The sequence below is a fragment of the Phyllostomus discolor genome, chromosome 11, assembly GCF_004126475.2.
Source record: "Phyllostomus discolor isolate MPI-MPIP mPhyDis1 chromosome 11, mPhyDis1.pri.v3, whole genome shotgun sequence".
NCBI classification, from domain to species: Eukaryota; Metazoa; Chordata; class Mammalia; order Chiroptera; family Phyllostomidae; genus Phyllostomus; species Phyllostomus discolor.
Window position 1 is genome coordinate 94,762,081 of NC_040913.2, and position 229,226 is coordinate 94,991,306.

Below are 229,226 nucleotides of genomic sequence, written 5' to 3' on the forward strand. Positions count from 1 at the left end.
CCCCACGGTGCGCAGCACCCAGCCCAGCCCAGGTGGGCGACGGGGTGACGGGTGAGTGGATCCAAACAGAAGCCGAGGGCCAGGGCCAGGGCCAGGATGCTCGAGAAGCCGCCCTTCCGTGCCCAGAACTCTTTATTTACTTTATAGTTACAAAGGAAACAAAGTATCGCTATCGTTACTGCTGAAGGGAGAGAAGTCAGACAGGGCATCTTCAACACCAAGAACACAAAGAAACCCAAAGGACAGCTCAGGAACGTTACCTGTTCCCTGGCCAGCCAAGCAGACGTGTCAAAGAGGCTACACACATCCCTCAGTCTCAATCTGCAAGTCACAGAAGTCAGAACCGCGTAAATACAAAATAGCCAAATGTCACAAGACTAACTTCAACACTAAGCGCCCTTAAAGCACCTATGCTCAAGAGTTCTTTCCTGCACGTATTGACTAATACAAATCGTAGCTCACTCGTAAAGGCTACAAAGGTCAGCAAATAAATAACATCAAGTGCATAAACGAGGCAACATTTCAGCAGTGTTTATTATTAGCATTTGCTTGTTTTATAGAAACGGGCTAAGCTACTTTTACATATTATTTCAGACCTATCGTACAGCCCACCTCAGAGATACCAGAGCGTGAATCGGTCAGAAAAGATCTTCCCTCTCAGGGACTTGCATGTCAGAAAAATCATTCTAGTCCCTGTTCTGAGTGTTCTTTGACTATTTTGTTCTACGGACTTCTGCCCAGTTATCATGGTGGTCCTGACTGACAGGTAGAGAGGTGAGTGACATTTGCTGTAGTGTGCCACGCAAGAACACTCTGATAATTGTTTCGTTTTCTGGTCAAGCAGCAGAAATAAGAAGGAAATACACGTAGCACCATGTGTGGACCCAGCAAGGGATTTGGACTCCGTTCGGATATCCTGTTTTGGTTTCTGAGACGTATAAAACCTGTGTGACTCATACAGGCCCCTGAGCTTCCACCCAACCATCTAGAAAATGTGACTAGTGATCGGGGTACCCAACCTGCGGGCCCCATGCAGCCCAGGATGACGAGGCACGTGGCCAGACACAAAATCATAAATGTACCGACATTACTAAGTTTTATTACTTAGATATGTACATTTTCTATATTAGTAATCACAAACTTGGGTCCTACTCAACAAGTTTAAAAGATTATCGAAAGGGCCACTGTGTAATTAGGGTTATTACATGACCATTTTGGGGGGGGGGCTTATCTGCAGTGATGGATCTCGTGAAAACTACACACAGACCTTTTTCTTGCTCATCAGTTTCCATTAGTGTTTGTGTCTTTAACATGAGGCCCAGACAGCTCTGCGTCTTCCAGCGTGGCCCAGCGACGCCGGGAGGTTGGACACCCCCGCTAGGTCCTGGGTGACTTTGAAAGGGAGAACTGTGCAAACAGCCTCACGGTGTCCGGGAAGGGCGTGGGCTCAGTGAGCCAAATAATAACTTGGGTCCATCTCTTTTTTTTTTCGTTTCAGAAGAAAGAAAATAGATTGAGCCCATGTTTCTCATAGATTGTTCATAAGTTTGTTTTCAAACACTTACGGTCAGGAATCTGCTCTTGTGTAATCGTTTTTTACCAAGAAATCGTGTTGTTTTGGGGCCCGTGGGGACAAGACGGAAACCCCGTCACACGGAGAAGCACAGAGTGCAGCCCCCACATTTCCCGGCGGCCGTGCGGCCCGTCAGCTCGGGGCCCCCAGGAAGGACAGCAGAGCCCCGAGGCCACACCCTGGGCGGGAGACGCAGACCCACCCGGGTCATTCAAGTCTCTCAGGGAAAGGGGTCGCCACTTTCTGTCCGCCTGGCTGCGGGGAAGTGCGAATTTCTTTTTTTTTCTTTTTTTTTAACTATTTTTTTAAAGTTTTTATTTATTTATTTTTAGAGAGAGAAGGGAGGGAGGGAGAGAGAGAAAGAGAGAGACAGAGAGAGAGAGACATCCATGTGCAGTTGCTGGGGTCCATGGCCTGCAACCCAGGCATGTACCCTGGCTGGGAATCGAACCTGCGACACTTTGGTTCACAGCCCGTGCTCCATCCACTGAGCTACGCCAGCCAGGGCCCGACAGTGCGAATTTCCACAATCTTCCCTCCCCGTCCCGTGAGACACTTGGGAAAGTTAGGTTCAACCTCCCAACATCCAGGGCCTTCCTGGTTTTCTTTTTACTACAACCGCAGCTTTGCCCTGGGCACGCCTCCTCCCGCATTTCAGGGCTGCGAGTCAGCCCTCACACCCCGAGGGCCAGTCCCTTGCCACACATCTCAGCACCTCCGGGTGACTGCTCGTCCCCCGGCCCCTGGCCGGCGGCCGCACCGCAGACCTGTCACCAGAGTTGAGGCAACACCAGCAGAGAGGGGGGGCTCACAGATGCGCTGACTCAATAGGCGGCATTGTCCGCAGGCAAACACAACGGCAGGCTTGGGAACTTGACCTCTGGGTCTATCTGCCGGCCGCCTAGCCAGGCCACGCTTAGCCCAAGCTCTCCCGTGTGGACAGGGTCTAGGACTGCCCCAGCACAGGCGCCGGGCGTGAGGGGGGGCCTTGCCGAGGGCACCGTCCTGCCCGGCACCGCGCCCAGAGCGGCAGGGGAAGTGCCTGCAGACAGTTGTGGCCGCGGCCGAGTGGCCGTGCACATGGGCGATGGCGGGCTGGTCAGCAGTGTGCCCCTGACCCCGTGCCCCTGACCCCGTGCCCCTCGTCACGGTCCCAAGTGAAGCGAGGGGATGGCAGCCGCTGCTCCGAGGAGTCCCGGGGACAGGCAGGGGACCGGCCTGCTGTCGAGAAAGCTGGGTGCGTGCTCTGATGCCCTGGCTGCACTCACAGGGCTCCGAGACCAGGGGGCCACCCCTGCGGCCCCCACGCCCGTGTCTGCGGGCCCCTCCCCAGGCGCTCCCAGAAAGCGCCAGCCCCTTCTGACACCAAATGCAGGGCTGTGCAGAGGGGCGCCTGGGGGTGAACGTGACCTAACACGCCCTCCTCGTCCAGGCCCCATTCGGCTCTCCTCCCGCACCCGGGCCCTGCCCGCTGCTGCGCTGTGCGCCTGCCGCCCACACTCGCCCCACTCCCCAGGGGACAGGCCTGGGGACAGAGGGGGCTGCAGACAGACTGGGCACAGCCACCCTGCGGAGCACACCCGCCGCCTGAGGACAGAGCTCCAGATGCACCCCAAGGTGACCGCCCGGCTGACACTCACGGTTCACCGGGTGGCGGGGTCCTTTCCACCCAGCCGATGTGCGTGCCTCTTCACGAAGGCCTACGATAAAACGAAAACAGCTCCATTAGCGCGCACGCCCTTCCGAGTCCTGCAGGACCAGCTGCCGGAGGATGGGTGGGTGGTCCCGAGTGGGGGAGGGGTGTGTGGGCTGCGTGCCTGTGGTGGCCATGGCCGTGCAGACCCAGGACGTCAGGGCTGTGCCCTTCAGTCCTCGCAGGTGCCCCGGGGACAGTCGCACCGCGGCAAAGCCGTTCCCACTAAATCGCTGAGGACCACCCAGCAGCCGGCCTGTGGCGCGCGCCTGCCCGAGCCCACCAGAGCCGCCCGGTCTCACGCACGACGCCAGGCCGGATTCCTTCGGTTTCCACAGCTCCGTGCGTGGGGGCCCTGGCCTGTGTGCCCACAGGTGAGGCGGAGCCGGGCCTTCAGACCCAAGAGCCTCCCACAGGTGCGACCGTGTGGGGACCCTGGTCAGCAGTGCAGGCGGGCACAGACGCTGGGCGTCGGGACGCTGCCATGACCCATGACCTGCGGCCCAGCAACTGAGCGCCCACATGGACACCAGGTGTCCCCCGAGCCCCCCAGCTCTCCCCAGACAGGCACCTGTGTCCTGGCGGGGATGGGACTGCGCTCCTGCTGTGCTCAGGGAAGACACCCAGGGGGCGGCCCTGCAGCTCTGTGGTTCAGGAGCTGACTCACCGTGCCCTGCCTTCAGGCACATTTGCCAGACTTCCAGGTGGAGGGAACAGGGGGGAGGTATCTCCCGGAAGAGGGGTGTGAAAGATGCAGAAGCGGCGAGGCAGGTGAAACACACCACCACCCCCTGGGCCAGCCCCCCACTCTTTCCCAGCACCCGGTGGTCCAGGCCCTGCCAGGGCTCCCGCCAGACTCCCAGGCCCCGCCCCTGCACCCCACGGTGGGGCGGGTGGCCACGGTGCCTGCACCTTACTCCCCAGACACCAGGGAGTCCGTCTGGACAGGAACCACCCGTGGAGGCGCCCACCAGCCCGGGGCCGTCGAACTAGAAGAGGGTCACCGGGACGCAGTGGATGGGGACAGTGGACAGGGGACAGGCACTCAGGCCAAGTCCCCGGGCACAGAAGCTGCCTTCTCGGCCCCTTCCTCTGCGTGCCCCAAACCCTCCTGCTTCCTCCGCCTGCCCACGCCCCTGGGGTGGACGAGGGAGAGCAGGCGGAAGGGACGAGTTCAGGGACAGTGGAGGGGAAGCCCAAGCGATAGGAGGGGCGGGGAAGGCGGGGGGCCTGGGCCCGCAGGGAGCCGGAGCCCGTGGGGTGGGGCTGGTGGCCGCAGGCGCAGGGGGAGGAGGCATTGTCCCAGCCCCACACAGGGGCCCTTTGTTCCCGTGCACTCCCGACAATGGGCCTGTTTTCTTGCTTTGCTCCTTCTCCAGTGGGTGGAGGCGGGGGGGGGGGGGGGGGGGGGGGCTCTCAGAAAGGAAGGCGGCCCCCCCAGTGAGGGACCAGCACAGGGCAGGCAGGAGCAGGGTGCATGAAAGGCCTGAGCAGAAATGAGGGGCGTGTGGGCTCCCCTGGGGCCCCGCAGGCCGAGTGGGGAGGGTGGAGGGTGACCAGAGGGGCTTGTGTGTCCCCCCACCTCCCTCCCCCGCCAGCCCCCACCGCCTCTCCTTCCCAGAGCCCGGCCTCTGGAAGCACAGAGTCTGGGGGGAGTGCTGTCCATGGGATGGAGGGCCAGGGCTCCCGTGGGTGTTCCAGAAGGTTCTTTCCTGCTCCCGCCACAATCAGCTCCACCTCCCCGCTCCTCGGAGCACGACAGACAGGAGGGTGCCATGGTGCCAGGGACACGGACCTGTGGGTGGGTGCGTCTGGGGTCCCCGTCGGAGAGCCGGACGGCTGGGACCTGGGCTACAAAGAGGCCAGCACCCCTAAGGGCCAGCAGCGGACCTCGGCTGTGTCGTCCTCTGAGGACACTCGGGGAGGGCCCTGGGGGTGGGGGAGGGAAAGGATGGACAGATGGACGTGGGCACAGAGGGAGGGTGCTGCGCAGGAGGGGACGCAGGCCGAGGCCACGGTGGCTGCGCTGAGCTCACCGTGAGCTGCCAAGCCACCAATGGGAGCGTGTTTCCTTTGACCCACTTCTGCCCCCTCAGTGGCTGCTGCAACCTTGACCCAGACCGCTGGCTGACCGTGAACTTCCCTCTCCTCCCAGCATGAGGCTGCCTCCCTCCAGTGTTATCTGTCAATGCCCAGCCCCGGGGTGGCCCCGCCGCCCACCCGGCCCACACACACCCACCCAGGGCACCAGAACACCTGTCCCAGGCTCCTGTCTTGGGGACTCAGGAGTTCCAGCTCCCGGCGCCCCCGTGAGGCCGGGCGCAGGACTTCCCGTCTGTGGTCTGTCCTTGGTCCCACACACCTGCGAGGCCAGCGCGGCACTGCAGGGCCCTGGAGCCCCGAGGGGACACGCGGGCCGGCTCCCAGCGTGCAGCCTGCCCCCGGGCCTTCACCGGAACGGACCCCAGGGTGGGTGTCCACACACCCGGTGGAGGGGCTGCGTTCCCGTCCCCGCCTCCTGGTAGCCCCATGCCTTTCCAGCCCTCTCTGTTACACGTGGGACCTCATGCGCAGCTGGGCCCTGACGCCCGGCTCCGGAACCCCGGGACCTCCTGGGGGACAGGCACGTGTCTGTCCTGATGAGGGGACTCTGGGAGGCTGCAGGGCAGGGCGTGGCCACCAGAAGGGGCTGGGGAGGGAGGCAACCACCGGTCGTGAGGAAGCTCCAAGAAACCCAGTAGCAGCACCCAGGAGGGTGGGCGCCTCCCCTGGGAGGCGACAAAGCCCACCTCCATCCGGGGGGCAGAAGCGGCTGGCGGGCCACTCTGGGCCCCGCCCTGGGCACCTCCTCACCTGAGGCGGCGACTCACCTGTGCCCTTCAGCAGGGCCTCTCGTACACCAGTAAACACAGGCGTTTCCCTGAGCTCTGGGTCGCAGCAGTGCATCAGCCGAACCCGGGCAGGGGCTGGGGGCCTGTGACCTGCGGCTGGGGGCGTGGGGGAGGGGGATGCGCAGGTGACCCGTGGGGCCGACTCTCCCCGACTGCACACAGCGTTTCTGATAAAGAGGGGCCGTCGGCTCCCGCATTTTCATTGTGTTTTTTGTCAAAGCAGGAAGTAAATACTTTCGAACTGGTAAATATATAAGTAAGAGGAATAAAGTTTAGTGCTCTGCATGGTAAAAAAATGTTTTAATTAAATTTAAATAAACACAAACACCACACACTTCCACCTTCCCCGAAAGGGTCACTTCATCGTAGTCAAGGGGATGGGAACGATTAGACCGAAGTCTTCATCATGCGGCACGTGTGTTTGGGCACGTTTAGGCAGACAGCAGCGAGTTCGACGTCCAGCCTCGAACCCGGAGCTGAAAGTGCGAAAGTGCTGACGCCAACCCGGTTCTCCACGCGCAGTCCAACGCGAGGCGGCGAAGCCCCGTCCGACCAGACGTCGTCCCGCGCCTCGGAGTCCCCGGCGCTGCGGTCGCTGCCGGCCTCCCTGCAGAGCTGCCGGGGCTCAGGAGCTGGTCCTCCGGGGCCAGGAGAGGCCAGCTCCGCAGGGTCAAAGCGGGGTGTCCGCCCCGGGCCTTGCACGCACTCCCCGCTGAGGCCTGCGGAGCGCCGCCCGCGCTGCTCCGGGCCTGGAATTCCGTTTGTACCGCGGAACCTCCCGGGTCGGCCCCTCGGGCGCTGGCCTGGTCGGTCCCCAGTGACAGGGTCTCGCGGGGCCCCCTGACTCCCAGGGCGGCCGGGGCGGCCACCGACGCGCAGCCTCGGGCCTAGTGCCGGGGTTGCGGCTGCTCCCAGCTCGGCATCCCGGCCGCGCCGGGGACACACGGGCTGCTCACGGCGGTCCTTCCCTCCCCCCGCCCCCGGGCCGGAGTCGGCTGAAACAGTGCCGGGACGGCTGTGCGGGGGCCGCGCGGGGCACTGAGCGGCGTCTCCGCGCCGAGCTCTCGCGGGACGGGGCCGAGCCACGTTCCCGGATCCCTAAGGACGCCAGGGGGTTGCCAGGGCGGGGCCGGCGGCTGCGCGGCCTCCACGGACCGGACCGGTCTCTCGGCACCTCCCCCGCCAGCCGAGCCCTCGGCGGGCTCCGCCTCCGCTCCGCAGGCCCTCGGCTCCGCCCGTCCACCCTCGGGTCTTTCCGTCCGCACCGCTCGGCCCTGCCCGCCACCACCCGGCTCTCCCCGCCAGTGCTCGGCCGCTGAGCGCGCCTCGGCCCTTCCGGGCGCAGTCGGAGCTCCCCGGGTCCTCTCGCCCTCGGGTCAGCGCTGGGCAGGCGGACGCGCTCCAGCGGCCGGCCTCACGCGTGGTTTCCGTAGCGCCGGGCCGCACGCAGGGGCTGTCACGCACAGCAGGGCGTCTAAAATTAACGGCACTTCATCACATACTTGAAAGTTGGTCAGAGAGTAAATGTTAAAAGTCCTCATCACAAGAAAAAGTGTGTGTCTACGCGTGGTGACCGACGTCAACCAACCCCGTGGGTGATGGACGCGCAAGTCGTGTCCATGTCGAGTCGTCACGCGGCTCCCCTGCAACGAACGCGGTGGGGGGGGGGGCGTCACTACCGACCTGTATCAGGACGGACCGAGCAGGGGGCGGGGGGAAGTTCGGGGGGCCGGGAGGCGTGTCTGTCCCGTGCCCCAGGAGAGCCGGGCAGGTTCCGCTGCCGCCGGGGGCTGAACCCCAAGCGTCGCTTCCCGGGCGCTCCAGCCCTTCCCGACCGCCCGCTGGTGGTTTACGAGGCTCGGCGCGGTCCCGCCTCCGGCGGGTGCTGCAGCCCGCCTGCGGCGCGCGGGCCTGGGGGTTAGGCCGCTGGGACATCAGCCCGCAAGTGCCCTGTGCAGCCGACCACCTGCACCTGGCTGGCCAGCGCCCCTCGCGGCCCATCCAGGGCGGTCACCCGGCTCTCACCCCGCTCTGCAGCCGCCCATCCGCCCAGGGCTGCTCCTTTCTCCAAACCCTGCAGGTCTGGGGGCTCACTCAGGGGCGCTTCAGTGCCCCAGGGTGGGGGGTGGGGGGTGCCGGGTGCAGCGGCTCGGCAGGTCCGTCCCCCTCGCCGGGGACTCTGCGGCCCCGGCGAGCGACCTCTCAGCCGGCGTCCCGCCCGCCACGCCCAGGGCCGCAGCCTCGGGGCCTAGGGGCCTAGCGCCATCGCAGTGACTACGGAGCGCGGCCCACTTGCTGGAAGGCGACTCCGTCTGGCAGCTACAACAGCCGGCTTAGAACCGCGCACGCGTTCCTGTCGGAGACGCGCCTCGGGCCCAGGCGTCCCCAACCCCGTGCAGAGGCCCCCGAGGGCCGGCGCGCAGAACGGCCGGGGCAAAACAGAAGCTCCGCACGGCCTGGTCTGCGGTTTTTCAGCCTGTGACTGCCGTGGTTTTAAACTCGCCCCTTTTTGACAAGCCAACAGTCATTAGTTGGCAGAAAGGCTGGCCGCTAGGCGCGCCAGGGCGCTCCAGGGGGGCGCAAACAGCCTGACCCGGGGCATGCACGGTGGCTGCTACCCGCCAGGTCCGTTCACGGAATGACCCCGCACACCGCGGCGTCACGGTACTCGGAAACAGCAGTAAGCATAAGGCACTCCGGAAACACTTGTCTGAGGAAATCACACTGCACTGTGGTTCCCTTTGCTGTGGTGTCTTATTGTGACGTGCAGTGTGCCGGCGGGAGGAGCCGTGCACCCCGACTCCCACGGCCGTGCGGCCAGAGCCAAGGTCAGGACACGCGAGGGCCCTGCGCTGACCCCAAACCCCTTCTCCCCCGCCGGGACCACTGGGACCGACTCCGGCTTTATCTGCAAGCCAACCCAGACTTACCTCATATTCCGAGGACATCCCGGAGCTCGACGGGACTGACCCACTGTTTTTATGGGAAATTCTTTGCAGCCCCGGTCCGAAACACTTTTCATTTCTGAGATGCCTGTTCCCAGTTCTTGTCTGGATTTCAGACGCCCAGAGGTTCCCTCATGAGCCTGTTCTCCCAACTCCCAAGAGATCAGGTTTTTAAAAATGATTTTATTTATTTATTTTTAGAGAGAGGGGAAGGGAGGGAGGGAGAAAGAGGGAGAGACACATCAGTGTGTGGTTGCCTCTCACACGCCCCCCACTGGGGACCTGGCCCACAACCCAGGCGTGTGCCCTGACTGGGAATTGAACCAGCGACCCTCTGGTTTGCAGACTGGCGCTCAGTCCGCTGAGCCACACCAGCCGGGGCAGAGGTCACATTTTGTTGGAAGACCGGGGATGTATGTAACGTCAAACGCTGGAGCCGAGAAGTCGTCTTTGTCAACAACAGGAAGTGAGGCAGGAGCAGGAGCAGGAGGCTCTGGGAGCTGTGGTTAAACGCGGAGACTGCACACCGGTTCACTCCCACTCCTTCCTGAAACCGCCTGAAACGCCACGTTCCAACGGCGCAGAGAGGACACACCTGCAGAACCAAGACACGAGGAGCAGGCGGCCGCAGCCCAGCCTGGGCAATGGGGCCTGCGCACTGGGCAGGTGCAGAGGCAGCCAGAGGAGGGTGATGGACAGACTCAGGGGGTGGGGCCAGGAGGGGCCCTGGGCAGGCCCCTCCACAGGCAGGACAGCAGGCCACGCCCCCACCCCGAAGGACAGCGAGGACCCTCGGTCGGACAACATGAGGCAGTGAATGGAGACTGACCCAGCGGAGGGAGCCGAGTCCACCCCCGGGGACCCTGGGGCCACAGAACTCACAGAAACCGTCCTTCAGGCCCAGCAGGGGGCAAGTGTCAGGAGGAAGGGCAGGGCGCTGGGGTGCGATCCAGGGGCGTGGCCCCAGGAGGCAGCAGGCCCCGGCTTTCCTGCGGAGCCCACGGGTCTCGGGACTGCTGGAGGTCACGGCCGGCCGGTGCCTTGGGAAGCGAGGGAGCAGGCCCCGCACCGAGGCAGCGGGAACCATGATGTGGGGGAGGAGCCGTGGTGTTCCAGGGACGCGCGCGCCGGAGGGGCTCAGACCGGCGCGGGGCTCCGCCCACCGCACGCCGCCCAGGGCGTTCGCCTCGCGGCCTAGCACCAGCACACGACACGCCTGGTGACCGGAGGTTTCTGTCCGCCCGGAGCCAGCCTCCGCGGGACGGAGCAGACGTTACCTGGCTGCAGTGGCCGGGCGTCCCAGTCGGGAAACCTCCGCGGGGCACAAGGTGGCCTCCCGGAGCAGTGCTGGATGCGCGGGGCCACCTCCCCTGCCCGGACGCCGGTTCTCTGCGGTGGCTGTGGACTGGTGGTGCCCGGTCAGGCAGACTCACCCATGCCGCACGGTGTCATGCCAGTTCTGTGGGCGGCATGGGGCTGGGCTGGGGGACCTGGGTGTGGGCCCTGCTCGGGCCTCAGGGGCTGGCTGTTTGGTGGGAGGACCCATTTCCAGCTGGGACAGCAGCCGTGAGCGGTCAGAGCTGTGGCGGATGGTCCAGGGCCCACTCACCACGCTCCAGAAGCCCCTCAGGGCCAGCAGGCTCCTCCTGAGTCTTGGGGTGACCTGACGTGACACCCCCTGGGATGGGCACCGGATGCTCCACCATGAAAAGCCACGGGGGCTGTTACAGAACAAACAAGGGGGCCTGGGACGATACACTATGACTGAAAGAAGCCCCCGGGTCCGTCATGTCCGCCGCCAGAGGAAAGACGTCTCTCAATGCCAGAGATTCGTGAAAAGGAAAGGAAACGTTTTTTTAATGCTATACAAACTTAAAGTAGTGACCTAATGTCTTCACCGAAAATCCCAAAGTCCCTTAAAACACCCACAAACAGACACAGTCCTTCCTTCCTTCCCCCTTTGCCCAGCCCAGAGTACCGCATCTCAGGAAAGGAAATAGAAGTCCATGGCTCAGGCAGTCCCTGGTTCTTCCCAGTTAGTACTCCATCTTGACTGGGAGACCTCCTGGGTTCCCGGCACCTTCTGCTGAGTCGCCGGGATCTCTGCTAAAACCAGGTGGTGGTCCCCCCTTCTAAAGCTGCGGGGGTCCCCACTCTGGCAAAGGCACGTGGTCCTCTCTCCCAGGGCCATGGGGGTCCCCACTCAGCCCAAACCGCGTGCTTCTCCCCCTGCGCAGTGGCTGGGGGAGAAGCCACTCTGCCAAAGCCCAGTGGCGGTTCTCTGCTAAAGCCGCATGGTGAGTCTCTCTCTCAGAGGTGTGGGAGTCTCCTCTCTGTTAAAGACACGTGGCTCTCTCCCTCAATGGCTGCAGTGTCTGGGTTTAAATCCCCCCGTCAATCTTCCTCTGCAGCCCCATTTCCGACTCCTCCCACACCTGGCTTCACATGCCAGAACTCATACCCTTCCAGCTTTACTGGACTGCCATCAGGAGTCTGGGCAGGTGTGACCCCATGTCATGGAGCCAATCTTCTCCAAGCTCCCAAGCAGGTGCTGTAACTTGGGGGACCTGCCCCCCAGTTACACCCTGGTGGGGTAGTTACTTCCATCCCCCTGGCTCAGAGCCTGGCCACAGCTATTTAACATATCTATGCGACCAGCCAAAGGCCATAGATACGTTAAATGACCTCACCAGAGGGTAGCTGCAAAGCTGTTGCTATGCGAAACAGCTCTCAATGGCCCTGCTCCATGTGTCCCTTCCCCCAACCCACACCTGGGGAATGGGGGTGAAGACATCTTAAAATCTCCTGGACACCTTAAGTTCTGGACCCCATTTCAAATGCCCATTTGGGGTCCCCCCTCTTGGCTGCACCCTGTAACAGGGCCAGACTCGCTGGGCATCCCATCGGCCCTGGCATGGGACACAGGCAACAGTTACAGGAAGTAGTTTGAGTTCCCCAGCTGTTTGGTTTTCCTTCCAGTCTGAGCGGGGGAGGGGCGGGAGGCCAGGCACCACCGGATACCAGTCCTGCTTGCACGAGTCTGGCCACAGCCGCCGTCTCCTGGGGGTGCTGGCGCCCACGCAGGGCAGACACAGGGGCGCCTGGTGACAGCCAGGCCTCTCCTGCCTCCGGGAGGGACGCAGGCCTGCCGTGAGGAAGCAGCCGGTGGCAGAGACGGAGCCGGTCACCAGGCCTGGCCACTGGCCCACCCGGGGAGTGAGGCTGCCGCCTCCATCCACAGCAGGCGGCCCCCTGCAGATGGAAGGGGCTGCATCTGGGCAGTGCGGTCACCTGCCGTGGGCTGGCCTGCCTGAGGTCGGACCTACCTGTGACTCTCCAGCTGCCTGGTCAGTGGGTCTTGCATGGATGACATGAGCCCAGTCCTGTCTGCTGTTCCTGCCGTCTGTCTGTCTGTGCTCACGGAGGGCTGGAGGCTGTAGGGCCCCCAGAAGGCGCAGGCCCGGCCGGCAAGGGGAGGGCGGAGGTCCAGGGCGGCTGCCGGGGCCACGTGCCCCCCAGGGCCGTCTGTGGCTCAGGGAGCCGAGTGCCGTCTTTGTCCCCGAGTCCCTGCCGCAGGCCGCAGGCTTGTTCTTGCTGGAGGTGGTGCACTCCGCCCCTTGCCAGTGCTGTCTCAGAGCTGCTGGTGTCACGCTGAGGCACACGTGCCCACGGTGCGGAGAAAGCGGGGTGACTCTCACACCGTGACACAGCCGGAGTGGCATGTGAGGGGGAGACCAGCCCGCCTCCAGCTGACCACGCAGAAGGACACAACTCAGGCAGGACCGCTCTCCCCAGGGGCTGCCCTCAGGACCCGCTTCAGGGGCCGGAAGACCCGGCACGGAGGCCACGGCCCGGCCAGGCCGCCTCTCCCGGACGCCGGCCCACGGAGCCCACGGAGCCCACGCCGGGCCAGCCGAGCCAACTCCCGTCCTTCAAAGGGGGCTGCCGCCTGTGCAGGCAGCAGGTCTCTGGGGGCGAGACTGGCCCCCTGGGAGTCAGCTGCGGGGTCCGGGGAGCAGGACTGGGAGTTGGGGACACGCCACCCTTTGGTCCGAAGGGTCCGTCTCTCCCAGCGGAACTCAGACCGGGCTCCTCGAAACGCCCGGCCAACTGGGCCCCGGCTCTCGGGTCCGGGCTGCCCGTCCGCTGTTCAGACCAAGCGAAGCTCTTGCTGCACCAGCGCAGCCGGAGTGCCCCCCCCACCAGCCACCCGCCGTCCAGTCAAGCCCCTGAAGCCCAGGTGAGGTCTGCTGCTCCGTCCACCCTTGGCAAGGGCCCTGGAGGCCAGTTTAGCAGGAGCCCTGCTATGGTCTGTCTGTGCCGGGCCAAAGTCATCCTAACTCCTAACCCCAGGGTGCCGGGCCAGCACCCCCTCCGAGTGCTGCCTTGCGGCCCGCCTGCGGCTGGAGGCTCTTCCAACCCACCACAGCCCAAGCAGGAGGCTGAAGGCCAGACGGGAACCTCCTGGGACAGAGCAAGGTGGAGCCGTGGCCTCCGGCCCGCGGCACACCCAAGCAGGGGCCGAGTCAGAGGACCTCGCAGTCCCAGCAGTCCCACTGCGGAAGGTGAGACAGAGCAGGACGTCCCCGCGCCAGGGGACTGGCCCAGCCTGGCTCCGCCCCCTCGGCGCGGGTGCCCGGAGAGCACAGGTCAGCATAGGTCAGCGGGCGGCTCAGCAAGGGCACCAGCCGGGACCTCGAGCCCAACTCTGCCACAGGGTCTGCGCTGCCCGGACGTGCCGGCGTCTGCCGTCCTCTGTGGCCCCTCCATGCGCCCAGTGGGCCTGGTCACCTGGGCCAGGCGGGAGTGTGCAGTGCGGTGCGCAGGCACCCCCCCCCCCGACAGCAGTGCCGTCAGGACGGGCCCAGCCGCAGGAAGGCGGGGTCAGCTCGCCTGCTGCGGGTCTGCCGTCCTCCTGCCCGACCCTCCCGCCTGTTCCTCGCTGGGACGTGTGTGGGGTGGATGGAGGTCAAACTGCGCACTCAGACCGTGCCCTGAGCTGTGCATGCGCACACCAGCCACCACGCCCCCGCACCCAGACCCAGAACACTACAGCAGCAGCGAGGAGGGGCCCGGGAGGCAGGAGCGGACATCGTCTGGGGTGCTGTGAACATCAGCCACTTTATTTTCCTTCGTTTCCTGCCTGTCCCCCGACAGACGCCCTATCCCCCCCCCCGGACCCCGGGTCAGGAAGCACAGGCCACAGGGCGGTGGCTCCGGTCACTGGTCTCCACAGGGGCGGGCTTCGCTGGGAGAGACCAGGTGCTTCTCGGTGCGGTGCACAGGGGTCACGTGATCAGTGCAGCCCAGCGACGGGGTGACGAGGAGGCGGTGACCTCGGGCCCCTGCTGGCCACAGGCCCAGGCCCGCTGATTTCACCACCAACAGGCGTCGCCAAAAACGCTTCAAAGGCGCTTTTGATAAAAATAAACTCTCGATTTTAACTGCACACTCGTGGCAAGAACAGTGCTTGCACACCTGTCAGTCAGGGTGCTGGGTGGGCGTGCAAAGCCCACCAGGCAGCCGAGGAAAGTGGGGGGGGCAGTGGCGCTTAAGGTGCAGGAGCTCAGGGCCGCAGCCCGGCTGGGGGACGCCGCTCGCCCCCCAGCCCCCTGAGTCCTGGGAGCCACAGAGAAAACCAGCCGCGGAGCTGGGGCCTGCGTGGGCCCTGCTGGCAGCTCCGCGGACGGAAATGCTCCGAAATGCAGACTCTCGAGATCAGCGAGTGTCCTCCTCACCGTGTTAGCTGAGCGATGTGATCTGAACAAAAATTCCTGTTCTGTGGCCTTGATGAAAGTCTGACGAGATGTCCCGTCTCCTCCCCTCGCTCCCACAGCAGACGGTGACTTCCGGGCCGGCTGCCCCCCAGGAGCTCCTCCCGCCAGGCCAGGAGCCGCTGGACCCGCCCACCTGGCAAGGGACAGGTCACAGCAGTTTCCACCTCAGGGCAATTCTTTCCAACCGTGAGGCTGTTGGACAGGAAGCAGCAGTTGAAGGTGTGGCTGGGAAGGATCCAGCTGGCTTGACCACTCCCGCGGGTGGCATTTCTGGGTGCAGCCGCCCGGTCCAGGCCCGCCTCGCAGACCCAGCAGGGCAGGCTGGGTCCCAGGCTGCAGCAGCAGGCAAGGGCTGCAGGACAGCTCGCCTCGCAGCCGGGCCCTTCCGGACGAGCAGCAGGCCGCCGTGGGTGAGCGCCAGGGCAGACAGCGGCATCAGCACGGCGGGAGGCTGCTCCGACGGCACAGCAGGCCCCGGAGCCCTTCGGTGGCTCCTGGGAGACCCACACCAGCGAGACAGCGAGTCGGTCTGCAGCCCCTCGGGCCCACTGCCGGGCACTCGGCCCCCACGGCCCCCTCGCCAGGACGCCGCCCCGCGGGGCGAAGGGGGGCCCGAGCGGCTACTGCCCCTTCTTCTGGGGCCTGTGGCCGTTGGTTCTGGGGAGCGCGCTGCTGCCCCCGGGCCGCGGCGCCGCGAAGTTCCAGTCCACGGGGTGCAGGAGCTGCTGCGTCTTCTTGTGGGTCCAGTACGGGTTGAGCACGAGCGTCAGCAGGCCCATCCCGCACAGGAAGAGCGCCAGGTGCGGCGGGTGCAGGCTGCGGCGCAGGCCGTCCCAGTGCCGCAGGCACACCCACCACATGTGGTAGGACAGCACCATGCGGCAGTGGAACATGTGGATCATCAGCCACTGGTTCGCCCTCCAGAGCAGCGAGTCCGACCAGCCGGCCTGCGGGGACACGACACGGCGCCGCGTCAGCGCGGCGGCTCGGGCACCGGCAGCCCCGCCCCGCTCCCCCCCCCCCCCCCCCCCCGGCCTGCCGCTCAGCACCGGCTCCGTCCCTGGGCACTGAGCGTGCCCCCCGGGGGGGCGGCCGGGCTGGTGGCCCCTGCTCCCAGATGGCAGCCTGGGGGGGGGGGGGGGGAGGATGAGGCTCCACAGGCAGACGCGCAGTGGGGAGGCACCTCCCGCTGCTGTGCTTTCGGTGCTGGGACCCCGGGGGCCCTAACACAGGCCACAACGAGCCTGCCTTGCGGTCACTCTCTCTACGTTTACGTGAAGTTGGTACACGTCCCCCCCTGACCACCGGGCGCTTTCCCCGGACGCCAGTGCTGAGTTTGGCTGGCACAGGCCACAGTAAAACGTGACAGGCCCACCCCGGCTGGTGTGGCTCAGTGGGCTGAGCACCAGCCTGCGAACCAAAGGGCCGCAGGTTTGATTCCCAGTCAGGACACAGGCCTGGGCTGCAGGCCAGGTCCCCAGTAGGGGGCGCATGAGAGGCAACCACACACTGAAAAAGAAACACGACAGGCCTGTCCTGGGCTCCAGCCCCAGGTGGGCTGGCACCACAGGCCTCCTGGGGGCCCTGCACCACTGAGGTGTGACTCAAACCCCCACACAGCACAGCACCCACTTGAAGGGGACAGGCGTGGACGGAGGGCAAGCTGAGACTCTGACAGTGGGAGCAGTGAGAACACACCCAGCTGCCGCTGTCACTCGTTCCGTCCCACACCTGGCACGTCCCCCCGCCCCGCAAAGGTGCCAGTCTGAGGGACACAGCAGGCTACTCTGCCAACGGGCCCCACCAGGCCCCAGAGCGGCGAGGAGGGCGCTGGGTTCCGGCCTGCATGCTGGCATTGGCCGGCGGGGCCCACACCCACGGGGCGCCGCACCACGGTGTCTCCACACCACGGTGTCCCCGCTGTGCCGGGGCTCCGCGGCCCAGTGCAGGCGCCCCCGCCCACAGCAGTGTTCTGCAGGCAGCCAGAGCGGCGAGCAGGCTCCCGGGGGCTGTGGGGCCCGGCCCAGAGGTGCCACCGGCCCTCGGGGACGTGGGAGCCGGCAGCCGATGCTGATGGCCCGGTGGCCCGGCGGCGGGGGACGACGGGACTTCCTCGGGACTCTTTCCGGATGGAGCGCGGCTCTCCACAGCTGTCTCTGTGCCGCGTGCGTGAGGGCTGGTGGAGAGGGGTCACATCCACAAGGAGGATGCTCCTTGACACGCGTGGGGACACGCCCCGACATACCTGCCGTGAGCGGAGAATGCAGGCGGCATGCACCTACCGAGCGGCACAGCCTCTCCTCGCTCGCCTTAAACGTGCCGGGGACACGGCGTCCCACCCAGGGTGAGCCGTGCAGTCGGGGCGTCTGCGCTGCTGATGGGGGCTGCCCGAGGCACGCAGAGGGTCAGGCCACAGCGCTCGCCAGGGAACCGCCGCCGGTCCGGACCTGAGGTCCGGCCTCTGCCGGGCGCCTGCCACTGTCCTGCCCATGTGAAGGCCGCACCACGGGTGTCCACGTCGAGAAACGATCCCCACGGCGCGTCCAGGGAGCGCCCGTCACCACACACGGCCACCACGCTTCTGCTGGGCTTGAAGGTCAGGGTCTGCACCCACTTCTGCTCCCCTGAAACGGGCCCCGGAGCTCAGGGCGGGCTCAGAGAGAGCCCGACCTCACTTCCTGCCCTCGCCTACGTGTTTCCCGCGGTCCCCAAGTCTCTGTGAGCTAATTCCAGCCACCGCCACGGGACCTGCACTTCCGTCCTCCAGGTGTGGCACAGGAGCGCCGAGACGTGGGCGGGCTGGGTCTCTGGCCGGACGCAGTGCCTGCGTCACGCAGGAGCCGGTCCCCCACCCCACCAAACGGGGTTGTGGGCCTGAGACGCCGACAGGACCCAGACTGGGACCCAGGGCCCAAACGCGTCCCCTGGGCACCGTGAGCCGGAGTGGCCCCCCGGCCGTGCTTCGGCTCACAGGAAGGACGGCCGGTCCTCTGCGCCGCGCCCCCTCCGACGGGGGCCAGAGGGCGCTTCCCAAAGCCCTCCCGCATTCGAGTGACGGGCGAAACAGGTCGGCGTTTCCGCCGTCACACCATGGGGAGGGAAGGTCGGTCTTGGGGTACGGTCTTGGGGTACGCGCTTCACGCGGCTCCAGGTCTGACCGTTTCGGTCAGGAGGCGAGGGCATGGGGCAAACTCGTGTTGACCACGTGCGACGCTCCCGTCGGATTTACTACTGAGTCCGACGTTTTTCTTGCTCTGCTCTCAGCTGAGGGTGCTTCTCACTATTGACTGTGCTGTTCCTGACCCCAGGACGTCCTCTCTCATCGTGGCTTCCAGAGGGAGAGGGAGAGGGAGAAACAGGGAGCTGGGAGAAGCGTCGCCTGGCTGTCTCCCGGGAGCGCCGGACAGGGGCTGGACCTGCAGCCCGGGCTGTGCCCTGACCTGGGCTCAAACCTCGACCTTTCGGCGCACAGGGTGGCAGCTGAGCCCCGGCCGGGGAAAGTCGTTGTTTTGCAGCAGGTTTTTACGTCTGAGTGCAGACACTGTTGGAGAGCAAGTCCCTTGAAAAGGCCATTGTTCTCACCACAAAGAACACCCAGATGGAATTCAGCTGACCGGGAACGTCCCCTGGCGCGGACACCAGTGAGCTGGACGCAGGCCGTCCACGCGGCACGGCCTGCTCGAGCCGGGGCTGTGCGGTGGGCACTGGGCTTCTGCCGGGCGCTGCCCCGCACGTGGAGTGTCCCGCCAGCAGCTCTGGGGCGGAAGGCAAGTCTCCGTCCCCTGACACGTGGTGTGAACCCTCACTTCACTGCGACTGTCCCCCCGCGTCAGTGACGGCCTAACTTTCTGTGTGGACGGTGTTTCAATTCTAGAAGTAACTGCAGTTCATAGTGAGCACGGCTCACAGGTTATAAAAGCCGCTGGGGCCAGGATCTTGAAGGGCGACCAGGACCCCACGGACGGGGGAGGAGCAGAGAGGGTGCAGGGTGCACGCCCCGGAGCACTGCCCGGCGGCAGGAAGGAGACACCGCGACTCGACCAACCTGGGCGAACCTTCAGGACACGGGGCTGGGGCAGAGCGCGGCCACGGAGGGCAGTGCAGCGTGCCGGTGCTCACCAGGCGCCTGCAGCGGCCACGGTCCCAGCCAGGCCCAGCAGTTCCCCGGGTCCGGGTGGGGGCAGGGGGGCTGGTGGTGGTGAGCCGCCAGCCGGGAGGCACAGAGCCCCATGCAGAGGCCTGAGGGGCCTGGGGTCTGGACGTGGCTGCCGTCCACCGTGCGGCCCTGCACGCTGCAGAGTGGCCACCAGGGCGGGCCGCAGGTTTAACACGCAACCCGGAACACGGCACCTGTCACGGACGTGTGTGTAGGCAGAGGTGCCGCCTCGGTTTGTTAGAAAGGCATGTCAAAGAAAGGGAAAATCGAGCCTCTAGGGCCCACACACACTGTCTGTGGGGTCGTGGGGTCTCGGGGTCGCTGGGTGTCCTCCAGTTCCGAGGCCGGAACCCTGAACAGCTCGTGTGCAACGAGTCGGGTGGGGCCCCCACCTCGGGGCTGTCCCTGGTGCCGGGGCCGCCCCTCAGCCTGCGGACGGCACCTCCTTTCAGTCATCTGTCTAATCTGCACCCAAGCGTGCGGTTACTGGTTTCAGAGACAGAGGTGGGGGAGAGAAAAACGTCCCCGGGTCGCCTCCCATACACGATGCCCTGACTGGGCATCGGACGCGCCCCGACGGGGGAGGGGAGAGCGGTCCTCTGGGGCACAGGACGAGGCTCCCACGGACGGAGCCGCCGCCCAGGGCCATCTGTGGCCGCCTGTGGGCCTGCGGCCCCGGCACTACCTGGGCAGGGCGCCCCGAGTCCGCTGTCGGCACGGCAGGAGCCGCCCGGGGCACGGCGCACACTCACCTTCAGGAGCATCCAGGACACGCAGGTGAAGGGGGTGCTCATCTCCAGAAGCAGGGTGGCCATGGCCAGGTAGTGGCCGGCCTGGAGGTTGACCAGCAGCCCCAGGAAGCCCAGGAAGGCGAAGAGGTGGTGCAGGGCCAGGAAGGGGTCGAAGGTGCGGAAGCGGGCGTTGGAGAGGTGCAGGGCCGCGTTCTCGAAGAAGAAGAAGCCGGTGGCCGTGGCGATGTGGAACCAGGACCAGCCCTGCTGGGCCCACGCTTTGTCGGCGTGCAGCACGGGGTCCCCCAGCAGCGCCCACAGGCCCGCCGCCGTGCTCTGCACCCCGAAGACGGCCCGGGTGGCCGCCAGGTTCCAGAAGACCTTCTCCTTGGCCACCAGGGAGCGGTAGGTGGCGCTCAGGGAGGAGGACAGCTGGTGGCACACGACGAAGGCGCCCAGGTAGAAGGCGAAGCCGGCCACCGCCAGCGCCGAGCGGACCTCCCACGAGGCGTAGTCCAGGTCGAAGACGCTCTCGGACGCCCCTCGGTCACTCGCGGGGCCCGTCATCCCCCAGCCTCTGTCGCAGCCGGCCCGGGGCCGGGCGCCCCCGCCGCGTCTCGTCCCAGGGAACGGCGCCCGCGCAGCGCTCTCAGGTCCTCACGCATCCGCCTCCGACCTGCAGGGGGAGCGGGAGGACGGCTCGCTGTCAGGTGCTGCCCGGGTGCAGGGACAGCGCACGCCCAGCGCCCGCCCAGCCCCAGTGAAGGACAGTGGCGGCTGTTCGCCGTCCCCACGCACGGCCACAGATGCGAGCACACACGGCAGCGAGACCCTCCCTGGCCACGTACGAGACAGAGAAGCACAAGCGTGTGGCGTGGCCAAGAGCGGGGCAGGCACGCGGTTCCGACCCCGGGCACCCGAGCCTGTGGGACCACCACGTCGGAACTCGAGCCCTTGCAGCCAGAACCCAGGGCGAGAGCCCTGCGGGCCGGCACCCCAGTCTGCGTGGCCGAGCTGCTGAGGAACGGGACCAGGGCTCCCTCAGGCCACAACGCGGGTGGCCAGGGTGCGGGTGGCAAGCCTGGGGGGGCACGGGTCCTGCACCCGCCAGCCCCACCCTCGTCCCCACACAGCTCCCCCCATCCCGGCCGCATCCTTGCCGGGGACCCCTGCCCCTCCCCGGACCCGGTAACTCGATGGCCGTCTCTGCCGCTCCCTCTAACCACGACACCGGCCCCTAAGCTATGCACACAGACGAGGGCCCGGCCCAGGGCCCCGCCGACAGTGTACGGACCCGTCTCAGTCTCTCCCGCGCCCGGTGGCCGCCCGCCGGCCAGGGAATCCCGGAGACGCGTTTGCCCATTCATGAAGTCGGCTCAGCTGAGTGCGTCCGGAGCCTTCCTCGGTGACAACGCAAACCCCGGAGCTCGCTCCCTCACTGCCCTCGCAGTGTCTCTGCCGGCCCGCCCCGTGCACTGGGGGAAGTCCGAGGAGACCGCTGTCGGAGGTCTGAGAGACATGGACACGGGGATGTGGGCATCATGTGTTCCTTCCGGAACACCAGGGCGCTGCCGGCTCCAGGTGAGGCCGTCCCAGCAGCCCCGCCTGCCTTCCCGGGGAACCCCAGGAACAGCCCTGGCCCGTCTCCCCTCACTCCGCCCCACTCCCCTGCGCTCCCCCACGTGGCCCGCTGGGGCCATGGGCTGTGGCCCCCAGAGTGCGATACGTGGCGTCCGCCTGCGGCTGCCCGAGGTCCCCCTCACAGGCGAACACACGGCCCCCTGGTTGTGCCCCCAGCCCCGCCCAGGCCCGGGGTGCGGAGGGACGTCTGGGAAGGCGCCGCCCAAGCCGGGAGGGGAGACAGCCTCCCAGGGCCGTGCGCAAAGGACGCCTCGCCCCCGAGAGCCGGACAGCGAGCGACCCCGGAGGGCTGCCCCGCACAGGACCGCGCACTGAGCTGAGACGCCGCTCCTCCGGCCCCTCCTCCTGTGCTCCTCCACAAGCCGGTCACGAGAGCGGCTAGTTCCCGTTTTGCCACGGTTGCATCAACAGCTCTTGGCCGAGCCAGCGAGCGTCCGTCCGTGGAGCCTCTGCCTTCCCCGGGAGAGCCCTGCTCCGCACGGGGCTCGGGGGGTGGAGCCCCGGCCGCACTCCAGGAGGCTGCAGGCTCCACCCTGGTCAGGACGCAGGCCGGGCGACGGGCGCGTCCCCGCAGGCACCCCATCCATGTTTCTCTCCCACTCTTCTCCTTCCCCTCTCTCCAGAATCAATAACATCCTCAAATGAGGCTCAAACAATACGCTTTAAAAAGTTAAAATAAAGTAAGGGGACCGTCCTGGGACTCTGAAAGCAGACTGAAGAAGCCTTGATGCCAGCCCTGCCGGGGCAGCACCGGGCACCGGGCCGTGTCAGGACGGCCGGGTTGCAGTGGGAGGGGCTGCCGGGCACAGGGCCGAGAACCAAGGGCGGTCCAGCCCCGTGAATTCCAGGTCTTGGTTCTGCCACTCAGGAGCTAAGAAGCCAGGTGTCTTAGTGTGCTGGCTGCCCTCCCACCACCACCGACCGGTCTGCCCACGGGAACGAAAACCCAGCACACACAGCGGGGCCCGGCGCCCTGGTGCTGACGGGACACGCCGGCTGTGTGCCCGGTGCGCTCGCCCAGGCCGCTGTCCCCGCCCACACGGGGTGTTCTGCTTCTCCTTCGCCTGGAGAGCTGAGGCTTGGTTATCTGCCCCAGATCGCAAAGCCGCTTCCAGGGGGCCCGCGTGGCGGCGTGGCGAGGAGCTCTGCCCCAGTGCGTCCGCCTCCCTGCAGAGCTGCTGCTGTCTCCCCGCCGCCCCCACACCTGCGGAAAGTGCCCACGCGGAGCCACCTCCAGGGCCTCTGCCCTCACTGCCCCAGAGCGGGGTGGCGGCCGGGCTCAGGTCCTTCTGAGTGCCCAGGCGCTCAGGTGGGCACGAAACTGCTGCACTGGCATGACCTCCGGGCGCCCCTGGATCTTAAACCTTGTGACCCCTTGGGGGTGGTTTGGCCCCTCCCTCCCTCCCCCAGGCCAGCCTGGCTGCCCCACAGTGCCCGGGTCTTCCCCAGAGCTTCACCTGTCAGCCCGATGGCACCGCCAGCCACACACCTGGTTAGCCTGGAGGGGCCGTGAGAGCAAGCCTCCCTGGGCCTCCTCTCTCTGCCCAGCAGCACAAGGCCATGGGGCGCCGGGGGGGGGGGGGGCAGAGGGCTGGGAGGGGCGGCCGAGTGGACCGCCTGGGGGAGGGGGCGGAAGAGCTGACCCACAAGATGAGGCGACGGGGAACACTGACCGACCGCCCGCCCAGGCTCCCGAGGACTCGGGGAGGGGGTGGAACATGGACCCTGTCTCTGGGCCTGCTTGCTTCTGAACCAGGATTGAGTGTCCGACGGCCAGACGCCCCAGACAGGGTGGGAGGGACAGGGCACAGCGGTGAGGCACAGCAGGGAGGCCCAGCGGTGAGGCCCGGGAAGGCGCGGCGGCTGACGGTGCCAGCACTCCCGGTGGTTCACAGAGCGGGCTCCCAAGCCTCGGAAACCCGGGAAAAACTCGTCCTTCCAAAGGCATGTGGCTGAGAAAAAGCCAAGGGGGCCTTCCCGGTCCTCCGGCCTCCAGGCCACCTTGCCGAAGACAGCGGCCTATCTCCACCACTGCAGGCCCGGGCGGGCCAGATGCTGAAGCAGATACGGGCCAGCCACCGCCGCCACGGGGAAGGGCCCACCGCCGGGGCAGGCCGAGGGGGCTGAGCAGGCAGACGGAGACACTCTCTCCAAAACCCAGCACTTGTCACCCCTGTGAGCCCGTAACCGCTCCCCCGCTCTGGTCCTTGCCCAAACCCCCTCCCTGCCTGGGTTCCGCAGAGCTGCTGCTGTCACTGCGGGTCCCTCGGGTCTGGCGGGCGCCCTGACCAGGGAGGCACACGCGGCAGGAGCCCCAGGGCCGGGGGCCAGGGCCGCAGGGGCAGCCCCTGTGGAGCCCGGCCTGGAGAGACCCTGCGCTGCGGGGCCCACGTCTCTGGCCCGCACCCCTGGAGGCCACGGCCATCCTGGAGAGGCAGAGCCCCAGTTCCTCCTCCCGCGCTGGGCGGTCACCCAACCACATCCCTCTCAGGCAGGCGGGTCACAGGGACATGGGTCACCGCCTCGAGGGCCTTGCCTCAAGGCCCGGCGTTAACGGCCTCTTCCTGTCAGGCTCCTCACCCTAAAGGGGGATGCGCAGCTGCCACTGTCCCCTCCCTGGGAACCCACAGGCCCAGCAGCAGGGGCGCATCCCGCCCCTTCCCTGGGCGGGCTTCAAGCCCAGGGCCCGGCCCCTTCTTCACCTCAGCGGGGGGACGGGAAGGCGGGCAGAGGTCCCGACCCGGCTCTCCGCGGGCCTTCATCTCCTTTGGGAAGTCCGCTCCAGGCCGCACACCCTCCTCGGTGAGGCCTGGTGGTTTAGGCTGCCGGCTGCCCTGCACACGGTGCTGCCACAACCAGGGAGAGCATTAGCTCCAGAGCAGCATTGTGACCCGGGCCTCCACCTCCCGGGGGGGCTCAGACCCTCAGACCCCGGACCCTTCTGCCTCGCCCTGACACACACCTGTGAGCTCACCGGGGCTTCAACTGCTGTGGATGCCAATGTCGTAGGTAACATAGCTGACCCCAAACTGGGGAATGAAGTGAAACCCAGGAAGAAGGGTCGTGTGCTCTAAGTGCCCCTAGAGGACTGCTCAACACCCCCAGGATCACCTGGCTTGCTGGGGAAAATCACCCACCCACACAAGTGACCAGGGATGGGGCCCAGCCATCTCGGTCTGTGTCTGCGAGGTCAGGGGCTCACAAAGTGCGACTGTTTGCCTTCCGCCCAGGAGGAGAGGCCCGCAGGCCCCCCGCAGCCTCATCTCAGCATCCCCCTGGCCCCCTCTGTCCACCTGCTCTGTCCTCCTGCTGGGTGCTTCCCCAACGACCTACCCACCTACCCGTACCCAACAGGAGCTCGCGGCTGGCCTAGGAGCTCTGTTTCTGGCATTCTGGGAGTCAGCTCAGGCAGTGGGTGACAATATATCTTCCCAAACCAAAGAAATACATGCGCAGCGAACAACATTCAGGAAACAAAAGCAAGCCTAGAAACAGAAACGTAGAAATCTGTGGTCCCGCCCAGCTCTACCAACTTTTACTATTACCTTGGCGCCTGCGGGTCTCCTAAATGGAAACTGTAACTTTTTGCAGGCGAAGAGGTCCGCGAACACTTGCCGAACACTTGCCGCCTTGACGGCATCCCCTGTGAGGCTGCCCCGTGCAGCCTCTGCTCCAGTGACCCCTGCGGCATGACCCGGGAGGCGGCGCCGGCCCTTTCCACCCAATGCCCAGGTGCGTCCCCGGCGTCCCCGCATACCGACACCCGCTGTTGCAGCTGCAGCGGAGCAGGAGACCTCCCCCAGGGAGCACGGTTTCTCCGCGGAGGCACCCGGCCGGCCCGGCTGGCCCCGCCGGCGGAGCAGGGACTGCCCACAGTCCCTCCGTCCGCAGCTGCGGCCTTTCCCGGCCCCACCCACGCCGGGATCCCGGATCCCTCGCCCCAGCCCTGGCTCCGATCGTCCAGCGCAGAACTACGGACCCGAACCTGCAGGAACCCGGGCCCACCGAACCCCCCGCGACCCCAGTCCCCCGGCGCGGAACCCCTCGACCCCGCTTCGGCCCCCAGACCCGGATCCCCCGAGCGCCCGGGCCCCACGCGCGTGCAGTGCCGACAGCGCCGCCCCGCCGCGCGGCTCGGGCGGGCGGGGGTCCGCGGGGTCGTAGGGCGGGAGGCGGCGCCCGGCCGGCCCCGGGCGCGAGCCACTCGCAGCCCTGCCCACCCCGCGCGCCCCCGGCCGGCCCATCGCAAACTTGCCTTTCGCCCCTACCTGCGCGCGCCTCGCACCACAGACAGCGAACGCGCGACCACGGCCCCCGACAGGCAGCTGTCACCCGCCCCCGGCCCCGCCTCTGCCCGCCCGTCGCCGCCCGCGGCCATCGCGACCCGGCCGCAAACGCGGACGCGCATGCGCACCACCGGTGGGCGGGGCCTGCGCGCGGCGGCCGGGCGCGTCCATCCGCGCCACGCGGGGGAGCTGCGACTCCGCGGGCGGAACCACCGGCTTTGGGCGGGGGGAGCGGGCGGAGCCACGGGCTTTGGGCGGGGGGAGACCGCGGCTCCGCGGGCGGAGCCACGGGCGCGGGTGATCCGGGGCCCCCGGGGAGCGCACTCCGCCCCTCAAGCCTCTGCTCCTCGTCCTGGTCCCCAGCAGGGCCGGAGCCGACCCCGCGGGGACCCCCAGTGGCATCTCGCTGAGCCCCCTGGAGCCCGCTGAGGCCCGGGGAAGACCGCGGCTCCGCTGCACGCAGGGCTGCCCTGGCCCCAAGGGGACCTCAGCGACTCGGCCTGCAGCTCGGGTAAACCCTGGACGCTGGCGGCGGGCGCAAACCCTGGAGGCGCCTGAATATTCAAGCAGGAGTTTCACTTCCCGGGTGACCCGGTGGGCTCGGGCAGATGACCCAAGAGCTTTGAACCCCAGTTTCTCTTCCGCGGCCGCAGTAAAGCCTGCCGTCCCCCGAGGCTGAGTACACGAAACTCCCTGAAAAAGCACTGAGCGGGGCACCGAGGAGGTGCCTCCCCTCTCCAGCTGGACCCCGGGGAACGCGGTGACACGGGCTGGTGCCTGCCTGAGGCTCGGGCGGGCGGGTCCCTGCCTCCTCCCGCGCGCAGATGTGCTGCAGCAGCAGGCGCCCCGCAGCTGGCGCCCCGATATGCTGCAGCCACCAGGGGGCAGTGTGTCCCCGATATGCCGCAGTCACCGTCAGGCCGCGCGGGAACCCCACCTGACTTCTGAGTGGGGGGTGGGGAGGGCCCAGGTGCACTGAGTTGGAGGACACGGTGCGCACTCCGCGCACGGCCCAGAGAATTCCATGGTGTGATGTGGCCAGCAGTTCGCATTCAGTGCACATTACTTAGTAAAAAATAATAATTGCGACATAAGGTCGTGAACCAGCTTTATAAACTGAGCAAGGTTTGCAAGGTCAGCTGTCCTGCCCACCACTCCGTGAGGAAAGCTCTGGAGTGGGAGTAGGTGGTGCCCCCCTGCCATCAACCCTCTGGTCAAGCCGGCCCCCAGAGCTGGGGATGATGGCCCGGCGGCCTGGCCCCGGGCTTTGATTTGCCCGGCTTTGGAGAGCCAGGAGCCTGAGCCCCTGGCACAAAAAGCCTGGTTTTGGACCTTGCTCTGCCTCCCAGCCAGGACCTCCCTGGAGACCCCCACCCCCTGCAGCCACACCTGGAGGGGTGTTCGGACCCCTGGGCCTTCCCGTTGGGGTGCAGATGAGCAGCTGGCCTGGGGCTGGGGACTGCTCCTGAGTCACGGGGCTTCAGGAGCCTCACCCCGAGGCTCCTCTCTCCTCCAGGCAGTCAGCACCCCGGGTTGTGGAGTTTCAGGTCTTTGTTTTGGTTATTTGTCCGCTTCTAACTAGAATGTGAGCTGCAAGAGGGTGGGACTTGGCCTCGACCAGTCCTCCACGCCCAGCACTCGGAAAAGCACCTGGCACACAGCTGGTGACACAGCTGGGAGACGCCGGGTGAGGAGCATTTGGACCAAAGTGACCTCCTTCCACCCTGCCTGCACCCACCCCCGGGCCACCCTGAGGCCTCCAACGGCTCCGTGAATTGAGTCAAACATCTGACACACCTGAGACACTGGCTCGCCTTTGCTGGGACATGGTGGCAGACAGCCACCGCCTCTCCCATGACTCAGGGGACAGGATGAGAGGTTCCCGTGCTGAACGCCTGTGGAAAGTAAAGGACCCTAAAATGACTCTGTCCGGCCAGCACGCTGGGAGGGGCTTCCACTCCCGTGGCAGACCAGCTGTTTCTCCAGTGAAGGTCGAGCCCTGCCCTGAGTATTGCGTGAACTTGAGGCGGAATGGTACGAAGATCGGAGAATTCCCTGGCAAGTGCAATGGGGAAGCTGAGACAGCTGGACAGACCGGCCGAGGAATTTATGGCCACATGCAGGTCACCAGGGTGAAAGCCCCAGGCGCTTGGCAACAGGCGAAACAGGGGCCAGAACCCGTCCCCGGGGGTGGCCTCTCCTCCCTTGGCAGATCACTGGCCATGCGGTGTTGGCCCCCTGACCTTTCGCATGGCTGGTCATGCAGTTCGGATCCTCCCCTGACCTTTACTCCCTAGAGGTGAAGTCCAGGGCTCAGCTGTGTTTCAGCGCCAGGCCCCGAAGAGCAGCAGAGCCAGGCAGCTGTCCCCAGGACTGGCCGCAATGACCAGCGACCCTCTGCCCCGACGCTGACCAGTCAGTGGAGCCCAGGACCCTGAAGGGACGCGGCTGGAGAGCAGATGATGCACAGCCCGTTGAGATGCCGCCCCCTGGGACCTCCCCGGGGGCCTCAGCCAGCGCTCCCCTGCAGGGGGCTCGCCGGGGCCTCTCCCCGCTCCCTCTTCCCCCACAAGCCCACGTCTCCTAAACCCGGAGGGCCCTACGAGACTCGCCACCGAGACGGCCGTCCCCAGAGCCCTCTTTTCTCAGCCTCTCCCGGGAGCTGGTGGCGGCCCAGCGTGGGAGCCAAAGCAGCCCCCACCCAGGCTCTCTCCTGCTGGTTCTTCTTTCCGAGCCCTTCCTCGTCTCACCACCCCCACTCTAATGAGTGGACCCTCACGGTCACGGTCACCTGGACCCGTGGTGTGACACCCTTCCCGCACGAAGTCGAGAGCCCACAGACTCCTGGCCAGGCCTCCTTCCCGGCACCGAACACACCAGAATGCCACCGCCGTGTGCAGGCCCGGTGCCGGCAGCAGCCCCGGGGCCCCTCACCTTGCCCTCTGTGCTGGGGGCAGGTGTGGGGGAGGGGGGTGCGGTGTCCTGCCTCACACACGAGGAACTGAGCTGGGCCAAGCAGCTAAGTGCTGATTCGCTCAGAGAGCCAGTGACTTCCACGGCCCAGATTCAGAGTCAGGGCTGCGTCTCTGCCCTCTGCCACCGTGTGAGGACAGTAATAAACAGCACCCCGTAAAAGGGCGTCGGGGGTGATGAACACCCACGTGGCCCGAGAAGCCTGACTCCTGCTCACCTGCCCAGCCAGGTGCCAGGTGTCCCCTGGCCTCTCACCTGCCCCCTCCTCCAGAGGGGGCAAGCACCTTCCTGTTGCTCAGGCACCTCCGGGCGCTGGGGCACTGGGCCCACCTTCTGTAGGTAAGAAACCAGCTCCCTGCCCCACGGAAGGAGAAGCTGAGCTGCAACCAGACCCGCGAGGGCTTCCGAGACAACTGAGGCAGCCCGTGCAGAGGAGGTGGGGCGGAGCCGTGGTGCCCTTGCATTTTCGGTGATCACATCAGTAACGCACGTTCACTGTTCGCTGAACTGAGAAAAAGACCGATATTTAAGAGACATTGGTAGAAGGGGGTGAAAATCCTCCTCTGCTGGGTTCTTTCTAAAAACAAGTCAGGCTCGGGGTGGGGGGGACACTGGGCAGAGAGCAGGCCTCCCTGGGAGGGGCGTCCCTCAGGCTGCGTGTCCAGAAGCAGCCTCAGCAGGGGCCAAGTTCATGCTCAGCCCACAGAGCACCAGAAACAGGAAGCTCCCTGCAGCTCGGCCCTGACCCAACTCCAGCCGGCTCCTCTCAGCCCCAGACCGACCTGGGGCCTGCCCTTGCGGGGTGAGTCCCCACACCGGAGGTCTGACCTAACCCGAATCCTGCCGAGTTTGTCTGGCAGGCTGGCCCTGGGCCCTGATGCCTCCTCCCGGTCATTATCCCCCCACCCCCTCCCACGCACTCGCTCCTGCGCTGTGAGTCCCCGCGGTCCTGGCTGTGCCTGCCGCACACCCACTGCTCAGTCCCCGGCCGCGCCTCCAGCCCCCGATAAAGTCCGCCTTAGGGTTCTCCAACAAGTGTCAGGTATAATGTTCCCTGTAACAACGGCAGCAAAACGAGGGCTTTTTAGAAAGAAAACAATTTGTCAGAAGAATGCATCTTCTAAGCATAATTCTTGCTTGTATGAGTATTCACTGTTCCGTTTCTCTTTTTGAAAAGTCCGCTTTGAACCATGAAACACGGAGCCTCCTGGTGGGACCCAAGGCCCTCGGAAGGGCGTGGGAAGCTCTGAAGTCTCGGCACTCTTTCTCCCGTGGACACACGGGGCCTGGCTACCGGCTGTGGTCGATGCAGGGCCTACGACTCTCTCTGAGCCCCGGCGTAAACAGATGCCGTGGGCCACCAAAGTCTCTCGGGCATCACCCTCTCTGACCCCCGTGGCTCGGTGGCCAAGGGCGTGTCGACCCAGAGGGCGGCCCTCTGGGCTCAAACCGCCCGCCCGGGGACCTGATGGCCGCAACGCTCTGGGAATGCAAGGAATCCTTAGGTCACAGTGGCTCAACATCTGCACGGCAATCAGGTTTTGAAAGATGCCTCGATTAGATTAGGTTAGGTTAGGTCAGCTCAGGGCTACCAGACCCCCGCACGGCCTACACCAGCCGCTCCTGCTGGGGGTGGGGGGTGGCATTTGGCCAAGGCTGGTTTCCGCAGCTGGCGGGGGGTGGGGGTGGGGTTGCAGGGTGGGAGACGCCGCCCCAGGTCTCAGACGCCCGGTCCGCCGCCCACAACAGAGAGAAGGGAGTCCTGCGAGGGCGGGGAAGCCTCCGCAGTCACAGCCTACAGCTCACGCCCAGACAGGCCTGTCTGGTTCCGCCCCCACCCCCGGAATGCCGCAAAGGGCACTCCAGTGACCTGAAGCGCAGCTCCAGCGACCCCGGACTCCTTTCCACGGCGGCGGCAGCAGTGGCAGCGGCCCTTGCTGGGTCCCTCACCTCGGTGGCCCCTATTCCGGGAGCCACTCCACAGGCTCCCGGCCTGCCCCTCCCCCAGCGCGAAGCAGACCGGGCTCCCAAACCAAACACAGGGGCGCCACGAGACCTGGGAGGAAAGTGTCTCGAAGGGCCAAGGGGGCAGGTCCAAAAGCAACAGGAGAAGTGCCGGTTTGGGGAAACTGCCCGTGACCACTTACCTCCGGAGAATGTTCTTCCCAGTTTTCCTCTTGGGCAGCCGCAGGGGCCTCGACGGGGAGACCAGGATGTGGAACCCGGATCAGACGACGAGGAACCTCGACGACGGCGAGGAAGCCCCCGGCCCGGCCCCCGGGCCTCCCCCCGAAGGGGCTCCTCAGAGACAGACCCCAGTCCTGGGCCGGCCACCGGCCAGGGCGGGCAGGACACGGGCCACCAGGCTTCCCCGTCGGCTCCCGAGGGACGAGTCCGGGCGCCGGGGCTGGGCTGTTCCCAATAATCACTTGGCCGGCAGACCAGGTCTGAGTCACTCACTATGAGGAGGGCGTGACCCCGTCCCACGGGGCGCCCACGGGCTCTGATGTCCGCATCACACCTGCTGTGAGGCCCTGGAACGGGGCCCTGCTGACGCGCGGGGGCGAGCCTGTCACCGTGCACACACTGAGACCTCAGGTGGGAGGACCCTGCAGGGTCCCCACGGGGGAAAGGCCGGCACCCTGTGGGACGCACCCTCTCAGGGCCGGTCGGTTAAGAGCCTGGCTGCGGGCCCCTCTGCACTCGGGCACTGCGGCTCTGTGCTCACCTCACCGGCACACGCTGAGCGTGCCCCGTCACGATCAGCGTGACGGGAGGATCCGTCAGCTTCCGACCTCCGGGCAGCGAGGGGCCGGGTTCTTGCTGCCGCACACCTTGCTGACAGCAGACAAAACAGTTGACGGTTGCGTTTACAAACAGCAGGAAAGGAGGCCGGGGTGAACCTTGGGGTGGTTGCTACACACTGTAGAAAACATTCCCGTGTATGCAAAGCTTCCGTTGTGCGTAGCGTGGTGTCTTTAAGATTTTATTTATCTATTTTTAGAGAGGGGAAGGGAAGGAGAGAGAGAAACATCCGTGTGTGGCTGCCTCTCACACGCTCCCCACTGGGGACCTGGCCCCCAGCCCAGGCCTGTGCCCTGGCTGGGAATCGAAACTGTGACCCTTTGGCTCGCCGGCCAGCGCTCAGTCCACTGAGCCCCACCAGCCGGGGCTGCATGGTGCGTCTCCTAAGTGCATCAGAGGACGGTGACGTCATCAGACCCGGGCCCCGGGGCGCCACGAAGAAGCAGCAGGGCAGCCGCCTCCTGAGAGGCACGGCCTCCTGCCCACAGTCCCCTGCTGTGTGGCAGGGAGACGCGGGACAGCCTGGCGCCCTCACCTGGTGGTCCTGCGCCCCCATCGCTTGCCAGACCTTGGTCCACCCCCAGGGGGCAGAGGAGCTCCAGAGAGTGGGGCTGGGTGGGTGACCGTGTCCTGCTCCCGGCCCTCGCGGCCGGCCTCGCCAGGGGACGGCCCGCTGGCGTCTGGGCAGCTTCTGCTCTGGCCGTCTGGGAGGGGAGAGGCCCAGAGGAGGCCCCCCCCGGCCACGGAGGCAGGAGGGGACCCGACTCGCCCACCGAGTCTCTCCACGGGGTGTGCCCTGGCGACGGGAGGGCTCTGGGCGGTGGCCGTGGCCCCCACACCACGGCGTTTGTCCCAGCAGAAGCCGCCGACCCAGAGCCCAGGTGGGCCCAGCCGCAGGAGTGCACTGTGCAGTTCACTGCTGGGGCGGGGGCTCCCCAGGCTTCGGGCAGAAAGCACCTTGTGGGAAGTCACAGCGAAAGGGGATGTGGGTCCTCGCACAACCCCCCTGGCCTCGGACCTGGTCGGGTCCGCGCGGTCCTTTCCCACACGGCCGCCTCCCCCTCCTCCTTCTCAGCAGTTTCTCCCCACCGGGGGGAGCAGCAGCTCAGCTGGGCGGAAGCGAGAAGGGGAAGAGAAAACCCCCACTCGGAGGGCGAGTGTTTCCAGGAACGCGGCCTCAGAGCCTGGGGTCTGCCTCCGCTCGGGCTCCGGCGGAGGGCGCCCGTCCCCAGGGCCGGCGCCGGTCGGGCCGCCACTGCCACGCCGAGGGTTCTGGGCCCCGGGCCGGCCCTCCGGGGGACAGGCTCGCCGGCTTCCTCTCCGTCCGGCGGGAAGCCCGAGGTTGGCGGTGGTGCCTCGTCACCATCTTCCGTGACAGACAGACCGGGCCCCCTCGCAGGGTGCAGAAGTGAGAAGGCTCCAGTGAGACCAGGGCGGGACGCACGGCGCTGACACCACCGCCTGCGCTCTTGGAGGTGCGAGGAGGGCGGACCTGAAAAGCCACCCAGGCGAGAAGGACACAGCAGCCTGCTGTGGTGACGGCAAAGGTCAGCCGGACCGCGGAGGGGTCGCTGGGCAGCGCACGCAGGCCCTCGTGTCCTGCACCTGAAACCAAGGCGTTTCTTTGTCTTCCACCAACTGTGTCTCGTGAGAAGAGGCCCAGGAGAGGGGGCGCCTTGCCACCCTCCTCATCTCCCCCATCGGGCTGGGGTCAGCGGCCGACTCGGCCCCCACAGTCTCAGGGCTGGGGCTCCGAGTCAGGGCTGAACCTGGGCCCCTTGCCTCCGGCTGGGGCTCAGTGGGAGACCCTTCCCACCCTGGAGCAGGGGAGCGGGCGGGCTCCAGGCCCTCAGTCACCGAGCCCTCCCTCCGAGGTGGGCCAGGGGCTTCTCAGGGCCAGCTCGATGCCACAGGGACCTGCCACTTGTTCCTGAGGTCCCTCTGCACTCCCCATGGGCGCCGGGCCCTTGGGAGAGGCAGGGACGAGGACACATGACCACGTGGCTGCGCCTGGACGCTGAGGGGGCTCCCACGCCGGCCAGTGCCCACGGGACCCTGACGAGGGGTCCCCGAGCCCTGCTCCCCTCCTGCACGCGCTCCAGGGTCTCCCTCTATACATGCCGGGGGCCTCTGCTCACGGCTGACCTTCACGCTCGTGTGCGACCTTCACCCGTGGGCCTCTGCTCATGCTGCTGCCTCTCCCGAGGCCCCTGCTGGTCACTGAGACCCAGCTGCAGGGCCGCCTTTGTCCTGTGTCACCCTGGGTGTCCCGGTCCCACCCAGCACGGCTCCCTCGGGGTCTGCCCTGCCCTTCCAGGTCACTGCCCCCACCCTGACCATAGCTCGCGTCACTCTCATGAAAACGACTCAGCCGCCTTCGCCACCCCCCACCCCCGTAGTGATTGCCTGCGACCGCCCAGCAGGGCTGGGCCTGCATCTCTCCCAGTCCCCTCCCCCGGTTCCCTGGTGGTGGGGGCAAAGGGCAGAAAATGTGGGAGCAGAAGCCAGACAGCTGTCGAATTCGACAGACTCCGTTGTTAGAACACTAATGAGAGACCCGAGGCCCCCCCTCCTCTGAGGGACAGCCCCCCACCAGCCCCGCCCCCACCCCCGCCCCGCGCCCAAGGCTGCTGAGGTTCAGGCCCAGGGAGAAGCAGAGAAACCGAGACACCGAGGGCAGGGGAGCGGGCCCACAGCAGGTGCCGGCAGGAGGCCGAAACCTGCGTGTCCCAGAGCCCGCACCGCACACAAACTATTGTGGAAACCCCCACGGCCCGCACACAGCTGGGCCTGACCTCGTCCCCGGGCCGCTGCGTGCCCCTCGCTGTCCCGGGACAGCAGTGAGGGGAGGCTCGCGGAGAGGGTCAGAGGGTGCGTCCAGGGCAGGCCGGTGGTCACTTGGCACACAAGAAGCCGCTGGTTCGAGGCATGTTCATGTTTTTTTTATTTTAAACTAAGGTTTAAAAAGAACAGATTTGTCACTTCCTAGGCTGGGTGTCCTGTTATTAATGCGGCATAGACGTTGCTTTCTGAGTCACTTCCTGCTGGTCCAGAGGAGGGTCTCTCATGACGCAATCTAACTGTTTCACGTCTAGCAGAGCAACTGTAACCTTGGGACGGCTCCTGTGGTTTTCCCAGCCCCTGCTCAATCAACCTTCCCTGATCAGACACCCAGTCTTTGGTGCTGGCAGGCTGCCCCCTGGTGGGCAGTCTGGGTGCTGTGACGCCCTTCCGGCCCTTCCCCTGGGGGCTGGGGGGTGGGATCTGATTTCACTTGCCTGAAGCCAATCATCTCCCCAGGCAACTAGGAGCTGTGTTTCCCTTAGAAACAAGCGGTTTCTGAAGTCCCTCGGCCCCTTGTTCACGCCAAAATTGGCAGGGTGCCCGGTGCTTCCTCGTCTGGGGGCTCCCTGTCCGCCTGCGTGCTGCTGCAGGTGGCAGCGGGTGGCCGTCCCGAGGGGCCGGGGATGCGGGCACTGCTGAGCCCCCCGCTCTCAGCCCTGCGGGGCTGCACCCCGGGGTCGGGCTGCGTCAGCCCCCCCGACCCTGGCTGGCCTGGACTGTCGTGCTGAACAGCCTCCTCTGAGTGCAGAGTTTCTGAGCACCGGACGCCCTGCACACAGCCCGACAAAACCTCGGGCTGGGTTCCCCGCGTGAGGGCAGGCCCCCCTCCAAGGCCGGGCCTGGGGAAGGTGGGGAGCTCTGGGGGGGATCCAGGCTCGCTGGCATTCGGCCCCCATGTTCGTGAGAAGGTCGCCTGCCCACGGCCGCGGCCCCAGGCAGGGAGCCCTGCGTGTCCCGTGGGAGCGGCCAGCTCCCCCCGCCCCCGGCGGGCCCTCGAGGGTCCAGCCTCCCCCCACTCACCCGGGGGCCCAGGTCGCTGTGGCCCACGGACTGGGTGCAGCCGTGACCTCTGCCGGGGCAGCGCGGGCTCGGGAAGGACGGAGCAGGGCGTGGGGCGTGGGGGGTCTAGGACAAACCTCGGATGGTCTGAGCAGTAGGGGCACCGGCGTCTCCACAGCTTTGGGGCAGAAACTCACCTGTTGCTGGAAAGACGTCCTCGGTGCCCGGCAGTGGGTCCCTCCCCCCGGCCCCGTCCCTGCGGGTGCAGCTGGAGCGCAGAGCTCGGCCCTCTGTCCTCCCGGCCTCCCGGCCGTGCTGCTGTCAGAGCCCTGGAGGGTCTCCCCGGGACCCACCGAGGCCCTGGCTCAGGGTTCCTCACCGTGCTGGGTGCCAGGGCCGCCCCCCCCCCCCCCCCCGCTCGCAGTCTCACACGGGCGCCTGGAGTCAGGGGTTTCCTGCCCATGACGGCCCCATCTCTGACCAGTGTCCACTCAACACAGTGGCCTAGCTTTAGACCACGCAGGAGGAAAAAATAACGGACAGACAAAAAGGACGTGACCTGTCCCCCCGTGTCCCTCCCCGAGGGTCCCAGCACGGTGTCCGGGACGCAGACGCTGTGTCAGCGAACGGCCAGGAGACGCACCGGGCCCACCCATCCCCTCCTGGCCGCCAGTGTGTCTGTGAGGACACGGGCAGGTGTCTCAGCGTCCCCAGCCTTCTCCGGAGCCAGAGACAGAAACGGGAATGCAACGTATTTCTCGTGCTCCCAAAGCTCACGATCTGGCCCCAAACCAGTGGGCAGATAAATACCTTGCGTCCCGTGTGAGGTGTGGCGGCAGGTACAAGGTCGGGCATCTGCGGGAGCAGAAAGGAGGCCGTGCCCCATGCACTGGGGAAGGACAGGGGTCCCTCTGGGGCGACGGTGGCTGGGGGATGTCCATAGCGGCCAGGCCACGTGACGCCTCCGTCAGAGTGTGCGTTCCGGCCGCCGAGTGAGCTGACCGGTGTGTGAGCGCGGGCACCTCGGGCCACCACCCCGGGCTGGGGGACGTCGGCAGCGCGGTCGGTGGCAGCAGCAGCGGGAAGACGTGCAGCTGGAGGTGGCAGCGGGCCCCGGTGATGAGGGCGAGTCTTGGGAGCAGCCAGGTGGGGCCTGACCGTGGAGGTGGCACGCCGGCGGCTGCAGCAGGGGCAGCGGGGGGTGGGGGTCGATGCCGGGTAGGACCGAGGAGACCTCGAGAGAGAAGGCTGTGGCAGCCAGGTCCCCGAGGGCTTCTCGGCACAGGGGTGCCCGTTACGCGGGCCAAGGGGAGGCCGCCGGGCTGGGGCCACACGCAGGGGGGCGTGCATGGTCCGAATCCCTGATCTGCAAAGGTTTGTCGGTGGGAAACAGACACTCCACACTCCGACCTGAGGGCGACCAGAGGGGGCCTCGGGGTCGTCGGGAAGTGGGTTCCCATCGGCTCCGCCTCCACTCGAGCAGGAGGGCCCACCCGGTCGGCTGAACCCGCAGCAAACGAATGTGCTCAGGGCCTCCCTGGAGCCGGGTGCTGCCTTGCGGACGGAGGGGCGCCGGGCGCCAGGCTGGGCCCCGAGCTCTGCCCCTGAGAGCCCGTGTGACGTGCTCCGCACCTCCACGGAGAAGCAGGTGACGGCTCTCTGCGTGTCCCCGGTGACGCTCGCCCACACGCACCGACGGGAGCAGGAGCCGGAGCTCCCGACGTCCAGACTCGGAAAAGGGGCTCATTGACCGGTCGAGCCGCGGGAGCACGCTGCCCGGCCCGAGTCGCTGCTTCTGCCTCTGAGCGTGGCTTCTTGTCGGGGTGTGGCCGCCGTGTCCCGTGCGCAGCCTGTGTGTGTGTGTGTGGGGGGGGTGTTGTGGTTTCCAGACGGAGGGAGAGGCCAGGACGGAGTTCCCACGTCACGGGTTGGTTGTCCGAGACAAACACCATCTGTCTGTCCGCGGACTTGGGCTGACCCCCGGGTGGAAGTATGCAGTTTTCAGGGAAGGGCCAAGTAATTTAAAACTCTCACGGAAGGATTATAGGCTCAAAAAAAGAGAGAGAGAAAATTTGCAAAGCCCTCTTCCTGCCAGCATTAAGTGTGTACAGGAGGACGAGGGGTCAGCGGAAGATTAAAGATTACAGCTCGGGCTGTGCGTTCCCGGTCGCCCGGCCGCAGCCTCGGCCTCCCCTGACCCAGCACCGCACAGGTCGCGGCCGGTGCAGGTGAGGTGGAGGGAGGGGCCCGCCCGCCCAGCAGCCCTGCACGGTGTCGTCGGTGAACTCGGCGGGAATTCCTGGCTCACTGGGGGAAGTTAGAAAACAGACCTTGACTCCAGACTTCTCCTCCGCCTCCCGCTTCCTCCACGCCCCTCACGCCCTCGCAGGCCAGGGCACGGGGAGAAAAGCGCAGGGAGCTGGCCCTGCTGGCCCCCGGCCCTGGTGTCCCTGCGTCCTGGCGGCCACGGGCAGGGCCGTGACGTCAAGTGTGCTTCCTGAAGCCCTCCGTTCACGCCTCCTGGGGGCTGGAGGGGGAACTGGAAAGGGGACCGCCGGTGGCGACAGCTGCAGGGCAGGCAGGAAGGAGGCCATGGAGGACAGGAGAAAGTGGGCGTTCCGGTGGAGGCGGCCAGGCTGGTGGCGACGGTGAGAGCAGGTGCGCTCACAGGGAGGGGACGCGGGCCCAGCCGAGGCGGTGAGCAGTGGCCGGGCCCACCCCCAGGACCGGCCACCTGACAGGTGTCTCTTCTCGCTGCAGCCCGGGAGAGCCTGGGACAGCCGAGAACTAAGTGCCCGAGTGTTTGTTAGACTCATTTTCAGTCTCTGCCGTGTTCGCGTGCGTAGGGCATTGTAGCCTTGATAAGCGTCCATTTCTTCTCAGTAGGTAGAGAAATCGGGGATTTTCAACAATGAAATGTACAGGGCGCCACGGTTTTCCGGATAAAACTCTTCGGTCTGTAGAGTTGTTCTGAGTTTAAAATGACACGAGAATTCACTCCAGTAGAAAGTAAACATTAGCTTTCTTGAGAAATCTCACCGAGGGATGACGCACAGGGATGGGCGAGAGCCGCACGGAAATCCGGCGTGACCAGGGCAGAGTCCATGTCCTCGGCCGGGGGGCAGACCCCCCGGGGACAAGGGGCTCGAGCAAGGCTGCCCGAAGACGGCTCTGAGGTACCACGGAGCAGGGGCCCGGTGACAGAACACAGCACGTTCAGTGCGGGCACCCGTCCCGGCTTCGTGCGGATGGGGAGGGTCTGGCACTTGGTTCTCCCTCTTTGTTGGTGCGATTTCATATGTGTGTAAATTCATGTGAGTGTTTAAATGGGTTTTGAAACATTAACGAAACAGCTAGTTGCCTGGTCCTCACCGTCCTTGAAGTCTGGAGGAGGCACCCCTGTGGGTCCTCGGGCCACACCGGGGTGTTTGGGTGGGTGACCCGGAGGGGTCTGAACGGGTCCCCGCAGGAAGGCCGGGCGGAGGACGGTGGCTCAGCCTCAGGAACCCCAAGGTCAAGGGCACATACCCCAGGACCCATGGCTTGGGAGGGGCAGCCTTTCCAGACGCAGCCAACCAGCTGCCGGGCCGACCCCTTTGAAAGTGAAACGACCCTAATACTGAGCCCACTGGGGCGGGGTCGTGGCGGCGAGTTGGGGTGAGAACGGCTGGTGGCACTGTCAGGCACACTGCGACGGCCTCGCTGCTCCCGTCCGGGGCGGCGTCCCACCAACAGGGACAGCGGTCACCGCAGGGGGGCCGGGGCACCGGGGTCTGCCTGCACAGGACCCTGGTGCGGCCTTTGCCTCCACCGTTCGCCCCTCCAGCCCGGAGGTGGGAGCCGGGCTCCTGGACACTGGGTGTGGAATAAGCACCCGTGATGGGGAGTCACGGGAAACCCAAGAGAGTAGGGCGGCGATCCCCTGGGCCTCTGGGTGAGTGCGTGCACAATCTTTTAAAAAGCAGCGGTCAGGGAGGGCTAGGGTCAGGGCTGTGCCCGCCGGGGTGGGGGAGGTGGCCGGCGTTCCCTCTGCGGAGCGGTCGTCTGCCGGGTGTCGGGACTGAGACTCGAAATACGTCCCTTCCGAGAGGGGCAGGCACGCCGGGGGTGGGACAGCGGTGGGCACCGTGCGTGGCGTGCGCCCGAGTCTGGCCCCCACGGAACCTCGCGCTCTGCAGCGGGACGTGCCGTGGCCGAGAGCCGGGGAGAGGCCGGATCTCGTGGCCCGCAGCGCGTCTTGTCAGCCGCCCGCGTCCTGGCCCGGCTTTCCGCCTCAGACCGCCAGCGTTCAAGGCACACCCCTCGTTTCCACTCCGAGGCTGCTGGGCTCACGGGACAGCGGAAGCATCGCCTAATCCCTGTGGGCACCTGCCTCTCGCTCACGGAAGCAGCTAGAAACACGTGAGATCTCAGCCAGAAGGCACCGAGGGGTGGCCCGAGGGTGCCCCCCCCCCCACGCCTTCAAGCCCCTGGTCTGCCAGGGGCTGGGGCTGAGACCCCACTCTGCAGAGGGGCCCCGAGCCTGCTGGCCCTAACTCCAAGGGGTCGTGGCCTGACTTGACCTTGCACCCCACACCCGTGGGAGGACGGCACTTGAGAAGGGACCGGGGCACCTCGAGGAGCCACCTGCTCCCCAGGTGCACAGAGGACTTGGGAGCCGGGCGTTACTGATCTGCACGCTCTGTGGCCAGAACCGGACACAGGGGCGCCATGCCACGGGGTTCCGTGGCTGACCAATGGGCGACCAGACGCCCCGTGGTCTGACGGCCGGCTGGGCTGGGGGGGTTCTGGGCACCTCGTGGCACCCCCAGATCATTCTGCAGCCACCGTGCTGCCCGCGGTGGGAAAGGTCGCCATGCAAGCCCCAGCCTGCCGTCTGGTCTCCATGGCCGCCAAGTGTGGCGACTGCCGACACCCCCCTGCCGTGGAGGTGCAGGGGCACAGGCAGACGTGACCCCCGGTGCCGAGACTGAGGCCTCCAGGGACAGAGCACCAGGCGCTGAGCGCTCGTCCCCGGCCCCAGCCCCCGGGGCTGAGCTGCTCGCTGGCTGGCAACCGACCACTCGCCTGAGGCCTTCTGCCTCTTGGTCACGGTTTGGAACCGTTTTCCACCAAAGCTTTCAATCTGGTGTGAACAAAGGTGCCAATAAAAACAAAGAGCCCTCGGCAACTTCCGAGGGGGGTGTGTGTGACGGGCCCGACCCGACCAGCGGGCTGAACTTTGGTGAAGAGGGAGCTAAGAGGGAGCCTGGGGGAGGGAGGAGGCAGGGATGGGCATGCGCTCGGGGGACACGCGGAACGGACCGTTCAGGCCTGCTCCTGGGGCCTGACGCCGCACCCCTCGGCTAGGAGGCCCTGGCGATGTGCTCCCATCCATGGGGGCAGGTCATGCTGCCCCTCTGTGAGCTGCCGCCAGGGCCTGGGGACCCACGGGTGCCGGAGACCCCAGATGCAGCACTCAGAGGCTCCGAGAACCTGCCAGAGCTCCGGACGAGGCTGCTGGCGGCGTCTCCCTGAGATGCCTTTGGTCCTCCACGTCCCCGGCCCCAAGTTGGTCTGACAGACCGAGTCACAGCCAGTAGGAACAGGCATCCTCCTCCCTCGGCCCCCTCCCTACTCGCCCCCCCACGGGTGTGCCCAAACCAGCGTGCTAGGGTGGCTCCGCGGTCGCTCTGACCGGAGTCCCAGCAGAAGTCCACCCCGGGGGGCGGGGCGGCAGGGCCCTCAGGGCCAGGACACACAGGCCACCGAGGCAGACACCTAATGACCAAGGCGAGGGGGACAGTGGCAGCTCCGCACGGCCGGGAAAGGCAGGAACCAGGGCTGCAGTCAGTCGCGCTGTCTGTGGCACGTGACCTTGGCCGGGGCCCCGGAGCCTGCCCCGAGGTTCCCTCTGCGTTTCGGGTCCCTGCACTCAGGGCCATTTTTTCTAAAAGCGGGAAGTTCAAGGAGATCTGTTTACTTTTTCCTAAGAATAGATGGTTCTGTTTAATGCTGCAAGTCTTGAGCATCGATCTCGAGGTGAAAACATTAGTCACACTTTCTTTTAAACACAAGTGTGGTTTTCTTTTTTTTTTTTTTTTTGGTATTATGTGAGACTTAGATTTCTGATTGCCATTCTGGGACCGGCACACGAGCCTGCTGAGGAAAACAAGGCGGGAACATGTCAGCGGGAGAAACTCCCTCCGGTTCAACCCGGGACAACCAACGCCCGGGCGGGAGACGCATCACACCGTAACCAGCGCCGGCCGCCTTGCCCGGGTTGGCCGGCCTTCGGGGTCCTGTTCCTGCGCTCGTGTCCTGGTGTCGGGGTTAAGGAGGGCCCCCTGGCTGCCGCGAGGGAAAGGGTGTCTGAGCAACACGAGCGTCTGGGCCTTCACCGGCTGTTCTGTCCCATCAGGGACCGCGGGCACCGGAGCCCGGAGGACGCCGCGCCCTCCCCAGACGCGTGCACCGAACACGGCGCGTCACGAGTTCTCAGACTCCGGCGCGACCCCTTACTACGCGGGTCCGGCTCCCGAGGTGCTGGAGGGACCGCCCTCCAGCCCGGAATCCTGCGCCTGCGAGAAATGAATGCGCTGCGCTGGCTACCACGAGTATTCTAAACGGTTTTATTTGTCTTTACATATAAATATGTAAACATGGCTTATCTCTGCATCGGGGGTGGAAGGTCGCGGCGCAGGAACGGGGTCCGTTGCGCGGGGTCCTGTGGCACGCGCGCAGGTCACGTTCTATCGGGTCCGGCGTCCGCTCCGCCGGCCGCGACCTCCCCTGGGACTCGGTGGGCCAAGCGCGTCCCTCCACCTTCCCCACTTCCAGCCCGTGGCTGCTGTCACATGGAGCTGAGGGGGTGGGTGAGGCCAAGACTGGGGGGGGGGATTTTAGGATAAAAATGACTATGCAAAACATTAAAAAAAGTGAATCCCAATCCAGCGAATACTTTCATTCAAGTCAGGATGAGAGAGTCTGGGATCCAAAATACATAATTATTATCTAGTTTTATAATTTTTTGTTGCGTTTTTGTACAGGTGGAGGGACGGGGAGAAGACGTGGGGGACCCGCGTGGGAGCCGGCGGGCTTCTCACTCCTCTGCCCGAATCCACGGCGCCGGGCTCTCCGTGGGGGCTCCCAGAGGGCCGGTCATCGCACAGAGTCCGTCTGTGAAGTCTGAAACGCCAGGACTTGCAAGCGCACGTGTCGGGGACACACTACAGTGAGGACGGGAAGAAGCGGCGGATGGGACACTCCCAGGGTTTAGGTGTTTATTTAGGTAGAAAAAAATGCTTTGAACACTCTGGGGAGATAGGGTTCATTATAGAAGAATATTTCGGGGAAACTTTTTTTTTTGCATTTTTCAAGGATATACATTCGTACTGATTTTTGCTTCCAAATATATTTTAAGGCTGTTTGGTAAAATATATACTGGATATGAGGTTCCGTGTACAGGGTGTTCTTCTTACAGGGAGTTCGTAACTACTCGGCTTTAAAAAAGTAAAACTTTGAAGCTAGACATGCTTTAGCGTCCACGGTGCCCCGGGCGAGCCCCATGCGCGGTGGGATGGAGCGGGGAGAGGACCCGCGGGCTTGCCGAGGGCCGGCCGCCTGCCTCGCCGCGCTCCGCCGGGCCGGGCGGCCGGTGCAGAGAGAGCTGGGCGCGGCTTAAAGTGCAAGTCTCGGGTGGGGGGCGGGGGGACAAAGTGCTACAGCAGGGGCCGGGGCGCGGCTCTGCGGCCGAGCCCTGCCCGGAGCAGCGGGCGGAAGACCAGGGCCGCTTTCGCCTCGAGCGACGGGGAGGGCTCGGAGTTCGGGGCCGGACCGACACGCTGACAGCTCTGCCTCAGAACCGTGATTCGACTGCGCACACGAAGCCTTTGGTTTCGTCCTCCCCGCCGTGCCCAGGTGCCAACCGGAGCCGCGGAAACCCAGGTGGCCGAGCCCGCGGCGGGGCAGGGCGGCCTCCTCCCGGGCGCTGTCCGATCAGCAGGAACCGACGCTGGGCGTGGCGGCGGCGCTGCGGGGCGCGCGCCCGGACGGCGGCTCCTCCCCGCTCAGACCCGGGCAGACGCCCCACTCACACTCAAGTTTCTTAAACCTTCCTCGACACCGCGGCTGTCCTCTGAGACAGGCAAACTTTCTGTTGTTTTGTGTTTTTAAGGATACCCTGAAAAGTCAACTGATAGAGCTGTTTGAGAATATATACACACATCTATAAAAAAAAAAAACACGCGTAGCCCACGAATGGTGGAACCGAAGGACGGACTGTGGGCGGGTCTGGAGTCACGAAGAAAGGGGCCCACGGGGACCCCTCCCCAGAGTCGGGGCGGCGGTGGCGGTCCGCACGCAGGCCCCTGAGGTGCCGGCTTTCCCCGTGACCCCGCCTGGCTCGTCGCCCCTCGCTGGCTCGTGGGGAGGGAAGCCTCACTTACGATTTGATGGTGGGGGCCGTTCCCCAGGGGCCAGGCCTGGGCCCCTGAGTGACGGAGAAGCAGGTGGTGGGGAGCTCGGTGGCTGGACAGACGACTTCTCCTTACCGTGAACGTGGCCCACAGAACCTAGCGATGGGTCAGCTGGTTGGGGGAGGCAGCCCCAGGCCGGGGTGGAGGGTGGGGGTCCATCGCCCCTGCCCTTCAAGCTGCAGTGTCTGCCGCGCGTGTGCGTGTGTGTGTGTGTGGGGGGGGGGCTAACGCTCTAGGGAGTGGGGGATGCACCCGTTTGTACTCGTTTGCTATTCTCGCCTCTAATTATCTCACAGTTTATAAAAAATAGAAATAACAAAAGGTGAGCCGGCTCCCACCCCCAGAGGCGAGCCCCGCGCTCCGGGGAGGGGAGTGGCCAGCGCGCCCCCACGGCCGGCTGTGAGTCAGACATCCGGTGAGTAAAAAAGACGTCCTTCTGGCGGCGGGCGCGGCGGGCCCCGGAGACCAGCAGCACCCAGGACGGATGGCGAGGGCGGGCAGACGGCACGGGATGGGGGCGGGGCCACCTGCACAGGCGTGGGTGCGGAGGGCCGGGGGGAGGGCGGGGCGGCGCGGCGGCCCTAGAGCCGGGTCTGCGCCTCCGGGATGTAGATCTCGATGCTGTCCGCGTGCTCGCCGGCCGAGCTCTGGCGGAAGGACGCGGCGCGCTTGGCGGCCAGCAGGCGTCGGCGGGCCTCCTGCCGCTGCCTGTCGGGCAGGTCCAGGGACTTCTCTCGCGTGACCGGAAGTCTCCCTTTGGGGGGCTTCTTTGGTATTGGCGGGGGGGCCTTCCGTTCCTCCTGAAAAGCATCACAAGTGGCACACGGTTTGGGGGGCGCCCACAAGGTCGCCCGGGCCAGGGGCTGGGTACTCAAACCGGCCGGGCCCCGGAACCCAGGGTGGCCCTGCTCCCGAACCCAGGGCGGCCTGTGCTCCGCCTCGCGCAGGTGGGCGGGGGATGCCCTCGTCACTTCCCTGCAACGCCCCCGGAGGCGGAGGGGGAGTTGGGCACAGCGCCTGCCGGTGAAGAAGCAGGTTCTGCGCTTCCGCAGTTCCGTCTCCTCCGTCTCACACCCACCGGGACGTGGCCCTCCGAGGCCCGCTCACCTGGGCGCACACCCACCCTCCCCAGGTCTCCAGAGTTTCGGACGGTGCCGGGCACCCTGCCGCGGGTCACCACCTTTGGACCGGACTCCGGTGCTAAGGGGTTCACGAAAACCCTCCTTCCTGGGGGTCCCGGGAAACCACCGAGCTTCTCACTCGCACTCACTGCTGACGCCCCCCTCACTTCGGAGTGACCAGGGGTCACCTGGGGGCTCTGATGTGCGTGCCTGGCTTATGGTGGACCCACACCGTGTGCTGCCCCCTGGGGAGGACCGGCTAGAGGCCCCTGTGCACCCAGCCTGGCTCTGCCCAGGCCGGCAGCGCCCCCTTCTGGGCGCAGGAGCCGGGGACAGCGGCAGGCTCCTGCCGACCGCCGGGGTGCGCGTCCTCAGCGGAGAGTTACGCTCCGCCGCCCTGGAGTTTGCCGGGCTGGTCGTCTCCATCCCTCTATCCTGACAACGTCTGTCGGGAAACCCCGGTGAGGGCTGCTCTCGACTTCTCTAAAGGGCGTTAGGAAACCACTGCATGTATTGCTAACACATCTCTCTCGGGTTCCCTGCTAACGATGACGCCCTAAGGGGAGAAGTAAAGGCACAGGCTTCACGTTTCACGGGAAATTCCAGCCCTTTTAGGGGCTAGCGCTGAGGGATGGAGGGAGGGTTCCGGAACCAAACCGCTGGGTGCAGTTCGGAGGGGCTCGTCTTCCAGGCAGACACCCAGCTAGGACGTCTGTCTGTCTGAGCAGGAGAGGGGAGGCGGCCCTGGGACTCCGCGGGAACCTTGGGAGGACCCAGAGAGCCCGCGGACAGTGACTCCGAGGACGGATCCCGCCGCGGAACGAAGCTACACGTGACGTGGGTCGCGTCTTCCCCAAATCCTCCGCGTCCCAGAGACGCGGCAGGAAGGAGTATTGCCCGTGACTTGAACTGCGCCCCAGGTTACATGTGCCCACGTGTACAAACACACGTTCGCATGTGTGCACACGTGTACAAACACACGCCGCGCTGCCTGGGAGGGGGGGCCTGCAGAGCCCGCGAGGGGGGCGGCCCGCGGGGCGCAGCTACCTTCCTGTCCGGAGACTCTGCCATCTTCCAGTCGTTGAGCTTCAGCTGGTGCAGCTCGTCGAACTTCATGCTGACGTCCTCCACCGAGAGCTGCAGCATGTCCCAGTAGCCGGCCAGGTCCTGGGAGGTGGGTCTGGGCATGGCGCTGGGGTCCTGCGGACCGACACACAGCGGGGTGGGGGATAAGAACCTGGCTATGGTGGGGACCGGGGCTGGGGGCGGGGCTGGGAGACCAGCGAAGGTGGGGGTGGGGCGGGGCGCCTTTCCAGGATTGGGCCAGGAAGGAGCTGAATTCCAATTCAGGTAAATACTCCCAAGGGCCCGCAGGATCCGTAGCAGTTTTAACAAGTATTTGCTGACGGTTTTAAACAGGAAAAGGCCACACGCTGTGTGATTCTAACTCTGTGACATCCTGGAGAAGGCGAGACTGCGGGGACAGGGACAGATCGGGGGTTCTCATGGGGGTGGGGGAGGGGTGCACCGGGGAGCCCAGAGGGTCTGGGGCAGCGAGTCTGCCCTGTGAGATGCTGTGATGGTGGACACGTGTCATCCTGCACTTGTGCAAACCCACAGAATGCACAGCACCCAGAGTGACCCCGATGTCACTTGCGGACTCTGGGGGACACTGACGTGTCGGCGTGGGTTCATCCTGTCCGGTAGGGGTGCTGATGGTGCGGTGCCTGTGGGGGGAGGGCGGGGGTGTGAGAAACCTCTGCACGCCCCCTCAACTTGGCTGTGAACCTACGACTGCTCTAAAAAGTACAGCCTGTTAAACAGAGACACACCCCAAGCTTGTGCATTGTTTCGTTCTGAAAATGCTCTCGTAGGACCTGGGCACGGTGGCAAACAGGAGAGCTTCCCCACGCTCGACACTTCCTAGAAGCCACGGGCCTGTGGTTTGGTCCGATGGGTGCAGTACGGGCCCTCTCCCGCGGTCTGTGGCGTGGCCATGACGGTGGGCCAGCTCTGCCCCTCGGCTCCACGGTGATGGCAGCGATGCCCGTGTGGAGAGAGGACCGGTGGCTCATGACGAAGGCACAGATGATCTCTCGGGCTGCTGCCGGGCCCTCAGAGGGGCTGGGCGATGCTGCAGAGCTGCCGGCCGGCAGCCCGTGGGCTGTGCGTGGCCCGAGGACATGTCTCGTCCTCCACCCACAGCCGGACGGGTGCCGTTCAGCTGGCTCAGTGCCACGGCCCCAGGCCTCCTCCAGGGCCCCACGGCCTCGGGCCACTTCGCTGTGGCTCCTGACCTATCCGAAGGTGCGTGGGTTCGCAGCCTGGGCTGAGGGGCTTGGACTCATGGCTCTGTGGTGCGGCGAGGGCCCCTCTTACTGCACAGGAACGTCTCGTGGGCAAGTGTTTATCTGAATTGGCTCACAGTGTGCGAGTTTCAGCTCACTCACAGGTCGCTCACTCTGAGCACAACGGGCACTTCAGCTGGCTTTGGTTTCAGCTTCCCACAGCCTGTGCGTGGTCAGCGGGGGCGGCGGGGACAGGCCCAGGGCAGACGACCCGGCAAGCCCAGACAGGGCCCCTCCCAGCCTGGGGCCGGCGGGTTCTGGGTCTGGGGGTTTCTCTTCCTGCTGCACGGACGATGTCCCCCACTGTCTGTTCCCCCAGGTGGGGGGGGGGAGCTCTGTGGGGTGCGTCACCCCATCACTGGGCTCCACCCACATGACCTGGTGACCCCCTAAGGCCCCCCCCCCCGACTCCATGTCCGGATTTCAGCACGGGACTCTGGGGACACAGACACTCAGTCTGTAGCAGCCTAGCTTCCCATCCACGCGGAAAGGGTCGCCGTTGGGCCCCAACCCCTTCTTCCAGGGCGGCCAGGCGCAGGGGACTAGCGGTTCTGTGCCTGAGGCTGTTCCCCAGATCAGCCACCAGAGGGCGCCCGCGGCCCGTCGCAGCCGGAGCGGCAGGCTGTCTTCTCCCTCCAGTGAGTCTGCTCGGTGATCCTCGCCGGTCCCCACGGCCCTTGGAAGGTCACGGACGAGGGCAGGCTGCTTCCCAGTCTGAGCCTCGGGCACCTGGCCGTGTGCTCCTCTGGAAGACGCCCAGTGTGCAAGGGCGGTCCGCTTTTTATCAGTTTGGGTGTGACCTCGCCGTGGGCTGCTGCTGGCAAGTCCCAGACACGGACAGCTGGGCCCCAGAGTGTCTGCATCCAGGTGCACGTCCCCTGCGGGCAGACGTCTGTCACTCCACCAGGCTGACGAGACCGTTGTCCCCAGGGCCTCCTGGAGCAGAGGCGGCACTGTGTTTCGCAGCCAGGCATAGCCCGGACCTGGGAGGTGGCCCGTTGGCCCTACCAGGCGTCCAGGTTCCCTGCGCATCAGGGCCTCTGGCCACGGCCCTGCCCCAGCACAGCCGGGCGGCACGAGAGTCCTCATCCGGCCCCCGGGGCCCGGGCAGAGAGGACCCTGGTCTCTCCGAGAGCCGGAAGCGTGCTGAGGGCTGGGAGGACTGCCCGGCCCCCACGGGTCAGCTGCCCACCTGGAGTCAGGCCCAGCAGGTGTGCTCGCAGTTCTGGTTCCTGCCACACACCCCTGCACCTCGGCCACAGAGGCACACACGTGGCCCCCACACTCCGGGGCAGACGCCTCCCAGGGTCGTCCTGAGATGAGCTCCCCACAGGCCTTCCCGTGAAGAGCAAGCACTCCATTCAGGGTGCCCGAACTCTCAGGCTGGTGGGGGGGGGGGCGGTTTCTAGGGTCATTTATCTGACTTAACACTAGTTACCCACCTACAGCTCCCAGACACCAGCAAGGCGGGGGCAGAGGCCGTGGCAGTGTGGTTGGAAGAGGTGGTGGCCACCCGAAGTTTGAGCGCCTCTCCTGCCAGATGGCCTGAGCCCCCCGCCCCCCGCGCCAAGCTCCCCAACAATCGATTCTGAGTGGTTTGGGGGGTCTAATTCTCGACAGACACCCAGGGAAGGGAAGCCGCCACGGCAGATGTTCCGAACCCAGAGGGTTTCTGCAGGTCAGTGGGAGGTGAGAGCTGACGTGGGCACGAGGCACCGAAGGCTCCAGGAGGGGATCGTTAAGTCTGACATCAGCCGCTCTGGCAGAGACAACAGGGGCAGTTCGTAGCAATGCCCCCTGCTGCGGGGGGCAGCTTCAGAACCGAGCCCTTGTGGGCGGGGTATCGGGGCACAGGTCGACCCCTTCAGAGATGACAACTATGGGGACTCGGCTGGGGGATGCAAGAGCGTGACCTTCCTCCAGGGAAGGTCCTCTTCCTTGTTCCTCTCTGGGAATCCCGAGCTCCACTCCCCCCTCTGACACACTGATTGTGACTTCACGCTGGAGCTGGGTGCCGGTCATGGGGCAGGTGTCCTGGCGGACTTGCACAGGGCGAACTGGGAAATGTCGGAGAGCATCCTTCTACGCGGTCCAGATGGAAAGGGGCAGATCGCCGACTCGGAGGTGCGGGGCCTCCCCTGGCGTGTACGGTCACTCGGTAAATGCCGTCTCCTTGCAAACGAAAGACCCAGAGCCAACCGCGGTCGAATCACGGAGCAGGCTGCGCCCGAGGCCTGGCAGGGAGCTATTTGCATTTTAATGGAAATGTTCGGCTGGTGTGGATTGTACAATGGCCTAGACAGCAATGTCAGTGCTGTCCAGCTATTTCCCCAAACACCAGTCAGCACATGCTTTTCTTTAGTCGGGTGAGGAGATGCACAGACACACAGACTCGTGCCGGTAAGTGAGCACAGGCAGACGTAAACCTGTGTGTGTGTGTGGAAATGTACGGTTTTCCCCTCCTGCTGATTGCCAGGGGGATCAGAAGCAGGTTCAAGGCCAACTGTATTAACTGATCCAGTTCAATGGTACGCTGTTGGGGACCACTCTGCGGTTTTGGGGACTGCAGCCCCACGGGAGCAAGCCCTGAAAGGGGCTGGTAAGTCTCCCTGGAAAACCAAGTAGAAACACGGGTGGCAGGCACCACCAGTCACCAACACGGAGGGTTCCCGTGGGAGTCAGGCCTGATAAATACATCGTATCTTTTGAGGCTTGCTCCGCCCTGGTGATATAAACCAGGTGTTTAAATTCAAGGCCTAAGGAGTAAACTCCTTACCTCACACGTCTTACAGACCCTCTGGCCTCAGCATGACTAACAGACCCTGACCTGTGACAAACCTCTGTGCTCCTTCCACTGTTCTCTGTAGATAATACCTGTTTTTGTAAGACTGTAGCCTTTTGACACTGACGAGCTATGCACGTATGCACCCACACACACCACTCCCAGGAAAAGCCGTTTGGGAGAAGGGCTCTCGGGGGCTCTCCACTGGAGGGAATCGCCACCCCTTCCCCGCGGGGACGGCAAGACCGTGTCCGGGACGACGTAGTTCCCATCCACGGCGGAGGGGAGGGCTCTGGGGGCCAGAGTTCCTCCCACCGTGCACGCATTTCGCTGCTGTCAACCAGAAAGCCCCCGTTACTCCTAAAACCTCCTTAAATGTGTTCCTTGTGCATTTGCATTCAAGCCACCTCATATCGTTGTCCTCACGTGTGACGTTCGCCACGACAGCAGTTTATTCTAGTTGGCTCCGCGCAGCCAGTCCCGGTGCGACGGCACCAGCTCCAGCGGAGGCACTCAGGTGCCAATCACCTGCAGGCCCCGCCCCTCCAGGCCCCGCCCCCTCCCCCACCACCCTGTCCTTCGGCCTCTGGGGCTCTGAACCATCCAAGCTGGGGCTGGGCGTATCCTGTCCTCCTGCGACTATCTGCAAACAGGCACCTTTTTTTTAAAAGTTTTTTTTTTAATTTATTTTTAGAGAGGGGGAGGGAGGGAGAAAGAGATGGAGGGAAACATCAATGTGTGGTTGCCTCTCGTGTGCCCCCTGCTGGGGACCTGGCCTGCAGCCCAGGCACGCGCCCTGACTAGGAGTCGAACCGGCGACCCTGTGGTCGTGGGCAGGCGCCAAACCCACCGAGCCACAGCAGCGGGGGCCTGGCGTGTCAGGAGGGGGCGCTGAGCCTGGCGCAGGCCGGGCGGCGGCGCTCACTTACCATGTTCTGTTGGCACAGCCAGTAGAACTGCTGGAACTTCTGTGACATCAGGAGCTGCGCGCTGCCCACGGCGCTCCGGATTTTGCCGAGAACTGTTCGGGAGAAACAAACGAGCGGGTGGAGAGGCCGTCAAGGAAAAGCAAAAGCAAAAGCTGGAGCACCACGCGGGGTGAGGGGGGGCGGGGCACGAAGACGGACGCCCCGAATTTACTGCCCACGAAACAAGTGCCTTTCAGTCCCCGGTTCAGAGGGACGTGGGAGACGAGCCCGCGCCCCCGACCCCCCCGCGGTGTGGGGAACCCTCCCCTGGGAAGCCGATCTCTGCGGCAGCGGGTTCTCCTGTGCGCACAGACGGCTTCGGTGTGGGTGGTGGGAGGGGCTGGAAGGCCGCGGTGCGCGCGGAGGGGGCCCAGCGCCTCTCTCACTCCGTGTCCCCACCACCCGCGAGTCTGCCCCCTCCGTGCGGAGGCGGAGGCCCAGGAGACCCTCTTCGTATCAGTTATTTCAGCCGATGCGATTGGATGACGTTCGGCCGCCCTGGGCAGGGACGGCCCAGAGAGGCAGCGTGAGGTTTCGCAGGCGCAGGCGGGGATGCGGACACGAGGCAGGTTGCACGGGAGGCCCTGCCGCGGGGACCGCCCTGGCTCTCGTGTTTCCCCACGTCGCCCCCTACCCCCGCCGCGCCACCCGCCACCGCAGCGCGCCCACTCCGCCGGGGCTCACACGGCGCTCACCAGACGCGGGGCGCGCGCCGTGGCTCAGCGAACCCACAGGTGGCGTCGGAGTCGTGTGATTCCAGCTAATCGGGGGGACTTTTCGTAAAAGTGAACAACAGCGGGGCGAACCCAACAGCTCACAGGAGAGTAGACGTGACCGCTTTGGGTTTAGCTGGCAAGTCAAGTGCTTGGTGCATGAGAGGCAGGCGACAGCCCCCGCCGGCACCTCCAAGCGCCCCGCCGCCCCCATGCGCCCCTGCTGCTCACACATCGGGCCCCTGGCCGGCTGGGAGCGTCCTCGGCAGCTCAGAAAGGGCAGCTCTGGTCGACCCCAACCCTCAGGACCCTCCAAAGCACGCCGCGACCTGGGAGGCAGGTTTCCCGCTGCTGTGCCCTAGCCCCGCCTCCGCGGAAGGTCTCGTTTGTCCCGGCTGCGTTCGAAATCACTCCGCAGCGTCTGTGGGCACGTGTCTCCCGGGGAGCCACGGGCAGATCACGCCACCTGCCCGACTCCGCCTTCCCCTGTGCTGTCTCCGAAGGCAGGCGCCTGCCGACCACACCAGAGCCCCTGAGGCTCGGCGGGTCCCTCGGGTGGTCGCGGGAAATGGCCGCGTGGCACGGGGAAGGGCGGGGGGTGCCCATCACCAGAGCAGAGAGCGCATCACCACCCGCGTGCTGTTCACGAACTTAGGGATTCACCAGCTATGGACTCGGGGCTCCGTCCAGAGAGGACGGCGGTTCGAGCTCAGACACCTGACCCGGAGCCCGAGTGGGCAGGCGTCTGGCTAGGGGAGGCAGACAGTGACTCAGGGGGCCCCGAGGCTGGGCCGTTCCACCAGCTCCCAGGGACGCCCACTGGCCTGCGGGGCCACCGACCATCCACGTCCGAGAGCCCCTCCGACGGGGTGGAAAGTGCGGTCTGGAGAATAAAACTCACGTCCACTCCCTTCCCTCCGTGTCCCCGAACACGAGAGACCTGAACAGGGCGTCTGCAGACCACTTGTGTGTGGGGCTCGTCCATCCGAACGTGCGTTAGTTAGAGGCCGTCCCTTGTCCCGGCCAGTGCTGGGGGGCGAGAGCCAGAGGGGCACAGGGGCCTTGACTCACACTGGGGGCAGGCCCTGGGGGCCAGATGTGAGCCGGCTGCCGGGAGGCGCCCAGACCAGCGGGCGGGCGGGCGGGCAGATGTGAGAGCACCCACCGTGCACCGCAGCGGGTGCTGCCCGCTCCCTGGCAAGCGAGGGTCTGGCCGACCACGTCAGCTGCTCTCAGCAGCAGCTTTCTCCTGCGTGAGGGGGACTTCAGGCGGTTCGTCTGCCACCTGGAGCGCCACTCTCCAGGGCTGTGACATGAGAACCTCACACGTGTAGAGAATTCGAAGGTGCGTGTGTGCGGTGCCTCGACGCCTGGCACTCAGACTCTGCCTCGTGAGCAAATCCGCCTTTGGGGTCTCTCTCAGGTCTGCCCCAGCCCAGCCCCTGTCCCCATGGGCACAGCCGGGACGTCACTGCCACCCCTGAGAATAATAAGCTCATCCCCCGACACCTTGTAAACCTGGATCGCTTCCCAGATGCCGAGAGTTTAAAAATGGAACTCTCAGCCCCGGCTGGGCAGCTCAGCTGGTTGGGGCATCGTCCTGTGCACCAGAAGGTTGCGGGTTTGATTCCTGGATGGGGTGTGCACGGGAGGCAACTGATTTATGTTTCTCCCTCCCTCTCTTTCTCCCCGCCTCTCAGAAACCAATACACGTATCCTCAGGTGAGCATTAAGAAAATGTAACTTTCAATAAAAGTGAGTGAACTGTGTGATGCTTTGGTAGGCTTTCCGGCGCAGAAAAGGAGCTCACAGGGGGTCCCCGTGCACCTTGCTCCCTGGCCCTCGTGTCCTCTCCAGGGCACTCCCAGGGGGCTCGTCCCCCCTGAGCCATCCGCCGCCTCCCTGCTGGGCAGCCGACAGGAAAGTGTGGTGCAGATCCCCAGCGGCGGCGGGACGGGGTGCAGGAAGGGGCTGCTCAGGCAGGGGCCGGGTGCGCAGACCGGAAGGCTGGTCAGGGGAAGTGCTGCTCCGTCCTCAGTTCCCGGCTTAGCCCCCAGCTGGACGGGCGTCTGCAGCACGGGTCTCCCCGCTGCCGAGTGCGGGATCAGCCTTGGTGTGAAACACAGGGTCTCCCTCTGGGAGCCCCTGCAACCTGTGTGGCGGGCGTGGACACTCGGAGGGACTGGGTTCAACCGAGGAGCTGCTGCGGGGACACAGAGCAGCAGCCAACAGCCACCCTTCTCCCTGCCCAGCGCAGGCTCCCGCCCGCAGTACCCGAGCACTGGGTCTGGTGTCGCCGAGAGTTTCCATCCCTCCGACTCGCGCTCTTCCTGAAGTGGGGGGGGGAGGGGTTCAGCGGCAGCTTCGACACAGCACACTTCGGAGCATCATCTCCAGCCCGACAGGGCAGACGGGCAGCGTCTGGGTGCAGACTTGCTGGGTGCAGCCCCTCGCACAGGGCACAGCCTGTGGTCGCTGGGAGAGAGCGCCCCCAAAGAGGGCGAGGGCGGCTGGGGGGGGGGGTGGACGGCTGTGCCGCTTGGCGAGGGGGCCTGGCTCTCTGGCACCTGCCACGCGAAGGGCTCCTGTCGCTGCCGTGAACTGGAAGTGCAGGTGCAGCTCACCCTTTTCCACTGGGCGCCCGGGCTCTGTCACCGTGGAGCCACGTGTGCCTCCGGGAGCTGCAGGTGAGGACCAAGGCTCCTCGGACGGGTGCACCGCGGCCCAGGGCAGCCCCCCGCCCGGCCCAGCGCAGGGACTCAGGTGGACTTGCTCGCCCCCTTGGCTCATCTCCGCCCCCCACAACCCCCAGTTCTCCCGAGTGTGCTGTGGCGTTGCAGGAGGACGCTCACACCGTTCCTTCCTCTCAGGTGCTGCAGCGGACTTTTGTAGAGTTTGCAGACGGTTTGACACGGGCATCTGAACCCCGATGACCGGGTCTCCCTTCACTTCTCCCACGCTCCAGCCCCACCCCCCCGCAGCCTCGGGTGGTGAGACGCCCGTCCTCGCCGGAAGTCCGGGGCAGCAGCATCTGTCCAGCAGGCTGAGCTCGGCCCCGGGTGGGTGGCCACTGTGGTGCACATGGCATCGGGCCTGCTCACAGCCGTCGCCAGAGCTCCTGACTCTTCTCTGTCAGCTGCTCCGTTGCTCAGGGACGTGGGGCAAACCGCAGACACAGGCCTGTGTCCCGCTGGCCGTCTCCCCCCCCCCCCCCCGGCACTGAGGACGGGCCGTGTGTGTCACTCGGAGCTGTGTGTCACTCGGAGCCACGTGTCCTCGCTCTTGCTCTCCCCTGGGCTGACCGCACTGCCGGCGAGCGGGCCCTGCCCCCACCCCAGCTCACGGCTGGGAGGGAGGGAGGAGACCCGACTGTGTGAACAGGGCTCGTGACCCTGGGGCCCCGCGCTCACTCCCCCAGAGGAGGCTGCCACGAAAGCCCCCGGCTCCCCCCGTCTGTGGCGCAGGACTCTGACCGGTGATCTTCAGATCGTCACTATGTGGGGCAGAGGTGTTTGGGGGCGGAGGACGCCCCAGACCTTCGGAAAGACCCCGCCACGGAGCTCCTCGCACGAGGGTACCTCCGTGGTTGCTGCCGCTGTGGAGCGATTTCTCCTCGTTCGGAAAACACCCTGCTTTGGGGGGGGGGGTTCACCTCATTCCACTTGCCTGTTTGGTTTAACATAATTAACACATAAATGCCGGAGCGGCGGCGCAGGGAGGGCTGCACCTTTGCAGCGACCCCGGATCCCACGGTGCCACTGCGTCACCCCAGCCGGCGTTCACTCGGACCCCAGATGGTTTCGCTGCCACAGAGGCCGGAATGAACCTAGACCCGTTCGAGCAGTTCAGTGAACTGTGATCATGAAATTACAGTTTGGGAAAAACATTATCCCCTGGGATGCAAATTTCAACGTTCAGAGCTGAGAGCTTTGGTTTAACAAGGCACTTAATTTAATCTGTCCTCTCCAAAAGCGCCTTCACCCATAACCCTGTATCTGCTCTTAAAATTGGGAGGAGGATCAGAGGTTATCTTACATTGTAAAGCTGCAGGGCAATGTCCAAGCACGATGGCCGCGGCGCTGGCTTCATGCACAGAGCCCACGGGAGGAGCGTGTCATGAGTGTGATGCCACATTTGCTCACGAGAGGTGGAGACAGTGGGCAACTGAAGACATGGAGAAGCTCCCCACGGGTGTCGAGGGGCAGTCTTGCCCGTCCTTTGCGTCCGACGCAGGCTCACGCAGCTGTTAGACCGCAGTGGGGACGACGCCCGGGGATGACCGCACCCTCTCGGCAGGTGTCCAAACACCCCAGCACTCGGGCTGCACCCACTGTCACTCGCCCTGCCCCGCCCCCTCCCGACTCCCCGTGGCCGGCAGGGACCTCGGGCTGTACCCGGTCCCGGCACTGCTGGTGGGCGATAACCCTGACGAAGGGATGGCTTTGTTCAGGCAGCCGAGGACCTCGAGTGACAGCAGAGGGCAGAGCTCCAGGGGCACGCAGGCCGCTCTGTCCTTTGGGAAACGTGCGGCCCCAGGGTTGGGCCAGCAGCCGGTGCCCAGCCTCCCGCCCACAGGCCGGGGCGGGTCCACATCTCCGTGACATCCGTCCTCTCAGAGAGCAGGGGACCCAGGCTCAGGCCCCATCTGTCCCTCGGGGCCCCCTCGGGGGTGCAGCGCTGAGCCGCCTCCGCCACGGGGCTTCATCAGAATCTCGTGCCGCCAGCCTCTCTCGCACGTCCGCGATGTTCCGACACTTTCTGCAGCCGTCCTGCTACACTCAGCCGCTCCCGCTCCCTGCGGACGGCTCTGCCCTGGGACGTGATGCGAAGGCAAGTGTGGCCTTGAGTCCAACACTCGAGGAGTGACTCACCCACCTCCTCCATGTCCAGGGAGCCTGGAGCTTTCGGGGTGAGACGACGGCAGGCCCCAGGGTGGGGCCTGCCAATGCACCTGCCACCGCAGGTCATGCACCTCCGCCTCCTCCCAGGCAGCTCACGGGGGAGCCGTGGGCTGCGTTCTCGGACGCGTGCCTGCAGAGGGCTGGTCTAGTCCAGTTTCCTGGGAAAGCAGGCCACTGTTTTTCCTGTTTTATCTCTGTGACGAAGACCGTCCATCCCGTTACAGTCAGATGATTCCGCCAGGTTGAGGGGCACGCTGACAGGTGAGACAACGCGGCAGGGAGACGAGTGGTTCTGAAGCATCAGGACGTGAGCCCCGCACAGACGGTGCACGTGGACCAGTGGGGCAGGACTCTGGCGGCCTGGCCCTCGGACTCCTGTGGTGCAGCCACCTGGGGGGCGGTGCCTCCCCGGGGTCGTGTCAAGGGTCACTCAGGCCTACAGGCGGGGGCAGCTGACCGGGAGCGGAGCCTGGGAGAGCCGCCCGGGCTCTCTGCCTGGGCCAACTCCTCAGAGCCCACAACTAAACACCGACACAGCAGCGATGGTTCCCGGGGAGTCAGAGCCTGCCCTGTGCTCTCCGGGCGTCATCTGCCATCGCCTCGTGGGGGCGCTCCCCTTTCTGGGGTTCCCACACGCTCCACGGCGGCGGCCACTGAGAGGCTGAGGCCAGGGCTAGGTCCCCAAGGACGCCAGCTCCGCTTCTGAGCTGCGGCCATGCCCAGAGACGGAGCGTGGAGGAAGGAACTCGCAGGAAAGGACAAGGACACACGGACGGCGCGATGGGCTGGGGAAGACTTTCGGGAACGCCTTCCAGAACATGCGTTTCGTTAAGGACCAGTCTGCAAACGGACCGCAGGTGCGTGCAGACCTCACCCGCGGTTCACAGAGGGGCCGCTTGGGGCGCTGCGGGGACACGGGAGGCGGAGCAGCGGCGCCGTCCCCTCGGGCCCTGAGGTCGGGTCCACGCCCCGGCGGGGGTCACACAGAAGCCCCCTCACCCCGAGGCTGGACGGCCAAGGGCACGGCATCACCGCTTGGTCCGCAAACTGCGGGCTCGTCTCCTCACCTCCCACTTTTGTCCCGCGTGAAGCCAAACGCGAGACAGCCGCGATGCCGGAAAAGGGAGGGAAGGCTCCCAACCCAGCTGCTGCCGGAACCGAGAGCGGGCGCGTCGCCTCTGAGACCACGGACCCGGCCGGGAACCCTGCCGGCGCCGCTGACCAGCCCCCCCCCCCCTCCGTGGACCCGACGGGACCACGCACGGGCCCAGCGCGTGCGGCCGCCCGCGGCTCTCCGCCCGTCTACCTGCAGCGCGGCCGAGACGGAGCGGCCAGTACCTGCCCCGCCTGCACCGGTGCCCGGAACCCCGCGCGCGCGGGTGCCGGCTGTACGCCGCGGAGGTGTCCGCGGCTGTGCGCGCCCCGCCCCGCTCTTACTTTCCTCCGCGAGGTCGTTGTCCTCCGCCTCCCGCTCCATCTCCTTGCACCAGCCCTCCATCCTCTGCGTCTCCGTGTGCAGCAGCTTCAGGAACCAGGAGCCGTCCCTGCGGCAGGGCGACACCCGCCCGCCGTCCCCCGCGTCCACGGCCGGCTCCAGCCAGGGCTCGGGCGCCGGCAGGGTCGTCGTGTCCGCCGGCGCCCGGTAGTCCTCCCGGTAGCTGAAGAGGCCCTGCGTGCGCACCGTCCGCACGGCGCCGTACTGCGTCGGGGTGCTGGGCTCCGAGTGCCGCTGGAAGGACGAGCCGAACTGCAGGCCCTTGTCCTCCGTGGGGACGTGTCCCGGGAAGCCCTCCAGCTCCAGGTCCGCTTGCACGCCCGCCGTCACGCTGTTGGAGCGCTTGAACCGCCCGCGCCTGTGCAAGAGGGGAGGAGACAGGGAGGCCTTGTGAGACGGGGCACCCCCAACCCGCGCCCCACCGGCCGCGTGCCGGCGCCCCAAGTCCGCCCACTCGAGGGCGAGGTCAGTGCGCTTCCCGGTCACTAGCGTCTGGTGTTCCCTCTGCGGGAGAGCGATGGGCTTTGCGAATGCGTAACCTCGTACGTCTGCCCCGGTCTCAGTGTCGCGCCCAGGCCCGGGGACACGCGTTTCCCCGGCGGCGGTGCCGCCCTCTGGGCACGAGGCTGCACTGCACCCAGAGGGGCCGCTCTCGCGTGACGGCGCCTGCAGCCTGCTGAGCCTCGGCCACTTCACATCCCGTTTCAGGGCGCGACGGTCTTCGCCTCTCCCACCCGAACCACTAAGCGTCTTCCCGCCCAGTCCGCTCTGCACAACCAGGAGTGTGGACTCGGGACTCGGACTTCACCGGGGCGTCACCGGTGCAGGGCCCGTTAGCCAGAGGGGTGGCCAGCACGGAGCGCAGCCGCTGGGGTGGGGGAGGGCTCTGTGCGTCTGTACTTCCAGCGGCGCCTCGGCTCCCGGCCGCCAACCCCGGGGGAGGGAAACTCGCCCTGGGGGCAAGGGGCCTGGGCACACCCGGCCGGCAGGGGCAGGAAGCTCAGGCTGGTGGGCCCCCGGGGGTGGGGCAGAGGACCTCGGCTCCAGGAGCTCTGCTGGGCACCCGCGCCATCAGCTCGTGGTCTGGACTCCCTGCGGCCCAAGCCCTCCCAGGCTGGACCCCGAAACCCTGTCCCACAGGCCACGCGGCCCAGGGCCTGGCTGGGAGATGGGGCGGGAGGTCCAGCGGCGTCCAGGGGCAAGGGGGACTAAAACGGGTCTTCCTAAAATGTACCAGATGCACTATTCCAGACGTGAAACGGAGCACCGCCCCTGCGCTTGTCATGAAAGTAACACCAGGGGGACGGCGCCCTGTGTCCTGCGGCTGGAGAGTGTGCTCTCGCGGGAGGGAGGGAGCGCAGCACGGCCCGGTCGCCTGCCTCCCTCAGTGGGCCGCTGTGGTTCCCTTTTCCTTTGCCCTCGCTCCAGGAGAAAGCAGCCGTCTGCTGCCCCTCCGCCTGCTCCTCCTCGGGTGAGGGACGGGACCCCGGCTGCCAGCCTGTCTGTCCCTGAGGCTGGATTGCATCACCAAGTGTCCCTCCCCTGCCTCTGGCCGGGACGGGACCGGGGCGGGTGTTAACTTGCCCCTGAATGTGGACTGGAGGGGTGCACACACAGGGTCCGGCAAAAGTGAGGCCCCCCTGAGGGGGGTTGGCAGGGCCACAGTACGGGAGCAATAATGTACAGCTTTGCTCTGAACACCTCACCTAAAACGTCACAGAGTGTGCTTGAGTGTGAGACCGTCGTCACACAATCACACACTCACGAGCTCCTGGTGAAGGGCTTTGTAACAAGGGAGGGGTGTTGTTTGTGCTGGGCCCTGCACACGGATGCTGCAGACAGCATGGGTCGCTGGGGGTCGGCCTGCGCTGCAGCTGGTGGCCGGGCTGCGTGGGGGGCAGGGGTCCGGGGCAGGCGGGGGGAGTTACCGCTTCTCGTCTTCCACCTGCACGCCGACGGAGTGGTACTCCCGCAGGCCCCGGCTCTCCGTGTCGGAGTCGGTCGCGGTTTCCACCTGGTTCGACACAGAACATCCCAGTTAGGGCCGACACACGGGACCTGGGCACGGACTGTCTGTGCGTGTGCGTGTCCACTTGCTGCGATTAGCTGCGGGTTTGCTTAACTGCCGCAGAGACGTGCCGGCCCGGGACGTCACGCAGAGGGACGCGCACACTCCCCGGGTGACTGGGCTGCTCTGCTGTGTCCCAGCACGTCTCGCACAGCGGCTCGGACTCGGGGTTTGAACCTATGTTTGCAGGTGACCCAGCGACACTGCCCCGTGCGGCTCGCACAGGAAGGCTGCGTGGGGCTGCATCGCTCGCTGCAGGGCTTTCGGGCTCTCGTCGCGCCCAGCGGACAAAGTGCTGCAGCGGGAACCAGAGGGCGCTGGCGACAAGGAAGCGATTTAACAGGATTACACGGATGCCCGCTCCCACACACACAGACACGCGGAGGGGACGTCAGGTGGGGGCAGGGGGCGCAGAGGCAGGCTTCCGTCTGTCCTGCACACGGCCGTGCCCCATCGCCGGAGGGCCCTGCCTGGCAGGGGGACGCAGACCGGGGGGGGACTGCGCACCGGCACAGAACCCTCCCTCAGCTGTGTTCGAGAGAGCGTCTCCCCACTGGGACGCCGTCTTCCTTGAGCCGTGGCAGAAATCCACCACGGCCCGAGGCCACGCCCCGGCCCCCTGGGGGGGGCGCACTCCCTCGTGGCCCATGGGAGTGGGGACCCCGAGGACTGGTGTTCGTTTCGTGCCAGCCACACGCCAGGCGCTGTGTGAACAGCGTGGCACACACGCAGTCCACATGAGGCCCTGCCGTGTGGTTCCTGGTCACACTGACCAGTGGAGGGGTCAGAACAGGCGAGGAGAACTGGCTCGGGGAGTGCAGCGTGGTGGGAGCAGGGCCCGGACTCCCGCCCCGACCTCTCTGGCCCGAGACCAGAGCTGTGGGGGAGGGCCGGGTGCACCCCACGTCTGTTGGCGTAGCCCCAAAAGCGGCAGGGAAGCCACACCTGGTCTGCAGCGTGCCCGTGGCTGGGACAGGAAGGACGCCCCGGGGGGAAGCCCTCACCCGCTGCCAGTCCCTGTTCCTCTTTTCAGTTTTGGGCGGACCGTGGCTTTAAAGAGCTTTATTTCTTCCCCACACGGGGGGGGGGGGGGGGGCGGTTGCTGTTCACATCACTGTACACAGGGGACTGCGGTCAAGTCCCAGGGGCCCAGGGTGGTGCCCAGCCAGCGTGAGTGGAGCTGCCGCTGCGGCTGCACCGCGTGCCGCTCCGGCTCAAGGAAAGGGCCGGACTGAGTCCCCGGCTGCCGTGGAGGGGTGACCGGGCCACCGCTGGCCTCCTGCCACCATGCTGCCGCGGCAGGGACACGCCTGCATGCGTGTGCAGCTCCCTGAGCACGTCCCCGCCTTGGGCTGCCGCTCTGCGCTTTGGGCGGGTGTCCGACGTCCGTCACACCGGACGGACTCAGGACAGGGGCGGGGTCGGCCAGAGCGCTGACCCTTGCAGAGGTGCTGGCGGTGGGGAGGGCACTGATGTTGACTGCGGGGGCGCAGGACACCGGCCTCGCTGATGGAGCAGTTGGGGTCCTAGTCTCCAGAGACGGCCGTGGATTCGGACCCACGGGAGAGGCTTCCGCCGCAGGGCTATCGGGACTCTACATTTGTTTCTACGAGCCCCACCGCGTTCCGGACGCAGGGAAGAGAGAAGGGCCGGCAAACCCACTGCCTCTGCAGGCGCTGCCCCCGGGCCGCTCGAGGGACACTGCCTGGCCCGGCACGCTGGCCGCAGCTCGGGCGCTCCGAGCCCAGTGCACCTCACGCTCCGCCGTCACGAGCGCGTGTGCAGCCAGGCAGGTGGGACGCAGAGGCGCCGAACGTCCCTCAGGGACCTGCTCTGTGTCCCAGCCCGGCTGCCGTGAGGGGCTCACGGCTCCGCCCACTGGGGGGCGCTCTGACACTGGGGGCAGGCGTGGCTCCGGCCGGATTCTTGGGTAAACCGACATTCTGGAAGGAGCGATGACACAGCTTTCCTAGGCTGCCACCACGCACCCCTGTACCCTACGGGAGCGCAGATGGGGCCACTCCGTTGTGATGATGGGGACCGAGGCACACGGCCCTGAAGGACTCCTGGACATTGTTGGACCCAAGGCTACACACGCGTGCACACACACACACACACACACACATGTAGCAGCTCTGCAAAAACAAACCACACACAGCAACGAGGTCCAACACAAAGAAAGCAGTTAGCGTCACGACGGGCGTGAGGAAGGGCAGGCAGGCAGGGGGCTGGGAGGATGACCGGCTCTGGCTGCCACTCGTTAGAAAGGGCCCAGCAGCCAAGACCCTCGGGCCTGGAGCGGGAGGAGGGCCCCGTGGCACATGGACACCCCGGGCGTCAGGCCCTGCGCGCTGAAGGGGCTGCGAGCAGCGGTGTGAGCTGCAGCCCACGGTGGGAGGGGTGCTGAGTGCCCCAGCCCGGCTCGGCTGTGCCCTGGGGGCTGCGCCTGCGGGGAGGGGCGGGGAGCCTGCCTGCCTGCGTGTGTGGAATGCTGGCCGAACTTCTCCACCAGCCGCAAGACTGAGCGACGTCCCGGGGACAGGCACGCGGGACCCCGCACCGCCCTGCCTCCACTTCTGGCCCTCGGGCCGCGGGGTTCCACCTGCCCGGCTCCCATCCTGGCCTGGACGCCGCGTGCGTGGAGGCGAGCCACTTACCCCTGACCTCAGTTTCCCCGTGACAACGCCCGGCGCGTGGGGTTACGGTGAGGAGTGGGCGTGGTGGGGGCTGGGCGCAGCGGCGTGCCACCGCCTGCTGTCTGCTCACCGCTGTCATCGGGACCGGACTTGGGGCTGATGGTGCTGACGCCCCGCCCCCACCTTCTCTGCCCCACGGCAGCCTTTTCGGCGGCTGCGCTGCCTTTCACTCTGGCCCCGCCCTCTGCTCTCTAAGTGGCCCCCACGCCCCCTGCTCCTTGGCCTGGGCCCTCTCCTCGTCCCGACGTGACAGCGTTCACGCTCGCCTGTGTAGTGCGCTGGAGTCTGCCCACCGCTGCCTTACACACTCACACGGGACTACACTCTCTTCCTACCGCTGCAAAGGACAGTACCGTCCACCACACACGTCACGCCCGTCGGCACACTCCTCCCTGCCTTCACCAACCCCTCAGCATCCACTCGGCGTCCACTCAGCGTCCACTCGGCGTCCACTCGCACACCCAACGTTGACAGAGCACCAGGCACTGTGCTGGGGCTGGTGGCCCAGGGACACGCGCCTGGGGGCACAGCGTCCAGACCGGCCTCTGGGGAGAGCGGACGTGTGAACTGTGTGTGAGCGGGGAAGCAGGGGCGGGGGCGCCAGCCGGGTGACCTGACCCGGCTGACGTCATGGGTTTCTGAGACGTGTGCCCGAGACTTCCAGATAAAACAGGAACTTCGTGTTCGGAAGCTGACACTACCCTTCTCAGTGGGCGGTGGGCGGTGGACAGTGGGAGACAGCGGGCAGGGTGGCCGGTGGGAAGAGCCAGGGTGCAGGAGCGCCCAGGGATGGGACGCCACCTGGTGAATTTGGGGACCTCCTGAGTCTTCCCTGGAGACGTGACTTAGAGTGGGAGGGCCCCTGGCACTCCCGCTGGCCACGCCGTGGCCGCAGGACGTGATTGCAGACTGGGTGAGCCTGTCTGTCCTCGTGAATGGGTCCGAGGACACATGGGGGGGCAGGGCTCCCTGCACGAACGAGGCTCCCAGCACAGTGCCTGGCATCTAGCGTCCGGACAGAGAGGGGACAGGAGCGGCTGTGTGGGGTCCAGACAAGGGGTGGAGAGATACAAGCCACGGGAGTGGGGCCGTGAGCGTTGGTACTTACATCTGACCTTGGGTAGGGCGGGCGCTCTGGGAACTCAGAGTCCTAAACAAAACAACGAACCACAGTGTGGGGCCCGGCTCGCGGCACCGGGCAGCTCGCTCCCCGTCCCCGATGCCAGCGTGTCCCTGGGTCCCTGGGGCCACAGCTCCGCGCCCTCCTCCTCCCCAGCGGCAGCAAGGCCCCAGCCGTAAAATTCTCTGCTGCACACAGGCTGATCGGGGAGTGAAGGGGACCCCGTCTGTCTGCAAAGGGCTCGATGCCATCGCGGCTCCCCACGGCTCAGGTGTGGTAGGGGACAGTCCCCAAGAGAGAGCGGGGCGGTTTCGTCGGGGTGAGCGTCCTATGCACCCCAAAGGACGCACAGGGGGAGCTGCCAGGTCTGGTGTCCCTGGCAGGCGTTAGGCGTCCTGGGTCTGCAAGAGGCATCCTGGGTGGCCTGCGTGTGAGTGGCTGTCGCACTGGCCTGGGTGGGAACGGAGGCACCGTGTCCTCTCTGTGTGTCCCCAGAGCCCCTCTTCCCCCACCCCACGCAGCTGTGGGGCCGAAAAAACTGAGAGGCTCTGAAAAATCACTTCAACAAAAACTTCCTCCTTGTGCATCAGAAAAACCTAATTCCTTGCGCTCTAAGCAGTCTGTGGTTCCTAGACAAGGCCCTGGGTGGGGGAAGGGAGCCAGGGGAGGGGGTCTGCAGGCAGCAAGGCAGGTGAGGGACAGGGCGGAGTCACCCTGCACTGGCAGGACGCCCAGGGGGCGGGGACCGGGATGGGGACACGCCCTCCTGCAGCTCCGCCAGGAACCGGCGGTGTCTGCCTGGACGCTACGCGCGCTCCCGCGGCAGAGGGAGGCTACCTGGATCCCGATGGAGGTGTGCCGGCTCCGGAGGAAGTCCTCCGCCTTGTCGCTGGCCCGCCCCAGGCCGTCGGCGAGGCGCTGGGCGGCAGCCGTCTCCAGGGCCAGGTTCATGGCCTTGTTGCTGTCCAGACTGTCCGTGGAGTTGTAGAGGCCCCGGCCGTCCTGGGGCCACGGGGACACCCTCTGGGCGCGGCCGTCCTGGTAGGCGTCCTGCGTGGACTCCGTGCTGCTCTGCGCCGTCACCGAGATCAGGGGCTTGGAGGTGGTCCGAGGGGGCACGGGCGGCGGCGTTTTCTTGTAGTTCGTGTACGAGACCGCTGCAAGAGACACGCAAGTGCCACATCAGTACAAACACGCTCCCCCGCTCCCCCGCGTGGAGGTCGGTGGGCAGCGCCTGCGGCCCGGCGTCCGGCCTGAGAACAGGACGGCAAGACGGGGCGGTGCTGTGTGCTCGGAGGCAGTCCTCGTGGCGGTTTCTCAGCAGCGAAACGTTGTGAATGCGCCGAGAAACCCAGCAGCGGCCACGGCGTTAAAGTGGCTTCTGAGTCAGCACAAGGTGACCACGTCGTCATTTTCACCCAGGTCACAGCCTCACGGGGAAGCGGTCGTTTTATGACATCGCTGAAAAGCAGGACATACTATTCTGTACCAGTGCAGAATCTGTTGGTGAAGAACACCAGAGGCGCCCAAACCCGTCCACCACGGTCACTGCAGTGGGACAACGTGACCGGCTGTTTTCTCTTCCACTCCTCGGTGTCGCCCAAAAACGCTTAATGAGTAGGTGTTCTTACGGTGGAGAACATGTGCGACATCAGAGCCTCCTTGCTCCCCAGTGGGTATGAATGTAGAGTCCACCGAGGAGGGGCACGGGGTCCCCAACCTATCCCGCCCACGTGTCTGGGCCTTCTTGCCCATAGGTACACAGGCTTTCCTAGCCCCGCCCCCCGCAGCCACGCGCCCCTAGCCCCGCCCCCAGCAGCCACGCTCTCCTAGCCCTGCCCCCCGCAGCCACCTCTCCTAACCCCGCCCCCCGCAGCCACGCGCCCCTAGCCCCGCCCCCAGCAGCCCCGCCCCCCGCAGCCACGCGCCCCTAGCCCCGCCCCCAGCAGCCACGCTCTCCTAGCCCTGCCCCCCGCAGCCACCTCTCCTAGCCCTGCCCCCCGCAGCCACCTCTCCTAACCCCGCCCCCCGCAGCCACGTTCCCCCAGCCCCGCCCCCCGGTAGCCACGCTCTCCCAGCCCCGCCCCCCGCAGCCACGCTCCCCTAGCCCCGCCCCGCACAGCCACGCTCCCCCAGCCCCGCCCCCGGCAGCCACCTCTCCTAGCCCCGCCCCCTGGCAGCCACGCTCCCCCAGCCCCGCCCCCCGGTAGCCACGCTCCCCCAGCCCCGCCCCCCGGCAGCACGCTCTCCCAGCCCCGCCCCCCGCAGCCACCTCTCCTAGCCCCGCCCCCTGGCAGCCACGCTCCCCCAGCCCCGCCCCGCACATGTATCTACACGCCAGCGGAGCAGCGAGTCCGCCAGAGGAACAGATACATTCGGAGATGAGATCGCATCACAATCCCTTAGCAGCTCCCGGGATTCGCTGGAACCGCCTGCCGGGCTCAGGCTGTTTCCTGCTGTCGCCGCGAGGAGGCACCGCCCCCAGAGCTCTGTGTCACTCCCCCGAGCGGCTGGAGATTCCCTGCTCCCGGGGAGGGAGAGCGCGCCCACCTGCTCCTGGGGGACCCCGGGGCCCCGGTCCCCGCGCAGAGCGGACGCGCGCGCGCGCGCGCACCAGCCCGTCCTGAGTCGGTCTCCGTCCCACCACCGCCCGGACGCAGCCGTCACGCCGCCTTCTGCCCGCGGGGACTTGACCTGCTCCGGGGCCTGCGGTCCTTCTCTAACCCGCGAGAGTGCACGTCTCTAGTGGAAATTCAAACAAGCTTCAGCGAACAAACAGAGTGAGTCTGTCCCGTCAGGACGCCCTGAGCTGAAGGCAGGAAAACGGCCCAGGAAGACGGACGCAGGGGCCCCGACGGGTCGGGTAGGAACCGGGAGGAAGCCGGGCAGGGGCGCAGGGGACCCGGAGAGCGGCTGGACACGTCTGCTGCCTGAAAACACTTTCTCCCCGGATGCGATTCGGGGATTTGGCCTCGACAGGGAAACGGCTGGGTGCGACCTGCATTCGCGGCGTTATTCCGGAGGATCGGAGAGGCAGGGGTGGCTCTCGGCCGAAGAGGGTGGCGTGTCCCCGCCATCCCGCTCAGCAGGCCGGCCGGCCACCGGGACAGGAGGGGGCGAGAAAGCAGCCGCGGAGTTGGGGCGGTGGAGACAGGGCGCAGCCTGGAGCAGACCCGTGAGGTCTCCTCCGGCGCTGGGTGTGAAGGGCAATGATTCTTGAACGAATGCGAGGAGTATCCCTTTTCCTACAGGGTCTTCTTGGAGACCGCTCACGTGGACCAGTGCCCTCCGAGCGCCCGCTACGGTGTTATTTTTATACGGTCCACCCGCCACCGCCCCAGAAGCTGTTGCCTGTCCTGTCACCGTGATGAGCACCGTGTTTCTCTGCGCGTGGGCGGTGGGGGGGCGCCTCTCCCAGCCCTAGTTTTCTCAAAGACCTTTGGGACGTTTAGCAGAGAGCCCTGGGGACCGTCTCGCACCACAGCACCCATGTCGCCAACCTCCTGGGGCTGGAATAGGTGCCCGGGAGGGACCTTTTCACGTCCCTGAGAATACCCATCACTTGTCCCTGTGATTCCGCCTGTAAGGGCCCAGGGACGAGCGAACACGTGGATTTAACACAAACAGATGGCCGATGCCCCACAACACGATGCGCTTCGAACAAGTTACAGAAACGGATCTAGAGATGCACAGCACTTCCGGGCGCCAGGCCCGCCCTTGCACGTGGCGTGTGACCCGAGAGGGGGCTTGTCTCGGGAGGTGCAAGGTGGGCGTGTTGCATGGTTTGCCTGCTCCCGTGATGCTCACTCAGGGCCTGACATGTGTGGCACACGGTCCCACACGTGCTGTGAGCGGGCCCGCAGTGGCACCGAGACACGTGGGTCTTATTTTCCTGGTGAAGTGAACGTCTCCGATTTCCTAATTTGAAAATTAAGTCTCCGGTGTCCCTCCTGAGCAAACAGCAATTGCAGCACCTGGAACATCTTGGAGGACGCCACATGGAGGCAGGGCCCTTTAGAAGCTGAAGCGCATCAATGCCCCCCTCACTCGCGTGGTGACCAACGTCCCCCTGATGCCCCTGGCGCCCCCTGCACGGCTTACCCGGGGAGGGTTAGAAGCCAGGAAAGGAGTGGAAAAGGGATTTAAAATGATCTTTGATCACGTTAATTTGCTGCCATGGATTAAGATACACAATTTTTAAGAATCATTTTACCCATTCAAGAAAAACGTTCAATCATCCAGTTGAACAGTCTGGGCAAAAATAATTGCCTTCCTTCTGTGTCTGTGAGCACACAGCTCGAAAATAAACTCATCCGAACTAAGCTTATCAGTTACAGGCTGTGGCACATCATTTTCTACACGCATGACGGGCACACGAGATGCAAACGGAAAATCTAAATTTAATTTAGTGATGGGATTCTGCTGGCGTGTGTACGTCCTCCAAAAGCAGACGAATCAATAGAGAGATTGCTAAACATCACATTAAATGATTACTTAGTATCTTCGGGCAGCTGAGGTCCTGACTACTCTATTTTTATTTTTATTATTTTTATTTCTGAGTCCAGGTGTGAACACTGCCTGCCACTGGTTTCTTCTCCGTGACACGATGACGACCCCTGTGACTCCCCGGCAGCGCCCCACTTCCCGGGAGGGAGGAGAAAACCCATCTGTGTTTGCAAACACAGTTGCTGAGCGAGCTGGGGGTGGGCTTTCGTCTCTGACCAGACAACCGGAGGGAGCCGCCGACGGGCGGGAGCCGCTCAGAAAGTGCCTCCTCCCTCAGGCAAACCGGCAGCAGCTCAAACTTTTGCGGTGGCCTGGTCCCTTCCACTGTCTAACACGGACGGGGCCGCGTGCACAGCACGTGTCAGGGAGGCTTTTGAACAAACCGTGTGGAACTGGACACCAAGGTGCTGCAAGCATGTTCGAGCAGTTGAGTTAGTTCTTCCCTGCGAGAGCAGCGGGGCCTGGGCAAGGTGGGCCTCCCATGCACCCAGGAATTCCAGTGTGTCTGGCACCTTCCCTGTGGATCCGGGGCCTTCCCCGTGCACCTGGGACATTCTCCGTGTATCTGGGATCAAGTTGAAATCACTGGGGCCCTTCCGGAGGGAACAGCTCAGAGCCCCGAGTCAGAAGTGCTGACGGGCAGGCAGGCGGGAAGAGGCTGCAGCTGCAGCTGTGTGTGTGGGGGGGCACTGCCCAAGCTCACCCATCTGTCCCCTTCACCAGCACAAGGCCCCGAGCGAGACTGCACCGTCCAGCAGCACAGCCACCAGCCACATTTCAGCGACCCAAACTTCCCCAATAGCCACGTAGCTAAACTGCAATTAAAACCCAGTTTCTCTGCTTGGCAGTTGCCGCAGCTGACGTGACCGTAGGGACGGGCAGCTCGTCAACGTTCCAGACCTTGTGCGACCCCTGTGTCTGTCCTCTCCCCCGCCCTTCTGACCCTGTCATGATGGGAAAGCCCCTGAGCTGGCCAGCAGACTTGCCTCTGGGTCTGCCGGGGGCTGGGTTAGCAAATCTCCTGAGGCAGATTTTGGAGAAACACACTTTCCTCATTGTGACCAGCTAATGTGGCTGAGGTGCATACACCACTGCCCCACCCACACTCGTGGGGGACTCGAAGTGATCTCAACTGTGAATGATACGTTGTTACTCTAAACACAGGCCTGATTGCCCGCCTACACCTGCGAGGCTGGACAGTGTTTCTGAATTCAGGCCTCAGAAGTCATTTGCAGCCAGAAAGGAAATTTAAAAATTAGCCTTCCACCACATAAAGCACAAATATGTAATCAAGACAAAATATACCTCGAACGGCAGGCATCGAGTTCTATTTGAATGTAACAGCGACACTTAAACCCACTGCACTCTCGTAATTAGGACTTCAAAGATAACGGCATAAAAGGAATTACAGCAATCAAGCACGAGAACGTCCACCCGAGAGCCTGGGCAAGGGGGGACCCCAACTTTGAAGGCAAGAGGTGCAGCGTGAGCGGTGAAAGCTATTTCGACACTTTAATTAATGTCAGTCTCAGAACACAAGCGAGAATGAAACAGGACACGGAAATCGTATCCCCCGGGTGAGCACACGGTGATTTCCCTGAAGTCACAAGAAATTACGCGGGCCACCCAAGCCGTGGGGCCGCGTTGATGGATGAGCAGCGAAGACATCCGTTTCAAGTGTGTTAATTAGCAGGGAATCGCAGCGCGGCCAGCACTTAACATCTTGCAGACAGAGCGAGGCGACGGCAGCTGCTCCGCTGCTGGGGACGGCGCCCGTCTTCATTTCACACGTTGAGGAAACCGCGTCACACACTCGGAGCCCAGACGCTCCGCAGGAAACTGCGGGCGAAGCAACTCTCCGCGATGTGAAGAGTCCCGAGGGTCCCTGGGTGGGGGCGGCGTTCCAAGGCCCGGGCGGTAAGGAGGGGTGATGCCCCTGAGGACCACAATAATGAGGTGACAGCGCTCGGGGACGGGGACGGGACGCCAGGCAGTGTGGCTCCCCCCCAAGCCTGCTGCTCCCAGGACACGGTTTCGTCCCCAGTCTCAGCACGTGGGGAGGTTTAAACTTAGACCAAAGACATCTTTGACAAGAAGACTTTTTTCCAGTGGGAATGTGGACGAGTGACAGTGACACCCTGGGTGGCAACTGGGCGACCGTGACTACTCTGCTCTTGGAGAAGCTGGCAGCCGCACAGGCGATGGCACTTGTCACGTGAATGCACAAGCGGTGTGTGTGTGCGGTTTCCTCTGAGCCGCCCGACGGTGCACGAAGTCTGTTCCAGTCGAGTGGGAATCACAGTTTCTCGGCCACAGTTCGGGGAGGGGCGGTCACTCTCCGGTGGTGTCCTGTCAGGTGATGGAATCATCCGGTTGCACACCTTTGCAGGGCAGACAGCGGGTGTGTGGCTGTCCGCGGAGTTAATACTCAGAGAGGTGCTACCGTCTCTTTGTCCAAGGAAGAGGAAAATGACCTCCCGTGAAAAGGTTAGTAAAATAACCCGTCAAAGGCTACTGGCAAAGGGTGAGAACCCCACATAACTTCTGACTCACTCCCTCTCGCCGATGCCCAGTGAGCCCACCGACATCTTGTCTGTGTCCCCCATACAGTCTGACGGGAAAGGGGGACGGCCCCCAACCTGTGATATGGATGGCACGGTCACGCTCTCAGGTGACCCTGACAGGAAGGAAAACGCAACCCTCAGCCCCCCGAAACAAGGGCCGGGCACACAGACCTGCCTCCACTCCAGTGCGTGAGCCCCAGCTTGGCACGCTCGGGGCCGACGTCGGCTGAGTCCGGACGCCCAGAGCCTGCAGGACCCACGCGCCCTTTCAGCCCTGGGCAGCACCTCTCCTGGTGCGGCCACGTGGGCAGGAAGGCGGGCAGGGACAGGCTCACCTGGACATGGGGAGACCACTGTGGCTGCACCCTGAGGGGGTGCGGGGCCTCAGGAGCCCGGCAACCTTCTGCAGAAGGGGTCTGATCGCTGCTTCCCCACAAAACTCGGATGCAGCATGAGGAACGGAGGGTCTGCAAACACGCAGCCACTGGAATCCCCTGCTGTGTCCTTGTCATCGATCCGCGTCCCCTCCAGATCCCCTTGGGGAATGCCGCCAGCAGCCCTCAGCACCTCCAGGCCGCCTCGACCCGAATCAAAGGGAGGCTGGCCAATCTCCGTGACTCACCCCACAGCACGGCCTTGGGCTGAGACCCGGGGGAGACGGCTTGAGTCCAAAGCGGCAATTACTGTCCTCTTCAGAAACGGCTCACGCACCAGGGTGCCAGCCGACACCCACTCGGTGTTAAAAATACCCTGAGCCTGCGGGCTGGAGAGCGCCTGCTGCCAACTCCCAGAAACCGTAGAAGCCACCCCGGGGGGCCGGTTCTGGAGTTCCCGAGGCTCTGGGGGCTCTCTGTCCCCCGCAGCTCACGGGGTGGGGGTCGGCCGCTGCTGACGCAACGGGAAACGCTCTGTCCTCTCCTCCTCTCCACGCTGAGAAACCATCCCAGAAGGATAGCCATCTGCCCGCCGCCAGGCGCTTGGAGGGAGACCTGTTTGCACTCATTCATTCATTTGTGGGTTGATTGTTTTCACTGAAACTCAGCAAGTCCTTACTGAACACCAACTACCTGCCAGGCCCTGCTCTCTGGGGGCGCGGGGGCAGGGGTGGGACAGGAGGAGGGGCAGGGCCCCATCAGCACTAAGTGCCCCCAGGCTGGAAGAGGACAGACACACCCGGCTCCAGGCAGACAGACCCCAAGTGCGGCTCCGCTCAAGTGCTCCGAGACCACCGCGCAGCCCGCTCCTCTGCTGGAGCCTCGGGTCAAGGGTGACAGGCCGTTGGCCCTGTCAGGGAAACCACTTTAACCACCCCCCACTCGCGTCAGGATCCCGCCCGCTGATGCGTGGAGGGCCGGGGAGAGAGCCAGTTCTGGGAGGAAGGAGGCGGCACGGTCAGGCAAACCGGGCTGGTGGCTCCGGGCTGTGCTCTCCCGGGGGCGGCCCCTGCGGGAAGGCTTCTGATGCGGCCGGCGTGCAGAGGCTGCCTCGTCTGCCGAGAGGGGCCGCAGCACCTCCCCGAGGGGGGCCCTTCCTCTCTTCCTGACCTCTCAGACTCGCTTTTGTGGAGCACGTGCCCGGACGGCCCACGTGGGGCGCGGTCGGAGGCGGCCCCTCCCGGCCCAGGTCTGTCCAGCCAGCGGTGGGTGAGGACTGAGCCGTGCTTGCGGCCCAGGCTCCTGGGCAGTGGTGGGCGTGGCCAGGGGCCACTTTCGGGAGGAATGGACGTCCCGCCTGCCGAGGGCTGGGGCCCCGCGGCCAGGCTGCAGCCGTCTCTCCGAGGACCAGGCGGAGGCCGGGCGGGCGGACGGCGGGCGTGGGAGGTGGCGTCCACGGTGCCTCGCCTCTTTGGAAACATTCGCGCACTCACCCGCCCGCGGAGCCCGCCTGCCCTCACGCCCTTCCGTAACCATCCGCCGCTCGGGTTGCAGGAGGTGAGCGGCCGATGGGACGGTCTGCGTATTGTAAGTCAGGCAGCCGTTTCCTGGCGCAGCTGACCCCAGCCGCGCCAAGCGCAATGGTGACGCCGTAGCCTCTCCTGCTCGGGTCCCTGAGGAGGTCCCCGTCCCGGCCCTCCCCTCGCACTCCCGCTCCGGGTGAGAAACGGCTGCAGGACTGGCTGCGAGGGCCGGGAGCCCAGGGCGGTGTGTCAGGAATCGGACACTTTCCTGCCCACTTTCTGGCCCACACGAGGCGTCCATCTGGACCAGGTCAGCTGCCCAGCCGCAGAGACACTGGAAACCCCGGGGCTGGGGTGCGTGGGCGGGCACGTCCGGCCAAGGGAACAGGTGCTCTTGGAGGAGAAGGCAGGCTGCCCACTTGGGGAAGCTCTCTGAGTGTACCTGTCCCTGCTGGAGCAGCCCCAGCTGCACGGGGCGGGGTGGGGGGGCTCCTCACACGGACGCAGCTCCCTCGGTCCGAGAGCCCCCCCCAGGCGTGTCCTTCGTCCCACGTTTCAGCCTTGGAAATCACTCCCGGATGCTGGCGACTCCTCCCCCTTCTTCACAGCGCGGTCTGCTGTCTGCTGCCCGGGCCCCACGCCGCCCCCCATCGGCTCTCAGGGTCCCCCATCGGCTCTCAGGGCGTCCCTCCTCTCGCTGGGGCAGCTTCCTGTGTGGTTCCTCTTGGGGTCCCGATGGCCGACACCGAGGGTCCGGGGGAGTGGACACAGCAGTGGCTGATTCTTTGGTTGTAGCTGAAGGAAATGACAGGCAACCAAAGTGACACGGGCTACGTTTCACGTTCTCCACACTGAGGCTGCGTGTGTGACTTGGTCTAAAATGCAAGTCCACGTGCGCCGGAGAACCGCTGAGTCAGAGGTCGTCTGAAAAACTGTCCCCGAAACCCCAGACTCGGGGCTGGAGGTCTTTGGACCCCGCGGCCCCCCCCCCCTCAGGACAGGGGGCTTCTCAGGGGTCCTCAGTGTCTCCTGAGGAGTCCCGGGTGGGCCTGGCAAGCGCAGGGACGGCGTGAACGGCCAGGACGTTCCCCAGATGTTGTGGGCAGACGGAGGCACGAGGTTTTCACTTTCTGGCTCCTCGAATCACAACGCAGACGCAGACCAGGCCGGGGACCCTGGTGGGGAGCCGGATGCCGGACGGAAACCCTGCCCCTCGCCTCGGGGCCCTGGCCCCGCCGCACAGGTGCTTGGGGGCTTCTCAGGAGACGCCTGAATCGGGTCTCCTGTCCTCGGCATGAACTTGACTTTGTTGCAAGGACTCGCTCCGAGCGTGCTAGGAGAGTGATGGGCCCCCAGGCCTCTGTCTGTCTGAGGCTGCGTCAGCGCTGGCCGGCGCCCTCCATCCCTCTGTCCCTCCGTCCCTGCGCCCCTGCATCCGCAGGGCACTCACTGAACTCCGGTTACAGCTGACTCCGCGGTGCCCCACCCCATCTCCTCGCCCAAATCCCTGGTGCCTGTGACTCTGCCGCCTTCCGTGGCAGAAGGCCACTTGCAGACGTGAGCGAAGGTCAGGACCTGCATGTGGGAAAGTCGCTGGGAGCCACGTGAGGTCCCCAGGGTGTCGCCAGGGTCCTGAGCAAAGAGGGCGGGGCAGGGTGGGGCTCAGAGTCAGCACCCGGGATTCGGGTTACCCTGGAAACTGGGAATGATGACGAGCCCTGGACAGGCAAGTCGCTGGGACAGGAAGCCACAAGGTGGAGGCAGCTTCTCTGCGGTGCCCGCCTCGGGCCCTGAGGGGGGGTTTCCTCGGTTTTAATGACTTCTGCTAAGAACGTTGCTGACCCAGAGAAAAATCATTACAATCTAATTTTCCAGTGGTTTCCTCTGAGGTGTAAATGACGCTCCCTCCCTCGAAGAACCGGGTGGTGCTCGCATTCAGACAAGTGACTCCGATGGATAAATCATTCCCTGGACGAGGAGGAGCCCACGTGTGAAATGAGAGTGAGATGTTTTCAAAGCCGCTTCATTTAAAGACAGGACACTGATCAATACGCAGCGTTTTTCATGATGGAAGGGACAGTGGGGTGCCGGCCAGGCAGCTGCGCAGTGACTCCAGGCCCGGCCGAGTCCCTGCAGGCTCGCGGCGGACTCGGCGAGAAGAGGCCGGGGCTGCCGAGTCCCCGCGGGCTTCAGGGGCTGGGCGGCAGCGTCGGCCCGTGGGCGTCCGAAATACGCGCTTGAAGCACATTTCTTAACACCCTGCCCACGCGTGTGTTTTTATATCTGACGACTCCTGGATGAATATTAAAATTACGAATTTGCATTTTGCACCAGGCGCGGCGACCTAGCAACACTGACTTGGGTCTCAAGCGTGCAGACACAAGGAAAGAAATCCCATTTTTCAAAACAACCGCTGGGGATGTTTTTTTGACAACTGTTTTGGAATTATGTCCAAGAGATGGTTTTAGAACTGTCAAGGAACTCAACCCGTCAGATCGGCCTTCCTCTCCTGGGAGCACGGATGGATGGACGGACAGACGTCTGAGCACCCGACCTCCTGAGCCCTTGGACGCAGCACGACCGAGCTCCCGCCCACCCCCGGCGGCGGGAGGCTCTGCGTCCAATCGGAAGCTCGGCCCCACTGACTGACAGGCGGCGGCACTGTGCAGGTGCGGCGGTCTCCTCCGTCCGTCCTGCTGTGTGTCTGCTCCTCCAGAGGGGGCGCTGTCCCTTCCTCGGTGTTTCTCACACACCTGCGACCCAGACGTGGCTGCGGCCTGCCCCCCGACCCCACGGAGCAGGAGCAGGAGGAGGGGGTGCTGTGAACACTCACTCCACGGGGGCGGGGCAGGGCTGGTGCCTCGCCTGCTGTTGCCTTGAGGCTCCCCCCCCTCCCCGCGGCTCCCATTCCTCCTCTCCCCCCACTCTGGGGCCGCCCCCGGCCGTCCGGAGGGAGTCTGGACTCCAGGACCAGCCCGAGGCCCGCTGGAAACCTCGGAGAGAGGCGTCTTCTGCCATGTGCGGGGCGCACACGTTTGGGGACGACGGAAGTGCCCCTGGCAAACGGGGCGTTCGTGGGTCAGAGAGTCAGTCTCCGACCTGCACTGATTCTGCGGTGCCTCCACGAGGTCTGTTTCAGTCCGACTCCGCCGTGACGGCAGCTCCAAAACGGCCCGGCCGTGTCCCGAGAGGTAACTGTCACTCGGGCGCAGGTCTGGGGGCCACGGCAGCGCCGAACCGTCCCTTGCTCCTCGCAGACACCCAACCACCTCGGCGAGCACGTCAGTAACGATCCCGTGACGTGTGTTTGTAACCCAGTGGCTGAAAAGCCCGCCACTCCCCCGGGTTTCTGATCCGCTCACCCTGCACCTCTCCTTCCTGCGAAGGGCAGAGGAGGGGTCCAGGCCTCCGCCAAGGCGGGGGAGGCAGGAGGAACGGGGCAGCTCAGAGGCCAGCAGAGGCCAGTGCCCCGGATGGTGCCGGGACAGTGTTCGCAGCCCTGCCGACGACACTGGGAGGGAGGGCCCTCCGCCCCTCCCCTCCCCTCCCTTCGCGGTGCTGCAGAGCAGGGCTCCCCGCAAACAAGGCCGGGCAGCTCCACGCAGGGATCAGGAAGCCTCTGCCGGAGCCAAGAACAGAGAACAGGCACCCAGGACCCGGGCCTCTCTGGAAACCAGCTGTTAGTCCTGCCTGCGGAGTCAGCTCAGCTCCTCCTTCCGCGGGACGCCCCAGAGACCAACCGGAACGGGCCAGGCCCTGGATGGAGGCGCGGGGCGGTCCGGCTGCTCCCGCTCTGCGCTGCCCCTCGGGCACTTCCTCTTGAAGCGCCGGCCAGTGCGGGCTTCCCCAGCAACGGCGGTCCTGCCGCGGGTGATTCCAGGGGGCCTCCCCCGGGCCTTGCTAACCCTTCGGTGGGTGCACAACACTCAGGGTCCTGCCGCGGGGCCACACCCCCCCGGGACTGCGCTGCGTCCCTCTCCCCACTGGGGGTCCCCATGCCCGGAACCGCAGGCCGCACCCTGCCCCGTGCTGCTCAGGACGGCCCTCAGTTCCTCTGACCCGGCCCGCGGCGCCCCAGCCTCACACCCAGGCCGCCTCCCTCCCCGTGCGGCCGGCTCCTAGCGGCTCCGCCACGTGGTACCGCCCACTCTGCGCTCCGCTGTACGCGCGTCCCCTGGCCAGGTAGGTCCGCGAGCCGCACACAGGAGAGCAGAGCAGAGCAGAGAGGTGCCGGGCAGCGCCGTTCAGCGGAGGCGGTAAATCTCCAGGGGGTGGATGCGGCTTCCACAAACACGGAAGGAAACGGTGACACTGAATCCGCCGCCCAAAGACGCGCGGAGGATTTATGCCGCCACCGCCTGCCGGCAGCGGCAGTGAATCACATTTATGGGTCCGCCGCCCGAGCGCGCGGACTCAGCCGCATGCTGCCCGGGAGGCGCCGCGGCGTCCCTGCCCGTCGGCCGCTTCGCCGCAGCCTATCCCACTCCGACAGTTGAAAAGCAATCCCCTTCCCAACACCACTGCCTGCATCCTTCCCCGCACAAAACCTGACAAGTCAGACGACTGTTCCAAAAGCCTGGCCATTATGGGTTTCGCTGTAAGAGAAAGAAAGGTCGCCTGTGAAAGAATGTTTCTAAATGCCACTGCCGGCGTGAGGACACGAGAACGAGACAGCGCGACAAGTGCGATTGGGAAAAGTCACCAAACACCTGGGGCGCGGTTCACCTGCGGGGAAGGCGCGCGGCTCCCTCTGGGGGAGGGTCGGGGCGCACGCACCTGCGCGGTTCCACCAGCAGCCGGCGGGGGGCGCTCTCACCTGCCGCGGGCCTGACGGTGGAGGTGGCGGGGCAGGGCGTCAGCGCAGGGAGGCACTCGTCGTCCTGGGAGTAGCCGGCCTGGATGGCCCGGAGGTAGCTGTGGCTCCGCGTGCGGAAGCAGCCGGGCAGGTCCAGGGCGTCCATGGCCTGAGACTCGACCTCCCCGAAGACGGACTCGCACACCGACTCGAACTGCCCGTTGACCTCGGCCTCGCTCATCTGCAACAGAGGAGAGGTCGGCCCGGCTCTCCCGCCACCCACCGCACGACCCAGCGCGCCAGCCGGACGCACCTCCGGTTCACACGGCCTTGCGCGCTCCGCGGCCAGCAGCGCGGGCACCCGCTGAGCCCGGGACGCAGCTCTCGGGGGATTCCTGACAGGCCAGCAACGGCCGGTTCCAAGACCTCCCTGGCGTTCCAGGGGCCCTGGCCCCCACGACTGCGTTTGGAAGTCTGGCCCTGCCGTGCCTGGGGCAAAGGGCCTGTTCAAAGTGTGAGGGACTTCAGCTGCGGCTCCCCGTCACCGTGGAAACCAACTCCACTTGTCCATAAGCTCGTCCTGGTCCCCAGGACAGCTGGGCGCGTGTCTGTCTGCACCCAACCAGCGGCCTCACCTAATTCTTTTTTATCTTTCTCGTCTTCAGCCTGGCACTTCAGCATACTCACCGTATTTGGTAGTTTTCCAGGTAAAGTAATTGTGTTCAAGTCTGTGGTTTAATTTCCGGGTATGGAGTCACGCGGGAACCTAAAAGTTCCCGAGGTGTTTTAAGCAAGGGCCCCGGCTGGGACTGCGGAGGGACCCCGCAGGCAGAGGGCCTGGCCTGTGCGGTCGGGTGTGGGCTGCTGGGGGTGGAAGCCCCGGGCGGGGGCACACCTCTCCCGGGAGCTCTAGCTAGCAGTGCTCGTGTGTCCCCCGAGTGCAGAGTCGGGGGTTTGGCGTGGAAACCCAGTGCAGCAAACTGTGGGACTGCACAAGGTGGACGCGTGTGCGGTGGGAGAAAGGACAAGGGTGTAAGGATGAAGGGTGGACACTGGGCCGTGACTCGCAGCCACTCACAGGCCTGAGGCCGAGGGGCCGGGGGCCCCGACCCCATCTGCTCGGGACAGGCGGTGGCTCCAAGCCCCGTCGCGGGGCCCAGTCCCAGCGCAGCCAGGAGGGAAGGCACTGGGGGTGGTGGCTGACAGGCCCCGCCCGGGGCCCGGCCTCAGCCTCTGGGAAAGTGTTCCATGTAAGCCCGAAAGACCCACGAGCTCAAGCGCTGCTTTTTAAAGACAGTTAAAGTCGCTAAGCACTGTGTTTAATTAAAAACGTGGAAATCCACTTTTCGGCATCCTGTGGCACACGGAGCTGACAACGCCCAGGCCCTGATTCTTCTTAGCAGGCTCCTCCCCTCAGTCCGCCCTCCACCCCCCCAGGGCCTGCCTAGCACTCGGTCTTTCTCAGGGGCCCCGGTGACACCCTGGGAGCGACACCGGGCACCACGGCGTGTTTGTGACTCCTCACAAGGAAGGCAGTGCGAGCCGATCAGTCGGCGGGGGAGCCGGAGACGGGCAGCAGGTCAGAGGACGTCGACGGGAGGGCCACAGTCAGGGACGCCGGGACCACGGAATGTCGCAGGCTCCCAGGTGTGTCGTCAGTGAGAGGCCTCTGCACGTCTGCCCCTCCTCCCCTCCCAGGACCTGAAGCCTCCGGTTGTGCCCCCGCCCCCCACCCAGGACAACTCCTGGAGTGACAGGGGGCTCTACCCACTCAACCCAGGGGACCAGGGAGCAGAGGCGCCCGCACCTGGCTCACGCAGCTGGCCTGGCTCAGCGTGCTGACCGCTCTCATGTAGCTCTGGTTCCGCGAGCGGAACTTCGGGGAGCTGTAGTTGGCGGCGGGGTCCAGGCTGTGGCTGGCAGGCCCGTCGCTGGCCGCCTGCAGGTAGCTCTGGCTGCAGAGACAGAAGGGAGGAGGGAGACGCCCCATGAGCGGCACCGGAGGGGCGGGGGCTCAGTGACCCACGTGCGAGCCGACGCCGAGAGGCCGCGGGGAGATTTCCAGCCCCGGTCTGCTGCCGACAGACTCTTTGCCTCCTGGAACCGGTCCCCGAGTTCACGTTCACAATTCACGTTCACAAACGCGAGTTTCATCGCAAGGAGCAGGGGAGGCCGTGTGCGGAACTCCTCCGGGGCCTGACGTTTCGTGGGCCAGCCGGGCACCAGGATCACCTCCTCGCTTCTAGGAAAGTGCTAGAAAGGACCGGCCCCCGAGCCGAAGCCAGAAACCTGTGGACGTCTCGTAAAAACCGGGCGAGCTTCTGGCAACTCTGCCTGCTCGGAGAACAACAGGACAAGTCCGAGGCCTCTGGTCCCAACCTAGGCGGGAGTCGTCCGGTTGGGCAATGCGGGTGGACGAGGGGCAGCCGGGGAGTTAGAGCCACGTTACCCTCAGCAAGCATCACTGCTCCCTCCCCACCCACTTCAGACCGGTTTGCTCTGGCTCCCCTTGCTGGGATCCAGCCAGGAAAGCACAGGGTATTTCCCAGAAACTCAGATTTACGGAAGGAAGCGGGGGCCTGCTGGGCTGCAGCAGAGGCTACCTGCCAGGAGACGACTTGGAACCGCAGACACATCCAACCCCCAACCCTGTCCCCTCAGAAATGCAGTGGGGACCTCACACAGCCGGAGGAAGGAGAGACAGGAGACACTCTTCTTACACTAAGTGTGGGGTTCCTTGCACACTCGGGGGCGTCTCTCCCTTTTCACCGAGGGGACCTGACGTGAATGGTGGGCTGGGCGTCACTGCGTTCCACGGAGGTGGAATATTCTACCCGGTGTGGGGTGCACGTGTGTGGGCACGTGTGGGCGCGTGTGGGCCGTGTTCCTCCGCCCACACGGGGATTACACTATTGTCCCCGCAGGCATTGCATGTAAACTGGAACCCACTGCCTGGCCTGACACGGCGCCTCAGACCACAAGCGTCCTCCCAGCCGTGAGTTTGGAGACGCGGGCCTGCCTGTCCCCGTCACGTGCCCCCGCCGGGTGCGTCACGTCCCTTTGAGGCCTGTCCCTGAGGCCACAACAGAGGCTCCCGGGGCCACACCGCCACTGCATCAGCCTCTAGGTGCTCCCTCCGAGTGCCTCTGAGACGCCCGCAGCCACCGCGTCCTCAGGGGACCTGCTGGCGGTGGCCGCGTGGCCCCAGAGTGTGTGCAGGGTGGAGTGGGGGCCTGAACTGGCGGGGACTGGGGCCGGAGCCCTGTGGGGCCAGAGCCGTGGAACTAGCGACCAGACTGCAGAAAGCCAGGGCCCGGGCTCGGGCGCAGCCGAGACGCACACACGGGTGTCTCCCTCAGAGCCCGCCTTCGCATTTGTCCCCGGAGGGCCCCAGGCGCCCGCCCTCCGCCCTCCCCAGGACAGAGGGACCACGGGAGTCAGCCGGGGCCGTGTTGGCAGGGAGCGGGGCCACCTGAGTGAGCAGGGCCCGGAGGCCTTGACCTGCTGGTGGGAACGGTCCCGCCCTGCGGAGGCGTCTGAGGTAAACCAGGGCGGGCGAGGAGGCGCTAAGAGGCGCTGAGCGAATGCGGCAGACGCCCCCGGTGGCGTGGGAGATGGGGGCGGTGGGGCTGTGACAGAGGACACTGCTGGTGCCCGGGTGGCCGGCACGGGTCCCGTCTCACTGACGCGAGAGACGCTGAGGAGCCGGGAGACAGGATCGGCTTCACCACATCTTGTCAATGGACCGTCTTACTTTTGGAGCCCTTAAACGTGGTCACGTCGTGGGCACCCTTCACGGCCCTTCACCCATCAGGGTGGCCATCACCAGGGTGGTCGGCTGTTACCCCCGACACACGCGAGGCTCCCGGGACGTGAGTTCTACTCCTTTGTTCAGTGTGTCGGCGGCACGGGTGACACGCCGCACCGGACAATGCCGGGCGAGGACGGAGAAGGTGTCTCCCGGCCTCAGGGCGAACAGGCCCCGGGGCGGAGGCCGCGCTGGAGGGCCAGGGCGGTGTGGTGCAGGGCTGGGGGGGGGGGGTGGACACGGCTGCGCGGCCCCGGAGGCCCCTGCGGGCCTGCGGTGACCGGCTTTCACCGGGCGAGGGATAAACCACCGCTCTCCGAGCGCGGCCGGCCCACGGGCCCAGGAGGTGCAGGACACCTGGAGGTCAGGACTCCGCGTCGGAGGAGCGGGTGAGGCTGCAGCTCCCGGAGAAACGAGCTGGGCCCCCGTGACGGCGTCTACAGTGCCAGCGAGGGAAACCACGTCGACACCCCTAACGCTCCCAGCAACAGCAGGGTGCGCTAGGAGGCCGTGACCACAACGTAACTTGCCAGTGGCACGACTTGCTTTGTGACAGAAACTTCGGCACTAGTCTCAGGGAGGGCTCTGCAAGTTAGCAGAGGGTTCGGTGGGTGGGAGTCAGCGCCTGCCCCCCGCCTGCAGGCTGCCTGGCTGCAGCGATAACTTACGGAGTAGACGGAAAAACGGGCCCGACCGCTGGACGGCTGTGCAGGCCCAGAGGGAGTGGTGTGGCGTGTGGGGCGTGTGGGGAGGTGTGGGGAGGTGATGAGGGTGTGGGAGTGGGGAGAGGCCAGGGGCAGAGCTGCCACAGAGCTGAGGTCAGGGCTGTGGAGGCCGCGGTCTGGCTCCTCCCCTCAGGGCCACTGTGCCCGCGTGCTGTGCCCCTGGTCAGGAACCAAGCGGGACGTGCCTGGCCTGATTGCCACGCCGGCGGTGAAGAGCTGCGTCTGTACCCAGACTCTGTGGCCGCGGCCTTGGCCTTGTCGTCAGTCTGCGGGTTTGGGGGCCTCCTCCCGCTCTCCGCAGATTTCAGTAAATCTGAACCCCGTCTTCTGAACGCGGTCTGCGTCGGCGCCGGGGGGTGGGAGCCTGGGCGTCCCTGAGACGCGGCGCGGGCCAGTCTCTCACTCGGAGGAAGGAGGTGAGTGCACCCCTGCAGGTGAGGAGCGCAGGGCGGGCAGAGGGTGGGTGGGCGAGCCTGGGCGTCGGCAGGCGCGGCAGGAGGACAAGGATCTCAGCACCCACCCCTGGCTCACCACTGACCACCGCTTGCTTTCTCTCTGTCGTCGCTTATAGACCCGCCACAGCCCCGCGGTCGCTGCTCCCAGCGGCCTCCTGGCTCACACGCCCCTCCACGGGGGCGTGCTTCCACAGGGCGGGGCCTCCGCTCTGCACCCTGCCCTCCCTGCCCGGCCCCCTGCCCGGCCCCCTGCCCGGCCCCCTGCCTGGCAGACAGTGGAGAGTGATGGGGTGTCGGCCTCCCCGCCCCCGCTGCACAGTTGCTGTGGGACTTAATGGAACTCAGTGAAGACGTGGTTCAGCCCTGGCTGCCGTAGCTCAGTGGACTGAGTGCGGGCTTCGAAGCAAAGCATCGCAGGTTCAATTCCCAGTCAGGGCACACGCCTGGGTTGCGGGCCAGGTCCCCACTAGGGGGTGCAAATGAGAGGCAACCACACATCGATGTTTCTTTCTCTCCCTCTCTCCCTCCCTTCCCCTCTCTAAAAATAAATAAATAAAATATATATATAAAAAAAAAAGACGTGGTTTGCACCTGTAACCTTCACAACTTTGATTCTGGCTGTGACTCCACGTTTTCAGTCTCCCTCCCGGGAGCTAACGTGACGACGACTGTGGAAGTCACCCCGACGTTTTGCTCGTCCCTCTGTGCCCCGGGCCCCGGAGGGGGCATCCCCAGAACAAGGCCCGGCCGGGAGCACCACTGCCTCCCGCAGGGGCGACAAGCCAAGCTCTGGGGCCGCGGCGGCACAGCCTGGGCAGGCCAGCTCGCCCTGCCGCTGGCCTCCACGCAGGACAGCTGACTGCCCACCTGGGACCCTGCGAGCAGGGCTCCCCATGTGCCCCCGAACCCAGCTGCCGGCCCCTGCCCCCCCCCTCCCCCGCAGCGTGATGCCGAGAATGAGGACGGCCGATCCACCGAACGGTTTTCTCTACTTTGGAGCCTCATCCATAACACGGTGGCGGGTGCTACTACATCCACAGAGTGGTCTGTCTCCCGCCCTCGCCCAGCGAGAGAAGGGGCTGCCTCCAAACGGACGCACTTGCGAGGTGACAGCAAAAACGCCCCGTGATGAGGAGTCTCGCACACTCATGCACACTCACCCACTCACAGACGTGCTCCTGACAAACACGCTGGAATGACCTGGGGGGACACTGGGGGACTGCCCTGGCCGGGATGACCACTCCCCAGCGACCCCTGGACGTAGCGGCCACCCCCGTCCAGCCCCCCCATGGCCGTGTGGTCGGTCAGTCAGTCAGTCAGTCACCCAGGCCGGCTCTTTCTGGAGGCCTGCGCTCACTGAGGGCCACGCAGTCCGGTGTTGTCAGCTCACCGTCCCCACCGTCTTCAGTGGGGGCCCGCGGCCGGCTGCACGGGGTTGGGGGGGCGGGGGTCTGAGGCGGGAGGTACATTCGGACTGGCGGGGGGGTGGGGGGGGGCCTTACGTGTGCAGCCCCGCCAGCGAGGTGAGCAGGGGCTCCGGCCGCAGGGCCACCGTCGGGGACGTCTTGGGGCTGGAGTCCGACTCCCCGCTCTCCTCGTCGCCCATGGCTTTGATGTAGCTGCCGCTGCGCATCCTCCGGCAGGGGATCTCGTCCTTGCCGCCCGCCGGGTACCCGGCCCACTCGTCCTGCGGCACCTGGGCGAAGAGAGACACCGCGTCACCTGTCGGTCCCCGGGGAGCAGGTCCTCCGGGGCCCTCGGAGACGCAGGCGTCCCGGCCGATGACCCTCGTGTGAACGCAGATGCCCGGGTCGGCGCTGCCGTGGGGTGCGGGGTGTTCTGCCGCGGAAACCCCAAACGGCCGTCAGCGCAGGGGGAAGCGAGGACCTGTCAGGGCAGTGAAGTGAGGGGACCCCCGTCACTGTAGCCCCGGGGAGAACCACGACGCCCCTCCAGCAGCGTGGGACTGCGGCCGGGAGAGGACTGGGGGGCGAAAGGGTCACCCCGCGCGGAGGACGAGGAAGAGGGGGAGCAAGCCCGAGGAGAAGGAGGTGCCCCCGTGTGGTGAGGGTGCCCAATGGGGGGGGAGGTTTGAAAACTGACACTTGTCCTCGAGCCAGGTCCCTGCACTACAGAGGGGGCAGCTCGGCGTGGGGGGCGTCCTGGGGAGGGGGCGGGGCGGGGGGGGCAGATGGCAGCGGACCCTGCCGCAGAGGGACCCCGCTGGGCGCTTGCAGGACTTCTGTGAACCCAACACATGTTTCCCCGAGAGACGGCGCACACACTGCTGACCAGCAGCCCCAGAGGGAAGCCAGCCTGGGTCCCCCCCGTGTCTGACTCCAGGGGCCGGCGCCGCGTCGTCCACAGAAGCGGCTTCAGTGCAGGAGTGTCACCCAGAGCCGGGCACGGGCCACGAGGGCGATTCCTCAGCGTATGCGGGGACTGTCACTGGGACAAGGGGTGGCCCCCAGGGGCCTTGGTGACGCCGTGCGGCCGGTTGGCCGGCAATGAGTGGGCGAACCCCAGCAGCGCCCGACGGAGTGACGGGGACAGCTGCCACCGCTTCTGAGCTGCTGTCTTCCTGGGGTCGACGGAGTGCACCGCTGGTGTCTCCTGCGTCTGGCTCCAAGGACACCTCGGGTCCTCGCATGAAATGTCTCACTTTCAGGCAGTGGTGTGGGGGGAGGGCCGGGTTTTGTAACAATATTCTCTCTGGGGGGTTCAAACCCGGGAGGAAAACGCCGTCAGATGCTGTGGTCCCCGGGTAGGGTCTTCCTCACGCATCCCACACGCTGTTTCCCGTGCACCGCCGGTGGGCTGCCCCCGTCCCCGGGGACCCCTCCAGAGCCAGGCGCCGGCTTCTGAGTCGCCTCATTTTACAGTGAGTGACGGTGTGCTGGTGGCGGCAGCATGGTAGGGCAGGTGCAACGCAGCAACCCAGGACGTGCCCTGACCTGGACTCAAACCAGAGACTCTTTCCTGTGTCAGCGACACCCAACCCTCGCTCGCTCGTTCATCTGGGTGCTCGCCAGCCTCCAGCCCAGCAGACGGACGATCCCCCGGGTCACACGGGTCACACGGGGACAAGGGTGCCTCTGGGCCCGAATCTCGCTGGGGACGCAGATCGGGGACAGCGGAGCAGACCGGAGCACAGGTGGCAAGCCCGAGGCCCTCCCCCTCATACCCAGCCCAGCGGCAGCGCGAACTCCGGGCCCCTGGTAAAGGAGGGTTACACCCACACCGTCCTAAAATTGCGCTCCACCCTCTGAGGGCAGCCGCGAGGCTGCTGTGCCCCCGGTGACCGTGAGTTTGACAGTCCTGGACGAGAGCCGGCAGTGGAGGTCAAGCGGAGCGGTCGGAGAAGGTCCTGGGGAGGGAAGGTCAGGACCGCACAGGAGGTCGGGAGTCCCGGGCCCTCAGGCCCCTCGTCTCCCGGCTGCAGTCCGGCTCTCCTGCCTGCACCGGGGAAGGGCCTGGCCAGGGCCCGTGTCTCCTGAGCGCCCCCTGGAGGCCTCTCGTGGGGACAGAGTGGGAAACTGGCCTCTTGGTGAGAGAGGGGTGTTTTCTGAACCCCCTGACACGGAGCTGCCGTGTTGGGTGGGGAGCCTGGCAGGGCCGAGGTGCGTGTCTGCATGCGGGGGACGCTGAGCTCCCGGGGGGCCGCTGCCCCGCCTCCCCGAGTCCAGCCCGGAGCCCCGGTCAGCGAGTGGCTGTCACCCCAGCCGTGACCAGCGCTCCACTGTGGCCCCCCCAGAGCTTCCGCGGGTGACGTTCTCACCGTTCTGACCACCTGCCGCCCTCCCCCCATTTCCTCCGAAGTTCCCAAACGTCCGAGTGGAAGCACTTCCCACGCAAACGGCAGCGTGGACGGAACCCACCAGGGGACAAAGCCGTGGAAGTCTCCCGGGCCCGTGGAGCACAGGATGCCGAGGAGGGCAGGAGCGAGAAAGCATGGGGAACAGGGGGTGCTGGGGGGACGGGGAGAAGTGGGGGGATGGGGTGCCGGCCCGGGCCAGGCACGGCAGGGTGGGTCTCCACAGGGATCCCACGCCCCACGCCACTGGAGGCTCTGGCTGGAGGGTGCAGTCCACCGGCCACCGCGCACCGGGGTCAAACCCGTGTGGCACTTTCTGCCGTGACCGTGTGCAGAGCGAGGGCCCTGGCATCGGAGGATGTGCCACGCAGGGTCGCAGCTCAGCCAGCCCCTCGGCCACCCCCGGGGCCCTGTCGCTGTCCCGGACCCTCCCGAGGAAGAGCGGGGGAGGGGCGGCACGGTCTCGCAGCCTGGCGGGGACGGGCGTCGGCGATGCAAGTGACACTGAGTGACCTCACAGTGGACACGGAGAAACCCTGGGTGCGGGGGCCCCAGGGCAGGTGACGCCACGGGGCGCCAGCGCAAGCGGCACCAGATGCAGGGGGGTGTCAGCAGAGGGCCGGCTCCTGAGCCCCCCAGGGCCCCGAGAGGCAGGAGGATGCGAAGCGGAGGGACCGGCAGACAGGGACCGGCAGGTCTCCCAGAGCAGCACCCGCCGGGCCCCCTGGGCTCCCGCAGCCATCAGGGCTGACGTCGTGTCCAGGGTCTGGCGATGGGACTGCGGCTACAGCCGTAGAGGGCGGGCCGTTCCCTCCCGGGGCGGCTCCCCACGGGGCGCAGGATACTCACCGGACCTCAGGGGCCTGCTCGGGCAGGCGTGCATGTCCGAGGAGACAGGCTCTGAAGCTGCATGACCAGCATGTGGGGCTCCTCACCTGGCCACCTCACCTTTTCACAGGTGAGCCTTTTCCAGGATGAAAACGCTGGGGAGGTGCCCAACACGCAGGGCGGACAGAGAGGCTTTGGCCAGGGGAGGCGGGGGGGTGGGACACGCCAGGCTGCGGTGTCACCTCCAATGTCCGGGGGACACGGCATCGGACACTCGCAGGGACGGGCAGGGGACCCGGGTGTCGCTCCTCTGACAGTGGCCAGGAAGAGCCTCGGGCCACGGGCCACGGCCTCCCTCCCGACACGTGAGGTGGCCCTTACGTTTGTGTGTTTTCAGGGTTTGTCAGCGGCACGCAACACTGACCTGTCCCCCCGCTACAAAAACAACGTTCTACCTAAGCACACACCTGACTCCCAGTGACCCCACCTGTGGGGGCGAGCTGGTCAGCGCCGCCTCATAATGCAGAACCACCGGCTGTGGGACGAGGGCCAGCGTGGCAGCTGCAGCTGCTGGGACGGTCTGCGGTCCCCGGCTCCTGAGGCCACTGCTCTGCCCCGACGCCGGACCCCGGGGACTCGGCCAGTGCCTGCCTGTTGCTGATCCTCCTGAGAGGGTCCCTGTTGCCCGCCGCCACCGCCGCCTGCAGCCGCTGCGGTCGGGTGCGGGCGTGAGTGTGAGTGACGGGGTGCAGGTGACCTGCTCATCAAAGAGGAATGCCAGACTCCCCGGCTGTGCTCGTGGCAGACGGAACTACCGGCAGAGGCACCCATGGGGGCCTCCCCGGGCCGACGCCGCCCCGCACGCTCCGTGGCAAAGGAGGCAGTGCGAGGGGAAGTCGTGAGGAACACGGAGTTCCGCAGTCTGGCACCCCTTGCCACCGCGGCCTCTCACCTGTTCTCACCTCTGGTGAGTGCGTTCACTGTGGTGCACCCAGAGGAGTGGGGGAGGCGGGGCTTGCCCAAAATCGCACCTTCGGTGTTATCGTTGAGGGGGCGAGTGAACGCACCCAAGCGGCAGGCCCGCTCCCCCCGCCCCGGCCAAACCGGCCACCTCTGGCGCAGAAAACACGGCTGTGGGCCCCCTTCCCACTGCTGCCGGGGAACTCGGCAGCCCGAGAGGCGTGAAGGGAAGGGCCCCCCCCATGTGTGCTCCAGGGGCGCCTCTCCCGGAGCAGCCAGCCGCGGCCCTCGGCCCCTTACCTGGAGGTAATGGCACGGCCTCAAGGGCGCCTTGATCTCCTGGTGCACCAGGGGCTTGTCCAGGTTCAGGGAGCTCTTGCGGTAGGCCTCCTTGGCCTGGCTCACGGTCAGCGTGGACCAGGAGCTGCGCTTCATGTACTTGGCGTCGGGCGTCAGGGCCAGGCCCTCGCAGGCGGAGCACTTGACGTCGTTGTTGCTCCGGGACGTCTTCAGGGAGAGGTCCCCGAAGGGGCCCGGCAGTGGCTCCGGGTAGCAGTGGGGCGCGTGGTCCGCCAGGTGCCGGTGCACCACGCTGGAGGCCCGGCAGGTGCTGTCGCTGTCCAGGTTGTCGTCGGAGCTCCACCAGCTGCTCAGGCCCGACCGGTGCTTGCCCTCGGGCTTGCGGTCCTTGCTCTTGCTCCGCTTGCTGTGCTTGGGGTGGTGGCCGTGGTGGTCCTCGCCCCGGCCGTCGCCCTTGGCCCCGTTGGCGTTGCCCTTGGAGGAGCCCTCCAGGGAGTGGGACTTGGTGAAGAGCTTCTGCACCGAGTGCACCAGGTGCCGGATGCGCCCCGGGCTCTCGCCGCGCGGCTCGTTGGCCGAGGACGTCCTCTGGTACTGCAGCGTGTGGAAGCCGTCCCTGTGCAGCGGCAGCTGCTTCTCGAACTGGTCCAGGAGGTTGGCGGGGATCCGGTTGGCCTTGGCGCCGGCGTGGGGCCCGGCGCAGTCGTCCCTGGCGTCGTAGTGGGAGCTGTAGTGCATCCTGGGGAAGGTGCTGCTGGACACGTGGTCGGCCAGCACCAGGGGCAGCATCACGCACTCGGAGTGCACGGAGCTGCGCGGCGAGCAGCGGCGGTGGTCCAGCGGGCAGCCGTCCCCGGGGCTCAGCAGGTAGGGCTGCCGCGCGTCCGGCCCCAGCAGCAGGTCCTCGGGGGGCGCGAGCCCGCAGGTGTGGCCCGAGCACAGCGGGGGCGCGTTCCGGCTCCCCGACAGCCCTTTCATGGTCCTGGGGGCCGGGGAGTACCTGTCCTCATTGAAGTGCTGGGTGGGCGACCACGAGTACTGCTGGTCTGTGGAGAGAGCACAGGGGTTGCCGGTGAGCCTCGAGCGCCGGGGAAAGGGCCCCCCCTGGCCGGGAGCTGTTCCCTGCCAGCGGTCCCTCGGTCTGGGCATCTGTGGGCAGTGCTTTTCTTGTGCCACGACCCATGCTGTCAAGGGCAAGGGTCTCAGGGAGAGTGAGCCGCCATGACCCATGACTGTACAGGGACGAGCCTCTGGTGTCCCTGCATGTGTCAGGCCCCTCGACAGCGAGACTTCGTGGTGCCACACAAACAACTTGGGGGGGAGGGGATGAGTTGTACTCAATGAGGTTGGAGTGTTATGTGCATATATACATGGTGGTAGCGTGAATACAGGGGAGATCCTAGACTCTGCCACACAGCACGTGCATATAATGCACATCGATGGTCTGAGTGTATGTACGGGGTCTGTCTGGAGAAAGCCAGGCGTTGGTAACACAGTGAGAACAGGGGCGTGACCTGGCAGCCAAGGAGAGTGGACCGGAGTGCAGGGGTGTGGACAACCACCGCTCCACTGTACCAGTCAGCGGGGGCAGGGGGCGCTGTGGAGGGAGCGTGTGCGGCCGATTCCCACTGCCCTCCTTCCCAGCAGCCAGACTGTAACCAGAGCTGTTCGGTATCGGAGGAGAAGACGCTGTGGATGACATTATTGTTTAATGTAATTAAAAGCAACTTTTCCAAGGAACTGCAGCATTCCACTGACACAGGGTGAAACCACGTGCTGTCATCTGGACTTCACAGCCGCGTGGCCTGGTCGTCCATCAGCTTCTGCTTCATTTCTCCATTCACAAGCGATTTACCCGGGTCCCAGTCTTCCTCCCTGCACGGGAGCCCGTCCCTGCCCTCCGCTACGGCTGCCGGATGTTTGGCCCAGGGGCTCTGTCATGACTGGGGCCAGGAAACGCGCTGACTTTGCACTGCAATGAGTGCAGTCTGTTCATGCGACTTGCTGGTAACACAGGCCCTTTGCTGCCGCAAAGGACCGACTCCTGCTGGGAGCGCAGGGCCCGGCGGCCGCTCCTGAAACAGGGTGGTCACAGCGCACGCAGCGCCGGTGTGCCGGGGGCGCGCGCAGCGGGGAGGGTGGGCGCTAAGGGTTTCCCCAGGACGGGCTGGGGCAAACCAGGACGACGCAGGGGCTGGCAGCGTCTCCTTGTGAGACGGATGATAGACATCCGCGTGAAGGCATCTTGATTCCTAATTCCCAGCTTTCCACGACGCCATTTTTGTTATTAAGCAACAGAAAACAGCGGTTACCGTCGTTCTTCATCCACCGCCACCCCGGATTTAAGCTTCCAGGGAAAGGCACGTTTCCCGTCGGGTTTCCCGCGGGGTTTCCCACGGCTGGGGCCAACCCAGTCCCGGGGGTGTGTTTTGAGCGCGGGAGTGAAAACATACAACCAGCTGGCGCGCGTGGCCTGCTGCGCCCCTCGCAGCCCTGGGGGGAGGCAGGGGTCCCCTCTGCCGGCTCGGAGGACCGACGCTAGAGGGCGCAGGATGGTGAGGGTGCTGGGGTCCTGCACTCGCGGATGCAAGGGCGCGCACGTGCCCGTGTACGCACCCATGCGCGCACGCGCACGCACAGCATCATCGCTGCACCAGAGCCCAGGCACCCAGCTCCAGATGGCTGCAGCCCGTCCCGGGCTGCTGATGAATGTGGGGGGCCTCTGGCGCCCTTTCCAGCGAATGCCGCTGGGGGTTCCACCCCAGCACTAGCCTGTGCCCACCGGGCTAGGCGAACCCCGGACCCCGTGGAGCCGTGCCCCCACCCACTTCCGGGTGTGCGGTGCCGACCCCCTGGGGGTCCGGCCCCGCTGAGGACTCCAGTCTCGCCTCCTTCTGCCTGAAGCCCACGTAACCCCCGTTACCAACCTGCCCGAGTTTCATCTGATTTATCTGGGCCCCCCGGGGGTGGGGGTGGGGTTGACAGACCCTCCACTTGTGCTGTTTGGCCTTGTCACCCTCCTTAGAACATTCTCTGCAGAAGCCTGCCTTTGCGTCGGCTGATCCACACGGACCAGCGGTCCAGCCACAGCAGCCGGGCAAGGAGAGGAATAAAAGGCTCCCGGGAAGAGAGGCAGGTGTGCCCGTCTCAGCTTGGAGACGTGCGTTCCTCTGCGGAGAAAAGTCCTCCGAACCCACGAGGAAGCTACTCAGGCCGGTCTCAATTTCAGCAGAGCTTCAGGCTGCAGAGGGGCACTCAGGAATCAGTTGTACTTTCACAGGCCGACAGGGAACCATCCAGAAGTGAACTAGGAAGCCGCCACAGTCGCAGTAACCTTGGAGGGACTGGCACGCCCGGGCCGCATCAGCGAAGCAGGCGAGAGAGAGAGAGCTGCGCTGGACGCCCGGAAAGCAGGGACACAGGAAATTAAAGACCCAAGTGAACGGGAAGATGTCTCGTGTTCCTGGGCTGGAAGGCTTGGATCCTTTTAAGATTTCTATGCTCCCCAAAATAGCCTGGGAAGTCAACACACCCCCATCAAAATCCAGCTGGCTTTTTGCAGAAGTGGACAAGCCAGTCCTCAAGTGCATCTGGAAAAGAAACGGGCCCCAAAGAGCCAAGGTCACGTGCATAAGGAGGACAGAGCTGGGAGGCTCATGTCCCGACTCCGAAACTTGCTGCAAACTACCGTCATCCGAAGAGGCTGGTGCTGGCACGGGGGGCGCCCCGAGACCAAGGGTGCAGAGCCGAGAGTCCAGGAACGGAAGTGTATGCGTACGGCCCATGCGGCTCTGCGAAGGGCAGCGAGACCCTGAAATGGGGAGCGATGCTCTGTTCCACAGGCAGCACCAAGGCAGCCGACGTCCATGTGCCAAAGAGTCCAGCTGCGCCCCTGCCTGACACTACCTGCGCACAGGCACTCAAGGTGGGCTACAGAGCTGCAGACGGACGTGAAAGAAGAAAACCCTTCGGAGAAAACAAGCATCTTCCCCCGTGGATGTGGTGGATCAGGTGATGTTTCCTTAGATGATGTCATCAACAGCACAGGAAAGGAAAAAGGAAAAATGGACTCCCTGAAGCTAAGAACTTGTGTGCTTTGCAGCCTTTCCTCGGGAAAGTGGAAAGATGACCCATAGGACGACGGGGAACAGCTCATGTAAACCATGTATCTGATGAAGACATCGCGTCTGGACGCATAAAACAACGGATACAGCTCAATTACAAAGAGGCAAACACGTCCAATAAAAGTGGGCAGAGGAGCTGAGCAGACATTTCTCCAAAGAGACTTTTCAAAAAGCCAATGAGCCCACGAGAAGCTGCTCAGGCAGCAGCCCCCAGGGTGTGAGGCAGCGTATCCCCCCCCCCCCCCCCCCGCCCGGATGGCGGAGGGAAGAGACAGATGGCGGCCCGTGCTGGCGAGGACGCGGAGGAGGCGGGACCCCCCGCGCTGCTGGGGGTGTACGACGGGGCGCTCGCTAGGAAACCCACTGTGCTGGCAGCTCCTCAGAGATGCAACAGAGTGAGCGCACGGCCCAGGAATCCCGCTCCTGGCGTGCACCCCGGAGAGAGGGGAGCACACGCCACGCAGCAGCCTGTACGTGAGCAGCGTTCACGGCGGCACCCTTGGGGCCAGCGCCGGGCAGCGCACAGCCCAGACACCCATCAGCTGGTGAGGGGACTGGCCGCAGGGGTCACCCCCACTCAGTGGACTCTCACTGGGCAGTAGAAGCCCGCTAAGTGTGGAAACGTGCCTCGGCATGGATGAACCTTCGGGTCACCAGCTGCGTGAGACAACCTGCTATACATACGTGTACACACATGTGAAGGGTGTGGAACAGGCAAGGCCACAGACGCAGAGCAGACCGCTGTCTGCAGGGGTCTGCGGCGGGCAGGGGTGACTGCCGAGGGGGTGGGGGGTGAAAACGTTCGAGACTGGGGGCAGGGATGGCCGCACACATCCGTCCGTGTGCCGGGACTGCGGACCGTCCGGCCTGTGAACCAGAGCCCCAGGAAGCGCTGACAAATGGACGGAGACGCCCCCGGGACGAGCACAGAGGACACAGGCTGTGAATCGCCCGTCTCCGCGCACTGCAGGGCTCAGCGAGAGAGAGGCTGCGCGGCCCAGTTCAGTCCTCCGTCTCCAGCACCCGCAGGCGGCCCGGAGGCCCAGGCAGGCCCCAGCGCCCCTTCAGGGCCCTCACGACGTCACCGGTGTCTCCGCTCCTATTTACCTTTCCCAGATCGAGACTCAGACTTACATGCCATCAGCTGGTTTTATGTGTTTCTGTCCCTTGGTGTCTTCCATTCTCATTAAAGAAAACAAAGTATAATTTAGTAAACGCGTGAACTTCCACCAGCCAATCTGACGACATGCGTGCAGTTCTGCAGCGAAGGGCTGAGAGCTGGTTGGTCGTCTGCCTGGACGACTGCTGAGCACAGTGTTCAGGCCGCTCCCGGGCACGGGGGCGGGACCCCCCCCCCCCCTCCTGGCACCTGGGTCAGGGCCTCCCACCGAGACCCGGTCACCCAGGACCTGGCCCCGAGTGGCTCACTGGTGTCCTGTGATTCCCCTTTCGCCTTCGTGTCCCCAGTAGTCCACAGTCTTCGGACCTGGGCGCACGCATTTCAAGGACGACTCCTGGCATCCCCCAGACGCAGTGGGCCGGCCGTCCCTCTGTAAATGCCAGTAGCTCCCACGGGTCATGTCCTGAGAGCCATCCTCGGCCGGCTCCTGTGGCACCGAGTCCCCCACCAGCTCTCCGATCTCTGAGGGTCACGTCGGCACTCAGCAGGCGTCCTCGAAGCAGACCCCGAGTGCCCCTGCCTGGCGAGCGAGCCACTCCACGTGGGTCTGGCTCAGCACAGAGGCCGGGAGCCCTGGGCGCTGGTCGGGGTGGGAGGCGCTGCTTGGGGACCCCACAAGGTCATCCGGCCGCGCGCCCCCCCCCCCCCCCCCGCCGACCAGACTCCAGACTCCAGGGCCGGAGTTGCTCAGAGCGGTCGGCGAACGGCTCCTGTAGCCGAGGTTCCCGAGCCCTTTGAAGAGCAGCCTCTGTCGGGGCCCCTCGCCGCTTCTGAGCGGTGAGCGCGGAGTTGAGTTCAGCTCACAGGGCCCTGCTGTGCTTTTAGTCGCTTCTGTCTGCTCTTTCCCCGCGGTGGCTGGTTAAGTTCTGTCACGAGGCCGTGGCCTCGGAGTCCCCGTGGGGTCACGGCCCTGGCAGAGGCACTGCTGTGCGTCCACAGCGGGTTCTGACGTCCCCGAAGCCCTCGGGGGCGGCGAGGGCCCGTCCCTGCGGCCGACTCCGGGCTCTGGCCCCTGCGGCCGTCGCACTGCGTGTCCACCCCGTTGGCCGCCCAGGAGGCCACAGAGCCATCGGGCTGCTCCTTCAGCTGCAGGCCGCGGCCTGGAGGGGCCCGTCCCTCGGGGTCACGGACTCACAGCCACGCACGGGCGGCGGTGACAGCCCCTGGCGGGTGTCCAGACAGTGGCTCACAGGCCCTCCTCTCCCCACTGACAGTGAGTTCGAATGTTCACTCAGGACGCAGGCAGCTCTGGCTGCAGCCGGGCATGAGGCCAGCGAGGGCAGGAGCGTGGTGGCAACAGGCAGGTGGGAGCAGGCAGGTGTGGGCTGGGGCTCTCCCAGAGGGGCTCTGGGCAGAGCAAGTTACGGGACCCTGAGGTGGGGGCCTTGGGTCAGGAGCAGCAGTTCCTGCTGCCCAGCTGGAGCTGTGGCCACTGAGGCGGCACAACCAGCAAAGGGGGCCTGCCTTGGGGAGCACGGCACAGACAGTGCTAGGGCCTTCGGTGGCGGAATGAATCCCGTCCTCTTCCTCGGGGACCCGGCCCCCGGGCATTCAAGGGAAGACGGTCCTGCCGCAGTGAAGCGGGGACCAGCTCGACGGCCACGCAGGATGCCCGGGCCCGGGAGGGGTGGCAGCTGCAGCCTCGGGGCCCTGGCTGTTCCTCACCACTCAACGCGGCAGGGGCTCAGGCCCGTCAGCTGCAGGAGCAGCAGCAGCAGGGCCTGTCAGGATCCTGTCCCCAAGGCCCTCCTGCACCTCACCTTTGGGACGGCACAGCGACCCCCGTTCCAGACCCCCGGGCCCCAGGCTCCCCTGGAGTGGAGACCAGACGGCTAATTCCACACACACAGACACACACTCACACACACATCAGTAAATACGGTTATTTGATTTCAGGGAGGAAGGAAGGGAGAGGAAGAGGGAAACATGGGTGTGAGAGAGAAACACCCATCGGCCGCCTCCTGCACGTACCTGACCAGGAATCGAACCCACCGCCTTCTGCCGCACGGGATGATGTTCCAACTACCCGAGCCCCTCGGCCGGGGCGGCGGGAACCAGGCTCATTACCCACCCCCCACCACTTCCTTTAATGAACGAGGCATCCGAGGCTCGTGGGAATCCAGCAAACTGGCCGGTGCCCAGGCAGGCAGGGCCCCTGCACGCCCGGCCTTGTCCCCGTCGTCCAGGCCCCGCGGGAGCCACCTGCCCCATCTGGCCTCCGTGCCTGCGGCGTCCCGAGTCTGCGGGTCACACAACACGGCGTGCACGCTACACGGGAACCTAACACACGCACACACGTGAGGACACACACACACACACAGCACTCATTCTCACGTGGCATGTACTTTGATATTTTCTATTCTGTAACGTCCATACATTCCTGTCCCATCTTTTTTTTATTAAAAAAAAATTCTGGTACTGACTCACTAACGTGAATTCACAGCCCATTGAGTTGCAGCCTGCAGTTTCGAAATCTATGTCATATAAATATAAACTATCAGTCTGTTCTTTTGTGTCAGAGCGGCAAAAAGTCACGTGACGTCTCGTCACTGGCGTGCACCCCTGACTCGAACGCAATAATGCGTGTCACCTGCTGTGGAAAAATAGAAATGGTTTACATGTGGAAAAAGTTAATACAATGAAATGCATGACGTCTCTTCCTGGATGAGAAGGTGGGTTAAGCGAACTGCACTATTATTAAACATGCCCCCGCCTTCCGCCCCCTGCGCCCCCACTGTGCCTGTTTCCGCCCGAGACCCCTCCGGCGTGACGACCGTCACTCACGCGTCTTAGGTGTCGTCAGCCTCCCTCACTGTCATAGTTACAGTGTCATTTCAAGGGGACGGCTTTGAAGGAGAGAGCGAGGCTTCACAGGCGGCTCTTCCCGTCTGCGTGTGCGTGCACGTGTGTGTGTGTCTATAAATACACCTGGAAACACCTCCATCCCCTCCCACGAGCCCCTCGCCCGCCTCCGTGGGGACACAGCCAGAGCCGCCTCCGGGAGCCGGGAGGGGGCCTCGCCGAACCTGACCTTGGCCTCGGCTTTGTTTCCAGCCTCCGGACGGCGAGGAATGGACTGTGTAAACACCGCCCAGGCCAGGGCGCTCCGCCCGCACAGCCCGCACGGGCGAGGGGGAAGCCTGCGTGCGTGGAGGCTGGAAGGAGCCCCAGCCACCTCGCTGTCCGAGGCTGGAGCCCCGCCAGGGGGCAGGCACTGGAGTTGGTTTCTCCGGCAGCCAGCAGGCTCGGCGACTGTGTGCCAGTTAGACACTGACAGTAAGAGGGAGGGCAAGGGCATGCGTTCCAGGATTCAAATGAAAACCCCCAGTACCCGCATGTAGTCGCTTGAAGGCTGGCTTTAACTTGTCTGTGTGGGCATAAGCTTTTAACCTGACGTTGTCGAGATGGAGCCCCCTTTCTGAACGGTCCCTCGAACAACTGGCATCTCACCTTCCTCCCCGTTTCTGTGGCGGGGCGGTCCGTCCGCCTGCCGCGTCCGGGGCAGGACTTGGAGGTGAAGGAGGGGGGTGGGGGTGGGGGATGGGGGTCGGCTCCGCTAAGGACGCCGTGAACGAACACAGTGTCACTCCCCAGCACTGCGGCCCCTGTTTCCTGAGACTTCTAGAAATCTACCTCAAGGAAATACTCGTGAGTTCCTGTCTCACTGGACCATATACTGTCCTTCCTCTAAAACTGTTCCCATTGTCCTCATTTCAAACGGAAAAGCGAACTTTTTTGGTTTCTCATTTTCTTTAAAAGGAATCACAGCTTTACACAAGTGGACTCCTTCAATTTTCAATATTATTCTTTTAAGTCAATCCCACGGGCAACAGATGGATGGCTAAAATGAGAAATAAACGAGGAAAGACTCAAATGTGAACAGGAGTCGACCTGCAGCCCTGAGTGTCCGATGGCTGAGGCCGTCCGTGGCACAGGTGCCAGGTGGGGACACAGAGCCCAGGGCCACCGCACGGTGACTTTTCTTACTTTCTGTCTGAGGTTGAGTTCACCCAACACCTGATTTTCTAACAGATTCTCGCCTTTTCATGCAGACACGACTCCAGATCAGAGGACAAGGGCCCACTACAGCCCCAGCTCTCCTGTGTCTGTGCAGTGAAAAACCACAATGTCTGTGTGGTTTTCTCCGGCACCAGACACACACAGCACGGCAGGGCCGGGGCTCCCTGGGAGACAGGCACCCGGGAAGTCAGCCTCCACCCCACAGCACCCGCTGGGTTTGGGGTTTGCCCAGAGAAATCAGCTCTTTGACATCAAGGGGCAGAGCCGCTGGCAACAATGCAAAGAAAGGACTTTCACGTCCTGAGGTTCACGCGGAGTGGGGCTCACTCTCGACGGAGACAAGGAGAGAGCGGTGTTCTCATCTGCAGACCTGCGTCGGTGAGGGGAGGGACCTGCCTTCCTGACCGGCGGTAAGGTTGTCATCTGCCTTGAAAGTGAACCCACGGTGACCGGGAGGAACCGTGTTCCCACCCAGAGTGCCGTGGTGCCGATGAACTGCCGTGCTTTGGGACGTCACACTTAGTCTCACTGGGACACTCTGCAGTCAGGCACATACATGCTGGGACATGTGGGCAGAAGGGGTCACGGTTGCAGCGGGGCAGACCACCACGCGTGACCGGGGCTGGTCCCGGAGCCCTACCTAGGTCCTCCTCCGCCGGCCCCGGGAAGCTGATGCCCGGCTGGACCAGGTCCCCGCCCTCTTCCTCTGCAAAGAGAGAAACAAAGTCACTGGTTAGTGTGTGTCCGCTGCGGCCCGAGTCACACGGCACCTCTTCGCCACGCTTCACCCCGGATGTCCAAACCCGAGAGACACCCTGGCGTTCGTCCCGACACCCCCGCGCAGAGCTGCGTCTCGTGAGGGAGCCCCAGGCAGACCCCCCCGAGCCTGGCCTCTCCCGAGAGCACCGCACTGCAGCTGCCACGCAGGGGCCGGTCGGGCCGGGGCTTCCCACCTTCGCTCTGCCCCACACCCGCCTTCTCCAACTTGTGTCGGAACAGAGCTCTGTCGATGGCCTGTCAGCCCCAGGGCAGCCTCACCCCCCACCCCCGTGCTGCCGGGGCCCTCTCCCCAGCCCCTCCCCCGGCACTGTCTCCTGTCTGGGTGAGGACGCTCGGTTCCCCTCGATGACCTGCTTGAAGGACAGAGGCAGCAGTGGAGGGTGGCGTCAAGGGGCACCTTTTACCTGTGAAAGCGTGCCCCCCCGTGTCACTTCGGCAGGCAACTGCCCCTCGTGGACACCAAGGGCATGGGCCAAGGAGCCAGTGGGGTCCTGGGGGGGGTGTGGGCGGCGGGGAGGGTGGACGGCAGCCCCTTGCGGGACCTGCACAAGGGACTCACGGTGAATCCGGGTTCTGAAAGCCGGGCGCTCCGACCGCTCGCCCGGCCTCCAGGTCCGTCCCCTGCTCTCCAAGTTTACTTCCACAGCAGGCACGCGCCCGCCCGCGTGGCAGCCGCCCCCCTGACGACAGCATCCGAGGCGGCTCCAATTAAGGGCTCGTTGGGCTCCGCGGGGACAAAGGCTCTGATTAGCCCGCGCCTCGCTTCCGCCCCACCCCAGCCGCAGCTGTGCCTCCGCCGCCCTGGCGAGGGCTGCTGATGGCCCTCCTTTGACGGCTACAGAAATGCGCCTGATTCTGTTTTGGAACGCCGCTCCAGCCTCCGCAGAAGCTGCCCCTAAGTCTGCAGAATTTTCATTGACACTGAATGTCACCAGAGTCAGTCAGAGAGGGAAACTCAGAGTCGCTGATGAGGTGGCTCCACTCCAACGGGGAAGGCAGATGGCTCTCGGGGCAGGTGGCGGCGAGGCCGCAGGGGGCGGGCGTGGCGTTCACTCACGTGGGCTGCGGCCCGTCGGTCGCCCCCCCCCAACCCCCGTCGCCTGGGTCCAGGCTTCGGGGACCCCGTCTCACGAACCATCAATGAATGCAAGTTCCAACGAGTCACAAAACCACCCTCCAAGGGGCTCCAGGTCCGACTGAGAGCCACGCATACACAATGTCGGATCTCTCTGGACTCAGAAAAGACAAAAACGCTGGAGCGAAAAGCAGGCTGTTTCTGATTTGAATATCTGAGAGCTTCACGATGAAACTGTGTCTGTCTGCTGTTAAACTTGAACAGGCTTCACTTCAGAAGTGACATTAATTATATTTTACATAAGATGTTTTGAATCTAAATTCCAAATGAGGGCAGCGTTCACTCTGTCGCCATGCCATCTGCATTTAATAAGGTTTTGCACTGATTTCGCTGAAGATGCACCCATCGTGCTTCAACCGGAAGCGCTATTTTTAAGGCGGAGGGACGGGCTCTTTGCAAAGCTCAGACGCACCTGGCTTCGTGCTCGGCGGTGCCACTGCCACACCTGCGCCCCGGCCACACCTCAGCGGTCAGATCTCCCGGCACGGAAACCAGCCCGGTCCTGTCTCTGACCGACGGCTCTCGCACTGGCCACCCTCGAAGCCCCGCAAGGCTGCTGGTAGCACGCCGCACACCATCAGACCTGCCACTCAGGTGCACAGAGGATGACTTCCGGTGTGCTGTGTCCCACCCAATTTCCGAAGTTTATCTAAGATTCGGTTAGAAGGACGGTTCCCACACGCAGGAAGCCGGGCTCTGTGCGGGACCTGCTGTGTCTCCCCAAGGCTGAGATCCCCCCAGTCCTGCCCCCAGCGGAGTGGACAGAAGCCCCTGACTAGAGCCCCCGATCCCCTCTGTCCTCTCGCTGAAAGCAGGAGCCATGGCCGCCCACCACCCAGGGACGGGGGGCAGGCGGGGCGGGGTGGGGGGCTGGTGCTCTCAGGATCCTCCGCTTCGAGTGCACAGCAGCAGGGGCCCTGCCTGTCCCTGCCCCCTTTTCCACCTGCTTCCCAGACAGGTGCTCGGGGTATGTTCACACCAGACGCACACGCATGCTCCGGGCCAACTGTAAACACTCTTAAATCCTTTATTCCACACGCGGTCTTCATTTCCTGCTCTCGGTGGGTCTCTGTCGCCTGGCCTGCCCCCTCACCCCCCCCCCTCACAGGACGGCTGCCTCCCGTGTGAGCTGGGGTTGGTCGTCCGGAACCCCAGACCCCTGTACACCCACGGCCAGTCCCGTTCCGCCATGACACCAAGTTCTGACCCGCGTCCCCGGGCCTCGCCGTGACTCACGATGGCCACAGTGGATGTTGAGAGACGTGCTATTTAAACATTTGTCACAGACGACAGGCAAGCCTGGCTCACTGTTGCTCCCCAGCAAGTCCCGCTGCCGCCGGCGTCAGCTGCCCTGTGACCCCGGTGCACACCGAGCGAGCTCTCGGGGACAGGTTCCAGCAGCACCGGGTCGCCGTCCCTTTTCCAGGCCCTGGGAGTCCGGTCCCCTTGCTGTCCTGGACCTGAAGCCGGGCCGGGAAATGGCTGTGCTGCCGCTGTGCCAGCCCAGTGGCCCCGATATTGTCTCAGTCCACCCAACCGGCTGGTCTGGGTCACCCTGCCACCCTGGGTCTCGAAGCCTGATGCTTGAGCTGGGAGTCCCAGTTTTCCCATCATACATGGGCCATGAGGTCAGCAGCCGCACATAAACACCGGGCAAACGGCATGCTAGTGGCACAATGTGGGGCTCTGACAGGCAGGGCCCACGAGTGACGGCCCTCTAACAGGAAGTCCCGGCCACCTCGCCCGGTCGGCCCGAGGCTCTGAGGTGTCACCTGCAGAGGAAGAACAGGGACAGGCGTCCTGACTCTGAGGCCACTGCACCTCCCAGACCCGCCATCCCCTCCTGGTCGGGGAGGGTGCTGAGTGGACGGCCTCCCAGAGAGGGGCCTTCCGTCGCCAAGGCAACCACTCTCAGAACCACCTGGGATGACGCCTCCCTCCACGCAAGTGCTCTCAGGGCCCCAGAGACCGGAGAGCAGCCCCGGGGGGGTGGGGGCTGAGGTTGCCGCCTCCTCTGAGTGACCCAGGCCCCCCACGCAGCTTCCTTTGCCCGAGGGTGACGACGCACAGCTGCTCTCGGGAACGCGGGCTACACGCTGGGCCAGAACACGCACGTCACAGCTTGGGTCTGACTCAGGGGAGTCCCCAAGGGGAAGACGGGTGTCCCTGTGGTGAGACCACCACTGCGTTCCTGGGGGAGGAGCTCCGGCGAGTGTGAGCAAGGGCCCCAGCGGGTCTCAGCAGGACTCAGCCTGACTCAGCCGGAAACACGCCTGCTGCGCCGGAGCGAGGCCCCAGAGACTCAGAGGGCGCACGGGAGGGACCCCGCAGGTCCCCGGGGCCCCGAGGCAGGAAGGGGCAGCAGGAGCCTCCGAGGAGCAGGTTTGGTCTGTGACACGGCCGGTCCGGGACCTGCTGGGGGGCGGCACTGGGCCTGGGCTGTCTTCCTCGTGCAGGCACCTGGAGCTGGGGCTGCAGGGGGGCTCGGGGGACCGTCTGGGCGCCTCCTCGCAGGGTCACTGATGCCCAGCGGCGGCGTTCTGTGTTCTAGCCACACGCAGGTGGGCGGGGCTTTCCTGGAGCATCTTCACCCCTGACGTAGGGAGAATTGCCCTGTGCCTTGGTTTCACACAGTGGGGGGCCTTGCTGTGGGGTGTTTGTACCCCCTTTGTGGCCCAGCAGGGTGGAGACAGCCCCACGGGGAGGCGGCTCTGGGCCCTAGGATTTCCTTGCTCTGCAGGAGCACCGGCCAGTGCTGCCTTCCGCTCGGTCCAGCTCTGCCAGAGGGATCAGGGAAAACAGTTTTCTTCTTATTGAAGAAAAGGCAGTGCTGAGATTTTCTAGAGAAAAATAAAGGAACCTGAAAATTGGATTTTTCCATGTGCTTAGCAAGAGAAAAAGACCTACAGACCAAACTCTAGAAACATCACCAATAGTTGGTGACAGGATCCTGTTAACGAACATCTCCTTGACTGCCGGTTCCTGCCCAGTGACCCCGAGGAGCATCGGGCACTGGGGACGGTCAGTGCTGCTGTGAAGGGCCAGGGTGGGCGGTGGCAGGGCAGAGTGGAGGTGACTACTCCCGCCCGTCACCCCTCCTCCCCAACATCCAGCAACAAGTGAAAGGGCTCCTCCAGACCTCACTGCTGGGGACCACGCTCGCCTCTGGTGGGCCCAGGGCCACCGCGATCGGCGCTGCTGCGTAAGCTAGGGGCACGATGGAGACAGCAACCGCTCTGTGCCACCTCTCCAAGAGGCACGGGAATGGCAGCCGAAACCTGCCTCCTCCTTCAAAGATCCCACCCCCCGTGAAGCACCGCGGACACAGACCGGGTGAGGATGAGGAAGGAGGGCTGGTAGGCGGCCTGGCCAGACTGCTGCTGCCAGATCAGAGACCACACCGAGGGCTAAGTCACAGCTGCGGGGCTGGAAAGGCTGCCAAGAAGGAAGAGACGAAATGACAGGCCCCTGAGGGAGCAGGGCTGACTGGCTCCACCCACCGACACAAATTCCGACCAAACTCGCAGCATGAATGAGGTGACTGGGACTTTGTTCAGATGCAGGGGTGTCTCATTGGCATAACGGGGTGCCAATGCTGCAGGAAGACCTCCCCCGACTGCCTCGGACACAGGCTTGGTCCCCAAGGCACTGTCCAGAGCACGCCTCACAGCTGTGCCCGGTGACCCGTTACCGTTCGATCCTGCGGTCTGTGCCCAGACTTACTTCTGAAAGAACAGCATAGAGTCGGTCAGGACGTAGTGGGACAGGAGGGGACAGGACAGGGCAGCCAGGACAGGTCACGAGAGGAAAGACTGGAACCTGTCTCCAGTGTCCAGTATTGCTGTGATGGTGGCGCTCTCCCTGTTTAAGCACACAGGTGTGGCTGCACCTGTGTGTGTCGTGTGTGCTTGTGTTCGGGTTGCAGGTAAAAAGCACTTCTTACAACGGGCTGCAGCCAAAATGGCTTAAAACTGCCCGTCTTGGTGGCTAACTGGGCTCAAATTGAAACAGAACAAAACAGAAACAGAGCCTAGCAGCCACCTTTGCCCAGGTGCCTCTCACACAAGCTACACCTTGGGGAGCAGCCTGCCCTGAGCTGCGTCTCGCTGCTGAGCAGCCTTATATAGGAGCTCCGAGAATCATACTTCAACCAATAGGACTGAGGCTTTCCCCATCCAATGGTAGCTGCACAGCTTTGCCCAATCAGAGTGGCTCTATTCTGGCCAATTAGAACAGTGCCTTTTGGACAACCCAACTGCAAGGACTTGGAGTCCTCATTTACATGAGAATGGACCAATCAGCGACCAGGGGCGGAGACTTCTGTCCATATAAGCCAGTTCGCGCGGGTGGGCTGGGGAGTCACATCCTGTTCACAGTGAGGTCTGACTTTCCTTGTCTGGAGCTGCCCCCCTGGACGGGGGTCTGGCCTCGGGGTCTCACAAAGGAGGGGTGTCACCACTGAGCCGTTTGCACTCAATGCAGTTTCTTTCTGTACTGCACCCCACAGTGGGGGCTCGTGTTGGTGTGGAACTGGCGCTAACAACCATGCACTGATTTGTGAGACAGGATGAAAAAGTCCTAGCAAATGTTTGGATGACTTTAAGCAATTTAATTTAAAAAATTAAAACTATTAATGCCTTTTGATGATTTTACAGCTAGACAGAAATGAGACATAGTTCAATTGTAAGCCACTTGGATAGGGGGTGATTGGCATGGTGTGCTTAAGTGGTCGTAAACATAAAGTAACTTAGAATTAACACGGAATCTTTCAGCCCATGCTGGTTCCTGGTTCAAAGGAAAAAGGAGGGGGCAGACACCCCGAACTTAGGCACTGTTCTAGGTAAGGTGTCACAACGGTGCGTGTTCTTGCCCCTGGGGCAGTTGCTATCCAACTCAGCCCACCGATACCAGAAAGTGAAAGTGATTATTAGCGTCCCTCTGGCGGACGCACACTGGTCGCAGCGCCCCCTGCTCCCGCGGAGGAACCACGGGGCCTGAAATGCCCGGAGAGGCACTGCGTGCCGGGCACACACGGGCCGGGACGGGCGCTCCTATTTCCTGTGTCGAGGCCATTAGTCACGTTTACAAATAGCACGAGCTTGGCGCTGCGGCTAATTAATTGGAGGAAGAAATGAGTCCCAGCTCGTTGGAAGTTTCCCTGGCAGTGATAAACAAGCTTAGTTGAGCGGAACATCTTCCTAGGATTCCTCCGCTGCAGTATTAATTGTGGGTAATGAAGATCGTGACTTCAGACGGGAACAAGACACATGTGACAGGCGACAACCCTGCGGCACCTAGAACGTCAGAGGCTGGGAAGAACTCGGCGCCCTCGTGCGCCCTCGTGCGACCGCTGTCTGCACCGCAGGCGGCTGCTCTCGCCCAGCACCGGCGCTGGGATCGCGGGGACCCTGAACACACCGCACCGCACAGGGTCCAGAGCTCTAGAAAACGGGGCAGGCCCGCCCCACTTGGCCCGGAGTTGCCCCCAGCGCCCTCCCCAGTGGTGCTCTGTGCACCTATGGGTGCTAGACACACCTCTTGTCCCCTCGGTCCACACCACCGCCGCCTCCTGGCCTCAGCAAAGACTCCGCCTTCCCAGGGCAGCAGCTGTGAGCTGAGCCCCGAACCACCTGACCGCTCGCTCAGGTGCATGCGGTCCGAGAGTCAGAGGTCGCTAACCGGCCGGTAAAAAGTCACAGACCCACTCATTCCATCTAGCAGAGATTTCTAGGGCTTTGTTAGCCAGTATCCACAAGGCCCGCTAACACCCTCATCTCAATACACACAGGGAGTGGCAGGAAACTGGCATTTCTGAAGGTCGAAAACACTGAGATAGGGGTCGGCTCATCAGACTCAATGTAACAAAAGGGAAGCTGTGTTAGAGCAACTCCACAAAAATCCCAGTAACACAGGAAGTGCTGCATTTATCCCGGCTGCAGGGAAACAGCACACCAGCCTACGCTAAACGACCAAGTCACTGAAAACACAGAAACGCTGTGTGTCTCCAAGCGCAGCAGGAGCAGACTCGGGACTTGGGAGGACGAGAGAGCTGGTCTGCCCCCCGCAGGGGTCAGCTACCACTGCCCTGCACCGCCGGTGACAAGGTCGCCGCCCCTGCCGACGCCAGTGCCTGGTCGCTGTCGCCAAGACGGAGTTGGGACAAGGGAGGACCGCTCAGGATGAACTGGGGTTGGGGGAGTGAGGGGTGTGGGCCTCGCTGCCCGGCTCTCCCCTCAGGAAGCTACACTGTGTGCCACGGGGAAGGGAAATACCACAAGCGACCGAGAACGGAGAGCGAGCAGCTGCCAGGAGGATGCCGTTTCCGGCAAAGATCAGATGCGGTGTCTTCAAGAGGAAGCCGGATGGAACCATGTTTGCAAGGAACCTTCTGTCCTCCCGGAGCTGGAGCTCGGCTCCGGTGCCACCAGCCCATCCCCGCGGCGTTCCAAGTGGATCTGAGCCGCTCATTACGGGAGCAAGCCTATGTTTCTGGTGGCAGGCTACAGACAGACGGGCTGGCATGCTTCCCCTCACACTTCTGCTTCTCGGTGGTCTTCCTGCCCCCCCCCCCCCCCCCCCCCCCACGAGGAGCCCCAGCTCCTCTCTGGAACAAGAACAGCGGAGACGACACCCAACCCTGGCGTCTCCCCAAGACCATTTCTGTGTTTGCCCACCGAGGGCCGTTTTTATGCAGTGAGACTACAACTCCGGCGACGCTGGGAAAGTGTAACTACGCAAGAGAATGAGGAGCGAAGGCAAACACACAGAAATGCCCCTCTAACATATTTAATCTGCTCAAACCTGCAGAAAAACGTCACGCCTGAGGCTGGGAGAGCAAAGACCCGCATTGACGTGACGTCTGACCGGTGGCCTTGTGGGGGAGGACTGCGCTCGGGGCTCTCAGAGGTGGGAGGCCGGGCGCTGCCACGTGCCGGGTGCCTGCTGCGTGTCCGCTGGCTCCTCGGGTCTCCGCAGAGATCCCTTTGAAAACGGTTCTCTAGTGCACAGGCTGCTCAGCTCCATTACGGAGACACGATCTGGCAATTAATAAACGCAGCAGCCTTCCAGACAGTCATCGACAATCTTTCACTATTTTTCTTTAATGAATGCAGCTTGTGTTTCTTTGCTGGCACTTTTTTTTTTTTTTAATTAAGAAGCACAGCCTGCTGTGAACAGGTGACGCTTCTGGTAGTAATTTTTACAAACCGGTGTTCCTCTGCAAGCTGGCCGCTTCAGAGCTGCACTGCAACCACCCTAAGAGCCCCTTAGTCCCGAGCAACCGGGCAGAGGCAGGGCCCCGTGGGAACAGCCGTGTGGCTGCCTGTGAGCACCGTGCTGGCAGCTCAAGGAGGCCGCATTGCCATCCACGCTGAGAAGGCGCATCCTCCGGGCTGGGTGGTGCCCTGCCCTGCACCTGGTGTTTCACCAGCAAACGGGGACACTTCCCACCTGCAGAGGCCGGCGGATCCACAGCTCTGTGAGGAATGCGGTGCTTCCTGAGGCCGACGGCTCTCGGCCGCACGAAACGCAGGCGGGCGGCCGAGGGGACTGTGTCCCCCGAAAACGGCACGTCAGCCAACAGCAGGCTCCGCCGGAGAGACCTCGGGTGAGCCCAGCAAGTCCCCCAGGGCGCCAGCCGGGGACGGGGCGAGCGGGGCACCGAGTCCCGACTGGACGTCTCAGCCCCTGCACCGACCTCCGGCCACGCAGGGTGGGAGGGGAAGGAGGCAGACCCACACTCGCCCGCCAGGGCCTGGGCGGAACAGAGCGGACCAGCAGGGGGAGTCCCCGAAGGACAGCATGGTGTGGTTGGCACACCGACTCGGCCTGCGGTTAGTTTAGGGTCAGGGTCAAGGTCAAGACGCGCTTCCCCGAGGTGACATTTAATGCAGAAGGACCGGTCTCTGTGTCCCGGGGGGATCGGGTGGCTCACAGGAGGCCCTGGGGGACCAGGCGTGGGGCCAAAGGAGGCACTGTGCCCAGCAGTGGCCCCGGGCAGAGGGTGGAGGCGCAGCGAGCGTCTCTGTCTTGGAGGATCTGAGAGGTAGAGCCCCAGCCTCTGTCCCCCAACCCAGGGGAGACTGGCACCAGGGCATCAGGGCATTCCTCCCACACACTTGCTCTTCCCCCGTGCTCAGCCCCGCCCCCAGCGCTCAGCCCCGCCCCCTGAGCCTGGTCTCGTGGAGGAGGACCCGTTGGCGCCCTGTGAAGACATCGCTGGGCCTTCTTCACCTGCGGCGCCTCTGTCACCTGCGTGTCTGGACCTGGCACAGGCTGCTGAAACCAGCCCTCTGCTCCCCGGGCCCAGCAGCAGCCAGGTCACTGAAATCGGTCCCAGCAGGACCCAAAACGGCCATCTGCTCCGAGAGGCCGGGCGCCAGGCAGAGCCTGGGGTGTGAGGACAGGGGCTGGGGCGGGGCCTCGCAGCCAGGCGCAGACCGACCTGCCCCGGCCGCACCCCCGTGGACTCCCGACCAGAGGTTGGGGTGCACGCGCGTGCACACACACACACACACACACACACTCTACCCCCACTCCGGGCCAGGACGTGCTATAATTGTATCTTTTTATGAAGTTTCTGTGGCTTCATCGGTCCTCGCTCTCACCTTTGACCCCGCCCGTCCGCAGCGCCACCCTGGCGCTGGACGTGCGTCGGCGCCGGGCGAGAGACCCCTCCCGCGGTCTCGCAGGCGGGCGCTGCGTCTGGCTCTGTCTGTGCGCGTCCCCATTCCAAGACGTGCAGAACTCCGAAGACGAGAATATCTCACCCTCCGAGTATCCAGTTTCCATGGAGACCGAAATCTAAGGGAACTGTCTAATGAGAGAGTTTTTTCCCCTATAATTGCTGCCCGACGCTTCCCAGTTTGGGGGTACGTGAGCCGCCGCGAGTGGTCTTTGTCCCAGGCACCTGTTGCTCAGACGAGCACTGTGGCCGCCTGCTCCTGGTCACGGCCGGGCTGCGACCCTCACGGCCGCGCTGGCCACACGGCCCCGGCTCTGGGGGCACCCCGCTCCCTCTCGGCCTGGAGATGGAGATGGTGTCACCCCAGGCCGACTCGGGTCCCCGGCACAGGCTCCGTGATCCCCCTCCTTTCGAGAGACCCCAAGAGGCGTTTCGCACGACATCACCAGAGTCCACATTTGGTTTGGAGTGACCGTCCCAGAGCAGCCCGCTGCATTTCTGCGTCTCTCCTTCTGGGCACACAGCGACTTTCAGGACAGCCACACTCGCAGGGACCCATGCAGCTCGGCCACTCACCCCCACGGGGGACTCAGATCGGCCCTGACGACGGCCCGGTCAGGAGGCTCGCTGCCAAGGTGGCCTTCCCTTTGACTCGCCGGGAGCGAGCTCAGCGGCCCCTCGACCGAGGGAAGAGGAGACGGACCCCGGGGTGCGGGACGCCTACGGCCTGAGCGTGATGCCACCTCTCACGGGGCCCTTGGGTGTCTGACCTGGTTTGCCCTGTAGCCTGCCTGGACGCCTCTCAGAGGCCCTGTCGCCAGAGACCGGTGGTTTGTTGGGGAGGCTCCCGTGACGTCCTCAGGGTGGCTCCCAGGAGGCCCCCCATCTCCCGGAGGGGACCCCTGAGGAGACTGTGGCCTGCCTGCGGAGGGGTCCGGCCGGTCCTCTGGCGGCAGAGACGACCCGACGGTCTGCTCAGAGTGGCCGGCCCCCCCCCCCGGGACGGACTCCTGCGCGGGTGCTGCTCCCGGGGCTGCCTGAAAGCTGCTGGCTCCGGGGGTGGGGGGGCCGGGGGTGGCAGGGGGCCCAGCCACACCATGTCCTTCCCTCTGCAGCGCCACTCACGGAGGGGCCTGGCCGGTGCTCTCAGGGCGGAGCTCCTCCCTCGGCGCCTGAGGGCTTGGCGTCCCCAGGGACCTGGAGAACACGAGCCACCCCAGACCACCGTGCCAGTGGGGACCCGCACAGCAGATGCACAGACGCCGGCAGACTTTGGTAAAACCAGTCAGCTCCTGCCGACACCCACCCGGCTTGCCGTCACCCCGAGATGAGTAGTAGCCCAGCTCGGAAGGGGGGGTGCTCATCCACTCTCACTCCCGGCTCCAGCCCGGTTCTCGGCACCTCCGGGGGCCTCGCCGGTCTGTGTTCGTGGACACAGAAACACTCCCCACCAGTGGGTCTGTTGCCATAGTGATTTTGACAGAGCTGCCAACTCGTCCTCGGGCTGGAGGAGTTTCCTGGGCCGGCGCACAAGATGGGTGCGACTCGACCACCCAGCAACCCAGCCGCCTCGTGACCCGGATGACCCCGCAGCCCCGCCACGAGCTGTGGGGAAGACTCGCTTCCACCACGTGGCCCCGGGCTGGGCCCCGGCGTTGGAGGTGCCTCCCGCCCCCCGACCACGGGGCGCACGTGCTCTGTGACGTCCTGCTGCTTCCCGAGGGGACAGCCGGCTGGCTGGGCAGGAGGAGATGCAGACGCACAGCGGGGACTCAGGGTGCTCGGGTCTTCGACGATCGCTCTCAGGGTGAGCCCCTTCCCGAGCTCTCGGAGACGCAAGCCTGAGTCTCGCTCAGCTCTCTCCACGCCGGCCGCCTCCATCCGCAGCGTCGCTGTGGAGCCAGGGCCCCCCAGGGCCCCCCAGGGCCCCCCAGGGTGCGCTGCGAGGAGCCATGGGCTAAGACCTGCCTGACTCAGGAAGTGGCAGTGGCTCTGGGGTCATCGCCAAGGTCAGGCGAGGCTGGGACAGGGCCCGCACCCCCGGGAACCTGCCGTGAGTTCCCACCCCCAAGCTCCCCACCCCACGTCATGGAGAGGAGCCCGGGGCAGGGCTGAGCCTGGATGGGTGGACGGACACCAAGGAAGGGCCTGCAGGGCCTGCGAGCAGACCTCGGCCTCTGCTGAGACTCCGTGTGGGAAGGAGGGACTCGGAAAAGGCCGGCCGGCCGAGCTCCAGGTCCCGTTGGTGGCCCAGCCGGAGAGCAGTGAGCCACCCCCCTCCTGGAAGCTCTAGTCCCCAGGGGGACGCTGCTGTGGACCGGTCACCTCTGCTGCGCACGGACAGACAGCCGGCGTCAGACGAGCACTTCACGGCCCTGAGTGTCCAAGTGGGCCCGCCCAGGGTCCCCGGGGTGGGCAGCGGCAGCGGTGGTCGGCAGGTGGGGTGGGAGCCGCCGGGAGGGGGGCCTGCTCTCGCTCTGCGGGTCTCTCCTGACTTTCTGCGTGGCCGCCCAGGGCACACGCTCGCCCTCGGACGGGAACCTGGTGGTGCGGGGACGCCGTGCCCCCGGGGGCGGGCCACCTCGGGGATGGGAGCTGCGTGTCCAGAAGACGGGTCCTGGGCAGGGGGCGGGGCTTGGAGGGAGCAGGGACAGCGCAGGGCGAGGACCGTCACCCCGCACGACCTCCTCTGCCCACCGGGGCGGCGCCTGTGCCCGGCAGGGGCTGCGGGATCCCGGGGCCTGGGGTCCCAGGTCCCCCCGCCACCGGTGCAGCGGGACACCCCTCTGCAGGCGGGGTCCTGGGCGGCGTTCCTGTGTCACCAGAGCCGGGAGCGCCGCTCAGGCCGCTTCTTCCTGCTCCTTAACGACCGGCCGACTCCACTACAGAGAAATCACGGTCCCTCATAAAGGAACCTGCTTCGTCCGAAAGCCACATTTTTCTTCAGTTTGTGTGAGATTGAAGGTTACGTCCGTTACAGCTGCCGGGGGAAACAGAACGCCCACAAATACAGCCTGCTCCGAGGAAGGTGCCGGGGACGCGGGCAAATGTGTTTTTCTTGAGCGCGAGACGGATGTGTGCGGAGCAGCCCATCCAACCGGCGCACGGATTTGGTGACGAAGCCGCACGGATTCCCGCCTGCCAGGCCGGCGTCCGTCCGCGCGCTGGGGGCTCGGCGCCTCCCCCGGGGCCTGAGGCGGCAGGTCTCGCCGCGGCCGCCTGGCTCGTTTCAACATCAAAGTTCCGGCGGTTAATGCGGCCGGGCAGCAGTGCCGCTCTCGCAGGGCCGGGTCCCTGGGGTGGAGCGTCCGGCGCCGAGCTCACCAGAGCACAGGGCCACACCGGCCCCCCTTCCAGCTGCCCTCTCACCGTCCCTTCCGCAGAGACGGGTCGGCCTGCTGGCGGCTCCTGCTGGAGGACACCATCGCCCGGGTGTGACCCCAGACACCTCACCAGGGGACCCGGGGACCCGCCAAGCACACGGGGTGCCCGGACGGGGAAGCCAGCCCTGGGCACGCGCTGTGGGCACGCAGCGCAGCAGGCACAGGGGCTGGCACGCCCGACCACTCAGGCCGGCTGGGAAGGCAGGGCTGGCGCTGTTCCCCGAGGCCAACACGCCTCAGCGCTGGGGGCCCCACCCTGTTCCTTCCCGTCTCAGCGAGTCCTCGGTCACCCTCGGGGGGCTTTCTTCCTGGATGGCTGGCCACCGGGAGCTGCAGCGACCAGGAGACCGCTGCAAACACGGCCACCGAGATCCCCCAGAGGCATCCTTGTGCCGACCCCCACCCCGTCCCCCGCAAATGACTTGCATTTGCAGCTTCTGTGATTCAGCAGCCCGGGTCCACCCTGACCGGGGGTGGGGGGGGCTCTCGGTGTGATGGGGAGATGGAGACCCCCCTCCCCTCCCACCCCCGGGGCTCCTGTGCGCCGAGGAGTTAATTCCCAGACCACGGAGACTGCAGAGTCAGGCACGTGAAGTGTGGTGCTTTTCTGCACTTCATCGCTGAGGAACACCACGCATTTTTTAACCAAATTACTTGGCAGTTTATGACCTGTATGTCTTCTTACAAGAATTGAGGCAGCTTATCACATAAAAATGCATAACACAGGAGCGCTGCTGTGTGAAATGCAAGTAACATCAGAAGCAGCTCTCACGGAGGGGAGGCACCCTCGTCTGTAACCTGGGGGGAGATCGCTGTTCCAGTTTGGATTCTGAAGCACTTCTCATAATCTCTCAGCTCTAACAGCCGGGGCGGAATCGGGGTTTCTGTCATCGCGGGTCCAGGCCACAGGTGGGAGCCCCGAGCAGGTTCACCTGGAGCAGGAGACGGAGCCAGCAGACCATACCGTCCCAGAGACACAGGGCCCGCGTGGTGGGGCGTCTTCGAAACTGCTTCCTGCCTCCTCGTCCACAGGGACGAGGCACCTCCTGGGTTCCTGGATCCGAATGTGGGTCCTGCCCCCTCCCCCCGCCCTGTCACCTGCTCTTGCACGAGTGTCTGACCTGAACTGGAGCCACCCCACTGCCCCAGACTGCCGTGGGGAGGGCGGTGCTGACACCGGGCAGGTGAGCTCACATCTGCGTGGCTCACCACAGCATCAGAGAGCCGCTGGCCAGGGCTGAAGACCAGGCCGTGGCCAGGAGGTTTCCGGGTCACTGCAGGGCCGGCGAGAGCCAGAGGGCTGGCCTGAGCCCGCCCCCGGTGCCAGCAGCCACCAGGCCCACCGCCAGCCCTGCCCTCCCCTCGCTGCCCCCTCCCCCTCTGCTAAACCAGCAAACGGGCGCTTACCACGGGACCCGAGCCCCGGACGCTCCACCCAAATCTCCGAGAAACCGCAGAGGGGAAGCCGCATTGATTCCCACCTCACAGGGAAGAAAAATCGATGCTCAGCTTTGGCTTCATCCTGAAACCCACGGGGACCCGCTGACCCTCACGAGCGGTAAAAGACACAATCAATTTTGCGTCCGGGGAAGATTTGTTGCCGGAGCCGCTGCCGGAGAACGAGACGCCGAGACCCCGGGGGCTGGGGAGGTGGGGAGGCTGACGGGGCTGCCCAGGAAACGAGGAGAACTCCTGCCAGGCTGCTCCCCTCGGTCCCGGTGCCCAAAACACGCGTGTGCACTTGGGTAGGTTGACTCCGAGCCAGGTCAGAAGGAAGGGGAGCCGGCGCGGGGCCCCAGGGGCCGTGTTTCCTGCAGCCAGTGTGCGGCCCGACGGATGGTCACCACGGGTGACGGACACATGGGGGTGAGACGGGGCCTGCGTCTCACGCAGCGGGGTCTGCGTCAGACGAAGACCTCGCTGAGCTGAACCTGACGCCACACCCGCTACCCAGAGACGCACCACAGTCCTGTGTGTGTTTAATCGGCTACGTTGTCACAGCTCCTGAATCGTTTTACAAACATTGTAACCACTGTAACCACTCAGCACGCGATGCTGGAGGAAACGGGGTGAGAGGGGAGGGCCGCGTGATTTGTGCTCGATCAAAGCGAACCTATTTTGAGCCGCCCTGACTGAGCAAACGGTGTCCTCTGTAGCTGACGAAGACCGGAGACCCCGAGACTCTTTGTGCCTGTGTGTACAATCGCTGAGTCATGCATTACGGATTTTGAGAAACACTGCCTTTCTCGACGGCTGAGTTCGACCAGGCAGCCACATGGGCTGCCAGCCCCCCACCAGGCGCTGCCCCGGCTGCCTCCCCGGCTGGGGCCGGCGGGCCGGCTGTCGTCCGTGTGATGAGCTCACTCATTCATGTGTCAGCCCAGGCAGGAGTCGAGCTCAGTGCCCTGGGTTTAGTCGCGTCGAATAAAGCGATTAGGGAAATCTCGCTGCTGTTCACGGACCAGAATAAAGAAATCTGTTAAAACAATGACACTGATTACGGATTTAAGAAGCTTCAAGTAATTGTTAAAAGAAATGATTCCTTGGAGCCCTTGCATCAGTCTACTGGAAGTTGCCGGGACAAACACCCCGCCCGGGAGGCTGGCCCAGGAGAAAGGAGCCTTCTGCTCTCCGGAGTCTGGGAGCGGGGGTCAGCGGGTTGGCTCCGGCTCAAGGGCGGGGGGCTGTGCGGGGGCTGCGGCCCAGCCCACGTGCCTGCCTCACCTGCACGGCTGCTCTCCCTGTGTGGGTCCCCGTTTCCCCTGTTCCTGGGGACCCCGGTCCTATAGGGTCCGGGCCACCCTGATCCTGGGGGACCTCATCCCCAGCTACACCCTCAGCGACTTCTCCACATGCGGTCCCTTTCCGGGGGCCCTGTCCGGGGGCCTGGGGGTCGGCCTTCAACCTGGGGGTTTGCAGGGCAAAAAAATCCAACCACAACTGCACTCCTCAGAGACGCCGTGTGATCTCACCTGGTCGTCTGACCACAGTGCACCTGGACCTCCTCAAACGCCTGGATGCAGAATGGTCCCCGGAGCCCCTGGAGCCCCTCGCTGGGTGGGGCGCTGCAGGTGTGTGGGCTCCGTGGACCTGGTGTTTCCCCTGCTGGTCCGTCCGGACGCCCAGCACAGCACGGGAAGGGCACCCCAGTCTCCAAACGCGGTGCTGAGGTGCCTGCTCCTGCCACCGACTCTGCCAGCGCCATCTCACGCCTGTCACATTCTGTTGTTTGGTGCTCACACAGTCGAAACTGTCACCGGTTCTCCGTGAACCGGCTCCTTCATCGACAGAAGGATGCCCACACCCCGCATCTCCTCCAGCTCTGCCGTCTGGGGCTGATGGATGGTCCGCAGTGAACCGTTCTGGGTTCCCGTGCGCACCCTCTGGGGTAGACATTTGTCAGGTGTCTTCTTTGTCGGTGAATTCGGGGTGAGGGTCAGGGGATCATCCTGAAGTCAGAACAGCCTCGTTCCCGTTGGTGCAGAATCGGTCACGCCGGTCACACAGACAGCCCCATCCGTTCCTCACGCTCACGGGTGACGTCTCATCCACCGTGCGCCCAGGCACACAGAGTTGGGGGGGCTCTCTCCATGTTTCTCTCTCAGTTACCGCGGGAAGTAACAAGTGGGCCCGCACACCACGAACACAGCGACGCTAGCTCTCACCGCCGTGCACTTACACTTGCTGGGATGTTTCCTCCTCCAGGACAGCTTCGCGTTACTGCCCACCCTGCTTCCTGTCATCTGGACAGCTTCCTTTAGCTTTAAAAAAAAATAATTTAGAGCAAGTCTAGCATCCAACTCCCTCCGTTTCTTTGTTCTGTGAGAACGTCTTAATTTCCCCTTCGTATTTGAAGGACGGGTTCAGTGGGTTCGGAGTTCTCCCGCGACCGTCTTCTCCTGGTGTTTCGCGCACGGCCCGTCCCCCTGCCGCCCCCGCGGGTTCCGGCGGGAAGTGCTCTGCATGCGATGAGTCGCGTCTCTGGCTCTTTCTGAGACGGATCGTGCTTCCGTCAGGGGTTTGGTTATGATGTGCCCGCGGGGGGTCTCTGTGCCTCCTCCTTGGGGTTCATAAATCCTGCCTGTGTGGACTTGGGCTTTCCTTGGTGTTTCTGGAGGACTTCGCCATTACTCCCCCCAACAGCCGTTCTGCTCCTTCCCTGGTGGTCAGTCACCTCTGCTCCGGGCCGGCCCCCGGCCGCGTCTGCCGGTGCCCACGTTCCTCGGACCCTGCCGATGCCCACGTTTGTGGGCCCCCCTTTTCTTTCTGTTCCTCGGACCGTGATTTCCGTTTCCCTGCACTGAACCTTGTGGGTCCTTCAGTCTCAGGCACCCGGGGCCCTGGCCGCTCGCAGAGGCGGACGAGGGCTTGGCCGGTCGGGCTGCCCCCGCCCCCACCCGGGCTGCAGCCCCAAGAGCCGGGGTCAGGGAGGCACAGCCTCGGGAGAACCTGCTGAGAGCCTCGCCGGAAGCCGTTTGCAGCGTCTGAAGGACGAGGAGCTGTGCGCCAAGGCGGAGAGGACACGGAAGCCGGTCCATCGGCCGGCCGCCCGCTGCTGTCGGGAGAGCAGCTCCGCGTCCGGGCTGGTTCTCGGGCCCCAGACCACGGTCTGCCCCCGGCGCCCCGGCGACTCCCAGCCCAGCCACGCGGAGCCCGTCTCTGCGCTTCCCACGGGCTCGGCCCCGGGGGCCGCCGGTGGGGCGGGAGGACCTTCCTGCCAAGGACGCTCCAAGAGAAAGAAAAACGCCGCAGAAGCCGCGACCGTTTATTACCGTGACTCGCCGAGGAGACGGAGCCACCGGGGGGGGGGGGGGGGGGGGGGCGGGCACGTGGAGGGACAGGCACCGTTAGTGACCGGACGCCTCTCGCCCGTGCTGCCCGCCTGCCCGCCCGTCACTCAGGGAGACGAGCGCTGTCTGTCCCGCAGCCCACACTCACGACGGGGACCCCGGGCGAGCGGTCCAGACGGGCCCTGGGGTCAGGCCGCCCGCGCTGTGAGAGCCGTGACAGGGCGGCCGTCCCGCATGTCCTCAGGGGGGCCCCCGGGCATCTGGCTGGGCTGGGAGCTCCCGCCCCCGGGCTGGGGATGCCCAGCTCCTCTCTGCACCCAGGACAGCGGCAGGGACTCACGGAGCCCCGGCAGGGGGTGGCCGGCCAGGAAGGAGGCGGTGACACTGGGGCGGGAGGAGGAGGCGGCGGGGAGGACCAGGAAGATGCCCGGGGTCCAGTGCACTCAGGGCGGGGAGCCCGCTGCCGTGTTGGGGCGCTGTCTCCGGGCCGTGGGCTCCCTCTGGATTCGTCGGCCGGTGAGCAGATCCCCGGGGACCCATGGGGCAGGAGCGACGGGCGTGGGCTGCCCTGGGCACAGCGCGGCCTCCAGGCTGACGGGCCGGAGCCGGGGCTGGGCCTCTGTCCCTGAGACGCCCGGGAGAGCCTCCCGTCCGCAGTTGATGGCGTGAAGCACGGGGCGAGAAAGTCACAGGGAGACCAGCAGTGAGTGGCGACCCCCCGCCCCCTGCACAGACGTCTCGCTCCCAGGAAGCAGAGGCGCTTGATTTCCCCGCGTCCCCGGGGCCGACGCGGAGCCGGGATTCTCTGGAGGACACGGCCCCCCTGCAGACCACCCAGGGGACAGGCCCCCGGGGCGTTTCGTGCCCCTGCCAGGAGAGGGCCCCGGTGATGCTCCCTCTGAAGACGGAGTTCCTGCCCCGGCTGCTGTGGCTCCGTGGGCTGAGTGCCGGCCTACACACCAAAGGGTCGCCGGTTCGATTCCCAGTCAGGGCACACACCTGGGTTGCCCGCCAGGTCCCCAGCAGGGGGCGCACGAGAGCAACCACACACTGATGTTTCTACCGCTCTTTCTCCCTCCCTTCCCAGTTCTAAAAATAAATAAATAAAATCTTACAGGAAAAGCAAAGTTCTTGCTTCCACAGTGGGGTCTGCGAGGACGAACGCCAGGCACCGTCCTCACGCCCAGCTTCTCTCCTCGCCCCTTTCCTCCACGTCCGAGGGAGCTCCCTGTGGGTCACCAGGGGGACCCGTGGCCGGCCGGCCCACCCCGGCGTGGCGTTCAACGACGGCTCCTCCGTCACACCCATCTCCCACGCACGCCCCCACAGGCAGCCGGCAGCCCCCCCCGAGCAACAAGAAAACAGGCGGGACTTCGCCACGCCTGACACTCGGTGCTGGCGCTGAAATTCCCTGGTGACCGGGAAACTATGTATTTATTCCGTGAGCAAGTCAATGAGGCACAACTGCTCTGGGGCCAGACGAACATCTGAATCTCCGTCGTCGGACAGTCTCAGGAAAACAGAGGTTTGCAAACTGGGGTTCATGTGTGCGTTTCCCACCACCCCGAGTAACCCTGACTGCGTCTCAGCGGGGGGGGGATGTGCGCTCCGTCCCCGACTGCACCCTGTTCTGCCCTGTCAGTGGGTGCGGCCTCACCTCTGAGGCCACGTGCAGAGGACCGATGCACCTTTGTGGGGCCAGCCCACGCGCCAGGCGCTCAGCTCGACGCACCTGCGTGGAGGGGGCACGGCCGGGAGGTGCAGAGGGCTCCAGGGCACGGGGAGCACGGCGGTGAAGACGCTGTGACTCCTGAGCTGGGGCGTGGCCGCGCTCCGGCAGGTGTCGGCGCAGGAAGCCCAGGGGAGGGGGGAGGGGCTGCACCCGCGGGTGACGCAGGGTCCGGCAGAGTGGACAGAGGCTCCGCCGGGGTGTGGGGTCCCAGCTGCCCTTTTCCTGGACCTTCTGTGGGGACGTGGGGGCCAGTTCAGAGGGTGCCTCCTGCGCTGCGGGAGGCTCGACGCCTTGGGGTGGGGGAGGTAAGTCTGCGGGAGACTTGGGGGGAGGGACGGCGGGGACCCCAGATGACGCTGCGGAAGGGGAAGGAGAGGGCAGAACCGGCCGGCGCCGGGCGCCGGGCACAGACGTTGAGCGAGGCCACACAGACGGTGTCACCCCCCCCGCACCCCGAGAACGTGGCCCAGCGGATCTGTGCTCCCCTCCCCCCGGAGCCGGGAGGGGCCTGGGGCCCCACGCACATCTCCCGTGACGGCCCGATGAGGGGCGGCGGGGGTGGGGGTGCGCACTCGCTGAGACCCACCTAAGCCCCAGGCAGGAAAGGACAGAGTTCGGGCGGAAATGAACCCGTGTGACCTGGGCAGGACCCCTCAGCCCGCCGCAGGCAGCGTTCCCACGGTGACGCCCGGGCCTCCGGAAGCCTCTGAGCCCTTTGCTCTGGCAGCAACGCAGACCCGAGGCCCCAGGAACTTCACACTCAGCCTCCCGTAACCCTCTTCCCCTCTCCCCACCCTCTCCCCTCTCTCTCCCTCTCTCCCCCCTCTCCCCCCTCCCTCTCCTTCTCTCTCCCTCCCTCCTCTCTCTCCTCCCTCCCTCTCTCCCCTCCCTCCCTCTCTCTCTCCCTCTCCCTCTCTCCCCTCCCTCTCTCTCTCTGAATGTCTTGAATCTCTCGTGAAACAGACGATAGCTTCGGCTCCTAGGAGCAGGGCCCTCTTCCCGTCGAACAGTGACTTTAATCACCTGTAAGGTGCGTGTGCCACTTCCTCCAGGCGTGCTGCTGCCTGTGCCCCCCGGCCCGCCCCCCCGACACTACACGTGCGGCGTTTCCCTGCCTTTGTTACTTTGCTACTGTTTCTCTCTCCGACATCGCTCCGAGGCGACGGGGCATCGCTCTGGACGACAAGAGCGCCCTGGAACCGGCCGCAGGGCAAGGGCCCTGCACCTTCTCTCTGGAGACACTCACAGTGGCGTACGCCCCTCCCCCCCTCCCCCCCTGAGGTTTCGCGTCCGACGAGGCGCCTGCGTGTCTACACGGTTCTGTGTCGGGCTCTTTAGCTCAGAAGCCCGGGAAATGCACTCGGTTCCGGGGAAGTCTCAGGCTTTCCCACTCTCTCTTTTCCCTTTAATTTGTCCCTGAACCCCGACCAGCCGGCGGCCGCGCCCGGGGACCCTCGTGTCCGGAAGGGTCTTGCTGCAGGAGGGCGGCTCCCGGCCGAGTCCCCTCCCCCGTCTTCTCGTCTGCCCCTCCCCCGTCGGCTCGGCCGCAGCCACGCCGCCTCCGCACGAGGGCACGGCCCTGAGCCTGAGTGATGTTCCTGGTTTCCAGGCGTTCGCTTGTCTTCCGCCGGCCCTTCCTTCAGGACGGCCCTTTTCCTCTGGAAATCTGGTTGGCGATTTTAAACAAACACAATGTCTACCATCGGTTACTTCTCCACTCGGGCTGTGCCATTTCATTCTGCGTGTGTGTGCGGTGGGGGCTGGGGGCTGTGCCGTCACGGTGACAGGTGACTGGGCCCTGCCGCAGCCCCGGGCTCTGACCGTCGTGACGCCGGCCCCCTGGACTGCACCGTGGCTCCGTCTGGGACACCCGGGGGCCAGCCGGCCGCTCCTCCACGCCCGGGTGTGCGGCTCTTGTTCGTAGCTCTGTGCCCACCAGCACCAGGAAATGGGAGAAGCTTCCGGACCCTTTCCCGGGCCAGAGTTTTCCAGCCCTTTTCTCAGGTGGGACTCAGGGTGACTCCGGTGCCCCTCGGGGGTCCGTCCCGGCGTCTGCACCCCACTTCCCCCCTCCCCGTCTTCTCTGGGCTCGGTTTCTCAGGGGTGCTGGAGCCACACTGCTCTGCTGGTGAAAACTCACGCTTAGCTCTCGGGACGAAGGGCGTCCCTCTCGTCCTCCTCCTCCTCCCACGGAAGCCTCGACGTGCCGAGGGTGAGCGCCCTCCGACACGGGCACACAGCAGTCTGAGGGGCTTGCGGTGGGCGTGGGGCCGCGTCTGCCCCGGCCCAGCCCCCCTCTCAGCCCGAGCCCCACCCCGGTGCGCTCCCACTCCCACCCAGAAGGCGGCTTCTCATGCCCACAACGACGACACTGACCACTGTGAGGTCCACAGGGCGGCTGGAGTGGATTTCTGCTTCCTCAAAGTCAGCCGAGTTCTTCAGTCCCGGGGAGAGCTCATCTTCCTTCGTAGATGCCCGTGGCAGCCCACTGACCACCCGAACGGCGGCAGAAAAGACGATTTTCGTCCAGAGTGCACAAGTACAAAGGTGCCGTCTCAAAACGAGGGGGGGTCTGCTGTATTGGAAGAGGTGACCCCCCCCCAAGTCTCCAGGGACAGAGCGGAAGGCGGGGGCAGGGAGGGGGGCTTGTTCCTGAGCCACAGCCGCTCGGTTCCCCAAAGCCACCGTGCTGTGTCTCCCAGCAGGGGACAGGGCCTTCCCATCTCAGGATGGCTCACACTCACTACACTGCACAGGGAGTGTGGGAATTTCCGGTGTTTAGAGACATCCGTGGGGAGAGCCCTCGGCGTTTGTATTTAAAAGTCAAGAACACAATGTTACGAAACCCAGGAGAAACTTCCCCGCTTCCTCCTCCCCGCGGAGCCCCTGTTGCCACTCGCAGTAAAGCGCCAGCCTCCGTCCAGGACGCCCAGGGCGGGCACACGACTGGTGTTCCCGAACGACCCCAGTTAAGACACTAAAGCACATTTAGAAAGGAAATCTCTTCCCGTAAAGTTTTATGTTCAATCCTGCCTTGGACTCTTGCACTGGGATTTCCACGAGGAAGGTCCTCCAGGCAGCCCGGCGCATACCCGTGTCCCCACAAACGGCCTGCCGTGTCGGAAGCTCAAATCCTCAGGCCTCTTCCACGGGAAAACCTTTCCGCTAAAATCCACCCTAATATATCCCTTTGTGCCAAATGTGCATCTTAATGGGTGCTTTTATTTCTTACTTTTAATTTGCTTAAATAAGGCAGATCTGAGACATTCTCGTTACATTGTTGTGGATTGAAAATAAGCTCTCCTCACTCTGCCAGAGGTCATCATCCACCCCGCCCCCACACACCAGAGAACCGGCCAGGAGGGCAGATCAGACCGCAGACAGGTCAGCAGGCACGTGAGCCCGTGAACCCAGGCCGGTGGCCCCGCCCGACCCCAGTCTGCCCCGAGGCCGCGGCACACAGCAGGGGCGCCGCGGGCCTGTCCGCACGGCTCCACGCGGATCACAGCCTCGTGCATTATTTTCCCACATGAAACTACCGGGTCCCATCAACGAGACCTTCAGCGGTGATTGCCCTGGCGAGATAAAAGCACAAGCTGTCTCGCTGCCACAAAATATCCAGTTACTGCCAGGAACCTAGAAGTAACAGGAAGCAGCGGGGAAAATGACACAACTCGACACAGGCCTGCTATTACGTTACAGTAGCAAGTTGTTTGAACAAATGGGATTGTTCTTAGTGAGTTTCATACTTTTTTCTTTCCTGGAGCTGGTCCAGCGAGACTCCGCCAGCGCCTTTGGGGAGAGTCTGATCAGCTCAGTCTCCCCCGCCTCCCCGCGCCTCTTTCAAAGCCCAGAGCCGAGCTGTCTGCGGACTCTGAATAGGGAGAAAGACGTGACAAATGTAACAATGTCCCATTAAACAATGCCTCCCGAAGCAGCCGTCCAAACTGCGGGACCGTGCCACGTGCAAAGTGCAGACACCCCGCATTTGGAAACTCCCATCTGCATTGTGCACACAGCTAGCAGTTCGAGTTCACCGGCCAGCGGGCTGCGCTGGTCACAGGGACCACGGCGGCTGGATCCGAGGTCCCTGGCATCCCACGAACCGCGTTCCTCGGCTCGCTGCCTGGCAGCCGTCATGGACGCTAATCACCCATCTGCACCAGCACCGGCTCTCGGCTCGCGCCCAGAGCCAGTCGTTAAAATGCAGATGGGTGTTTCCTCCTCCCGGGTTCAGCAGCGAGAGGCTGCGAACGGCTCCTGACAGGAGCCAGCAGATCCATGTGCCCACGGAGACGCTGAGACCCCCGGGGTGTGTGGACACCCCGCGCCCCGGCCCCGGCGCTGATCCCCTCCCGGGACGGCACAGAAGAGTGAACGGGTGGGGGCTGCCGGGAGCCCGCGAGCCCAGCGGCTGGTTTCAGATTCCGCTCGCCGCGCCCGGCCAGCGCTCACTTAGACTAATTACTCAAATGATTTGGAAGTGGATGAATATTCATGCCTCGCGCTTTTCACCAAGTGCCGCACAGCTGAGGCCCTGCCGCCCGCCTCCCTTCCTCTGGTCTGGAGCAATGCCACCCGTGTAGCTGAACCGCGGAGCCGGCCGCAGAGGAGGAGGGTCACGGCAGAGACCAGGGTGGTGAGGTCCTGCCAGGGTCATCCGCCCTGGCCGGCGAGGTCCCAGGCCCGGGGGGGACCCTCCGCCCAGCGATGAGGTGGAGTCCATTCCTCCCCACTCCAAATGTTTACGAGTGACTCTGCCCCGGACGGTCACGGCCAAGCTTCCTCCTTGCTCCCCTGGCCCCCGCACACCTTCGGGGCAGGTGGACAGCACTCGGGGGTCACTCCAGAGCGGCTGCCCGGGGAGCAGCAGCCCTGAGACCATCCAGGGCAGGCAGCCCGGCCTGTCGTCCCCACCGGTGGGGCCCTGGGCCGAGACCCTCGGGCGGGAGGGCCCCCCATTGGCCAAGGCCGAGTGACCATCCAGGTCAGCCCAGGGCCACTGGGTCCGCCCGGCTACCATGACGACCTCAGAAACCAGCCGGCACCCTCAGGGAGTGCCGACCCCAGCAATGCACCAGCCCTGACTCTGCCCCGCTGTCCCCTCACAGCCTGAGCCACGCTGGGTCTCGGACCCGACCTGCCGTGACAACAAGTTGCCGAGACCCAGACCGCACATGCACCACGCCCAGAACACGTCTGCAAACAGAAACAAGCACACGGAAACCACCATGCGGACCAGCCACCTTGTCGCTAGTGACACAGCGACGGGGACTTAGCAGAGGCTGTGAGTGCGAGGGTGAGACTGTGTGTGTGTGAGTGTGTATGAGTGTGTGTGAGGGTGTCAGTGTGTGATTGTGTGTGAGTGACTGTGTGTGAGGGTTTCAGTGTGTGATTGTGGGTGTGAGGGTGTCAGTGTGTGACTGTGTGTGTGTGAGGGTGTTAGTGTGTGACTGTGTGTGTGTGACTGTGTGTGAGGGTATCAGTGTGTGGTTGTGGGTGAGAGGGTGTCAGTGTGTGACTGTGTGTGTGACTGTGTGTGTGGGTGTCAGTGTGTGGCGGTGGGTGTGATTGTATGTGAGGGTGTCAGTGTGTGACTGTGTGTGAGGGTGTGTGACTGTGTGTGAGGATGTCAGTGTGTGACTGTGGGTGTGAGAGTGTGTGATTGTGGGTGAGGGTGTGCGACTGTTCGAGGGTGTGTGAGGGTGTCAGTGTGTGGTTGTGGGTATGAGTGTGTGTGAGTATGTGAGTGTGTGTGTGTGTGAGGGTGTCAGTGTGTGATTGTGGGTGTGAGTCTGTGTGACATCCTGTGAGTGTGACGTGTGCAGGGGGATGACAAGGAGAACCCAATGGCAGGCAGGGCAGGATGCGCCGGTTCCCCGTGTGGCTGCGGCCGGGACAGTGGGAGGGTGTGACGATAAACAGGAACAGGGTCCCGGGGTGCGGTGGATGCCGAGTAGTCGGAGAACGAGGTCTGTCACCACGCCGCCCCCTTTGACCCTGGAAATGCCGGGGGCCCTCTGCTTTTCACATTTTGATCCACGGTGAAGCCGAAGCCTTGACAGGCAGGTAATGACTTGACCGTGGCCGCGCCTGCCTTCTGCAAACGACCTTGAAGGAAGGTGACAGCTCCCACCGGCCGCCGTGAACTGTGCTGCGGTGGACAGCCTGTCCGGAGGAACTCCCAAATAAATTAACCGCACGTCCAGCGGGCTCTGGCCGCACCTCTCTCCGTGGTCCACAGGGCGGGCGGCCGGGGCGGCCCCCGGCTCCCAAGGCTGACCAGTCTCCTGGCCAGCTTGCCGCCTCCTTTGTTCTCTGCCCCCAGTCACTGCAGGCAGGACCCGGACCGGCTCTGCCATCTGGGACATGTCAGCATGTAACGCGTTAACACCCGGGCGCCCCGCTCGCACGGCGCTGCCGACCAGCGGAGGTTTCGCTGGGTTCGAATCCTGACCCACGGTCAGTGGCAGCGGCCGCGCCAATCTCCAGGCTGACCTGTGGGGCCTCTGCATGGACAACAGGGCTGGTCTGCGAGGTCACCTCGCCCGAGCGAGGCTCGCCCGACCCCAGCTGACGCCCTCACGGCCAGGACACGTGTGTGTGTGTGTGTGTGTGTGTGTACGCGAAACCGGCCAGCACTCCTGGCCCCTCACGAGAGCAGCCGCGGCTCGGAGCGAGGCCGACCCCGCCTGGCAGAGACTCCTTCGTGGGCCGCGCTCCGCCCCGGGCCCCGCGCCCCCCCCCCCCCCCCCCGGCCCTGCCCCCGCCGAGGGTCGGGGCCACACTCACCTTCCGGCTCCCCGCACAGCGTGCACTGCGACTCTGTGGAGAGAGGCAGAGAGAGGCGTTACTCGGGCACCTGTCCAGCTGGTGCATCCACAGCCCCCGCGCACGCAGCTCAGAGGGGACTCACGACTCGGCCAGGAAGCCGGCTCCCACCTCGCACCCGAGCTCGGTCACAAACGCCACCTGGGCAGACGTTTTTGACGTTATGCTTTCTTTAAATAACGGTCTCTGTCTGTCAGACCGTGTGCACACACCACGGGGAGGAGGCCCCCCAAAACGGGGTCATCTCCTGGAGGGGGGGCCCCTGTAGGACAGGCTGCCCCGCTGGGTGAGTGTTCTAGGCACCCACCTGTATCCGTGCGCCAGCTGGCATTGTTGTGAGAGGCTGCACTCTGCTCAGTGCATGTTTTTTTAAGACTCAGCACATTTGCCCGTTTCACGCTGGGTGGTTTACGAGCACACCTGCCCACACCGCGCTGAGTGGTCAGCAGTTTCTGGGCAAAAATGGCCGGACCCCCGTGCCCCACCGTCTCTGTTCACCTGATCTCATTGGAGAGGCTTGTTTTGTTTCCTCTGATGAAAACAGTCCTCAGGGGGAAACGTTTTGCTGATGTGTAAGAGGTAAAACAAAAAGCGGCAGAAGCACTAAAAGGCATAAAAATCTACAAGCTCAAAAACTGTTCTGATCAGTGGAAAAAGTGTCTTGATAGGTGTACCGCATCAGATGAGAGTACTTGGAAGGTGACTGAAGTTTAAACAGGTAAAAGTAAATACAGAGCTTTTTATAAATAAGTTCTGGGATTTTTGGGTCCCCCCTCATAAATACATTATCATACTTGTGTATGTATGGCTCAACACACAAACTTCTTTGCTGAAACCAAAGCGGTCTGTTTTATCAAGTTCAACGTGCAAACCTTCCTTTGAAGACAAGTTTGCTATGTTTCCTTTCAAGCACAAACGATAACAAGCAAAAGCGTAACTTCATGTTTCAGGAAAGACGCAAAAACCAGCCACGTCGCCCGAGTCCTGGATCAGCTGCTGGCCTGGCGCCAGGCCGTGCCAAGCGGGTGGGGCCGTGTTGGGGTCACGACGCCACACTCACGTCAGAAACGGTGCCACACTCACGGTGCCACGCTCACGCGAGAAACGGTGCCACGCTCACGTGAGAAACGGCGCCACGCTCACACCAGAGTCACACACGCAGGGCGCTGTGACCCGTGCTCTCCCTGGGCAGGACTCGGACTCCTCCCTCCCTGAGCAACCTCGGGCACGTGGCCCACCCCGCGGCTCCACAGAGGGGACAAGGACGTGGGCGTGTCGGGAGGGCAGGGGGACAAGGGCCGTTGAGAAGGAGAAGCCAGGTTGGAGCCGGCTGGCTTCTGCGCTGCCTCCAAAGCCGCGAGCACACACTTCTGCCTGTGGCAGCCGGGCGCTCGCGGGAGACAGGGCCCCTGGGTGCAGTCTCGGTGGACGGCAGGTTCTCACGGAAGCACGGGGCGAAGACACTCCGTCCGTCCGAGGCAGGGGCGGGCCCTTGAGCAAAGGTGGAGGATCCGGCTGGACCACCAACGGGCGAGGGGGCGCACCAGGTGAGGCGGGAGTTACCCTGGGGGCACCTCAGGGAAACCGACCTCTGTGGCAGCAGGTGAGATTCGGGGGATCATATTCGGGGCCCACGCTGGTGTCTGCGGAGCAGCCGGTGCCAGCCATCCCTCCGGCAGGGGGTCTCGTGGTGGGTGGGGAGAGGCCAGGGCTGAGGGACCAGAAATCCGCAGCCCACCCGCAGGTCTGTGGCGGTGGCGTGGGCCCCACTCTGAGGGGGTTGGAAGGGTCCCACCTGTCACCTCCACTGAAGGTAAACGCCCCCACCCTGTGCCCGTCCACTGTGTCTGGCTGCAGGAGGCACACCAGTGCTCCTGTGGGAGGGGCCCCAGCCCAGAAGACACAAGCGTGGAACCCGGGACCCGCCCAGGGAACACCAGGCCCCTGGTGGGGACGGTGGAGGCCAAAACCCCAGAGCAGACGGCGCTCCGAGGCCACCAGACTTTTCTGCCAGAGACTGCAGGCTCTTCCTGGTCCCAGGGGAGCTGCCGGCCAGACTCCCAGCGAGAAGCCACCATCCCAAACCAGAGGTGGCTGAACCGAGTCTGCCGAGCCCTGGAGGGAGCCTGCCTGCGGGAGGGAGGGAGGGAGGGAGGGAGCGTCTTACAAGGAGCAGCCAAGGTCGGAGCGCAGCTGCCCTCTGTCCTCCAGACCCTGTCTGCCGCCCAGGGAGCCGGGTCTCGGCGTCTTCTCTTCTGCTCCGGCCCCTCTCTAGGTCCCGGGGGTCCAGGTGGCTCTGCGGCCCCCTAACCGCCCCCTCCCTGCCCCATCACCTCCACGGTCGGGAGTCCGTGGGAACAGCCCCTCCCCGGAACCCCGCCCCTGCCAACTCGCCCACATGCCCGGCCCCGGCTCAGTCCCTCCGGACCCCGGGCTCTGCCAGCTGACTGGATGAACTAATTAGTGCTTCCGCGTTAATTAATTTCTGTTGTTTGTGTAAGCTAGGGGATTTCTGTTCTTGCGATGGTCCCTTTAGGTGAGCTTATCTGCAAACAAATTAAATCCCATTTTACCAAATTACGCCGAAACGTCAGTCAAAGCGAGGCCTAGCAGCCCGTCTCTCCCGGCAGACCCCGGCCCCGAGGTCACCCCACCATGAGGAAACCTGTGAAGTTGAGATAAAGCCCCTACTGGACGCCGGTTCTCCTGCTGCAGCTGCGGGAGGGCCGGCCGGAGCGGCCGTGTGAGTGGCGGGGGTGACGGCTGGGCTGTCTGTGTGCGCCGGGAGCGAGGGCCCCACCCCCCGGTTTCAGCAGCGCCAGACGCGGGGCGGGGCGGGGGGGGGGGACCCAGCCTCTGAGAGTGCCTCCAGAATGGATCCCTCTCCCTGCATTGACATGGTTTCTGTGCAAGATGCACTCAAACTCGCTCTCCCTCTGAAAAGTTGACACGACATGAACTCTTCCAGTCCGAGGCCGTGGGGACCGACCCGCCTGCCTCGGGGTCCCGCGCACGTCTCGGGGGCGGGGGCAGCGCGTCGGTTTCCGAGAAGAGAGACGGCCGGGGCTGGCTTGTCACCCCTGCGGTCGCCCCGGGGATGCTGCCATTGCGCCCGCAGACTCGGGCGAGCCCCTTGCACCCCGTGTTCTCGGGTTCCTTCCACGGAACTTGACGGTTTTCAGAGCCCGCACGTCTGTGTGTCTCCGGTGACTTGTTTTGTTGCTGGGCCGTTCACTGGCCGGTAGTTAAACGCCACCCGTTTCTGTCTGTTGACTTTAAGTCCTGCGGCCTCACAGAGCTCGGTCCTTCTTCCCAAGCGCGTTCAGTGGGCTCCTCAGGGCTTCCCGACGGCTTCGTGCTGCCTGGACACAGGCGCCGTCCTGCTCCGTCTTCCTGCCCGAGGGCCCGGCTGGGACTCCCGGTCAGGGTGGAGTCCATGGAGGGCGAGCGGCGGCCTGGGCCCGCCCCCCGCGGGGCCGTCCCAGAGGCCTGTTGGCAGGTCGAGGGTCTGTGCCCCCTCCCTGCCTGCTGTGTTGGGTGTTCCCCCCGAGACGGCACTGAACTTGGCCGCGTCCTTTCTCTGCACCTGCGGAGCCGCTCCTGCCGTTCCCGCCCTTTTGTTCCACCGGGGGGTGCGCTGCCTGAGTCGGCTGTCCGCGGGCGGGCCGGCCTTGCGTTCCGGGAGGGGCCCCAGCTGGCCTGGCCGAGGGACCCAGCCCCTCGTGCAGGTGGAGGGCTCTGGGGCCACCTTCCCAAGGGACCCCGGTCCGCAGTCCGTCTTCCTGTGACGCCAGGGCCACGGGGCTGCGACCGGAGCAGCGCTGGGTCAGCAAGGGCGGGCGGCGCCCTCCGGCCCTCCCCCTCCGACCTCGGGAGAACGGGTGTGTGAGGGGCTGGCGTCCACTCTTCTCCAGGGTTTGGGGGAGCTCACCCCGGGAGCTGCTGGCCCAGGGCGGCTTTGTGGGCCGTTCCTTCTTCCCGTCGGTGTACCCTCGTTCCTCCTCACACACCCGCTCAGAGCTCCTGCGTCTTGAGTCGGCGTCGGCAGGCTTGTCCGTCTGGAGCTTGTCCATCAGTTAAGCTGCCTAACGTGCTGGCTCACACTGCCCCTCGCAGACCCTGCGATTCTTTAACCTGCTTCCCAATCGAGGTCAAGTCCGCACAGTGGAAAGGTAGCCGTTTTAAGTGCAAATCCAGAGGCCCCGAGCACACTCACGGCGCTATGCAACTGCCACCTCTGTCTGGTTCCAGAACATTCTGTCCCGCCCAGAGCAAACCCCTGCTGCCGGGGCGCTGCCCCCCCATCCCCCCGGCCTGTCCCCTTCGTCACGGGAACCTCCTTGCGTGCACGGACTTCCCGCTGCTGGAAACGCCGTGTAGGTGACGCCACACAAGGGGCCGCCTTCCGTGCCCGACTCTCTCACTTGGCAGCAAACGTCACGTCCTCGTCGTGTCGCGGCTGCAGACGGTCCCTCACACGCGTGCGGCCAAGTGCGTTTGTCCGTGTGTCCGGCCGTGAACCTCTGCGCCGTTCGTGCCTTTACTTCTTTCGGGTTCAGACGCAGGAGTGGAATTCCTGGGTCAGATGCTAACTTGATTTTGTGTGTGTGTGTGTGTGTGTGGACAAAGTGTTTCCCATCACGACTACGCCGCCTGGCGTTGCCAACGGCGATGCAGGAGGATTCCGATTTGTCCCCGTCCGTAGCAACGCGTCAGTCCCTGGCTGTCCAGTCCCTGGTCTTGAAACGCAGTCACCCCGGACGGGGGGCGCGCCAGCTCTCAGGGTCTGGCCTTGCGTTTCCCAGACGTCCTGTGACAGCGGACGCCTCCCCAGGTGCTCGCTGGGCATCTGTGCACCTTTGGGAAGGTGTCCACTGAAGCCCTTTGTCCACCTTTAAGTAAGTTGTGATTCTTCTTGTTGAACTGGAAGAGCCCCTCGTGCAACCTCAGTGCCAAGTGCACTTCTCCTTACGGCTCTGAGATTAGACGTCCGGTCCCTCCTTTCCTTCTGAAGTTCAGTAAGTGGATTCCTCTCTGTTCTTTCCTTTATCGGAGAGCTAAAGGCTCGACAATCTGGTTGTTTGTTTGTTTGTTTAAAAATCAGGTTTTGGTTTCATGGATACTTTTATTTTCTGTATTCCCTGTTTCATTCATCTCTGCTCTAAGCATGCACAGAGTTGTTGCGAGGGTGAGATGGGGAATAAAACCCGGAACGGGGAAGGCCTTTGACAATGAACCTGCGTGTCAGTAGCTGCTACTTCAGTCGCTGTTCATCGGCTCGTGTCTGCCTGCCGCTGGCTCCGCTCTGGGTGCTGGGATCGGCCGGGAAGCCTGGCTTGTGGCCGTGGCCCTTCCACACACGTGCGGGGCTGAGGGATCTCATGGGGCGGACAGCACCCCGCTCACCTTCCCACTGCGTCTTCCTGCCCCATCGTAAGGGCATCGCCGCGGGTGCCAGGTCAATGCAGGGGGAAGAGGCACGTGGTTTTATCACCCGTCGTTTTGTGTGCAACTTCCTGGGGCTGTGAGCGCCTTCATCACCCTGCCCGTCACCCCCCTCCCCCGCTGGCCCCTGCACCACTGGCCCCAGAAGCACCGCTGGGGTGACTGGTCAGCTCAGACCAGCCTGCCTGGAGGTTCGTGTTTAGGGGACACGGACAAAAGGAGCAGCCGGGGCTGAGGACGGGGCCGCGAGGCTGAGGAGACGGCCTGCGTGTTCCTGACGGTGAGGACGGCCCCTCCGGCTGCTGGTCTGTCCGGCGCCTGCGCTGCGCACCGGAGCGCACACCCTGCAGCTGGGGCCCCGGAGACGTTCCCGTCCCTCGGCCCCCGTTCCTCCCGGACTTCTGGGGGCAAGCTCCCTGTCCTTGCTCCCCTGGGGAGCCTGGGGAGTCTGGGCAGTCCGGTGGACCGGCTGCCACCGCCGCCGGGGGCGGCTTCGCTGGGGCTCGCGCTGCAGGACGCCGAGCCCCTCCCCTCGGCCCCCGGGGCAGCCCCGCGTCTGCGCCGCCGTCCCGGCTGGAGCCCCGCGGGCTTCTCCGAATCTCACTCGTAAACGCCGCCGGCCTGCCAGGGAGACCGTCTGCGAACACTGTTTTAGGTTGGATTTCTCCTCTCCCCCCCTCCCCCCCGCCGCCCCGGCGGACACACAGGAGGAGGCAAGGCCCAGCAGTTCCGGCCACTTCCGCTCAGGCAGCCCCTCCCGCGCGACGCCTCTTCCGCCGACAGCTCCAGGTCCCTGGTCTTGCAGGGGAAGGAGCAGCGTGGCCCTCCCCAAGCGCCGGAGCCCTTGTCCCCCCCATCACCCCCCCCCCCCCCCCCGCACCCCTCGCGCCCCCGAGGGTGGAGCTGCTGGTTGGACGCGGGCAGCCCCTCCTCCTGTCTCAGTGAAGAGCCGGACTCGGTGCCTGTGCCGGCAAGGCCCCTGCTCACCCCGGGGGCCGTTTCCTTCAGGGGGACAGAACAACGGGGAATTCGCCCCAGTTATGTCCCTACTGTGTGCTCCGCACCGTTCACTTTACGCCTGATTCAGGGCAGTGCGAGCTTGGTGGGGGGAAGGCGGGATGGTTTGGTCCAGTCGTGAGTGGGGACCATCGGGTGACGAGGTGCCGCTTAGGGAGGAATTATTTTTTTAATGTATCGGCGGCTCCACAACAATCGGAACAGAAGCCTGATTCACGCGACGTGTCTCTCTGGAGGCAGAGACGTGGCGGCCCGTGGCCCCTGCGCGGCACCTGGGGACCCGGACGTTTTCCCGGAACACCTGCACCCCCGTCCGGCGTGGCTGTGCCCACGTCAGCCCCCCCCCCAAGACGCCACAGACCACGCACGCTCTTTAGAGAGAGAGAGTGGAGGGCACGCCTCGTGCACGACACGGGGGCGGGACGAAGCCGGGACGAAGCCACGCCGCAGGCAGACAGGCCGCCGTCCCCGGGAGCACGGTTCCCAGGGACACGCACGCGGCTGGTCTCAGGCTCCTGCCCGTTTCTGTCACCCGTCAGGGGCTCCGCCTCACGGGACGGTTCCTCGAACGTGGACTTCCCTGCCAGCCACAGATTCTCCATCTTCATTCCCAGCAGACGGTGTGGTTTTCCTTCCCCTCCCCCACCTCTGCCCGCGTGTTTCCGGAACCCCGGGTCCTTCCTCGGGTGGCGGTGGTGGCGGCGGCAGCGGCGGCTGCGTCCCGCGCGGCTGCAGGTTTCTCTCTGCTTTGCTCTTTCTGACGACTTCCGAGAGCCTGAGCGACAAGTGGGCAGCAGCAACAGCAGCAGATGGTTTGCGGTTCTCGAGAGAATATTATTTGCAATCCAAGGCTAATTAGAAAGTCTCGATAGTAGCAAGAGCAGCGACTGCCTTCCCTCGGCCTCGAGGGCTCGCGGCGCGCCGCCTGCACGGGTGCCGACTCGCTCCCCGGCGCCAGACACCCGCTGTGCCGTGGTGTCCCGAGCTCCCCTCGCCGGCCGGCGAGTGAGGGCTCCAGTGGAAAGTGTCTCCGTGCTACGAGCAGCAATGACGCACCAACAAGGAGCACACCTCACAGGAAACGGTCACCACCTCCATGAAGGACACTCAGATTTCACCCTGTTTCAGATAAGGAGTTCCGCAGATTAACAGACGTGAGAACTCTGGGAGAAAAGAGTTGATACCAGTGTGTGGTCGTTCTTCCCGAATGTTGCAATTTTAAGGGCCTTAAACCAATCGAATCCCCTGTTACAGGATGAAGGTAAGTCTTGAAAAAATGATGCCAGAAAAATAAGGGTGTAAGAAAGTTTCTTAAGGCCAATGCCATCAGGTGGGTCGCCAGCTGCAGCCAACCGTCCTTGGAAACCCAGATCCAAGTCACCACCTCCAGGCAGCCCTCCCTGATGGCACGCTTTTGCCTAACTCAGGCCACAGTGTGTTTATACGTCGGCCTCTAAACTGCCCTGCAAACGGCGCCTGGTGCAGGGATTTCATGCTTCATCTCCTCATGGCCGGAGCTCTGGGCCCAGAGGACGGGTACAAGCTACACAGACACGAGACGCATCTTTGTCACAGGACGGAGTGGGGCGCCGTCTGCAGCGCCGTCTGCACACACCCGGTGCTGCCCAGGTCTCGGCCGGTGAGGACGGCCGGTGAGGACGGCGGGTGAGGACGGCCGGTGAGGACGGCCGGTGAGGACGGCGGGTGAGGACGGCGGGTGAGGACGGCGGGTGACGACGGCGGGTGAGGACGGCCGGTGAGGACGGCGGGTGAGGACGGCCGGTGAGGACGGCCGGTGAGGACGGCGGGTGAGGACGGCGGGTGAGGACGGCCGGTGAGGACGGCGGGTGAGGACGGCGGGTGAGGACGGCCGGTGAGGACGGCCGGTGAGGACGGCGGGTGTGTCGTGCACATCCTTTGTGCCTTTGGAGACAGCGGCACGTCCAGGAGCTCTCCCCGCCCAGAGCTGGCGCAGCCGGAGTCCCGTCCCTCCTTCCCCTGACTGACGGGGTGACGGTGCCCGGGGGAGACCGTCCGTGCCTGGGGGAGACTGACCTCCGACCTCCATGACACTCGTCACTGAGACAAAGTTCCAGTGAATTTGCGCGTTCTTGTAGCTGTTGGACACACAGTCCAACCCATTACATTTGTGGGGAAACGGCCAGACCACCCAGGGTCACTTGGGGTCACTCGTGGGGCTGTCACGTGGGGCCCCTGGAGCCTTGAGACTGCGGGCTGTCGCTGCAACACGGCCCCTGCGATGTTTAACATGCAACATGCATGTTCACTGCGCTCCAGGCTTCTGCCCAGAGCAGACCAACTCAGATATGAGCCAATGCCCTGGTTGGGGGGCCGCCTGTGGAGCAGGAGGAAGAGGAGCTGCCCTGTGTCACCCAACCCGTCCTCCCAAAGCCGCTCCTCTGAGGCCAGCCCGGGGCCTGAGTCCGCAGGAGGGGTGGCAGGCAACCCCCGAAACGACGTGTGTGCGTCTGACATCCCCTCCTCCCTCTGAAAGAGCTTAGCGACAGATGCTCACTCTCAACAGACCCAAGTTCTGCGAGGCACAGAGAGCACCGGGGGCCCTCCGGCGACACTGGGTGACACACGAGGGAGGGGGAGGGCGGGAGATGCCTCTCCCCCTGCTCTTCACTATGGGACAGACCCAGCCCCTGAGGGCCAGCCTGGAGCCCGGCCACTCACGGGGGCCCGGTGGGTGCCCAGGAATCGGGCGGCTGGCAGCCCTGGCTCCCAGGGACGCAGCGGCGAGAACCAGAAATGCATCGCAGGCCCCAGGCTGGGAGGACGCGGAGCGGCAGGGACCTCACCACGCACGCCCCGCTGGTGGGACGCAGCCGGGCAGCCGTCCGGGGACAGTCTGGGGTCTCTCATGGAACTGGCCCGCTCTCGGCCTCAATCAGCACCCACACTGTCTGATGCAGCTCCAAGGAGGCGGGAAGCACGGAAACCTGCACCGTTGTGCACAGCAGCTCCGCCCGGAGCGGCCACAGCTCGGAAACAACCAGACGCCCGTCAGTGAGTGCCGGACAGACAAACCGCGGTCCCTGCAGACAGCGGGACGGTGTCGGCTCTGAGAACACAGCAGCTCTGGAGCCAGAAGAGACGTGGGGGAACCTGACACGCGTGTGACCGAGTGAAGGAGCCGGTCTGGAGAGGCCACATGCTTTCAGTGTGAGCGCAGCCCCGGGACGTCCCGGAGAAGGCGAGACTGTGGGGACAGGGACAGATCGGGGGTTCTCATGGGGGTGGGGGGAGGGGTGCACAAGGGAGCCCAGGGGGTCTGGGGCAGCGAGTCTGCTCTGTGAGATGCTGTGATGGTGGACACGTGTCATCATGCATTTGTCCAAACCCACAGAATGCGCAGCACCCAGAGTGACCGGATGCCACCTGTGGACTCTGGGGACGCTGACGTGTCGGTACCAGGTGGGGACACTGATGGGGGGGAGGCTGTGCCTGGGGGGGGCACACGTGGGAAATCCCCGTGCCTTCCCCTCAGTTGTCCTGTGGCTCCAACACTGCTGTAAACATAAAGTCTTCTCTTGAACAGTGCACCAGCCGCCTACGACCAGGAGACACGTCAGAAACGCCTCCTCCACCCCTCCTCCGGAGCCCCGTGGGGAGAGGTGCCCCCCCACAGGTGGAGCTGGGACTCTGACCCCCCCATCTCTGAGGAGGCTGAGGGGGGCCGGCAGAGCAGGGCCCTGGGGGGTGGGTGGGGGCAGGAGGAGGGCCTTCCGGGGTGCGGGGGCGGGCGTGTGCACCCGGAGAAGCAGCCCTGGCCACTGCCGGTCCTTGCAGGCCCCGCGCCGGAGGGGGAGGGGCGCTCTGGCTCTCACTCGCCGTCCCTGCTCGCTGGGGAGGGGAGGCCGGGACGGGGTCTCGGGGGGAGCATCCATTTGCTGCTCAGAGCCCCCAGCCGATCCCCCCTTCGAGGGCAAGAAGAATCAGCGTGAGCAGGAAATAAATCAGCAGCGGCAGGTCCCGGCCGCCCGAAGCCCCGTCCCGCGCAGCCCGGAGACGGGTCACAAAAATAGCCGCTGCCCCTCAGCCCGCGCCTGCGCCCGCCCGGCTCCCCGAGTTCCCGCGTCTCAGAGAGGACGCGGGTCCCAAGGTCAAGGATTGTTCCGGCCCCACACGGCCGCGCACGCCGTGTCCTGGAGCGGGGGGGATCTTCGGGCGCTCACGCCCGAGGGAGGGGGTGGCTGAAGGACGCGGCAGGGTGGGCCGAGGACGAGCGGACTGTCCCGGCCACGCGGTCCCCCGGGAGCGGCGGCCGGCGGAGGGGCGGTGATGAACGAGCGTCCGTCCGGTGGGGACGGAGACGCCATGAATCACCGCGAGCAGCTGCGAGTGACGAGTGACCGTCCTTGAGCGAGGAGGCGCAGCGGCAGCGGTCACAGAGCCGGGGGAACGGGGGGGGGGGGGGGGGGGGGGGGGGGAACCGGGGGCCTGGGAGCACAGCTCTGCCTCGCTAGCCATAGGACCCCGCTCAGGCCCGGAACCAGCAGTTCTGAATCCGGGAACGGGGTGGCCTGACGCCGCGCCGCCTGCACGGGAGGGAGGCCGGTCTCACTGAGCCACGGAGGGTCGGGGGCCGCAGGCGATGAAGGTGAGCGTCCTCTCACACGCGTGCCCAGAACAGCGAGGTCGGACGTGGCGGTCACCGCTGGGCCCCCTGCTGGGGACACGCAGGGATGCGGGGGCACCCCGGACCCCAGCAGAGAGGCTGCGAGTGTGGGCTCCGTGGCTCACTCGCCGCCGCTCCTCGCACACCCAGAGCCTGCGGCAGCTCCTCTTGAGCCCAAGGTGCGCCCACCTGCCCGGGGGCGACCCTCGGCCGCACCGGGAGGAAACGACACCTAGCTGCTCATGTGTGACCGCTCACACAACCGCTCCCACATGGCTGCTCATGTATGACCGCTCACACAACCGCTCCCACATGGCTGCTCATGTATGACCGCTCACACAACCGCTCCCACATGGCTGCTCATATGTGACCGCTCACATAACCGCTCCCACGTAACTGCTCATGTATGACCGCTCACACAACCGCTCCCACGTAACTGCTCATGTATGACCGCTCACACAACCGCTCCCACATGGCTGCTCATGTATGACCGCTCACACAACCGCTCCCACATGGCTGCTCGTGTACGTTGGATGCTTTTTATCGTATTCTTGCAGCCGCTGGGAACACACTGAAGGGTGTGTCACACACACCAAGTATTTTTACAGTGGAGTAAAAAAAACTACACTAATTTCATAAAAGCATTTCAAATCTGTGCAAGTACCTACCAACACAGGAGTTGGAACTGAACCTGTGTTTTATTTTTTAAAAAGATTTTACTTATTTACTTTTAGAGAGAGAAGTGAGGGAGGGAGAAAGAGAGAGAGAGAGAGAGAGAAACATCAATGTGCGGTTGCTGGGGCTGTGGCCTGCAACCCAGACATGTGCCCTGACTGGGAATCGAACCTGCAATGCTTTGGTTCACAGACTGCGCTCAACCCACTGAGCTACGCCAGCCAGGGCTGAACCTGTGTTTTAAAAATACGACGGCCCCTCGGCCGGGTGGCTGGGCGGGATGGGGAGCCGCCCCACGCACGCAAAGGTGTTGGGTTGGACCCCTGCCCGGGGCGCCCGCAGGGGCCACCCGACCGACGTCTGTCTGTCTCCTTCCTCTCTCCCCCGCTTCCTCTCCCTCCAAAGTCGATGAACATCCCTGCGTGAGGACGCTGAAAACTGTGCTCGCACGACACAGACACACGGGCTTGTTTAGAACTCTGAGGCACAGGAGGCTGATCTGGTTCTGCAGGACCACGTTTACTGCAGCCTCCTGGACCCAAAAGGGAGTTGATGTGTGAATTCTCAGCACTGACGACACTACGTGAATGCAAAGGAAGTCAGCGGCCAGGGAGGGTTCCGCCAGGCCTCCTGCCCACCACACACGCAGCAGTGGTGTCACCGCTCGGGCCCACCGGCGCCTGGATTTCAGGGACCGAGACGGGCCGTCCGTCCAGGGGGGTGAGGGCCGGAGGGAGCCATGCAGGTGTGCTGCCGAGGCCGCACCTGGGCCAGGGAGCTGCCTCCAATTCTCAGCAGCTTACGAGCTGGCGTTGAGCACAGCCAGCCCCCAAAACTGAATTGTGTAAACTCACAACAAACGAATCACATTAAGAACAAAGGTGCCCGACACTCGAGGTCGCCACCCGACACGCTTACATTCACGTCTGCCCGAGCCCCGGAGGGTGCTGGCCGAGCCCCCTGCCACGCTGACGTGGCTCAGGGGCCGTGGTGCCGGCTCTCCAGGCCTAGGCGCCCGGTAGCTGTGGGCCACGTAGGGAAACCGGCCGAGTCCAGCCGTCCCCCCGTGGGGCCACCACGGCCTGTCCCTCAGGCCCCAGGTCTGCGCGGCTCTGAGGGGCAGGGAAGGCAGCGGACACCAGGGCCCTCCTGAGAGGGGGCAGGGCCTCATGTGCCGCTGCTCCGGCCGGGAAATCAGTCCCCAGCCGGACGTCCCGCTGGCCGCCCCCGGAGCCCCGTGGGGCTTGGGGACGGAGCCAGCTGCCTCCCGGCTCTTGGGCCGGGTCTGTGCCGGCTGCCGCATCTGCCGCAGATGCTACTACCGGCCGCCCCGCACCGTGGTTGCCTAGCAACCTGCCCACACTGCGCCCGCGATCGCTGCCTTCAACGCCCTCCTGCCACGGAAGCTTCTTGGAAAGCTCCGCCGCCCGAGTTCAGGGGGAATGTCCCGAGGCTGCCGAGTGACCACGGGTGCCAGGAGGCGGCCCCTCCCTCGCCGTCTGCCCTGGGGGAGCCCGGCCGCCCCGGGGCCCCGGCCGCCCAGAGCCTCCCAGAGCCAGCGAAGCGGCAGCTCCAGGAGATGCTCGGGGCCGGGAACAAACGGGGTGGAGGGGGATGGTGCGTGCACACGCTAGTGCACACACACACATCATACACACGCATGTTCACGCACATGCTCAAACACATACACACATGCACGGGCAGCTGTCCAGGAGCCGTCTGACAGGCCAGCGGGTGCCAGCCGGGCAGGGGACGCACTGGCCCCCCGGGGACTCTGGGGGGCAGGCTCAGGGAGGCCCCCCGGGCGTCGGACCGGAGCTGAGGTGCCCTGCCCAGGGGGCACGAGGCCCTGAGGGCGGAGAGACTGGGGGCCATGCCAAGGACCCAAGTCTCCCCCAAGAGTAGGAGAGGCCGTCGACCAGCTTACGGCCAAGGGCCCCGGGGCCGGCGTCTACCAGGACACTCAGCTGCTGTCCTTCCTCCCTCACACTGGACGCCACTCGGACGGCTGTGGGAGGTCGGCGAGTTTGCCCTGGACGCACCGAGAATGCCTGCCCTGCCCGTCCCTGCTGCACGGCACAGAGACCGAGCCGCAGGCCGTCCAAGCCCGGGGGACGGGGAGACCGGTTTCCGGAGCAACTCGGCCCGGCGGGCCCTCGGGGGACGGACAGATGGAGGAAGACCCCGGTCTCCCCCACGGAGACGCCTGGAGACGGAGAACAGCACAGGCACCACAGGGGCAGGTGCTGCGGCCACAGGTGTTCGGCTCACCCTGCTCCCCAGCTCACACTGGGCTGCTGCTGCACGGTGTGCCCCCTGCCCCCGCCTCGGACCCTGCCCCCCCACCCCCGGACTCAGGGGTGGCCTTGTCTCCAGGGCTGGCTCTCCCTGTGGGAGAGGACACAGCCCTTGGTGGGGGGTTAACCCCTAAAAGCCTCAGGGAATGAAGCAAATGGAAAGAAAGCTGACAGGAGGACCGAAGGGAGGACTGTGCCAGGGGCGGGGATTCAGGGCGAGCTCCCGGCGAGAGCCTGTGATGCGCTGGACCGGGGGCGTCACCCGGCTGTGCACCGAGGGCCCCCGGGGCTCGGACGGGATCAGCAGCAGAACACAACGGAAACTTCGGATCAGCCGGGGGCCCCGAGGCCGACCGGACGTGGGCGGTGGCGGTGGACACGGCCCAGAGGGCGAGATGGGTGGTCATCCCGTCCTCCCCGCGGCCGACCGGCGCCCAAGGCGGGCAGGACAAGCGGTCGGGCCCGTGCCTCCGGCGCTGCCGGGTCCTCGGACCCACGTGACCCACCACCCGCCACGGACTTGCTCACACAGCGGCCCGCATCCAAACCTGAAACACCAAGGTCGCAGCGCCAGGACTGAAGGTCGGGCTTCCGCTCAGCCAGACATTTCCGAACAACGGCAACGACGGGTGCGATTCCACGGCGCGGGGTCCCCGAGGCCGACACACGACGCGTGGTTCCCGCTGAAGAAAGAAAGGGAATCGGTTCTGAAGACGGCAGGAGGGACCCGCCCCCCAGCTGCGCGCCAGGCAGCACACAGGTGCTTCCGTCCATCCGTCCATCCATCCGGGGCCGCAGGACGAGGGCCTGCACCCGCGCGGGGGTCGGCATAGCCCGGAGTCCAGAGTCAGGGCCCGGAAGCCGCAGAAACTCACGCCGAGTGTGAGAGGCGCGGCCAAGGGACGGCGGCAGAGGGCTCAGCGTGCAGCCGCCGTGCTCGTCGGGACGCAGCCCACCAACCGCCCCCCGCCCCGTGCCCCCACCCCCACCCGCCCCCAGGCAGCGCGAGCGACACCCCCCGCCAGAGGCACGTCTGCCCACGACAAAGCTCCGGGCGTTGTCACTTGTTCTCACGTCCTTCCGTTCTAACCATCAAAGTGGCAGGTGTGACTCACTTTGAACTAAGTCGCTTGCATGTGAAACGGCTCTTGTTCCGCAGGAAAGCAAAGAAAGTTCGTCAGGAAAAGAAACTGACTAAAATACTCCATTAGCCACGTTTTTTTTTAAATTTCTTGTTTTTGCTCCCTGGCTGGTTTCTTCCCTTTTTCCTTTCTTTCTGCTTCCTTGGCATCTTTAAAAACTAGAACCCAGGATGAGGGGCACCCCAGGGCCGCTGTGCCGAGGGAGATCCCAGAGGCTCTCGCGAGCGACCGTGCGGCCGATGCCAGTGAGGACGGACCCGCGGTGGCCACCCCACGACGTGGGTGGGTCAGGTCAGCGCCAGGCACCCCACAGGCCGCACCCTGCCCCGTGTCAGCCCCACCCCCTCAGGGCCGGGGAGACCGGAGGATGGACCCCAGCGCCCACTGGACACACACCGGCGGGATCCACGTTTCCCGGGGACCCTGTGTCACCGAGACGGGGCTGAACCACACCAGGCTGTTCCTGGACAAGGGTGGCCGCAGATGGGCTCCCCGAGCAGGGTGGCCGGTGCCAAAACCATGCGATCGGCCCGGCAGCTCCAGGCTGGCCCTTGTGGGGACGGACGGGTCCTCGTTCGACCACGCTACAGAACGCCCGGCTCCCGGCTTGCACCCAGTGTCGCCCGGTCGGGTCACGCTGAAGCAGGAAAGGAGAAGAAAACCAGGTGGGCGAGTTCCACGGGAAGGAGGTCCGTCAGCCGTCACGACAGCGTTTGGGACCCTGAGGCGGAGGGAGGGTCTGGGTCGCAGTCCACGCCCCTGAGATCGGCAGCGGCCAGCGCCCGGGCTGACAGTCCGTGACAGGGAGGACGCTGGCACCTGCCTGTCCACAGCGGTGCTCACCACTCCGGGGACGGGCGGGCTCTGACGGGGACGCAGCCGTACCAGGAGCCTCGTTCTCCCTCCGGAGGGAGGTGGCGACTTCCTGGACGTGCTCTGAGTCAGCACTGACCACCGACCGTCTGCTCCCGGGGAGAGGGACCCGCCCTCCTGCCTGCGTGTCCAGGAGGGGCCTGAGCGCGGGGGCCCTCCCCGCAGACGCCGGGCAGCGGCGTGGAGACAACCGGAGGGAGAAGGCGTTTCCCGCACGCGACGCCGTCCACAGCGAACCGCCCCTCTCCGTAAGAGCAGCTTCAGAGTGAGTCGAGGAGGCGCGTCTCACGTTAAGTCCCCTCAAACGGCTCGAGTGTTGGTAGAAGCCGAAGGCACCGCCAGGGAGAGCGTCTGAGTGGGCAGCTGCCACGGCTGGGAAGGGGCTGACCCGCTGGAGCCGCCGTCTCAAAGGCCAGCGGGCAGTGGGGGCTGGCCGTCGCGGGGGAGGCAGCCGGAGCCGGCAGAGCCGCTGTGGCCTGGGCTTGCTCCTCGGGGCTCGGGGCGGCCCCGCACACGTGCACCCCTGGGGGGGCACTGCCCTGTCCGGCGTGGCAGGCGTCCACCCCGCCACGCAGGCGTCACATGCCGGTCTGCTCCTGCGGTGAGCCCAGGAACAGCAGAGACACGAAAGCGTTAACCGCGGGGCGTCGGGTGCAGGCAGCAGGGCACGGGCCGGAGGGGGGGCGAGCCACCTGCCGCAGGTGTGCGTGTGTGCACGTGTGTGTGTTACACACGTGTGTGCAAACATCGAGGAAACCAGGAGGAATCAGGTCAGGTTGGTAGATGCTTACCTCAGAAAGTAACGCTACCCATTTTGGGGTTTATTTAGTCTTTACCGTCCGCTTCGCGTTACCTTTCAGTCCCCTCACCTGCGGTGCCACGCGTGTGTCGTTTTCATGCTGCGAAAACCGTGGCGCCCGCAGCACCCTCCCAGTAACACGCCGTACCCCGTCCGAGTCGCCCACGACCCCCACTCCCCACCCGACCCCCCTCCTCCACCTCTGCGGAAGCTGCACGTTAGTAGCTCCACTGTCCTCTCCCTGACAGCCAGGCCCGTGGCCCCGGCCGTGCACCCGCCTGGGGTCTCCGGACAGGGAGGCGAGCCCCAGCCTCCCCCCGGGCCGAGCTTCTCCAGCCCGTGCAGGGCCGGGCAGAGGTGTCAGGGGCAACGGGGTGAACCCGAGACCACCGGACACCAGGGGGCGCCGCAGGCGGGGAGGCCAAGGGGGAAAACCAGCAGCCCACCAGCCCCTGCCCTGAGAGAACGTTCCGGAAAAGGAAGAGGGAGACTCAGTGTTCCCGGGCAAACAGAATGTGAGGGAGCAGCGTGCGGCCCACAGCCGCACGCAGGAGCCAGAGCCCCCGAACCCGGCACGTCTCCGGGGAGGAGGGGAGGCTCCCAGACAGACGCAGGATGAGGAGCGGGGAGGGGAGCGGGGAGGGGAGCACACGGGGTGGGGAGTGGATGCGAGTTACCAGCTGCGGCAACAACGGGGGGCGGGGGGGGGGGGACCGCCATCCCGGGCTCAGGGACATGGGCAGGACTTAGAGCCGTGACACAGGCTCATGTGAGCAGGAGGCGTGTGTGAGGTCGCAGCGTGCTCCGCAAACACTGAACGAATGCTCCGTCCTGTCGGCAGCCGTGAGGGTCCTGGCGGAAGCTGCTGGAGCTGCCACGGGGTGTGCCGGGAGCCGGGAGGAGGGGACGGAGAACCAAAATGAACCATGGCTCCCACAGCAGAAGGCAAGGAGGAGGAGGAGAGACAGGACGGGGAGGGGACGGTGCAGACAGACAGGACGGGGGGGGGGGGCGGCCGAGCCGACCTGCCTGCGGGGGGGGCACGTCCCGCACAGGCGGCCCGGCCGGGACAGACGCCGCAGCAGACGAGTGTGGGTGCGGGTGCGGCTGCAGACCAGAGTGGCGGGAGGCCGCCGTGAGCCGTGCGAGGAGACCCGCTCTGCTGCAGGCACTCGGAGAGGCCTGGCCAGTGCGGCCAGACAGTGCGGACTGTGAGGCCGCAAATCCCTGGGGGGCGGTTTCCTGAGGGTGAAGGGATGCGTTTTCCGGGAACGTGGAAGGAGCTGAATTTACACGCCACCGTGTTACTTCAAAGTGTAAGAGGCACAAACTGACAAGAAATCTAGATCAATTCGACAGATCAATCAGAAAATGACAGCCAGGGTTTCAAAGACAAGAATGAGAGGATCCGAGGCCTTGGGCTGCCGGTGGTGCAGAGCCCGGAACCCGAGAGCCCCCGCCCCCCGACACGACGGCGCGGAACCTGTGCTCAGGAACCGAACAGGTAACCAGGAAATGGCCGAGTAACTCAAACTTCGGTTAACACACTACTTCCAAGAGTTCCTTGTCAGGGGAGAAAGGGAATGGAAACAAGGAGGCCCTTTGCAAGGGAAGTTCAGGGAAGGGTTGCCAAGGCGAGACCTAGGAAACACCTGCAGCCCTTACGGGCGTCAGAGACCAGAGACCAGGGATGTATGGCCACGTCACAGAGAGTCGGAGCAAAACAGAATGTAGAAACCAAGCGGAAAATAATCGAGGTAAAAGCAGAAAGCAGTTCAACAGAAGAAAAAAAACGGTGTTGAGAAAAATCAACCACCAAAAAATTGGTTTTCTTTGAAGACTAGTAACATTCATAAGCCCCTACTAACGTTGATTAAGAAGTGAAACTGAGACGGCTCAGAGCAGCCGCGTCGGAAATGGAAAAAGAAAATTCGTCCGAGCCCACGGGCGTCAGAAGATTTTAAAGGGCTGGGTGAACAGCAGCTTCACGTCACAGACTCCTCAGTTAATCGAAATGCAGAAATTCCCTCGACAAACGCAATGTATAACTGCTACAAGAAGAAATAAAGATGATCAACAATCCCACATCTAGGAAAGAAATCAAATCTGGAATCGTAGATCTTTTCATAAAAGAATCACCAGAGGCAGATGGCTTCCCCAGAATCATTTCCAATGTTTTAGAGACTAAATAATACTAATTACATGAACTCTTTAGAGCAGAGGAAAAAAGAACACTCCTCAATTTGTTTTGAGGTCGGATTAATGTTAATTCCAAACCAAAGAGATTTGAAAAAGAAACTAGGCAATCTGTTGTAAGCGTGCATGCAAAAGTACTAAGCCAAGTATCAGCCAACACCAGGCGATATTTCCAGCGGATAAACAGCCCAAAACACCGTGTTTGCTTCACGGGTGTAGGTGTGGTTCACCGCTCAAACCTGAATAGGCACCAGGTAAAACGAATACAGGGAAGTCATGTGATCCTTTTTGTGGAAAGTGCATTTGATAAAGTTCAACTTGTGGGGCACGTTGGAAGCAGATGAGAACAGGAGAGGAAGCCGCTTGACCTGGCGAGGGGCGTGCACACGGAGTCACGGAGTCACGTTTACGTGGCGTGTCACTCGCACAGAACATCCCTCCCCTCGGCACGCTTCCAGCACACGCCACGGCATCGCTGGCTCCAGCCCACGCTGCACGTCCGACCCCCGGAGTCGTCTGTCTCAGCTGCAAAGCTGTCCCCTGACTGACATCTCCCCGTTCCCCGCCCCCGCCCCCGGTCAGCACACCCGGCCGTCTGCCCCTGGGCGCCGGGCTGTCCCAGGCCCCACGTGGGTCAGTGAGGGCGAAGCCGTCCCCTCCCTCCACCCCACGCCTCTCCCTCTGCAGGCCCCGGTCCCCCGCGCCATGACAGGCGGCCAGATGTCACTCCTCTCGCGGCCCAGCAGCCTCCCGCTGTGCGCCTCCTCCGCCCGCCTACACTGGCACTCTGTGTGGCCAACAGCTAGACGAAAGCTGTAAGGGAATCCAGGAAAGCTCTCCGCGCGGGGGCACGGGAACCCCGGGGAGGGAACACTCCAGCGGCTGCGGGGGGGGGGGAAACGGCGGAAAGTCCCCATCGAGTCCAAGTGAAGAGCGATGGGGCCGTTTCGCCGGGAGGCTCTTGGGCCCTAAGGGTCACAATCAAAGTTTTAATCAAACAGAGCCTTTGCCGCCAGCTGATCAAAACCATGCCTCTGACTGCTGGCCCCGAATCGCCCTGCTCTCTGCGGTGCGGCTGACGCGGGCGCCACTTTGTGACACCAGGGGCGCCGGCGGGAGGAGAGTCTGACGCGGGGACAGCAGTGGGCTGACCGGGGTCACACACGCGCCGTGGGGCTCGGGGCCGGAGGGCCGCACGCAGCCCCTTCCCCACCCACGGCCGGCCCCCCGCGAGCCGGGCAGGACGGGCTCAGTCCAGAGCCGGTGTCTGACCGACCTGGACCCAGCGCCCCTCCAGGTAAGCGTGCTCCACTCAAGCGTGCTCCAGGAGCTGAGGACGCATGAGGTGCCACTCAACGTCCCGTTCAAAAGTTTAAAAGAAAAGGATTTGGGAGTTACATATGACACACGTTTCTCTCCGTCACGTCCGCCAACACCACGCAGGGAGTCGTGGCCGCCTAGTTCAGCTTCCTGCTTCTGCAGGAACTCACCTTCATGTCGTCCGAGAACATGGTTCTGCCAGAAACGAGCGTGTTGCCAAGGACGGCCACCTCGTCGGCACTGACGGCAAAGGCCCTCCTTTACTTGTCCGGGCGGCCGTGACCCCAGCCTCTGACCCGCCGCACAGCACCGCTGAGTGTCTGGGCTGGGGGTTCCTGTTCTCCGTCCGACGTGGCTCATTCTGCGCCCGTCTGTCCGTCCATCCATCCATCCACACCCCGGCCAAGGGGGCACCGGGCCCCCCACCCACGTGGGCTGCCGGCTCTGGGGCTGGGTTTCCAGAAGCTGACCTGCGCCCGGTCAGCCCGGGAGTCGCCTCGCGAGGCTGCATGCAGGACAGGAGCCCGCTGTCCCTGAGCAAGGGTTTCAGACGCACATCCCTGCGTGTTAAGGGGGTTTCTAAGTCTGGGTGGATTACCCTCGAAATGCCAGAGTCTGGTCTGGTTGGCGTGCAGGGCCCGGCAGAAGTGAGGCCTGCTGGAGTGTGGCCGGCAGGGGCCAGTGCGGGGTGACGACTGACCATTTCAGCTCGAACATGTCACCTAAAACGTTGTATGTTGTGCTTGAGTGGGAGATTGGCCCGTTACGGAATTACACGCCTGTGATTTGGTCATGAAAAGGGGGCGTTGCCTGTGCCGTGTGTGTCTGAACGCTGTTCTCGCTGACCAGGGCTTGGAGGCCGGGCTGCTCTGGCAGGCGAACCAGCTGGTGTCGAACCGGCCGGTTCCGTGGACGGCGGGGTGCAGGAATGCCGCCGGCCTCCGGGTGCCACGGGGAAACCTCTGGACAGCCCGGCCCTCCACGGAGGGGGCGGTCCCTCCGCAGTGATGACGCCGTGCGTGTGAGGCCCCTGTGAGGCTGGGGCCGGGGGGTGGGGCGCGAGCTCCCCGAGGGTCCGTCAGCTGGGAAGTCGCTGCCCGACCCGCCCCCAGCGCGGCCCTGGGCACACATGTCCGGCACTCCACAGCAGACCGGGCCTGGAGAATAATCAAGTCCTCCCGGCGGCCCGCGTTGAGACCGCCGCAGAGCAGCTGGGCACTCCTCGTGCCTTTGTTCCTGAGAGGGTTTCCAAGCTGCGAACGGGAAGCACGCACTCCCAGGAGCGCTCTGGGAGGGTTCACAGCAGTTGCTACAAATTCCAAAGGGAAAGATCAGACCCAGCGAACACTCCGAGGCACATAAGAGAGCTTCAGAAGGCTCAGTGCCAGGATGCGAGCAGCCCGGAGAGTTTGGGTTATTTCCTCCTTTTTGCCTTCAAAGAGTCTCTCCCAGACGTCACAACGACAGTATTTTCTGAAATGCACGTCAGCCCCTCCGGGGCTGGCCACGAAACGCCTGTCCCAGGTGGACGAGCCTCCGGCGGGCTGGCCGGGCCGCCTGGGCGGCGGCACAGGTGAGGGGCACCCACAGGCAGGGCCGGGAGGCACCCGGCTCTCAAGGTGCACGCACACCCACCGCTCCGCAGCCACCGCACCCGGCCGCACACACTCAGACAAGGCACACTCAGACAAGCCACGTCGCACAAGACCCCCCCTGAGCTAAGCTGGTGCCGCACGCAGGCCGAGTGCAGAGCTCGGGCAGGTGGCCATGCTTCGGGGAGGCGGCTGCGTCCAGAACGCTCCCCGGAGACCACGGCCCCCGAGCCGGGGAGAGGGGAGAAGCACACAGGCTGGGGCCGTGGTGCCGGGCCGGCACGGAAGGGGCATGGTGGCCGACACCAGCGGGGGTCCCTGTCCGGTCCGCAGACGCCCCAGCACGGCATCCCTGGGGTCGGTGCCTGGCGCTCAGAGCCCACCGCTCCGTGGCGTCTGCAGCTGGACTCCGCTCCTCGTGCCTCCTGAGTCAGCCCGTCCCCCAGACGGCAACACGGAAACCCACGGGAAGCAGCAACGGAAACCGGGAGACACGCTCAGCGATGGTCCGCGTGCCGGTTGGACTGGACCGGACCACGCCAGGCCGCCGGAGCTCACCACGCACTGGGCCGGGGCGGGGGAGGGGCACAGAACACCCCGCATTCGGACGAACCCGGTGGAGCTGCCGCGGCGAGGAGCCAGAGGCCGCAGCTGCCGCTCACTGGAGTCGCCATGGAAACAAGACACCGTGGAAGACGGGATGCTGTGAACGGACTGAGGAATTCAAGCCTCAGCAGAAAAACAGACAAACTCACTTGAAGGATTTTTTTTTACCCAGAAGAAAACAAAATGATCTTTCTCTCCACAACAGCAGCACTCGGTCTCGCCACCCACACTGCCCTGTCCGTGCCGCGTTCCCTCGGACGGCCTGACAGCGCCGCTCTGCCGGCGGGCGGGCGGGCGGGCGGGCGGGGAGGAGCCGTCCTCGGCCGAGAAGTCCCAGTGCCCGCCGTCGCTCCCTCGGCCTTCAGCTGCGCGGGCTCAGCCCCCCAGGACAAGCTCGTCCCCCCCACCGCCGAGGTCCTGCCACCCCAGCTGCTGGGCTGCAGCCCACCGGCCCCTGGCCGGCAGGGTCGCCCGCCCAGGGGTTCCCCGGGCCAGGAGGGCGCCCCGTCCTCAGGCTGGCCTGAGCGCACTGCCCCCAGCTCCCGCCGACGTCGCCTGGCCACCCGGCCCGGCCCTGCTCCAGGAGTGCAGCTGCAAGAACCAGTCAGTGCCCCTGGTGGGGGCAGGGGGTCACAGTGTCCACTGGGCTGGCCCCCAGGTGTTTGGTCTACACCGACCCGCACATCGCTGTGATGGCGCTTTTACAAAGGGACATCAGCCCTGGCTGCAGTGGCTGAACGGACTGAGCGCTGGCCTGTGAACCGAAGGGTCACAGGTTCGATTCCCAGGCAGGGCACATGCCTGGGCTGTGGGCCAAGTCCCCAGTAGGGGGCGCATGAGAGGCAACCTCCCTTCCCCTCTGTCTATAAATAAAATCTTTCAAATGGGACTTCAGGTAAACCAGGTGGCTGGCCAGGTGGGGGTGGGCCTCGTCCAATCAGGTGAAGGACTTTCGAGAATGAGACCAAGGCCCCCTGAGTAGGAGGGTGTCCTGACCGCGGATGTCTCTGGACTCGGCGCAGCACCCACGTTCCCCAGGTGCCCAGCCTGACGGCTGGCCGGCACGGTTCCACAAACCAAATCTCTGTCTGTCCCCACAGCCGTGCACACACACCCCCATGACACGCCCCCGTAGGGGACACCCATGTAGGGACGCCCACACCCTAACCCTCCTTTTCTCTCCCAAACCACGTCCCTGAGGCCGGAGCCCTCCAAGTGTGCCCGGGGCGGTGCTCGGACAGACGCTGGCCCTCCGCAGGGCCGGCACCCCCTGCCCCCCGGCATCCTGTGCAGAGCCTGCTGAGTCTGTCTGGCCGACACTCTGCCAAGGAGAGCAGGGGAGCACGCGGGCCGGCCCAGGGCCGCTCCCCGAGTCCTCCTTCCCTCCACAGGACCGTTGTTCATCACCCCAGTTGGTGGCGAACCCCCCCCCCCCGCACGCAGCCCAGCCCTGCTCCTTCCCGGGCCCCTCTCCTGTCCCTCATTAGACCATGTTCTCCGGTGTTAACGAGAGCAGCACTCCCTGGCCTGGAAACCAGTACACATCTCTCACTTCCCAGCACATTGGCAACATACCCGCTCCCACCCCACCCAGCGAGCAAGGCCCCGGTGCTCCTGGCCACGCGGCGGGAGGACGGTGCAGGGGCAGCTGCCAGCGTCCCCGGAGGAGGCTGCCGGGGTGAGCGCCAGGCGCTGGCGGGAAAGTGCTGACATCCTCGCAGCCGCCGGGCAGGGCAGGGCCGCAAGGGCCCCGTCAGCACAGGGGACAGGAGGCGTCCGTTCTCACAACGAGACCCGCCTGGCGGACGAGCCTGCAGTGGGGCCACCGACCTGTGCGCACAGAGGGCCGGCCACGGTCTGCTTCGGGGACCTGGGGTCTCCCACTTGGCCTGCGGGAAGGAGGGCCCGGGTGGCCCGGACGGGTGACATTGACGCCCGAGACCAGGGAGAGGCCGGGACGGCGGGACCCTGCGGTCCCAGCGGTGCCCCCCGGTGAGCAAGGTCAGCCCTGCACCCGCTGCTCAGGCGGAGAACGGAGCTGCAGTGACTCCGCCTCCCGCTGCACCCGGACGTCCCCTGTGGGGGTCGGCCATGGGGGGGGGGGGGGGGGACGTAAATGAGGAGGAGGAAGCCCGCTTCCAGACCGGGGTTAGAAGGTCTATGTGGCCCAGCCACGCCCCAGACCCCGCCCACCAGGCGGCAGAGTGGCCGGTGCGGAGCGGGCCCCTGCTGTGGGCCTGAGGACAGCCGTGAGGCGCAGGGGGTCAGGGCAGTGCTCGGTGACTGCCGGCTGCGGGTGGGCCCCGGGCGGCACGGCCACTTCAGACGGGCTCCCACGGGTCCCCAGGGTGGCAGGACCCTGGGCCCCATGGGGAGTGGCCCTCCACTCGGGGGCAGAGGAGGCACCAGCCAGCACACTGGGTCCTGTCCAGGTGGGGCGGCCAGGCCGCAGGCGGACAGAGGTGCGAGGAGACAGCGCAGGGGGCGGAGGGTGCTGGCGGCGGGTCGGGGGGCTGCCGGTGAAGGCGCAGGTCTGTGTGACAAGGGACAGGCCATCGGGCAGAAGGCTCAGGAGACCGTGGGCCGAGGCTGGACACCGGGGACTGAGCTTGTGGAGGGGACAGCAGGAAAAGGGCGCAGAGGGTGCACGGAGTAGGGACACTGCCTGCACTTCGAGTAAAGGCGGGAGGAGGCGCCCCCTGGTGGAGAAGACCCGGAGGGAGAGTCCGAGATGCTCCAGGGGCCCCCCGCCACCAGGCAGCCTGAGCCCAGGGCTCGGGGCAGCGAGCAGGAGGGACGGATGGACATCCAGCCCGGTTCACTGACCACTGAGGCCGCCGTCCAGGCCTCGCTCAGAGAGGCTCCTTTCAAAGTGTCCCTGCTCACGGACAGCGCCCCAGCCATGCCTGAGCTCAGGGGAGGACCACCTCAGGGTGACACTGGTCCCCACATCCGCCAGCACCGCGGCCTCTCCGCGGCCCACGGGTCCAGGAGCAATTCCACCCTCCAGGTCTTGCCATTCAAGAAATGCGTCCTGTGAGGCCGGGGCTGCCACAGCGGGCGACTCCTGAGACGGGTCTGGGCCGGGGGCACGGACAACCTTCCGGAAGGGACGCAGCACTTCAGACACCACCAAGAACACTCGAGATTCGTGGGAGCGGGTCACAACATCCACGCGAACGGGAGTTTGGGAGAAGCTGAGCCCGCCGACCGGGGACCACCTCGAGGAGCCGAGGGGAGGAAGGAGGAGCGGACGTGGCGGGAACAGCAGGGAACACCGGAGTCGGGAGCAGGGCTGAGGGTGGGGCTGAGCGGCCCAGCTCCAAGGGGGGGCAGCAGGTGGCTTCCTGAGTGGGACCGCGGAGTGGGAGCCCTGAGTGGGGCCCTGAGTGGGAGCCCTGAGTGGGGCCCTGGAGTGGGACCCCAGAGTGGGAGCCCTGAGTGGGGCCCTGAGTGGGAGCCCTGAGTGGGGCCTGGTGCAGAAGCCGAGAAGGAGTTGAAGTGACCGCGGGGCTGAAACATCGTATGGATGCAGCTGGCGGAGCTGGCAAGGACCGGCCGCTCCGGCGGGAAGCCCTGTGAGTAAGATGCTGTCACACGGCACCGCCCGGTCCCCGGTGGGCGGCCGGGAAGGGTAGATCGATGCGGCCAGTTTTACAGCCGTCTCCCCCTAAAACAGCTGTGGCAGCCGCCACCCCCCGGGCCGCACGCTCTGCCGGCGAAGGACGACTCTTGAGGGTGCAGAGGACGGTCAGCACTTTGCAGCGCTGGCGGGTGTTTAGCGGAGGCACATCCTTGTTTTCTTAGACGCCGCCTGCAGCACGCTCGGCACACGGCACTGCAGTGTGACGCCACCTTCACGTGTGCGTGGGGGTGGGGTGGGGGGGGAACACCGCTGTGACCCGCTGGACTGCAGGGCTTGTGAGCCGCCCTGGGCTGTCGGAGCTGGTGGCCCCCCCGCCAGGTGTGTGTGGGGGGTCCTACACTGATCGCACGAGCGGCGAGACCACGTGTGACACTCGGGAGACCACAGGGATTTCTCGCCTCCCTCCTGGCCCAGACAGGCCTCTGTGGGTGGGAGTGGGCTGCGCGTCCCCGAGCAAGAGGCCCCGCGGAGAGCCCCGGTCGGGCCGGAAACGCAGGGGGACGCAGATGTCATGACTTGGCATTTCCCAGGAGCTCAGCCCGAAGACCCATGAGTCACTTTCTCTATTCAGGGAAAATCCACTGTGGTGCAGAAATCAGGCTTTCTTCTTCTTCTTTGTCGTCAAGGTGCATTCATAATTCTCGTTTCTGACTGCAGACCCGGTGTGACGGCTGAGTCGTGGGCCGGGTGTGCTCACGACATCCGTGCTCCTGGATTCTCTCCAACCAGCCACCGCCCCAACGCCCAGGCAAACCACTGCAGACACCCCACATCGCCCGGCCGGTTCGCCGTTCACCCCCAGTGCCCAGACGTTCACCAAGTCGGGCCGTGGGACAGTGAGGAAGACGGCCATTCCGGGCCAAAGTGTCCTTGGGGCGCTGAGGGGCGGGCAGTGGGCAGGACACACTCAGCTCCGAACAGAGCGTAGATTCGGGGCACGAGGTCGGAGCAAACTCAAACTCCAGGGAAGAGCCGAACTGACCTCGAGCTTCCTGCAACGACGGGCGTTCTGGGACGTGGAGCAGAGGCGGACGGACCAGAGGCAGAGGGGGCAGGGCTGTCCCCGAGGAGGGCGGGCAGCGGGGCTCGGGGGCAGGCGCAGAGGGCAGTGCCCTGCTGGAGACCAGGGGTTCCTGTCCCAGCGCCTCTACCTGCCTCCCTGCGGGGGAGTTCCTTTAAAAAGGCCACCTGCTCCGCCAGGCAGGGGGCTCCTGGTGAGGAGGACACCCTCCCACAGTTGGCCACCGCTCGCTGCCCTGACTAGTAAAGAGTGAACCTGCAGTCAGGTCTCGTGTCTGAGTGATTGATGGTGGTCGACGGATACTCTCCCCAACAATGTCGACGTATGTTCTGACCTTCCCGCGTAACTCAGGGTAGGTCTACGGCAGACCCCTCCCAAAAGAAGGGTTTTGTGGAACCTGCGTTTTAGACGAATGAGAGCAGGAGACAAACCCTACCCCGTCCTCGTTGCGAACGGTTCCAGGAATAGCCCATCTCCAATTCTGTTTTTCCCAAATCAAATTAGTCACCACCGATTACCTCCACAAAGAGGCATTTTGTTCCTTCCAGGTTTTTTAATCCAGGTAAAGCCACACACAAAGGAACCGGGGGCACATGCCCCCCTGCGGGGCACGCCGCTGGGGCACCCCCCCCCCGCCCGCAGACGGGCGCAGCGTGGGGCCAGCCGGCGCCCCGCCCGCAGCTGCCAAGTGCCGGCTCTCTGGCAGGCACGCTCCGGAGGCAGGTGCGTCTCCTTCCAGGCTAATCGTCCGCCAGGATGCCGTCAGTCCCCCCGTGGGGACGCCGTGTCGCTCGACGGTGGCCTAATTTGTCCTCCACGGGGGTCACACACTCATTGCGCCCGCCCCCGCCAGAGCCAGACCGTACGGCGGCCCCCCCAAAGCACATGTTTCTGAAACAGAGAGAATGCGGGAATGGCGAGGCTGGGAAGAGCCAAAGGAGAAAAGAAAATGAGGTCTGAAAACATGTTTTCCCTCGTTTCTGCCAGAAGTCCACGGCAGGGTGTCTGCACTGTGAACACAGCAGATGCCGAGGGGTCCCCCCCGCCCGCTGGGGGCCTGTCCCCCGGGGGAGGAGGTGAGAGTGGCCGGGAGAAGTCCGGGCGAGCCATGCACACTCCCACCGCAGGGGGCTCTGGCCGGGCTGGGCTGCAGGTCCCGCCCTCGCCCAGGAGGAGGAGGGGGTCCCCGTGTCTCCCGTTCTCCAGGGTGTCCTCATCTGAATCAACCTGGGGGTCACAGGCACAGTCCTGCCCCCCCCCCTCAGGGCTTGAAGCTTCGGGTGCGGCGTTCGCAGCTGCGGGAGGCGGAACACTCTTGCTCAGTGTTCTCTCTCTGGCTGACGCCGCGGACGACACGGAGTTCGGAGCCTGTGGCGATTTTCCCGTCTACGAACGCCCCAGTGCAGCGGGCAACCTGAGGGTAGCAAAGGCTGGACATGCCACGCGCGAACGGGACAGAGCCGGTGGGAGAAGCGGCCCCGTGGGTGCTCTGCTCCTCGCCAGAAACCAGAGACACGGTCGCAGTGGCTGGGGACGGTCACGGAGCCTCTTCGGCGCCAGGGAGCCTCTGGGGAAGGCCCACGGGCTCGTGTTTTCGGGCACCCGGGGCCTTACGGGCAGATGTATCGTCGCTCTCGTTATTGTTATTATTCAGGATCTAGCACCCATCAGAGAACTGCAGCCGGCTCGAACCTTATTATTCCAATGGAAAAAAGCAGACCTACACATCAATGCAAACTTAATTAGATGTTGTAGTCATCCCCTCAGCAAAGCCTTATTTTAAATTTTAATATGTGGAACCTCACACCTGCGCATGCAAACGAAGGAGCGTGCATATGTAACCTCCCACTGTTAAAGCGCCGAGATGTCCACAGCCTCCCCGTCGCCCAGAGCCTCCCAGCTCAGGACTTTGGAATCCCAGGCGGCACACCGCTCCCCCGAAGCAGCGTTCGGCACAGGAAGTGTCCAGCACAATGCACTGGACAGCTCTCCCGAGTGCCGTGCAGTGAATTGGACCCAGTATAAATTCCCCACCGGAGGGCCGTTTTTTAAAGTTGGTGACGTTAGCCTCTGTGGTTCGCGCCGGAACTGAGCAAACTGGGGGTCTCACGTGCGCGCCGAGCTGCAGGACCGGCCCCCACACGTTCAGCACCACGGACAGCGCCCATCCCCCCCCGCCACCACACACACGTTCAGCACCACGGACAGCGCCCCCGTGCCCGCCCGCCCACCACGTTCAGCACCACGGACAGAGCCCGCGGCGCCCAGCGGTCTTGCCCTTCTCTTGCCCGGATGGGATTCTGCTTCCCTCCCACTGACCTGGCTCGAAGGGCAGCGGGAGGCTCCCAAATGGGACTGGCTCACACGAGTTTCCAGGGCACCGAGGGGGGTCCCCCAGAGTGTGCCTCTCACAGCCCGACATTAAGCTCCGCTCCGCGCGGAAGGCAGAGCTGCAGGAAGCTCCACGCCCAGGCCCTTCACCACGCTCTCCAGTCCAAACACACCCCCCAGCCCACCCCCTCCCACGGCGCCCACCCATCCCCGCACAGACCCGGAGCAACGGGGACACCGCGGCGTCAACAGCACCGAGCACACAGACGGACGTGTGGGGTCCGAGGGGGCGCAGGTTCGAGCCCCGGTCACTCAGCCTCCTCCCCGCCCTTCAGGACACCACCGGCCGGCACAGGGCACGCTCCCCACTGTCTGCACGGACTCGACTCCTTCCAGGTCAGCCAGGAAGGCGCCAGCGGCACCTCCAAGCCCCCCATCAAAAGCGACTCCCTCTGCGGAACTGCCTCCGGTCCTTCCGACCCAAATTAGCTGACTTCACCGCCCGCGTCCCGGCTGCGGGGGAAGGCGCTCTCGCCGGCCATGGGTGCCCGCTGTCACGAACCCGCCCCTCTCCCCGGCTGCACCCCAGCACCCAGGAGGGTCCCTGTGCACCGTTCACGGCCCACAGACGGTCGTGAGATAAACGCACGTGCGTCGGGATGCACGGCCCTGCCGGGAGCCCAGCCCTGAGAGTCACGCCACACGCCGCAGCAGCGCGGGCAGCGAGTAACAGCCGGAGGGGGCTGGGCTCACCGCCTGCGGCTGCTCACCGGGTTCTAGACTCTTTCGAAACACGACCTCGACACAATCATCCAGCAGCAAGCCCTACTTGCCCGTAGTTACGGATTTGTATGAAAGTCGTGCTTAAGAGAATAAACAGAAAAACAAGTCACAGCCCAAGGGAAAAATGTTTGCAGACACCAATCTGGGATCCAAAAAACCCTGCTCACCATCGAGAGACAACCACCCCCACGTGGGAACCCGCGGAAGGTCGGAGTGCGTGCCGGTGACACGGAAGCACGTGCAAAGACGCCGAGATCGTCCACCGGCCCCGGGGAGGCTTCCGGCAAAGCCGACTGTATTCTGATCTCGGGGCCCAGGTCACAGCCCTTGGCATCCACCCAAGCGAGCTCAAAGCCAGCGTCCTCGGAAGACAGCCCCATGCACAGTGGGCGCAACTCGGAAACGGCCGAGACGCCCGTCGGCAGGCGGGGGGTGAGCAAGCTGCGGTCCCCACACACGACGGGAAGTTGTTCGGCTAACAAGCAACACGCTCTCAAGTCGGGAAGAGACGGGGGGAACCTGACACGCGTGTGGCCGAGTGAAGGAGCCGGTCTGGAAAGGCCACACGCTTTCAGTGTGAGCCCAGCCCTGGGACGTCCCGGAGAAGGCGAGGCCGTGGGGACAGGGACAGGTCGGGGGTTCTCATGGGGGTGGGGGGAGGGGTGCACAGGGGAGCCCGGGGGGCTCTATTCCACATGACACGTGAGGCTGGGGACATGAGACACCAGGCACTCGCCCAAACCCACAGGACGCGCAGCACAGAGCCTGGGCCTGACCTGGTGGCCCCAGGGACCGTCACCACGGAGACAGGACTCACGGTAAAAGCAGAGGCCCTGCCAGCACCACCACCCCCTGCCCCCAAAGCCACATGGTGACACGCAGCTGTGACCCAGAGCCAGTGATTGCTGAGTGCCCCCCACATTCATAGGCCGGGTCCTAACCACCAGGACCTCGAGACAGAACCATGTTTGAAGGGAGGCCCCCAGGGTCAGGTGGCGGGTTCAGACGAGGTCACAGTGCAGCGGGGTGGCCCGAATCCCGCCAGGTGGCTTGTCAAAGGGGGGCTTTGGACGCAGACACAGAGAGGAGGAGGCCGTGTGGAGAGGCAGGCAGAGACGGGCGGTGCCGCCACCTGCCCAGGGGTCTCCAGGGCACAGGAGCTGGGCGGGGCCTGGACACAGCCTCCCTCGGCCCCCCAAGAAGGCGCCCGGGCTGCTCTGGGACTCCTGCCCTCCAGGGCCGGTGGCCCTCGTGCCGAGGGGGGCTATGATCTCCCCCAAACACACACACTGCTGGGAAGGAGGCAGCGAGAGTCTGACGCCCTCCCCGGCCCTGGCCAAGGCCTGTCTGGCTCTGGGTCATGCGCTGCCCCCCCACCCTGTCCACTGCCAACGGGGGCCGTGCCTGGCGGCACACCCAGCAAGGTCCCGGCCCAGACTGTCCAGCCCCTGCTGGTCTGGGAAGGACCCCCTGGGGGTGCTCTGGGGACCCCAGATCGGACGTCCCCTCTGCCCTTCGCTGTTTGCGGGGTCACGTTTTCTCCGTGGGGGGGGGGGGCGCCTCAGATGTGGCGTCCTCAGACCACCCTGCCTTCGGCCACGCCCGGCTGTAACCCCGGTGAGGACCCTCGGCCCCGGCTCCTTCAGCGGGGGCGCTGTTCCCCACACAAGGGCGAGACGCAGGTGCTGGGGGGTCAGGGCCGGGCCTCGTCCCCACGGCCCCTGGCCCCTCCGCGTGCGCCCGGAGCAGAGAGCAGCACCAGAGGTCGGTGCAGAGACGGCAAAGGCTCCAGCCTGCCCTTGCCGCCACCCACCTGCCGAGGTCTGCCCGCCCCGCTGGGGGGATGGGAAGGTAACTCCCACTGGGACAGGGGTGGGGAGAAGCGAGGGGCCGGCCGAGGGGCCACGTGCGCCTTGCTGCAGAGCAAGCAAGTCCGCAGCCCCCCCGCCCCCGCCACCCAGCAGAGGGGCAGAGCCATTGGCCTCCTGCCGAGACCCCCACGGGCCCAGCCCCCACGACACTCAACAGGATGGACGGACGGCCCCTGCTCTGCAAGGCCGCCTGACCGCTGAGCAGGCAGAAAGTCCCCTGAAGCCCCGCACGGCCCCCCTCACCGGGGAAGGAACTTTCCACTTTGCCCAGATGGAGCGATCTCTGGCTATTTAAAAAAAAAAAAAAAAAAAAAAAACTGGGGAAGGGAGAATGGGAGAGGGAAGGGGGAGGGGAGGAGGAAGGAAGGCGGGAGGGGCGGGGGCGGGGGAGGGGGAGTCACCACGTCATCCCTGGAGCCTTTGCCTTTGAGGCCCCGGTCTGCTCGCCCTGCCCAGCTGCTCGCCCTGCCCAGCTGCGGGCCTGGCCTCTCCGGAGACCGGAGACCGGCCCCCGCTCTCCTGCCCTCGTCCTCCTCCTGGGCCGAGTGGGGAGCGGCCTTCACCTGACTCAGCCGCGTGGGGGCACTGGGCTCTGCGGTCACCGCTGCCCGGCTGCAGCGTCACACTCTCGGTGACCGAGCAGGGCCCTGCCCTCTGAGCCCACACAGGGCCCTGCTGCTGGGGAGCAGCGGCAGCCCACAGAGGGCCCGAGGCCGGGCTCACCAGGTTTACATGGCCCCCGAGAGGGAACCGAGGCCTTCACCGTCTGTTTACAGGATGGACAGACAGACGGGGAGGGGGGCAGACGGGGGGGGGGCAGCCCTCACCCCAAGCTCACCGGCAGGCCACCCCCTGCCGCCCTGCAGGGCCCGCCCGGCTGCCTGGTGGGACCCGGACGGCGGACAGACTGAGCAGGCCAGGCCTGCCCCCCCCAGGAGGGCGTCCCCCCTCCTCCCGAGGCCCACCAGACGGGCTGACAGTGAACACCCCCCCCGCCCCCCCCCCAGCACCGTGAGCCTTTCCTCCCAGGGAGCTGAAGACCTGACCCAGGCGGCCAGGCTCGCCCCCAGGGTCAACGTGCGAGAAAGCAGGAGCTGGATCCGCCAGACTGGGTCCTGCACGGGGCAGGAGAAAGGTCCCCACGGCAACAGGATGGAGCCTCAGGGTCATGAACTTCCCGGCCGGAGCCGCCACCCCGCTGATGCACCCTCTCTCGGCCCCACCCGGGTGTCCCGCGGGCCCCCCACGTGCATCGGGTCCAGCGTGCCCCCCCACCCCTGCAAGGACCCTGCACACGAAGGCAGCTTCCCTGGGCGAGGACAGGGAGGGCGTGTGTGGTTGGCTCACTCCTGGTCTGCTTGTCGACAAACCCCGACCACCTGGGCTGCTTTGCACGGTGCTCCGAGCTGCGCACCCCTGTCCGTCCACATTTTTAAAGCCGACACAAACACTGTAACTAACGCAGACGTTTCTGCAGACGAAGGTCCTGGGAGGGGCTGTTTCCACCCAGCCACCTGCACGGGGCCTCAGCCCCGCGGCTCAGCAAACAAGCCGTGTGGCTGTTCGTTTCGTCCGTCGGAGCTCGGCGTCCCCGTAAATAACCGGAGACACAGCAAAGGCAGAGAGTAATCGGCCTCAGACGTTCTCCGTTCTCCGGGGGCTTCTACCTGGGGAGCGTCTGGACGTGGCAAATCCCGCCCGACGCGGCGGGACCGAACCCGGCTCTGGGACCGGCTCTGACCAGGGGCCTCCTCCTCTTCAGGTCACGGGTGCCTCTCCAGGGCATCTGGACGAGGCCAGTGGGGAGGCTGGGACGACCTTGACCCACACGCGCCACGCAGCAGCACCCCGAAAGCGTTAGCCCCGAGGGCACCCCTTCCCGGGTCGCCAGCGGCCCAGTTCAGTCGGCAGAGAACTTCCACAGCCTGCCGTCCGCCTCCCCTCCAGGGGCCCGTGTGCTGTTCCCACACTGAGACACGCTTCCTCACGCCCGGCACGCTCCGGTGCCGGTCCCCGAATGGCGTGACATCGAAAACCGCAGCTCTGTTCCGGGCGGAGCCGGCCGGGCGGACGGGTGTGCGCTGTGGGGTGTCTTCAACGAGGATCCCGCCCCCCCGCCCCCGAGGCAGCGGGTGGGGTGGGGGGTGTGGGCTCCATGTCACGTGCCCTGTCACGGGGACCAGGCGGGTCCCCGGCTGTCCCCCCCCTGCCCCCCGACACAGCCCCTCACAGCGGGGCACGCAGCCGAGGGACCCCACGTGACAGTGACAAGGACACCGAAGTCCAAGTTTCCGAGAACGTCTGACATTTGAGGACTCGGACCCCGGTGAGTCGAGCGGGCACCCGGACAGACATGCTGGGCCCTGGGGGCGATGGAGGAGGAGCCCTGGAAGGGAAGCTGTGTCCTCACACAGACGGTGCCGGAACCTCCCGGGGTCCTGGGGAGACGGGGGAGGGGGCAGGAAGAGGAGGCCAAGGTGACCTCCCCCTTCTGAACACCCCCGACTTCTCCGGGGCTGAGGCTGGGCTGTGTGGGCTGCCTGTCCACACCGACGGTGCCGGGGGACACACGGGGCCTCCCAGCAGCGCCCGGCAGTGCCAACGGACCAGCTCCCGCACCCAGGACAAGCCCACGGCTGGAACCCGTCCCCGCTGGGGGACCGGCCACGCTCACGGCTTCTCGGGCGGCGTGGGGAAGCTCGGTGCTTCCACTAGTGGGCGAGTCGGCTGGTCAGCATGTGGCCGGAGTCTCGGGGGGGGGGCGGGCAGAGGCAGGCTCACAGTCCCTCATGCGGAGAGGGGTGCAGTTGGCGGTAAATAACACAGACTCACTCTGCGTTTTGTGGACTCACCCCTACAAACCCCCTTTCACCCCTGGAGGTGACCGCGGTTCACGTGTACGTGGACAGCACACCGCAGACTGAGTTAGGGGGTAAATCTAACTTCCACACACGCCTGGCACAGGGCGGGGAGCAGACCCAGGTCCCTGGGCGATGTGGCCTCGCACGCTCGGGCTGCGTGCACACCCGTGCGGTCCTGGGCGGGGGCCGGCCCTCCCAGGGCCTCAGGAAGGTGCCACACTGCCCACCCCCGCTCCCCCGAGGGCCATGCAGCTGCCCGCCCTCTGCAGTTGCCGGGAGCCCGAGAAGGCGCTCCGGGGGACGGCCCCGTGAAGCCCTGTGGGGACCCAGACGGCCGCAGCTCTGTCCCCCAACAACCGCATCCAGGAGCGAGAGCAGAGACAGCCGGGGTGCACAGCCGAGCAGTCGGCCCCGGGAAGGGGACCCCCAAGTGCCGGGAGAGCGAGCGCCTGGCTGCACGGACTAACTGGGTCCCGGGCTAACGGGGGGGGGGGGCGCCCTCCCACCGGAGACCCCGAGCTGGGAGCCCGGCTCCCCAGCCGCCCTGGGCAGCAAAGCACTGGGTGTGTGGTGTGCTCAGCGCAGGAACGGAAGGCCCCGGCCTCGCTCTGCTGCCTCCAGCCCCTCCTGGACACGGCGCGGCGTCGACAGCGGCGTGCGGACAGGAACGCGGAGTCACAGCAACCGCTCTCGAAATAGAACGGCTGCGACGTGCTCCTTGACGGGAAAAATGCCGGTTTTACTCCCAGTTATTATCTCGGAGCGATCGTGAATAAAGCCCTGACCCAGGATCCGGGCTCGGGCGATGCTCTGTCTTGGGCAGTAACTCCCTGAGTCAGTCCCGGCACGGCCTCCCTGCCCACGGGTTCCGGTGTGCGGACGCCACCAGGACCAGCTGTGTGTCGGGGACGGAGCAGGTGCTCAAAGGCAGTCACCGTGAGCATGTGGAGGTGTGTTTGCTCAGACACCCCGGCACGTGGTGTCCTCTGGGTGAGAAACACACGCCGAGCACACGGGGCAGGCACTGGACCTGTGGCACGGCCCCCCGGAGCTGGCGCCCCCTCCCCCCGACCGGGACAGGGCTGCCCCACGGCCACACTGCCGGGAGCCTGGAGGGGCGGGCTCTCTGAGCAAGGAGCGAGATGGGGCAGGTGGGTGTGTGTGCACGCGTGCAGGACGAGGCAGCGTGTGCGTGTGCCTGTGTGTGCACCCGTATGCCAGAGTGCGTGCCTCTGTGTGCGGCCACACTTCCTTCCTAAGGAGCGAGTGGGCCACGGCAGGGGACACGGGCTGTGAAGACGGAAAACCTTCCCCCAGATCCGCACCCAGCCAGCCGGCTCGGCCCTGCTGCGCTGAGTCTAGGGGGGAGCCCGCGCGGCCCCTGCTGACGCTGAGTTTTCACAGAAAGTGTCTCCGTCTCACGGAGACCTGCTCGTCTGGCAGACGGGAGCCGCCGCTGTGGTGAGCCGTGTGCAGATGGCAACATGGGGGCCTGCCGGGAAGCACTGTCCCAGGAGGTGGTCCGTGGCTCGGGCCGGTCAGAGGGCAGCCACCGTGCTGCCCCCACGCTGCCCCCACGCTGCCACGGCTCCAGCGGTCACTGTCACGTCCACGAGACTGTGTGTACCTGCTGTGACCACGTCCCCCCCCAGGACGCGGCCACTACCCCTCGCTTATCTTCAGGCTCTGCGCTGGTTAACCACCAGTAAACAGAGGCGAACTTAAAGACGCGCAGTGCTCGCCACGTGAACGGGGGGTGCGGATGGGGGTGAGAACAAGTCTGTCACGTCACAGCTCTGCCTGCTGCCGGGGGGCGTCTGCTGGTTCCCAGGGCCCACTGCCAGGGGCCGTCTGCGTGAACACCTGGGCGGTGGAATCGCCCACCACCCCGTCCCCGGGGAAGGTCCGTTTGGTGAAGGGAGTCAGAGGTGCAGGCCACCGTGAGCACTTGTTGCTGAGTGGTAACCGGGTCCACGCGGCCGGAAGTGCCACGGAATGTCCACGGACAGCAGCCTCCCGGCAGCTGCGCCGCAGGGATGGAATCATGAATGGAACGGCCGTGCCCACTGCACATGGACACGCCGCGGGCCCTGCTCGCCAGCCACGCTCGGTGCCGGTGCCGCACAGAGGCCGCGCACGGGGGCGCCGGGTCCTCTGCGAAGGGAACTTTCAAAGCCAGAGCTCGCCCGGACGCCTGAACCCCCAACCGGTGCCTCTGCTGACACCCCTTCATCAGGGGAGCACAGCCAGGAGAGGACATGCCCTCCGAGAGCCAGCCTCAGCCCGGCCTCCTCCTCCTCCCGTCCACGCCAGCCCCTCGCTGCCACCAAGGTCCCTGTGGACAAAGCCGGGAGGGCCAGCCCCCCCCTCCCCAGGGCCTGGGACCCTCATCAAAGCCTGTGGGCCCGGAGCACGCTCACCTTGGGACCCTCAGCAGCCCTGCCGCGCCGCACCCACTGTCCGCCGCCTCTGAGGAGCGGAGGGCAGCTGCTGGGGGAGGGGGGGCGCCCCGAGAATCAGAGCCTCCCGCTTCCGAAGAGGCTTTTGGTTTCCACAGCACGAAAGCACAGCCGCACTTCCCGGCAGCTCACAGGCGGGCTTCCCCTCCCTTTCATCCGGCTCCCGCGGCGGCGGAGGCCCTGACCTCGGCGGCACCGGCTCTGCCCAGGGAGCTGTCCCCGGCCTGGCGGCCCGGCCGCGGGTCGCAGAGGAAACGCAGGGTTCACAGCCGCGGCGCCCGCTCGCCCGCTCCCTCCCCGGGGACAATGCCCGGCGCCCAGCCCTGCGTCTGGGCAGCGGCCACGGAGCCCCCGCCTCGCGAGCCGCTCTGTCCCCAGGCCCCGTTGGAAACCGGGTTCCCTACGGAGTGAACAGCCGTCCCGGGCTGCCGTGCAGGACCCCCGCCCCCCAAACCCTCCACGGCAACCGAGAGGCTCCCCGGGGGGCCGGTAATCCCGCCCCCCCCTCCCGGGGCAGCTGCTAGGACGGCCGTGGGGAGCCGAGCACGTCCGGGTGAAGCCCGCTCCGGCTCCGGCTCCGGCTCCGGGGAGGACGGCGGGGCCCGCGGCGCCAAGTCCGGGGAGCGCCGCCCGCCCACTGCCTACCTGCTGCCGGGGTCCTGGTCCCGGCGCGCCCGCGGAGGGCGCGGGCATGAGTCATCGCACTTACCCGGGCAGCGCGCCCGCCGCGCGGCTCGCCGCAGCCCCTCGCCGGGGGCAGCCCGGAGTCTCAGCGCCCCGGGCACCGGGGGGACGGTGCGGAGTCGGGGCAGGCGGCGGCGGCGGCGGGGCCGCGTGCACGCGGGGAGCAGGTCAGCCGGCGTGGACGCCCGGGCGCGGGGCTCTGCCGCGGCCGCCGGGGGACTGCAGCGCGCGCGGCATCGGCTCGCGGTGCGTGTCCCACATACCCCGGCGCCAGGGAAAACGCGGATCCGGAGCGCGGTCTGGGTGGACGCGGGGCCGCCGCAGACGCCGCCGCGGAGCCGGGCTCGGGCCTCCGCCGGGGACCCGCCGGGGCGCGGGGAGCAGGGAGCAGGGAGGGGCGGCCGCGCCGGCCCGACGTCAGCCACGGGCAGCCGCCGCCGGCTCCCGAGTTTCAGACGAACGTCGGTAATCTCATTGCACAGACGACCCCGCGCAGGCAGCGGCCTCCTGTTGTGATGATATCACTCGCTCCGGCGCCATAAATGGGCAACTTCCTGGGCAGCGCCACCGCGCGGCCGGCCCGACGCGGGTCTGTGCAGGGCCGGCGGGCTCGCGCGCAGGCCGGCCGCCGCCGCCGCCGCGCCCCCTGGGCGCCCGGGCTCCCCACGCCTGGAAAGTTGCAGCCGCAGAGGAACGCTCTCCGCCACGCGGGGCCTTGGGCGCCCCGCAGGGCCCCTCCCGGGCAGCCGGCAGGCCGCACCTGTCCCGGGCGGGACCCTGCACCTTCCCCCCGGGGGGGAGGGCCAGGGGCCCGCTATCTGCCAGCGTGACTTCGGCCTCGTGGGCCTGTGACCCGGCCCTCTCCAGCCACCCACTGCGCTCCCCAAACCGTGTGGTCGGAGGGAGGGGTCCCCAGCAGGACAGGCAGCTCCGACCCTCTGGACCCTCTGGACCTTCCGGATCGGGGCACGCATGTGCACTGCCACTGACCCGGGGCTTCCCGGAGGGCACACTGGGGAGCACCAAGGACCCCAGGTCTGTGTACAGACTCAGTTCAGCACCGTCTGTGCCCAAAGTGGAGTCTCCATGGGGGGGGGGGGTTCGAACAGATTTTCCTGACGCAATGTCCCAGTGCCGCCCCCACAGGTCACACAGCTCTTCCCCTGCAAGGCCGGGGTGGACCTGTCCGCCCTCCGGGAGTGGGCTGGTGGACCTGCGGTCACTGCTGCTTCTAGTCCACCCAGGGGGAACGCCCTGGGCCAACCCTGGACGCCCCGAGGGGTCGCACTGCCAGTGCCGCCTACCTGCCGCCCACATCCCAGCCTCGGGCAGGACGGGGTCCCCTGGGTCCCCTGGGTCCCCTGGGAGGGGACGGGAGGGCACCCAGCACAGAGCAGCACCCGGGCAGGAGCTGAGATCCACCCACAGCCCGTGACCCAAGCCCAGGAGACTCTGAGTGCCCCTCCAGCAGGAGCGCCCGCCTGAGTCGGCACCAGGAGCAGCCTGGGGCATGAACTCTGGGCTGGGGATGGGCGGTGGGGACAGAGGTCAGCCTCACCCTGAGAAAACGCCTCGAGGGGCGTCCCCGGGTGCCGGGTGCCTGCTCGTCACCCCCAGGAGGGTGTCTCTGGTGCTGAGAACAGAGAACCCTAGTCTCTGCTCCGAGGCGGACTTCAGAAATGCAGACACGGTCCAGCTTGCCGGCGGCAGGGCGAGGCCATCGGCACCCACAGGAGGGCAGGGCGGCCCGTGGGTGGGGGACTGTCCGCATCCACACACCCCGGAAACCCCGCCGCGTCTGAGCCCCGGGCTGACCTGCACGGCGGGCACTGGGAGGTGTTCCGGTTGCTCGTGGCGCCGAACAAGTGGCCTCAGCGCGAGCTGCACCAAGTCCCACTGGCCTGAGGAGCGAGTGTGTCTCCTGGGGACTCTGTGCGCCCGGTCACAGCTGCCCCCAGCCCGCACAGGGCGCAGGCCCAGCGAGGACGGTCTGCGGGAATGGCCTGGCCCTCGCGGTCACCGCAGCGGGCAGATGTCCCCACCCCGACGGCCCAGCCCCCCTCCGGGGCCTGGGCTCACTGAGTGACACGCCGGGCGCTGTGAGAGTTTCGCGCCATAACTGCATCTACCGTGTTTTGCCGTGTGTCATGCATGCCCATGTTTTTGTGCTCGTTTTACACGGGATTATCATACCCATGGTGTGTAATCCTTACACCCATGTATAATGCGCACCCTTACTTTTCCCTCAAAAACTTGGGCAAGAAAAAGTGCGAGTCACACACCGCAAAATACGGCAGGCACCGCAGTTGATCTGGAGCCGTGGCGGGTTTCCCATCCACCACCAAGGGGACGGGGGCCGTCAAAGCGGGGTTGCCTCCGGAGCTGCCGCTGGGCGGGTCGAGTTCAGGTCCCGCCCGTCGGACTCCAAAGATGAGGCTGCCTGCGGCAGGCAGGATGAGGCCCCCCGCCGAGAGGGCTGCGCCCTCAGCCCAGGCTCGGCCGGAGTCCGCTGCTGCCCCCAGCCCTGGCACCTGGGGTCCCACTCACCACACATGTGTCGGGGCCCTGGGACTGGGTCCCACTGGCTGGGGGGACAGCGTGAGCTCCCCACTTTGCTCTCCGTGGCAAACACGAGAGCAAAGACAACTCCTTTACCAGATGTCCAAGAGGCTGAAAAAGCCTACCACTAAAACCCAACAATACACTAGAAAAGGACGTGAGACCGGGGGTGTGGGGGGGGGACCTGAGGTGCACAGAATGGAGGGACTTGTGAGCCCCAGGACCCAGCCCTGCCCCCCGGGCACAGGATGCTGGGAAAGAGAAAACCGGACGCAGACGGACAGGGGACCCCAACACACGGGGCAGACAGCGTGGGGTCACCAGGTGGCCGACCCGTGTGGCCGGGCCTCTTGCGCTGAGGTCGTTTAACGCAAAGTCCCGATCAGAAACAGTGTGGGCAGGTCTTCCTGAAACACGAACGTGATTTTAAGATGCTCTGATGTGGTGCTCCAGCCACCTTGGGGGGCCGCACGCCTGGGGGTCGTGTGCAGCCTCAGGCTTGGTCCTGACAGTCCTACCTGGGAGACAGAGACGCCAGTGCCTCCACGCCCCGCTGCTGCGGCGTGACACGCCACGACCCAGCCCCCCGACACCGAGACCACCCCACGACCCAGCCCCCCGACACCGAGACCACCCCACGACCCAGCCCCCCGACACCGAGACCACCCCACGACCCAGCCCCCCGACACCGAGACCACCCCACGACCCAGCCCCCCGACACCGAGACCACCCTGTGACCCAGCCCCCCAACACTGAGACCGCCCCACGACCCAGCCCCCCGACACCGAGACCACCCCACGACCCAGCCCCCCGACACCGAGACCACCCCACGACCCAGCCCCCCAACACCGAGACCACCCTGTGACCCAGCCCCCCAACGCTGAGACCACCCTGTGACCCAGCCCCCCAACGCTGAGACCGCCCCGGGGGCTGTCTTCCTGCCGACTGCTCGCTCTCTCGGGCAGGCGGTGTTGCCCTCCCTACTAAGTTACCAGACGATAAGGGTGGACGGTTACGCCCCAGTCCTTGGAGCAGAAAGACTGTGAGACTGGGGACGCCCCCGCGGGGAGCGGCCTGAGGTCTGAGGCGCGTGCAGGTGCAGCAGCGGCGGGACGGTGGCCCCTGCGGAGGGGTGGGTGGGGAGCAGCCCTGGGCGGTGGTGTCTGGTGTCCAGTCCAGTGTCGAGTGTCCCAGGAGGAACTCCACGTTGAGAGAGGGAGGCACCGGTGTCGGGTTTCCCGCTGCTGGTTAGAAGCCCTTCCCAGCTTCCCTGGCCGCGGGGCTCAGCGGGTCGGAGCGCCATCCCGCAACCAAAGGTGGTGAGTGGGTCTGATGCCCGGTCAGGGCACGGGCCTAGGTTGTGGGTTCCTTCTCTGGTCGGGGAGCATAGGGGAGAGGCAACCCATCAATGTCCCCCCGTCTCTCTCTTCCCCTAAATTCAGTAAAAGCACACCCTCGGGGGAGGGGGAAAGACCGCAGAACCAGCAGCTACAACTGCTGGGGAGGCCTGTGCAGAGCGAGGAGGGTGACACTCTGTGGTCAGCGAGGACCGGGGAGCGGCCCCACCTTCTTCACCGCGCCCTGCATCCTGGGCAGCGAGGTAACGCCCAGGACCCCGGGGAGCCGTCTGTGAGTCCGACGCCGGGAGCTCACGTGACGAGGGACCGATGCGGACACACAGGGCGACTTGGAGTGACCCCCCCACCCCCGCACTGCCGGACCCCAGCGAGCCCCTCTGCGCTGCCGGCTGAGACCCCCAGGCTGCGGCGCCCGAGCCGCCTCCCGACGCCCAACAGTCTCCAGCCAGAACTCCAGCCCAGGCGGGGCCCGGACCCCGGACGCGCACAGCTCTCTGAAACAACGTGGAGCCCGCCAGCCCATGCCCCCCGCACCGGTCCGGCACGCCCAAGCACCTGGAGAGACTGACTGACACCCCCTCCCTCAGGTACGACCTGAGGGACAAATCTGTGGGATGCAATGGCCGGTCCAGAAATACACCTTTGACTGTGAACTTCAACAAGGTGCCGAGGCAGGCCAGTGGGGAGACGCCGGCCTGGTAAACAAACAGTGCCGGCACCACCGGATTCCGGGGGCAGAAGAATGAAATACACAGAACAGACTGACGCTGGGCCCCCCCTCACGCCGTATCTAGACGCGAGCCCTGAGCCTGCTGCGGCCGGAGCTGTCAGAGCTGCAGCCACCAGACGCAGCGTGCAGCCGGGGGGCGCTGCTGTGTGGCCGCGGAGCCAGTGACAGTTCCCCGGAGGTGGCATGGCGGGTGTCACAACTGCCACAGGCAGGCGACAAAGGACAAACACAGGTAAACTGGACGTCACCAAAGTCCAAAGCTCTCGTGCCAAACACGTGTCGTGAAGAAAGTCGGGAGGCAGCCCACCGATCGGGAGAGAGGGTCTGCAGGTAACGGGCTGACCGGGAGGGTGCGTCCGGACAAAACCACCCTGACCGCTCAAGGACAGAGCAAAAGTGGCCCAGTTTTCAAAGCAGACCAGGGAGCGGGACAGACGTCCCTCCAAAGGACACACAGGAATGGCCAACAGGCCCGTGGGCACGCGGTCGCACGACACCGTCCCCGAGGAGATGCAGGCGGACACGGCACCCACGCTGACGGGAACTGGGCGATAAGACCGGCACAGGGACCGACGTTGGCACCGCTGCGAGAGACCAGAACCACAGCTGGCCACCACCAGGGAGGCGCCGGGCTCGCCGTGAGTCAGTCCCCGAGCACCTGCAGTCCCTCCCAGCTTCCTGCCCAGGGGAACGGAAACCGCCTGTCCACAGACACGCTGTCCGCAGTGCGTCACCCAGAGCAGCAGGACGTCGGAACCGATGCCGGCGTCTGTCGTAGGCGAAGGGACACACGAAGCACGCCGTGCCCATGGGACAGACCAGACCACCGGCCGGCGAGAGACAGCCCGGACACACCCTGCCCACCGGGAGGAGCCGCCTGTGCGCTGTGCGGTCTGCCCTCTCTTGTGTGAGAGGCCCCGAGCGCTGGCTCCTGGGCGCAGGGAGCGGCGGGGGTGGCCCGGGACTGGAGTGGCGGCTCGTGCACTACGTACGCCTGCTTTTGCAGGTGACGGGAACGTCCTGGAATCAGGACACCCCTCCCGCCAGCGAACGCTTCCCACGGGCACAGAAAAGGGAACCAGACAGAGAAGAGCCCGTCCGGCAAACTGACATTGTGGTGGGGGAGCAACCGACAAAACCACGTTTCGAGCATAGTGGGTGACGAGGAGAGAGCGGTGTCGGGGCTGGGCCGGGACACACGGCGTGTCCTGGGGCAGCACTCGGGGACCCGGAGGGACGCGGGGCAGGAGAGGCGGCTGTGGATGGAGCCTGCGCCACCTGGGCATCTCAAGGAACCCGGGCATCCCGCGCCCCTCGCCTGACCTGGGTCTGCCTGGCAAGTGTCCCGTGACCCCCCGGCCGTGCCCTCTGCCATCCCCTGCACAACAAACAGGATCCCTCTAGGTTCGCCTTTGCGGGACAGTGAGCGATTCCATGGGGACCGACCCAGGGCCAGAGGTGCACCCTGAGCCGACCCGAGTCCCGGGGAGTCTCCCCAAACCCGTAAGGGGCCCGACAGACACGACTCTCGGTCGGAGGCAGTTTAGGTTCCCTGCCCCCGGCCTCTTCGCCATCCAGAGGGGCTCTGTGTCCCAGGACACCCTGCTGGGGACCAGGGCCAGAAACCCCCGTGCCCCTGGCCAGAGGAGCGGCCCGGCCAGGTGGTCACACCGGAGTGGGCAGGAGGCTCCCCCAGGAAAGGGGAGGGGACCGGCTGGTCTGTGTGGGGGACACGGGGCTCCCCATAGCAGGTCAGCCTGGGCCGGTGGTGGCCGGCCTGCAGCCTTGCTGTGTCCAGGCCAGGACCACCCCCCCCGGCCCGGCCACAGAAACCACTTGCCACTCTGGGCCCACAGGCTCTGCTGGGAGGTGGACAGCTCCACCTAGGGGCCGCCCAGGCGCTGCAGCGGCCCAGCACGCACAGCAGACAATCCTCCGGAGAACAGCTGCTTCCTCACTCCCCTGTGGCCGCACCTGCAGCAGAGACCCCCCCCCCACCCCAGGAGCACGAGCCCGGGGGTGGGTGCAGGTGGGGGGGGACAGGAACACGGGAGTGTGGTCCTCGCCGAGACCCTCCAGCAAGCAGCCCGAGCTCCGAGCGGCAGAACGCAGGGCTGAGTGGGACAGGACCTGCTGCCCAGGAGGACGACAATGAGGTGGGGGCTGCTGACAGGAGGGGCCCGAGGGCGGGAGGACACACGCCCCGCCCTCCTTGGAGACGTCTGGGCAGCAGAGGGCCGACACTGGCCCTGCTTCACGTCCCCGAGTGGGAAGGAGCTTTCGGTGACGCCCGGAGTTTCAGCTTTGCTGAAAGGTCATGATCTCAAGGGGCGGGGCAGACCCCCCCCCCCCCCCCCCGAGAGACGGGAGGCCAGTCCCAAGCCGTCCCCAGGCCCTGAGATGTCACCGACACAGAGGATCGGCAAGACCGACGTACGTGACTCGTGAGAACGCCCTGCAGCCTTGGGCCGCCCTGCCTGTCAGCCTGGCGGACGCTGGCCCATCACGGGAAGGAGGAGTCACCCCGGGAAGAAAAGCCGGCCCTGGAATCCTGCAACCTGGGACCAGGGACCAACGCCGTGTCATCATCAGGGCCGCCCGGGGCTGGGCTCCGGCGGGCCTCATGTTCCACAGCCCCAGGGACACCCCCAGATCCACCCCAGGCCCCCCGACCAAGCCGACCGGCCTTCCCGAGCGCACCCCCGCCTCCTGGGGCCCCACCCAGACTGAGCCCAGCCGGCGTCTGCGCACGGAGGTGCCACTGTTTCCGCTCCGTAAAGGAGAAAACCGGGACTGAAACCGGGTTTCTGAAAAGTCCCAGACTGCTCCCAGGCCAGGGCCCTCGAGGCGTGGGACCTGGGCGTCAGCGGGAGAACCGCGTCCCACCCCGAGGGACGAGGGACGGCGCCTGAGGAGCCTGCAGGAGCCAGTGTGACACCGTGCGACGCGGGAGCGCGGGGAGTTCCCCTGCCACGGTCGGGGTCTCCGGCCGAGGACCCCGCGGCCCCACGGAGCAGGAACACCGTCCCCCCCCCACACACACACACAGCTCTGCTGGCTCTTCCGAGGCCCTGGCGCCACACGCGCCCTTGGAAACAGAACCCCAGGGAGGGGCGCCGCGAGATTCCGCCGCTAACCAGAGAGGGCTTTTAGTTTTTCCAAACCAGCAACCCCTAACAGGGTTGCTGCTGGAGGATCACTGCCGCCTCGGTGTTTCCTTATTGCCCATAAAACAGTGTTTGAGAGCTCTCCCACCCTGCCGCTCGATTCCCAGCTGGGCGTCTCGCGGAGGCTGCGGGGATGGGAACAGCAGAAAGTCTCGGAGGCGGCAGGCGTTCCCCGGTTTCGGCTCCTCGGCGCAGGGGCCGGCCGGCGGTGGCTTCTGGTGCTGCCTGGCCCGGCCAGGGGCACCCCGGGGCCCCCCCGGCCCTGCCGAACAGAACTCCCCAGAACTGGGCCCAAGAGCACTTAGGGGGGAGAATTTATCCAGCATCACTGTCTGTAATCCTGCCCACCGGCATCTGTCGAAGGCCCCCCAGCCGCACGGCTTCCACGCTCACTGCCCTGGGCCCACCCAACACGAAGGTGCACGTGTGACACACTCAACAGCACACACAGCGCACAAGTGTGCAAACCACCAGAGCTCAGGCTGTGCCCTGGGCCGTCCCACCCAAAGCCGCCCACCCTGTGGCCCCATGGAGCCTGAGGCAAGTCCCCCCCACCCTGACTGTGACCACCGAACCAGCAGCAGAGGCGGCACCGGGACCCCCCATGCCCACCCGAGGAACCCGGTCAGCACCAGCAGCCACGGACGCCCGGCCACGGTGAGGTCGCCATGAAAACAGGCGCCGTTCAGAGAAGAGTCATGTACCTACTTCTCGAGGCCATTTTTAGGCCCAAACAAGCGTTCACACCATCACCTTCCACGCCCAGCTCCTGCGGAGCCCAAGTCCACCCACCGAGACTCCCGGTGCCTGAGGTCGGCCCTGCGGGGCCCGAACCACGGACGTCCTCCGTGGGGCCTGGGGGAAGACTGAGATTCGTACGAACTCCAGAGAAACACAGGCAGACTGCTTGCCCAACGCATAAACCTCTGCAACTCCTAGAGCTTCAGCACTGCTTTGGAAACGACGGCTAAACCAAAACGGTGGCAGATGCCTCCCAGGGATGCCAACGCACCTCCGAAGGCCGGGGCGCACCCAGGAAAAGCCACGTGCAGGGCTGTGCCTGGAAGTTCCACTCAGGGTTCGACACTGAGAAGCTTCACAGGGCCGTGTCCGCGAGGAGCTCAGCCTTTCAGGGAGCGTCTCGAGACTCAGCGCTACTAAAAGTTGCCGCAGGGAGGGCCAGCTCAGGATTGCCCCCCAGACACCTGCCAGCATCGGCTGGGGACCCGCTGGGTCCGCGGTGATGTCCAGTCCAGGACGCCGGCCTCCTGCGACCCGCCCACCGTGCCCCGTGCCGGGCGCCGCTCTGCGTCGGTGGGAGAGGCAGGCAGGGCGGCCCTTACTGGCCACACAACGTCCACTGCAGCAGCACGTCCTGGGAGGGCAGTGGCACCAGCTGGGCCGGGCGTCGGAGCTGGAGGTCTGGGCCGTGGGACCTCACAGCCAACCACAGAGGCTGGTCAGCCACGGTGCCGGGGGAGCCCTTGGCCAAAGCAAACACGGAAAAGGACCGGTCAGCCGCCTGACCTGGTGTCCGGCGTCCATGTTCAGAGAACCCCCTCCTTGGCTGCGGCTGCGTGAAACTATGAGCATCCTGAGAGGTCGGCGAGGGCGTGGGCACAGCCTCGGGGAGCAGGTGCCTGGGACTTCACCAGGAAGGTGGTTAACAAAGGGAAGAGCCCTGGCACGGGGCTCAGTGGGGGTTGGAGCGCCCTCGCTATACCAAGAGGCTGCAGGTTTGATCCCCGGTGGGGGCGGGTATGGGAAGCAACCGATCAATGTGTGTGTGTCCCTCTCCCTCCCCCTTCCTCTCTCTCAAACCAATAACACACCCTCCAGGGAGGATTGAAGTGAAAAATCTTCTGGTGACGACCATCGCAACAACTGGGGGCAGGGTGTGAACAGAGGGCCCTGTGGCCGGCAGCAGGACCCCCGCCGGAGCAGAGGAGGCAAGCGGCACCAGGCAGAGGTGGGACCCACAGGGCAGTGGGTGTTCGGATGCTCAGAGACACACAAGCTCCAGAGGCGGCTCCAGGGGACGAGCCTGGGGGACGCAGGGGAGGGGCGGTGACATCAGTGCCCTGGGAAGGCTGTGCCCCTCCGGGGGTCCCTGGGAGCCCAGCCGTCCAGCCCAGCACCCAGGAGGGTGGGGCTGACGCTGGGTCCACCCCCCAGGCCCCCCCCCGCCCCCCCGCACTGTGTGATGGCTGGAATGAGGGGACGGAGCCTAAGGGTCCAGGGAGGAGGGGTGGGCGTGGCCCCCGGAGCGTGGCGTGAGGCCTCCTGCTGAGCGCCGCAGAGCGAGGAGACCAGTCGGGGCTGAAAACCGGCCGATGTGCAAGGAAGTCCTTTGTTTCACCGAATTTACTGGGGTGACACTGGTTAACAAAATCACCCCGGGTTCAGGTGCACCATCCTGTAATACATCACCGGTACATCCTATTGTGCGTCCACCGCCCCAGCGCAAGGGGTTTCTCCGCGATCTGTTGCATTGGCAAAGAAATCTTAAATTAAGAAGAAATCGCATTTCTTGTCCTTTGCGCAAAATGAATCGCGGAGGAAACTGGGTTAGGCAGGCAATAAAAGCATTTCGGGCTGCACGCTGGCCAAAGCTCTGGAGGGAAGCATGAGGAACCGCGCTTTGCCAGCGGACTCGTGCGGATGCTTTCAGGTTTCGCAGCGCCCCTGACGCTGAAACCTGTAATATTTTCAAATACACACAGCCATAAAAGTTTATTATGCATTTGAGGGTGATTTGGTACCTACTTGTTAGTCTGAATACCAAAGGGCACGAGTAGGCGGGAACACTGAGGGAGAGAAAATACTCTTTTGTAGGAAAGTGAGCCGATGAGTCCGCCAGGAGCCCCGCGAGGGGCAGCGCGCCCCCTGCCGGACAGAGCAGCCCCGGACCTCCGGAGGTTCTCGCTCTCGCCGGCAGGGGGCGCGCCGCCCGCGTGTGAAAGCTGTGGCTCCAGCAGCCGTGCAGGGACCACGGCGCTCCGACCGCCCGCAGGGCCGCCTGGCCGGGCGTCAACTCCTCTGACGCGCACTGCGTGCACGGCGCACGGAACTCGTAGAACCGCAGGCGAGTGGGACTCCAGCGCCTCAGACTCGGCGAAGACCCACTTACCCTTCCCTTACCAGATCCCGGAAGCCAGCGCACAGAGTCACCGCCGTGAAACGAAGGGATCAGCAGCGGAGTTGTTTGCAGATGGAACCCAGCTTGTGGGGAGCACGGCCAACTTCCAAGGCCGAGCGGAGACGCTGAGGGTCACCTGGTGGGGACCGAGCACGGGCCAAACACCCGATGGACCGGGCTTCGTCCTGGCTGTCTGCTGGCTGTGTTTCCAAGGCAACAGCACACGCCAACCTTTGGGCAAAGCACTGCAGAGTGGTCAGCACGAGGCGGCCAGGGTGGCCAGCGGGCGGGCAGCAGGGCTGCTGTTTGCTGCGTGGTCACCAAGATTTGGCACCTTGGGGCATGAGCAGGGCAGGTGGTGGGGACGCACCTCCCCCACGAGGCCTGCAGGTCTGCAGACCCTCCTCCCCGTCCCTCGGAAAACACACAGGGAACCCGGGGCGTCTCCCGGTGCCCAGCATGCCGACACCCCGGGAGGCACGCCCCCCAGCCAGGAGGGAGGCAGAGAGGATCTGGAAGAACAGGCTGTAAAAACATGTCGATGGGAACAGGGAAACAAACTCTGGATTTTACCAGTTTCTCCAGGTATTAGCTCACAATGTTCTAACGCCTCCTTCAGGGCACGGGCCACGCCCGTTTGTAAAGTGACTGTGTGCCTGAGAGTGGGCTGTGGCGCGCCTGTGACTCTCGGCCCCTGGACACCGAGGCTGCTGGGGCGGAGACTTCCCTCTGTCTCTGGGCGTTTGGGGGCAGGTTGTAGCTGTGATTTCTCCTGCAGGTGAAGAGCTCCATTTGCTGCCACATTTAAGGTGACATCCGGGAAACCCCCGGCACTCAGGGACTGAACAGCCAACGTGAAACTCAGTTCATGCGACTGTGAGCCAGAGGACTGGGGTCTCTGGCCTGGCGCAACCATTGCACCCTGCGGTGCCCACCCAGGGTGCTCTGGACACCCCGAGGCCCAGCCAGCCCTCTGCCCAGCTGCATGGCCCCAAACAGCATCTTCTCCACATGTTTTCACTCCACCAAGAGCATCGTTTGAGAGGAAAACCCTCGGAGAGTCTGCTCAAAGCACCAAGACACAGGGAGCGTCTGCCGGGGGTCCGAGGAACACCCCCGAGGAAGAAGCTTGGGGCCAAACACACCCTGTCCCTCGGCCCCACAAAGCCCAGCTCACAAGGCCCAACCGGCCACAAACAGACAGACAGTGAAGCCCAGTGAGAAGGCAGAACAAAATACACACACGCCCCAAAACCCCACAAAGAATGAAAAATAATCAGACAATCAGCCAGACGGAATCATGGGAACCACCTTTCCCAGACAAATCGCCAACCCCAGGGCCACGGACCAGTTTCTGCCTTTGAAGGATGTTTTGTTCCCAGATCTACATGGGACTGTATTACAATTTCATTCTAGAAAATGTTATTTAAAATCCTGTGTAAAGGTAACGGGTCTCCTCTCCCTCAAAACAAGACAACTGCTGTCTGCAGGCTTCTTTGGTAATGCTAGACGGGTGAGTGGGAAACCTCTGGGCACCGAGACAGCCTGAAATCAGCCAAGATTTGGAGATGGTGTGTGGGGTGGGGGGAGGACGGCACGGGGTCACCAGCCACAGGCTCTCCTGTCTGAACACAGCTTCTTCTGGAAAGTTCCAGCGAAGACGATAGAAGCAGCCCCTGCGTGCCGCGTGTTAAGGGCAGTCCCATGGGGTGCCTGACGTGGACAGTGGAGAGCCCTGTCACCCACCTGCGTGGGAGTTCCGCACACACACACACACACACACACACACAAGCTACGGCAAAGCCCGCGTGCGAGGGAAGCCGGCGTGAGGAGGGGAGTCCGGCTGGCGGCTCCCTGGCTCTCCCTCCCTGCCCACGCGGCCGGCCCAAGACACTGCGCTGCCGGAGCCTCTCACGGAAACCTCTAACCTGCTCCACTCACTTCTGTGAGTTTGTTCTCCAAGTGACTCTCCTACCTCCTGAGAACCTGGCCTCCACGTTGTGTTGTGTTTGGCAGGTTTAGGAGGCAACCGCATTCCCTCTCCTCCAGCACCTCTGCCCCCACCCGGCTGCGGGCGTGCCCGCGGCAGCACTGCCTCCGTGTCTGCCTCCCACCCGCATCCGCTGTCCCCTCCACCCAGCAACAATGTTGCCACCTGCAACGCAACACTTTTAATCCTCGGGCTGACCCCTCAGGATCAGGAACAAAATACCCTATGAAAAGGCTGTTTGCAGATTATCAGCTCGTGAGGTGCCAGGGGGGTGTGCGTGGGGAGGTTCTGGAGAAGACGCAGCCCGCGGACACGACCACCCATCACGACGACCCAGTGGCCAGGTTTCTCCACTGAGTCCCACCGGTTTCCACGACAACTTAGTTGCCGGGGGACTCTGCCCTCTCCGCCACCAGGGTAAACAAAGACATTTGGATGAACGAGTATCTGTAACCACAACAAGGCCGGGGTGTTGAGGTGAATTTCTTCTTTCAAATTTCCCATAAGGTCGAGGCTGTTCAAGGTGCACGCGTCTACGAGAACGTGGGCACGCCACGTGCACGCAGTGCACGTGGCGCCATGGGCAGTGGGGGCGCCCTGCCACCCGGGGTCCCTCAAGACCACTGGTGCTGGCTGGGACGAGGTTCTTGAGGGCAGTAAGCATCCAAAGTGCCAGACGAGTGCTTACACTCTGAAACGGAAAGGCACTACCTGCCCACAACTTGTCCTAAAGGCAGTGACACCCTCCCTGGGGAAGGGAGGCTCAGGGGACCCAGGGTGGCTGGAGCAGCAGCCCCCCCCAATCCCCGCCCCAGGTACAGAGCCTCCCGCTGCTCTGCCACTCATGCCCACCAGGTGGCGCTGCTGCTCAGCGCTTCCTGCAGGACCACCTCTGCTGTCACCCACGGAACAGGGACAGAGCCTCCTGAGTGACCCGCCCGTGGCCACTGGGAAAGGGGCTCAGGCCCACGTGCAGCTGCCACCCCTGGGAACCTCACATGGCCCCTGCGTGCTGTGACTTCCCCGCCAGGACAAGCCCAGCCGTGCCTGGGGAGGTGTCCGACACGCAAGGGAACCACTGATGGGCAGGGGGGCCGTCCCGGGCCTGTGGGGGGCCCACAAAAGTGCACTGAACTGACCCGCCCTTGTGGCCTTGGCGAGTCCCCGTGCACCTTGCCGTCCCCACACTCGGCCCTGTCTCGCTCTGCAGCTCTAGGGACATGTGACAGCGTCGGGGGGCACTGTGAGGGCCGGGACACAGAGGGGGCAGGGAGCCGGTGCGGCTGAGCACCCGCAGGGCGCAGGGCGGCCGGCAGCCCAGGGGACCCTGCCCCACACTGACAGACGTCGCCCGGAACCACCAGCCCCTCCTCTCCCCTAGCGCAGGGTAAATCCCACCGCTGTTTGCTCAGTGGTGCCGTCTGGGCTTGGTGGGCGGCCCGTCTGCTGGCCCTGCCCGGTGCCCCGGCGGGGGACGCCCAGTGGGGACAGCTCCGCCCCACGCCTGGCGCCAACGTCTCCCCCTCCCCAGGAACGCTGACCCCTGGATGAGCCCCGAGGCCCCATGCAATGCCCCGTCCAGGCCCGTTCAGAAGCCCCCCCGCCCCAGACCAACGACCCAGCCGACGCCGGGCAGGTCACGCGCCGGAGTCCCCAGAGCAGCGTGTCTGCCGAGGCCTCCCTCGGTGTCGGCAGGGGACGGCGGCAGAGCCGGCGTGGGGCTGAATCTAGCCGATCAATGCTGGGTGGGTCGGGCAGCATCGCCGCAGAGAAGCTTCTAGAACGTTTGGCCGTGAGCCACAGAACTGCTGCGCGGCCCGTTCAATGGGCAGGAAGCCATGAACCTCAGCAAACGGGCGTCCCCTCCCTCCCCTCACCCGGCAGAAGCCACTCTCCCCAGCGGGGCCCCATCCCACCGGGGTCACGTGCTCTCACTTGGCACAGGGGCCACCCAGGCTGGAGGTGGCCCCCGCGGTCACCAATGGGCCACAGGGGATCTTGCGGTTTCAGCCTTAAAACTATTGATCCGGAGCCTCCCGTCGGGGCAGTAATTTCCTGGCAGTAATTGCACAGCACGACTGTTCCTAATGAAGCCGGTGCAGGAGGCCGCGGTGGTTCCTCTCTCTCCGCTGGCAGCGCGGAGAGGGGGCCAGGGCCGAGCGCGCGGCCTGCTCACCCCGGCGGCCCTGACCGCACGGGTGCTGAGATCCGGGGCCCGGACCAGGCACCTCGGGGGCTCAAGGCTTTGCCCCCCGCCCCCTTCCACCCAGCGCCGCCTCTGTGTTCTCGGGGTGTCAGTCCTGACACACAGCATCCTGTCTGCACGACCTCGACGCTTGGGGAAAGAAGGAAATGACAAATAACCTCTGCGTCTGGGTAAGAGAGACCGCCTCGGAGAACCTGGGTCCCTCGGAGAACGGACACCTCGCTGGGACCGCGGCGCGCTACCGTGCGGCGCACCTGGCGTGTGCGCATGTCTGCCGCATAACCGAACCCCTTTGCAGCCGCACACCCACGTGGCACCCTCGCCCACGCTTGCCCGGCAGCCCCGGCGCCCCGCTGCGGTCTGTCCCACGGGGATTCCGAGTCCCCGCCTCGCCGCCCGGCCCTGCGTCCGACCGGAAGGCGAGCCGGCACAGCCAGGGGCTGGAGCGGCGACCCTCGCCCGCGGGCGCGGCCTCGCGGGGAAACCTGCCCTGAGGCGCAGTGGAGTGTTCAGCCGCCGCCTGCCACGCACCTCAGGGTCCGCCTCCTCCGCTGCCTCGCAGCGCGTCTCCGGGCGGCCGAGTTCACACGGACACACCGCGGGCCAGTCCGCTCACCGCCGGAGCTTAAACTGACACCCGGTGACGCCGCCTCGTCTGCCGAGTCCCAGGCAAGGCCGGTGTGAAATCAGGGAAGGGGCTTCGCCTCCCCGGGCGCCCCCCCCCCCCCCGCCGGCTACACTTCACCGCCGGCTCCTGGCAGCCATTTCTCCTCTGGGCGGCTCCGTGGCGAGGAGCGTGACCGTCCTCACTGACTCCCCTGTGCCCGCTCCTCCTGAAGGTAAAAGCTCCGAAGGGACTTGGGGCTGGCACTGGCCGGCGCAGCTGCCCCGCTCCCTCCGCACCGGTCCCTCGGCCGTTTGGAACCCAGCCTGGGTGGGAGCCGCCCCCACACCTCCAGCTCTGCCCGCTGAGCTGTGACTGCACCCCTCGCTGCTCTAACCCCCTGCGGGGTCCCAAACCGTATTCCCGACGGCCACACATGACAGAGGCGTCCGCGGGACCTCTGCAGGTGCTTCAAACCCGAGCGCCCTGTGGCAAACACTCCATTCGAACCCTGCACATGGAGCTGAATGATGAGTGTTTGGGATTGACCTGCAAACGACCTGCTGCCATGGAGACGACCCCAGACCACGGCCCCTGGCCCCCAAAGTGAATGCCACTGACGTGCAGCAGGGAACCAGGTCCCGTGGTCCAGCTCACAGCCGCGAGGTGTGGCCGGTGGTGGGCCCGAGTCATGCCCAGCGGCCCCACAGCGGCCAGCAGGCACCGCCCACGGGGCCCTCCACCACCGCTGTCCCCAGGCTCAGGGAGCCCCTGTCACGGTTGGAACCCAAGAGAGTCAGAAGTTCACGGGCACGCGGCGACTGTCTCGTGCTGTGTTTGCAAACATGTAGACACGAGCCCCACGGGATACAGGGAAACACTTAAAATCTCTCCACCCTCGTTTTCACGTGCAAATCAGTTCACAGTTGCTCCGCTCTCACCGTCGGGGGAGACAGAGCCCATCTGAAAAACTCAAACAGCCCCGCACGCCTCGCCCGCCGGCGGGCTCGCTATTTCGCGGCCACCGCAATGTGCACGGGTGCCACCGTCCCGCCGCGTCGCGGCAGAACCAGCTCCTTCCTGGAAAGCCCAGTCGCCCTGAGCGGCCGAGTGGCTGCTTCCCGACAGACGGAGACAGACGCTGGGAGGAGGCCAGCGCAGACGTGGGACCCCGGCCGGGGCGCAGCCCACGCGAGGGGGTTCATGGGGCTCACCTGCCTCAGCCTCCTTCTCCCAAACGAGACCTTTCCGAGGGACGCCGCTGATAGCTGGGACTGGCTGGCGGGCCGCCGAGGCCGAGCGGCTCCCGCTTCCCCGCGGCTCACCTCCCGTCCCCGGGCAGTGACAGCCGTCGCCTGCGTCCAGTTCACGGGAGGTGTCTCCGGCGTGCCGGCAGCCCTGGTGACGCGGGAACGCACTCGGGTCTCGAGACACGCCGCTTGCGCGCGTGGCGTCCGCACCCACGACCCCAGGTCCCCACCCACCGACTCCCCAGAGGAAAACCACCGACGAGATCTCTGAGGCCTAGAGAGGAGCGCCACCCAAACAGCCTGCCAGCCAACGTTGGTCCAGAAAAGAGCCCGCCACGGTGGCGTGCTTGCGGAGAAGGCCCCCCGCCCTAAAAATGGGTCTAAGCCACGCGGCACGAGGCCCGTTCAGGGCTGCGGGTGCCCAGCGTCCGGTGTCCCCACCCGGCCTGGCCGCAGCCGGTTCAGGTGCCACGGAGCCAGTTTCCACGGAGACCAGGTGCCCTGGCCTGTCAAGGAACCTCTCAGGGGTGGGTGTGGAGCAGGAGGGACTGGGGTGCCACCCCAGCAGCCATCCCAGGAGGCTGGTGCTGGGTTCACCAGAGACCCTGACGCCCATCCCCAAGTCCCCGCTGCAAGTCCTCCTGCACGGGGCCCCCACGTCCCCCCTCACCCACCTGTGGGTCCCCAGCGGCCCCCCAGGGAGGGGGCAGCCAGAGGCACGTGCAGGCCCCACGTCCGACAAGCACAGGGGGAGCTCGGGGTCGGGGCTGAGTGTCTCGGAGCGGAGAGGCGTGTGCACGTGCGTGTGTGTGTGTGTGTGTGTATGCGTGCGCAAGCGTGCACATTTGTGCCGTGTCTGTGTGGACGGCTCCCGGGCTGTGTTCCTCCTGCACGGCAGACATGCGTGGAGGAGGACTCCCTGCCCAGCGCAGGGATTTCCTGGGAGACCGGCAGCACCACGGCAGCCCGCAGCGTCGCCCCGCAGTGCACCCGCTCTGCGTGCGCCCCCCAAAGTCGTCGCTCTCCCCAGCGGCGGGGGGAGCAAGGGAAGGGTCGCCACCACGCTGGCCGAGGGGAAGGGGCCCCATCTGACCCCCACGCCGCGTCTGCCCTGTGCGTTCACCCCGCAACGACGATGACCCCCCCGCCCTGGAAACGGGTCCCTCCCCAGAGGAGCAGCTGCGAGGTGCGAGCGCGCCGAGTGCCTCGGGTTAAAACATCGGAAATCGAATGAGCAACCGAACAGAAGCCACGATTTGCCCCCAGCCCAAGCTGATTTTTGAAATTGCGGTGGAACATGCACGACGTGCAGTCCCTACAACACCAGCGAGGTGAAACCAGACGCCCCTCACGCCCACCAGAGCCCGCCCGCCCCCGAACGAGGGAGCCCCACCCACCGCGACTGCGTCTGGAGAAACTGCCCCTGGTGTCCCAGGTGACCGGGCGGCCCTGGGTGCGTCAGACGAGCTTGTGTGGTAGAAACTGGGATTCCCAGCCCCTCCTTTCTGGGCCAACTTGCACTTCTCACAGCTGCAACCCAGCCCAACCTTCCCTCCGCACGTTTGACTCAACGTCTTCCCTTTTCCGCCCCTCATGTCCCAGCCTCGGCCCCCCCCCCCGACAGCTGACGTCAAGTGAGACACCCCAAACGTAAAGCGTGTTTGGGGACACTGCCCACACATGTCCTGGGCGGGCAGGTCTCGGCGGAGGCGGCGCACCCGGTCCCAGAAGGTGAGCGCCCGCATCCTTGTGAACAGCAAATAAAGTGTCTCCATTTGTCAATATTTCCCGTTAACTTGGAACTTCTTACAAAAGAAACCGTCTAAAAATAGAGAGGGACTCATTTCAATATTTAAACTCCACTCAGGTTCCCAGAGAACAGCACGTAACGTCTAATTAACTGTGTCATTATTTCGGGTGCTCGGCAGACTCGGAGCGGTGACTCAGCCGAAAGGCCGGAAGGCTCGCTCTCCCTGCGAACCACGCTCTCCCTCCTGGCACCCATGGGCGACGGGCGCAGTCCAAGGGGTCTTTGTTTACTTGCCTGTGCGCTGTTCGTTTCTTTCCGGCACCGACCGAAACTTTCGGGAAATAGGAAGAGGCTCAGAAACGGGAGCAGCTCTGAGCAAACTTCCCTGCCAGCAGCGAATGTGCTGACAGTCACGGCCGAGAAATAACCGGCGAAGGAACCGTTCTACGGACTTTCTGAAACAGTGATGTCAGGGTGTCCTCCGTCCACCTTCGTGAGTTAGAAGCACGGAGGACGTCACCTCCCGCAAACCTCCGTGCCGCGTGGCGGAAGATGCAGCACAAACCGCCACCGCGGCAGCCGGGCCCGGGGCGAAGGCGCCGGCGGGGAAGGTGGAGAAAACCCCGACCAGCCCCTCCCGACGGCCACGGAGGAGCCCACGACGCCTCAGCTCCTGACGGCCGGGGGCACCGCGAGAAGCCGGTCAGTCCCCTCCATCTGACCCCACCGGGGGGTCCTGGCGCCCAGACCCCCGGGTCCCGGAATGACCGCTGCAGAAGGAGACACACACTCCAGCTCTCCCTGGGACTCACTGTTTCTCGGGTGGAAACCCCACGGGGGGGGGTGGAGTGAAGGCGCCGGCCCACAGGCCGCAGGCGCCAGACTGGTTCCTCTTAAGACAAAGTTCCCTGTTTCTCCATTTTGGTTTTTTACTTTTGCCCCCTCCACCGAGTCCCCTTGAACACAGTAGAAACCGCAGCCAACCATCAGTGACAGCCTCCGGCCGCATGCAGTGACCTGTGGTGACCTGTGGTGACAGGTGACGCTGGCCCAGCCCCAACTCAGGACGCTGCCAAGCCTCACTGAGATCCTGAGGGTTTGCGACGCGACATTGCGTCCCTGTCCTGACCGCAGGGGAACCTGGGGGGGCCACAGACACCCAGTGCGCTCCGGCTGGCCAGTGAAGGCCCTTTCCCCTAACAAATCAGGATGATCGACCACGACAGAAAAACAGCTTTGAAACGAAGGTATTTGACCTCATGAGACAATCAGTTTCCCTTTAAATAAACCCAAGACGACAACCACGCGAACCAGCGGCCTTTGTCCGATGAACTCGGGTCTCCGAGCTCAGCCCGCACTCGCTGTCGAGTGGACCAGCCTCGCTCGCTGGCCCCGGGGACGCGCGACCGGCACAGAACCAGCGCTGGACGACCCAGCCGCCCGCGCCCCGGGCCGCAGCGCCTGCTCTCGCAGGACTCGGGGGAGGGGCGGCGTGCTCACCTGTGTTCCTGTCGGGGGAGAGGCAGCAGTGCTTCTGCAGGATGCCGGGCAGGACCTGCACCAACACAAAACACAGGTGGTTACGCCCGGGCCCGGCGCGCACCCCCACGTCTCCACGCCCGCGAGCCAGGACCCCCGGCAGCCCCAGCGCGAACCGAAAACCCTGCGACGTGCATCCCCTGTCGGCGGTCGGCCAGGTGCGCGGCTGATGGCACGAGAGCTCTGCCCTGGTCCCCCGGGAGCCTTGCGGGCCAGCATGGCAGGGACACCCCCTGGCAAATGGGCCCACGGGTGGCTGTGACGGCCTCGGGAGACAGAGTGTAGTGACCATGGGCCCGGGCTGAGTGCGAGAGGCACGGTGGGTGTGCTTCTGTCCTCGTCACTAACCAACCGCTGCCTCCTCCACTGGGGCAACCCTGAGCCCGAGTTCCCCCGGCCCTGGGCCGGAGGCGACCGCCCAGCTGCACGCTGACCAGCTTCACACTGACCAGCACGGCCTCCGACCGACCCCCGCTCCTTCCAGAAACCGGAGAGCTGGCCTCCACCCGCCCTGCCCCACCCCCCAGGCCGGAGCGGGTCCTCGTCTGTGAGAAACACACATGACCGAGAGAAAACCTCGCCCCCAGAGGCCTCCCGGCTCAGCCCTGTGGGGCGGGTCCCCGCGCCGAGCCCCCACTGGTTCGCCGCAGACACTGCCTGTGTGTTTCCAATGTCACGCGTGTAGTGGAGACTCCCCGCTGGGGACGGCCGCAGTCAGAGGGGCCCCACGGGGACAGACACCCAGGCCAACAGGCGGGAGGACAAGAGGAGAAGAAACGGACACCCGACAGGGAAGGAAAACATTCTGAAATAAATGATGACACTGTTTCAGAAAGAGCCGGTATTTCACCCACAGCTCAGGAAGAGGATGTTTTGGTTATAAAAGGAAAACTGATAAAGAAGAAAGCTTTGGGGAATCACAAACAGGGGAACAGAACTTAACAGAACAAAGAGTTGGAAATGAATTCAAGGAAATATCCCAGGAAGCAGATGAAAACCACAGAGGTGGGGGGGGGCAGGGGGGACTTAGCGTTCCTTTGCCGCCCCGGGTTACTCTGGGCGACCAGTGAGGGTCCGAGGAAAACACCCACAGACCGAAGGGCACACGGGGCCACACGAACACGGAGTCCCGTGCCCGAGGGGCGGGACGTCTGCTCCCGTCGGCCGCCGGGCAGCCAGCACCACCTGGACCCGACAACCGGCCTCCACGCGCTCCCGTGGAAATTCCGGCTCCAACAGGGTTTCCGACGTGACCACAGGACGGGGCGCTGAGCTGAGAGGTCCGGGAGCCCTGCTGCGGGCGCTCTGAGAGCACACGTGGCCCCCGGCGCCAGCTGCCAGGGAGAGGAAACTCTCTCAGACACTCGAGGAGCAGAGCCCACGCCTCCAGGAGGGCCCGCCCCCTTCCCGGTGCTGAGGCGGAGACGGCGGTGTCACCGACAAGACACCTGAGGCTGCAGTAGGGGGCCTTTTGGAGGGTGGGGGGGCGGTGCTCAGACCGGCTGGCAGGGTCCCAGCCTGGCGCCTGGGCTGCCAGACAGTGGGCACAGGGTGGGCCGCCGGGAGGAGGCCCACGTCCCCAGAGCAGAAGGCCCCGGGGCCGACCGTCGGAAGCAGAGCCAGGAAGGCGGCGAAGACGCTGGGAACTGATCCGGGCTGGTGTTCTGAGGAAGCAGTTGATGATGAGTGACACGTGTGTGTGACAGGAGAGAGGCCAGGGCCCGTGAGCTCCCTGTGGTGCGCCCCTCTTGTCGGCTGCTGACTGGTCCCAACTCCGGGTGCGGCTGAGCTGAGTGTGCGGGCCCCAGGGTGCTGGGGGCTGAGGGGACGCGGGGGGGCGGGACTGGGGGGGCAGGCTGAGGACGGGCAGAGGGGGCCTCTGAGCAGCAGGGCGGGCAGGGGGCCAGGGGCTGACCCTGCCGTCTGCCGAAGCCTCTTCGAGCCACTTCCCTTTTCTGAGTACAGACGTGTGCGGATCACATGTGTGCGGATCACATGTGTGCAGATTACACGGAATGGAAACTGACTCATGCGGTAATGCATGGTGCGTCGGCACAATCGCTCTTACAACCGTGAGGAGGCAGAACTGAAACGTGCCAAGAATCTTTAAAAGGAGCAAGACAGCCGTTTGGAAGGAAAGTGTCTCCCCCCGATGTCTCTGCGGCTTCCTCGTCCCAGTGCAGACGTGTCTGCAGACTCACGGTCTGGACCCCCTACTCAGAAGGCATGCCCGGCCACCCCGGGAACAGCAGCTCTGGGCAGGGAGCTGGACACCACCCCAGCCCCCCGCTCCGGTCACAGAGGGCCACAGCACCAGCAGGTGAGGATGAGGCAGAGGCACCGATTTAAACCCCGGCTATGGAGCCGGGGTGCAGCAGGACAGCTGGACAGATCGGCGAGCAGACTGGGGACCCCGGACACGCACCCACATACATGCGGTCCACGGTCACTGGCCACGGAGCAAAGGTAGCCCCTTGGGGGAAGGGCAGTCCCTTCAACGCTAGGTGCCGGGACGACGTGCAAAAACTCGAATCGCACACTCAGGTCACAGACCGCAGGGAAAACCACAAAACACTGTATCACCCTGTCAGGTGACACGTGGCCACGAGAAACCCACACGGCCTTGGTGTGGCGATGACGTCTCAGGTACACGACCAAACACATGACCCACGAAAGACATCGGTCGGCCAGACTCCGTCAAAATTGAAACTCTCAACTCCGCAAACGGCGACGTCAAGAGGAGGGGAAGACAAGACAAGGAAGGGATTATTTACAAAACACACATCTGACGAAGGACTCTTAAACCTCAACAATAAAGAGAAAGCAACTAGTTCCATTTAAAAAATGGGCCAAAGACGGTGCCAGACGCTCCACCAAAGAAGACGGGAGCACCTGAAGGTGTCCAGCCTCATGCGTCACCAGGGAAACACAAACGAAAACCACAGTGAGGCCACGACACCCCCATTGGGACGACCGACACCCAGCACTGACCACACCCTGGGAGGGAGGACGAGGAGCGGCAGGACTCACACCCGGTCCCGGCGGGAGCGCAGATGGGCAGCCGGCTGGGAAGGCCGCTGGCGGTTCTCACAAACTAACCCTCGTCTTACCGTAGGGCCCAGCAGACAGGCCTTGCAGTGAAATGAGGTGAGAACCACGTCCACACAGAGACCCGCACACGGGTGTGCACAGCAGCTCCGCCCAGAGCGGCCACAGCTCGGACACAACCAGACGCCCGTCAGTGGGTGCCAGACAGACAAACCGCGGTCCCTCCAGACAGCGGGACGGTGTCGGCTCTGAAAACAGAGCAGCTCTGGAGCCGGGAAGAGACGTGGAGGAACCTGACACGCGTGTGACCGAGTGAAGGAGCCCGTCTGGAAAGGCCACACGCCGTGTGGGTCCAGCCCCGGGACGTCCTGGAGAAGGCGAGGCTGTGGGGACAGGGACAGGTCGGGGGCTCCCCTGGGGGTGGGGAGAAACGGACTGTTCACAGCATGGAGCATGGAGCTCGCCACATCATAGCATGCTGCTGGTCTGATGCCACGGTGGTGGTGGGGGGGCACGTGTCGCCGTGCACTGGCCCCAGCCCACAGCACGCACAGCGGCCGGAGTGGCCCCGAGGTCCCCTGGGGGCTCTGGGGATGCTGACATGGGGGGGACCACTCGTCGGGGAGCCTGACCTGCGACCCTGCCAGGTCCCCCAGAGGAAGCCGCACGCCCCAGGTCTGAGCGTGGGCAGGGAGCCACGCGTGCCCGCCGGCTGCACAGGGACGGCTCGCACGGGACGGGCCAGCACACACCCGCAGTCCCAGGCGTCATCCCGTCACAAACGGGTCACGGCCGAGAAGACTGACCAACGCTCCCGTTCCTACGGAAGGACCCTCAACTCAGCTTCACGGAAGGTGGGCCGGAGCGGAGCAGCAGCAAGCCCTGCCCGGCCCACGGAGCCTGCAGGCCGGCCGTGCGTGGACACCCGCATCTCCGGCTCGTCCACGCCGCCGCGGGCCGGGCGGCCTGCTCCGCGTCAGACTGCGGGAGAGCTCCAGCCCTGCCTGACGAGACGCCGGACTTGCCAGACGCTTTTCCCGCAGCTGTCCACAGGACCCGGAGGCTTCTTCCTCCTTCTCTGGCTGCTGATGGCACAGACCCGTCAGCTGGTTTTCAAGGGCTGGAAACTAATTTTCAAAGCCCGTCCTCGTGTTCCTGGATGAAACCTCGACCACCAACAGCCACCGTGTCCTCGCTCCGCGGCTGCCTCTCCGTCCCCGAGCACGCGGAGCCCGGCCTTCCTCCCCGGCCCCAGTGCTCTCCCGCGACCTCCGCGGCGCTCAGCCGACAGACGCTGTGCGACCCTCCCTGGCTGAGACCGTCCTGGCGGCCCCTCACTGTGCCGCACGCATCCTGCCCCTGGCCGCCCGGGCCCGCCCCCGGCCACGCACATCCCGCAAACCCCTCCGGAGTCCGGGCCAGGCCACAGCGCGGCATCTGGCGCTGGGCGTGCAGGACACGCGTGTGCGGCGGGGAAGCCCGTCCCGGGGAGCGGAGGCCTCACAGGGAAGAAGAGAGAACACTCGGCCCGGGCCCTGTGGGCCGGAGGCGCCCCCGCCGCTGACGTCCGAACCGCAGCCCCGGAGCTCGAGACCTTGTCTGGAGGCTCGGCCTTCACAGAGGTGGTCGCGTCAAAATGAGACCGTGTGTACGGGGGGAGGGGGGGCTCTGCCAGTGCTGGCGGCCGTCCCAGTAGAAAGGGGGGGCCTGGGCACAGACAGGTGGGCGCAGGGGCCGAGAGACATCAGGGACTGAGCAAAGACGGCCCAGCCCGTACAAGCGGGGGCCGGAGCCCACCCTGCTGATGCCTCGGCCGGGGCCGTCCGGCCTCCAGGGCTGTGGGGCGGGCAGCGAGTCTGCGGGACTGACAGGTGACCGGCGCGCCGGACACGCATGTCAGCCACCCGGTCCGCGAAGCGCTGTGCGGCGAGCCCCCAGACCCGCTGGGAGGCCCTGGGAGGGAAGACCCCGCCGGCGTGGGCGGGCAGCAGCTCCTCCCCCGACACGCGGCGTCTGCCAGTGCCCCCGCCGAGCAGGGTTCTAGACGCCCCTCCCTCATGGGCGGCCCCGGGACCCTGTGCTGCTGACACACAGGACACGAGAGTGGGTCCAGCACACGGATCACGGGCGGGAGTGGACAGAGGCCACGGGCAGCCGCGGGCGATCGGCTGTGTCCGCTGGGAAGTTAACTCGCGCCGCGGCTGGGTCTCCGAGAGGGTTCTCCTCGGGGGCGCTCCCCATGCCCGGGGGCGCTGGCAGCCTGGATTCATGTCCCCGAGGAAGGACAATAAGCCCGAGTCCCGGACACGTGTGCTGACAGCCCGGCAGGGTCAGGGGTTACAAATGAAAACACAAACACGATGCAAAATGGAACCCCCAGCCTGGAGCACGGTTAGAAGCTTCCTCGCTCATCTTCCTCCACGTGCCGACAGGGGCTGCCCAGACAGACAAGCAACCACCGTTTTCTCAAAGCAGAGAGGACGTCACACAAAGTGTCTTCGGAAGGATGCAATTGAAACGCCAAGAAGAATATAACTAGGCAACTACTTGTTATTGGTTTTCACACATAGAAACGACAGGCAGGTGGGAAGATGTCGCTGCTCTGGGAAGCACTAATCTGTTCAGAAAGTGTGGTTATGTTTTTTGGGTTACCTTCAAAAGCAAAAAGTGACTGGAAGTCTGGGTGCAACAGGCAGACCCCGAGGAAGCCGGACTCCGAGGGCCACTTGCACTCAGCAGTCCAGCAGGTGGCAACTGTCACAAGGTTTGTTCCAGGATGACGGAGTGGCCAAATCTCCGAAAGGAAGAGCCAGTCCCATCTCCTAGGAGACGAGCCTCTAAACGGCCGTCCTGTTTACCAAGGACGTTTTAAGGGAACAGGCACACAGAGCAGGTCGGTGTGCCACAGACACAGGGCCCGCAAACCTGTGCCTGAGAGGACGCCCCACTCCCGGACTCTCCAGGATTCTGGAACCGCATGAGAACAGGGGCCGAGGCTCCGGCCGCACAAAACCCAGAGCCCAGCTCTCCAGAGGGGGCCGGCCAAGCGGCGGTGGCTCCTGTCTGAACCGAACCGCGGGGTCGATGGAAGTGGCCCGACCGGACCAGGCGCCGCCCCCAGTCCCGCGGGGCGTGCACCGTCCCTGAAATCCGAATGCTGGAAAGGTCGCAGAAGTGAAAACTCCAGAACCATGACAATGCACAAAACTGGAGAACGCAGAGGGAGAAAGAGATGACGGTGGGGGGAGGGGGGGGAGACAGAGGTCGGTTTACGGTTGTCCGCAGGGACGATAACACAGCGATTCGTGGGTAATCAGTAATGCAGGAACGCACTCTGTTCCACGTGCTCACCCCGTTAGCCCCCTTCATTCTTTACGTGGGTCATACAAGTGGAGCGTTTCACAGTATCTCACGACAGCAGGGTGTTACCAGGGCCGTGATCGCTGCGGTGTTCTTGCCTGTGTCTGTCAGTAACCTCAGAGCTCCGAGCCTAAGAAAACCCACTGTGTGAAATCAGGGAATTAAATTAAATGCCCGAACACTTTTTAAGTCGGTATGTAAGTGGTTAGGGAACCTTTGGTCACGAAACCCACGACACGGTAATTAGCCGTGCAGGCGGCGTGCACGTGTGTGGGGAAGGTTCGCTGCTAGAGGCTCCGAGGAGGACGATTATTCCACGAAGACACAGCCTCCGCTGAGGGTGAGCAGAAGACGGACCGAGGGAACACCCCCCCCCAAACAAAACGAGGACCCTCGAAGCACCGTGAGGCCGCACTTCCCGATCCGCCGTCGGCACCCGCACGTGGGTCCTGGGTTCGAGCGCCGACGTGCCAGCACTGGCCCAAGGGGACGTCTCAAAGTGGGGGTCCCGGGAGCCGGGGGGACAGGTGAGGTGCCGGTCTCCCCAGGACTGGCGCACAGACCCGGCCCCCCAGGGGTGGCGCGGGAGACGCCTTTCCAGGGGGGTCTGGAGGGCGGACGCGTCCCGGCTGGAGCTCAGGGGAAGCCCCGTCCAGACCCGCTCCGCCGTGTGTGTCTGTCCCGCTCTGTCCCGCTTGGAACTCTAACGTCCAGGCGCTGACTCGGTTACGAGGCAGACAGGGGCGGGCGCCGGGGCACCGGCCGAGGGCACGGGCCAGCCTGTGGGGTGCCCCCACCTGCACACGGGGGCACACTCAGAGCAGGTCCCGCAGGGGAGCCCTTTGAGGCACGCGGTGAGACCCTCAGAGTGCTGCCAGGGGGCTCGTCCAGGACGCTGGGTCGATTCGGTCCCCAGCCTGGGCAGCGGCCACCACCTGGGACACTGACCCCCAGGTTCCCGAGGTCCCAGCCCACAACCCGAGTCACAACCACCAACAGGCGACCCCTCCACCCACAGAAGCCACCCCAGGTGCTCGCTGCCACGCCTCACCCTGCGGCCACCGGCTCCCCTGGCACAGTGACCACTGGACCACGGAAGGGAGCAGGAGAAGACGGCCTACCTGAGCGGTCCCCATGCTGGCCGAGGGCGCGGGCCGAGGGCGCGGGCCGAGGGCGGTCACTGGTGGCCACTGGGACGCGGGCAGCTACGGCCGAGCCTCAGACCAGGGAAAGGCCTAGGACAGGGAACAAACAGAAATGGGGAAAAGATGACTTTATTTTTTAAAAGATTTTATTCATTTATTTTTAAAGAGAAGGGGAGGGAGGGAGAAAGAGAGGGAGAGACACATCAGTGTGTGGTTGCCTCTCACTTGCCCCCTGCTGGGGACCTGGCCACAACCCAGGCGTGTGCCCTGACTGGGAATCGAACTGGTAACCATTTGGTTTGCAGGCCTGCACTCAATCCACTGAGCTACACCAGCCGGAGCAGAAGCAGGTGATCTTTAAGAAGGGCCAACAACCTCCCTCAGGGGAAGACACAAATGTGCACAGAAAACATGGCCCTGGGCGACAGTTAAATCCATCGAGGGCGGCGATGTGCCTCGGGGTCTGGACCTGGTGGGTAACGCCACGCACGCCGTGGAAAACACCTCAGAATAGGGGCCCCGGCCTCACAGTGTGCGACCCGATAGAAACAATGAAACACCCTGAATCGAGGCCGGGACCCCTCGTGGAGCCTGGCGGATGCCCTGTGTGTGACCAGAGGCCAGCTCTGCAGAGGACGGGGCAGAGGGCCCGAGTCACAGGAGGGCAGTCGCAGGAGCTAATGACTGGTCGAGGCTGCACCTGGAGAAAACTGACTGTGGCTTAAAAAAAAAAGAGGCCGTAGTCGGACACTTCGATAAACCATGAAATCCACGGCCCCTTTTGGTCACCGTGTGTGAGTGCCAGACATCCCCGCCGCCCCCTCCCCGGGACGAGGGGGATGGGCGGGAACACGGGGGTTTGGACAGACTCGTCTGCAGCATCGTGCTGGGAGCTGCCCCCCTCCATCCCCACCGCCACCATGTCCTTGAGCCGTGGCGGCAGGCAGCACGCCCCATGCGTGGCACTCCGGAGCTCCAGCCGGGCTACACGGATGCTCGCCGAGGTGGGAAGGGCAGCGTGCTCCGCCCCACATCCTGAACTCTTGCCTTCCCGCCCCAGTCTCTGCCCGCGCGCCGGTGTGACCCCCTGTCACTCGGCGCCACCTGTGCACTCTCCCCCTGCTTCCTGGGAAGTAGGGCGATCGCCTGGTTCTCGTTCGCACGAATGCGGTGGGCAAACGTGGGTTCTGATGAGATCCACGAGCTGGGAAGCAGGCGTGGTTTCTAGCGACCGGCGAGCGCAGGGCTGTGCGGCCGTCCCTCCAAACGGGGTGTTTGCGTCACGGCCAGACAGGCAGGCGGCTCCTTGGGCTCCGGCACGGGCCACGGCCAGACCTCCCCTCTCGGCCGGACGGAACTCCACCCCGAACACCCACCGTGGGCCCTGCCAGTCCCCCGCCGCCTGGCACTTGGGTTCCCCCTGGTTTCCCCGCTGCCGGCAGCTCTGCGTACATGCTGCTCCCTCCCGGCGGCCCCGCGGGCGGGCTCTAAGGCTGGGGCGACTGGGTCACGGACGCACAGACCCTCGGCCCCAACGGCCACCCAAACGTTTTGCCGATTTGCACACCACACATCATCAACTCCTGGGTTCTGCCTCTGGTGGAAAACGTTGCTCCCTGTGCTCATGGAGTTGATCCGGCTTTTGACGGGACTCCCGGTTGGTGCGTCTGCTCGACTGCCCCTCCCATCGTTTGGCCGGCCCCTCTGGGGATGAACTCCAAAGCCTGCTCCTGTGCGGGAGAGGGCGGCCCGTCCGGCGGCCCCGTCCAGATGCCGCTCTTACGTCTAAACGTGTGTCCCTAAGTGACACGCCTGCGTCCCGGGGCCCTGGAGACGTCCCGTGGGAGCGAGCGGGGCCCAGGTCACACGGTGAGATGGCCACCCGGGGTCCCACCCTCAGTGTCAGAGGTCATCGGGAAGCGACTGGACCAGGAAAGTCAGGACACCGGTCCAGAGCGGACCGCCCTGTTGAAAACAGGAACAAATCGGCTCCGAGAACAAAGGTTTTGGAAACCTGTGGTGCGGCACGTGATGCAAGAAAGATCTCAGAGAAACAACCGACAGCATAAGGAGGCTTCACGGGCAGGAGGCGCTCGGAGACCAGCAGGCGGCAGCGGGTGAAACCCGGTCGCCGGCTCTCGGCGCCGACAGCCTCTCGTCCGAGGTTTTCCCGCTCGCCGCAGCGCCCAGAGCCTGCAGCCGGCGTCGGCGTGCGCCCCGTAAGCTGCTCTGCATCGGGCTCAGCACCGTAACTAGCGGCTGAGAAGACAATGAACAGCACTTGGGTACAACGTGCACTTTGAGCAATATGAGACCGTCGAGTGTGGTGAGAGTCACTGACACCGGGGGACGTGAGGGCCAGTCTCAGGTCACAGACAGAGGCGTCCGGGTTGGCACGGGCGGGCGGCTGCACGAGGGCTCCTGCCCACAGCCCACCACCCGCCCGACGAACGGAGCAGGGACCCACCACCCCTCCCGGAAGGTCGGGTGGGCAGCAGAACAGCCCCGTCCGCGGCATCAGCTGCAGAGCGGAACACGGCCCATGCGTGCACAGGGACCACGGTGCTTCTGTCCTCTGCCAGGGCGCCGGCTGTCGATGGACGGCCACGCGGTCTCTCCACCGGGAGCAGAGGCTCACGTGAAGACAGCTCGATGTTTTACTGATTCCAGTCAAGTCGACACATGTGGTGAGACGAGTCCTAACTCACACCAGAAAGGAGGAATTTTGTCCGGGCCCTACACCTTCTCCCCAGCGTGACGGCACCAAGTAACCGCTTTCAAGCCGACGGGCTCCGGCTGCGGGAGAAGGGAACCGGAAGGGACCGACATACAGGGACGGCCACAGACATGCACAGACACGTGCAGACACGCAGACACAGACACACACACAGAGACACGTGCAGACACGCAGACACAGACACACACACAGAGACACGTGCAGACACACAGACGCAGACACACACAGACACACGCAGACACACGCAGACACGCACACTGCACGGCCCTGCGAGACACAACCCGCACACTCACTCTCGGCAAGCTCCTGCCGCCTGCCGCTTCCTCCAGAAGCGGGCGTGACCAGAAGGAGGGCGTGAAACCCAGTCCGAAGGTCAGCAGGCGCAGGTTCGAACGGGGAGAAAGCGCCTCGAGTGCACACGGTCGAGTGTGAGCCGCTCCGTGCACTTTGATTACAGGTGTTTCCATAGTAACCGGTGGCGGTGGGCCACGTGGTATGGTCGGCGCTGCTCACGAAACAGGAGGAGAAACCCTAATTGGATGTGAAGGGCCCCTCACGGCTCCGCATTAGGTGCAGATGTTATTACTGTGCAAATGAGTTACTTCTCTCCAAGAGGCGTTGTCACCGTGCTGTGCAAGACGGAGGGCTGGCCAAGTGTCTAGAGCACAGGGCAGGGCGGGTCCCCAGCTGGCAGGTCACTGCACACGGCCGGTGTGCCCTGCTGGGAGGAGGCCCCTGCCTGTCCTCCATGGACACGCCCGGATCCACGCTGGGCGAGTCCCCCGGGCAGCCCCTGAGGCTCTCAGTGGGGTGGAAGGGGCCCTGTCCCCAGACCCACTGGCTGCCACAGTGCCCTTCCCAGGTGAAGCGCCCACCCGGGCCCCAGTGCTGGCGGCCCCCAACTTCACAAGGGCCAGTGTCGGCGTGTCCTCTGGTGAGGAGCTCCCTGGAGAAGGCGGGAGTCTAACGGGACATGAAAATGCGGTGTCAGCAGCTGAGGAAGAGAAAGCATGGCAGCTGCAATGACATGTCCCCAGCAAAGACTGTGACCTAGCTGTCCACACAGCTCCCCGGAGCCAGGGCCACCCCCTGCCGAGTGTGGGGGGACAGGAGAGAGACGGGGAGGCCAGCCGTCCTTCCTCGAGTCCCCGTGACAGAGACACGGCCGGGACGGGCTCAGGGGAGGTGTCACGAAGGGAGAAGACGAATCGTGACAGCGGCGTTTCCTGGGGGGCACAGCCTCGCACTGGGAAGCTGGCAGCAGCCGGAGCCTCAGAGGGGGCGAGCGGTGACCTGAGCTCCCCTGCCCGACGAGCTGCGTCCTTCCCGAGGGCGTGAGCTGCCTCACAGTGACAATGTGACACCGAAGTGTCCGGCATCTTGAGGGATGAGAACGACACAAGCAACGCGATGCCTTCGCACGGCCTTGGGGGGGCGCCTCCGGGCAGAGCGGGGCTCCTGCCCCATGTTCGCGTCCCCAGAGGACCACAGCCGGGGAGTTGCAGGAGACAGGACAACCCCAGCACACCGGCCCTTCCCTCTGTCACCCGCCTCCTCGCTGACGAGACGCAGAGCAGAGTGACACTGGCGGACCAGCCACCGAGGGAGGAGACTTCCCGCGCAGGGTCCACAGGGAGCTCGGGGCCGGCGGGACCCCCTCTGCCGCGTCTGTGCCGCTGCCGGAGCTCACTGAGTATCTCCTGTCCGTCCCTCCCGCTGCAGGGGAGTGGTTCTCAGCAGCAGTGCACCGGAGAAGGAGGTGGCACTGGGGGTGTGACAGCAGCGACTGGGGAGGTCAAGGCAGCGTCTGCAGACGCGGGGACGGCTCCGTGGACACGTGGACACAGGGCCCTGACCACGATCTGGGGGAACGAGCAGGGCTTTGGGGCTCGGGCCGGGCTAGGAGAGAAGTGCAGAGGCCACGGGGCCTCCAGGGCAGGGAGGGTCCTGGGGGGGCAGAGGACAGGGAGGCCGGACCAGGTGTGCTCCTGGGGCACAGCTGCAGGATGGGGTTGGGGCCGGGAGTCTCCACAACCCCTCTGGAGGGGCCGAGGGTTTTCCCTAGGCAGCAGCGCTGGGCCAGGCCTGACCTCGGGGCAGCCGGTGAGTTAGGGAAGCCCCCGGGCCTCCCCCCTCCCCAAGCCCAGTCAGCGCCTGAAAGGATTCTTAGAGAGCAGCACAAGAGGACGAGAAAGAGACCAATCGGTTGCACAGAGATGCTCAGGGTTCCCCAGAGAGGCAGAGGTCAGCAGAGGTCAGCAGAGGCCGAGGGGAGGGGCGATCAACAGTCCCCCCCCCCGCCCCCCCAGACCCAGGCCACGCCCAGGAATGCTGGGGCAGGAAGTGGGGGCGAGCGCGACGGGTCCTCCGTCTCAGGGCGTGTGAGCGCCCACCTGCTGCAGAGACCCCGCCTCAGTTTGCGCATCGGAGCCGTGCGCGGAGTGGTACACGCCTGACCCCACACGCAGGTCCCCTGCTGGGCTGCCCGGGTTCAGCTCCACGCGGAAAGCCGGCCTCTTTCCAAGTCCTGTTCTCGGCAGTTTGCGCATGTGCGAGCGACGTTTGGGATGGCCCCCTGCCGGCCACGCTTCTCGGGGCAGTGACGTGCCCGAGCGTGGCTCCGCTCGGAGGCAGCTGCAGCGCGGCCAGCCGGCGCTCAGCGGCCCTGAACGCATCGCGCGCATCAAACGAGGGGGTTTTCGCACGCGCACACGGAGTGAGGCTGTGCACTGATTGACTGATGAAGACGCAACCAGCGGCTCCCGGGACCCTCACCCTGGGGTCCCCCGGGGGGGAGTGGCCCCGTGTGGGCGACGGAGCAGTCCCCACGAGTGAGGAGAACACTCTCATCCCACGGTGAATTGGAGCATGTGCTCAGGATTTGCCCCCCAAACTAAACCACCGGCCCCCCAGGTGGGGGCAGCCCAAGGTCCCATCAGCAAACGGCACCCACGACGGACCCAGCGAGAGCCCCCTCCCGGGCGGCCAGCGGCGCACCCCCGATGCCGCCGATTTGCAGTCACGTCAACCACCAGGGACCAATCCCAGTCAGCAGGAACCACACCCCCGTCGGGCCGAGATCGCGCAGGGACGGGCAGGCGACCAGAAGTCCTCCGGCACCGGAGGAAGTCACGCTCCAACGGCGTGACAGACGCCGCCAGGTCACCCGAGGTGGCCCCAGGAAGAGCCCTGCCTGCCGCCCCTGTTCCCGTGCCAAGGGGCTGCCCGGCAGCGTTGGGGGCTCCGTGCCACTCCGGGGGGGAGCCGGGCCCCACTGGGAGGAGGCAGGGAGCCGCCAGACCGAGGTGCTCTGTGGGAGGACAGCACTGGAGGCAGGGATTTGGCAAACGGGGACCTCCGGGGACAGGCAGGTATCTGGTGGCTTTCTGACGGGACTCTGAGAAGGAAAGCCAGAGGGAATCGAGGGAGGAAGACAGAACGAACAGAAGGAAAATCCCCCAAATTAAAGGGAAAAAAGCAGCGTGAGCTTGGTGGGGCCCAGGGAGGGCCAAGGGGCGCCAGTGAGAGAAGCCAGCCCCCTGTCCACCCTGAGACTCGGGCCGGGGAGGACGAGCAGACCCCATGGCACGGCTGGACCGTCAGGCGGGCACGAGACTCCCCGTCGTCTGCACCGGGCCACTCTGCGGGGAAGTGACTGGGAGCCGAGGCTCCAGCGCGGGCTCGGTAAAATTAGATTGTATGTGGGAATGTTCATATTTTTAGTTGCCCGAGCAGGCTAAAAGCTTTCCCACTCGCAGCTGTTAACAAAGACACTCCGTAGAAGACAGGCGCCGCGAGAGGAGGACGAGGCAGGGCGCAGGAGCCCCGGGGGAGCCGGTGGCAGGTAAAAGGTGGGGGGGGGGGTGAGCGGAGTGGGGGCCGGTCCCTGTGGACCCAGGATGGCAGCGGACCATCGTCTGGGACCGGAGGTCGGGACGCCTCCACACGGCAGGACGGCAGCGCCGGGTCCCGTTTGGAAGGTGGTTCTGGGGGGAACGTGAACCACGGGAGTGGAGCGCCCGCCACGGAGTCGACGGGAATGTGCAGACGTCCTCCACGCGGCGTTAGCGAGCCGAATCCAGCGGCGGCCGAGCACAGCGCGAAACTCCGAACTGAACAACGGTTCCGTGTCAGCGTATCCATTATTTTTGTTCACAAGGTCTTAAGGAAAGAGGAGAAACTTATTCACATAGGTGCCGGATAAGTATTTAATCGCTGTCAACACCATTCCTGACGTTTTTAGATTAAAGGGAAATTTGTCTCACTTATAGAATTTTATTTGCCTTGGGTCCGCAGCAAACGGTCACGCTGTGATCGGTCGTTTTTATTCGAGTCAAAAATAAAACAAGGAGGGGGACAGGGGAGATGGGGGACATCGGTAATAGTGTCGACAGTAAAGAATCGTTTAAATAAAATAAAATATCAGTGTCATACAATGCCAGAAAATAAAACAAAACAGGACATTCATGACATTTCAGTACTTGACACCATGCTAGTGATCCTAAGCCAGGCAACGAGATGAAAATAGGAAACGGAAAGTAACATCGGCTCTGGCCGACAAGTTCTCTGCTTGGAAAATCCAGGGGTGCCCACCGACGGCCTTTTGGGGTTCCTTCGCTACGAAAAGGACTGGAAAAGCACAAGTTTAAAAATAGGAAAATAACACGAAAGGGCGATTTCAGAACTAATACCTCATCAGCAGGTAAGCACCGGTATTCAATAAAATGACGTAAGCATGTTCAACCTCAAGGTCATCTTGGATTCCAGCGGAAACACGGAAACATGGAAAACTGCAGCCATCTGAGTCCAAACATGCGGCATCTGTCGGAGACACACGCGTGTCTGCGGGCCCGGCAGTTCCTCGCGGCCAGCGGCTGCTCCCACTCAGATGTACGGCCCGCCGGGCTCGCTGTTGCGACGGTGGTTTTTGTGGGGAAGACAAAACCACCTGTGTCCACCGATGGGGAGGGCTGAGCCGTGCGACGCGTCCACACGAGAATATGTCACGGGAATAAAGCTCGAAGCGAGGGGCCGCGCTGTACCCCGAACCACTGCCGCCCGAGAAAGGGAAGAACCGCGAGAAAGACACTCTGGGCCCACTGAGCGGGGACCCCTGGAACCCGGGCGGGGACACACGGCAGTGGTGTTCAGTCTGCAGGTGGTGCCTGCGCCGTGGCTGGGAAGTGTGCATGTCCACCGTCTCGGGGGAACACTGGAGGACGCCGAGGAAAAGTGGGGCGAGCTGTGCTGCTCAGCGCCTCATGCAGCTCGAGAGAAGTGGACTGCGTGCGGACAGAGAGGGCGCGCAGGGGGGGCCCGGGGTGGAGGGGGGACAAGCCCTTGAGGGCGAACCTGGGTGCTCTGGCTGCTCTGCTTCTCTTAACGTGTGCTGACTCTGAAATTATTTCCAAATACAAATGTTGTGTTAAAAAGGAATAGAAGTAGATTTTTATGAAGTGCATTAAAATAGCTCTTTTTGGCAAGCACGTGGAAACGCTAGCTGGAGAACACCACGTCCCACCTGCCCTTGTTGAAGTCAGAGATCTGTGACGGGCCGCTCATACGCACACCCGGTTTGCATGCGTGTATCCCGTGTATCCGTCCATGTGAATGCACGGAAGCACCAGGGTCCCGGCAACATCTCGGGAGGCCGAGGCTCAGAGGTCTGGAAATTCTGCACTCAGCCACGAGGCAGCTGGACCATTGCGGGTCTTTTCCAAACCCCTCCCTGGGACCGGACTGCTTTCAGTCGATGCTGCTGCTGGGGGTGGAGGCGAGGGGCGGACCCTGGGGGGGGACCAGGGACCATCTCGATGCCCCTGGCTCATCAGTGTCCCCAGGAATGAGCAGTGGGAGTGGCCACCCCTGGGCAGGGGGATGGGACCTGCCAGGGGCCCTCCTTCCTCTCACCTCCCAGCGCTCTCCACGTCCTCTGTGCTGTGGCCGCACCACTTTAAACATGGAAAAGCTACCAAAGTAAACAGTGCAATGACAAATCCCATGTCAACAACAACAAAGAATGGCTCAAAACTGTGTCGAAGGAAGGCAAAGCCTTGGGGACGAAATGTGACACTGGGCGCCAGTCCCCGTCTCTCCAGCGGCCCCCCTGCCCCAGGTGTGGCCGTCCACATGGGTGCCCGGCGTCCCGCTCCTGTTTGGAGTGCCTTCCACCAGTGAAACTATGGGGAATGGGAGGGCCATAGAGTGGGGACACATCCGAGTGGCTCATGTCACTCTGACTCAGTCCTCCTCCTTCCCCCCCGGGTCACACACCTGCAGTTTCTCAGCCTCCAGGGCACCCTGCCCGACCTGACCCCACCCAGGAAGTTACCTGATCTTCACCTGGGTCCTCACGAGGCAGCTGGCACCTCCCTGTTCTCCACATGAGAAAACAGCAGCTCCAGGGTGGGACCAGGAGCCTGGCCTCTGGCCTGAGGCTTTCGATCACAATACAAACTCGGGGAGACACCAGCCATTCAGAGAGACACCCAGGACCCTTTTCACAGCCACTCCTGCAGGCCGGGCCCGGGTCCCACTCATGTCCGCACCCAGCGCAACGCCCCCCAGAGGCTGCAACTGACACTAGAGTCACGCGGAGTGTCCGCCGACCAAGGTGACATGGCCCCCTTCGGGGGACGTCTGAAGTCCTGAACGGAACGTCTCCGAGGAAAGAATGAGCATGATCTCAGATGCCGACGCCTGCCTGCCTCTGAGGCTGGCTTCCGCAAGGGCGGCCGTGGGGGGAGCGAAGGGCAGACCGCAGACGGGGGTGCATTTGCAATCCCTCGTCCGTCAAGGCTTTATTCGCCCGGAATCCACAAAGAACTCTCCAGACTCAGCGGGGAGAAAGCAGATAAGCCGAGGCGGAAGGATGGCGAGATGTCCCCTCGCCAGAGGGTGACTGCAGGCAGGAGGGTCCGCCCACCCGGCCAGGGTGGCGGCTGCAGCCCTTCCGGGGAGCAGGAGTGACCCACAGGTCACCTGAGGCCCAGAGGCACCTGGCAGGGAAAGTCTCAAAGACCAACGAACTTTTGGAGCAGGTAGGACAGAGCCTGCCGTTATGGGGCGTCAAGACGTGACTTCCAGCGCATTTCTTTCTTACCAGCGTTCAGCTACACTTAAGAAAAATTCAGATTGAAACGTTGCCTGCCTCCTGCCCTTGCTCGGTATCCTGCCCTTGCTTGGCGTCCCGCTCTGCCCTGACCGTCCTGCACCGCATGGCTCCTCCCCGGGAGAAACCGTGGCGGACACGGGACACTGACCTCATCACGGCTGCAGGGGTCTGTGACCAGCCTCATCTGCTGCGCGAGACGAAAATGTCAGCGGGAGCCGCCTGTGGCACCCGGACGGCACAGACCGCCCAAGGCCCGGCTGCCAGTGGCCAGGCCACTCTAAGACCGACCCCTGGCACCTCCGAACCCCCTTTCTCTGCAGACAAACAGCAAAGAGCTGTCGCAGGGAAAGCACAGGGCTCGACTCAAGAGGTGGGGGATGCCAAAGCTTCCCTGTCTGCCCCGCGCGACTGCCTTTCACGCCCAGGAGGAGGGAAGCAGGTGGGTGGGACCCAGTCCCTCTCCTGGCCAGCCTCTCAGAGACCGCATTAAAGAAACTAACATGAGTTTTATGATCTTTCAAAACCATTCAATTTTTTCAAAGTTCAAGTCATGCACCATCCCCTCAAAATCAGCTGATGACAGGAGGGCTGCCCGCCCTGCTCTCGGGCCCTGACGCTGGAGGCCTCCTGACACCCTGGCTCAGGGCTCGCTGCAGGCCTGTGCACCACACCTGCCAGATCCTGAGAACTGTCCAGTGTGTCTCTGTCCCTGCTCGGTGCCCATGTGGGGGATCAGCCCGTTTGACCACCTTCCGTTGGACGTGGGTACAAGAAAAAGCTTCGGAAACTGCCACGGTTTCTAAATCCTATGCTAACTCTCCCTTCCTGGCCATTCTGTCCAGACTCGATGAACACTGACACAGAACAACACAGGCGTGGCTGTGCCACACAAGTGACGTGGCTTGGAGGGTGTGGCTCAGATCCACGGCGTCTGCCGAGTCTGCTGTGTCGACACTCGGGCTCATTTCATGAGACTGACCTGAAACCACAAACATTGACGTGGGGGGACACCTGCCTGCCCCCGGGCTCCTGTGAGGACACCCCAGGTGACCACATGCCCGCAGGGAGATGCTGTGGGAACGAGATACAGACTCGAGTGCCCAGCGGGGCGGCTGCAGGTCCCGACACAGCGCCTCCCGGACAGGCCGGCTCTGAGCTGGGGAAGGAGGCGGGTGGCTGGGCCTGGCTGGTGTTGGTGGAGCCCTCTTTCCCGAGGAGGGTTAGCTGGCAGCAAGAGGCCCCCCCTGCTCCTTCCTGCTCCTTCGTCCTGGGTACACACCGTCCTTGCTGGCCCGGGAGGACAGCGTTCATTTTTGTCCTTAAACTCTTATTTCCATTCCTATTTCCTCCACAGAATCATAACCCACTGTCAACAGGTGTAGGTTTAGAAGACCTCCTCTCTCCGCATCTACACATTCATACATGTGCATGCATGCATGTGTTTACAATCGAAAATGTGTTTTTTTAATTTTCTGTGACATACAGATTCTAAACGATAAAATATTTCTACTTGACTCAAATATCATTGCTCTTAGAGGTGCATAATTGACTCTTAAATATTAACGCATTATATTTCTGGATGAATGAGTTTTAAATATAAACATTAAAATTTAATTGGAAATGTATCTCTTAATGAGATAGAGATTTTTTCCTATTCATTAACGTACTGCTGGATAAATATTGCTTTTTGGTGGGGAAAACCGTTCAGCCTCCACGCCTTGTTTAATAGCCCGCAGCACGGGGAAGCCAGATCCCATTAGCAAGACGGTGAAGACCCAGCGCCTTGCACAGTAATGACCCCGGTTCCTGGAAGCCCTTCAGAAATCGCTGAGGATGTACTAATCAAAAGGCACTTTATTGATTGGATGTGAACTCCATTATATCATCTTCCATCCGTGCTGGAAGCAGGAAACTGGGAACCAAAAATTACTTGTATCTGCTCACTGCCATTATCGCGCCGGCCCACGGGGGCAGCAGCTGGGCTGTACTGCCCCCCGACACCCCATTCTCGCCGGGCAATGTGCCAGGCTCACAGAGCCGGCGAGGGGCGAGTGTGAGAACAGGAGAGAAAAAAGATGTAGGAGCATAGCTCAAACACCTTCGCAGAGCAATCTACTTTGAAAAAACACATAAGAAACTTAATATGAGAAAATTAACTTCATTAAAACTCTCTCGTCTCGTGCTCCCCATGCAAACCTGTAATGCACGTCAGCACTGGCGTCTCGGTTCCGTGAACACGAACCGGTAAGGACCCTCAATCCTGATGTTGGCATCCGGACTTGGGCGGCCTGCAGGGGGCGCTCTCGGCCCCAGTGCGCAGTGCCCATCACTCTGAATGGGAGGTGCCGCCACTGCCTGGCCCTCAGAAGGGTGGAAGCTTATCCCCTAGCCCAGCAACAAGCCCAGCCAATGGACATACTGCAGCTCAGCCAATGAGAAGTCGCCGCCACCGCACTCTTACTTTCCTCCAATGAGGGTTCACCTCTCTGTTGCGCTGACTTCCTGTCCCGCCTCTTTCCTATAAAAGCCTTCCGTCCAGCTATATCATGGGAGCGTGTCCGCTGGGCGGAAAGGGGAGCTACGCGAGTCCTTTAATAAAGTCAATTAGCTCTTCTTCGAATTTACTGTTCAATTCTGCTTACTAGCAGCTTAAAAACTGCTGTGATAAGATAAAGTAATAAAACATGCTCCCTTTCATATTCAAAATGTTAAGAAACTCTCTGGCACCCAGCTTTCTAAACTCAGACAAGTCTTAAGTGATATTAAATATTTTCCCATGTTTATAATATCAAAGGATTATTTTGAAATTACGAAAACAAAAGGCTGAACCAGGACAAATGAAAGAAACGTTAGCATGCATTTCGGTTCCCCGGAGAGGGGCTCGCTCTGGCCCGCCAGGGTGGGGGCGGGGAGCAAGCCACAGCCGGCAGCGAGTGCAGCCGGTTTCGCGGTGAGAATCCCCAGCAGCAGGGGCCCCGTTACCGATAAAACAATAATTTAAGTCAGATTTGTTTCTCGGCTATTTTGTCAAGAGTTTAAATATCGTATTGAACACTAAAATGAAGTGGTGCAGAGAGACTGACTAATAGTTGAGGATGGTTAACCTGAAAATATTTATTCCCATGGAATATCTTAATATTACAACATGTTAGGCATTTATAAATGAGTGACAGTCTGGCGACGCAGAGAGTAGTTATTATTTGTCATCAATCCCAGACACAGTCTGGAGCCTCGCGTGGTCTAAAAGAACAATTTGAGCTGGAAGCCTGGGGAGCTACCACCAGCTCTTGGAAGCTGATGTGGTGTCTGGAGGAGCTGCGGCCGGTGGTGCGCTTCCATCTTTGGAAGGAGAGGAGCGTTATCACCAAAATGGAGTCAACTTTTTGTTTTAAACAAGAAAACGAATTACAGCACAAATATCAGGTTAAATAAGTTTTGCTGCGGAAAATTCTAACAAACGTATGTCAAGAAATGCGATTGTGGTTCCCATAGCAACAGAGACAGGGGCCTTTCAACCAATGCTGCCCGCGTGTTTCGCGTGTGGCTCCACCAAGTAACTCGATTTCTAACCTGTTGTTTCAGCGCTCAGCCGACAGGGCGCTTCACGTGGGCGCCTTCCCCGCCCCTCCCGCTCCTCTCCGAGCCCCATCACCGCCGTAGTCTGCCGCCCTTCTTACCCCGATCCCCGTGCTTCCGCAACACTTCAGTTAAGAGGGCCAGGAGCCCTGCGGAATTAATTGCATTACTTAATCGCAGTTGAAGGGTGTCTGGAATGCTTTCATATCTTCACACAGGGTTTGCATTTGTAAGCTCTTTAACGCAGGAAAGGTCGGGTAATGTCAATTGTTTTCTTGGATGTTCTTTACACTTCTGTAGGTATTTCTGGAAATCAAATTTCCTTATTAACCAGTCAAAATATAACAAAAAAATGTTAAGAGCACTTAAACAGTGTTCTTAACCACTGTGCTTTCTGCAAAGTATAATTTCTGAAGCAGAATCCGCTCATGAGTGAAATGCTGCATCCCGTGCTGGGCGAGGGCCGCCGGCTGCTGACGGGCTCACACAGCACCCACGTCACGGGGCTTCTCCCCAGGCCCCGTGTCTGCCCGCCACACGTCCTGCCCTGGGAAGGACGTCCATGTGGACGAGGGGCGTGGCGCCCACTCTCCACCGCTGACACTGGAGCGGCCACCCACTTGGGATGCTTCCCGAGCCCCTGAAGCTCGGCCCTCCGAGTGGGTGAGCTGCGGGAGTCGGCAGGGGAGGACGAGCCCGTGACCCTGGAAACACGGCCCACGGGCAGCACACGCCCAAGTCTCACGTGCAGCTCCCACGAAGAAGGAAGCCCGAGCTCACCTATCAGGGAGTCTTGAGTCACAAGCTGACTCAACTCGAGCCTGTGGAGGAATGAATGGTGGTGGAACGGCTCTCGGTGAGGAGGCAGAGAACATGACCCGGAGCCCGCTGCCACCGCCGACCATGTCCCCTGCCGTCTGGGGCAGCAACACCTGGGCGCTCACTGTCAAGGTCAGGGCCTCGCAGCCCAGCATCGACTCAATGCCTCCAGGCAGACGTGTGACTACCTTGAGCTGTGCAAACCGGAGCGTACAATGTGTGGATTAAAATAATGCAGGGAAGGTGTTGGGGGTACTGGTGGGAAAATGGTCCATGAATGTAAGGTCCTATTACTACCATTATTCCTGTTCACTCCCTCAATGATGGCTTACTCTTCCGACCGCAGAGAAAACTGTCCCCAGACAGAGCAGCACTAATGACTCAGGGCTGGCCAGGCACAGCCCCCTGCTGGTTCAGCCGTGTGCCCGCTTGGGGCCTTCACGGTGTCCCCTGAGTTTCCTGGAACACACAGAGGACACTGCCCTCGGACCCGCAGATGATGCACGGAGTCCCGTTCTGACAACAGAAGACCAGGCCTGGAAGGGCATGGCGACGAGCCTCTGGCTCTGGGGTCCGGCAACCCCACCCACAGAGCTGAGGCGTGAGCTCCATCCGGATCACTCAGACTCCGTTTCCCCTGAATGTCCCTCCCTCACTGAAACTTCGAATGACTGTTGGCCCAGATTTACTCGGCTCCTCCCTCAACTTCGTGGAAGGTTCCTTATAAGCTAAAATAACACAAAGCTGAGACCAACAGATGAAGGCTTACAGCAGTGAGCTGTCACTCACTGAAAAAAACTGTCACCTTCCTGCTGTGCTCGAGGTCACCGGGCCAGATTTCCCCTCGTGGGGGTCCTGGTCTGTGGCGGTTGACACAGAGGATCCACCGCAAGGTGGGCGTTTTACTGCAGCTCCACAAGAAAGCTGTAGAGGGCGCTGCCGCTGCTGCTGAGGCCCAGCCCCACTGGGCTCCACAGCTTGCACCCCCTGGAGCCCTCCCTTTCAAAGTCTCCAAGTGAGTTCCGGGCACTTTCTGTTCATCATTATTCACTTGCCCTAAAAGGCTGTTGCACTGCTGTCCTTTCCCAGGGGTCCAGCCGATGGAGCAGCCGGTCACTAGTATTTACTGACTGCTCACAACGCATGGACAGCCACCCTTCACTGTCTACGCACTGTGTCCCTTCACTGACCAGCACCATCCCTCAGCATCACCCTACATCACACACAGGGAGGCGCCACCGGAGAGGGGTCGAGTGGCACGCGCCAGGCGGGCCCCCCCGGCCGACCCGACCTCACCGAGGCCAGCGTCCTCCTTGGGCCCCACGCAGACGGACCCCCACACCCCAGACACAGCTCAGGAAAAGAATGTCGGCGTAAGGTGCACCGCGACTCTGCACAGTGAAGGCTCCCCGTCGAAGTCCGGAGGGTTCGACACGCCGCGCCCCCCTCCGGGTGGTGCTGGCCCTCGCAGGGAATTGTGGGTGTGGCGGCCCTGGCCTGGCTCCATCACGAGCACAGCAAACCCACAGGAAGAAGCAGACACGTCGAAAATGACTCACGCTCAGGACCGAGGCCCCTTCCCTGGGTGAGGACTAGAGGCTACGTCCACGGTGCGAGGTAAGGGGTCATGCCAGGGCAGGGCGGGGGGACAGGGTGGAGCTCCACTCGGAGTTCAGCGCTATTGTTGAGCAGAGGGCGGGTGGGGGGCACAGGGTTCTATTAGAGAATCTGCGTGACGTGCTCTTCCATAAAAGGTGCAAGTCTCCTTAAGGAAAAGTAACCTCCAACCTTCGCCCTCCTGGGAAACCGGAGACAGGAGCCCAGGGACCCTGCTGGACAGAGGCAGAACCCAGCTTTGCGGTGACTTCACCGCTGCCTGAGCAGAGCTGCGCCCGCCGAGCCCCGTGCGGGCAGGAGACCCTTGGGGTCCAAGGGAGGTGGCGAGGTCAGCGGCAGGGTGCTGAGCCCTGTCTCCAGTGAATGCGACCCTGGCTGCTCACTCAGCTTCGGGAGCAGAGACAAGTGTGGGAGGCCAGGGCGGCCAGGGTGGCCAGGGCGGCCCCTGGGCTCAGTGACCACTGGGCTCTGGAGTGACAGGGAGGCCACGGGAGCCACGCAGAGGCTGTGCCACCTTGACACCCTCCCCGCCCCGGGCTGCGGGAAAGCCCCTCTGAGGCCAGCGTGCAGGCACCGCGCCCTGCAGTGCCTCTCTTATGCTCCTTCCGTGGCTCCCGAGCAAATTTAGGAAAATCTACAGCATAGAAACCAGAGGGAGGTAACGGACCGAGATTAATTCCAAGAACTAATTATGACCCAAATTTTAGACAGAGCTTGCCAGCACAAAAGGTGAGTCTCGGGACCACCCGGTAAAACCCAGCAAGAGGGTCATTTACTGCAAGGCCACTGGGCCCCCCTCCAGCCATGACCACTGTGTGGCCGAGCCCCTGTGGCCATGGAACATGGAACTGCGGGGGACCCCACACCGGTGGGAAGGGAACCTGCTGTGCCTACTCACCAGTCCCGCCCCAAAAATTCCATGGCGGCGACAGACGGCTGCGGTCCGGACACTCTGTCGGTCACGGTCCCCGGGCAGGGAGGCGTCTCTGGGGAGGCCGCATGCCCTCCGGTCAGCCTGGCAGTCCCGGGGCCGGGGAGCAGGGCCCCCGAGGGCGGTGCCGTGGAGCCGAGCAGGAGAAGCCCGCGAGGCAGCCGCTCCCGGTGACTCAGCCCAGCGATGCTCCCTTCCCGCAAGGGGACCACAAATATAGAAAATGAAAGGGCGGCGGCAGATGGAAGGAAGTGGACGGGAGCGGAGTGCGGGGCGGCGGCCGTGGGTGCTCCGAGGCTGGGCCGTCGCCACAGCAACCTGGGCCCAGGCCGGGAAGCAGGACGCAGCGCAGCTCCGCAGCCAGAGGGCCGCGTCGTGGGAGAAACGCCGCGTCCGCGTCAGAACGCGCACCACCCCAGAGCTGACGGTCGGTCAGGGTGAGCGCGCAGACTTCCTGGGCACACGTGCTGCCCGCCCTGCGACCCCTGACCCAGGGCAGGGGTGCGGGGTCGAACCAGGCCCGTCAGGGGGCGCTGCTCCCCGATCCACCGGGGCAAAGGCTCCACGGAAACCCCGGGATCGACCGTCTTCCGGGCGCCACGTCTGTCTTACGTACTCATGCAGGTTTCACCTTTTACTCCCAAGCACTCGAAGACTAGCCTGAATTAAGAAGGGTTATGTGGTGTGTTGTGTGTGTGTGTTCATAGCTCAGCTTGAATTTCTAATGTGAGAACGACAGAGAATCACGCAAGCCCGGCCGCCGCGGAGAACGAGATGCCTACCCGGTCACTGGGGCGGGAGGGCACAGGGGAGGAACCGCAGGGAAGGCCCAGAGCACTCACTCAGCAGGGGCTCCCAGAACCCCGCAGGGGCTCCCAGAACCCCGCACGGCCCCGCCCCACTCCGCCTCTGAGCCCGGCACTGCCGTCAAACCCCAGCAATCTTCCTCCCACGACCCACACCGATGGGCTCTGATGGAGACCCGTCTCGGGGACCGGAAGGTTCCCTGAGGCCAGGCCCGCTGCCTGCCCAGCACCCCGGGGCACTCCGCCCACAGACAGAGAGAGGGCTGCCGCAATGAGCGGCACAGGTGACCCTGCGCCGAAGCGACGTCGCAGGGACAAAACAGATTTCTCATCAAAAACATAAAAAGAAGGGTAAATTAGTCCCACAGAGAAATCCCAGAAGATCAGGGCTGTTAGAAAGGAGACAAGCATAAGGAGGACTTGGAAATTAAAACTGAAACGGTGGTGACTAGAGTTTCAGCGGAAGTGCTGGAAATCACACTGAGAAACTTGCAGGAAGGGCCGGGAGAGCAGAGCATGGAGGGGACCCTGCCCGACCCCAGACGGGGGAGTTTCAGGGGGAGAGGGAGAGGGAAGGGGGAGGAGCCACAGGGGAAACCAGCAGAGGGAGGGCTGAAGGGACGTGGCCGAGTGTCTACAAAAAGGCCACATGTCCATGAGGCCCGGCACCCTGGCTGCGAGGGGGAAGCTCACCCCCAGGTGACCCGGATGTCACCTGCGGACTCTTGGGGAGGCTGACGTGTCAGCGCAGGTTCATCGGTTGTGACATATGTCCTGTCCCGTGGGGGTGCTGATGGCGGGGGGATGTGTGTGCAAGTGACACGAACTTTACTCGGAGAACGCATTAGTACAGCCAGCAGGCAGAGGAGCTGAGCGGCTTTGGGGGATGCCCGAGGGACCCCAAGGATGGAAGCATGTGGACCAGAGCAGAGCAGAGCCCCAGGGACACGGCAGGGCCGGGGGTGCACCTGTGACAGAGAAGGTCCCACAGCGGCAGACGCAGGAGCCTGCGGGTCCCTGTCCCTGTGGCCATGTCACGAGGTGGAGCTGGCAAGTGGCGGCATTGGGGAGTCAGTTGTGCGGGGAGGAGGTCAAAGGTCGAAAATGGAGAGGACACGGAAGCGTGCGTTTTCTGGAGTTCCCGGGAAACCTGGACACGGGGACTTCAAATGGGTGCCAGGGCAAGCTGTTTGGGTACCTCTAACTTAACACGGTTAATTTTTTTAATCAATGCAAATGCAGGAACAAGAATCTGTATGTGTCTCATACAGACTGCTGGATTTAAACAAAGAACAGTTGGAAAAGTGATTAAAACTGTTTTGCCATAAAAATGGATGCATACCAGTACCCTGTAAACACAGTTCTTTCTGTGGTAAAAAGAATGTTTACGTCCCGTGTGCAGACGAAACTCACGGGGAAGCCGTGTGCTGGGGGCAGAGCAGGTTTCAGGGGACGGGAGGGCACCAGGGCCCCTGGCTCCCGCCAGCCAGCCAGAACCGCTGCCCGGCATTGCGTCCCTTCAGGCCTCACTGACGCCCAGTGGTTCCGATCCTCACACACGTGGGGGGGGGGTGATGCATCACTGTCACCCCCCACGCAGAGGCAAGTGGAGCTCAGAGAGAGCAAACGCCATGGTCAAGTGCCCTCCACCCGCGCCTGTCCTGGAACGCCCGCCATCGCTGGGCAGAGGCACCAACCACTGGGAGGCCGGAGCCGCAGGGGAGACCGAGCTGAGGAAGCCTGGGAAACACACACAGCCCAGCCTGGCATCGGTCATGGGGACGTCCAGGCCCGGCACCCGGGACCACGGACCGCCTCCCACCGACTTCCACACCATCTAGAGTCTGCTAAAGCCCTGAATCTGAAACGGGAAGATCGGAGACACGCCGTCTGAAATCAAAGCTGTCTGCTCTTCAATACGGAGTTCTGACTCCGACCCCACCCGGCCCAGGGGCCACTGCGCCTGGGACCAGCTCCGTCAGCAACCCACGAGTCCCACAGAGCGTTGACGCCGTTCCGAGGCGCCTGTGGAGCTCCCAGCAGCTTCTAAGAACAGCTCTGCTCTCAGTGCAACACGCCTAAACCCTGGTGCGGAATCAGCCAGTCTCCCTGGGTCAGGGCAGACTGAGACGGTTTCTTAGAGCGTGCCCGTCACGGGGCACACCCTCATACGTTTTCACAAATCTACCTAATCATTATATAAGGACGCGTCAGCTGGATTCAGACCTCTTACGTAAGATGCCTTCTGAACTTGTATGCCGGGTAACTAACTAGTTGCTAAAGGGATCGTCAGAGCTGGGGAGGGGGTGTTTCCGGGAGCCGGTTCCGGCAGGAGAGGGGCTTCTGAGTCAGACAGGAAAGCGGAATGGACACAGGCCTGGACACAGGTGGGTGAAGCATGCTCCAGGTGGGCGGCCTGGCGCAGGCAAAGGCCCGGTGGCGCGTGCGGTGGGCCGAGCTGGGATTTCCGCGCTCGGGGCTGAGGCTGCAGCCGGGCTCGGGCAGGGGAGCGGACATTTTGCAGCGCAGCTTGGAGAGCCAGCGCGGAGGGATTGGACTCGACAAAAGGCAGCACGGAGCACAGCCTGCAGGGAAGTGACATGAGAGGGAGACTCTCCCAGCAGCTGTGCGTGGGAAGGTTTCAAGCCAAGAGACTGGAGGCGGGAGACCCAGCGAAGCGCTTGTTCTTCTAATTCGAGCGCCGCGCGGAGGGTGTGGCCGGGGCGGGGCGCGCGCGCATGCGCTGCGAGTCCCGGCTGTGACCGGTGAGGCCGGACCAGACTGGACTCGCCGGTTTCTGTCCTCAGAGACACGTGACTGAGGGTGAGCTCTCTGGCCGGGCGTGGACAGGGATTCAGGGAGGAGAAAAACCGCGACCCCACCCCTCGTGCAGGAGCCACAGGCCTGGTTTGGCAAATGACAGTTCACGCGGTTTTTTATCGTGTCTTTAAATTCTTTTCCATACAAAGCCTCGCACCCATGCTAGCTAAACCGAGACCAGGAGATGCACCCAAACAGCGGGTGATTGATTTCCAACCGAGAGAGGCCCCAGACGCTCCCACATCCCATTGCTGGGCACGGAGGCCGCCGTGCGCCCTACACCCAGCTCCATTCCCATTTCCGCCCGGACCTCAGCGCGCAGTGCGCCAGCTGCCCCCGCGCACAGGCCGCCCTCCTCACCCGGAGAACTCGTGCGTCTGGGCGGCCGTCATCCCTGCCAAATTACGATGATCATGTTAGCATTTCACCAACAACTGCTCGTGCACCGATCTATCTAACACGAACCTCCCCGCACGGACCCGCCGCAGCTTGAAGAGTGCTAGAGGGCGCAGGGCGCGGCCCCACGGGCACTCACGCATGAGCGCGTCCAGTGAACGAATCCCCCATCGGCAACCGACGGGAAAGCTACGGCCTCTTCTGTATCCATAGGACAAGCACCAGAAATTGGTATTCCAAAGGACCACATGGTCAGCAAGTTCCCAGAAATTCGGCCAAAGTTGCCCAGACTCGTACAAGTCGCTGAGACAATTTGCCAGGCAGGTTGGGGGTGAACGTCCTGGTGAGGTCTGGGCGGTTCAGCTGCATCTGGGCCCAGGAGAGTGACCCAGTGACCTCTGAGGACGGGGTGCAAGAAGCTGGCCCCGCCCTCCGTGTCTCTCACCAAGGTCACTCGCCTCCAGTGAAGGCCTCATATCCAGGAGGTGGGATGGAGCCCCCAGGCACCCAAGCTCAGGGTCTGTGTGGCTCAGGGGCCTCTCCCTACAGGATGGATGCCCCCGACTTTTACCTGGAAGCCTGTCCCTGTGTTTACGGTGCAGTGATTGGTGGGATGGGACCTCAGTGAAATCACAAGGGATGTGTGGGTGGGAGCCACCACCAGGCTGGGAGGTGGCCGCCCATGGGGCAAGGCAGGGGGCCCTGGACAGGTTGGAAGCCTTGCTCAGATGCTCCGCAGGGCTGGCCCAGAAATCCCCGTGGGGCACACCCACCCTTTCCGGAAGTCTCTTGTGCCCTTGCCAGGGACCCTTCACCCCTTGTGCAGGCTCCCTTCCCCACAGTTTCTGAATCCGGGGTGCCGACGCCCTTCTCGTCGTAGCTAACCTGTGACACGCGGAAACACCCTGCTTTCTCTGTTCCTGCAAGAAAATGATGGTCATTTATGTCACCTCGACATCTTGGGTCACCTTCCTTGGAGAAAGACACACACGCCTGTTTAAGAAACAGACCAGGCTCCGTCTGAGGTGCTGGCCGATTCTTTATCCTGAGGGCAGTGAACAAGAGCAAAGCACCTGGTGCCAACCAACCCAGACGGTCCCTCGCTCCTCACTGGGACCCCTCCCCACCAGCACCCCCGGCCCCCACTCTGTCCACTCGCACAGGAGACCAGAGCTGCACCTCCTCTCCCGCAGAACCCCCGAGTCCTCACGCCCAGAAGGGGGCGTCTGCTGAGCCCCGTCAGTCACCACTTCGGTGCCCGTCTGGTTCCTGTGGATTGATGTCCCCCCTCCCTGCAGACGGAGTTCAGGTGTGAGAAAATCCACGTCAGCCCAGGAAGACGCTGAAGATGCTGAGACGCCCAAGATGCTGAGACGCCCCGACGTGCCCCAACGCGCGGGGTCCCCTGAAGACACCCGGTGACGTCTGTGTCTCAGGACCCAGGGCAGCACGACCTCACGGGGGCCCAGCTGGCCTGGCACAGCCGCGACCCCGGGCTGGGCTGGTCCCCCTAGTCAGGGCCCCTGAGTGTCCCAGGCCTGCGCGTCACGTCTGCGAGATGGAGGGGCTCACACCTGACCCCGGCTCCTCACCGGTGCCATCGTGTGCCTGGTGCCGAGTGGAGGGGCCCAGGGCAAGAATCCAGGAAGGCGGACGGGAGGCTGTCCTCTCCGACACCACAGGCCGTGGGTCCTGGAACCCCCAGACACGTGCGGACACCGGGCCCCACTCTCGGCTGGCGCCGCTGGGCACTCCGAACCCTGCCCGCCTTTCTGCTCGTCCCGAACCCCTGTGTCTGGGCCTGTCAGCAGCCTGTGAACTTCCTCGGGAGGCCAGGGTGGCGTCTCGCCCACTGTCCTGACCGCCAGCCATGGCCTGATGTGGACAGACCGGTCCCCGGGCACAGAGAGTAGAGTGTGGAGACCGGCCCCTGGCCCACCGGCCACTTGGCTGCAGCTGCCCCTCTGCCACCTACCAGGGCCGCACCTGGAAGGGTGAGCCCACGCTGACCTCCCCCGAGCGTGACCAGACGACAAAGTGATGGTGGCGGTGCCAGCGCTGTCGGTGGGGGAGGGGGCCGTGGCGCCCTCCCCTCTGCGAGCAGGGGAGCCGGAAGCCGGTGGGAGGGCCCCTGGGCTCGTTGCACACGATCCGGAAAGTGAACGGGTGGGCGTCCCAAGTCAACGGTCACACTACGCCTTTGGGAGAAAACAGTAAACTTGAAAAAATGTCAGATGCAGCAGATTTGTGAAAATTAGGAAAGGCACAGGAAAACCAGAAACAGGCTTCCATTTTTAGCCCCGTGAGTCATCTTTTCTACCGTCTTCAAAGGGAAAACAATGAGGACTGACAGGGGCCCGGGAGGTGGCCGCGCTGAAGAAGGCAGGGGCGGGGTGGCAGCTGAACAGAGGCACGCCACCGCGCGGCACCTGGGAGGCTGGCGTGGGCACGGCGGCAGTGGACCCCGCCAGGGACAGGTGGCTGTGAGCCCCCCGTGGCCGACGCCACCGTTTGCTGATGAAGAACTCGTGGACCTCGAGGTCGGGCGGCGCGCCCTCTCGGGTGGGACGGCCCCGGCGGGGGGGGGGGCAGAGCGAGTCTGTGTCCAGGCGGGACCGTCTTCAGAGACTACAGGTAGCCAGCTCGAATCCCTTCCCGAAAACGCGACCCCACTAAACCCGTTGAAACAGGAAATCCGCATTTCATCGTGAACTCGGAACTGTATTCCAGGATCAGCCGAGACCCGCCGGGGAAGGCGGCTGCCGGGCTCGGTGTGGCCGGCAGAAACGCCACCTCGGGGAGCTGGGGGCGGCGGCCGGAGGCAGACCAGGGCACTCGCGCTCCAGCTGCCTGGAAAATCAGATGCTGAGCAGGGGTGGTCCTGAGTCATTTTTAGAATAACAGCTCATTCAGGAGGTTTTTTGAAGGGATTTGTCACTGGCTTTTGCTTCCGTTCATGACTGAGCCTGGCCACGCTCAGGGCCCGCTGATCCCGATACAGCCTCCGGCGTCATTTCCTGTTTGCCGCGTGGGCCACTGCCTCGTGCTCGTGGAAAACCCCTGTGTGCAAAGCGAATCGCCACCGAAGGACATGTGGCCGGCCACGCGTCCCTCCCGTTGGCCCGAGAGGCCCAGAAGGCCTTCCGTGGGGTCCGTCACACCTGCCAGCCCGCCCTGGGCTGCTTTCTGTTCCAGTCCCTGTGGCTCTGCCCCCATCACTGCCCCGTCCCCGGAACCCACAGAGGACGTGCCCACGGCCCACCTGGGTTGGGACGCCTCCCAAGGCCACTGGGAGCCCCTTCGGGAGAATCTTCTCCCGACCGCTGTGACCGCAGGGTACAACCCCACAGACCCCCGGAGCTGCAGGTGTGAGCTTGTTGGGGAATGAGCTCTTTGCAGACGTGAATAAATTAAGAATCGTGAGAGGACGGGACCCTGGGTCATCTGGGTGGGTCCCAGATCCAAGGACAAGACTCCTCAGAGGAGACAGGTTCAAGGGGGAGAGGACACAGACCCCGGAGAAGCCACAGGAAGGCGGGGGCAGAGAGGGGGCAGTGCCAAGTCACCGGCCGAGGACACCAGGAGGGACACGAGGCAGGAGGGCTCCTCCCAGGACCCCCGGTCTGGGACGCCTCGATTTTGACTCTCGGCCCCAGAACTGGGAGAGGACCCGTTTCTGTTTGTGCTAGCTTGTTTCAGCGGCCCAAATAAACAAACCACACTTGTCAGTCCAGGGATTCTGTTTGCAGGGATTCACTAGAGAAAGTTACACGGATTTTTGAAAATGGAGGAAAAGGTATTAATCACAGAACAATGGCCGAAGACGCTGGTATGAAGCTTGCACGCTGAGCAACAGTGCTCCCCTGCCGCATCGGAGCGCCGGAGAAGAGCGCTCAGAAAACACAGGCGCTTTTCCAGACAAAAATATAAACTGAAAGAAAGCAGGCTCATTCCCGATTTTGGTTTTTAAAAAATAAGGATACTATGGAAAAGCAGCCTGTGAGACACGGATGTGATTGCTTCCAGGCCGTGAAAGTACCGGTGACTCCGAGTCAGCGTCGGTGCTTCTCCGTGACGTCTGAACCGTCCGCAGGCCGGGTCTCCAGGGGAAACCATCGCCCCCGAGGGAGCCCAGCCAGCCCCCTCCACCCCCCTGGCAATGGCAGAGGACGCGCTGTAACCCGGGAGACAAGAGTCTCAAGAAGAGTGACGGCTGTGGCAACAGGTAGCAGCGAGAAGACATCTGGGAGCCACGGAAATGGGTCACCGAGCTGGGCGATGGGACAGCAGCCTCGGGGTTTGCGCTCTCCCATCCCCGGGAAAGCACTGAACGCTTTCGGGGGACGGTCGTACAGCCGTGATGGTGGACAGCGTCCAAGGCTGTCTAAGGCGTGGGACTGGGGCCCCAGGCCAAGCCGAGAATGGCGGGCGCTGCTGACGGAGACGGCCAGTAACTCCACTCTCAGTTCACAGGCTGCAGCCACGTGCTGCGCCTGCCTGAGCACCTTCCCCGGAGACGCGGCACCCACCTCGCCGCAGCTTGGACCCAGCGCCTCACCTGGGGGAGGCCAGGTGAGGCTTGGGAGAAGACGGGAGGTTTGCAGTGAGGGTCCCAGGGCCCGGTCACCCCCGCCCAGGCGCCCTGCACTCCTGGGGCTGAAACTCTGCATGATGTGACGGGGCCGTGCCAGCTCCCTGGAAGCTGGTCCTGAGCAGAGGGAGCTGGAGCCCATCCCTGGGGCGACGCCAGCGAGGCCCCTGCTCCTCCTCCCGCAGCTGCACTGCTCTGTCTTCCCGAAGCGTCTCCCACTTTCCTGTCATGCCTGTAGGCCGGTCCTGGTCCGTCCAGAGGGCTCTGTCTCCCTGGAGCTGGCAGGGGCTTGTTTCTGGGACTGGTGACAGGCCAGCGACCCCCTCCCCCGCCCAGCCATGTTGTGAAGGAACCCAGGACTGGCCAAGGTCGGACTAGCAGTTGAGTGCATTATCTTTCCCTGTTTACAATATCTTCACAGTCTTTCAGTGGTGAAAGCACAAAAATGTCCAATGGGCATCATTAAGTTACAAAAGTGCTGGAGGTAACCTCCCCCCTTGCAGTGACAGAGGCCAGTGGGACAGAAGGGGAGGGGGGTGCTTCCAGGCCAACCCCACAAATGCTCCCTGGTCAGAGGGGGAAGAGCTTGGGGAACAGGGAACCCTCCTCCCCGGAGCACTCAGGGAAAGCTGCCCACGGACCAAGGAGACCTACAAGGTCTTTGAAGAAGGCATCCAGTCACGTAATATGGAAAACAGAGACATTTATTGAAGAAGATACAAGGGACATTGTACACAGGACAATGGTGCCCCAGTCCCCTTCAAAGTAGGCACCCTGGGACCTCACACAGTTCTCCCAATCGCCATCAGCTGCCCTCTTGTATGTTCCTTAATCTCACTGATGGCCTGAAATCGCTTCCCTTTCAAAGGTGATTTTAGTTTTGGGAAAAGCCAGAAGTCTCAGGGCACCAAATCTGGGCTGTAGAGAGGCTGAGTCACCTGGGTGATTGGATGGATGTTTTGCCAAAAGCATCTCGTGTTTTGCATGAGGCATGATGCATGAGCAGGCATGTTGTCATGATGAAGCTGCCAATCATGAGTTGCCCACAGCTGTAGCCTCCTGAATCATCCAAATAGTTTCCATGGAGAAATGTTCAAGGGTAACACAAAATTAGATGCAGATTCTATTTGCTCGGTCCTTTTGAATGCGACAACCACATAGTACACCTGCTCACTCATGGTGTCTACCACCCCCACCGACTAGTACAGTGAAGTCGTCCCTGTTCACTCACGTGCATTCCAGTCCACTCTGCTCGGCTGCCGGGTCACATCGGTGCCGAGCAAACTGTCCTCGTATATTAACAGTGGCTGGGCCGGCCGCTGTGGTTTCCCACACACACTCAAGAGGGCCTTTGCGGTGGCCGCTGGCAGGCCCTGACACAGGAGCAGGTCCTCTTCTTCCCCGGCTGCGGTCGCCTCTTTGTCATATTAAATGTCCAACTTGCATCTGCTGAGTGGATGCGCATCTTTTACAATGTGGCTGCACCACAATGCAGCTTTCCAATCTCCTGCTATTGCTGCTTCCCAGCACTTGACCACGAGACAGAGCTGGCGGGAACCTCTGTGCAGCTGATCTCCTGTAAACCCATGATCGTTTCCTTAGGACACGCTCCCAGAAGTGAAACTCTGGGGCTGGTCACATGCAAAAAAGTGTGTTTGTATTTTAATGGAGTGTCGTGGCCCTTACAAAAATGTCACTGAGGAACAAGCAAGTGGATGCACTGAATCAGACTACTGTGTGGCTAGTTCACAGAGCCACGTACCCCGTCCCTCACAGAGAAGACAAAGCTGCGAGTGGCATCACCGAGACAGCCTGGGACACCACGCGGTACCTGCTGGGACGGCTGTGGCCAAAGCTTGAAGACACGGCGTTCAGCTGCCTGTGCGCCTGTCTGACCCATCCCAGTGTGGGATCTAGACTGAGTTTTTCATCACATCAGAAAACAGATTTTCAGAAATTTGCTTAGAAGCTGTCGAAATATTACAAAGGATGCTAGAAAATGGAAATTACTTTTAGAGAGCCAAAATGTTCACGTTGCAGATGAAGAAATCAGTACCGAGGCCCGTCCCAGGCTCCTGGCACAGAACTGCGCGGTGACGCTCCGAGCGAGGGGCCTGCGCAGTGGCCCCAGCAGCAGAAGCGGAGAGCATCTCGTCGGTCCTGGACGCTGTCCGTCCTCAGCACCAAGGACAGCGCCTGGCGCCTGCCACAGGGCCGGAGCCCACCATCGTCCTGCCTGAGGCAAAGCCTTTGGGAAAGGGGGCAAACCAGACCTATAAGAGGAGACTAGAAATAACCCAAGGTCCCTGAGAACTCAGGGGACGGCTCGGTCACTCCCAACGCTGGACGGCTCCGTTTCATTTCCTCGTGATAAAAACAGCCCGGAGTGAGCGTTTGCCGCGGACACGTCCCCGCTCTCCGGCATCCGCTGCTGCACGCCTCGAGACAGCCCTATCGGTCAGCACTGTGCCCGGCCCTCTTTCAGAGACGGCGGCACTGGGCCGTGCTGAGCTCCAGCAACCCGCCAAAGGGCGCCGGCTGCCCAGGCAGCCCGACCCCGGGGCTGCTGCTGCAAGGAGCTGCTGGCTGGCGTCACGCACAAAGTGGCAGGAGAAATGCTAATCAAGCACCACAGGATAACTTCGTGTTGCCTGGCTTGAAGCACACACGCACTTCACGGCCTTGCGGAGCACCGTTTTGATAATGCTTTTCTTTTACGCAGAGTGCGGCACGTGGTTTTGGAGACAAGGACCAATCAGATTTTCAAAGTTCACCTTTTTAATTTGTGCTGCAGTTTTACGGATGGGACGACTACAGCTGTCTACTCCTTTTTAATCACGTTTCATGTTGATTCTTTTACCTGTGGCTACCCACAAAAAGGTATAGCAGACAGAAGGATCACGTGAAGATCCAAGATCCACGAATCTCGCCCCAGAATAAGAGCCTCAAGTGGAAATTTTTGGAGAAACTGAAAACATGTCCATCCCATGGGGTTGTCAGGGGCGAAAACTCACATCACAGGGAGGGGCTGCTCGTTCACACACGGGAAACCAGCAACAACGCCGGCTCCAGGCCCAGCCTGGCTGGGGCCCCACCAGCCGGGCCTGCACACACCCACCACCGCCCACAGGCCACCCCTCAGCTTCACCCCCCGACGCTCGCCCTCCTCCACGGCACAGGCAGCTCTTGGCGAAGTGAAATGTCACGCTTGCGCTGACACAGGGACTCTGGAGAAGCACAGGGTGCCATGAGCTGCCCTATACACGGGCAGGGGCGGCTCCTCAGGGACCTCCGCCCGCAGCGGCCCTGGAAGGGCGGGTGCCGCAACAGCAAACGTGGCAGAAGCCAGAGACACTGGCCCGTGAAGATCCACCCGGGAAGACAGATGGCTCAGGAACAAGCCTGACTCCCGGCATGGAAAACTACCGGCAGCCACCCGGAGCGGCTGTTCACTTCAGAGCCGCTGCGACGGAGCCTCCGTGGGAAGTGTCGGAACAGCGGCCACAGGGGCTGAGGCGGCCCCCAGCCGCCGCATGGGCGCAGCCGGCCGGCAGCCGAGGCCAGTGACCGAAGCAGGGCGAGAGGGAGGCAGGCTGTGCGCTTTATCCATGCCCTCCAGCCGCCCCGGTGGAGGCAGCTGGTGTGCGGGGACGCAACTGTAAAGGTGCCCGGTCCCCCAGCAGCAGACACAGGAGTCAGCTGCGACCCGCACCCCCTGCAGCCCCTCCCTGTCGACCCTGAAGCCCACTTTCCTCATCGACGCGAAGGACACACTCCCTCTGGGTGCACACAGCGCCTCGAAGCCTGCACACAGAGCGACCTGCAGGTAACGCCGCTTGACCGAGAGCCATTTTTCGCTGCACTGGACGCTCTGCCCGCTCGCTTCCTGTGTGGACGCCCGTGGCTCTCCCCAGGCGGCACACTGCCAGCGCTGGAAGTGCAACGCCCATCTGGCCAGAGCGATGAGTCACCGCCATTCCCATCGTGTCCAGTGGATGGCCACAGCACAGCCCCTCCGAAGGTCGAGAAATGACACCTTCCCATCGTCTCCCTTTCAAGCCTGCAGGCAGTGTGTCCTCGGCCCAGCCCTGGGGGAGCTGGGGGGCGGCGGTGCTTCCCTGGGGGCAGTCGCAGAGGGCGGCAGCCTCTCCCCGCGGCCCTCGAGCAGGCGCGTGTGGACGGCGCTCCGTGAGGGGGGGAGAGCGGGTCCTCGGCAGCTTCACAAACATCAGGACCTTCCGTCTCAGAGCGGCTCGGATCCTGGGTGTGTGGACGCCGAGAGGACTCAGGTTTTGCAAAGCACTTTTTGCTTCTAATATTTCATTTGCTTTTCTACAATTTCAAAAATGAAACAGACAGAACTAGGAGAAGCAGTAGATTGCCACGGGATGACATATTTGTCTCTCTGGGAGGAATAATCTAAATTCTGTTTTCAAAAATGTCGTTAATTCATTCACATCATACGTACATAACCTAAGGCCTAGCAAAAAATCGTGAACGTGCAGGGCGGGGCTAAGGCTACAGTTGTTTGTGTGGGAAATAACACGATACTAAACGACACTACGAGAGTAAACTGTGTTGTGCATACTCACAACCGAAGACAGTTAAAACAGCTTGTAAATATTTAAAACAATAAAAATATTTCAGCAAATAAATACACATTCGCTTCTGTCTCAAGCTAAGCCGCTGCTTTGGGTAATTGCACTGTGAGTGACAAGTTCTTTGGAGGAAAAGGCAATAACAGCAACAGTGACAAACAGCATGAAAAGCTGACTGAGCGTCTCCGAAAAGCATCTCGTGGTGCGAGAACGTTCACTGTAATGACTTCACTACCTGGGACTTATCGAGTATTCGCTTTGCTCGCTAAGCCAGCGCACCCTTTCCCCTGAAATGTCAAGGGCGGGTGGACACAACAGCTTACTGACTTCCTAGCCCACACCGGACATTGGGCGGGAGGAGGGGCAGACGGGCCTCGCTGAGCATGCACCCCACGTCAGAGGACTCCTGACTGGGGCCGGACCTCTGAAGTGGCGACGGAAAGGCGGGTGTCCCGGCCCCGGAAGCGGGTCAGCAGTCCACAGCCCTCACGCCCAGGGGAGCTGGATGGACCGTGCTCCCGGAGGCCTGCTGGCCGGGCTGCCAGATGAGGGGCGAGCGCAGCCTCGTCTGTCCTCCTCTGAGCCCCGAAAAAGTCACGCCGCCCCGGAACGTGCCCTGCGCGTCCGCTGCCAGCCCCGTGAGTCACCCAGCTGCCTGCACCAGACGACTTGCCGCTGGAAAACCCTGATTAACGGCGTTTTTCCGAACACCAGAGTAACAATTTGACCTGCCAAAAATTACCATTTTTCATCATTTCATCATTTTTCTCCTTAATTGCCTATCACCTTTCGCCAAGAATATGAAGGAAAATGGAAAGGGTGTAATGCGCATTAACCTCAAATCCATTGTTCCCTCCCAGGTGTGGGGGAGGGGTCGGCGCTGGGACTGGGCGGGCGGCCCCTTTGGATGTGGTGCGTGGACTCCGCAAGGCGACGCTGAGACGCAGGGCGATTTTCTAACAACTGGTACAACTGAGTCACCGCCTGCAAACAAGTCCCAGCGTCCCAGATCGCCCTCCCGGGCTCCATGACGGCTCCGAGCTGCACACGGCCAGCCAACCGGACCCCAGGACCCCAGGAGGAGGCCCGCGGGGCAGTGCTGCCCGGAGCGGCTCCCTGCGTCCTGCTGCCTCCACGTGCGAGGGGACAGTCCCAGCTCTAACACCACCCACAGCTCGCGCAGCCAGGATTAACGACAAGAGGAGGAACTCGCTGCCGAACGCTTTATTCGTAGCCCGCACAGGCGGCTCCCAGTCCCGCACTCCCAGCCCCGGCCATTCATCTGGAGCAGCAAGCGACGCGCAGGCGGCTGGAGTCGCAGAAGCTGCGAAGTGAGAGAGGAGCCGGGGGAAGGGCTGGAGCTTCGGAGTTTCCGCCGCGCATCGCCGCCGGCCGCGCCTGCCCTGCGCCTGCCGCCCCTTCTGCCTCTGAGGGTCTCCGCCGGATCGCCCCTCCGCCTCTAGCTCTGCGCCCTGACCACCCCGTCCCTGTCCGCCGGCTCCGAGCCGCGCACACTCGGCGCCCCCACCCCCCGCCACCTGGCCCGCCGGCCCCCGCCCGCGCCTCACGGCTGCGACAGTCACATCCCGTTATTTCTGCGCGGTCGTTAGCGAGCGAGCCGAGAGCAGCAACAGCCGCTGCCGGGGGAGGCTTGGTGACAAAATCCTGCGCCGTGAGCGCCTCGCTTAGCAACCGCCCGAAAAAGCCCCCGAGCTCGCGCTCACACGCGGAGAGCAGGCGGCGGCCACCCCCTCGCGGCGCGCTCCTCCGGCCCCGCCCGCGCCGCAGCCGCCCGCCCGCCCCTCCAGCCCTGGACCGCGACCCCCGCGACCCTTGCTCTCAGCCTCGGCAGCCGCATCCCCGTCCCTTCCCAGAAGGGTCCGCTCCCACCCGCCGCCCCCATTCTGCGCGCAGCCCCCTCCTCGGGTCCCCGCCCGGCCGAGCGCGTAAGATCACAGCTCTGCGTCCGCGCCCCTGGGAGTCCAGGGTCTGGGCAGGTCGCTGCCCGGCCCGGGACCCCGCACCCCCGACGGCTCCCGCGCCCAGTCCCCGCACCCAGTCCCCGCGCGGGCTCCGCGGCCCCGGTGGTTCGCACCTTCCTCAGGGCGGACATCCTCGGCGCTCCTGGGTCAGCAGGTGCAGGGACACATGGCGAACTGGCCCCTCTGACCGGACGGCGGCTCGCCGGTCGGCGCGGCTGTCACCAGGTCCGCCTGTCCGCCAGCGCGCCCGCGGGTCCGTGCTCTACAGCCGCCGCTGCCGCGCGCTCCGACCGCGCTCGAGCCCGGCGCACAGTCGGTCCTCCCGGCGGCGCCTGCGCACTGGGCGCCCGGGGAGGCCCCGCGCACTGGGGGGCGGCCGACGTGCGGCGGCACCTGGGGAGCCGACGGGTCGCGCAAGGACAGCGCGGGGCCTCAGGCGACGACCCCGCCCGCCCTTTCCGCCCCTTTCCCGGAGCGGACCCCGGGGAGCGCGCACACCGTGCCGTCCGCCAACTGTTGCACGGGGAGCAGCCGGTCACGCGGGGACAGCAGGGACACGAGACGCCCGAGGCACGTCCGGCGGTCCGCCCGCGGCCCCAGAGCTCCCCGGGAGCAGATGCGAAAGTGCTGGGAAGTTCCCGCGGATGCCGGGCGCACCTGAACACCTGCGCAGGTGCAGCCCGCCCTGGACTCGAAGACAGACACGCGGGTGTATTCGTGTGAGGGGTTCGTGGGCGAAGTAAAGGCTCCTCCACACTCAAATGCTCCGGCGGCAGGAGGATTGTCTATCTCGCTGAGGTTGCCCCCGACCGAGCGATCCACTCCTCCCCCGCGCGCATCTCCTTGTCTTCGCGGGAAAGGGGGCCGCCCGCCTTGTCCCCAGCGGCACCGAACACCACCCGCGGGGCCGGCGCCTGCGGGAGCTCGCTGCCAGCAGCACGGAGACCACGGAGCCAGGGACGAGGGAGGGGGATTAATTCAGCAAGGGGGTGTGGACAACCTGCAGCGTTCCGGAAACGTTGGCGACACCGGCCACTCTTGACGGTCTGCAATTAAATTTGCTGAGATGCCCTTCCAAGACCGGAAGCCGGGCGGGAAGGGAGGTCCTGGGGCCGCGCTGCGCGGCGCCGGGCCGGTTCATTCCCGTTCTGGAGCGCAGGCACTGACCTGGGGCCACTTGGTAGCCGGCTTTTAACAGCCAAGGGCTCTTCCGCCTCTCTAACTGGGCGTGGGGAGGTTTAAATGAGATAAAAGGTGCAAAAGCTGATAGAAGAAAAATACCAAGGTGAAATTTTTCAGGGAAATGAGTAGGGATTCCAACAGGAAGAGGGAATCAGGAGATCAAACTACTTGGGATGGAACATCGGTTTTTCCCGAAGTTCCAGGATCTTTCACCAAAAGCGTGTCTCCACAAGATTTCTCCGTATAACCGGTCATTTGTATTAATACGTTGTTTATTTTCCCAGGGAAGTTCTAGGAGCTGAGGCAAGTGGACCCGCGATGGAACAAAGAACTCACCGCAATCGAGCCTTCTGGTGTTTCGAGAGCCAGGCTGTGCTCAAAACTGCTGGACCGTGTGTCCCAGACTGCTCTCCGAAACCCAGACTCGAGGCTGGTGTTTTTTCTTTTACAATGGACTTCCCCCTTACTTCCAGCCTCCCCATATCTGTCCCCATCCTTCCATCTTTTTGAGATCCACTTAGTTACCCATTCATGCCACGGCACAACACAGATCACAAACATGTGCTGGGTGCCTCTTGTGTGCCCTGCAGTGTGAGCAGAGGCAGACACCGGCTCTTCTGTCTAGGGAGAGTGTCGTTTTTCAGCATTACACAGTAATGTATAACATAACTTAACAAACTTGAACTGCTTCCCGGAAGGAAAGAGATAGGGTGTCATTGGAGAAAGTTGCAAGGGCGACCGATACAGGTTGTGGCATCAGGAAACACCTGTCTGAGGATATTGTAATCAAGTTACACCTTCACTTCCTCTAGGTTCTCCCCCAAGCAGGTGCTGAGATGTGGGCTTGGGTGCAGGCAGTTCGTGTGGGGGGTGGATCCAGGAAACTGGAGAGAGGACATGGCACAGGACGCCGTTTCAAGCTGGCCACCCCTGTGGACCACAGGTGCTCAGACTGGCAGGGGCCCCTGGAAGGCACCGCAGAGAAGGGGGTCTGAAGGGCGGAAGGTGGGCCTTTTGGTCTGTCTTCTACCCCCCCAACCCCCCTCCAGGGAGTGACGGTGGTGTTCCCGCTGCCCCCACTCCAGTTCCTCTGGCCGACCAGCAGGGTGGAGGTGCCAGCCAAGAGGGCCAGGGCAGAGCAGGAGTGGGATCCAGGTGGGGGAGGTTGCTGAGCAGAAGAGAGGGCAGAAGGTTTGGGGGGGGGGTGGAAGGACTTGGGGAAGAGTTGGGGTAACCAGGACAAGGTGAGCAAGGAGAGAGTCGCATGAACATGTCCACAGTGCGTGTCAAGGGGCTTCAAGGACATCGATGGACTCTGAATAATAAATACCCCAGACGCAGTGAAATGCGATGCAGGACTCTGAGAGGGGAAAGATGTTCTGCATAGACAGTCGTGTCATCTGTGGACAAAGTTTTACTTCTCCCTTCCCAACCTATACACCTTTTATTTATTTTTCTGGTTGTAGTGCATTAGCTGAGACTTCCAGTCTCATGTGGGAAAGGGGTGGTGGGAGGGGCCAGGTGGCAGGAAGGAAGCAGCCGGTTCCTCATCTGTAATTGTGATGTTGGACCCAGGGTTCATGTAGACGGTTTTTATCACGTGGAGGAAGTTCCTCCCTTTTCCTAGTTCGTGGTGTTTTCATCTGAACTTTAAATTTTGTTGAATTGTGTCAAATACTTTTTCAGCATCTATTGATATGATTATGTGGTTTTCTTTAGCTTGTCAATGTGACTGTGTTCACAGACTTTTGAATGGCACTGTGAATTGTTGCAGGTCACTGTGGCTGCTCTGAGGACAGGTGGAGGCGGCTGGGAGTGGGGACACAGGTGTAGCACTGGGTGGGGGGATCAACCTTGAAATTCCTGGGGAGCTCCTGCAGAGTGACCACGAAGCCATGGACAAGACAGCAGGGGCCGGAGATGTTGCAGGTGGAATACATGGAGGATTATTTTTCTGGAGAGGTTGTGGGGGAAGAGGTGGGGGGAGTGTGTAGGGTCCCAGGTCTGGCTCTGCAGCTGGTGGAGGGTGCTCCTGGGGGACCACTGGGTGGGCCTGCATGCTGGCTGGGACGTGCACAGGGACCAGTGACTTGTCAGAACTGACGAACCTGCACTGACATGTCATTGTCACCCGGAGCCCACAGGTGACATCAGGGTCACTCTGGGGGTTGTATGTTCTGTGGGTTTGGACAAATGCACAAGGACATGTGTCCACCATTACAGCATCTCACAGAGCAGATTCACTGCCCCAAACCCTCTGGGTTCCCCTGCTCAGCCCTCCCCCCAGTCCCTGGCAACCAGTGATCTTTTCAGACTGGCTTCTTCCCTTCATAATATGCATTTAAGGTGCCCTCATGTCTTTTCACGACTTGAGAGCTCCTCTCTTTACCGCTGGACAATATTCCACCGTCTGGTTTTCCCGGTTTACCCCTCACCTACTGAAGGGGACCTCGTTTGCTTCCAAGTCCGGGCAGGTAGGAACAAAGCTGCTACCAAACATTGTGTGCAGACCTTCCTGTGGACGTACGTTTTCACCTCGTTTGGGTAAATACCAAGGAGTAGAGTTGCTGGGTTGCATGGCGAGAGTATATTTAGTCTTGTAAGAAACCGCCCAACCGTCTTCCAAAGTGGCTGTCCATCTGCACTCCCACTGGCAGTGAGAGCATCCTGCTGCCCCCACCCTCCCAGCACCGGGGGCCGTTGCCACTCTGGATTCAGGTCGTCCCGGTGGGTCTGCAGGGGTCTCACTGTGGTTGTAACTTGCAGTTGCCTGATGACATGTGGCGGGGAGCACCCTTCCACACGCTGTTTGCCGTCCCTGCCTCGTCTCTGTGCGTTAAGGTGTTTGGCCCGTTGTTTAGCCGAGTCGTTTGTGCTCCATCCCTCATCTTTCAGCTCAGCTGGATCGGGTGCTTCAGCACCTAAACAGGCTGGGCACGTGGTGTGTGTGCTGCTCCTTTTTAAAGACCCTCTGCTAGCCTTGGCTGGCATAGCTCAGTGGATTGAGCTCGGGCTGGGAACCAAAGTGTCCCAGGTTCGATTCCCAGCCAGGGCACATGCCTGGGTTGCAGGCCATAACCCCCAGCAACCGCACATTGACGTTTCTCTCTCTCTCTCCCTCCCTTCCCTCTCTAAAAATAAATAAATAAAATCTTAAAAAAAAATAAAGACCCTCTGCTGGTTACATGAGTGTGTGTGGTGTGTGTGTTCTGTCTTTAAAACCCTCCGGACACTGCCCCACTTCCCCGATCCCAAGAGAGAGCGACCTGCATTCATTGTCTTAAGTTTCATTCATTGTCTCCTGTGGTTCTGTTGAATTCCCATCAAGCTTCCGCCTCCCCTACGCCAACAAGATTCCTGTGATCAAGGTCACTATAACCTGCAATGGGCGAATCCAGTTGTCTGAGGTCAGCCCTCACCTTCACCATCAACATCACTCGAGACAAACGGTGACTTCTAGGCTTGGCTTCAGGACAGCGCACTGTCCACTCAGCCCCTCTCATTGCTACAGCTGGGACCTCCCTGCCACCCCACTTTCTGGAAGTCGGAGCACCTCAGAGCTCAGTCCTTGGACCACTTCTCTGTCCACTCAGTCCTCCCTATGGCTCCAAAGGTCACCTAAATGCAGACAAGCCCAGTTCTCTGTCTGTATCCTGGACCTTTCTCCAGAACTCCGCAATCAGGTTCCACTGCTCCATTGCCGTCTATACACCCATCCCCTCACAGGTAACAACACACCTGACACGGCACACACCACCCCCAGTGATGACCCTCCGGGGGCTCGGCTGTCCTCAGTGAAACACCAGCGGACAAACCTGGGGCCACTGCACACCTCTCCTCGGTCACAGCCCACTCATGGTCAGTCTGAAATCTCTTTTGCTTCCTCTTCAAATACATCCAAAATCCAACCATCCTTTCCCTCAACTGCCCACGGTGGCCAGACACCAAGGCCTTTTATTGCAGGGGACCCAGGGGGTCTCTGCGTGTCCACAACCAAAACCTGCTCTCCGCACCGCGGTGCAGGGGACTCCTTTCAGGTGTCAGGAAATTCAAGTTGGTTCAAAGCCAGCCCCGATTTCCATCTCGCCCACTGGAAAACATAAAGCTGATCACTGCCTCAGGGACTGGCCCCAACACTAAGGTCTGCCTCCTGTCGGCCCACGTCTGTCACCGTCCCCTTGTCCGTCACTGTGCTCGGTTCACGGTGGCCTCGGCGCTGCTCCCCAGACGCCATCACCAGGGATGTAGGGGGCACCTGCTGTACCCTGCTTCGAGCATGGCTCGAATTCCCCTCTCTCTGAGGCTTTCTGACCACTCCATCGCGCCACTAGGGCCCCCTTTCTCCCCAAGCTCCGGTCTCCCGGAGACATGCCGTCCATCTCACTGCATACTGTCGCCCCTGCGCGCGCGTAGACCCTCAGCATCCAGACACAAGCGCTCACAAATACGCTACCCAAGACGTGTGCCCGGGGAAGAGGGCAAACAGGAAGCCCGGTCCAGAGAGGACGGCCGGGCGGCCGGAGCGCAGACAGTGCACGGGTCGGAGGCGCTGCCTACAAGCGCACGCCGGAGGAGGGCCTGGGCGCAGGCGCGGACGCTGGCTCCCGCGGGTCCCTTTTGCCCCACGGTTCGCGGAGCTTTGGGACGCCGACTGGGT

At 64.3% G+C, this 229,226-nt stretch overlaps 2 protein-coding genes across 2 annotated transcripts; both read right to left on the reverse strand.

Moving 5' to 3' along the window:
• Positions 1-14,204: 14,204 nt before the first annotated feature.
• CLN8 (CLN8 transmembrane ER and ERGIC protein) lies at positions 14,205-25,776 on the reverse strand. The gene is made up of 3 exons (XM_028526638.2): positions 25,676-25,776; positions 19,788-20,442; positions 14,205-15,826 (listed from the first exon to the last, which is right to left on the reverse strand). The coding sequence occupies exons 2-3, from the start codon at positions 20,331-20,333 to the stop codon at positions 15,500-15,502; spliced, it is 873 nt and encodes a 290-aa protein (XP_028382439.1). The 5' UTR covers positions 20,334-20,442; positions 25,676-25,776; the 3' UTR covers positions 14,205-15,499.
• An 18,208-nt stretch (positions 25,777-43,984) lies between these two features.
• DLGAP2 (DLG associated protein 2) lies at positions 43,985-196,812 on the reverse strand. Its single transcript, XM_036011117.1, has 22 exons — positions 196,531-196,812; positions 195,013-195,100; positions 193,463-193,659; positions 183,809-183,863; positions 172,713-172,896; positions 171,458-171,654; positions 168,658-168,746; positions 165,794-166,086; positions 163,581-164,062; positions 125,254-125,286; positions 98,599-98,664; positions 88,635-89,680; positions 84,235-84,428; positions 79,552-79,699; positions 77,766-77,985; positions 64,820-65,139; positions 63,971-64,012; positions 60,027-60,112; positions 58,041-58,456; positions 50,951-51,042; positions 45,939-46,091; positions 43,985-44,570 (listed from the first exon to the last, which is right to left on the reverse strand). The coding sequence occupies exons 1-22, from the start codon at positions 196,810-196,812 to the stop codon at positions 44,352-44,354; spliced, it is 4,902 nt and encodes a 1,633-aa protein (XP_035867010.1). The 3' UTR covers positions 43,985-44,351.
• Positions 196,813-229,226: the final 32,414 nt, after the last annotated feature.

Excerpts from the sequence above, each read along its gene's own strand:
- CLN8 (XM_028526638.2), bottom strand. The coding sequence starts at position 20,333 with ATGACGGGCCCCGCGAGTGACCGAGGGGCGTCCGAGAGCGTCTTCGAC. Across the intron at positions 15,827-19,787 it reads TGTCCTGGATGCTCCTGAAG|GCCGGCTGGTCGGACTCGCT; the intron begins GTGAGTGTGCGC and ends GTGTCCCCGCAG.
- DLGAP2 (XM_036011117.1), bottom strand. The coding sequence starts at position 196,812 with ATGCGTTCAGGGCCGCTGAGCGCCGGCTGGCCGCGCTGCAGCTGCCTC. Across the intron at positions 84,429-88,634 it reads GGCCGTGCCATTACCTCCAG|GTGCCGCAGGACGAGTGGGC; the intron begins GTAAGGGGCCGA and ends CTCTTCGCCCAG. Across the intron at positions 79,700-84,234 it reads TCGCTGGCGGGGCTGCACAC|CCAGAGCTACCTGCAGGCGG; the intron begins GTAAGGCCCCCC and ends CTGTCTCTGCAG.